Source organism: Homo sapiens, chromosome 4, assembly GCF_000001405.40.
Source record: "Homo sapiens chromosome 4, GRCh38.p14 Primary Assembly".
In the NCBI taxonomy this organism is placed as follows: Eukaryota; Metazoa; Chordata; class Mammalia; order Primates; family Hominidae; genus Homo; species Homo sapiens.
This window is the reverse complement of record NC_000004.12, coordinates 186565920-186830732: the sequence shown is the minus strand read 5'-3', so window position 1 is coordinate 186830732 and position 264813 is coordinate 186565920. Positions and strand designations below refer to the sequence as shown.

At 41.3% G+C, this 264813-nt stretch overlaps 1 protein-coding gene and 2 long non-coding RNA genes across 6 annotated transcripts, besides 18 other annotated features; all 3 read left to right on the top strand.

Moving 5' to 3' along the window:
• Positions 19633-20340: an enhancer, noted in NCBI's record as "NANOG hESC enhancer chr4:187731547-187732254 (GRCh37/hg19 assembly coordinates)". NCBI's record gives its function as "activates a minimal SCP1, AML or CMV promoter by ChIP-STARR-seq in naive H9 embryonic stem cells {active_cell/tissue: H9 hESC(naive)}" and the evidence as "EXISTENCE:reporter gene assay evidence [ECO:0000049][PMID:30033119]".
• Positions 21784-22078: an enhancer, noted in NCBI's record as "tiled region #4557; K562 Activating DNase matched - State 5:Enh". NCBI's record gives its function as "activates a minimal TATA promoter and a strong SV40 promoter by Sharpr-MPRA in K562 cells {active_cell/tissue: K562}" and the evidence as "EXISTENCE:reporter gene assay evidence [ECO:0000049][PMID:27701403]".
• Positions 63257-63424: a silencer, noted in NCBI's record as "fragment chr4:187688463-187688630 (GRCh37/hg19 assembly coordinates)". NCBI's record gives its function as "represses an EF-1alpha promoter that drives an FKBP-Casp9 reporter gene in an ReSE screen in phorbol 12-myristate 13-acetate-treated (for megakaryocytic differentiation) K562 erythroleukemia cells {active_cell/tissue: K562(+PMA)}" and the evidence as "EXISTENCE:reporter gene assay evidence [ECO:0000049][PMID:32094911]".
• LOC124900875 (uncharacterized) lies at positions 71066-71970 on the top strand. Its single transcript, XR_007058500.1, has 2 exons — positions 71066-71312; positions 71726-71970. It is a non-coding gene; the product is annotated as an uncharacterized LOC124900875 (long non-coding RNA).
• Positions 80377-80876: an enhancer, noted in NCBI's record as "H3K4me1 hESC enhancer chr4:187671011-187671510 (GRCh37/hg19 assembly coordinates)". NCBI's record gives its function as "activates a minimal SCP1, AML or CMV promoter by ChIP-STARR-seq in naive H9 embryonic stem cells {active_cell/tissue: H9 hESC(naive)}" and the evidence as "EXISTENCE:reporter gene assay evidence [ECO:0000049][PMID:30033119]".
• Positions 80877-81378: an enhancer, noted in NCBI's record as "H3K4me1 hESC enhancer chr4:187670509-187671010 (GRCh37/hg19 assembly coordinates)". NCBI's record gives its function as "activates a minimal SCP1, AML or CMV promoter by ChIP-STARR-seq in naive H9 embryonic stem cells {active_cell/tissue: H9 hESC(naive)}" and the evidence as "EXISTENCE:reporter gene assay evidence [ECO:0000049][PMID:30033119]".
• Positions 103751-104252: an enhancer, noted in NCBI's record as "H3K27ac hESC enhancer chr4:187647635-187648136 (GRCh37/hg19 assembly coordinates)". NCBI's record gives its function as "activates a minimal SCP1, AML or CMV promoter by ChIP-STARR-seq in naive H9 embryonic stem cells {active_cell/tissue: H9 hESC(naive)}" and the evidence as "EXISTENCE:reporter gene assay evidence [ECO:0000049][PMID:30033119]".
• On the top strand, positions 104037-242939 carry FAT1 (FAT atypical cadherin 1). Of its 4 annotated transcripts, none has more exons than NM_001440456.1 (28): positions 104037-104379; positions 120888-124170; positions 167120-167434; positions 190950-191011; positions 193819-194148; positions 194498-194708; positions 196910-197049; positions 201970-202245; positions 202369-202579; positions 208958-213025; positions 213532-213728; positions 216389-216542; positions 217391-217624; positions 218958-219347; positions 220718-220932; positions 221413-221550; positions 224520-224663; positions 226159-226356; positions 226756-227557; positions 227699-227830; positions 229307-229464; positions 230373-230835; positions 232608-232761; positions 232941-233051; positions 233562-234193; positions 234907-235044; positions 240330-240365; positions 241513-242939. In NM_001440456.1, the coding sequence occupies exons 2-28, from the start codon at positions 120906-120908 to the stop codon at positions 242139-242141; spliced, it is 13803 nt and encodes a 4600-aa protein (NP_001427385.1). In that variant the 5' UTR covers positions 104037-104379; positions 120888-120905; the 3' UTR covers positions 242142-242939. The 4 variants fall into 4 exon arrangements, with proteins under 4 accessions (NP_001427385.1, NP_001427384.1, NP_001427386.1 ...); NM_001440457.1 differs by lacking the exon at positions 104037-104379 and adding an exon at positions 106877-107069; NM_001440455.1 differs by lacking the exon at positions 240330-240365.
• Positions 105435-106434: an enhancer, noted in NCBI's record as "H3K27ac hESC enhancer chr4:187645453-187646452 (GRCh37/hg19 assembly coordinates)". NCBI's record gives its function as "activates a minimal SCP1, AML or CMV promoter by ChIP-STARR-seq in primed H9 embryonic stem cells {active_cell/tissue: H9 hESC(primed)}" and the evidence as "EXISTENCE:reporter gene assay evidence [ECO:0000049][PMID:30033119]".
• Positions 106935-107436: an enhancer, noted in NCBI's record as "H3K27ac hESC enhancer chr4:187644451-187644952 (GRCh37/hg19 assembly coordinates)". NCBI's record gives its function as "activates a minimal SCP1, AML or CMV promoter by ChIP-STARR-seq in primed H9 embryonic stem cells {active_cell/tissue: H9 hESC(primed)}" and the evidence as "EXISTENCE:reporter gene assay evidence [ECO:0000049][PMID:30033119]".
• Positions 140551-141050: an enhancer, noted in NCBI's record as "H3K27ac hESC enhancer chr4:187610837-187611336 (GRCh37/hg19 assembly coordinates)". NCBI's record gives its function as "activates a minimal SCP1, AML or CMV promoter by ChIP-STARR-seq in naive H9 embryonic stem cells {active_cell/tissue: H9 hESC(naive)}" and the evidence as "EXISTENCE:reporter gene assay evidence [ECO:0000049][PMID:30033119]".
• Positions 142282-142902: an enhancer, noted in NCBI's record as "OCT4-NANOG-H3K27ac hESC enhancer chr4:187608985-187609605 (GRCh37/hg19 assembly coordinates)". NCBI's record gives its function as "activates a minimal SCP1, AML or CMV promoter by ChIP-STARR-seq in naive and primed H9 embryonic stem cells {active_cell/tissue: H9 hESC(naive and primed)}" and the evidence as "EXISTENCE:reporter gene assay evidence [ECO:0000049][PMID:30033119]".
• Positions 194655-194824: an enhancer, noted in NCBI's record as "experimental_76895 CRE fragment used in MPRA reporter constructs". NCBI's record gives its function as "activates a minimal promoter by MPRAs in K562 erythroleukemia cells, with activity observed for both the introgressed and non-introgressed 4:187557148 variant alleles {active_cell/tissue: K562}" and the evidence as "EXISTENCE:reporter gene assay evidence [ECO:0000049][PMID:34662402]".
• Positions 202586-205526, top strand: LOC107986334 (uncharacterized). Its single transcript, XR_002959825.2, has 2 exons — positions 202586-203681; positions 204048-205526. It is a non-coding gene; the product is annotated as an uncharacterized LOC107986334 (long non-coding RNA).
• Positions 208436-208605: an enhancer, noted in NCBI's record as "experimental_76856 CRE fragment used in MPRA reporter constructs". NCBI's record gives its function as "activates a minimal promoter by MPRAs in K562 erythroleukemia cells, with activity observed for the non-introgressed 4:187543367 variant allele {active_cell/tissue: K562}" and the evidence as "EXISTENCE:reporter gene assay evidence [ECO:0000049][PMID:34662402]".
• Positions 208863-209032: an enhancer, noted in NCBI's record as "experimental_76848 CRE fragment used in MPRA reporter constructs". NCBI's record gives its function as "activates a minimal promoter by MPRAs in K562 erythroleukemia cells, with activity observed for both the introgressed and non-introgressed 4:187542940 or rs77370153 variant alleles {active_cell/tissue: K562}" and the evidence as "EXISTENCE:reporter gene assay evidence [ECO:0000049][PMID:34662402]".
• Position 208947: a transcriptional cis regulatory region, noted in NCBI's record as "Neanderthal adaptively introgressed variant 4:187542940 (GRCh37/hg19 assembly coordinates) or rs77370153 in the experimental_76848 CRE". NCBI's record gives its function as "modulates activity of the experimental_76848 enhancer by MPRAs in K562 erythroleukemia cells {active_cell/tissue: K562}" and the evidence as "EXISTENCE:reporter gene assay evidence [ECO:0000049][PMID:34662402]".
• Positions 212486-213685: an enhancer, noted in NCBI's record as "BRD4-independent group 4 enhancer chr4:187538202-187539401 (GRCh37/hg19 assembly coordinates)". NCBI's record gives its function as "activates an origin of replication core promoter dependent on BRD2, P300/CBP, MED14 and CDK7 cofactors, and independent of BRD4, by STARR-seq in HCT116 cells {active_cell/tissue: HCT116}" and the evidence as "EXISTENCE:reporter gene assay evidence [ECO:0000049][PMID:35650434]".
• Positions 226419-227618: an enhancer, noted in NCBI's record as "BRD4-independent group 4 enhancer chr4:187524269-187525468 (GRCh37/hg19 assembly coordinates)". NCBI's record gives its function as "activates an origin of replication core promoter dependent on BRD2, P300/CBP, MED14 and CDK7 cofactors, and independent of BRD4, by STARR-seq in HCT116 cells {active_cell/tissue: HCT116}" and the evidence as "EXISTENCE:reporter gene assay evidence [ECO:0000049][PMID:35650434]".
• Positions 241391-242590: an enhancer, noted in NCBI's record as "BRD4-independent group 4 enhancer chr4:187509297-187510496 (GRCh37/hg19 assembly coordinates)". NCBI's record gives its function as "activates an origin of replication core promoter dependent on BRD2, P300/CBP, MED14 and CDK7 cofactors, and independent of BRD4, by STARR-seq in HCT116 cells {active_cell/tissue: HCT116}" and the evidence as "EXISTENCE:reporter gene assay evidence [ECO:0000049][PMID:35650434]".
• Positions 245664-245833: an enhancer, noted in NCBI's record as "experimental_76785 CRE fragment used in MPRA reporter constructs". NCBI's record gives its function as "activates a minimal promoter by MPRAs in K562 erythroleukemia cells, with activity observed for the introgressed 4:187506139 variant allele {active_cell/tissue: K562}" and the evidence as "EXISTENCE:reporter gene assay evidence [ECO:0000049][PMID:34662402]".

Here is a 264813-nt window from a genome sequence, read left to right as displayed (position 1 = left end):
AGAAAAAGACTGTGTGAGAAGCAGGTTTTGGGGAGAAAAATAAGAGTTGGATTTTGGACTTGTTACACTTGAGATGAATGTTAGGCAACCAAACGTAAAGGTAAGTGGGCATCGAGACAGACAAGTTCAGAGTAGAGGTCCAGGCTGGAGAAACAAATTTTGGAGTTGACTATATGGATGGTATTTAAAGACTAGCTGTGGACATCAAAGAAATGAGTGGTCTCAGGACCAAATGTTGTGACAATATAAAGAATCCAGGAAAATGAGGAAAAACCAAACAAAATAAATTGAGAAAGAGAGGTGGTGAATGAGGAAGAAAGTTGAATTGTGGAGCTCCGGAAGCTGAATGAAAAAGCGTTACAAGGAAAAGAGAAGAATCAGTTATGTCAAATGATGGATATAGGTCAAGTAAGATGAGGACTTAGAGTTGAACATTTGGATTTAGCAACATAGAGGTCACTGATGGCTCTTTCAAGAAGATTGTAAGGGTGCTGTGTGAGGTGCTAAATGCCCGATTGGAGTGGGAAGAGAAAACTGGAAAGGGAAGGGGAGATATTACTGGCAACTCCTTGAAGGAGTTTTAACTGTTCAAGGATGGTAGGGAAATAAAGCAGTAGCTGGAGGGGAACACAGTCTAGAGAGATTTGCTTGTACATTTTAAGATGCAAGAAATAATATTTCATGAGCTGATAAGGAATGAGTCAACAGAGAAGAAAAGCTGATGACGCATGAGAGAGGAGAGAATTACGGGGGTTCAATGTCCTTGAGTAAACAAACAGAAGCGAGATCTATTTTCGCTCTGTACAGCTACCATAACAAATGACCACAAGCTTGACAGCTTGAAACACAAATTGATGATCTCGAGGTTTCTGAAGCTCTGTAGGGATTGAGAGGACTTGGCTGATCCCTCTGCTCAGGATGCCACAAGGCCAAAATCGAGGTGTTGAGCAGTCTGAGCTCTTATGTGAAGCTCCAGGGAAGAATCCACTTGCAAACTCTCTCAGGTTGTTGGAAGATCAGTTCCTTGTGTTTGTAGGACTGAGGTCCCTGCTTCCTTGCTGGATGACAGCAAAGAGACTCCCTCAGCCTTTAAGATCTCCCACATTCCTTATCACATTGCTCCCTCTGTGATAACCAACAACAGCACATCAAGTCCTGCACGGGTATTGAATCTTGCTGACTTCTGCTGCATCTCTCTGTTTTCAGGCATAGAAAGTTTCTGCTCTAGAGGCTCATGTGATTAAATGGAGCCCACATGGATGGTCCAGGATAATCTCCCTATTTTCATGTGTAACCTTAATTACATCTGTAAGATCATTTTTTGCTATGTAACAATGTAGCCACGGGTGCCATGGATTAGGGCATGGGGGTTTTAAGGGAGACCTCTCTGCCTACCACAGGAACCACCGTATTGGTTTCAGACAGGAAGCAGAATAGAATAGGCAGTCGCCATACACGCTACAGATGATAATGGAGCAACACAGGTGGCAGCTGATGAAGTTGTCTTACGACTGCTCCTATTTTCGCAGTGATGTCATGTCTTAGTCCATTTGGGCTACTATAACAAAATATCATAGACTGGCTTATAAACAGTAGAAACTTACTTCTCACAGTTCTAAGGACTGGGAAATCCAAGATCAAGGCATCAAAAGAGCTCATTCTCTAATTCATAGATGGCATCTCCTCACTGCATCCTCACATGGTGGAAAGAGAAAGCAGCTCCCTTCGGCCTCTTTTATAAGGGCACTAATCCTAATTATCTCCTAATGGCCCCACCTCTTAACACTATGGCAGTGAAGATTAAGTTTGAACACGTGAATTTTCTGGGGGCACAAGTACTCAGACCATAGCATGTGGGTGGTAAGGACAGCAGATAAGTGGGGTTTGAGAAGAGAGATGGTGTGAAATGGGAGGAGGGAGAGGTGAATGGACTAAATGTAGCATTATATCCAGGCAGGATGAAGGGTTTCACTGATTTTCATGGCCAAGAATCTAAAGAGGGACCAGTTATGGCAGTGTTATTAAGCATCCTAGCTGCAGGAATAGAAAAGAGAGGATCAAGATAAGAAATACTGCAAACTTAGTGACTAAATGAATATGTAGGGGGAGGGAAAGGAAGAAATCCTATCTAGGGGATGGGTAACATTTTACACAAATAAGGCACACTTCATAGAAGTAAGAATGTCTGAGGCATAGGAAAACTAGTTTGGGGGGCATTGGGGTGGTGGTAATTCAATATCGGACATATTGTGTTTGACGGAATGGTGGAGCATTGTCAGCGAAGCCAAGATGTAGGCTTGGAGCTTGGGAAAGGGACAGGACCCAGAGATGCAAACAGGGAATTCTTCAAGGAGATGGGAGCTGGAGCTATGGGAACAGATGCATTTTCTAATCACCTACATCTTAGGGTTACAATAAGATTATAGATTATATAATAATACAATAAGATTATAGATAATATAGGTAATAGAATATAGATAATACAGATAATGACGGTAGATAATGCCCTATACATACTGCCTTGCATACAGTAAGCATTCAATAAATATTAACTCAATGTTATTTTCATTATCATTATAAAATGGTAGCACTGAAATTCAAACTTGGCTCTTTCTGACTCCAAATGCTATGTTTCTACCTATGCGACACTTAGGTTAAGGGTAAACAAGACATAAAACCCATTTCACATTTATATTATTCCTTCTCTGCTTATCTTTTTTAAAAGACAATCTTTGTTTGAAGGGCAATAGAAGTTCAAGATATTACTGATAAATATGAAAGGTGCTAACCAAAATTCTGTATATTCAATCAGTACTCCATATAATGACATACGAACAAGTTGAAATAAGCAACTATCATTTCCAGCCCAATGTGTTTTGTGCTTTGTTATATTAATATATAGTCTTTGACATGAAACTATTAGGAATGTCGATACGACATATTCAAGACTCCTAGATGTCCATTCTACAAGCCATTTGAGTTTTTTCTCAGTGACTAATACGAGGCATATTAGTAGGCAATGCACGGGCTGAATGAGACATAAAAGTGTGCTTTCGGTGGTCATCTTAAGAAGTGTCACAGGCAGCAAAACGTTGTTTATTTTGAATTTCTCTGGCTGGGTACTAACCACTGAGCCATTATTTATCAAAGACATGAAACTGGGAATCTGTGATGCCCACACCAGCTGTGACATCACAAGCTAAAACTCCCTGAGCCTGAGCAGCATTCTCTTGTCCTCACCCTGCGTGCAGCTGGCCTCCATCCCAACAGCAGCCCTTCTCCACGGCACCCGCTTCACAGGCCCTGCTCTCCTTCTGCAGAGACGCCCACCAGCCCCCGATTCCGTAAACACTCCCAACAGCTTCTGTACTCATGTGTCTTTTCCCCCAGCTCCATTAGGGGCAGGTGCAGCCTGCTTGCCTGATGTCCATCTTTTAGTTTAACACAGAGGTATTGTTTCAGACTTGCTAATGTATGGGGAACACATGCAGTTCAATACATTTGCCAAACAGATTACAGCTTGCTTCAGTTTGGTGTGTGTGTGTATATAATTTTTTTTTCAAATACTGACCCACTTGCACTCTCGAATTTCTATTTTTGGCTTCAGTTTTTTTATAATGGTATGAGAAAATCTTACTACTCATCCGTAAGCATTTCAGAGCCCATGTGTAAGCAGTGTTACCATAGACCATTGCCAGATGACAGGCAGAGGCTTCCTCGGGCACCAGGAGGACAGTGCGGCCTCTAGCAACTCCCTGCATAGGCGAGTTTTAGAAAACATTTTTATTCCATTGTGCGCATTTTAGAAACTTCCTTTATCCAGGAGTGGATTTATCTTTTTATCTGTGAATGAGAAGGCAGAGGAGGTGGTGACAATGAAGAGAGCAAATGTCTAAATGACCAGCCCAGTCATTTCTAAAATTGGGTGTAAAATCTCCCAGATTCTATTAATTTTTTTTCTAAGAGGTGACTTCTTCAATGTCCTAGATTGTGTGTATGTGTGTGTCATCCTAGCCCCTGCTTTGCCAATATTCTCACATGTCTTTATCTCCTGATCCAAACCTCATTTCCAGATGAAACTAATACCATAGGGATTAAAGTGAAAATGCAAGTGAGAATCCACAATACTTTACCAAATGCATAATGATTTTCAGGCAATATATATTTATAATGCCTTATGGTTTGAAGGCAATAAAATAGATGACCATGTTTATGCCTCAGACTCGTCCTCTGAGCAGTATCCTCACTTAGAGCAGACAAGACTGAAGCTCATGAAGAAACTTGCCCAGAGTTATGTAGACAGCATCAGGTAGAATTATATATCACTGACAATATTCAACCATTCTGAGCTGCAATTTCATATAGTTCCACCTGGTAAGGATCCAGAGCTCTCATATTTCCATGCTTGGATTCTTACTATATGTTATCTTTTAAATGCCATAATAAAGGTAATGATTAGATCATTGCTATAAAGCACTTAAAAATAATATTTCTGGCAACTTGTTACCTGCCTCAGCCTTAAAATGAACTTGATTACATGGCCATAAGTTAAAAAGCTTTACACACTAGCCAAGGTAAACAGTGAGGGACAAGAAGGTAAAACAAAACGTTATAGAAGTATGTAGGCTTCATTAAACAGCACAAAACTCTGAGTTTCAGTACGATGGAAGCAGAAATTTCATGAGTCACTCTCTCAAAGAAATAACAGCAAAATAATGGAACTGAAGCCCCCAGATCTGTGAGTGGAATGTTTGTTTTGTGCAGGAAAAAAAGGTAGTTACCGAGTTTCTAAAAATTGGGTTTATTAATTCTTTTTATATGAGTCTTTCACTATATGCCCTTTACAACTTTAGTAGTTTAAAAAAATTATTTTTACTTAAATTCCTGAGATATTTCATTGTTCTATGACTGTATTACTATAATCATTTGTTTATCATTCATGTATCAACTTGATAAATAGGAACACACACATACACACACTGGAAAAAGTGCTTACAATTTGTAAATGAGAAACATAAATCTGGTAATACAGCCTAGGCTACTGTGATGATGGTTACATTTCAACTCAAATTGTATCACCACCATTTCCCAAAGTAAAAAACAGTATCTTTTTATAGACACTGCAAAATAATGGTTTTAAGTACTATAAAATGCTAAATTATAATAATAGAAGATATTACTTCACATGAACAAATAAGAGAACATTTATGACTCAATTTATTAGTTTATAACTCTTAAACAATTTAATTATTAATTTATTAATTAATTATTAGATAAAGGAGATAAAATTCAATGGGATCCTAAGGCTATTGTTAAAATCACTTTGCTAATTTCGAACATGAAAGACAAAGTTAGGAAATAGCTAGTCTAGCCCCACTCCCATTTTGCAGATGAGATAACTGACCATTAGAACACAGATCAAAAGGATTTTACCAGTTCAAAAGTTTACCACATTCTTTGAACTCAATTCTTATCTTCCAGCTTCCTGTATTATCAGCCTCTACCATAATCGGAATTTGTACCAACTGAATCGATAGTAATGAGCAAAACTGAATGATTGTGACTCACTTTCTCACTTTTTCTTCCTTCTTCCCCTAAAAATATAGGGAGAAAGAACCTTGGGGGAAGACTTCTGTATCTCACAGTATTGCAGCAAGAGGTCTAAAACTTCCTGTCATAAAACACGTAAGAGCGGTAGATGAAATATTAGCACCACTCTTATGAATGAATGATTGAACTTGGAAAAAAATAAGGAAAATAAAAAAATTTTTAAATCTTTTAAGATCAGAAACAAAGTCAAAAGCCAGAGTCCTGGGAGGTAAACAGCATTTAAGCCAACAGTCGACCTGGGTGTGTCCACCAATTTCAGGTGACCTTGAATTTTGGTTTTATGTCTGTACAAGGTCTGAGATCCCTGCATAAAACCAGGACTCAAGAAAGCTATAGCATTAATGACAGGGTGAGACAGGTGATGGATAGAACGCCACTCGGTAAAGCTAGACGGCAGTAAACCTATACTATCCCACCTTGGTTCCAGGAGGAAAGAAAGAATATCCCCTCAAAGTACACAGCCAGAGAATTCAGATGGGTCTGAGAATTTATGTGGGCTTGGAGCCTGAAGTATTATTAATATTGAATCCCCAAAGACCACAAGTTAATTTAATTTCAATTTTGATTGAACAATACACACATACAGAAAGGGGCACAAAATAATAGCGAACAAGTTGATGAATTTTCACAAACTGAATACCCCAATATCAATAAACAAACATTAGCAACATACTGGAAGCCCTTTGGGTAGCCCCTTCTAACCACTCTACTCCTTAAAGGGGAACCAGTATCCTGATTTTGCACAACAAAGGTTTTATTTTTGCTAGTTTAAGAACTTGATCTCAATGAAGTCATGCAATATTTACTCTCTTGCATCTGGCTTCTTTCTCAACATTACATTCGTTTAATTCATCCAAATTCCTGTGTGTAGTAGATGCTCTTTCATTCTCATTGCTATACAGTCTTCTACTGAGTATTTGTACCATCATTTCTCTGACTACCCTCGTTGTTGCTGGGTCTTGGCCAGCTTCCAGTGCAGGGCTATTGTGATCTAGGCAGCCATGACTTGGGTAAGCATATGTGTGCCTATCTATCTCTTCCACTTTCAAGAGAGACTGCTGGGTCGTAGGAGATGCATATGCAGCTTTGCTAGTTGGTTCCCATCTGTCTCATTTTACCACTTCTGGTAATCAACCGATATTTTAAATTTAAACAGTAATCCTGCTTGACAGTGCATCCAGATATCTGGCAGAAGCAAATCAAATTCTTCCTAGAGAAACATGCTCTCAACTCAAGCAAATAATCAGAAGAAATCTTGTATAACTATTTTTATATCAAAGTATTTTATAAGGCAAAAAGCATTTTCAGAGAAAAGGAGGATCTCTTTATTATGCCAGAAGCACTGGTGTGCTGGTGAATTGGTGCTCTGAAGGGTGGAGGGAAAGAGCCTTGATTTGTGACACTTGCTGATTTCCATGGTGTACACACTACCACCGGGGGCAATTTCCAGCTTCGGACGTGAAATCTCTAGACACAGAGTTGGGAACAGACGTGCAATCAGCCCTTTCAAGCCAGTGTATGCTGGCCCCACATCACAGCTGCTGGAGACTTCAATCAACCAGCAGCCTATAGCTTCCCTCATCTACACAGCTAATAGTTTAGCTAAAAAAAAAAAAAAAAAAAAAACTACAAGAAGTGGCAAATTTGCCTTTATAGTGGGACATTTTTAATATACCACTCTCTGTGAAAGTAAAAACAAAATATCAGCAAATATATGGAAGATATCTAATGGACATAGATTCCTTCATCTAACTGAAGAATATGCATTCATTTCAGACACATTTACAAAAATTGGTCCATAAAACAAATTGCAAGGAACTATTGTAACACAAACTATGTTTTCTAACCACAATTCAATAAAGATAGAAACTAGTAACAACCACAAAAGGGACTAAAATTCACAAGCATTTGGAAATTGAGAACTGACAGAATATCTTCTGAATGACAGCTCCCATTTCTTGAGAACAAAGTTTACTAAATTCCTCCCCTAAAAAATTTGGTTGCACTGATTTGTTTGTATTATCAGCTATAAAGTTACCGTGTGGCAGAAGCTTAATACTGATCTGCCTGTAATTTCTATATGTTCTAATGGTTCTTACTGTAGAAATTCATGTATTTAAAATATAGGAATATTTTTCCAAACCAAATGCAAATTAGCATTTTGAGCTGGGAGTCTTGACATTGTTTTTAGAAAAGAGAGTAAGAAAAGGCAAGCAACCTTAAGTAAAAGAGGCTGCTCTATCTCAGCCAATCACATGCATTTCCTCCTTCACCAACCTCCCCATTATTGTAATTTTCCCCAAGTTGTTCAGATATAGCTCTATTTTCTTTAATGTTCTTTATTCATTGTCTTACCTCCATAGACCTTCTTAAAAAATTAAACTGCAGAGTTAAGCTCTAGTCAACAGAGGTGACTCCCATCCTTAAACACTGTAAAAATGAAATTACTATTTTCTGTAAATATATCCACCTTTTTTCAATAGTTATTCAGTCACTGCAGCCTGCAAGGTCAATTATTTCCATTCACTCATTTCCTTCACAAATATTTAATGATATAAACTATGTGTTGGATACATCTAGCTGTAAAAATACAATGGCCAGAAAGATATACACTGTCCCAGTTATCATAGAGCTTACTTCGTAGCAAAGACACCCACGATGTGTATTTACTCTTTGATCCCATTTTCTGACATGCAGCTCCTAAAATTCTTAGAATCTCCAAAGTGATGTGAGGGCTGGCAGCCCCCAGGTAGCTTCAGGATGGGGCTGGTCACCAGAAAGACCACAGCCTGATTAGAGGGGGGGACTTTCAGCCCCACCCCCCAATCTCCAGGGAGGGGAGAGGGGCCCAAGGTAGATCACCAATGGCCAATGATTTAATCTGTCATGCCTACTCAATGAAGTCTCCACAAAACCACCGAAAGGACAGGGTTCAGGGAGCTCCCAGATAGCTGAATAACATGGAGATTCCTGGAGAGTAACAGGCCAGTGTGGGTGGGGGGCACGAACGCTCCAGCCCCTTTCCCCATACCGCGTTCTATGCATCTTTTCATCTGTATTCTTTGTAATATCCTTTATAGTAACCAGTAAACGTATTTCCCTGCGTTCTGTGAGCAGCCCTAGCAAATTAATTGCACCACAGGATGGGGTCGTGGGAATTCTGATTTATAGCCAGGGTGGGGGGCTGGGGGGCTCAGAAGTACAAGGAAAACCACTTGCACTTACTGATTGGCGTCTGAAGTCAGGGGCGGTCTTGTGGCACGGATCCTTCACTTTATGGGGTCTGAGGCTGTCTCCAGGTGGACAGCATTGGAACTGAGTTGAATCAGGGGACACTTAGCAGATGTCTGCCACTTCATGTGTGGGGAGAAACCCTTTCGTGTGTGGGAGAAACCCTTTCGTGTGTGGGGAGACACCCTTTCGTGTGTGGGAGAAACACTTTCGTGTGTGGGGAGATACCCTTTCGTGTGTGGGAGAAACCCTTTCGTGTGTGGGGAGACACCCTTTCGTGTGTGGGAGAAACCCTTTCGTGTGTGGGAGACACCCTTTCGTGTGTGGGGAGACACCCTCTCGTGTGTGGGGAGACACCCTTTCGTGTGTGGGGAGACACCCTCTCGTGTGTGGGGAGACACCCTTTCGTGTGTGGGAGACACCCTTTCGTGTGTGGGGAGACACCCTTTCGTGTGTGGGAGAAACCCTTTCGTGTGTGGGAGACACCCTTTCGTGTGTGGGAGACACCCTTTCGTGTGTGGGCAGATACCCTTTCGTGTGTGGGGAGACACCCTTTCGTGTGTGGGAGAAACACTTTCGTGTGTGGGGAGACACCCTTTCGTGTGTGGGGAGATACCCTTTCGTGTGTGGGAGACACTCTCACACATTTAGTCTCATAAGTCTTCTGTGTTGATGATTGTTGTTGAATAACAGGATAGAAAAAGCGCTTTGAGTTTTAGTGTGTTTTTTTTTCCACATAACATTTTATACATGTGTTAAGTAAATTCAACTCAATGTGACAAATCTGTTCATAAATTTTACTTCTTTTCATGAAAAATTACAATATAGGAAAATGGCACATGCCCAAATCTGTATTTACCAAAAATGAACAAACTGCCTTTGTATAGGAATAACTGATAGCCTTTTGGTTTCATAATATATAATCACACTGAATAAAGCTGGAAATCTTTACTTGCTCAGCACAAATGGAGAAAAGGGTCTAACTTTAAAGAACATACAGCAGGCTTTTGAAATATGATCAACGCACTTTATAACTAAAAATGAAGCACCCAGAGAAACAGATGACTCATTCATACTCAAAAATGCATTTTTGTGCCCTTGTGACAGTTGTTATATGGTGATACAATCTTCCCTAGAGAGAACTAGGAGGGTTTTTCCCCCACCCAAAGAGAAAAATCAATTTGCACATACTGGTTATTCAACTGTGACCTATTTGTATAGCATAATTCCCAAGATACTCAATTCACAAATGGGCCCACTTGTTGGATTTGCTGGTTGGAGCCAGTCTTTTAAAAGTTGAAGAAGGAAATCCTCTTGGGGTGTGTATAAAAGGAAGAGAGACAGAATCTAATCCTTCATGGCACACTGGCTGCCTGCCAACCGCTGCAGAGGAATTCAGAAGCACAGAGCCTGGAAGGCAGCCCATCGGGAGGCTGCCTGATGACAGAGAGAGCATCCCATGAGCTGCTGCAGCCCCTCCATCCATGGCCCCCACAAAGCGGGGGCGGCAAGTACCAATTTCCATTTTGACTTCAAGACACCCTGCTTTAAACACTAGGAAAGAGGGAGAGAGATGAAAAATGGTTTGACTTTGCCACAGCAATATAAGCAAATGATTTATCTTAATTATTTTTAGATTGCAATATGTTGCTTCATATGTCAAATGTACATTAAAGAGCAATTAGCTTAAATGTCAGCATTAAACGATTCACTACTTAGCATTTCAAAAACAGGAGCAAAAATAATGAAAGCAAGTGTCAGTGTACGCCAATCTGAAAAGTTTCAATAACTATAGGCTCTTTTTTCTGCTTTGAATTTGGAATAAGGCTGTCTCACATCCCATTTAGGACATAGGAACTATTAATACAAAACATGTACACCCACCCAGCCACCCACAGACACAAATACACAGGCACAGTTATAGTCACAGTCATCAATGGACTAAGGCCCACAGGCCAAATCTTGCATACCACCTGTTTTACTGTATAAAGTTTTATTGGAACATAGCCATGTCCATTCATGTACATAGTGCAAGTGCTTTCAGGCTATAATGGCAGAGTTGAATAGTTCCAACAGAGACCATATGGCCTGCACAGCTTAAAATATCTGCCATCTGGCCCTTCACAGAAAAGGTGGTTTATAAAGTGTGTATCATCCACAAGGTGAATCCTTCACAGGATGCCCAAGTGCTGCCCAGAGAGAATTACTGAAATCCGTAAAGCCCATCGCTGGAGAATTCAGCAGAATAATACTCAATGATCAAACTACCCAAGACCAGAGGAATAAACATTAGAAGGCTAGAGGAAACAGTGCCAAGCCCTGTCACAGAAGCAGAAATACTTCCTGTTTCTATGAGCCATATCAGAAAACATTATAAACCCGAGGCATTGGGTAGCTTACTCTCAGAAGGGTGTTGCCCCAATAAGGGAAGGATTTTTTAAAAATTCACTAAATAGAATTTTAAAAAGACTAGGCATTGCAGAAGAAAATATTCATGAACTTGAAGACAGAGAAGCATAAATTCCTGAAAATAAAATCAAAATAATAATAATAAGTAAGTGAAAAAGCATTAAAGGACTGTGGCACCATATCAAAAGGCCTGATATATGTTTCCTTGAGTCCTTGAAGGAGAGGAGAGAGAAAGGGAAACAAAACAAAAAAAAAAAATGAAGAACTAATGGCCAAAATATTTCCAAATTTGATTGAGTTATAAGCAGATTTGAGAAGCTCAACAAAAACCAAGTTTAAGAAACATGGAGAAAACTATACCAAAGTCATCTGCTCTCACCATTTCTGTTTAACCTTGTCCTACAGGTTCTAGCCAGTGCAATAATGAAAAAACAAAAACAAAAACAAAAAACCAAAAAACTAAAATTTTTTTTTCAATTCCAGACAGGAAAGAAAGAAGTAAAACTGTCTTTATTCACAGATGACAAAACTGTCTACATGGAAATTCAATGGAATCTACAAAAAAGCTACTGGAACTAATAAATGATGATAGTAAGGTTGCATGATACAAGATTAATATATGATAATCAACTGTATTTCTATATACTCATGATGAATAATTAGAAACTGAAATTTAACAAACAATACTACTAACAATAACCTCAAAACTATGAACTACTTTGGGATAAATACCTGTGTACTGCAAACTACAAAATACTACTGAAAGAAATTAAAGAAATAAAAGGAGAGATGTGCTGTTTTATGGGTCAAAGAACTCAATACTATTATGATTTGAATTCTCCCCAAATAAAACTATAGATTCAACATCTGAGGAAAAATCCCAGTAGACTCTTTTGCAGAAATTTACAAGATGATGCAAAAGTTTATATAAAAATTCAAAGGACCTACAGTAATCAAAACGAGTTTGAAAATGAAAAACAAACTTGGAAGATTTACACTACCTATTTTCAAAACTTCTTAGAAGTTACAATACCAAGGCAGTGTGCTATTGGCATCAAGATAGACAAATAGATCAATGAAAAGAATAAGATGCAAAAATAGACCCCTATATAGACAACTAATTTTTGAGAAAGGTGCAAAGGCAATTGAGTGGAGAAAGACTGGTTTTTTCAAATAAATGAGGCTGGAACAACTGAGATATTTATATTCATCAAAATAAACTTAAATCAATACATTGCACCATATAAAAAAGTTAGCTCAAAATGGATTGTAGACCTAAGTGTAAAGCCTGAAACTATAAAACTTCTGTAAAAACCTAAGAGAAAATCTCTGTGACCTTAGACTAAGCAAAAATTGCTTACACAAAACACAATAAAAACCACAAGCTGATTAATGTGACCATGTCAAAATTTAAAACTCTTACTCTTTGAACGATACCAGTAAGAAAATAAAGACAAGCTATAAACTAGAAGAAAATACTTGTAAAGTATATAACTGATAAAGACTTGCATCCAGAATGTATAAAGAATTCTCAAAAAACAGTAAGAAAGCAAACAGTAACAAATTGGCCAAAAAGTTTCAACAGATATTTCACCAAAGAAGATGCACAAATGACAAATAAGCACAAGAATAAAAACTTAACATTTTTAGGCCGGGCGCGGTGGCTCATGCCTGTAGTCCCAGCACTTAGGGAGGCCAAGGCTGGTGGATCACGAGGTCAGGAGATTGAGAGCATCCTGGCTAATACGGTGAAACCCCGTCTCTACTAAAAATACAAAAAATTAGCCGGGTGTGGTGGCGGGCGCCTGTAGTCCCAGCTACTCGGGAGGCTGAGGCAGGAGAATGGCGTGAACCCAGGAGGTGGAGCTTGCAGTGAACCGAGATTGCTCCACTGCACTCCAGCCTGGGCGACAGAGCGAGATTCTGTCTCAAAAAAAAAAAAAAAAACAAAAAAAAAAAACACAAAACTTAACATTATTAGTAATTAGCAAAGTACAATTAAACACAGTGAGACACTGCTATACACTTACTTAAACTGATAAAATTTAAAACACTGACCATACTAAATGATGGTGAATATGCAGAAAAACTAAAACTCATACATGACTGCTGGAAATGCAAAACGGTACAACTCCTTTGGAAAACATTTTTACAGTTTCTTAAAAAGTTAAACATATGTATGCTATATGATCCAGCCACTCCTCTCCTAGATATTTACCCAAGAGAAAAAAAGCGTATGTTCTTACAGAGACTTGTACATGTTCATGGCACCTTTATTTTTATTTATTTTTATTTTTTTATTTTTTAAGAGTCAAGGTTTTGCTCTGTTGCCCAGGCTGGAGTGCAGTGGTGCAATCAAAGTTCACTACAGCTTGACCTCTTAGGCTTCAGCGATCCTTCGGCCTCAGCCCCCCAAATAGCTAGGACTACAGGCACACACCACCACGCTCAGCTAATGTTTAATACCCCAAAAAGTGGAATCAATGGATTAAGTGGATCAATGGATTAAAAGTCGTGGGGGGAGGAGAGTGACTAAAAAGAGAAAAAACTTTTTACATGGGTAATGGATATGGTCAAGAGTGTTTTGAGTCTATATATATATATAGATATATATACACATGTGCATATGTATATCATAATGTATCAAATAGTACATTTTAAATATGTACAATTTAGTATAATATGTGTACTTATAGAAGGTATACTTCAATAAAGCTGCTCTAAAAAATAATATATGAAAATCTACATCACAAAAATGAATTTTACTTGGAGCTGAGCCAATTGTAATATAAATTAATTTTTTTTTTTTGAGATAGAGTCTCACTCTGTCACCCAGGCTGGAGTGCAGTGGCCTGATCTCAGCTCACTGCAACCTCCACCTCCCGGGTTCAACTGATTCTCCTGCTTCAACCTCCCAAGTAGCTGGGATTACAGGTGTGCACCACTACACCCGGCTAATTTTTGTTTTTAGTAGAGACAGGGTTTAACCATGTTAGCCAGGTTGGTCTCAAACTCCTTACCTCAAGTGATCTGCCCACTTCGGCCTCCCAAAGTGCTGGGATTACAGGCGTGAGACACTGTGCCTGGCCAAATTAATATTTATTGAGCTTGTTGTTTTCCAGGCAGTTTTACATACCTTATCACAATTAATCATCATAACACATCACATGAGATAGATACTATTGTCTTCATCTGATAGAGAAGAAAACAAGGTTCAGAGTGTTTTAGTAACTTCCTTAGTGTCACACAGCTGTGTAGTAGCAGTTTGATTTTGAACACAAAAGTCAATGCATACTCTCTGAATACACTTTGCCTCACCAACAACCTCTCTTTAATAAAAACTTTTTTTTTTTTCTGTAGAGATGGGAGTCTCGCTGTGTTACCCAGGCTGATGTTGAACTCCTGGCCTCAAGCGATCCACCCACTTCAGCCTCCCAAAGTGCTGGTATTAGAGGCATGAGCCACTGTGCCTGGCCAAAAACTATTAATAAATATATTAACTTACTACACATCCTAAAATGTGTAAGACTCTCAACTGATAGAAGACAAGCTTAAATTCCAACACTTATAATTCAAACCTACCTCTTAGAAATATTTATTATGATATAAAGGTCTACATGTAGCAAAATGTTAGAAATTTGCTAATAATTACAGCTATTTAGAAAGAGCTTTCTTATGAGGCAATAAGTTTGTTTCCTTCCCCTATAAGATAGTAAGTATTAAAACACAACTGGATATCCATATGCAAAAGAATGAAGTTGGACTCTCACCTCATGTCATATATAAAAATTACCTCAAAATGTACAAAACTGAAATGTAAGAGCTAAAACTATAAAACACTTACCCTGAGGGTAAATCTTCATGACCTTAGGTTTAGTAATGGATTCTTAGATATGACACCAACTTAAGCCTACTTTATAGAAATATTTATCACAATTTAAAGTTCCTACTTGTAGGCTGGCACAGTGGCTCACACCTGTAATCGCCTATTTGGGAGGCCAAGGCAGGCGGATCACTTGAGGTCAGGAGTTCGAGACCAGCCTGGCCAGCACAGCGAAACCTCATCTCTACAAAAATACAAACATGGTGAGGGCGAGACCCCCAACTCTACAAAAAATAAATACAAAAATTAGCCAGGCATGGTGGCACACACCTATAGTCCCAGCTACTCAGGAGGCTGAGGCAGGAGAATCGCTGACCCCAGGAGACAGAAGTTGCAGTGAGCTGAGATCACGCCACTGCACTCCAGCCTGAAAATAATAATAATAATAATAATAATAATAAAGTTCCTACTTGTAGCAAGATATTAGAATGAAATTTGCCAATATTTACATCTATTTAGAAACAGAATGGCTGTCTCATGAGGCTATACATGAGTATAAGATATGTTTCCCATAGGAACTGGTAAACAAATCAGAATTTTACACTATATTCCATAATGTTTGGTTTGCTGGAGCTTCGATCTAGAGGATTGATACCACCTCTTTCCACTCCTCCTTTCTCCCTTCCAATCTGCCACATCAGTTGTAGGAAAACAAACTACTGAAATTTTCAGCCAAGTGAGTAGTTGCTTCCAAATTGTCATAAGTTTGCAAACCACCCTATGTGTTGGCACACTATTTTAAAGAAATGAAAGTTTCTAAGAATTTAATTAGCCTTGCCATATTGTCTAGCCTTACGGATCTCCAAACATGTCATTAGCTGAGGAGTCTACAAAGGAACAAAAAGTGTTTTGTTTCTCTGTTTCACAAAGAAAAAGAAAACAGAACATGAAAACAAAAGCTTTAGTTTCCACTCTCTACAGTTTCTTATTTAAGTATATACAAAATCAAAGACAGTTTCTTTTGAATTCAATTCTATTATTAGAATCTCTGTCCAGGTGTCAACAATATTTTACACACATTATCACAACCAACTGGAATCCAAGGGTTCTGAGGTCTGGCAGAACCTGGACAGAGGTCTGAACCCTAGATAACATGCTATAAGGATGTCTCGCCAACTCACAGGTTAAATAAATAAAAAATGTCTAACAGGATCATCAACTTCTTTAACTTTTGGTTTATTCTAAAGTGTTGTCTTTTAATCCTGACAATGTTACTGGACATAGCTATTAGTGGCTTAATCGTGTTGAGGTCTACTGCTACAACCTCAATGTCACTTAAAATACCACATTAATCATAATAAATACTAGACGCATTTATGTTCAACAAACATGTGAGTGCACAAACAAGTTAGTATGTTTCATGGTACACACAGAAACAGAGCTAGAGTTACATAGGTATAGTTCTGGAAATACAGATGGATTCCGATATAAATATGAACACAGCTACCAGTACAAATGCTAATTTTACAGACTCTACAGATAAAGGTCAGGATTTACATATGTTTCTGAACTTGGAAGAAAATGTAAAGATCTCAAAGTTAACTTTTCACCAAATGTAAGAATTCCCTTTCTTTTCAGTATTCCTAACTTTGGCTTGAACGCTTCCAATGTCAGAGCTTGTGGTTTTTTTTGTTTTGTTTTGTTGGTTTTGTTTTGTTTTTGTTTTTGAGACAGTATCTCACTCTGTTGCCCAGGCTGGAGTGCAGTGGGTGATCTCAGCTCACTGAAACCTCCACCTCCTGAGGTCAAGTGATCCTCCCACCTCAGCCTCTCTAGTAGCTCAAAGCACAGGTGTGCATCACCATGCCAGACTAATTTTTGTATTTTTTGTAGAGATGGGGTCTCACCATGTTGGCCAGGCTGGTCTTGAGCTCCTTGGCTCAAGCTATCCTCCTGAGTCAACCTCCTAAAGTGCTGGGACTGGAGGCGTAAGCCACTGCACCCAGTGAGAGTTTGTACTATTTCAAAACCACTTGTTCCTTTTTAGGACAATCAAAATTTATAGAAAGTTAATCATTATAGTTAGGTTGAAATGTGCTTCACATTTTTACCCATTGGCCTTAGATCAATCAACTGAAGCTAAAATGTCTGTTCTTTTATGGGTGAAGGAAGGAAGAGGCAGTCTAGTGGAAAGAAAAGCCTATAAAAAAAGAGCATGCCGTGCTGTAAACTAACCATGGGTAAATTAACTATTAATAGGTGGTGAACTAATTTGAGAAGGTGCTTCCAGAGAATAATGACAAGAAGGGCATGTTTCATTAAGCTGGACATGCCACCTGGGCTCAGGATCTCATGTATAAAATAAAATGACAAACCGGGCGTGGTGGCATGAACTGGGGTTCTAGCTCCTCAAGAGAAGACAGGTGGGAGGATAGCTTGAGGCCAGGAGGACAAGGTTACAGTGAGCTATGAGTGTACCATTACAATCCAGCCTGGGTGACAAAGTGAGACCCTCAATCTCAAAAACATAAAAAATAAAATAATTTAACTTGTCAAGGGCCATAAGCTCAAATGCTTTCAAGAGGCAGAGAGGAAAATCAATGAACAAAAGATAAGAGGAAGTACTGGGGACTGTCAAACTGAGGAGCTCCTGCACCCCTAAAGACATTCCCAGTCAGCTTAAAAGTCATCCCACTGAGAACCCAAACACACACAGCCACACCATCTGGCTCTCAGGTTGCCAGTTTTCTCCCTTGGATTAGACAAGTTTTCAACCTGTCAGGCTTCTTCTACCTGTGACATCTACAAGTTTATGGCTAACTGACCCCTTACCATGTTGGTCTTCTCTGAGCATCCTGCTGTTTGCAGTTTACCTGCACTTTGGCTTCCATTCTGAAATGTGATGAAATGTGTATGTTATCCCTCATTTTGCCTTTATGCACTTCACCCTCCTAGCTCTCTTCTTATGGTGTGTTGTTCCCATCCTGTAGCAATTTCATTCTCATGATATAAAAAACAGAACCTGTTTTTTACAGGAATATCTGCTTGTTCTGACAAGGATTCTCAAGAGGACTCCACTTAATTCAAAGGTACAGGCTAAAATGATGATATTCCAGGCATGCTTCATGACAGTAAAGCAGGGTGAATATTTGGGGGCAGAGGTATGGCTTTCAGTGTCCTGTAGGCCCCATCATGCATGTGGCATTCCAGGTTTTTTTGTTGTTGTTTTACTGGTATCACTGATATGGATAGAGACAGGGAAATACTGGGTAGAAGAGGGCAGTTCTCTGACAAAGGCCCCACCCTCAAGCCTGGAGACCCACAGCCCTAAATGGAGATAGGCATTCCTGTTTTTGTGCCCAAAAAGTTGTCTGTTGGCCCACCACGCCCCGCTATCCTGTACCCATATAAACCCCAAACCCCAGGCTTCAGAAGCAAAGGAGGAGAAGAGGAGGCAAGCAGATGAACAGTGCAGCAGAGAAAAAGAGAAGAGAAGGAATGTCTGAACGACAAGAGGAATTCAGCTGGGGGGCAGTCAGAGAGGAATTCAGCTGCTGGACAGCCAAACTCCAGGGGAAGATCACCTTCCCACTCCATCCACCTTTCAGCTCCCCATCCATCCCACTGAGAGCCACCTCCACCACTCAATAAAACCCCTACATTCATCCTTCAAGTTCATGTGTGGTCTGATTCTTCTGGGATGCTGGACAAGAGCTCGGGATATAGAAAGCCATCACACAGGTCCTCTGCCTTTGCAGAAGGGCAGTGGGGGCACTGAGCTGGTTAACACTTAAGCCATCTGCGGAAGACAGAGCTAAAAGGGCATTGTAACACTGGGGTCTGGGGTCACAAGCACACAGCCCTAGAGACTACCACGGGGCTGCAGCCCAAAGTGCTCACCCTGGCTCCTGCACCTGGCGGTCTGTGTGCTCCCTCTCCCACAAGGGGTTTGAGCTCATGGTGGTCGAATAGAGAGCCGCACCCCTGTCATCCACCCTGTGCAGGTGGGGGGAGGGCAGGGAACTCTCCTGTTTCATCACACTCAAAAACAAGATGTATAAAATTATCATTGGTCTCAAGTCTGTGATTGATATGTATATATCTGCCCATGTGTTTTTTACTATGTCTATATTTATTTGTTAAAAGTAGATGTGGTACACAACAAATGTATAGAATCTTTATTTGTTAATTAAGAAGCTGAAAAAAATTGCAGTGTGGTATGCAGCAAATAACCAACTGGACGTTAGAAAATTGGATGACACAAGGCCTTCCTCTACCTCTTGGCAGATTGACCTTTCATACAAGATTTAATTACTTGGACCCTAGTTTCCTAATTTATAAACAAGAAGGATTGATTCACATCTTGCTTAGTTCATAGAATTGCTGTGAGAATACAAATTGAGATGTCATATTTACTTTCTAAAATATAAAGGATTATATAATGCAACATATCATTAACACTTAATTTACTTGGTCTTCACTTCTGAGAGGATGTGGTAGGTTATGAGAGGCCAATGCTTCTGCTGCAAAAGCAGAAAACAAATTTTTTAAATAATATTTTTATAAAGATGTCAGAGAGCTATGGAAACAACAAAGAGTAAAGCAACTAAAATTCCAGAGATGAAGAACTGTTGTGAGGAGATCTGCTGATAGTCATTTTTGTTCCCTAAGGGTATTTGCTGATTCTAGCCTCAGGCTTAGTATAGGGTATGGCCCAATCAGAGATCATTATCTTGGAAAAGAAAAGCCACCAAAGCATTTAGCAGTTGTATAGAGCCAGAGGACAAATTGGAAAACTGGAAGGGAGGAGCCAGAAACACACTACTGTTTTACCTCCTGGGACGTTCGTTGAATGTTGAGGTTGCGCAGGAGGCTGTAAAGCTAAGCCTATTGTCCTCAGAAGCAGAATGGATCTCCTGCAGTTTCATAGTGTTTAAGAAACACTCATGCCAGGGGAGAGAACTGCCTCAAGGGCATGATTAGTCTCTCTTGAGATTTTTGCCATTTCTTGAAGTTTCATGGAAAAGGTGGCCTGAGAGCTGGGCTGGGAACTTTCAAAGTACAGATCTGGATCTCTTGCAGTCTTTTTGGACTAAAAAGAAGAACAACTAACAAATTCCACTCAAAATACCATGAGGACCATATTTGAAGAAGAGCAGCAAGTAAGATATAGACTGAATTTTACTAACACTGCAACCCAGTCCCAACCCAATTCAATCTGTGATTGAATTGAATTTATAATCCTCTTACTCTATTTCTATCTGCCTGCACAACGGCAGAAGATAAAGTCATCTGGAACTTCTGTAATTATTTTCTTCACAATATGCAGCATAAAATCAAAAATTACTAGGCATATGAGAACCAAGAAAATATGATCGATAATCAAGAAGAAAAAATAAGACAATTGATGCAGCCCCACAGATTATTTCAATATTGGAGTTGGCAAATACTTTTATAATAACTATGATATATATATTTTTAAAGGTAGAGATGTACACAACAGAAGTGCATAGATATATTCACCAAAAAACATGTACACTAATATCTGTAGTAGCACTACTCATAATCATTAAAACTAAAAACTACCCAAGAAATAGAAGAATGAATAGAAAAATTGTGATATATTCACACAATAAAATACATACAGCAATGAAACTTAACAATAGAAAGCTACTCATAGTAACACAGATGGATCTAATAAACGTAATGTCAAGAGAAAGAATCCAGATACCAAATAATACATTTTCTGTAAATCAATTCATATAAGGTAACAAAGTCAAAATTAATCTATAATTTAGAAATAAAGATAGTGGCTACTACAGGGATGAGGAGAAAAGAAATACAAGCAGAGATCCTCAGATGCTGGTAATATATTATGTTTCTTGATGTAGGGACTGGATACTACAGTGAAAATTGTAAAATTCATCAAGCTGTATACATTTAGAATATGTGCACTTTTAAAATGAAATTCAATAGTTTTTAAAAATAAATAAATAAATATATCTGTTAAATCCTACAAAAATTCCCAAACTAAATATAGTCGTATGCCACATAAGGACTTTCAGTCAAGATGGACCACATATATGATGATGGTCTCATAAGATTATAATAGAGCTGAAAACTTCCTATTGCCTAGTGACGTGAGGCAAAGCATTATTCATGTATTTGTGGTGATGTTGGTGTCAACAAACCTACTGTGTTCCCAGTTGTATAAAATTCTAGCCCATACAATTATTATATAGTACATAACACTAGATAATAATAATAAATGACTATGTCACTGGCTTATGGATTTACCAAAAAAACTTAACTGTGAAACAACCTCAGGCAGGCCCTTCAGGAGGTATCCAAGAAGGCACTGTTGTCATGGGAGCTGACAGCTCCATGCGTGTTATCGCCCCTGAAGCCCTCCCAGTGGGACAAGATCTGGAGGTGGAAGGCAGTGATATTCATGATCCTGACCCCATGCAGGCCTAGGCTAATGTGTGTGTTTGTGTCTTAGTTTTTAAACAAATAATTTAAAAAGTAAAAATAAAAATAGAAAATTTTAAACAGTCAAAAGCTTATCAAATAAGGATATAAAGAAAAAATACTTTTGTACAGCTGTACAGTATATTTGTGTTTTAAGCTAAGTGTTCTTAAAAGCGTTTTAAGTGTTATCAAAAGGTTTTTTAAAAATAAAAGTATATCAAGTTTAACAAGCTGCAGTAAACTAAGGTTAATTTATTATTGAAGAAAGAAACTGTTTTATAATTTAGTGCAGCCTAAGTGTACAGCATTCATAAAGTCCACAGTGGTGCGTAGTCATGTCTGAGGCCTTCACCTCCACACACCACCCACGCACTGACTCACCCAGAGCCACTTCCAGTCCTGCAAGCTCCACTCGTGGTAAGCTCCCCATACAGATGTACAACTTTTTCTTTTATACTGTATTTTTACGGTATCTTTTCTACGTTTAGATATACAAATACAAACCGTTGTATTACAATTGCCTAGAGTGTAGAGTCACCTGCTGTGCAGGTGTATAGTCTAGGAGCAACAGGCTGTACCATATGGCCCAGGTGTGGAGGAGGCTGTGCCGTCTAGGTCTGTATAAGTGCACTCTATGCTGTCCACACAACGGCAAAATTGCTTGGTGCTGCATTTCTCAGAACGTATCTCTGCTGTTAGGTGATGCCTGACTGTATATGTAAGTATGTAGACACAGCCTAATTACCCAGAGAATTGACTTATTACCTAAGTATTCTGTGGAAAAATTTCATCTGGAACAACTTTCCAAAGGCAACATCAGAGGTTTTAATCTACCAAAGCCAGCCATTTTTTCAAACCACAATGTCCCGCCTCCCTTCTAGTTCTTCATTATTTGATAAAAATCTCCCATGATTCTTCCTTTTCCAAAAATGTTTTCTCATGCCAAGGCATTCCTTGTTGTGCAGTAAGACACTCCTTTAAAACTGTTAAAATTTTACAGGAAATTCTAGCTCATGGCCAAATTTGTTTCAGAATGTCTAGAAGGTAAATGGCAACACAGAGATGAATTTTTCTCCAAAGTACTTGAACTTCATCATTTTGCCTGGCACTGTAATCCTCAACTAATAGCCTCTAACTGAAAATCATCCATTCGTAACACCGTGAAAGGATTCTGTTACCCCAGTTGCAGCTGGCTTGATCTGGATCTGCAAGAACTTGTTGACACTATGTCAGAAATTCCTCCTATCAGGGATATCTAACTCTTTACGGGGTCAGCACTTACATGTATTCACTTATTTCAGGTGAACAATATAGTTAAACCTGAAATGCTCACACACTTCAGCAATTTTCAAAGATTATTTATATATACATATGTGTGTGTATGTATACACATATATTTAGACAGTCATATACATATTCTACTAAAACATTCATTCCGAAAAAACATGAGTGGTAGCTTTCCCATAAATACTACCACGTGCTTGTTTTTTCATAAAACACTTAATGCATTTGAAAAAGCTGCACTGTATCTTTAATTAAAAATATTAATAGACATGCTTCCACAAAAAAAGATGCATGAGAATATTCTCAGACTTAATGTGTATATGAGCTGTTTTTCATTACACTGCTTTAAAAGTCATATTTCTTAGGTCGGTAATATTTTAAGGTAAAACAACATGTAAGTAAATGTAAGGGTGACTAGCTGCAGCACGTATTGTAGAATCTGTATTCTATTAGCAGGGTCATTGCCAGGTTCCTTTGTGATTAAAACTACTGGCCCATCTCTTTTTGTTCCAAAGCTGAGGAAGATAATTTACTAGGTCATAAATGTAAAGGTCATCAGATCTAAGACCGTACAAATGAGCAAAGGCAGCCAGAAATTCCCTCAAAACAAGCATGGCTGTGATGAGATCACAAGCACACAAGCAAGAGAAAGTGCTGGGGCCATGTTACGTATTTACAGTTTCATCATTAAATGAAAATGCTGTTTTACATCCAAATGCAGTTTTGTGCTGAAGTAGTGTAAAGAACATCTCTGTGAATACGTAAACACAATTAACAAACACACCGTTGTCCATCACTCAGTAACCTGTGTCGCTTGTTTTTTCCATTACAAAAACTGTAGCTTAGGAACTGAAAGCCCAAATCATAGTTCTTTGCTGTAGCTGCTATAGGGATAAGTCTGTGGCAAAATACATTCCTTAATCTGTCTCCCATTAGCAGGCTTATTAGCAGATTTTACAAACTGCAGTTATAAGCTTGTTCTCCAATTCCTTTTCTTCCTTCTGTATATGAAAGTATCATTTATCAATGTCGTCCATCTTCAAGTTTTCAAACGTCAAGCTTAAAAGTCAAGCCTCATTTGAAAGAAAAGATACACATTGTAAAATCTTTCCTTATGTTTCAAAAGTATAATTTTCTTTGGAGCCAGAACAAAATGCCTATGGACTGTAGAGGAATTTTCAACACTTGATACTTCATAGAAATGGGGAAAATGCAAACTGCAAGAGTTAGGTAATTTGTTGAATGTTTGCAAACTGTCTTTGCAACATTAGAAAAACAATGTGGACAACTTTCCAGAAAATGTCCTTTGGAAACAAGTGTAAGCTTAAAAAACATATTTTTGCTACCTGGCAAAGAAAACAATAGCTTTGCCCTAATAAGTGCAGTTCCATATAAATCTCTCAGTTTCAATTAGTCACAACTGATCACAACTTACAATGTATTATCCTAGTACATCCACTACTGAGTTTGGATTATATTTCCCTACAAACTTAAAAATGCAATAAAAAGTGGCCTTGATTTAGATTCTGCCTGATTCATGGAATGACAAAAACTAACCTTGAAAAATTTAATACAAATTTTAGATACATAATTTTTTAAATACGAGGCTGAAACAAATAGTATTTTTCCCTTTTGGAACACATTCATTTGGGTTTACATTTTTTTTTTGTTTTTTTTAAGACAGAGTTTTACTCTTTCACCCAGGCTGGAGTGCAGTGGTGGGATCTTGGCTCACTGCAATCTCTGCCTCCCAGGTTCAAGCGATTCTCCTGTCTCAGCCTCCTGAGTAGCTGGATTTACAGGCACACGCCACCACACCTGGCTAATTTTTATATTTTTAGTAGGGACAGGGTTTCACCATGTTGGCTAGGCTGGTCTCAAACTCCTGACCTCAGGTGATCCATCCGCCTCGGCCTCCCAAAGTGCTGGGATCAGGCCAGCCTAAATGTTATATCTTAAAATGTATTTTTAAATCCTTGAGATTGTGGAATTATCTTTGTAAGACATAATTATTTTATACAACTGAATAACCAGTGTTATAAGAAAAGTTCATTGTAAACAAGTGTAAGATATATTGACATTTATTTTTAATTTCAGACAATGGAAAAATTTATACAACTTCTTCAGAGTGAGTTGTCAACTTCAAATGCATTGTGAGATTTTGCTGTTGTTGTTGTTTGAAGCGACAAGAATACAAAGTTCATGTTTAATGTCACAGTTAATGATTGATTTCTAGCCTTGACAAATTCTTTTCTTCTTACTCTCTTTTCTCTGGTGTCTCCAACTTTGAAGTGGCTCCTTTATAAAACCAAGTGAAAATGTACGAGGCTCCCTGCAAGTACTAAGCCTCTTCTGGAAGATTTCTTCTGTTTTACATAGGACAATACATTCTTATCCCTCATTAATTCTAATAAACTAAGGCAGGTGGTTGGCCTTCTCAAAGGTCTTGCTTTAAAAATATAACAAAACCTGTGTCTACACATACCAAATCAAGTGGAGAATTAAGCTACCTTCAGTTGAACTTAACTAATAGGGGCTGCCAACCTCAATTATTTAGAGAAAAAAAAATACTTTCTCCAACAGACGATAAGATTTGTCTTAAATTAACCGGATTGGGGGTCGGCAAACTGTGACTCACAGGCTGCAACTGGCCCACTGTCTGTTTTAATAAAGTTTTATTGGAACACATCCTTGCTCATTCATTTGCATATTGTCTAAGGCTGCCGTCCTGATACAATAGCACAGTTGAGTAGCTTTGACAGACCAAATTGCCTCTTCAAATGTTTACTTTCTAGACTTTTACAGAAAGTTTGCCAATTCCTGATTCTGATAAATGTCTCATTTCTTCACTTCATATTTTGCATCCACAAAAGTAGCCAAAAGCATGGAAAAAAACCCATTGGGCAGCTTAAACTAAACATGTGTTTTGTTGAATTTCTGTGAGTCTTTATTTTAAAGAAGATGTGGATTATATTTTAATATAAGTCCTGATCAAAATGTTTTACCTCCACATCTTCTTTATATCAAAACAAGTCCTGATCAAAATGATTAATGAAGGTATATCTACCTATTTGACTCTGGTTTTGCTAGAGCCTCAAAGGGCACATGAAAACACTCTCCCTGAAAACGGTATCTTGCTCCGTTAGAAGTATTTGTTGCTTTGATATGTGTGTTTTTTCTTTAATTGCTGCAGGGATTTGAACTGCAGGTGAATCAAAATTTAAAATTCTGAGCATTTTGCAAACTTGTCATTATGCATGCTACAGGCAAGTTAGTGGATTTAGTTATGCCAATGATTGCGAAGATACATTATTGCTGCATTATAATGCATAAACAGGTTTTATGTTCTTCTGCATAATATTAGAAACTCAAATTTATGGAGTCACAGAGCTGTTATCATCATCCAGTTTTTAAATAAGGTAGCAATTCGTGATTTATATTACACATAAAGAAGTTTCCTTGTCAAGGTGCTTGCAGATTCTTGGCATATTATCTGGATAAATGATATGAGCCTTTGATGTGGTCATTAGGAATTATTTGCGTTCACGGTTTTTTAAAAAGTGTTTTTGTTGTTTTTAATCTCAGGTAACACCTATTCCTTCTGAACAAATTTTGGTTGTTGAGATTATCCACTTGAATAGTTTTTACATCAAAACCTTTAAAATCATAATATGTACAAGAAGATCTAAGCATTGTGCAGCAACCGCATTAACTCTATAGCAAGACAGCACACCAGAGGTTGTGTTTAATTAGGTTTCCTAATTAAAGAACACACGTTCACCTAGGAAGAAATCTTGCCAAAAAAAAATGAACTTGGATTTGATCTTATCCCTATATACAATTTTCAGAAAATACAGACGGCAAAGGAACAAGGTAAATGGCTTGATGGGACTGCAACTCCCTGTCTCCAGATTGGTGGAAACTTTACAGGGTAACCATCCAGTTTCCTAACCAAGTAAATTTCAAGGGGAAAAAGGGAAGTAAAGTAGAATCTATAGATTAATAAAGACGAAGAAAGCAGGCACTTACAGTGTGTATACCTTATTTGGGTCTAGACTCAAACAAACAAAAATATATTCATGACGTTTAAGAGAATTAGAAATGTGAGGCTTGGCTAGGTATACAATGAAAAAATTATTGTTAATCTTTAAATGCCATAAAAGTATTGTTGTTAGCATAAAGATATTGTTGTGGTTGTGTTGAGTTTTTTTTTTTTTTTAAGAATTTTCATCTTTAGGGACACAGCTAAAATTTTGAGGATGAAATGATAATGGATGCTTAGGATTTACTTCAAAATAATAATAATTTAAATACTAAAATAAAAAATAATAAGGGAAGGAGTAAGGGGGGGTAAAATGAAACTAGATTGTAATGAAATAATAAATGTTGACACTGGAGGATGGGCACTTTAAGGTTTATTATGCTGTATCCACTTTTGTATATATCTTAAATTTCCATAATAAAGAGTTAATATATATATGGGATATGTTTCTTTATTATTATTTTTGCCAATTATTGGTAATAAAAGTAATAGCTATAAGTAATTTATTTAAATATAGAATTCCAGTATTAGCTTAAAGAAAAAAATTCAGTCTGATTAGCAGTAATCAATAGATTTTTTTTTTAGAAAACTAAGCAGTTTCATTTAATAAAGTTTGAGAAGTGTAGGATCGATGGTTATTTGTTCACTTCCAGTATGACTTTGTATTTTGTCTTTAAAACTTAAAATCCTTTACACAATCCTACATAAATTTTATTCAAATAACACTTTCTCTGGGTCTTCTGTGTGAAGGGCAGGTTCGCTTGAGTTCCAGTGGACCAAGCTCCACGTCTTTCTTCTCCATTTCTTCCCCGGGAAGGGAAGAGTGTCTCTGCCCGGGGTTTATGCCGAAACCACCACAGAGAACACACACAACTCTGTGCTCCACTTCATACACTTGCATTCTATTTTCAAATCTAATAAACTATTATCCCCACTCCTCTTGTAGGCTGCTTGTTAAAACTTACCTACTATGCAAGCTCACCCTGCCTCCCCTGAGAAAGTTTTCTGCGAATGTTCTTTCTTATAGTCACAAGGTGAAATGAATCTGTCATGAACAAACACACACACCAAGAACAAAAATGTTGACATTGATAATTCAGCTCGTGTCCAATAAAGTCAACTAAAGAGAAAGATATTTTCATTATTTCAGAAAAAATGTATTATGACAGATTTGACATATGCAAAACAGTAAGGAAGGCTTTTTACCATGCTCCAAAACTTAATTAACAAGGATATAGTTATCATGCCTTCTTTTTCCCATTTTTTTCCCTCTTGTGAACATAACTTTTGGACTTCTCTATTAATCCTCTTGGCCATAATTTTCATGGTTTAAGGTCTAAATGTTTTTCTAGAAAGAATCCATCCAAGTTAATACAAATGTAAAGCTACAGTCTTCTGTGTCAGGACAACAAGCAGGTGAGTGACCATCTGCTTCCTTTGGTCACCTCCAACATCCACGGGGGCCCAGATCTCCCTTAGCTCTAGCCTGAACTTTTGAAGCGTCTGCCCAAGTAGGTCTTCCCACCTCTGGAATCTCTCAACCCTAAACCATCATCCATGGCGCTGCTGGAGGGGTGATACTCTTCCTGTTTAAAACCTGTCATTGGCTTCCATCACTCTGTTGGGACAACAGAGTTCCTCTTCAAAGACTCAACTTCCTGGTCCTAAGTTGTAAACAATCCTACCCCCTCTCCTGTTAAGCCTAACCGTTTCTTCTTTGTCTTCCCCCCACCCCCCTTTAAAACCCAAGTTTACCCTATTGGGAAAATTTAAACTTAAGTCAATTGGGATCAGCTTAGATTGTGCTGTCCAACCCCAGCCAATAGGGGAAGGACACAGAAACAGGAACTGTGTTAGGGTTAAAAATCCCTTCCTTCCTTTGTTCGGTGTGCTCTTGCAATTGTAACAGGTGCAGGCAACACCCTTCTGCAGAAGTAAAGGTGCCTTGCTGAGGAGGAATTTTCTGTCAAAGTGAGGATTTCTTTTGGCTACACCGAGCACTTGTTTCCAACAAATTACAATTGTACCTCTGCCCGTAGTCATTCAGTCTCTGCCCTCACCAACTTCCCTCTGGACCCTCCTGGCTGCTTCTAGCCTCTCTCCCACCACCCCCACTCCCAGCATGCCTTGCTGGTTCTTACCTCTGCAGAGAGGCTTTGCCTTATAAACACATGCTAATGCCTTAATACCTAGCTCAGAAACTACATCCTCTTGTCTAGAAAATCTTTACTGTGATCCACACACTATCATATCCTATGCTGCTGATGTATCACGTTATATGGAAAATCATTGGTTAGATGTCAGCCTACTATTTCAGGAGTTCCTTAATTCCACAACGGTATTTACCTTGATACCTCTAGCCCCAGTCTAGTGTGGGGTACACAGCAAACCTTCAACAAGTGTTTATTGAATGAATAACTGAATAATTCAATGTTATAGTTTAGTAAATCCCTGGCAAATACCTTCTGTAATGGTCTGATCAATTATTTAATAAAACTATTTGGCATTCTGTGTAAGATACTATGTCAGGCACTGTCGTAGGATACAAAACTGAACAAGGTGTGGCAAAGTACTTGTGCTTTGGGAGAGAAGATAACTAATATGCACAGGCCACTGCACTCAAAGTATAAAGGATAAAGCCCTATAGGTCCCATAAAAAATGGAAGCAGGCCAGGCTCACCCCTGTAATCCCAGCACTTTGGGAGGCCGAGGCGGGAGGATCACAAGGTCAGGAGATCGAGACCATCCTGGCTAACACAGTGAAACCCCATCTCTACTAAAAATAGAAAAAAAAATAGCTGGGTGTGGTGGTGGGCGCCTGTAGTCCCAGCTACTCAGGAGGCAGAGGCAGGAGAATCGCTTGAATCCTGGAGGTGGAGGTTGCAGTGAGCCAAGATCACGCCACTGCACTCAAGCCTGGGTGACAGAGTGAGACTCCGTCTCAAAAAAAAAAAAGTAAGCAAATTTTTCTGCAAATTAGCAGAGGAATAGAGAAGGTTTCAGGAAGGAGGTGTGAAACTTTTTAGTGAGATGCAAAATACTTCATCCAACAAGTTGTCCAAAAGCTGTTAAATGATGTTCATATTTTTGAATGAACATTTCACTCCTTTTTACTATCCTTTTATCTAATGTTCAAAAACGCCTTTCTTATAGCTGAGAACATGAAACTGAAGAAATGCTAAAGATATGATAGTCCAACAACCTTATTTATTTATTTTTCGAAACAGGGTCTCGCTCTGTCGCTCAGGCTGGGGTGCAGTGGTGCGATCTTGGCTCACTGCAACCTCCGCCTCCTGGGTTCAAGTGATTCTACTGCCTCAGCCACCTGAGTAGCTGGAATTATAGATGCCTGCCACCAAGCCTGGCTAATTTTTGTATTTTTAATAGAGATGGGGTTTTGTCATGTTGTCCAGGCTGGTCTCAAACTCCTGACCTCAGGTAATCCGCCCACCTCGGCCTCCCAAAGTGCTGGGATTACAGGCGTGAGCCACTGCACCCAGTCTCGACTGCCTTATTTTATGAAGAAAGAGCAGAATTAGAGCTCAGATCTTCTTTAATTCTATAACTCCAGAATGATATTCTACCTCTGATTTTAAGAATTAACTCAATATGTTGCTTTTTGATTTGTGGTAACTCCAGACACTGACCCTAAGGACATTTCTGTCCTAAACTGTGGATAGAAAAGAAAATTGAAAGAGAAAATTTTGCTTGAATCCAGGACTACATCGTATTATTATAAGTTTACTTCAAAATGTACTATTCATACAGCTGCCTTTTAAATGTTAATTACAGAAAAAATATTAAGATGAATATCAAACTAATATTATTTAACTCTGACAATAAAGTAACTTCAAAATTGTTTGAAATATGGATAACATATCATGTTTTATTTGTTTCTCTATGGACTTTTAAGCATATGGCAAATTATATGTATAGAAAATACAGAAATGACAGAAAATAATGTATCATTTTAAATAATACAACTCTGTATAGGGTTTTCATTGGTAAATGAGATTGATAGAAACAGAATTCATTCAGTCATTCAAAGATATTATTTTGTGCCTTCTATGTATAAGGCACAGTGATGTATAAACAAAATAATCTGTTAGTGCTTTTAATATCTATGTGAAAATTGAGATTAGATAACTCCCTTCTGCCTGTTATAGTTAGGAATAACATTTTATACTTGGAAATAACATTGTTTACTCAGACTTCATAAATTCATTCTCATTTGTACATACCAAAAAGAGTCCTCTTCCAACACTAGCATTTGGCAAAATTATGCATGTTATTGTTTCATTGTGCATTGCACTGAACAGCTAGGTGGAGAAAAGATCTAACACCATCACAATGGAGTGTCTGAGATGGAAAATCCCCACCTCTTTCTGCAGATAGTTAGATTTACCAAGTAATCTTCTACTGAAAACCAAAGAGAAAAAAAATCCCTAATTCAACATAAACCACAACTCGGAAGTAAACTTTGTGGTGAAATTCTTCAACTTGGTTTTATTCAGTTAATCACTTAAAAATTGAAAGAAGGTGTTCAAAACTTATTTTAAGTTTTGAGTCATATTCAGGCTCAAGCAAAAGCATTTGTAAAGCACACATTGACATGAGAACCACAAGATAAAACAAATCTGATAGCCTCTTTCCTTGGAGTTTGACCCAAGGGGTAACTATCTTCAGAGTAAATGTGAAAGTACTAAAGCCGTGATGTATTAGCATGTGGAGGGGTAAATGCTGGATACAAGATAACAGTTAAGTGAAAACTTGAGAGGTGGTGACTTAGCACCAATCTGCTGTGAAAAATCATCCGTCATATCCTTGAAAATATTTCTAGTGTCTGTTGCCAAGTATGTCCTCTCCCAAGGAAATCTGGAAGTAAATATGACGACAGTTATAGGTTTTGTCTATAGCTATGGTTGCCAGACTTTGAATTTCATAGACCAATAAGAATTTAAATATAAATTTGGGGATTAATGTACAGTTGCCAAACTTTAAAGCTTGTGGTCAGGTAAGAACATTTTGAAAAGAAAAAAATCATTTTAGCAATGATCTTTTTTTTAGAAAAGGATGTTCTAGCCATAAAATAGTGAAAACAGTACAATACCAGAATAAAGAACAATCTTTCAACTTGAAAAAAAAACTTAAATTCCACAGTATTATCCTAACTTTCCTTATTTCAAGACAGACTGAAGTCTTCAACTCATTAAGTGGTTAGGAGCTACTGAAGGAAGGGAGAGAAGAGAAAAAGATTCAAGGAAAACTTCGTTGAGCAAAAACTGAGCAAAGACTATCTTACTCTGGAACAAACATTTCCTGAAACTAGGAATTGGTTTACTTACAATGGCTCCTCACTGGTACAAGAATAGCTATAGGGAAACCAACTCACTGGGTCTAATGAGATCCTCACTCCTGCCTTAAAGTTCTAAACTCCTGATGGTATGATAGTGTTTATTTTAACATGTTGTTCAGTTTCTCGGCAGATAATAAAACCGGAACTAAGATATGTGGGGCTTACTAATGCTGTAGCTTTCTTTATAGAGTTCCCAAGAAAGACTTTCAAAATGTCCTTTCTAAGATATATTCAAGAAGAAAACTGCTGGTGCTGCATAATACTTGATTCCAGACCATCCATAATCTTGCTCTCAGGTGAACCCAAGTCTTCCCAGTTGGCATTCTAGCAGCACCTATCATGCCAGGTCCTAGGACGCGCCAGGTCCTAGGCACTGGCAATACCAAGTTGACCTGCAAGTGACTAAAAGCAGATATGCGCACTGAAGTAATAGAGGCTGACAGTGATTTATTTAAAGCCTGATTATGAATATTCCTTAACAATACTGCATAATAATTTAGAAATATATTTTTGGAATTGAAATCCAAAATCACCTTAATCTCCAAGCCATGTTAGGTAATTATAACAACAGCAACAATTGTTACCCTATATAGAAAGCAATATGCTGGCCGGGCGTGGTGGCTCACGCCTGTAATCCCAGCATTTTGGGAGGCTGAGGTGGGTGGATCACTTGAGGCCAGAAGTTCAACACCAGTTTGGCCAACATGGTGAAACCTCCTCTCTACTAAAAATACAAATACTAGCCAAAGGTAGTGGCAGGTGCCTGTAGTCCCAGCTGCTCAAGAGGCTGAGGAACGAGAATCACTTGAACCCGGGAGGTGGAGGTTGCAGTGAGCTGAGATCGCGCCACTGCACTCCAGCCTGGGTGACACAGTGAGTCCCTGTCTCTCAAAAAAAAAAAAAAAAAAAAGAAAAAAAAGAAAAGGAAAGAAAAGAGAAAAGAGAAATCAGCCAAAAGAAAAAAAATAAGTTGAAAAACATTTTGAATATATAAATAAGACACCTCTTGCGCTAATCTAGATTTTGAAAGCTTTTCTCCCTCGTGAGCCAGTATTTGGCAATGCACAGGATTCGGAGAGAACCTATGTAGTACAATCTGTGTGGAGCCTTTCAAGATACCAAGTTGAGGACAATGAACACACCTTGAACAGCCACAAATGATGCGGCCACAGTAACACTAAAAACAAGAGAAAATCATACGCTGTATTGTTAGTAAGTTGTAGACACATAACTTAGTCAATAAAGCTTACATTTTGGACAACCACCATAGTATAAATGTTAAGAGATCTTCCCTCACATCAGTGCACTTTGGAGTTAACAATAGTGGCTATGACATTCCATATATAGTATGAATGTCTCAAGAACATAACGGCAGCAATGGTACCATTTAACTTAGCACTCTTTTTGTCCTTCACACATCCTCTGTTAAGAAGTAAATTATTGTGCTCAAGAAAAGAGTTCGTGATATTAAATTAACAGATATAAGCTAAGCACTTCAGCTGGAAACGCCACCTTTGGAGTTATATCTTTTATAAATTCGTATTGGAAGTTCTGAAAAAATCAATTTTAACCTTGTACAGGAACCCACAACACAAGAATCATGAAGTGTGTGGAGACAGAAAGGAGCCATAAGCCAAAGAAGGGAAAATATGTGGAATTGCGAGGGTGAAAACCATAAATCTTAGCTACATTAGTTCAATTTCCATAGTAAATCAACTTTTGATTTTTTTATACTCTATATACGTTTCTACCATTATTAAAACAATAAATAACATCCAAGAAAAGAAGTAAAACTTATTCCTTAAAAATCCAATTTTATTAAAAGAAAATAAAATCTTATTTTGGAATACAGCAATTATTTGGCTTATGTGAACATACAGTGTTGGATGCGTAATGCTAATAATTCACCTAACCCCTAAAGGAGAAGTTAGTTGTTTTATAAGAGTAGTTCATGTCCCATTGATCTTCCCTTATTTTTTCAGAGACACATCGTCATGCAAATCTGGACTCACATTTTTGAACCTCAGCTTCTTCACCCAGATAATTATGACAACAGTCCTCACCTCCAAGGATTGATCTGTGAGTTAAATGAAATAATGTACATGAATGCTTATCGCCTTCAGCATTTAAAAATATTAATAGTAGTAGCAGCAGTAGCAAGAGTTGTAATGTGAAAGTACATGGATGAGAAAGAGGGGAAGCACCTGAATTAAATTTTTCATGACATTAGGCATGATAATCCGATTCATCAATCTCACAAATAGTATGCTGCTGCCCGTGGGGTCAAATAGTCCGTGCAGACAGACATTCTGGAATCTTTCTTCATTAGGAATGTCTTTGCTAATAGGATAGAAATAATTGAAGTCTGTTGACCAAAGGCTCTTGTCCTGGTTCTTCCTGGCTCTGCCATTATTTCTTTTTTTTTTTTTTTTTTTGAGACACAGTCTTCCTCTGTTGCCCAGGCTGGAGTGCAGTGGTACGATCTCGGCTCACGGAAACCTCTGCCTCCTGGGTTCAAGTGATTCTCCTACCTCAGCCTCCCAAGTAGCTGGGACTACAGGCACATGCCACCACGCCCAGCTAATTTTTGTATTTTAGTAGAGAGGGGGTTTCACCATATTGGCCAGGCTGGTCTCGAACTCCTGACCTTGTGATCCATCTGCCTTGGCCTCCAAAAGTGCTGGGATTGCAGGCATGAGCCACTGCACCCGGCCACCATTATTTCTTTAATTTTCATTTTCTAGTCTTCCAACGTTGCCCAATCTCTCTTTTCATTGATAATTGCTACTGTTTTTTTAATGTATTACCACCCTCACAGCAGTTAGAGTCTCACAAACTCAAAAGTAATTTTCCTTTCTCCCTGTCATGAAATGATCAATTCACAAGTTGATCTTATAGCTTAATTTTCTAGAGGGAAATATTTTCCTCTCCATTTCAAGTTATGGAGTTCAGGACACACTACCCTGAAACATGGCAGCTTTAGCATTTGAGGAAACAGCAGAAACAAGAAGGTCTCTCTGACCTTCTCCCACTCTCCTCCCCTGATGCAGGCCATAAACGAATTCTCATGAGAGATATACTCTCCTATACCCAGAGGAAAGTGATGTTCCTATCTCTGAGGACAGAGAAGGATCTGAACAAACAGGCCTTGCTAAGTTTTCCCAGTTTGCTGCCATTAGAGCACACCTCTTATGCAATCAAACTTCTGCATGAAGCCCACTGTTCATCTAACCTCAACATAAAAACATACATTTTCCTGTTTCTTTGGGTCTTCATTCTGAAATCTTCTGTGTCACATAAAACTTATATTGAATAAATGTGTATGCTTTTCTCTTGCTAATCTGCCTTTTATTATAGGTGCCTCAGCCCTGAACCTAATGATGGGCAAGAAAAGATATTCCTGCTTCTACCCTACACAACTCTAAGGGGACAGCACACTGAAACCCTCCCAAACTGTCAAGAAGATCTGAAAAAGTCAATCACTTTTGCTTTGCACATATTTGATATTAGCACAGCATGAATCCCAGTTTGAGCCCGCATTAAGTTAAGCCTAGGATTCGACATGGGCCCATGCCTAAGACCTAGGGAAAGGAACTGCAACGGAACAATGTCCGAAACCCAAGGCTGCTTATTACAATCTCGTTCAGAACAAAAGTGCAACCAGGCCGAGCGCGGTGGCTCACGCCTGTAATCCCACCACTTTGGGAGGCTGAGGCTGGTGGATCACGACGTCAGGAGTTCAAGACCAGCCTGGCCAACATGGTGAAACCCTGTCTCTACTAAAAATACAAAAAGTAGCCGAGTGTGGTGGCGGGTGCCTGTAATCCCAGCTACTCAGGAGGCTGAGGCAGGAGAATCGCTTGAACCCAGGACGCGGAGGTTGCAGTGAGCCAAGATCGCGCCACTGCACTCCAGCCTGAGTGACAGAGCAAGACTCTGTCTCAAAAAAAAAAATAAAATAAAAAAATAAAAGCGCGACCAGACAGCACTGCTTTCTCATTTCTGCAAGAGTGTAGTTCAAGTCAAAGTCAGAACTGTGATGCCCTAGACTGCCGAAAATTGTTGGACCAACAACTGCCGGGAAGCCCAGGGGAGGCCTGGTAGGCAGGCAGAGGCCCATGAGGAAGAGCTCTCAGCCAGTGCCACTCAGCAGAGCCCTCTGCATGGAATTAATCACAACAAAGAGAAAGAAGGACCCAGAAGAAAAATCCAAACACCTCATGGAGTCTCCCCGAAGAGCAGCCCCCAAAGGAAAATCCAAACACCTCATGGAGTCTCCCCAAAGAGCATCCCCCAAAGGAATCGAAAAGAATTGGAGCTGGTTGGGATTTCCATAGTGTGTGCCAGGGAGACGGTAAATCATTACTTTGATTCTGCTATACTAGCTTTGTTTTTACCTCCAGGCAGCTGTGAAAGAGGTAAATATGGAATACATTAACATATTATTTCAGAAAATTGTAGCCATTAGGCTCAGCTTGCTTTTTTTTTTTTCTTTGAGACAAAGTCTCACTCTGTCACCCAGGCTACAGTGCGGAGGTGCCATCATAATTCACTGCAGCTTCAAACTCCCAGCCTCAAGGAACCCTCGAGTCTTAGCTTCCAGAGTAGCTGGGACTACAGGCACATGCCACTACTGCTGGCTAATTTTTAAATTTTTTGTACAGACAGGGTCCTGCTATGTTGCCTAGGCTGGTCTTGAACTCCTGGCCTCAAGCAATCCTCCTGCCTTGGCTTCTCAGTGTTGGGATTACAGGCATGAGCCACAGTGACCAGCCAGGCTCAGCTCTTTAAAACCATTTCCTCATCCTTCATAATAAGCCATAGTTTGGACATAGGGACTTCTCTGGTTATGTCAAAGAATATTTCACAGTCCAACCAAAAAACCAAGTTAAAGGATTAGAACACAGTTCTCTATTCTTTCAAATTACCATTTTTGTGTACATTATCAAACCAGCCAGTTGTCAAGAACGTGGACACTAAAATAAAATGCATCTGTTCAAACACCAGCGAAAGCTCTTATAGCTGTACAACCCTGAACAAATTCTTTAATTTCTGGTGTCTCACTGTCCTCATTTGTAAAGTGAAGCTAATAATTTTAGCTACCTTATGGTTGTGTTGTAAGGATGAAAAGGGTTAATGCATTTAAAGCACTTAGACCAATGCCAGGCACCTACTTAAGCTTAGCTCGGTAAAAGTTAGCTAATAATGAAATACACATTCATTCTGTGGTAAGAGACCAGCAGGATTTGCTTTCTGGTCATAACCCTGCTGACCAAAACAGGATCTGGTCCAGAGAGGAGAAACTGAAGAAATCAGCAGAAACCAACAGATGGCAGAGAGGCTGATCCCTGGCTGCCCTCATTGCTTAGTTGCATAAGATACTTCCACCAGCACCATCACAGTTTACAAATGCCATGGCAACAAACCAGAAGTTACCATCCCTTCCATGGCCACCACCAAGAAGTTACCATCCCTTTCCTGGAACATCCTAAATAACCCACTCCTCAATTTGCATTAACCTGCCCCTGAGTTTGCATAGAATTGAAGTGTGTAAAAGTGAGTGTAAATATAGCTGCCAATAGCCCATATGTTGCTGACTCTGGGCCCACTGCCTATGAGTTAGCCCTGCTCCACTAGGAGCAGTACCAGTCAATAAAAGATTGCTAACACTACTGGCATGTCCTTGAATTCTTTCCTGAGCAAAGCCAAGAACCCTCCTGAGCTAAGCCCCTATTTTGGGGCATCAATTCCACGAGTACTTGTGGAGTGCATGTACATGATGAACACTTTTGCACACTGGAGATATGGGAGAGAACAAACTATACAAGATGATCTTCCTCAGGGAGCTTATATTCTAAATATTCTCTAAGTGGATCAATAGCTCAATACTCCAGTGTACCATAGTTAAATACTTCCATACAATCAGGTATTCAGAGTTCATAGCTTCCCGTTGTTACAAATAGCATTAGTAACAATCAAAATGTCTGCCTAGATTTTGAATTTTTTTAGAATGGACATCCAGAAATTGAACTATTGGGTCAAAAGTTTCCGACATTATTTCAAGGAATATATACCTGGTCTTTAAAATAATTCAGTTAGCATCTATCTGTAAAATATAAACATGTAAATGTATATCAAAATGTAGTGAAATAAAGTTTACTGAAAATATTGTTAGTTCATTTTGGAAATTAGATAAAATTATGATTCCTGACACTCTAATTTCTGACCACGTAGAGAATAAATTTAGTCTTTGGTAAAGTATACCTAAGACCTAAGCTAAGCTAATATAGTTCGTTACACTGTCCTCAAAGAATAGCTTTGCACAGCAAAATCTTTTCTGGAGGGTAGAGTTTATGTACAAGTGATGTACTGTGATTGGAGAAAATTGTGTGAATTTCCAATATTCAGATATATGTAAAAGCTTCAAGAAATAATATGTTTCTTGGACACAGTGAGGGGAACAACACACACTGGGGCCAGTTGGAGAGTGGGGAACTAGGGGAGAGAGAACATTAGGACAAATAGCTAACGCATGAGGGGCTTAAAACCTAGATGACAGGTTGTAGGTGCAGCAAACCACCATGGCACACGTATACCTATGTAACAAATCTACACGTTCTGCACTTCTAAAGTAAAATTTAAAAAAAGAAGAAATAATGTGTTTCAAAGCATGAATGACCCATATTAAAAAAATTTTCAGTGTCCTACTTAACCACAGACAACTTAGATTGTGGAATACCACACATTCATGGGTCAGAAAAAAAGAAATTGAACCATGTAGAAATTGAATCACGCCTGTAATTCTAGCACTTTGGGAGGCCGAGGCAGGCAGATCACAAGGTCAGGAGATCGAGACCATCCTGGCTAACGTGGTGAAACCCCGTCTCTACTAAAAATACCAAAAAAAAAAAAAAAAAAAAAGAAAAAAAGAAAAAATTAGCCTGGGGTGGTGGCGGGTGCCTGTAGTCCCAGCTACTCGGGAGGCTGAGGCAGGAGAATGGCGTGAACCCGGGAGGCGGAGCTTGCAGCGAGCCGAGATGGCGCCACTGCAGTCCAGCCTGGGGGACAGAGCGAGACTCCGTCTCAAAAAAGAAAAAAAAAAAAAAGAAAAGTACCATCCGAAGTTGGTTAAGGTGTGGGGAAACAGGAATTCTCATATGCTTCTGGTGAGTGTGCCAATTAGCACAACCTTTCAAAAGGCAGCTACTGATTAGCAACAAGGGTTTGGCATCAGGAAGGCCTGAGTCCCACTTCTGGTTTTCTTACTTACTGGTTATATGACCTTCGTCAATATTTTAAGTCCTTTAAGCCCCTTTATCTTTATTATTATGATTATTTATTAATTTTTGTAGAGACCAGGTCTCGCTGCCCAGGTTACTCTCAAACTCCTGGGCTCAAGCAGCCCTCCTGCCTTGGCCTCCAAAAGTCCTGGGATTCCAGGCATGAGCCACCATGCCCAACGAAGCCTTATTTTCTAACCATCTTTAAAATGGGTATGATGATAACACTCAATCTGAAATGCTGTCATCAAGACTGAGACACAGAGCTCAGTGCACTGTAAGCATTCCTAAGTTTGGTTTTATTATGATCATGATTAAATATTCTGGTTTGCCAATACAAACAAAAGCCTTTAAATTAAACATTAGCTTTTGCCCCAGAAATTCCACTTTTAGGAATTCAGCCTAAAGAAATAATTAAGGACACCCACAATGATTTAACTGCCAGAACATTGTGGAATTCCAGAATCATAATTCTGAACATTGGCTGTGTGTGTTCAGTCCTGGAGCTGGAGCCAGAAGGTACAATGAGACACTGTAGTGACTAGGTCTTACCTGCTGTTCACAGCCTTTCTCTGATTCTAAGTAGAATGAAGAACATTAAATTTCGATTATGAGATTTTATTTGTTTGATGACTTCATGATTTTGATTATGAGAATGATCTGGAATAGCAGACTTGAAATTTAGAAGAAAAACATTTAAAAATAATCTTCTATTTGAAAGTTTTATTGACGCTTTAAGTTTGGGTTTTTTCCTCATCTCCAGTGAAGAAATGCTTTTAACTGACAATAATTAATAACAAGATTAGCCCTAGGAGAGTGTATACTTTGTATAATTTCCTAAACCCCATGTTAAAAATCCACTGGTTTGTTTGTTAAACATGCAGATCCATGTTTTCATCCCAGGCCAGCTAAATCAGAATCCTGGACAGGGGCTTGGAAATCTGTCCTGTTTCAAAGCACCCAGGCTATAGTTTCAGTTCCAGTCCCTGGGAAATGAGGAGCACCAGTCCATCAAGGAGAGCAGTCCAGGTCTTCTCAGGGGGTTGGAAGGTTCAAGGCTGTGGACAGTCATGGCATTATTTGAAAAGAGAAATATAGAAATGAATTATTTATAAAGGAAAATAGAAATAGATTTTTTATTGCACTGTTCTTGCTTTCAAGGATCTATTAGATGACTTGAAATAGTGTCACTTACGCCTGCATCTGTTTCTGCACATGGAGTTTACAGGATTCTAGCAGTGGGTCTTTCTTAAAGAGTTTCATCGACAAAGAATGTTCATATAAGCATTTCATTCTTTGAGGGGCACTTTCTTGTAAACTCTTATATCCCTTACAAAAATCCAGCAGCTGTCCAGCCTAGCTCTGGCAAAGGGTTTCATTTTTCTCTCTCCACTCTCTTCACTGGTGTAAGCCTTACATTTATTGTCAGAGATGAATGCAATTGAAAGATTGGCTTTCAAAAGGCAAATATGGTCCACTCCATGGCAACCATTCTGTAGAGCTGAGGAATCTCTTCCGCATTCTTTCTACATTGTGAATTATTTCTCTTTTAGGTTGTTTAAGATTACAAAAAAAAAGAGTTTAATAATTCATTTTAGCTTTAACATCACTTTCTCAAGCAAGTCAACTTCAAAAAAAAGTCAGAGTAGCCTGTTAGTAACCCAGACTGTCTGATCATAGACCTGTTAACAGAAGGTGGACCTTAGAGACCTGTTAAAAGAAGGCGGACCTTTGCTTTGGTGCCTTCCATAGACAATGCCTTGAAAATCAGGTGTTTAAAGATGACAGTTCAAGAAAGCTCCCGATGGAAGGCAGAGAAAGAGGTAGTAGTTCCAGCAAATATGAAATTTCTTAATTGAACAAAGGTGTAATATGTGCATGGAGGCAACTCATATAATGTTAGATATATGTGTTTTTGTCTATATAGTACGATATGAAAACATATTAATCTATATAATTATTCTGCATATATGTTAAAAAGATTTTACATTAATGACAAAACAATTTTACTTTCAACGAAGTTTTGCTTTTCTTCTATATTCTAATATCCAAAATCCAGGCTAATATGTAAAATCTGAAAGCATGCATTTTTTTAATTCATCTTGGACAACCTGGCACCAACTATCCCAGCCACCCTACCTCATCTCCTGTTTTCCCCAGTCACACCTACCCACCTACACACAAATTGCCCATATGTAAGCAGGTAAAATCTTCTGATGCAATTCTCATTAACTGTAATTCCCTCTCTCCCCTTTCAGCTGTCATATCCAGATCTTAACCTGAGATTCCTCAGCTTTACAAAGGGCATTACGTTTCTGCCCAGTGCCTCCCTCTGTCTCTCACAGTCCAGGCATCCTTGGAGCAGTAGGCCAGCCTCCTAGCCTGGAAGAGTGAGAAGTTCCAGCCAGGGTTCAAAGGAGTAGTAAAACTCCAGGAGAATGTTCTCTGAAGTGTGCATCTGGGAATCTTGGGACAGAGAGATGGCCTGTGGGAGGAAAAGATGAGGAGAGCTAAAGTGGGGAAGCAAGGAGGGGATAGAGCAAAGGGATGGCTGTAAAATGTAGCCACAGCTGGCCATGTGTGCCAAGAGCCTGGCATTAAGCCCCTCAGGCCTGCATGCAGACCACAACCTCTTTAGGCAAATGGGGAGGCTGGGAAGGGACATTTTTTATATGTTCTTACCCAATGCCTTGAGCATTCTTTGAAAGGTAAATTGTTTTCAAAGGCCCCATTGTCCCAATAACCTACTGTTCTCATTTACAAATTTAAAATAAAATAAATATTGGTGTTCCATTACTAAAGAAATTTAAGAAATATTTTTTAACCTGCAAAATTACACTTTGGCATAAGCACATTTTCTATAAAGAGTAAATAACGTGGCCGGGTGCAGTGGCTCATGCCTGTAATCCCAGCAATTTGGGAGGCCAAGGTGGGCAGATCACCTGAAGTCGGGAGTTCGAGACCACCCTGGCCAACATGGTGAAACCCCATTTCTACTAAAAATACAAAAGATAGCCATGGGTGGTGGTGGGTGCCTGTAATCCCAGCTACTCGAGAGGCTGAGGCAGGAGAATCACTTGAACCCGGGAGGCGGAGGTTACAGTGAGCCAAGATCGCGTCATTGCTCTGCAGCCTGGGCAACAAAGTGAGACCCCATCTCCAAAAGAAAAAAAAAGTAAATAACTGTAAATATTGCCTGTCTTAGTTTACTCGAGAGGAATCTCTGTAGCTAACTATTAAATAGGAGCTGCACTAGGGGCAGGGATATCAGGGGAGGTGAAAAAACAGAAAGGACAAGCCAAAGGCGGATGGCACAATTCACTCCAGCAGTTCAGAGAGTTCACAGTCTCAGCGAGGGCCTGCCTGTCTCCTTAGTGATGGAAATGGAAGATAGGCAGAGGCACTTTTGGTATTGAAGATTCTGTATGGCTGGGAACAAAGTGCCTTGACCTGCATTCTGCCTGACATTGCCTAGGCGGGGCCAACTCCTCTGCCCTGCTGGGCCAGTACCACCTGCTGTTTCATGAGATCTGCAACATGCGCACACTCCTTCACATGCAACAAGACACTATTATATGATTCATCTGGAAACTCTATCTCACATCTCTGTCCTGTTTTTGGAGCTGTCTTTTCAACATCTCTCTTCTCCTCCAGCCACCTGAGTATTTTCTCCGTTCAAAATCCAGGAGATCTGTTTTGTGCTTCTCACTCTATCCACTCTCCAGAGACAATCTCATCCATTCCCATAGCTTCACTGATGATCTTTACATCCAAAACATCCTCCCCCAAGTCTTCCTCTTGGAGTTGTCTTGATTTCTAGGCCCTAATGCCCAGCTGTGCACTGGATGACTGCTCTGCCATACCCAGCAGACCCCTCAAACACGATGTCAATAATGGAACTCATCATTGTCCACCCTCCCCAAAGGCTGAGTCCCCCATCTCAGCAAAATGCTATTACTATTGCACTGGGAATTCACCCTGGGCCTTTCATTTCTATTCACCAGACTCATGTTTCTCCTACACACACATCTAAACAATCACTTGGTCCTGTCATTCTGAAGAATTCTACAGTTCTCTATCCCACTGTTTCAAGCCCAGTCCACACTAACATCATCTCTTGCCTCTGTGGAAGATTCTAACTACTGTTTCTATATTATCTTCTGCCCTCGTTAGCCTCCACCCAAAAGATCCAGAACATTCTTTCTGAAAAAGGCAAAACTCAGGTCGGGTGCAGTGGCTCATGACTGTAATCCCAGCACTTTGGGAAGCCAAGGCAGGTGGATCAGCTGCGGTCAGGAGTTCGAGACCAGCCTGGCCAACATGATGAAACCCCATCTCTACTAAAAATACAGAAATTAGCCGGACTTGGTGGCGCGTGCCTGCAGTCTCAGCTACTCAGGAGGCTGAGGCAGGAGAACTGCTTGAACCCAGGAGGCAGAGGTTACAGTGAACCGAGATTGCACCACTGTACTCCAGCCTAGGTGACAGAGCAAGACTCTGTCTCAAAAAAAAAAAAAAAAAAAAGCAAAACTCAGCAAGCCAATTCCCCTCTATAGTATGTCAACACTTTCTAGTTATTCACGGGTTCAAATACAAAAGTCTTAATATTGCATGAAAGAAAGGCTTTGCCTAGCTTTAGCTGAATGTTGCTATTCTCTCTACCAGCATCATTTTCATTTTTCTTTATTGTTTTTAAGTACCAAGCTCCAACTCACCTCAGTGTTTACTTCTATTCCAGATTGTTCTCTCAGCTTAAACCTAACTTCACCTCAACCCTTGCTTTGGCCTGGCTATTTTTTCTTAGCATTGGTAATAATATCATTTTTAAGAAGTAAACAAGAAAACAGAGCTGTGGTTTGAATGTCTGTGCCCCTCCACATTTCATATGTGGGCACCGAATCCACAATGCAACAGTATTAAGAGGTGGGGCCTTTAGGAGTGATTAGGCCATGAGGCCTCCACTCTCCTGGGTGGGATCAGTGCCTTCAAAAGAGCTGGAGGGAAACAGGTAGCCCTTTCTGCCCTTCCACTTTTTGCCACACGCACAGTTTGTCTTCTCCAGAGGACACAGCAACAAGGCACCATCTTGAAAGCAGAGAAAGCAGCCTTCAGAAGACACCAAATGCTGGCACCTTGAGCCAACACTTCCCTTCCCCAGAACCTGAGAACATCAATTTCTGCTTTTTAAGAATTACCCAGTCTCAGGTGTTTTGTTAGAGCAACCTGAACAGACTAAAACAACAAATAAACAATAAATGACTCAAATAAAAAGTGAGCAAAAGACCTTAATAGACATTTCTCAAAATAAGACATACAAATGGTCAGCAGGTATGTAGAAAGGTGCCCAACATCACAAATCATCAGGGAAATGCAAATCAAAACCACGAGTTATCACCCCATACCTGTCAGAATGGCAGTGATTATTAATAAAAAGATAAGTGGGCTGAGGCGCGGTGGCTCATGCCTGTAATCCCAGCACTTTTGGGAGGCTGAGGCAGGCAGAGGTCAAGAGTTTGAGACCAGCCTGACCAACATGGTGAAACCCCATCTCTACTAAAACTACAAAATTAGCTGGGCATGGTGGCAGGTGCCTGTAGTCCCAGCTACTTAGGAAGCTGAGGTAGCAGAATCACTTGAACCTGGGAGGTGGAGGTTGCAGTGAGCCAAGATTGTGCCATTGTACTCCAGCCTGGGCAACAAGAGTGAAACTCTGTCTCAAAAATAAATAAATAGATAATTGTTGGTGAGGATGTAGAGAAAAGAGAATCCTTGTATTCTGTTGGCATGAATATAAATTAGTAAGTCATTATGGAAAACAGTATGGAAGTCGTTAAGAAATTAAAAATAGAGCTACCATATGATCCGGCCATCCCACTTCTGGAGATATGTTCAAAGGAAATGAGATCAGTGTGCTGAAGAGATAGCTGCACTCCCATGCTCATTGCTGAGTTTCTCATAATAGACAAGATATGGAATTCCAAGACACTGAGGAATCAACGTCAGCATCCATCACTGGATGAAAACATTTTTAAAATGCGATAAAATCAATACATAGAAACAGAGAAGAACGGTGGTTCCCAGGGACTGGGAAGTGGGGGAAATGGGGAGATGTAGATCAAAGAGTGTGAAGCTGCAGTTAAATAGGAAGAATGTACCTAGAGCTCTCATGAGGACTTCAGTTAATAATGTTGAATTGTATACTAGAAATTTGCAGCAACAGTAATTTTAGATATTCTAACCACACACAAAAGGGAAAGGTAACTATGTGAGATGGTGGTTATTTTAATTTACTTGAGTGAAGTAATCACATCACTATGTGTATGTATATCAAAACATATTGTACACCTTAAATATACACAATAAAAAATGTGGTATGTGTACATGCAATGGGATAGTATTCAGCTTTAACAAAAAGAGAAAAGAAATTCTGTTATTTGCAGCAATATGGATGGACCTGGAGGACACTGTGCTAAGTAAAATGAGCCAGGCACGAAAAGACAAACACCACATGCTCTCACTTATCTGTGGAATCTTAGAAAAGCTGAACTCATAGAAGCAGAGAGTAGAATGGTGTTTACCAGGAACTGGGGAAGCAGCGTGGGGTGTAGGTGAGGGGGATACGGCGAGATGCTGGTCAATGAGAACAAAGGTTCAGTTAGACAGTAGGAATGAGCTCTGGAGATCTGCACAACACGGTGATCATAGTTAATAATCATGTATTGTATTCCAGCAGCTGCTAAGAGAGTAGATTTAAATGTTCTCACTACACACAAAAAAGATAAGTATATGAAGTGATGGATATGTTAATTAGCTTCATTTAATCATTTCACAGCCTATACATAGATCAAAACATCCCATTGTGCACTGTAAATATATGTAATTTTTATTTGTCAAATATATCTTAATAGAGCTGGAAGAAGGAAGAAAATCTGCCTTCCCCAGTTTTCAGTCGAGTTCCATCGCTTTGGCAGACACGGCTAGTTTCCAATGCCAAATTCACTCTCCCCATCTTTCATCATCACAGAATCTAGATTTTGTTCAGGGTAGCAATGTGCTCACCTTCTGTGTTGGGGTGACTATGTGATCCACTTCTGGCCAATAACAGGTCATTGGAAGTCTTCCAGTGGGGCTTACCAAAAAGATTTTTTTTTTTTTTTGAGATGGAGTCTCGCTCTGTCGCCCAGGCTGGAGGGCAGTGGCAGCATCTCAGCTCACTGCAACCTCCGCCTCCCCAGTTCAAGGGATTCTCCTGCCTCAGCCTCCCGAGTAGCTGGGACTACACGCACGTGCCACCATGCCAGGCTAATTTTTTGTATTTTTAGTAGAGATGGGGTTTCACCATGTTAGCCAGGATGGTCTTCATCTCCTGACCTCGTGATCCACCCCCTTGGCCTCCCAAAGTGCTGGGATTACAGGCATGAGCCACCGTGCCCAGCCCCAAAAAGATTTTTTAAAGAGAAAGATTGAGTTGGCCTGTGTCTACAGCCCTTCATCTTTGGCACGTTTTCTCCTCCTCTCCCTTCTGTCTGAGCTCATGAGTGATGTCTGGATGTAAGGGAATACATGACAATTTAGGCCCATGATGACACTCACATTGTGATGGTGGAGGAGGAAGGTAAAAGGAACTCAGGTCCTTGATATATCAGGGGAAACCTCTTACTTTTAAAAGCTTACTGCCTTGTTCATTACCACATGCCTGCTACGGTGCTTGATGCAAAGTAGAAACAATAACTATGGAATGAATGAAGGAATGCAAGGGAAAGGAAGGTATGCAGTCCGTAGTAGCACTGAGCATGAGCTTCCTCTAAGGCCAAGTTTCTTCATTCCTTTTAAAGGTTTAAAGGTTCTGTGGATATATAAATATAAATATTAGGATATGAGTATCTACTATTCTCTCATTGGTCATTCATCTGATTTGAAAGCCTAAAACTTTGGTTAAAAATGCAGGTATTATATGGACAGATAAACATGTTATATTAATATTAATGCTCAAATTAGCCTATCTGGTTATCTATTTATAATTTGCTTACCAGTAACTTGGAGGAATAGGGCCAGGACCCGAGACAAATGTTCATGGGGAAAAGGAAGCAAATTGGAGAGAATGGGAAGGGGATGTCAAAATATAGTCTGGAATATGATGAAGCGTTCCTGTAGCAGTATCTGTGTTGGCAATAAACAGTGATGCTTCCTTAGTTCACATAGGACAGCTCTCTAAGAATCTCTGGGTATAACTGTAATCTCCTTTACACTGGAAACATTTGCAATACCAGTACAGCCACCAGAGGAGTGGTATCATTTTTACTAACTGAAATACAATTTTATAACTACATTGAGAACTGCTACAGGACAGGGATTCAGGGCTGTGGCTGAAGTATTGGTAGAAATGGAAATGTTCTTTTTGTTGCAATTGTCAGTCTCAGATCCCATTCATGGGAATAACAGCGAACTGTGAACTGATTGCCTGTAGCCACTTCTCATATTGTTATAGTTAATGCACATAGCAGTAAGTATCCTATCTCAGGCTGCTATAATGAAGTGTTATAGACTGGGTAGCCTGTAAACCACAGAAACTTATATCCCACATTTCGGGAAGCTGGAAGTCAGAGTGTCAGCGTGGTCCGGTTCTGGGGAAAGCCAGCTTCTTCGTCCATAGATGGCTGTCTTCTTGCTGTGTCCTCAGTTGGTGGAAAAGGGGCCAGGGCGCTCCCCAGGCTCTCTATTTTAAGGGCACTAATCCATTCATGAGGGCTCCACCCTTGTGACCTAATCACCTCCCAAAGACCCCATCTTCTAATACCATCATATTAGGTATTAGGTATTAGGGTGATTTCAACATATGAATTTGTGGGGGGCATAAACTTTCAATCCATAACAGTAAGTAAAAGGAAAAAATGTAAAAAAGAATAAAATAGTATCTTCTGAGGGATGTTACTTAGTCATAATAGTTACTTTAAGAGAAGAAAGGACCCGAATTCATTATCAAGGAGTTTATCCTTAGTTCCTAAGAAGAGAAACTGGTGAACTCCTTTAAAACATATGCCACTGAAAATGTAGATAAGTAATAGGAAACAGAATACAAAGAGAAAAGAAACAGGTGCTGAGAGTTTTCTAGTCCTTTGATGCTAAGCCTACATTTTTAAACATTAAATGATATTAAAAATAAATAATATTTTGATCCAATGACTATAAAATACCAATATAGTGAAAAGCAGAAGTTGACAGTTGACACGCTATCACATTACGTGTCTACAAGAGCCAAAGTAAATAAAATATAGATTAATTGGGATTATGATTTTTTGAAAGTACTTCTGTTTAGCTTTAATAAATAAGTCCTGTATTCACATAATGTTTAAAATATTGTTTCTTTTTTATTTATTTATTTTTTAATGAGAGGAATTTCACTAATGTTCTTCATTTCCTGAATAGCTACAGCAGCTATCTCACCATGTCAAACACTGGGGCCCATGACTCAGAAAAGACTTGTGGAAACATAAACGTCTTGTTAACAATTGAAGCACTGTTAGCAGGGAAAGGGGCAGGCTTAGACAAGACAAGCTAGGTAAGGCGTTTATCTTCTCTTTTGGAGGAAAATAAACAATTTGGATTGGTTGGAGAAAAAGATTGAAAATGTATTGAAAGACAAATAAAAAATGTGATAAACACTGGCCCTCTGTACGGAAAGACAAACTTTACATCTTCATAGGAAAAAAATGCAGCTCAAAATCCAGCCCCAGCAAGCCAAGGTAGCTGTCAAAGATTGCAGAGAAGCAAACTCTCAGAAAACACTTTCTTGTGCTTTGTCCCTGATGGTTGAAGGGAGTGAGTAAAAAGCCCTGGAGCCTGGCTAGCAGATGTGTGGCCACACTCTCATCACAAGAAATACAAGAGAAGAAAGAATCTTTCTGAAAGTTGATAGCAAATGATATTTCTATCTTAGCAGCCTAAATATGCATAGTTTATATGGGCTTCAAAGGGGGATCTCTACAGCTAGAGATAATACTGATTGAGGTATTCACGATACGGCAATGGACAGATTGCCTTCATATGCGCTGTACTGTCTGAGGTCCAGTGTGTAAGATTTATCTAGATGGGCACCATATTTTGAAAAGACTAATTCAGGATATGGGAAGCTTAAGATTGCCTTCATTTGCACTGCAATGTCCTAGGTCCAATATAAGATTATCTGGATGAGCACAATATTTTGGAAAGAGTAGTTCAGGAAATATCACCACCTACGAAAGGCATGTATTTTTTAGCAGAAACTGCAGTGAGAGACAGATGATGCATACATTGCAAGCTTCTAATTCTAGCAAAGGGGTACAGGTCCTACCATGGCCACTCTGAGTAGCCACCTCAGACAAGCATGACATGCATAGCCAGCCCCTGGAGGGAGTTTCCCAGATGAAGGAGCTCTGCCTTTGGAAACGTACTGTTTTCTCCACTTCCTTGAACTCTTCCCCAGGTCTATATTGGGCAAAAGGAAGGGGATCCAGGATCTCCATATGGAATGCTAGGCCTCATCTCCACTTGCCTCCCCAGGGATAAACTTTCTCTTCTGTCAGAGGCATGGTACAGAAACTTAAGGAAAATAAGGCAGGGCAGCAGTCCTCGGGGGGAGGGTGGCTGAAGCAGTTTTCACCTCTCTTCATCATCTTCCTCAAGGAGAACCACAAGCAATAAAAAGATTACGTCATCAGGTATTAGATTGGGCATGAATCTTAAACAATAGTACAAAGGACAGCAGAACCATCATAATTATTAGGCTCCTCCATAAGGCACTTCCTGGTTCCTTGAGCCACAGTTGGCCAATCCCTAGTAATTGCCACCTCAGGACTTTATGTCTACTTTTATTGAAACACTTAATGAGTTGAAGTAAAATCATTTATTACATGTCTGTCTCTTTCCTCTTGTGGCCTGTTAAATGTTGGGTCCTTCATGGCACATCGGATGTCTTCTAGATCATTATTTCATCCCTAATCTATCCCCCTTGTCCCCAAACCTACACATGCCTAACATTTGTCTGGCACTTACAAGGCAGTAGTAAAACAGTCATTTGTTGAACAAATAAATTAATGACTTGCAATCTGAGCCAATACATTATTAAAGCAAAGTTTCCTGGCCAGGCGCAGTGGCTCACACCTGTAATCCCTGCACTTTGGGAGGCCAAGGTGGGCAGATCACCTGAGGTTCAAGACCAACCTGGCCAACATGATGAAACCCCGTCTCTCCTAAAAACACAAAAATTAGCCAGGCGCAGTGGTGCTTGCCTGTAATCCCAGCTACTTGGAAGGCTGAGGCAGGAGAATCACTTGAACCCAGGAGCAGAGTTTGCAGTGAGCCCAGATTATGCCATTGCACTCCAGCTTGGGCAACAGAGTGAGACCTGTCTCAAAAAAAGAGAAAAGTTTCCATATAGAAGATCAAGAATGACCTAACACATTTTTGTCCCCGAGAATTGTATCAACTTCAAAGTTAGAAAATAAAGGAACTTGTATTAAAAACATATGGAATATTTGTATATATGTGTGCATTTTCTTCCCAATATATTATTTTGAGTCTAAATATTCCAATAGAATTCTTCTAAACAAAATTCCATATTTCTGTTTGTGAAATAATTTTGTATTGAATACTTCATGCATTAGTCCATTTTCACACTGCTACAAAGATACTACCTGAGATTACATAATTTATAAAGAAAAGAGGTTTAATTGACTCACAGTTCCACATGGCTGGGGAGGCCTCAGGAAGCTTACAATTATGGCAGAAAGAGAAGCAGGTACATCTTACATGGTGGCAGACAAGAAACCATGAAAGGAAGGGGGAAGAGCCTCTCATAAAACCATCAGATCTTGTGAGAACTCACTAGCACGAGAAAAGCATGTGGGAAACTGCACCCATGAGCCAATCACATTCTTCCCTCAACGCGTGAAGATGACAGGTCCCTCCCTCAACACGTGGGGACTACAATTCGAGATGAGATTTGGGTTAGAACACAAAGCCAAACCATATCATTCTGCCCCTGGCTCCTCCCAAATCTTATATCTTTTCACATTTCAAAACCAATCACGCCTTCCCAACAGTCCCCCAAGTCTTAACCCATTTCAGCATTAACTCAAAAGTCCAAGTCCAAAGTCTGATCTGAGATAGGCAAGTCCCTTCCATCTATGAGCCTGTAGAATCAAAAGCAAGTTACTTACTTCCTAGATATAATAGGGGCACAGGCACTGGGTAAATGCACCCGTTCCAAATGGGGGAAACTAACCAAAATGAAAGGGCTACCGGTCCCACTCAAGTCTGAAATCCAGTGGGGAAGTCATTAAATCTTCAAGCTCCGAAATGATCTCCTTTGACTCTATGTCTCACATCCAGGTCATGCTGATGCAAGAGGTGGACTCCCACAGTCTTCGGGAGCTCAGACCCTGTGGCTTTGCAGGGTACACATGGAAGCTGCCAAGGCTCGGGGCTTGCACTTGACCAGCTCAATATACTGCAAAATGAGTATGTAATGGGAAGCCCAAAGTAAGAGCAAATGCCGAATCTCAGATCCAGGATGCAATGAGCGCAGTTAGAGAGCAAACAAAAAACAAGTAAAAATACAACATAAAAGGAAGATCCTCCAACAAGCCCAAACAGGGAAAGAAGGGGGCCCAGGTGGGTTCGCCTCCAGGGAAGTAGGTGCCTGAGTGTTTGTCTGTCACTTGCTTGTAACTTGGGAGAATTGTTTTCAGCGTCCTTCAAAGAAACAGCCACTGCTCACCTCCGCCCTCCCAAAAATAAGGTAGACCCGCACCGCTGGGGACTCGGGCCTAGAGAAACATGTCAGAAAGGTGGTGTTACTCAGAGGAGAAGGCCGAATCTAAGCTCAGGGGAAGGGGCTGGGGAGGAGACTAGGGGACCCTGGGCTCCATGTGCCAGGCCAGGTGGGGGCGATCTGCCTATTCTAGCAGTTTATGGAAAAGTGAACTCATAAACAGGCCACAGACCTCCCTCCTACCAACTCCCTTCTAGGTGGATTTCAGAGTCTGGTGTTCTCATTACTTCCTCTAACCTCCTTTCATTTTAGTTTTAACAACTTTGTCAACACTTTAAAGTCTGTTACAAAGGTTTCCTCTAGAACTGCTGAGGAAGAGGAACAACCGTCTCCCTGCTCCCCACTTGCTGTGGTTTTGGTGCTACTTTGAAAGGCAAAGCAGAGAACGACGGAGGGGAATGATGGAGGGGCTTCCTGATAGCAGCAAGTCACAGCAGAGATTCCAGAAAATTCCAAGCCTGCTATTGAAAAGCAGATGAAAGCTCATGGGTAGAGGTGCCCTGCCCAGGGAGCACATGGGGCTTCTAGAATCAACAGTCCTTGTGCGCAGGAAAGAGAGTCTGCCGTGTCTCCTTCCGCTGGGCAGGCATGTGCCCATCGGGAGGAAAGACAGGGTGGGGCAAGAGGGGAGGGAGAATCCTGCCATTGGAGAGACTTTGATGTCAATCAGCAGTTATTCATCTAGCCTGAGTTACAAATGTTAAATATGGTTCATGTTGCTAGACAAAAAAGTAGCCAAATAAAAATTCAAGTTTCTTGTAATAATATACACTCATTCGGACAAAAATACTTTCTTTTTCATTTGGGGAGATACAGATCTATAAATTATTTTGTTTGAAAAAACCCTATTAGTAAAACAATTATAGATAAAGCACTCACTCTTTGATAAGATGGTTTCAGCATTTAATTTTGAAGCCCCTCAGCAGAGATCAGAACGCCTTCTTTCTTCTAGCTTGTCTAACTCTTATTCACCCCAAGAGAATGCTAATGACTGTATTTTTATATGTCAATTTGCCTCCTCCTGAAGATTGTCTTCTAATCCTCTTTAAAAATTCTCTTGTTCTAATCAACTTCCAGAGGAATTAATTGTCTGAACAGAGGTGTTCTTGTTTTGATTTATACAAATCACTGTGCAATATCAACAAATGCTTGCCTGATGATTTCACTTGCACAAATTTGCCTGGAAATAATGAATACCATCCACCTAAGCTTCCAAAGGCATTGACATGTTCTGTTGTGGCATTGCCACCTGCATTTAATCTTTGTTCTGTTTTAAAGATGAGGGAAATCATTTCTTTCTATGTATCAAATATTTTATGTACTTTAATATTTGAGAGATAGCACATTTACATCGATTTCTTTTCCTTCATTCTGTACACTAAAGTATGTAGTCATTTTGAATATTAAGAAATATAGGCCAGGTGCAGTGGCTCACGCCTGTAATTCTAGCACTTTGGGAGGCCAAGGTGGGTGGATCACCTGAGGTCAGGGGTATGAGACCAGCCTGGCCAACATGGTGAAACTCCGTCTCCACTAAAAATACAAAAAATTAGCCAGGCATGGTTGTGGATGCCTGTAATCCCAGCTACTCGGGAGGCTGCGGCAGGAGAATCGCTTGAACCTGGGAGGTGGAGGTTGCAGTGAGCTGAGATCACGCCACTGCACCCCAGCCTGGGTGACAGAGTGAAACTCAGTCTCAAAAAATATATATATATCCACTATTAAAAAGTAACATTCTTATAAAAAGTAAAATTTCTTATAACTCTATTTTATTACATTCATGTGCTTAGTATTACATAGGCAGGTTTTACCTTAATTTTCGGTTATCACGTTGTTTTGTTCGTGGTGGTCAGCAAATACTTATTAAGTAAGTTCTATCTACAAGTTCTTTCTGGTAATCCTTATAGCAAATAAGAAAAAAATGAGCACATTATTATTATTTCTAAGAAGCTTAAAACATATTTAGGAAAAAATATATCTGGGGTGATACTCATAATAATGAGTATTTGTAAAGTATTTAACAATTCACCAAACTCCACCACATACCTGATCTAATATGATTCTTTGAGATTCCTCTGAACTAGAACAGGTATCACTATCTCCATTTTATAAAGGAGGAAATGAAGACTCAGCAGGTAAAATAACCTGCTCACTTAATGGTAGAGCCCAGATTAGAGCCAGTAATTGCAGTATTAGACTTCAACTACTGTTGTTTCTATTGCACCAAATAACATTTAACTCAGAAAGCACTGAAGGGTGATATGAGAGTGATTCAGACAATTTGCTGTAGTGTTTACCAGGGTGATGTTTCATCTGATGAAAGAGGTAGCATGAAGATGGAGTAAGAATTCGTCCTGTGGAGGCAAGGGCAATAACATTCCAGCAAATAGAATCACATAAGGAAAGGCATGCAGGAGGGAAAGGACAGGGGACAGGACATACTTGGGAAAGACGAGGGGATCAAATTTGGCTGGATTATGCCATATCTTGTGCAAAAGAGGGCTAAAAGGCATTTTGAAATGACAATGCAAAGGGTCTTTGAAATCAGGCAAAAATGTCTTCACTTTACTAAGTTAATAGGGAGCTTCTGGAGATTATTTGGTTGGGAAAATAATAAACTAAGATTCAGACAATAGGAAAATTACTATGACAGTGGTTTATGAATGAGTTTGAAGAAAGAATGATGTAGAAATGAGAGGAATATGGCAAAAGCCCAGGAAAAATAAGAATGAAGACCTGCCTGGAAGTGTTAGTGGGAGAAAGGTAAACACAGGAATGGATAGGAGGATTATTTCCAAAGTAGAAGCAAAAAGACAAAAGGACCACAGGCATAGCACACGGTCAACTGTTGAGAGGGAAACAGGGAGACTCGTTAAAATTTATTCTAAAATTTCAAGCCTGGGTGTGAGGAAATCAATGGCAGCATCAACAGAAATGTGGAAGAGCCTGCTCCACAGATATGTGGAGTAAGAAGTGGTGTGGGTGAGAAGAACGCAATTTCCATTTCGGGGATGGTGAGCTTGAGGTATTGGTAGGGCATTCATATAAATATATAACATAAATACATAATGGATGGAGTTCCACCCCCATGAGAGAATGCATAGTAGCAGACATAAGAGTCAAGGGAGGGAAGAGAAAGAGAGTTAAAAGAAGTTAAAAGACAGGATTTAGGAATTACAGAAATGTGTTGAGCCAGGCAGGAATGAAATGGAGAGATGGTCACTTCACTTGCAGGTGATTAGTCAAAGGAAGGAAGGAATGGTCAAAGAAGTAGAACAAAAGAAGAACCCAGAAGTAGAAGAAAAAGATAAGAGCCATCAGTGCTGCAGAATTCATCCAAAAGAATAACACTCAAAAAGACATGATTGGATTTACGGCTAATAAGTAAGGAAAGAAGTTCCTGTGGCCAGGCGAGGTGGCTCACGCCTGTAAACCCAACACTTTGGGAGGCCGAGGCGGGGGGATCACCTGAGGTCGAGAGTTTAGGACCAGCCTGGCCAACATGGTGAAGCCCCGTCTCTATGAAAATACAAAAATTAGCCAGGCAGGATGGCATCTGCCTGTAATCCCAGCTACTTGGGAGGCTGAGGCAGGAGAATCGCTTGAACCCCGGAGGCAGAGGTTGCAGTGAGTCAAGATAGCATCATTGCACTCCAGCCTGGGTGACAGAGCGAGACTCCTTCTCAAAAAAAAAAAAAAAAAGAAAAGAAAGAAAGAAATTTCTGTTTAAGGATGGGGTTGGCAAACTAATTGTGTGAAACTGGAATGGGAAGGGTTGAATACGCTTTAAAACTTTGGGAAAGATAAGATAGGATAAAGGAGGAGAAAAATAAGGAAAGTAACAAGATAAGGTGGTAGTTTGAGATGGAGGTACAACTAAATGAAGATGCTTTAGAATACATGGGAGAGCTAAGTAGAAAAGACAAAGGAAGGGGATATGATACCCAAGACAGAGGAGGGAAAACCAACGGAGCCAGTGGCTGAGGGCATAATGTAAAGATTCTGGGTGAAAAGAATATAGAAAGAATATATTTAAAGAGAAATTTTGATGGGGAGAGAATTTAAGGGTGCTTGTACAGAATGGCCCAATTTTTATTTTTCCGCTTCTCAACACAATCTTACACTGAATAGAGATTGTAGTATGTCACCACGATCCAATTCTATAGGTAGATTTCACCTACTCCACAGAAGCAGAATAGATTGATTAGGTATTATAAATTATCGCTGAGGATCAGAAATAATTTAAAACTCCTACTTGATACAATGTAATTTCTTCAACAACGAATGAGCAAGCCAAACTGTAGCAGAGCACCCACCTAATAAAGAAAAAAGGAGTTTATTTCTCCTTCAAGTTACAGTCTGAAGTGAGCGTGGTTTGTCAGAGGTCAGTTCTACTCTACACAGTGTTTCGGGGACCCAGGGTGACGACAGCGCCTCCATCTTTAACAATGGTTTTCAGGGTTGCTCTGGACATCATTCATTTGTCCAGGGACAAAAATATCCTCTTAAGGAAGTTAGGCAGAAACAAACACATCCCCTCCATTTATATTTCTTTGGTGTGTCCAAGGGACAAGCAACAAGCTTCATTGCCAGGAGCTAAGAAAACGTAGCCCCTTGCTGCGCAGCCCCTTCCCAACTAAAGTTCTACGTCTAAGGAAGAAGAAGAGAATAGACATTGGTAGTGAACAACAACAACAACAACATCATTGCCACAGTATCTTCAAAAGGAAACTTAATTGTGGCTCGTGCTCTAGAACATTCAAAATTAAATAACAGAAGTGTTTTCACTCTTGAGGAAATCTCCAAGTTGTAAAGAAACAAGCCTGGAGAAGAGAGTGAAATGACAAGTTTATTTCTTACTGGCTGAACTGTAGATAACATTCCCCACTTTGGAAGGACAGATTAAAGCCCAATAGATCATAGATGCTTATTAATTATTTACATAAGTAACACTTACTATCCCTCGCTTGTGCGATCTGAATCTTCTCCGGGTGCAATTAATTAGAAATGAGATCAAAGCTACACACTCCTTTTGATGTCTCACTTATGTAACTTATTTCTGTCAGAAGAAAATAATCACAACGTCATGTGTGATGTGAATATATGCAAGTTCTGTCAAACATGGTTGTTCTGCGTTTTTCAGCTTTTTCTCACAAAGGACATGCCCTGTGATGTGACATCTTGTCTATTCTCACTGCATCCTTTTATGTATACAGACTTGGTGGTCTCTCTGTGTACGTCTTCTAACTTATTTTTACTTCATTGACGTCACGTTTCTGGGCTTCGCATTGTTCACTTATTGTTCCTGGACCCTGAGTCATGTCTTAGGTAAACGGCACAGTAAAGAACATGATAGCACTATTCGCCAATGTGCTTAAATTGTGATCCTAATGATTATTACTTATATTCACGGCCCATAACATGTCTTGGAAAGTTGATAGGAATGAGGTTACACATTTCAAAAAGCTATTTACATAGATTGGAGAACCAGTTATTTCTAATTTAAACAGTTACCAGTTAATAACCTACCCAATGTTCTGAAATGAACCAGTTGCATGTTGTCAACAAAAATGTGCTCTTTTAGTGGATGCATATAAAATTGGTTTTTGGTCTGGCCCTGCCAGAAAATAGATATATCATTTCAGTCAAGTCTCTTACGCTTTCTGGATTCCTGGCATATCCTCACTGGTCAAATGGAAATGGTATCTTCTGAACCTACCTTGTCAAGTCATTAGAAATTTTAAAAATAAAAAATAAAACTACATTAAAAGGCAAAATCAGAAGGATAATTATTTTAATTCCTCAAAATGATTTCAATTTCCTGATAGATCCAGTGGCAAGAATTCACAGAAGAGTTAACAGCAAGAGATCACACCAGTAATCACTAAAAAAATTCTCATGTACTCTAAGGACTAAGAAAATCCTATTAAAGCCATTTTGCCCTTTAAGGCAGAAAAAGACCATCTCAATATTAGTAAGAAGAAAGGTTTAATTGGAAAAAGATAAATTTTCCTAAAACTATTACTAATTTTATTTTGGCCCTTTTTCATTAAAAATCCAATGGGATTTTTATGTCTTCATTAAATCAATTAAGAAAATGGTTTTAAAGTGGGCTTCTAATCTCAGAAGAGAATCTAAGGATAGCATTAGTTGATTGTGTTAGTTAGGTACAGGTTGGGTTGCTGTAAAAAGAAACCCTAAACGCAGTTGTTTAAATAAGACGGAGGTTTATTTCTCACACACATAACAGTCCAGAAGATGGGCATAGTCTACCCTGGCAAGACAGTTGAGCTTGGGAACTCATTCAGAGACTTATGTTTCTTCCATCTCGCTCTACCATTTCTTAGAGCAACAATTCTCAAACTTTTTGGTCTCAGAATTCACACTTTAAAAAACTACTGAGGACTCCACAGAACTTTTGTTTGTATGTGTTATATCTACCAGTATTCATCCAGTCAAAATGAAAACTAAAGCATTTATTTGACTCTTTAAAATACAACATTATACTCAGTTCCTATTTCTGTCATAACTAATTACCACAACCTTGGGAGCTCAAAGCAACACAACATGATTTGCTTAGAGTTCTGGAGGTCAGGTCTCTAAAGCTGAGGCATCAGCAGGGTTGAATTCCTTCTGGAGGCTGCAGAGGAGAGTCGGTTTCCCTGCCTTTCTCAGCTTCCAGAAGCTTCCTGTATTACTTGGATTATGACCTCTTCAATCTTCAAAGCACATTCTTATCCCTCAGTCTCCCGCTCTTTCTTACTTCCCCCTTTTTTTTTTCTTTTTGCTTCTGACATTCCTGTCTCCTTCTTGTAAGGATCATGCTGATTACATTGTGCCTACTTGGATAAACCAGAATATCTTCTCCCTCAAGATCCTTAACTTTATTACATTTACAAAATCCCTCTTGCCATATGAAATAACATATTTACAGTTTCCAGTGATGAGGAAGAGGATGTCCTTGGTGGTGGGGGGGGGGGGGCATTGCTCAGCTTACCACAAACATTAATTAAGCCATTAATGTTAACATGACTAAAACAGATGTTTATGAAAAAAAAACTATATTTTCCAAAGCACAGACTATAGTAAGAGGAGTGACATTGTTTTATATTTTGCAAATGTCTTCCATGACTGGATTAATAAAAGACAGCTGAATTCTCATACTTACTTCTGTATTCAGTCCATCCTGATGTGTTATTGTGGTTAATTATACAAAAAAAATCTATCTTCCTACAGTCACATATCTGTAAAATGGAGAAGCATTTTAGAAGACTTATCAGATAATGTAGATATGCATGGTATTTAATACCACACCAAAACTTAACAAGAGGTAGGTTTTTAAAGGTTGGTTGCAATGTATTATCTGAAACAATATTCATGAACTTCTCACATTCTGTCACAGGAAAATTGGTTTATGTTGCAACTTGAATGTGTCTCTTCCCCATGAATTGCACATACCTTCGGAATTTAGAAAATGTATTACACAATGTTTTAAAAATTCATTAATAGTAACACCAATCGCATCAGAGAAGTCTTTAAATGGAGCATTGGGAAGCTATCAAGCTCATAACAGCAGATACAGGTTTTCCAGTTCTGATTTCCTTTTGATAGAGCTTGAATTCTATCTCTGGCAACAAACACCATCAGTTATTTTCCTTGAAGCAACAGGCTTCCATCGCTCATTTCCAAGGAAATGTCTGCCAAGTCCCCAAGTCTGAATAACCAGGATTTGTCTATCAGTTGTTTTTGCAAGTAAAATGGTGTTACAAAAAAAAAAAAAAAAAAAAGAATGGTTCAGTTCTCAGCTCAAAGAGTTGCACAAGCACTTCTCTTCCAAACAATCCTTATGCTTCATATGCATGACGGTTTTATGCATACTCCTTATATGTTTACACATACTGCTTAAAGCCAGGTACTCAAAGTTCTGGGTTTCATAATATCAATCATTGTTACAGCTTCATCAAGGATATTTCTAAGTGCAACTGGCACTTTTCTTCTGTGGGTGTACAGCAGTGAAGAATTCAGGGACTACTCGGTGTCACTACCTTGACTCAAGGAATCAGCATTGCCAACATCAGCACAAAGGTCAACCCAGTGAAAAAGGCCAACAACTACTTAGTACAATTATTGAAGTGGCTCTGACAATTCAGACCCACTGAAACTGCCCCGGGGTCCCTAGGGATCCAGGGGATGGCAAATTGAGAACTGCTGCCTTAGGGCATTCTCTTTGCCTACCTCATTGAATCAGTGCCACATCCATGATCCAGGTTTCAGGAAGAAATAAGACCAGAATTGGAGGGCAAGCAATTTCTTTTTCTTTTTTTAACATCTTTTTTTTTTTAATTGTACTTTAAGTTTTAGGGTACATGTGCACAACGTGCAGGTTAGTTACATAGGTATACATGTGCCATGTTGGTGTGCTGCACCCAGTAACTCATCATTTAACACTAGGTATATCTCCAAATGCTATCCCTGCCCCCTTCCCCCACCCCACAACAGGCCCCGGTGTGTGATGTTCCCCTTCTTGTGTCCATGTGTTCTCATTGTTCCATTCCCACCTATGAGTGAGAACACGCGGTGTTTGGTTTTTTGTCCTTGCGATAGTTTGCTGAGAATAATGGTTTCCAGCTTCATCCATGTCCCTACAAAGGACATGAACTCATCATTTTTTATGGCTGCATAGTATTCCATGGTGTATATGTGCCACATTTTCTTAATCCAGTCTATCATTGTTAGACATTTGGCTTGGTTCCAAGTCTTTGCTATTGTGAATAGTGCCACAATAAACATACATGTGTATGTGTCTTTATAGCTGCATGATTTATAATCTTTTGGGTATATACCCAGTAATGGGATGGCTGGGTCAAATGGTATTTCTAGTTCTAGATCCCTGAGGAATCGCCACACTGACTTCCACAATGGTTGAACTAGTTTACAGTCCCACCAACAGTGTAAAAGTGTTCCTATTTCTCCACATCCTCTCCAGCACCTGCTGTTTCCTGTTAGAATGGTGATTCTAACTGGTGTGAGATGGTATCTCACTGTGGTTTTGATTTGCATTTCTCTGATGGCCAGTGATGATGAGCATTTTTTCATGTGTCTTTTGGCTGCATAAATGTCTTCTTTTGAATAGTGTCTGTTCATATCCTTCACCCACTTTTTGATGGGGTTGTTTTTTTTTTTTTGTAAATTTGTTGGAGTTCATTGTAGATTCTGGATATTAGCCCTTTGTCAGATGAGTAGATTGCAAAAATTTTCTCCCATTCTGTAGGTTGCCTGTTCACTCTGATGGTAGTTTCTTTTGCTGTGCAGAAGCTCTTTAGTTTAATTAGATCCCATTTGTCAATTTTGGCTTTTGTTGCCATTGCTTTTGGTGTTTTAGACATGAAGTCCTTGTCCATGCCTATGTCCTGACTGATATTGCCTAGGTTTTCTTCTAGGGTTTTTATGGTTTTAGGTCTAACACGTAAGTCTTTAATCCATCTTGAATTAATTTTTGCATAAGGTGTAAGGAAGTGATCCAGTTTCAGCTTTCTACATATGGCTAGCCAGTTTTCCCAGCACCATTTATTAAATAGGGAATCATTTCCCCACTGCTTGTTTTTCTCAGGTTTCTCAAAGATCAGATAGTTGTAGATATGTGGCGTTATTTCTGAGGGCTCTGTTCTGTTCCATTGGTCTATATCTCTGTTTTGGTACCAGTATCATGCTGTTTTGGTTACTGTAGCTTTGTAGTATAGTTTGAAGTCAGGTAGCGTGATGCCTCCAGGTTTGTTCTTTTGGCTTAGGATTGACTTGGCGATGTGGGCTCTTTTTTGGTTCCATATGAACTTTAAAGTAGTTTTTTCCAATTCTGTGAAGAAAGTCATTGGTAGCTTGATGGGGATGGCATTGAATCTATAAATTACCTTGGGCAGTATGGCCATTTTCACGATATTGATTCTTCCTACCCATGAGCACGGAATGTTCTTCCATTTGTTTGTATCCTCTTTTATTTCATTGAGCAGTGGTTTGTAGTTCTCCTTGAAGAGGTCCTTCACGTCCCTTGTAAACTGGATTCCTAGGTATTTTATTCTCTTTGAAGCGATTGTGAATGGGAGTTCACTCATTATTTGGCTCTCTGTTTGTCTGTTATTGGTGTATAAGAATGCTTGTGATTTTTGCACATTGATTTTGTATCCTGAGACTTTGCTGAAGTTGCTTATCAGCTTAAGGAGATTTTGGGCTGAGACGATGGGGTTTTCTAGATATACAATCATGTCATCTGCAAACAGGGACAATTTGACTTCCTCTTTTCCTAATTGAATACCCTTTATTTCCTTCTCCTGCCTGAGAGGGCAAGCAATTTCTTTCCGGACAAGGGATAGAGCAGTTTCGCCCATTACTTCCACTCACATCCCAAGAGTAAGAACACAGTCACGTGATCAAACCTGGCTGGCAGCTGATGGGAAATGTGGCCCCAGTGAGGCCAGGCTGCCCTTTGGCTAAGCTGGATTACTGTAAACAAAGGGGAGAACAAATTTTGAGGGAACAAGAAACATTCTGCAATATTAATCCCATCCAATAGCATCAGCTAAGTTTCTATATAATCACCTTCTTACATATTAATTTTAGCACATGTATAGCTTTCGAAGGACCGTAAGCTGGCTATGTAATTCATTTTAGGAGTCGAGTTCTGCTGAGAAACAGCCATGAAAATGCTGCAAATACGAGATTGCGAGGAGTAACATTCCTGAAGTGGAGGCCCCCTAACGCGGGGACTAGCTCTGCGCAGTGGATCTATGGGGAGTGGGGAGGAGAAAATGAGGGCAGCAGATCATATTTTTCTGTAGACGGAACCAGATTAAAATAAAAATCTGGATAATTTTAAAGAAAAAACAGGCTGGGTGCAGTGGCTCACACCTGTAATCCCAGCACTTTGGGAGGCCAAGGTGGGAGGATCACTTGAGCTCAGGAATTCGAGACCAGCCTGGGCAACATAATGAGACTGCATCTCTGCAAAAATATATGTATACATATATTTTAATTAGCCAGGCATAGTAGCACATGCCTGCTGTCCCAGCTACTGGGAAGGCTGAGGTGGGAGGATCCCTTGAGCCTGGGAGGTTGAGGCTGCAGTGAGCTGTGATTGCACCACTTGCCCTCCAGCATGGGCGACAGAGCGAGACCCTGTATCAAAAGGGAAAAGAAAATCTCAATATATTTCTATCTTATCGTCTCCCTCATTCAAGACAAGAGCCTTCACAGTAGTGGAAGGAGCATGGGCCTTTACACAAGAGAAAGTCAAAGTTTTTTCTCGGGTGCCACATTTGTAAATGGGAATAAATAAGATCCTTTATTTATTCCTGATGAATAAGATCTATCGGATTAAGTGAGATGACCTGCGTGGTGCTGTCACCACAGGCTTCTTAGCAAAAACAACAGCAAAACTCATGCGGATTGCCAGGCCAAGTGATTTTTCTGGTCAGGAACTAAAGCTAAAGTGATTGAATTGTCTCTGGTTTTCTAGTTCTAACACTACCATTTAATGATTCAAGTCTATGTACAATAAAAGTTGGCCTCTCAAATATCCCTAAACCATTAGGTGAACAATAGGAGGCTTCTCAAGGTCACAATTTTCTATACCACAGGGTTGACTACATCCCTGACCTGTGGAATCTTAGGCATTATAGATATGTTTTGTTTTGTTTTGTTTTGAGACAGAGTTTTGCTCTGTTGCCCAGGCTGGAGTGCAAGGGCACAATCTTGGCTCACTGCAACCTCCACCTCCCGGGTTCAAGCAATTCTCCTGCCTCAGCATCCTGAGTAGCTGGGATTACAGGCATGAGCCACCACGATGGCTAATTTTTGTATTTTTAGTCGAGACAGGGTTTCACCATGTTGGTCAGGCTGGTCTCGAACTCCTAACCTTAGGTGATCTGTCCGCCTCGGCCTCCCAAAGTGCTGGGATTACAGACGTGAGCCACCGCACTCCGCCGCATTGTAGATATGTTTTAAGAGCCTCTCCCCATCTAGGTAAATAACTCTAAGATCACATCAGCCAACCCACCCCGCCACCCCTCCCCACAGGGTAGCGGGTAAGAATCAAGGCAGTAGCCGGGTGAGAAAGGACCAGATAAGCTGGAATCCTGCTAGCTGCTCCCTAACAGGATCTGATCTCTGGGATGGTAAATGCGAGTGTTCCCAGTCACTGATTTAGCAAGGGTCTTCCTGCTCTTTCACTGCTGCTGCTAGAGAGTTGTCCTGGGGCAGCATTCCTTAATAGCTCCTCAACCTCCTAGGCAGGCCCTTTGCCTTTTGTTCCTGTCAACAGAGGAAGTATCTACCACCTGTTCAATAATTGCCAAATGCTGGGAGCCTTGGGGACAAAGATGAATTTCTTCTAGATTACGTGGTTAGTCTCTGGATTCATCAGCGAGAGCCTGAGCACTTTGATTATGTAAGAGCAATGGCTTTTCATGAACGTAGGTGCAGAGGTTGAAGGCCATTTCCCATTAGGCTCCTGGCCAATCAGGTTACAGTGCAGGGCATACAGAGAGCGCTGGTGAAGGCCTGTCATTCAGCTGTCTGCAGGGAGGACGGGACACAGGCCGCAAGCAAACCCTAGCACATTACAAGGAAGACAAAAGGCTAACCACACCACGGGGCTGCAAAAAGCAAACATGATTAGCCCAGTTCAGCCCTGACAGTCTCCAAGATGAATAAACAGGCTATGGTGTTCCCTCAATCATGTAGTGATTCATACTAATCATTAATACCAGGAAAAATACTGCTTCTGGTATATTACATTTTTTAAAATATCTGCACCAGCTACATAAAAGGTAGCTCAAAATATGTTCTTTTTCTAAAAGGAAAAGAACTTAAATTTACGAGAGTAGGAAACGGCCCTCTCTCCTGGCTTACATGGGGTGAGATGGAATGGAACATAAACTACATAAAAACACCAACATTTGCAGCTCCTTTTTGCAGCCCCCTCCTCGATCGATGCCTCAGGCACATCTGTCTGCATGATTGGAGATCTGAGGCAGAGCCATGGCCAGATCAGCCACACCCACATTCACTGGCCGCACCCACATTCACCGGCCACATCCGCTTTCAGAAAGTTGGCAGATGCAATGACTACCACTAGCCACTGCTAAGAACCCCTCAGGAATCCAAATGTGCTGGCAACTGGGCACACTCAGGGTTGCTAAAGCCCTAGGCAACAACAGGACATCAAACACGTACAACTTTATCCACTGAGACTTTTCCCCCTTTCTTAAAAACGTCGTAGCATGCCAACAATAACCAAAGGATAGCTTATGATAGTCCACGCCACTTGCACAATAATATCTATTCATTATTCTGTAACTCAGTCACAAACACAAACGGATTGTAAAAGCAAAGTTTATAAGCACAGAAATGGAAAGTTAGAGCACATTAGAAAACATAAATAATTTACAAGTGATTACTGCTTGTAATTTTTTTTCTGCTAAGTTTTGAGGGAGAGCCATTTCATAATAATTACGGACCTCTGCGTTGATGCCTCTTTTTCTAATGGCACCCTTTCTTCCTCTACTTGATTAAGAGAATACATCTAGGCTGTTTTAAAATGCTGCAACCAGGCATGGTGGCTCAAACCCATAATCCCGGCACTTTGGGAAACCGAGACAAGAGGATTGCTTGAACTTAGTTCTAGACCAGGCTGGGCAACATAGTGAGACCCTGTATCTACCAAAAAAAAAAAAAAGTAGCCAGACATGATGGTAGGAGGCTGAGACAGGAGGATCGTTTGAGCCCAGGAGGTCAAGGCTACAATGAGCTATGATCACACCAGTGCTCTCTAGCCTGGGCGACAGAGCAAGACCCTGTCCCAAAACAAAAAACAAAAAAATACTGTGACAAAATGAAAGCCCCTCCCTCTCTGCCTGGGCTGAAAGTTTTTCAGTATTTTTATTTTTACCATTACTTGTTTTAAAAAGAACACTCATTCAGATAATACCCTAAAGATAAGATTCAAAAACAATTCAGAACCTACCAAACATTGATTCGTAACCATTACCTTTGGATATTTTTCTCCCCTAAACAATTATATTCTCTGGAAATGAGAATCTAACAATTCATTTCCATTCTCCTTCTTGCAGGTGTTCATTTTTCTAATTAGGGACCAAAATGCTAATTTTGTTCAGCCCATCAACATCAAATTATCAGTACTCAGAAGCTTATTGTTTACAAATCACACAGAGAGAGTGGGACCATACCTGAAATGGAAATCACATAGTTTGTTTGTTCATTTATTTATTTATAAATTTATAAATTTATATATTTTATTTATTTATTTATTTGAGACACAGTCTCGCTCTGTCGCCCAGGCTGGAGTGCAATGGTGCAATCTCAGCTCACTACAAACTCCAGCTCCCGGGTTCAAGCCATTCTCCTGCCTCAGCCTCCCAAGTAGCTGGGATTACAGGTGCCCGACACCACACCCAGCTAATTTTTGTAATTTTAGTAGAGACAGGGTTTCACCATGTTGGCCAGGCTGGTCTCAAACTCCTGACCCCAAGTGATCCGCCGAACTCGGTCTCCCAAAGTGCTAGGATTACAGGCGTAAGCCATCGCGCCTGGCTGAAATAGCACAGTTTAAATGAAATTTTAATCAAGATTAGTGATTAAGTCAATATGCAATTATTTTGGATTTCAAAACTTTCTTTTCTTTTGAAACACATTATAATCTGTAACTACCCTATGAAAATTTGTGACATAGTTGAAATAGTTAGACCTCTTGCTTCCTATAAGCAGGCTGGGAGTCAAGTTGCTCCATGCTATTATTTTTTATACTTTATTTTCTGGTCTCCCAGACTCTTTATAGGAGGTTCCACAATGTCCAGGTCCATAGACCCTTCTACTGCTACACTCCTACTTGAAACATAGTGAGCACCCAATTAGTGCAGGTCATCACTATTATTAAAATAGTTATTAAGATTAGAACACTAACCCTATTTCATTTCTCCACGACCCAATGCTAGCAAGTTTGCTAAAGTCAAAATGTAGGCTAGCCTCTCAGTGGGTGCTACCAAGATTAGCTCCTTGTACCATATCTTATTCTTGTTAAAGTAGACCTTGTAATATTTATAATGCCCTAAACTTAAACAGTGGGAGTTTCATGTTCACCTGCAAGTAGAAGTTTTGCCTTTGCAAACATTGCGGATGTCAGGGAACAATCCAAAAGGGCAGATGCTAATAATCCACTGTGATCTTCGGGTTCTATGTGACATTTGCTAGCCCTCTGTTTGATGGCATGTCTCCAAGTGTCGCTCAGTCCATAAGAGACAAAATTTACCTCCCTTTCCTTTCCGTGCTCCACAATATATGACTCCTGCTGTTTTATATTCTCTATCTGATGACAAATATTCCCCCAGGATAATACTTGTCTCTCAGGCAGAATACAGCAAACATTTTTAATCTCTTTCTTTGACATACTCTATATACCTCATGAATAATTAAATAATGATTCACAATTGGCCAGTTTTTCTTCATTTTTTTTTTTACTTTGCAGACTTCAAAGGACTTTTGGACAGGTAGAAGGTGAGGCGAGGCTGGTGATAGATATCAACCAAAATTATCACTCAATATGTTTTTGCTAAGGAGAAATTTGTTATTTAGCAATGATGAGTGAAAGCCAAATCTTCACCTTCGAAGTTTGAAAGTTTTTAACAAATCCTTGCTCACTTCAATCCATAATTCTGAATTGCACCTGTATCTGCTCAATCATCTGAGTCAAAGTCTGTGAGCCATCACCTAAATCCATACGCCTCACTAACCAAGGCTGAATTCTCCTACTGAGCAAAGTTGTGCAAGTAGAGACCAGATTAGCCAAGGTCAAAACACATAGCTTTTACAGCAGCAGTACAGTTTTCAAATGCATAAGGAAATTCAGGCAGTTCAGTTTATGATAAAATCTGTAGTTCATGCTCTTCACTAAATACTTTGTTTAATGGGTTAGCTTTTAATAGCAAAAAGCTAAGTGAAAACAATCATTAGAACAAGTCCTCAGCACATCAATTCACTTCTTATTTTAGAAATTAAGGCTGGGCATTATAGCTTATGCCTGTAATCCCAGCACTTTGGGAGGCCTATGCAGATGAATTGCTTGAGCCCAGGAGTTGGCCAGCTTGGGCAACATGGTCAAACTCTATCTCTACAAAAAACACAAAAATTAGCTGGGCATGGTGGCATGTGCCTGTAGTTCCAGCTACTTGGGTGGCTGAGGTGGGAGAATCACTTGAGCCCGGGAGGTCAAGGCTGCAGTGAGCCGTGACTGTACCACTGCACTCCAGCCTGGGTGACAGAGTGAGAACCCAACTCAAAAAAATAAAAAATTTAAAAAGCAAATGTTAAGTGAAGTGCTAAATTGAATCAATTAAGGTGGATACTAAAACAAAGCATACTTCAGAAATGTGTTGCCAATACTTATTTAGTATTAATTATGACATGTTTGGCCTTCAATGGTTCATGCTCATTATTTATTTTATGAGACTTTTAGATCTAATTTAACTTTCCTTGTTTTCTTGCTTTAATCCATTATTCTTAATAAAGGAAGTGTTCAGCTCCCATGAATAGGATTTAATCAACTCTCTGGCAAATCCATGCTGGCCTCAGGCCCCTGGGTCAAACTTTGGTAAGGATCCCTATGAGGACTGACATTGGCATTTGGTTGCCTAGAAACTGTTCTTGGACTCAGGCAAAGACCCAACACATAATCTGGCACCTTCCTAGGCAAGTTTAAGACTGGCACAGGCTTCAGTGCATATCTCTTATGAGTAGACTATTAGTACCATCCCTCTGGGATTGTCATGCAGATTAAATGTCATGCGGATTAAATAAATTCATCCATATAAAGTGCTTAGCACAATGCCTGCTATCTGGAAAGCCTTCAACACTGCTAGCTTTTATTTGGTTAGTGTTGTTGTTATTGCCTCAACCCGTGAACGGACAATTAGAGAAACAAATCTCTATCTCTGTCACTTGCTGAATCTGAGGCCCTGCAAGGCATGGGTATACCCAAGGGGAATGCACTTGAATATGACGTAATATTTTACAATCGGTTTCAGGTGGAGATCTCAAAGAAAGCCTTTTCTTATAACACACAATATATGATTAGTATTATACATAGAATGTATGAATAAAGGTAGCACATATGGAGGTCACTGTGCCAAATTCAGAACAAGCTTTTCTTTACAACCAAGAAAATGTACTTCAGTGCTTGCGTTGTTTTAGTTCTGGATGAGTGTGTGGCCAAAGCTGATAGAAGTTGTCGAGAAGGGAAGATGGGGAGAAAGAAACCAGATGTATAATGTAGGGAAGAAGGAACTCACATCGTTTGCAGTGGTGCCTTTTGGAATGATGATGGGACAAACCTGGGTATGTCACATTCCAGCACCATGCATTCTGCATTTTCAAAAAAACATCAATCCTAAGTTTTCATTCAATTCCATCATCTCCTCAGAACAATTCAGTTCATCCAACCATGCATTCCAACGTTTAGAAAATCTGTATTTAGTCATTTCATTAGTCAGAAGATCCTATTTTCCCACCCCTCCTCCGCTCCATCCCAGTATAAAATGCTTTCTCATACCAGCTTGCTAGTGCTTCACATGCCAGCAACAAACGGAAAAACCCTCCATTTCACAATTCCAACCTCATGCATGATACTTGAGTATCTCAGATCCCCTTTGACTTTAAAATTCAAATTAGGTTACACACCGCTGGATTCAGCGTGCACCCAGGAGCCAGCATTTAACAGCAGTGGTGAACACAGACACACGGGGGCTGTAGGGTGGTGGAATGGGGGTTGTGTGCCCTGGAGTAGGTAGCGGGTAAATAAAATAATAATAATAAAGGGTAGGGACCCAGAGACTAGTTTGTAGCCTTCAAAATTGTTGAAACATCAGACCTGCACAGGAGTGTTTGTTCAATAGGAGTAAGAAGGTGTTTGTAAACAACCATTATTTTTTATAAGGCTTCGATTTTTATAGAATCTAGAGAGTTTTATTTAGTAGTCTACTCTCTAGGGGCAAAATGGATTGAAGAGGCACCAGTGTCATGAACTCCCCATGAGAAGCGTTGTGTCCAGAGAGCAGATCTTGTTGGTATTGAGTCCACAAGAATGGACGGCAACGGATTCTGAGCTCCTTTCCTTAAACTAGGCCCTCTGAGCTAACCCCACAGCCCCCTCGGCGGGTGACTAAGGGAAGGCGAGGAAGTGATTCTCTGTCCTAGCCAAGTATACGTCCAGGCTTGGAGACGACTGGTAGGGCTTGCTGCAGCTTGTTCTAGAATCAGTAAGAACAAAAGATTTACCGAAATGTCTTTTTTCCCTCCTTCACTGCACTAAATTCCCTATTAACTAAAGCAATCTGCACGCAGCCACCCACAAACACTGGAAGCGTTTGGCAGATAGGCCCGCTTTCGTGTGGAAGCTGTGAGGAGGTTCTTTTTGTCGATATGTTTTGAAGTCCCAATTAATATCAATGCAATGCTCAATAAATATTTCCGTATTCGTCTCAATATCTTTGGACTTTCTTCATAGCTAGTTGTTTTTTTTTTTTTTTTTTTTACTCCCATAAAAATTTAATATCAGTGTGTTGGGCAAGGAAATGGATCCATGTATAAATAAGTGAAATGCAAACCATAGTTTTTTGTATGTCATTTCCTTCTAAACAGAAAATAAAAATAAATGATAGACATCTAAAACACCCTTACAGTTTACAAGAGGATCCCCGAAGCTACAGAATCACAGATGACGCGGAGCTGCGTGAAGGCGTCTCTGGGCGAGTCCCACAGGGAAGATGAAAAGCAAGCGGCCCGGAAGGGCCCGAGGGCGGAGCGCAGGCTCACGGGACACAGCGCGCACCAATGATGAGCAAACTGAACCAGCGTCAGGAGGCGCCAGTTAAACTCAAATGTTTCAGCTCAACAAGGCCTGTGAGGTGGTTCCTATTTCTCCAGTTTTACGTGTGAGTAAACGGGGGCTCAGGAGAAGTGATGTACCTAAAGTCACATGGCTAATAAATACCCTACTGGAGAAAAGATTTGAACTTGAGTCATGCCCATTCCCCCTGATATGGTTTGGCTGTGTCCCCATTCAAATGTCAACTTGAATCGTGTCCCCCAGAATTCCCCCATATTGTGGGAAGGACCCAGAGGGAGGTAGTTGAATCATGGGGGTGGGTCTTTCCCGCGTTATTCTCGCGAGAGTGAATACGTCTCACGAGATCTAATGGGTTTATCGGGAGTTTCCACGTTTGCTTGCTCCTTATTTTCTCTTGCTGCTGCTGCGTAAGAAACGCCTTTCGCCTCCCGCCATGATTCTGAGGCCTCCCCAGCCACGTGGAACTGTAAGTCCAATTAAACTTCTTTTTCTTCCCAGTCTCCGGTATGTCTTTATCAGCAGCATGAAAACAAGACTAATACACCCCCACACCATGGTACCGAAGACGGGACACAGCTGCTCTACTGATTAAATTCAACTGACGTGAGGTTGCAGCTATTCTATTCATATATTCACCATCCCATTCTTGATGATGTTCCTCAAGCTTACTTAACTTGCACGTGGATGCAGAAGAAAGGTTTCTTTTGAAAGACTGTTGTAAATAAAAGAGTCTGTAGTGCTTATGTTGTTGTTTGTTGACTGACTATAAAATAGATCCTTGCTGATTTGTACATTTGATTTCCCATGGGGCAGTAACAATATGAAAGTAGGATTAAGGCCGGGCACGGTGGCTCACCCCTGTAATCCCAGCACTTTGGGAGGCCGAGGCAGGTGTATCACTTGAGGTCAGGCGTTAGAGACCAGCCTGACCAACATGGTGAAACTCCATCCCTACTAAAAATACAAAAATTAGCCAGGCGTGGTGGCACGTGCCTGTAGTCCCAGCTACTCAGGAGGCTGAGGCAGGAGAATCGCTTGAACCCGGGAGGCAAAAGTTGCAGTGATCCAGGATCATGCCACTGTGCAGCAGCCAGAGTAACAGAGTAAGACTCCGTCTCAAAAAAAAAAAAAAAAGAAAAAGAAAAAAGTAGGATTATTATGTGTTTTTCCACACTATTGTCTTACTGTCTTTGTTCCCCTTCCTAAGTGTTCTTTTCGAATCGCACCAGGAGAGGGTTAGGATCACGGTAATAAGCCAACCCCAGGAATGTCTCCCATAACACATGAATTAAGTCAGCTGTGGCTTTTTAACACGCTTCGCCCAGTGGCTCCAGGTGCAGAGCGGGGCGGGCAGGAAGGGTCCCAAAGGACCATGAGGCAGTGCAACTCCTGACCGTGCACTGAGCTTTAAGAGCCTCAGTGCCTGGATTTGAGAATTCCAACCTCGGCATTGCAGCCCTTTTTTTTTTTTTTTTTTAAATAGTATGCCCATCTGTTGGCCTCATGAGCAAGCAGCTGCACGAGGGCCTGAGTATCAACATTCTTAATGTCAGGTGGTTGTGAAATTTTGCATTTGTGACAAAAAGTCTTCAGGGCCGTAATTAACAGAGTAGGGAATTTCAATTCGAATACTATAACTTCTTTAAAACTATGCCCATCTGCTGGCCTCATGTCCTCAACAGAGCTTGAGTCCTGAAAGCAACAGGAAAGGAAAATTACAAAATGTAATTGTTATTTCAATAAGTTTTGCAGAGAGGAGGGGACATGGTGGTGATGAAGTGGTGAGGAAAGAGGGATGGGCATGTTCGTAATTTACAAAGGAAGTAAGAGGAGCTGTTATAATTGGATTTCAATTCTGCTTTTCAAAATGTTCTCAGTAGGACCAGGCACAGTGGCTCACAACTGTAAGGACTTTGGGAGGCCAAGGCTGGAGGATTGCTTGAGGCCAGGAATGCAAGACCAGCCTGGGCAACATAGACTCTATCTCTACAAAAAAAAAAAAAAAATTCTCAGTAGAAATTGGGCTGTAGGTTTGGAGAGTCCTGGATTAATGTCTTACAATTAGCAAAACTCATGGTCTTTGTGCTTTCCTTCTCCCCCATGACCCCACTCCTTTCCAGCCTACCCCAAAATTTGAAAAGCAGCTTTATTTCCTTATGTAATATAGTAATGTGAGTAAACCTCACACTGATACTTTTTGTGGCCAAAGTGGGAGAAAGTTCCAGTAAAACGTTGTAACTATCCAGTCATGTTACCTGGGTATCCTTCCAGTCATTTTTTCTGTGTCTGTATATACATCTAATTTTACCCCAAAATTGAGATCACATCAGCATCATCTACTGAGCAACTATGGCTGGAATTAAGGATATAAAGATGAATAGGACATAATCTCTGCCCTGGAGACAAACCACATAACAGTTAAACAGATCATTCACCCTAGGGTGATAATGCTTCCTCAAGGAAGGCCCAGAGTGCCACCAATGAGAGCACTCCTGGACCCAGGATAAACAAGGCAGACAAAGCTTCCCAGAAGAGGTGTCACCTGCATGGAAGGATGAGGAGTTGATTAGATGACACAGGGTGAAGAGGGTGTTCCAGGTCAGAGGAGCAGGTCGATGGTAACAGCGTATTAATAGCTGTTCGGAATTGCTGAAGCATGCACTATCCACAATAGCAAAGACTTGGAACCAACCCAAATGCCCATCAATGATAGACTGCACAAAGAAAATGTGCCACATATATACCATGGAATACTATGCAGCCATAAAAAAGATGAGTTCATATCATTTGCAGGGACATGGATGAAGCTGGAAACCATCATCCTCAGCAAACACAGGGACAGAAAACCAAACACCGCATGTTCTCACTTATAAGTGGGAGTTGAACGATGAGAACACATGGACACAGGGAGGGGAAGATCACACACCAGGGCCTGTTGGAGGGTAGAGAGGGGAGGGAGAGCATTAGGAGAAATACCTAATGTAGATGACAGGTTGATGGGTGCAGCAAACCACCATGGCACATGTATACCTACGTAACAAAGCTGCACATTCTGCACATGTATCCCAGAACTTTAATTAGAAAAAAAAAAATTGCCGGAGCATGAAATGCCAGTGTGGAGGCTCCTCCACTGAGCAGAGGCCAGGTTGTGGAGGACCTAGAAAGGCGCGCCAAGGAATGTAGATTTTACCCCTTGGAAAACAGAAGCATTTCAATATGGTGTTGCTGTTTTGATAGATGATGGTGGAAGCATGTGAGGTTTGGATTTGAGACAGAACACACTATGGAAGACCAGTCAGGAGCCTAGAATTAGTCCAGGGAACAGAAAGCAAGGAAGAGGGAAAGAAATCCAAACTATTGGTGGTTAAGTTCACTGGACTTTGTGACTATTATGCGCATGTAGGAGTTGCAGGACAAAGAGTTACCCAGATTACCACCAAGGATGAGGTAATAATTATCTAATTCAGTTAGACAAGACAGGAAGTGAAGCTTGCCCTATGGCAGTGGAGGCAGACCAAAGCTGAGTTCAGTTCTCTGCATGTTGTGTGTAAGGTAAATATATACACAGGGCCAGTAGATCTGCAGCTTAAGTTCAGACAGGGGTTGAGGGATAGAGATACAAGGATAGAATTTATCTGCATACAAGTAAAAACCATGAGAGTAGATGGATTGAACTAAGGAGCATGTACAAAGTGAGACGAGCTGCAAGCAATGAGCTCTAGGCTTCATGCTTCAGAGGCTCCCAGGGTGTCAAGCTTTGTGGTCAATAGGTTGAAGGGTCTCTCACCAAACACCTGCGTAGTCATAAATCGAGATGTACCCACACTCCAAGTACAAGAGATAATTTATGAGTCAACCTTTCCTAAAAGGTTATTCCCAGTATGTTGACTGACTACAAGAATCATTCATTTATTTGACAAATCTTTACTAAGCTCTGTAAAGCAGGCAACAGTTCAAGACCCTGTTGGTGATGGTAGGAATGTAACGGCTGTTAGAATATGGAAATATTGCTGCCCCAGAGGGTATATCACAGTGGTTCTCAACTAGGGTGATTTTACTTCCCAGGAGACATTTGAAAATATCTGGTGACATTTTTTGGTTGTCATAACTGAGGGGGAAGTGAAAATGGCAACTAGTGGGTAGAAGCCAGAGAGATTCCTAAACATCCTACATCAGGACAGCAGCCCCCAACAGCAAAGAGCGATAACGCTCCCCAAAATGTCAGTAGCACCACGTTTAAGAAACGCAGGAATCCAGTCATGATTATGGGGTCCCTGCCAGTGTCCCCACCCCGCCGTGGCCTCTCCCTGGGTTCCGCCCCTCCCACTTTCTCCATACGAGCCACTGACGTGTTCTTGTATGCCCCTGAGTGAGCCTGCACACTTTGTTCAGCTTTATGGCCAGTGTCTGTTCTGCTTGGTTGGTGCCTGAGCCTTATCAGTTGTTAAATGTCTTAAATATTTTATAAATATTTATAAAATATGGTCTCTCTCTTTAATGAGTTCGTGAGAATCATCTACATGATGATTTTGACTGACATTCCTTCCTTTAAGAAAGATAAAACCTTCTACTAAATAATATGTATGACCAGAAAAATGAAGCTTTGATACACCTAGCTCTTTGTGAGGAGTTGGGAAAATATATATTAGTGGTACATGATACTACAAAAGAAAGAAAATAACATGATTATTGCCAACATAAAGGAAAATCTGGAAAAACTCTGAGAAATGTAAAAGGCAATGACCTGGACTCAGCTAGTTTATTCAAAAGTATATTAAGGTTAAAAAATTTAAATAATACTCAAAAAGATATTTGCAATATAGCAGGTGATAATAGGAAAGAAACTTTCCCTAAACAGTTGTTGAGCCAGTAATTTTCCATCCTTACACTTTTATATAAAGTTTATTAAATGTGAGTTACTACTACTATTTGGATACATTGTACAACATTTTAAAAGCTTTAACATAAACACTCTTAAAAATAAAATACCCCAAAGAAATTGCATAGCAAAGGAAGTCTGTTTTGAATATGTTTTTTCTTTCAGAACATCCTCACATATTGACATGGTTAGTTACTAAAGATAAACATAAAATATTAATCAGCCACCTACAGTGTTGCTGTCTCTTTGGTGCTGCTGAGAACTGGACAACTGAATTATGCTTATTAAAATGCACTGTGAATCAGAAAAACAGTTTGGTAAAGGCTTATTTTCCTGGTCATACAACTTAAAACAGGGTGGCATGTCTTTTAGTTCTCAAAGTTCTCCATTTCATCACAGCATTTAGACCTAAATAGGCAGCATTTGTGTAAAAGTAGTTTTCCCCAAAAAATATCTTTTTAGCCAACAACCTGGACTCCTCAAAAAATGTGTAAGTGACAGCTGCCTCCAAAGTATACTTTCATTTCTTTTGTTACTTGTAAAAGCAACTATTCTTTTTAGCCAGAAGATACTATTGCAGAAACAAAAAGGAAAACAAAAACAAAACGAGTTGTTCATCTCCACATAAAATTTAAGTCAATGTTTACATGAAAATGTCTTTCAATAACTTATATAAAAAATCCATTCCAGTTTTTCTGTACAAAAAGAAAAACATACACGAATCCAATGAGATATAATCAAAGTGCTTTTAAAAGTATAAAGTAGGCTGGGCGCGGTGGCTCATGCCTGTAATCTCTGCACTTTGGGAGACCAAGGCGGGTGGATCACCTGAAGTCAGGAGTTCGAGACCAGCCTGGCCAGCATGATGAAACCCTTTCTCTACTGAAAATACAAAAATTAGCTGGACATGGTGCCTGTAATCCCAGCTACTCGGGGGGCTGAGGCAGGAGAATCTCTTGAACCCAGGAGGTGGAGGTTGCAGTGAGTCGAGATCGCACCATTGTACTCCAGCCTCGGTGAAAACAGCGAAACTCCGTCTCAAAAAAAAAAAAAAAAAAAAAAAGTATAAAGTAAAAAACTAGTATCAGTACTTTCTTTGTCACGAGGAAATTGAAAATTTAATCTTAAGAAAGCGCAGGACTGGTTGGGCACGAGAAAAACCATGAACAACCATGTATTTTTGCCCTTATAATTAACATCATTTATTGCCACCTGAAATCTCGCTTGCTGAAATGGCCTTAAACTTGTCTATGTTTTTTCAAAAGGAGAATATTTTCATGTTAGCTTTCATTCAATGTTTACTCACCAAGTACCTGTTAAGATTCTGTGTCATGCCCCACATACAGTTTGACATTGTGAACTTTCTCATAAATGCCAAGATACTAATTACAGAATCTGCATTGTGTGTGGTCTAATAGGGCCATGGCCTTGGAAATCAGGTAGGGATCAGGCTCTGTCCTGGGGCACATAGATGGGAACTGATTCTGATCCCATCCAGGTAGCTCTTGAACCACATTAAAGACTCAAATTCATTTGGAACAAAAAAGTCCATAGTGGTATGCTCACTAAATATTTGTTAATCAACTTGATATTTTAGAATGTATATATCTTTCTGTGTTTTATCAGACATCTCAGATTTAAGACATACTATTGATTCATTACTGCCCTTGAAATTTTAGGAGACGGACTTACATGCATACATACACGAATCCAGCTGGAAAGAATCTGTTTTGTAGAAATGTTCTTATCTGTTATAAATGGCTTGTATTGAGATGCAAAATTTTCATAACATTTAGAGAAACCAAACTTTCCTAATGTTTCAGAGTTTTAAAAGACTTCAAAATCTTTGGGCCTCAACTACTAACAAACTCTACAGCACATGTGAAAAGTCCATGGCTGGATATTTCCATGGAGAATCAAAATTGGGCCACACCTAAACTTTCATTTTTCAACATCTATTGAGAATCTCTTTGTCAGATTACCCCTTCTTCCTAATTCTCAGTTTCTGTGTCTGCCAAGTGTGAATAATAAAGTTTCTTATATCATCATGTTGTTGTTAGGTGTAAATGAAACAGTGCATGCAAAGGTGTAAATGAATAGTTCTAGGACACTCCTACTTGGTCGGTCAGGCACATCGAAGCAGCTGCCTCCAGTCCGCTAAGTCACTCCCGGCCTGACCCGAGCACCTCATTTCATGCCTGAGTCTGTAGGTGTAAATGAAATACTGCGTGCAAATGAGTAAATACATTTTTATTCATAGACAAATAGGATATTAGAGCTGGAAGAACCTCAAATATCTAGTCCTCCTTCTGTTTAGAAATGAGAAAATTAACCCCCAGAGAGAGTAACTTGAAGAAAGTCACACAGCTTATCAGCGGGAGGTCTAAAATCAAAACCCGGGTCTCAGGACGTCCAGCTTGGTGCTATTTGCAAAATATTATCCTAGGGTAGAAGCTAAACTAACTTTGAAATAATAGTAAACTTTGTGCCGTAAAATACACCACAAAGTTCTACCCCCAAGCTAGCCACTCATCAAAAAGTTTCTCTTATTTTAGACTATAATACAAGCCCTCGACAGTGACTAATTTGATTTATTTTCTGGATTAGCTACTATAGGTGCTTTTAAAAATGTTTTTCCACAGGCTTTCTCATGGAAACAGAGCTAAATATGAACACTCATTAATCTTTTTCCCAAATCTGCAGAGGAATTTTAATAGATCTACAAGCTGTAATATCGAACAGGTTCTCCTGCGTCCTGAATTCCTCTGTACCATTGGCCCATCCCTGAGATTGTGAACCCTACATAGAAATCTGGGAGTGGAAAAGCAGCTGAGAGTAGAGGGGCTGAGATTTTGGGGAAGAGGGTTGCTAGGCGCAGAGGGTAGTACCAGCTTCTCTGCACTCACCTCTGCTTTGTTCTGAGGTCCTCTCTACCTGGGTCCCAAGGCTATTTGATTAATCAAAACCCGCTGGGGAAGCTTGTTTTGTTGGCTTAAAAAGAATTTGTTCATGTATTTTAATTTTTTAACCTTTGATTATGGACATTTTCAAACATTCACAAAAGTAGACAGTACTACATAATGAATGCCATGTATTCTCACCCAACTTCAACAAACTACCAACATTTGTCCATATTTTCTCATTTATTCCTCCCCACTTTTTTGCCCACTTCTAAATTTTTAAAAGTAAATCCCAGTCATCATATCATTTTGTCCATAAGTTCATCAGTGTGTATATCTAACAGATATAGACTTAAAAAAGGGCTGGGCGCGGTGGCTCGTGCTTGTAACACCAGCACTTTGGGAGGCCGAGGTGGGCGGATCACCTGAGGTCAGGAGTTCGAGACCAGCCTGGCCAACATGGTAAAACCCCATCTCTACTAAAAACACCAAAATTAGCCAGGTGTGGTGTGGGTGCCTGTAATCCCAGCTACTCGGGAGGCTGAGGTAGGAGAATTGCTTGAACCTGGGAGGCAGAGGTTGCAGTGACCTGAGATCGCACCACTGCACTCCAGCCTGGGCAACAGAGCGAGATTTCATCTCATAAAGAAAATAGATAATCACAATGTCATTATCACACTTGACAAAGTTAGCAATAAATCTTTAATACATGTAACATTTAATTGGTGTTGTTCTTCCAAATTTTCTTTAAAACATATTTAAAAATTGGTTTGAATCAAAATCCAAACAAGATCCTAACATTGTATTCAGTTTGTTTTCTAACTCTCCTTAAATATTTTACTTTCTCCCCTCCCCTTTCACCTATTCCCATTTTTCTCTATGCCTTTGTTCAAAAATGGGTTATTTTGTCTCTTAGGATTTCCCTTATTCTGAGTTTGGGAGACTGTATCCTTAGTGAGTCAATTGATATGTTCCTCGATCCCTCACATTTTCTATCAACTGGTGGATCAAGATGCTTAGTTAGATTCAGGCTCAGTCTTCAGGCTTTAATACCTCATAGGAGGTAGGACATCCTATGTGCAGCTGTCTATCCCCCTTTTAGGGACAAGATTCATCAGTGGGCTCAGGTGTTGTCAGACTGCCCCACCGTTATAAGGTTTCTCTTCAACCTTTTACCTAATGTTTCAAAGAGGCTCTCATTCCTCCTGCATTTGTAAACTGGGATTCTATTACAAGGAGAGAATTTTGCCCATCCACTATCTGGTTTTCCTGAAAGAAAGTACAGGGAAGGCAAGATAGATGCCTTTTTTTCCCTTTCTAAAGTTTTATCTTCAATTCATTTTTTGGAATATCACTATTGTCTCCTGAATTTTTATTTCACATATTTGATATGTCGTAATCCACTGCACGCATTCTCTTTGCTGCTGAAATTGCCCCATTTTTGACCAACAGGAGTTCTCAAATTGGCTCTTGTGTCCTTTTGACACGACCCAAGTTTGGCAGCCTCCTTTCTTTCTGGCATGATAAGATGACCGAGTATCATGTCGTACACCGTCTGCTCTCGGTGTGTGCCTCCCTGGATTGGCTTGGCCGTTGTCTTTTGCTCAGTGCTGTTGAAGACCCACTGGGAAGGCCAGCTGGCACTGACCACAGCTACAGGGAGCTTTGGTTAAGAAAGCTCATTAAGTTTCATCACCCTCTTCGTGGTGGAGGCCAGTAGTTCTAGGACACTCCTACTTATCGGTCAGGCACATTGAAGCAGCTGCTTCCAGTCCTCTAAGTCACTCCTGGCATGATCCAAGCACCTCATTTCATGCCTCGGACTGTAGGCCTGTCCTCCCACCTGGAGTTTGTAGGTCATCACTAGAGCGCACCTGCTCACCTGGCTGCCTACATGCTGCAGGCTGCTGCCGGGGGGCCGTAATTTGCACCTGCACACTCGTGTGCTTGGCATACTGAGGCTCTATTAGTCAGGCTGCCCAAAGGGCCCCAGCAAGAGAAGCAGGAAGTGAGGCAAACTTTGACCAGTGGGGGAAGAGAGACAGGAAGGGGCTGGCCGATTATTTACCCTTCCTTCTTGCTAACATTGTTCCAGGACGCAATGATTTCATGTCACCTCTCAGATGATATCCCTGCTGACCTGGCAGCCAGCTGCGTTTTCTAGAAGAATTCCGGCTGGTCAGCGATGTACTCTTATATATTTGCTTCCCTTCTTCTTTGCCTCTTTTTTCTTTTATCCTCATTTTTGCTTCCCTGGGGTTACACCACACACACCCACACCCACACACACACACCCCTCAATAAAAAGTTAGCATGTAAGTTTTAAGTTTTAATGATAAATATATATTAACATTTCAATAAATAGCCACAACACATTTTCAGTTAAGAGCACACAAATACCTTCCTTAAAAACCCGTAAAATCATTATTGTTACAATAATTTCAGTTTGAAAGACATCAGCTGACAAAACAATGCTCTCCTAAGCTTTGCATTTTCATACCCAACACCTTGAACAGAAGAGTTATGGTGCACACTTTTGACAGAAAGCTTCCAAACCAGGGAATGCAATGCTCTTGGCACAGCTGCAAAGAAATCCTTTACATAATTCACTCTTAAATAAAACTCAGAATCCAGGGCTCAGCAGGGTAACTCTGTAACTGGTTTGCTCTCCTCTTAACAGATTCACCAAAGTTTATAGCACGTGCACAAATCAATTTATAGATAGTGTTATTATTTGATATGGCTTGGTTTGCTTTGTTTTTAGCATTGGTTATTTTTTTATACAATAAATTAATTGGACCGCAGCCGGCAGTGAGTGGCAAATCAAGAAAAGGAGGTTTGATTGTGGAAAGCAGTATGGCGATTTCTCAAAGAGCTAAAAAACAGAACTACTATTAGACCCAGCAATCCCATTACTGGGTATATACCGAAAGGAATATAAATCATTCTCCCGTAAAGATACATGCACGCGTATGTTCATTGTAGCGCTATTCACAATAGCAAAGACATGGAATCAACCTAAATGCTCACCAATAGCAGACTGGATAAAGAAAATGTGGTACACGCACACCATCAAATACAACGCAGCCATAGAAAAAGAACGTGATCGTGTCCTTTGTAGCAACATAGATGGAGCTGGAGACCATTGTCCTTAAACTAACACAGGAACAGAAAACCAAATATCGTATGTTCTCACATATAAGTGGGAGCTAAATGATGAGAATATATGGACACATAGAGGGGAACAACACCCACTGGGGCCTTTTAGTGAGTGGAGGGTGGGAGGAGGGAGGGGATCAGGAAAAATAACTAATGGGTACTAGTCTTGATACCTGGATGATGAAATAATCTGTACAACAAACCCCCATGACACAAGTTTAACTACATAACAAACCTGCACATGTACACCGCAACCTAAAATAAAAGTTAAGGAAAAAAAAAAAGGTTTGGGGGATTTTGGTTCCTTGGAATTGACAGTAACTATAGGAAGCCTTTGTAAAAATAAAGATTCTCTGCTTCATATTTGAGAAATTCAGATTTAGTAAGAGCTGAGATGGGGCCTGGACAATTGTACCTTTCTAAAGCTCTTCAGATTATTCTGTTGTACAATTGGGTTTTAGAAGCAGTTCTCATACCCTTGTCTTCCTCTTGAAGGGGAGGGAAGAAAGTGGATGAAGTTTTGAAATAATCACACCTACCTACCCCAGCTATTCTCTTTTCTTGGCTCCATTTTTTTAAAATGGAAGAAAAATTGGGCTTCATGTGTAAGCTCTCAAGTCTATTCAAGCATTTTTACAGAAATAATCAAATTTTCCATCCAATTAAGTGAATCTGCATTCAAAACAGAAGAAATCATGGGTACTGAATCCTTATTGTCACTACACAACTCAATGTCTGTGTCCGTGCTGGATATATAAGCCTAAGCTGCAGATGGTTTTGAATGCTTATTGCTATTGTTTTGTTTTTTAATCAGTGAGACTCTCAAAATCCCAGCATCACTCATCTGCCAACACCAAAAACTGCTGGAGCTAATAAGTTGTCACCAAAACATTACTAAAGGAAGCTACTTTGTTTAAAATATGTTTTGCTGTGCTATGAACAACTCCAACTATACAGAAAAGTATACGGAATGGTACACAGTATCATCTAGTTTTGTCAAATCATCTAGTTTTGTCAAATCTTGACATCTATTCCTCTTCTTCTAAGAAACAAAACATTATAGATAAGAAGCTTTGTTACCCACTCATCAATCTCATTCTTCTCACTCCCCTTGGAGACATAACCACTTTTCTGAATATAAATATATTAGATCAGGTGTGGTGACTCACACCTATAATCCCAGCACTTTGGGAGGCCAAGGCAGGAGAATCACTTGAGGCCAGGAGTTTGAGACCATTTTGGGCAACATAGCGAGACCTCGTCTCTACAAAAAAGAAATAATAAAATAAAAAATTAGGCACAGTGTCACATGCCTGTAGTCCCAGCTACTTGGGAGGCCTAGGCAGGAGAATCATTTGAGCCCAGGAGTTCGAGGCTGCGATGGTTGCTGCACTGCACGCCAGCCTGGGCCACAAGTAAGACCATGTCTCAAAAAATATATATATTATTCTTACATCTTAACAAGTTCACTACATATGTATCCATAAGTAATACAAAACGGTATTCGACATTTTGTAAAATTATGTTTTATTATACTGTATTTAGCCTTCTCCAGAAAGCTTTGGAATAAACATTATGTTTAATACTTACATATTTCGACACGTGTGGTCTTTGTTCACTCAATATAACTACCTTTTATCCCAGCATCTGAATATCCCACAATGCATTTAGTCATCTTTTCTAATGGACATTTATGTCATTTTCAAACATCACTGTTTAAGCAATGTTGCCGTGAACTCATATGCATTAGTCACCTGGTGCCAGAGTAATAAACAACCCTCAAGTCTCAGAGGCTTACAATGCAAAACATTTATTTTTCTCTCAATGAGATCACGGTTTGGAGATAAGTTCAACTCTAAAACTGGGGCATGAGGGACCGGATGCAGTGGCTCACACCTGGAATCTCAGCACTTTGGCAAGCTGAGGCGGGCAGACCACTTGAGGTCAGGAGTTCCAGACCAGCCTGGCCCCCATGGTGAAACCTGGTCTCTACTAAAAATACAAAAAAACTAGCTGGATATGGTGGTGGGTGCCTGTAATCCCAGCTACTCGGGAGGCTGAGGCAGAAGAATTGCTTGAACTTTGGAGGCAGAGGTTGCAGTGAACCAAGATTGTGCCATTGCACTCCAGCCTGGGTGACAGAGCATGACTTCATAAAAATAAAATAAATAAAACTGGGGCATGAGGGAACAGAGAAAAGGAAAAGAAAAACAGGAAATTTCCATAGCCTAAGAATTATATATTCCCTTTCCTGCTCTTCAAGCTGGACTAGAGTATTCTTCTGGAGCTCTCTGTCCTTACTCCGGAGCTGGCCAGGGAGAGTGAAAGAAGGAAAAAAAAAAAGTAAACTCACTACCAGTTAAATGCTACTTGAATTCTGATCTTCTGTGTTCTGCCTCCTACTATTTACTTTCCAGGATCCTCAAATAGCTGCTGCATGCATTCTGTCTTAGTTTTACGGCTGCTGTTCAGTGGGAGAGACATCGAGTAGAGTGTACGTGCTCCATATTATTTGGAACCAGAATCTGCTTTCTAAATTTTAAAAAGTTATCTTGTGAATTGCATTGTTGCATGGTAAATGCACCTGACAGCAATAACTTAACACACCTGAGAATGACCCTGTATGGCAGACACACCTGAATGTGTGTGTGGCGCTCTGAAGTAAGGAATCCCAAAGTGCTGAACTCCGAAATTCATTCCTTATCTATGAGGAACATCTGAGCCCCAGCGCATCCCATGGAACATGGGCTTTATGAAGGGATTGAGGCCTTTTGGGTTAAATGAGGATTGCCACATGGGGGTTGCAGGGGAAGGGTGCTAAGTGAAGGTGCTAAATAAACTACACGCTTCCTGCACGCATATAAACCACACGCTTCCTGCACGCATATACACCACACGCTTCCTGCGCGCATATACACCACACGCTTCCTGCGCGCATATAAACCACACGCTTCCTGCGCGCATATAAACCACACGCTTCCTTCAGTGGCAGCAGTTCTCCCATCCGCCTGCCATCACTGCACTGCCCTGTATGTAAGCCCCCTTCGATCAACCCCATATTTCATTTGCTGGCTCTGGGTCTCTTCCTCGGCCTCTCAAACCTGGTGCCATCCTGTTGGAGTTAATAAGGGTCCAGCAAGACAATTATATAAGGAAAATAGTCAATATTCTATTAATAGTTTGATATTTTTTGAGGCTTGTTTTGTAGCCTACTAAACATCAATTATTGTGGGGGTTTATTTGTGCTTGTTTAGAAAACAAATGCTCATTACCATCTCTTCCTCTCATTTGCTTTTATAATAACACCACAGCTCGTTTCACTGGTGTGCTAGAACCAGCAACCACCAGCTCATCGCTGCGACTGTGGAAAACACTCTTCCCAGCTCCGCATGCGGATGTTACGTTGATAGTCTCAGGTCGGCCGTGGTGGGAATAGCTGCACCACAGTTATGAGAGCTCTCCCTTCCGATTCCCTTCCCCTACCCCCACTCCAGAGCTGGTTGTTAAGCATTTCTCAGCACACCTTACACCTTTTCGCTTCCACAAATACATCGTCTTCTTCTACCTCAACCAAGTCATAAAAACTTCCCCATAATTATATGTTTAAAATGATAGTTTAGAATACTAGACTTGGTAGGACTCGAATAGTGGTATTTCGAAGCCTGGTCTCTGAACCAGCAGCATCAGCAATCCCCGGCAACTCGTGAGAAGTGCAGATTGTGAGGCCCCAATCAAGTCCTCCCAATTCTGAAAATCTGAGTGGGTGGGAAGAACCAGCAACCTGTGTTTCAACAACCCCTTGGGTGGTTCTGATGTCTGATGAAGTCCAAAAACCACAAGCAGAGAAAAATAAAGAATTAACAGTAATAAACATTGTAAGATCAGTAGTAAAGTGAGAACGTATATGTGCTCCTGAATGTCCTGAAGGTGGAAAAGTGAATAGATATTTATTAAACAATGGGATTCTTTTTACACTGCAGAGGGTTACATTATAAAGTATTTGCAATTGCATAAACTATGAAACATGAAGAAACCAAGAGATACTATACTACTTATTGACATCTTAATAAATAATTCTGATTGATGTGATGATAGCTGAGTGTACTACTATTAATTTATAGGAAGATTCTACTTTGATTTATGTTTTTGTCTTATTACTACTGACCTTTGCGTGATCCCATTTTGTGACAAAGTTCTTTGGATCAGAGTACTACAATATTGGTCTCTAAATGAACACTTCTCCCGAGTTCATTTTCTGGCTAATTTGCATCCAAATGGCCCTATCTGAAACACTGATAACAGGGATAAGATAGTTGAAAGACCCAAATCTATGGAAGAAAGCTTATTAGAGTTCAGCTTGAAGAGTTGTATTATGCCAGGAGATCAAATTTCCTATATAACAATTATCTAATCTATGCCTTTTAAAGATATAAAGAAGACTTTTAGGTTATTGCTCAAATAGAATTTGAATACGTTTTACAACAGTCAATAGGTAACAAATACATAAAGGATGGAGAAAGTTGGAACCTATGTTGGAGTAATTGCTGTGTCTCAGACTTTATTAGGTGCTTACATATGTTCAGTCAATACGAGCCTATTAGGTAACTATTATTATGTACATTTTTAGATAAGAAAACTGGGGCTCGGAACTGTTAAGTAACTTGTCCCAAGTCCCAAGTGGCAGTCTGACTTCGGTGTGTCTGATGGCAAAGCCCACGTTCTAGCCCTGTCATTTGTATTCTTCAGCAAAACAATCTTTCCATGAAGTTTCCACGAATAATTCCCAGGTAGATGCATTAAAAAGGGAGTCTTGGCACATGAAAAATGCAATATGAACCTAGCCAAGCAAGAGTCAGATCTGAGCCTAAAATAAAACTGGAAGGTAATTTCATAAAATGCATAAAAACATTCACCATAGATTATTCGGGTTTTTTTTTAAGCGGGTATTTCAGATTAGCTTTCTATATTTGGCTATGTAATCGTGTCCAAAAATGAATCAGTGCAGCATGCCAAGATAATGATCACAGTGACACAATTAGTTGTGGAACTGCTGCTTAATGAACATAGCAAGTATTCATGGCCACTCTCCTGGATCCCGCGCCTGCCTTGTTCCTTTTCCAGAAGCGTCTGGATCACAGTCACCGTGTCCCGTGTGCACAGCCTGGGCGGAGCAGCACATGAGAGGGTGATGCTCAGTGGTCTAAGCACCGTGATGTTTACACCACTACTCTTGCTTCCTGTTGAATATTCCCATAGCTAATTGTGAAAATACTGAAGTTTGTGAAAATACTGAAGTTTTACAGAATAAACATTTGGAATATATTGCAATAGCAAACACAGATGGCCCGCATAGTGGAATTCAAAAACTTCTCATCCTTTTCAGAAGAACATTAAGCTTCAAAAAAAAGAATCCTGAAGATTTTCAGAAATGGATTCACTTGACTTGGCAGACTAAAGTCTACCAAAAAGTTATCCCTCTTAATACAATCACTATATTTAAAACACACACTAAAATAAAACCACTATTCAAAAATAACTATCCAACAGGAAATATCTGGACATAAAGGGAATCGAGAATGTTCCCACAGCTAAACCTTTTCAAAACACATATACACAATCAAAAGGCATATTGGATACGTTTTTACCTAAATAGGATATCTTGTAATTAGAACATTTCCAGAAAATGGGTGCCTCTTAAATATATTTATACAACCTTTATCTCAGTCTCTTAAATGTACAGCATAACCTCAACATTGCCTCTTCACAATAGAAATAAATAGACCAGAGATGACACACATACTTTCAAAAAAGAAAAACAAAAAACCAAAAAATAAACAGAGGTAGTCCAGTTATTTAGGCTTCTGCAGTCAAAGTACTCAACTCATTTCCAGAACCTTTCATTTCACATCCAAGCAATATGATATCAGAGAGCCACTGCCAAATGAAGCACAGGTAAATGCATTTTATGGCTATTTAATCAAAATGCGCTTTACTTCAGAGAGGCATTAAGAGACACGATTAAGGAGGCTTTCCAAAAAAAAAAAAAAATCAAGAAATGTTAAGAGTGAAGAAACAGTAACTTTTATTAAACTAAAGATTCAGCAATGAGGTTTTGATGGGCTTATCCACACAGGTGCCCTGCCCATATAGGACACATTAAATACTGACCCCGGGCCGGGTTTGGTGGCTCACAACTGTAATCCCAGCACTTTGGGAGGCCAAGGTGCAAAGGTTGCTTGAGTCCAGGAGTTTGAGACCAGCCTGGGCAACATGGCAAAACCCTGCCTCTACAAAAAATACAAAAACTAGCCAGGGGTAGTGATGCATGCCTACAGTACCAGCTACTTGGGATGCTGAAGTGGGAGGATGGCTTGAGCCCAGGAGGCAGAGGCTGCAGTGAGCTGAGATCATGCCACTGCATTCCAGCCTGGATGACAGAGAGAGACCCTGTCTCAAAAATAAATGAATAAATACTGAACCCCAAGAAGGCCTTCCTTCCTGGGAGCTAACTCCAGGGGATGGTGGCACCAGTCTTGGAATATTACGCTATCAATAATTTAGGGGGTCCTGAGAAAATAATTAAGGGGGTCCTATTTTTTCATGAGATCATTTGTAGCCATTATGTGAAATGCACAGGACTTTAGGGAACTGTTGCTAGAGCTCTTATAACATCTCCCAAAGGTGGTGATATTATCCGCTTACACTGTAGGTTTATCATCTCTCTGCAAAGCACTGAAAGCTAGTAGGAGTACCAAAACCTCCTAAGACATCCCATTACATGGAAAATCCTCTTGGAAGATACAAAGCGTGTCGCTCCTGACTATCACAGTTCTAGGTGTTTGGTAATAACTCATCCACAAAACGAACGTAGTGAATGCTTATCCCCTCAATAAGCTACCAAGCGATTTCCTGAACTCAAGGTACTAGACCCTGGGCTACCTTTGCTCTGTTATTGTGACTAGAGTAATTATCACAATCATTTTAGGGATTTTCCCCCCTCATTGTCAAATGTGGGGAGGGTATGGGCTATAGAATTAGATGATGGGCCGGGCGCGGTGGCTCATGCCTGTAATCCCAGCACTTTTGGAGGCCAAGGCAAGTGGTTTACCTGAGGTCAGGGGTCGAGGGAGGTGTATTACCTGAGGTCAGGAGTTCAAGACCAGCCTGACCAACATGGCAAAACCCTGTCTCTACTAAAAATACAAAAATTAGCCAGGCATGGTGGCGCGTGCCTGTAATCTCAGCTACTCTGGAGGCTGAGGCAGGAGAAGCGCTTGAACCCGGGAGGCGGAGGTTGCAGTGAGCTGACATTGCGCCATTGCACTCCAGCCTGGGCAACAAGAATAAAACTCTGTCTAAAAAAAAAAAAAAAAAAAAAAAAGAAGAATTAGATGATGATCTCATTAACACGACTCTCTTCCACAGGATCCCTCAATTCATTAATCTCCAAAAAAGTAATCTGTTTAGAAGATTGTTGAAACAGCCTTGAGTCACTTAAGATGATGGCATAATGATCCCCTGAGACTCGCCCCCATATGAAATCCTTCCACAAGAAGTATGTTTTCCCTAGTCTTTAAGCTTCCCTCCTCACTTCTTCCACGTCTGCAGTATTAAATTCTATAAAGATCAGTCATCCAACTCAGACGGTGCTACTCCTAGCATAAGATCAGAAAATGGGACAAGTACTCAGGGTTTATGTTGCTGTCTCTGGTGCCATCGCCTCACCCTCGACTCTCAATCTTGAGTGTGGGCTGCTAAACCAAAGGCAGGGATGGCAGGGCCTAATACCTTTCGCTTGCCTCTACCTTCCGCCCTTCTGCAGTCTGCTAAGGGGGTCGAGCCGCTCCTATCAATGCACCTCCTGCTCTTCCTTGCTTCAGTGGGAGCCCAGATGGGAGATGCAGGGAGGGAGGCTAGTGAAGACATGGTATTTGTTCCCTGGCAAGCTACGTGGGGATGGCTGTGTCCTTCAGTGGCACATGGCTGCTTTCTCAAGGTGGCGCAATCTGACTTTTTCTTCCTGGGTTCTAGGAACGCCTCCCTTCCCTTGTCCCTTCAGGCTGTGTTAAATGTTCAGCTGCTACTAGCATCAAGCTGCTGCCTATTCCTCCCCATTCCCCTCTGCTAATGGTTCTGACACTGTAGCACTTATCGTCAGCACCCGAAGGGCTTATTAAAGCAGGTGGCTGGCCCCAACCCCAACGTGTGGGATTCACTAGGTCTTGGGTGGGGCCCAGACATTGGCATTTCTCACAAGTCTGAGGCCACCTTTGAAAACTGCTGCTGCTTTATAGACACCTTTGTTTACAAGGAATATAGGCAGAGAGTGGATGGCAACTGCTGCCAAGAAACCACTCCCACAATTGCCAACAGCTGGTTTGGGAGAGATAATTAATAGGCCTGCTTGTATCAGTTAGGGTCCCAACTGCAAACAGATGGTGCACTTCAAATAGGATAACTCCCTACAGCCAGTCAGTGAATGTGCAAACCTCTCAAGGCCCTGAGGTTTTGTACTGAAGACCTAAGCACACAGGTAAGAAATTGAACTCTGCCCGTCTTCACTCATTGAAAATAGCTAACACAGTCAGGTGACCAGGCGACATGGATCTGCAGGCTGGCTAAAAGGCCTAAGCAGGTATTCCAGCTGTACCCTCTGCAACTTCTGTTTTTTTCTCCAAAAGCACTTGATGGCCTTTTCCTCTTCATTGCACTAATTCATCTTTACTCAAAGCATGACTCTTGTGATTTTAAGCATCTAGAAAAGCTTTTTTGTGATGGATAAAACTTTTATCTTACCAGCTGATGTATAGCCCATTTCTCTATTACTCACGATAACAGCTCTTCTCACTTCCACACATGTGCAGAGCATTTTCCATTTCTAGGCTGGAGGTTATATCCATTCTTGCTACTCTGTTTCTTCATATACTTGTCAAAAGAGTGTTAAACTGACACACTGATAGCTTTCAGGTTACAGATGGTCTCGATGTGGCCCTGTCCAATTTTCCAGCATTCTCCTTTTATTTATTTTTATCTTATTTATTTATTTATTTATTTATTTATTTATTTATTTATTTTTTGAGACGGAGTCTCGCTCTGTCCAGCCCAGACTGGAGTGCAGTGGAGCGATCTCAGCTCACCACAGTCTCCATCTTCCGGGTTTAAGTGATTCTCCGGCCTCAGCCTCCCAAGTAGCTGGGATTACAGACGCCCGCCACCATGTCCGGGTAATTTTTTTGTATCTTTAGTAGAGACAGGGTTTCACCATGTTGGTCAGGCTGGTCTCGAATGCCTGACCTCAGGTAATCCACCTGCCTTGGCCTTCCAAATTGTTGGGATTACAGGCATGAGCCACTGCGTCTGGCCTTGTTTTGTTTTGATGTTAGATATTTTAATAGTGACAAATATTTTAAATAACATATAAAATATTTTTAAGTTATGTACAAAATAAATACCAGCTACTAGAAACCCATTTCCCATCTCAGGACTAGAATATACCCCCTTCCTGCGTATCTCTCCTCATCCTTTTAAAAAACGATTATGGGGCTGGGCGCACACCTGTAATCCCAGCACTTTGGGAGGCCAAGTTGGGGGATCACCCGAGGTCGGGAGTTGGAGACCAGCCTGACTAACAAGGAGAAACCCTGTCTGTAATAAAAATACAAAAAAAAAAAAAAACTAGCTGGGCATGTTGGCGCATGCCTGTAATCCCAGCTACTGGGGAGGCTGAGGCAGGAGAATTGCTTGAATCTGGGAGGCAGAGGTTGCGGTGAGCCAAGATCATGCCGTTGCACTCCAGCCTGGGCAACAAGAGTGAAACTCTGTCTCAAAAAAAAAAAAAAAAAAAAAAAAAGCAAATATGCTATCTCTTCTGTATATTTCCCTAAGCAACATATTGTTTAGTTTTGCTGGTTTGGGCACATTTTCTGCAATTTGTATTTTCCACTCCCTCATAGTTCTAAGAATTATTCATATTGTTACATGTAACAACAGCACGTTCATTTTCCCTGTGTAAAGTTCATAATGGGAATATGGTATAAATTATTTATTCATTCTGTTGCTAGATACTTGAGTGTTTTCCAGTTTTTGTTATTATCAACAATGCTGCTGTGAATTTTCTTAAAGATATTTCCTGGTGTACACGTTTTAGAGTTTATCTTGGGTCTCCTAAAACTAGTAGTAGAATTGCTAAATTATAAGATACATGCATCTTTATGTTATATTACCATCTTTATAAGGTAATATCAAATTGTTTTCCAAAGTAATTGCACCAACTTCCAGTCCTACCAGTATTGTATGAGCTCCTGTTGACCCATGCCCTCACCACCTGTGATATGACATCTTGATTTTTTTGCCAGTATAGTTTTTGTAAGAGGATATTACATTTCTCTAATAGCTAGTGAAATTAATTATCTCAGCCAGTCATGGTGGCTCACACCTGTAGTCCCAGCACTTTGGGAGGCTGAGGCAGATGGGTTGCTTGAGCTGAGGAGTTTGAAACCAGCCTGGGCAACATAGTAAAAAGCCATCTCTACAAAAAATATTAGAATTAGCCAGGCGTGGTGGCATGCACGTATAGTCCCAGCTACTCAGAGGCTGAGGCGGAAGGATCACTCGACCCTGGGGAGCTGGAGGAGCTGCAAGTGAGTTGTGATTGGGCCGCTGCACTCCAGCCTGGGTGATAGGGCGAGACCCTGTCTTGAAAATAAATGATTTATTCTTAGACACTATATTAGTTTCTCAGGGCTGCCATAACAAATGACCACAAGCTGGGTGGCTTAATAATAACAAAAATTTATTCTCTCACAGTTCTGGAGGCTAGAAATCCAAAATCAAGGTGTTGGCGGGGCTGTGCTTCCTCTGAAGGCTCTCAGAAGAATCCTTGCTTGCATCTCCACCTCTTGCTGGCTCCAGACGCTCCTTGGCTTGTGACTGCATACCTCAGTCTCTGCCTCTGCCTGCAGGTGGCCTTCTCCTCCATGTGTCTCTCCCCGGGATGGCTCTTCTAAGGATGCTTGTCATTGGATTTAGGACCCACCCAAATAATCCAGGATGATCTCAAGATTCTTAATTACATCCGCAGAGACCCTGTTTCCACAAAAGGATTCACAGGTTCTGGGGATTAGGACATGTCCCTATGGTAGTCCCCACTCAACCCACTGCATGTACAATCCCTATTCATATTTCCTCTTCCTGAAATATAGGTTCATGATTTTTTTCCATTTTTCTATCTAATCTCTGCCTGTTTTTCTTTTCTTTTTTTTTTCTTTTTTTGAGATGAAATCTCTATCGCCCAGGAAGGAGTACAGTGGCACGATCTCGGCTCACTGCAATCTCTGCCTCCCAGGTTCAAGTGATTCTCCTGCCTCAACCTCCCCAGTAGCTGGGATTACAGGCACATGCCACCACGCCCAGCTAATTTTTGCATTTTTAGTAGAGACGGGGTTTCACCATGTCGTCCAGGCTGATCTCGAACTCCTGACCTCAGGTGGTCCGCAGTATTCATACAATAATATAGTATTGCTTGAATAATACAGTATTGTATGAATATTCTCCCAGTCTGTATATTTTCACATTTTAATAGAGGTTCTTAATTTTTATGTAATTGAATTTGTTAATCTTTTCTTTCATTTTAAAAACACTTTGTGTTTTACACAGTAAATCCTTCCATAGTCCCAAATACATTATTTTCTTATATTTTCTTCCAAATCATTTGACAATTGGCCTTACAGCTTTACATTTTAATTCATCAAGAAAATGTTTATGTTTATAGTGTGCAGTAAGGATGCAATTTTTCTTTTTTACGTGAGTGGAGATAACCGATGCCCCTCATCCCGCCCTGATGAATGTCTAGAGCAGCTGTGGTTACCTTGTAATAATGTGACTGCAAGCTTGAGAATAAAGGCATGACTTGACATGACTGAGGGATGGGATGCCGTCAACACTGAAGTGACCATTAGCTTTATTACAAAGCACAACTCAACATATATCATTGTATTCCCAGCACTTTGAGAGGCTGAGGCTGGCGGATCACCTGAGGTCAGGAGTTCAAGTCCAACCTGGCCAACATGGTGAAACCCCGTCTCTACTACAAATACAAAAATTAGCTGGGCATGGTGGTGGGTGCCTGTAATACCAGCTACTCAGGAGGCTGAGGCAGGAGAATTGCTTGAACCCAGGAAGTGAAGTTTGCAGTGAGCCAAGATCACAACACTGCACTCCAGCCTCCTGGGTGACAGAGCGACACTCCGTCTCAAAAAAAAAAAAAAAAAAAAAAAAAAAAAAAAAAAAAACCAACTAAAAAGAATAAGCAAATCTAGATCAACCTCCCTACTCTGATAACAGCATGAAATACGTGCTATCCTATAAGCTCTAATACAATTTTGCATACACTGAAGTCTATCTCTAGTCAAGTTTAGCTATAACCACCAGTAACTTAGTGCCATTCAAGCTGTATTTTGTGTTGCATATTTGCCAGATGACATCATTGAATAAATAGAGTGTGGCCAACAAGCCCTCAGGTTTGAAGTCGTTCTCATCCACCAGGTGGATGAATCAGCAGTGCCCGGTGTGGTTAAGGAAACTGGGCACAGTTGCATTGCATGCCTCTTCAATTAATCATGCAAATTAGCCAGTTGGGTGAGACAGTCCACTGAATCCATAATTTCATGTCTGATAAATTGAACATGTACATACAAAGAGAAATCTGAGGTCTCAGAAAACCCAGTTTTACAAAATGCATAGTTCTTTTTTAAACCAGGAAGGAAATAATTGTTCAATGGAACTCAATCCATCACTTCTGGGCCTCATAAATAACACAAGTCTTCCTTTAGAAAAGTCACAATGGGGGAAGAAAACAGGCCCACAAGCTGTATGTGCTGTATTCTCACTGACCAGATTTTGCAAGTCATTTGTTGGCTTAGAAAGTCTCTAGACCTGCTCTGTCCAAAATGGTAGGCGTTAGCCTCATATAACTGTTTAAATTTAAATGAATTAAAATTAAATAAAATTAAAACTTCAGTTCCTCACTTTGCACTAGCCACCTGTCAGGTACTCAGTAGTGCCACCCAGGGCAGCATAGATAGAACATTCCCATCATCACATAGAGTCTTTGGATAGAACTATTCTATACATTTTCTTCCAGTCTATGCACAGGGTTCTAACATTCGTGGTAGTCCTTAATGGTTTACCAAGTGTTTTCTCATCCTCATAACATTATTGGTAGAAAGCCAATAATATTTTATTAATAGCCAATAATAATTTATTCCAAATTTCTTTATCAATTGCTGAGTAGCAGATTCCCTCAAAACATAGCAATTTAAACAACAAACATTTGTTAACTCCCATCATTTCTGATGGTCAGGGGTCTGGGTGTGGTCGGCTGGGTGATGTGGCTCAGGGGCCCTCATGAGGGCACAAGTCAAGATGTCTGCTGGGGCTGCAGTCATCTGAAGGTACAGCTAGGGCTGGGGACCCACTTTCTAGCTCACTCATGTGGCTGTTAGAAGAAGCCTTCCATTCCTCATCACGTGGGCTTCTGGCTTTCCCCAGAGTGAATAACAGGAGAGACTATGAGAGCGAGAGCGAGAGAGAGCCAGGAGAGACCTCGGTGTCTTTTATAGTTGCTGAGGGTTGAATGTGTCCCCCAGAGCTCAGGTGTTGAAAACATGATCCCCAAGGTGGCCGTGTTGGGAGGTGGGGCCTAGGGAGAGGTATTTGGGCATGGCGGCATCACCCTCATGAACAGATTAAGGCTATTATGGAGGGAGTGGGTTCCTTATAAAAACACAAGTTCAATCTCCTCTTGTTCTTTCTCTTGCCTTCTCTCACCCTCTCACCTTCCACCATGGAATGCTGATAAAGAGAAGGCCCTTGCCAGGTGCTGGGCCCTCAGTCTTGGACTTCTCAGCTTCCAAGGGCGTGAGCCAAGCAATTTCTGTTCATTGTAAATTACCCAGTCTGTGCTATTCTATTACAGCAGCACAAAATGGACTAAGACAATAACCTAATCTCAGAAGTGACATCCTGTCCTTTCTGTATTATTCTATTACACAGACCCTGGTGGATAAGAGATGGGGGAGATGACACCAAAGTGTGAGGATCAGGAGTTAGGATCCCTGAGGCTCAGCTTAGCGTCTTCGCTAATCACATTTTAGCTAATCCCCCATTGCCACTTAAGAAGCCAAGTAATTTGCGAAGTTTACACACAGCCCGTAAATGTCAGCCGCAGAACGCTCACCTCAATCCTGACTTTTAGCTCCGTTTCTCTACAGTACTCCACCTTTACCCATCTAGATACCACCCCAACCCCCTTAAACAATTTGGCTTCTAAGAAATCGATGACACAGATGAATAATGTTAACCTGCAAATGTTACAGCTAAGGTTCAAAAGGTCTCAGAAGCTTGATTAATAACAAATGTCCCTCTCCTTTCACTGCTTTTTCAGGACAAAATAATCATAAGACAGTAGGAAAAAAACAGAAAGAGCCTGCTACTGACAAAGATTTTCTCCTGAGCCAAACTTCAGTCGGGCTCTTGCAAGCCCCCCAGGCTGTGACCTTGGTGTCTGTCCTTGTTGCACCTGCACTGACCACTTGCAGCAAGAGTCCTGTGAGTCACTTTAACCAGAACTCCTCTCACTCGTGATGTATCGTTGTAGTTGTTTTCCATCCACAGACCCTCCCCACTTTGCTCCCTGGCTGTAAATCCCCAGTTCTCCTACTTGTGTTTGGAGTTGAGCCCAGTCTCTCTCCCCACCGTAAGACCCCACTGCAGTGCCTTACAGCTGTCTCAGTAGCACTGAACACATAGCCTGCCTTTCCAGCTTCACTCTACTCTGGAACAAATGTCTAGCAGAGGGAAAAAATCAGGGAAAGGTTGTTATTTGTTCTGGGTCTTTCATACACCTAACCACACAGGAGAGGCAATATTTCACAAATTGTTGCATAGAAAAGGATGGGGTGGGGCAGGGACAAACGATGTTCCTTCCTAAACATGCAAAACAACCAAACCCACTTAAAGAATCTTATCCTTAACTCGGCACGGTCTTTTTTATTTTTTTTGGTGGTGGGGGACGGAGTCTCGCTCTGTCGCCCAGGCTGGAGTGCAGTGGCGCGATCCCGGCTCACTGCAAGCTCCACCTCCCAGGTTCAAGCGATTCTCCTGCCTCAGCCTCTCGAGTAGCTGGGACTACAGGTGCAAGCCACCACGCCCAGCTAATTTTTTTTTTTTTTTTTTTTTTGTATTGTTAGTAGAGACGGGGTTTCACCGTGTTAGCTAGGATGGTCTTGGTCTCCTGACCTCGTGATCCACCCACCTCGGCCTCCCAAACTGCTGGGATTACAGGCGTGAGCCACCGCACCCGGCCAATATGGCAAAAGTCGTAATTTTTTTTGAATGATTCTGTTTCAAATAAAGGTCAAAGTGTGAACAAAGTAGGCCATATCACCAAATATAAGCTGACTTCACTTTTCGACTCGAAATTTGATATTGACAGTTACAGGTACAAAGAAATTCAAATTCCAAATGTTCATAGATTTGCTGACAGTCGGTGTTTCCAGCTGACTATTTATCCTCTGGTAAGTATTGGATATCTGAGTTTGGTTAATATTCACTTCCGGGAGTTCGTTTACACAATTGGAAAATATACTAGAAGGTTTTGGGTACTTGAGGAAAGAGCAGTGGGAGCAGAGAAAAATCTTCTGGTTGAACAAATAAAATTTCATGTTCTTATTTTGTCTGCCATTATGATAGAACAATAGTCTGCAAGACTGAATAGTTTTGCATCTGAAAACTTCTTTCTCACTGTTATGGACTGAATCTTTCTTCCATCTCCCCAGTTCATGTGTTGAAGCCCTAACCCTCAATGTGACTGTATTTGGAAACAGGGCCTTTAGGAAGGCAATTAAGGTTAACTGAGGCCATAAGGGTGGGGCCTTAATCCAACAGGACTTGTATCCTTGTAAGAGGAAGACACCAGAGCTTGCTCTCTCTGTAGGCACGGAGCAAGGCCATGTGAGGATACACAGAGAATGTGTCCACCTACAAAGCAGGAAAAGAGGCCACACCAGAAACGACACTGTGGGCACCTTGATCTTGGATTCCTAGCCCTCAGAAACATCAGAAAATACATTTCTATTATTTAAGCCACCCATTCGATGGCATTTTGTTATGGCAGCCCAAGCAGATTGGTATACTCACCATTAAGAGAAAGCTTCAAGAATCCTTCAATCTTATCATTGGAGTTAGGCCCAATTCCTGCTGACCAATGAGCTGAAGTACATCAATTTATTTTTTCTTTAAAATAATTCCTAGGATATTTTAAAAGGGACTGCTTAGCTGAAATACATGATGTCAACTGCAAGTAATGCTAATCCCAACACAACTCAGATTAAACAATATGGAAACCTATGCTCTCCCATTAAAAACAAAACAAAACAAACAAACAAAAAAAACACATCTTTAGTTTGCGTGGCCTACAGGGATGGTTCATTCAATGTCATCAAGGCCCTTCGTCTGCCTTCCTTGGTTTAGGCCTCATCCTCACTAATCAAGATAACTATTGTAGTCCCAACCATGACATCCTTATTTTTGTCTGCCATTATGATAGAACAATAGTCTGCAAGACTGAATCATTTTGTATCTAAAAACTTCTTTCTCAGATAATATCTCTTGTGATTCTTTCTTAGGAGGGAGGAATTTTTTTTCCAGAAACCTCCAAGAAACTTCCTTTAATATCTCACTGACTACCATTGATCAACATGCCCATGACAAGAAATAGAGAACTACCCTGATGGGTTTAGATAGATGATCTGTTAGAGAATGGATGCTGAGAAAATATCACCATACCTCATTAAAGTTTCTATATAAGATTAGCTTTTGTGACTAAAAAATTCTACCAGGAAAAGGGATGAGATTTAATAGTAAAGAAGTATAGATAGAGGGAATATTCCAAGGGTAAAATTACTTGTTGTCATATGTAAAACAGAAATGGAGAGAAAGGAGAATTGGAGAGAGAAAAAAACAAAACACTAGTGGTTCCAGTCCAGGAAAGAGAAAAGCAAGGTCTACATTGAAATGCTGATCATGAAATCATGTGACATAGTCCTTGTCAGAATTCATTGAGAATCATTGGTGTGTATTTTTCTGCTGTTCAGCCTAAACAAGTTAAAAGCCAGACTATAATTTTTGAATTGAAAAGCAATGTGTCTAACAGTATGCATATATATACATGAAAATATGTAATCCAAACAAGTAATGGATGTGTTTTATGTATGTATTCCTGAACACAATCACTGATGTTCTCACTCTGATTAAAGGACCTACTTTTACACAATTATTTATCCAAACTCGTAGCTGCTACAAGAGAGCATTTTCCTGCAGCTATTATTTGATAGTTTTTTGCTCCCCTCCTAGGCCAATTCTTAAACCACAACACTGCTGACCTTTAGTGTAAAACTGTCATGGTTCCTGAAGGGTGCAAATGAGGTGCAGGCTATGAGGAGCTAGTGCACTATAGCAGGCAAGAGTGTTTGCTCTGGAGGCAGCCAGCCTTAGGGTTCAGTCTGAAAGGTGACCCAGTGTGTTATTTAATCTACCTCAAACCTCAGTTTTCATCTGTAAAATCGGGGTAGGGCATTAATTGCTAATGCTTCCCAGGATTTTGTAAGAATGACATGAGATAATGCATATAAAGAAGGTGGAACCAAGTCCGGAGCATAACTGGCAGTAAATACATGTTACTGGCCATTGGTTCTACAGAGCTTCATAGCTGAGATAGGAGTGGCAGGGTGAGACACAGTAGGTAAATTTGAGGAGACTAATGATATTGTAGTTACAATTATTCTTTTTTTTTTTCAGATGGAGTTTCGCTCTGGTCGCCCAGGCTGGAGAGCAATGGCGCAATCTCAGCTCACTGCAACCTCTGCCTCCTGGGTTCAAGTGATTCTCCTGCCTCAGCTTCCTGAGTAGCTGGGATTATAGGCACACACCACCATGCCCAGCTAATTTTTGTGTTTTTAGTAGAGACGGGGTTTTGCCACGTTGGCCAGGCTGGTCTGGAACTCCTGACCTCAGGTGATCCACACGCCTCGGCCTCCCAAAGTGCTGGGATTACAGGTGCAAGCCACTGTGCTTGGCCACAATTATTCTTTACTGGTATCTCTCACAACCAGTGAGGGAGATTTTGTGTGTGTGTGTCCATTTTAGAGATCTATCTTTATAGAGGAAAGTGAGATTCCCAAAATTCAGTTATAACCAAATAAATTCAAACTATATATGTCAAAGACAAGATTCAAAACAGGTCAAAACAGGTCTTCTAACCTCAAGTGTAATGCTCTTTCTACTGCATACTTCTATTGAGAAAGTAGCTTCAATAGTAAGTTGCCAGATGACTTGTTGCCTACTGTTCAAAAGGTTAGAATCTTTCAATCACTGAGCTGGTAAAGCATCACAAAAATTATATTTATCTTGCAATATCTGTTCCCAAACCACCTGGGGATGTTTATCTTATATTTGAGGGACAGAATGTCTACGGCCACCCTACTCCACTATGGGTGTGTCTTTAAAATGAAAGTATACTTTGTACCTTTTTTTTTTAATGGTTAGCCATTAGTAGGTGATTTGTAATACCTCCAAATACTTTCCCAAGTGACTGGTTATGGCATCAGAAATTTCATGTTTTAACTATAGCTTTAAGAAAGCCCTTGCTATAAGGCACTGGGAAGGGTGGAAGGATATTATTATAACATACTCATACCCATAGTTAACCAGCACTGATTCCCATCAGATTGACTAGGTGTCTAATGTTCTTTTTTTTTGAGATGGAGTCTCGCTCTGTCACCAGGCTGGAGTGCAATGGCGCCATCTCAGCTCACTGCAACCTCTGCCTCCCGGGTTCAAGTGATTCTCCTGCCTCAGCCTCCCGAGTAGCTGGGATTACAGGCACCCGCCACCATGCCCAGCTAATTTTTGTATTTTTAGTAGAGACGGGGTTTCACCATATTAGCCAGGCTGGTATCAAACCCTTTCCCTCAGGTGATCCACCCGCCTCAGACTACCAAAGTGTTGGGATTACAGGCATGAGCCACCGTGCCCAGCCAGGTGTCTAATGTTCTAATGGCTCCCTCTGAGAGTACAAGCTGATTCCGGAGAAGAGCTGTATTTGAATGCAAAGGGTAAAATAATTCCAAGGTGCAGGGGAAGTGGAGAGGGCTGATATTTCCTCTCACCTCCAGGAAGGGGAGGCCGCAATGGGCACACAGGCAGATGAGAAAGCAGTGAAAGCAGCAGAGAGGGTGGGATGCCAGGAGTCAGTCAAGCCTACTTAGAAGTATTTGGTCCTAGGGCTATTCCAAAAAATGTCTCAGAATTGTTTCCTGCTTTAAATCTATGATTTCCCCTGGTTTTATGAGTCAGCAAAGACGGAAAACAACTAAAAGGCCATGTTAATATTTCTTAATCACTAAACACACCTACCTCATTAAATCTTGGGTCTTACATATTTTCACCCAGCATATTGTTGGTACTTGATAAATATTTGCTGAATGAATGAATCCTTCCATGATTCTGGGTCCTCCCTTATACTTCAGAGGTGACTCAGTATTGGACACACTGAAATTTTAATGCTTGATGTAGCCTTCCATAAAATAGCAGTGTTTTTAAAGGTCTAGACCAAGGTGTCCAGTGGAACTCTGTCATGACGAAAATGTTCTTTGATCTGCTGCGATCAATACAATTGTCACTAGCCACACATGGTCACTGAAACTCGGAATGCAGCTGGTGAGACTCAGGAAGTGCCTTTTAATTTAGTTTAACTGGAAGTAGCCACAGGGGGCAAGTGGCTGCCCACTACATTAGCACAGCTCTAGAGGTTCTGTTAAAAGTTTTCTGCCCATCTCACTTTGAAAACCAGCTATTTTGACTAATATCATCAATTGTTATTCATAAGTTCCTGTCATTTGTGATTTTTATCTTTTTTAAGTAATTTGGTTTATTTATTACAACTTTAAAGTGAGTATAGCAAACCAAATGGACTTCAGCGAGAAGCCTCTCGGGGTGAATTTATTGTGAATCATTTTGAGGACTTGCAATATGTGGTCAATTTCTAATTTCAACTATTGACACAAAAGGAGAGAGCCTGTGTAGTTGAAACAGGGAAGCAGGAGAAGTCCGCTGGGCACTGACAGACTGGCCTCTCAAGCCAGCCTCCTCCCTCCTTAGGAATCTGGCACCCTCTAGCTGCCCTCGGGGTCTGCAGGAGCTCTAAAATCCCTTCCTATATCCCTCCGTGTCCTAGCTCCCTGGATCCTCTCCTCCCTTCCAAATCAAAATGTACCTTGAGGGAGAGGCTTGGGCAGGAGGATCTCTTGAGCCCAGGAGACCTGACTTGAGTCTGGAGACCTGCCTGGCAGAATCTCCAATCAGTGGTGATGATGCTGATTTTATGGATTAAAAACTGAGACACTGCCAAGAAGTGAGGGAAGGGAGCGGGGGAGGGCAGGAAAACTAATATTGTTTAAGTACCTACTATGTGCGTGCTAGACACTTCATATGATGCTCAGTAAAAATGCTTTGCCTGCATGAATAACTGTTATCTCCCTGGCAAGTAGAGTGCAGTATGTTTTTTTTTTGAATGGATAAACACATGAATACATTTTTACCACATGAAGCAGATATTAGTCCCATATCACAGATGAGGACACTGACATTTAGACAAGTTATGACTTCAAGGCTAAACACACACAACATTCCAATCACCTAATCTTGTTCTCTCCTTACTGTTTAGCTCCCTGCCCAGTTTCCTCTGTGCTCAGAATTTTGCTCTTGACCTTTGTAAAAGAACGACCAGCTAAACTGATCAACATATTTATACCAACGGATGCAAATATGATAGAACCGCCCCCAGCCCCCTTTTGCAAGGATCTTGAATGTTAATGACAATCTTCTGGGGACAATGTCAACTCACAGAAATGGCTCCCTCGGAATTTCACGCTGTTCGGGGAGGTATTTTGGTACTTTAGTGGCATTAAAAATATATTCCACAGCAGATATTTTCCTGGAGGCTGGACACTTACATAAAGACGACGCATTCTTTATAAATTAAACCTCAACAGTGTTTGCATTTATCTAAATGGATATTATTTCGAGGAGGAGACAGTGATTTGCGTATTAGCCCCTATCACTAGGGATGACTTGTAAGACACATTAGGAACTGGCTCCTCCCCTATCCCTTCGCCCCCTCCTCTCAGAACCTTATAAGCTTCAGAGTACGGTCAAGACAAGAGGAGCATTGGGAAAGAATTTGAAAATAAAAATACAGCTCCGTGATTTTCAACACAAAGACCACGAAGAGCATAATAATAAGTCGTGAAAAAAAATTCACATCCAGAAGTTGGAGGGCCACAAAGTACAAGTCGTCCAGGCCAGTCTGCAGAGACTGTTCATGCTTCCGCCCAGCAAAAATCTGGCAGGCGACACATCGCGACGAATTTCGGCTGCAGAAGAGGAAGAGCATCACCTGCAGTCCGCGGCGTGGGAAACGCCGCCGGAGGGGCTCCGCGAGCCGGGGAAGTGCGCGCAGCGGGGCTCCAGGCGGCTCCAGGCGCTGAGTGCGAGGAACGCCCGCGCTCGCCGGCGCCCGGGAGACGCAGCCGAAGGAGGAGGGCGGGCGTTTCACCCGCGCCACAGCTGCGGCCGGCCAGAGAGACCGCAGAGGCCGGGACCCCCGCAGCCTCCACGGCCGCTGCTGCCACTGTCGGGGTGGCGCGCCCAGCCGGAGAATCCCGTCCGCGCCCGGGGCGGGGGGCGAGGCGGGGCGCTGACGTCACCTCCCCTCCCCCACCGCCTCCAAGGGGGAGGGAGTGGGGAAAGAGGCAGCGAGTCGCCGCAGCCGGCGGCCGCAACTCCTCAACTCGGCGGCTGGCTGCCTGGGCACGTCCTGACAAACTTGGCTGCTCCCGGGCCCTCGTTCCGGCCCCGCGCACTCTCTTTTCGCCTGCGTTTGGTGCTTAAGTTTGCCCTGGTCGGAAGCCTCCGGAGATGCGGCCGCCTGGGTCCCGGCGGCACGGACGTTGGCACTCTGGTTAGGGACATGCTGAAGATCCCGGGGAGGCAAAGTTGGTACTTCAAACCCGGCTCTTAACACATATCTACACCGCGAGGGGATCACGGAGCTGCCGAGGACTTTAGAGCCCAGGGCCGAGGACTCGGCTAGACTGGTGAGTTCTTTGTTCAAATCGTGCATGCCTTTTGGCATTTAAGTTTAAACGTTAATGAAATTACGTGGGGTGTGTGGCTCTAAGCGAGTGCGGGGAAGCGTGTGCGCCCTACGGGTTCTCGGCTCCAGGAGCTGCGCATCCCTCTGGCTTTGTGCGGATCGGCGATGAAAGATTCGTATGCATAGCTTTGGGAGTTCATAAAATACATATAGAGCACTGTTAAAAAGAACTTGAGAGGCGATGCTGTTTGTGCATTATTTTGAATGTAACTTATTATAGCAATGGTGCCTAGGGAGGGCGCATCGGGGCCGCGAGATTTGCAGGGGCGCAGCGCCCTCTAGTCCGGGCACCTGGCGAGGCGCGCTCCTTGCAGGGTTCTGTGCGGAGGCGAACCTGGACCTCCCCGGCGCTCGGCGACGTGGGCGCTTGCTCACCCCAGTCTTCACTGACCACCCACCCGGGCCCATTCTTTATATGAGTTACAAAAATCAGCTTGGGTGGACTGGATGTAGAGGCCGTGCTGGAGGAAAGCGTTTTGTTTCTGGAACCGTCTCCCCAACCCCCTCCCTAATTTCCACGAGCCTTTGGGGACAGGGTTAGGGAGGGTCGATTATTTAAAGGACAAATGTGGAACTTGAACCACATTTCTCTCTCTCATATAAAATAATTCGATTTGTGGTAGCTAATAGGCATGTCCATTTCGTTCTGTTGGCGCTTAAGGATCAGTAGAATCGTGGCAGAGTCCTAAGTCTGAAATCTCCATCCCTGGCTCTCGGCGGCTCCTGTGGCGACGAAGTGCAACTTCTTCCAGGCAGATAGATTTCTCAGGGAGCCTGGAAAATCGGGATTCCCAGACAGATGTAAAACATCTAGTAAGCCCTAGGAAGCGTTATTACTTATTAATTAATGGTAATCTTCTCCAGGAATTCTCTTGTGCCATTTAAAAAAAATCCCGTGATTTTACGTCAGGGAATGGTATCTTTGTACTTTTTTTACTGTTCTTCTTTTCCCCTTTTAGCATTACTCCCGCTTCCTCGCTCCCAGGAAACGGCTGGAGTTCCGGTGTGTTTGGGTTTTGCTGAGATTTACAATTCGGCAAGCGGCACAAGCCGGTTGGGCTTGGAGATCAGGTCACCCACTTTCGAGGTGTTCCATGTATGAAATTGACCTGTAAGCACTTGGAGCAATTATGGCCGGGACAAACACGTCTTTGGATGATGGAGTTTGCATTTGCTGGATGTGTGAATCTATGTGTATTCCAACTGGTGGGCAGGGAATATAGGGCTACGAATCGGCACACTCATCTTGCAGGCATTATTTTTCCTTCCCAGCCACAACCTGCTAGACACCTTTATTATTATTATTTTTTCCGGTCACCTCTAAGATGGCTTATAAGGTGACTGCGTTAACTTTGAACCCAGGAAATTCTCTTTCACACTTGACTGCCCTGCCGTTCCCCTCCCCGCCAAGCTCCCCTCACCAGTCCCAGGGAAATCGGATCTCTTTGTCTTCCCAGTGTTAAAATGCCTGAGTCCCACAAACTTTCCGAGATCAAGTCCGCCCTCTTGTCCGGGCTGCGTCCCAGCGCCTCCGGCCCTCCGGGCTTCGGCCGAGTCCGCCCTGCGCCGAGCCTGCGGCTGGAGCCCTGCCCGCACCGGGGATGGGCTCCGCGCCCGGGACGCTCAGGCTGGGCGCCCGGCGCGGGGAGTTCTCGGAGCGGGCTTCTCGGCGCTGGGGCTTCCCCTCTGCCTAGGAACTTGCAGTTGTCGGCCTGGGGTCACGCTTTGGGGCCCCTGGGGCCGACTCCCGGGCTAGGAAGCCCGCGGGACGCCGCGACTGCCTTTTGTCCCACAGGCCTGGGCGTCCGGGGTGTCAGCGGGGGAGGCCAGGCGCCCGCGGCGGGGAGGGCCTGGGGTCTAACTCGGCAGAAAAAGGTCGCGGGGGAAGCGTTTCCATTTTCTGGGGATTGAAGGAGGAAGTAGATTCCGACCTAGCTGCATTCCTTTGGAGACCTGAAGGACGACTTCAGCCCACCAAACCTTCGCGGACCCAGAGCCGCGCCATTCAAATGCAGATTCAGGGGCTCCCAGAAGGCTATGGAAAAGCTAAAGGGATGCCTCTGGGAAGCTTTCTCATTAGGCCCCAGCCTTTTTTTTTTTTTTTTTTTTTTAGCTAAGCTAACGTTTCCCTTTCTTGGCAGGGAGCTTTCCCCAATTCCTTGCACAGCGCCTGTGGCTGGCCGTAACTAACCTCGGCATCACAAGCCTCGCCCTGCCCCTCGGAGCCGCGCTAGACCCCGCTGGGCGCCTTCTCGTCTCCCAGCACGGACCTGGTGTTCGCAGGGACTGGGGCTCTTTGGGTCCGGGCGGGACTGCGTGGCCGAGCCCGCGGTCCCAGAGCCGGCAGCCGGGGAAAGTGGGCTCGAGTTTCCGCGCCCGAGAAATGAGCGCCGGCGCCGGCGGGCGGGGCCGGGGCGGAGGGATCTCCTGCGCTCGGGGAGCGTGAGGCGCCGGCGCCGAGCTGGGCGGCCGGGCGCGGGGAGAGGGCGCGGGAGCGGCTCGTGCGGCAGGTACCATGCGGACGCGCGAGCCCGGCGAGGGCCCCGGCAGGCCCGGTCCCTGCTCGGGGGCGCGCTGAGACGGCGGGTGAGCTCCACGAGAGCGCCGTCGCCACTTCGGGCCAACTTTGCGGTTAGTTCGCTGGGGCGCGGGCCGGCGGGCGGGGGCGAGAGCGTGCAGCGCGCTGCGGTGCGGACTCTGTGGGTGTCCGCCCGGTCCCCGGCTCGGGCTCCGGCGCTGCCGAAAACGGATGAGCGCGCGACTTCCCGGAGGGTGGAGTGACTCGGTCCTTCCCAGTTGGGAAATTCAGCACTGGCTAGGGGGGTCCCGGCGGCGGAGCGGGAAAAGGAGGCGACCGCGCGGGACCGATCCGGGGCCATTGCTGGGGTCCGATCCTTTCTGACACGCCGCCTTCCCTCCGGGAGCTCGCCGGGCTGCGCCGGCCTCGCGGTCTCCTGGGGCATCCCGCCGTCTGCGAAAGACCCGCTCGCTGAGCGGTGCACGCGGGAGGCCTGCGCGGGGCTGCCGGGTCCCTGGGTCTCTGGGTGTTTGCGCCCTGCAGGAGCGCTGCCCGGAGGTGCAGATGCAACCGGTGGACTGCGGAGTGAAGGGCTGCGAGGCTGCATTTCGGGGCTGAACATCTGCACAATGTGCGGTTTGTCAGTGTTTTCTGTCTTCTCTGGAGGAGGAACTTCTAAGATCTTTTTAAAAGAAAGAGTTTTTGGTCCTTCATTGCCTTTAAAAAAAAATGCTTTCTTTTAGAGAGCCAGCTTTCTGCTGTGTGTTAGATTTTTTTGTTCCCGCTGATGTGAATTGCAAGGCTTTGGAAACAAGGACGCAATTGTATGAGTTAGGAAAGTAAACTCATAAATATTTTCTATGCAGTTAAGTTTTTTTTTTTGTCTGAACTGTGGTTTCATTAAGTGGCTTTTGTTAAGCAATTCCCGGGTGCCTGATAGAGGCGATTTTTTAAAAGTGGATATTAACAGTGATTATTAGTATGAGAAAAGATTGAAAAGAAAATGACCTTCAGATATTCATTTCCTTTTCAAAAGCAGATTCTTAATGCTTCGTATATTCAGATACAGGTTTCGATAGTTTAAGAAGGTATCTGTGTGTGAGAACTAGGTAATGGTGATGTTTTTCACACTATTCTTAATGAGTTTGGTTATGCTGTCCAACACATCCAGTTGTTACAGGGACGTTTGAAAAGGTGTTTCTCCAGTTAATAGTTAATTGTGATATTTGTCTTTGTCTTTTTGTCTTAGGAAGACAGCTCTGATTCCACAGTTAGAATTATTCCTTTGTATTTAAGATGTAAAAATACTTAAAGCACTATGTAATTTTTTAAAACAACAATTGGTATAAGCCTTGAGTGATGCTAAACATGGCATTTAACAAGCTCAAGGTAAGGTTTGATTTGAATGAAGTTTGCATTTGTATAACCATTTTTTGAAAAATGAACACCTTAAATGAGCCAAATTCTTTGGCACTCTGGAAAGAAGTGTGGTTGTTAGAGGACTTTATAAAATCATTTCGGGCCACCTGTATATTCATTTGTCTCTTTTGAAGTATCCCCGTTGGGTTCTCATCATGTTAGTAGATCATTTAAATCCATGGTCCGGACAGGTGCCAACAGAAAAATGTTTAAAAATTATGGCCGGGCGTAGTGCCTCACGCCTGTAAACCCAGCCCTATGGGAGGTCGAGGCGGGCGGATCACCGGAGGTCGGGGGTCCGAGACCAACCTGACCAACATGGAGAAACCCCGTCTCTACTAAAAATACAAAATTAGCGGAGTGTGGTGGTGCATGCCTGTAATCCCAGCTACTTGGGAGGCTGAGGCAGGAGAATCGCTTCAACCCGGGAGGCGGAGGTTGTGGTAAGCCGAGATCGTGCCATTGCAATTCAGCCTGGGGAAAAAAAAGAAAAGAAAAAGAAGAGAAGAAAAATCTTTAAAAATTATGCACAAACTAATTCTGTTTTCATTCCCCTGATCATCCTCTACCTTTCCATTGCCTTTAGACTTTGCTTTGAGGTCCCTTTGAAGCAGTCGTTTCTTTGAATGTTAGAGGTGGATAGGATCTTAGAGATTATGTTTTAACACTTTACCCGCTTGCTTTCCACCCAAGTTTGGCTGATTTTACGTAGAATCAATCAGCCAAATCAAATTAGTACATTATTATTGCATTAGATTCTGTCTCAGTGGCATAATTTGTAGCCTAAAGGACCTGATTTAATAGCAGGGAGCCGTAAGGCTGGATGTGCTGTTTAATCTTTATGAGTGGGATTTGCGCTAGATAATTGTTCTTTTGACCAAATTATGTAGAAGTTGAAGCCAAACTCTATCTTTTGGTCTCACTTAATTGTTCAGTTTGCAAGTGCTTATTTATCCTTAGACACTGGAGAAGAGTTTTTGAAATGAGTGATATACATCAGTTAAGATCAGGAAGTTGCCATTTTCTCATACCTGAGGGGAACTTTTCATTTCAAAAATATATTCTGATGAGGAATCTGCATATTTCACTCTTTTAAGTTTTTTAAGTCATCTTTTACTGTAAGTCCCAGATTTAAATACATTGCCTGAATTCTTGCTTAATTCCAAGGGTTCATTATGTATGTGAAGATAAGTCTATAAAGTAAAAATAATAAAGGCTTCTATACACTGCTTAGGAAATATTAGTCATGATTTAATCTGTATCCTTCATAGAATATTAAGGTTAGAGCTTTGTGATAATCTGCAACACAGACACTGATCTGGCATTATCTATAGCCAATTTTGAGGCAGCGTAAGGTGGGTGGTGACCTCTTTCTGAGCTATTGGAAATGAGTCCTCTACAGAGCAGCCACCTGCAGTGTTGTTACCAGCCTCGTGGTTGTGCCTGGATTTTCTGTTAATTTGAGAAGGATGGATGTTTTATTTTCCTATGTTATCCCTCTCTATATCCCCTCCCCAACACAGTCCTGCCTCACATTTCTCACTCTTAACGCTTTATTCATCTGTCCATTTACCAATCCAACAATAGTGGACCTCCTCTGTGTCAAACATTGGGCCAGACACAACATCTAGTGCTGAACAAATCGTGTTTCCTGCCCTCAAGCAGCTCGTAGTCTGATAAGGGAGAGGACAAGTACACAGTCTCTTATAGACCAGTGTGATAAGAGATCCATTCAGGTCAAGGTGGTCCATAGCAGCACCTCAGTGAGCTGGGGGATCTGGGGCAGGTGGATTTAGGATAATGTGAGTTCTGAGGGAAGTGTGAATCAGAGGGGAACAATTCAAGCAGAGGAAATGATGTGTGCAAAGCAAGTTATAGAAAGCATAGTGTGGCTTGTGGTGTGATGAGTGGAGAGAAATTCTGAAGACCTCACCGTACCATGTTATCTTAGGAAAAGGATTGGCTTCTTTTTTTTGTCTAGGTAGAACATAGAGAATCTTGACTATGACTTAAATAATCTTATTAAAAAAGGGAGGATTGTTTTTATGAGGCAGAGGTTAAGGAGAGAGAAAAAGAAAGAAACGTTGAAGAGAAAGGTGAAAACAAATAAGCTGTATGTGAGGAGTGGAGGGCAGGAAACAAAGAAAATAGTAATGTTTGCATTATCTTTCGGAAGGGAAGAGGTCAAGATGTTACATTACTTTAGAGCCTTCACCACTAGGTGGTGTTATTGGCTCAAGACAGCTTGGTTACTGAACTTGTTGCAAGTCTGGGAAGTATGCCTTTTTGTTTTGAAATAAGAAGTAGTGTTGGGAAATTAGGAAATTAGTTAGAGGTTAGATTATCAAAGGTCTTTAATGCAAGGTTAAGAATCATATACTTAGCAGGCTAAGGGGAAATACTGAATATTTTCAAGCTAAAGAATAATATCACAAAGAAGTTTGAATAGGTTGACTGGGATTGGGGGCAGAAAGCAGGAATACCAAAAGACTGTAGGAATACTCTGCATGAACAAAATACCCATTCTAACTAGGTGGTAGCAGCAGAAATGCAAAGGGAACCATTTTGAGAAATTGAGAAAGAAATGTCAAGTTTGGATAACTTTTGAGAAATGAAGGTTTGAGAGCCAGGAGGCTGTAAAGATTTTAGTCCATCCTTCAATTTCTCGAATACATAGAGTCGAAAGGATTAAGCAAGTTCCTTGAATTCACACAGTTGATTAGTGACAAAGCTGGAGCTAGGTTCCACATTTGATGTTCTCCCAACCCCTTCCTTTTTGTTTGATTTGTTAGTTTGCAAACTTGGTTGATTTGGGAAGTGGTGAGATTGGAAAATAACTGGAAGAGCTGTTATTTTGCAATGGCGAAAGGGTGAAAAGTCTATATAGTTGTCCCTTGGTCTCTAAGGGAGGTTTGGGATTTTATACCCAAATCTGAGAATGCTCAAGTCCCTGATATAAAATGGGGTACTATTTATATTTTTACTGTTTTATTGTTTATTTTAAAGACGTTCTCAACCTGAGGTTGGTTGGATCCATGGATGCAGAACTCTTATATAGTGAAGGCCAATCGTATAACTTAGGTTTGATGGTATTTTAGGAGGAATGTTACGAGGTGTTTGAGAGAGGTTAGAGCTGAAATTGCAGATTTGGTGCACTGATCCTTCATGATTTGAGGCAGAGTAGATGAGATCTTTAAGGGTGGTAATAAATGCATGTGGAGGAAGAGTTGGAAGACAAGTTTGTAATGCCAGAGTTGTAGGTGAGTCAGTGTAGAGTATAAAAGAGTATGGAAGAGAATCAGGAGAATGTTGTCATTCATTTTTCATACCTGTGGATTGCCTCTTTGTTTTGGGGGACTCTGTGACCGAATGAAGGATCAGGAGTGTTGGGGAGGGGAGTGAGTGGTGTCAAAGGTGTCATGAAATCAAGGAGGATGAGCACTGAGAAAAGGTCATTGGTTTGACATTAGCTTGTGATGCGGGAACGGCTGTTCTGCCAGGGTGGACCTGCAGGATCTCTGTGGAGCAGCGTTTGGCGGAGAGGGAGTTCTAAGGAAGCCAGGGCGGTGCTGTGAAACTCCTTTTCTTGCGATCTTTGCCAGTATAAAAAAAGAGAAGAATAAGAGTGTTTGTTTGAAAGAAGCAAAGGTTTGAATGAAGTTTATTTTATTTTATTTTATTTTATTTTTTTGAGACGGAGTCTGGCTCTGTCGCCCAGGCTGGAGTGCAGTGGCGCAATCTCGGCTCACTGCAAGCTCCGCCTCCCGGGTTCAAGCGATTCTCCTGCTTCAGCCTCCTGAGTAGCTGGGACTACAGGTGCATGCCACCACGCCCGGCTAATTTTTGTATTTTTAGTAGAGACGGGGTTTCACCATGTTGGCCAGGATGGTCTCAATCTCTTGACCTCATGATCTGCCCACCTCAGCCTCCCAAAGTACTGGGATTACAGGCATGAGCCACCGTGTCTGGCCAAGCTTATTTTTTAAGTAGGAGAAGAACCTGTGTGTGTGTATGGATTCTGCACAAGGTGTCAGGAGTGGGAGGAGCTGTAGAAGAGGCAGGATTTTGTGGTATCAGAGTATCTTTATTTGCAGCTAGGGTGGGTGGCATCTCTTCTGAGGTGTAAGAAGAGAGAACAGGTGAAGAGAACATTTTAAGAGGAGGAGGGAAGATGGACTTTTCTCCCTGAAGATTTCCGTTTTCTTGCTGTACATGGAACATTCACTTTCCTGGTCTGTCATTTAGTGAAGGGTTGACCGAATCTAATTATACAGGGAGCCCAATTCAACGTATAAAATAAAGTCTTACTTACCAACTTGGGAGTGGAAGAAGTGGCCATTGTTGATTATTGGCTACTCTGCCAAGATGTCATTTAAATTACTTCTGTTTGTGGAGAAAAATACATTAGATGAGATGATCTCCATTCACAAGAGGTCAACAGTCCATTGAGCTTCTCCTTGGGCAAAGTTTGTCCTGGAATGTGGATGAGGAGAAAGTGGTTGGAGGATAAGGAATATATAGAGAGGGGAAAGAAGAGAATAGCACAGGAATGCCTCACCCTGCCAGAAATAGACACACAGCCGCTGCCTACCTGTCCTGTCTTGTCGTTCCCAGGAGCACAGAACAACTAGAACCCGTCATCTTCGTAATGCCAACAGACATGTTTTATAGGTTCATGTAGATAACTAGGTTTTATATAGAGGCTGTTTGAAAAATAGGACATCTGTTTATCTTTCTTAAGGGCAGGAACACTTCAGGAATCTATTTTGGATTGATTAAATCATGTACATGGTGAAGTTTTCTGAAAAAGCCAGATTGTAGTTCCACACTGTCATTGTCAGTAAAGACCATTCTCAGGGTTAAATTGGAACCGGTGGTTGATCATGTGAAGGCAATATTTAAAGTATGTCTTGCTAGAGTTACCAGATTATTGCAGCCCCAGTCAAAGATAACAACATATAAATGGAGTTAGCAGAAGTGATTAAATGACATATACCAAGCCTAAGGCTGCTGCTCAATTTCTAGGGTCACAGCTTCCTCCGTTCATGCTGAAAATCATATGAAGATGGGTTGAAAAGAATTAGTGTACACCCAGAAAATAAACAGGATCTACTCATTAGTATTTCAGTGTAAGGATGAAAGCTTTTAAAAGTACCGACATGGCTATGATAATTGAACTAGAAAAATAGAGAGTTTTTTTTTTCCTGTTGTAAATTTTATTTGGAATGTCTGAAATTTTAGAAATCATTCAACATTCTTTTTAATATACAGTATTTTTAAAAAGCCATTTACGCTGGGTGCGGTGGCTCATGCCTGTAATCCCAGCACTTTGGGAGGCTGAGGTGGGTGGATGACTTGCAGCCAGGAATTCGAGATTAGCCTGGCCGTCTCTACTAAAATACAAAAGTTAGCTGGTCATGGTGGTGCATGCCTGTATTCCTAGCTACTCAGGAGGCTGAGGCATGAGAATCGCTTGAACCCAGAAGGCAGAGGTTGCAGTGAGCCACGATTGCACCGCTGTGCTCCAGTCTAGGTGACAGAACAAGACTGTCTCCAAAACAAACAAACAAACAAAAAAACTCGTTTACAATTCATAATCTCTTGACAACTTCATGATCCTGCTTTGAAAATGTGTTTGCCGGCCAGGCCCAGTGGCTCACAACTGTAATCCCAACATTTTGGGAGGTCCAGGCAGGTCGATCAGTTGAGCTCAGGAGTTCGAGACCAGCCTGGGCAACATGGTGAAACCCCATCTCTACAAAAATACAAAAAATTAGCTGGGCATGGTGGTACGCCCAGGTACCCCGGAGGCGGAGGCGGGAGGATCACTTGAGCCTGGAAGGTTGGTGCTGCAGTGAGCTATGATGGTGCCACTGCTCTCCAGCCTGGGAGATAGAGCAAGACCCTGTCTCGGGGGAAGAAAGATGCTTGCAATTTAGAGATCTCTTAAAAATACTTTAAAAATGTGACACTGAACTGAACTCGAAATTCCAAATTTTAATCATGAGTTAAATTCTACTGACGCTTTCACTATGTTGATAGAAAATGAGAGTGGAGAAGAGCACAGTGAGGGAGAACACAGAGTTCTCAACTTAATAATTTTGTGTTTTTATCATAACATGTGAAATGAAAAGTTTAATAATGTCCTGTTCCATAAAGGCTAGAATGACTACTTGTGCTTGTAAGAATTGTGACCGCTCAGTAATAAATATGCGGCGTTTAACAGAATTGGTGCATTGTGTGATGCTGTGTCTCACCTAATGTCCTGTCTCTGTGGCGTGTGAAACCCTTCGAAGACTTGAGCTTGAGGTCATCTAAACACTTGAATATATGCAGTTAGGTTTTCAGCACAGGGGCTGTGTTCTGTTTTGTGAAGAATGTGCAGTCACAGTAATTGATGGAAGCATTTTACATGAAGGTCTCCCTAATGAAGAAATATGAAGATATTAATATCTGATTTTTACTGCAAAAGTTATTTTTCTGCCGTATTTATAGATTTTCAGAGATCTATGCTAAAGATATTTAAGCTTTAGACTGGGAGCCCTTCTCCTTCAAGGCTAGACTAAGTAAACACTCTTTGTTTTGGCTTCGGAAAATGCATTTTAGAAATCCCAAATTGCAGTGAGTTTAAGTAGTGTGATCACCTTCTAAATATCAAAGTATAGCCCTTGGCTCAGATGGTCTTTGGAGTTTAATTTCCATAAGCAAAGGAGTCTAGGCGATAAGGTCCTTTTTAGATGAAATGGTGTTGGAGTCTCTCCCCGCTTCAGCTTTACTGTTTGTTTTGCATGAGAGCCACAGCCATTGTTTTGATCAGGGTGGTTTTTATAGTGAAACCTGAATTCGTGGTTCTTGGTTACATTACTGCACGGTTAACAATGTCTTCCAAAAAGTGTATTTTTTCATTTAATAATTTATTCTACTCACAGTAGCATTCTGTTAGCCAAGTTTGCAGAGTACATTCAGGTTTTTCAAAGATTTCAGTTAGGAATGTGGTCCACAAGTCCGTCCCAGCTGTATTGTGTCCCGTGAGAACTGCTGAGTAGGATGTGGAAGGTAATTGCATGTTTGGGAATCCAGTTGGGGATGAGTGGGTGGTGGTGGGGGCTGTGGTGGGACTGAGCACCTGGGACAGCATGGGGAGAGAACAGCCAAAGCAGTCTGACGTGTTGGCCATGGTCTGTGTGTCTTAGGGGATGGAACAGTGCCAGAGCCTTCTGGTGGGGGGATGGAGGGGGAAGCAGCGTGGCGCATCAGCAAGTACTTTTTTTTTTGTTTTTGAGACAGAGTCTTGCTCTGTCACCTAGGCTGGAGTGCAGTGGTGCGATCTCAGCTCAGTGCAACCTCCGTCTCCCTTGTTCACGCGATTCTCCTGCCTCTGCCTCCCAAGTAGCTGGGACTACAGGCGCACACCACCGCACCCAGCTACTTTTTGTATTTTTAGTAGAGACAGGGTTTCACCATGTTGGCCAGGATGGTCTCGGTCTCTTGACCTCGTGATCCGCCTGCCTCGGCCTCCCGAAGTGCTGGGATTACAGGCGTGAGCCACCGCGCCCAGCTGGATTAGTGAGTATTTATATTATATAGAACTCCAAGTTCTAATGTTAGGCTTCAGCTGTAGAAAAATCTTTATTTACTCACTGTTTCTTATCACACCACTATGCTGTGGTTCCCTTTCCTCCCTCAGTGGCCGACATCTCCCCTGTCAGGGCCTCCCGTTTGGACCCTTCAAATCTTGGGGTTCTGCTCTTGGATTTTTTTTTTCTTCTGCCTGCTCTCTTCCTTGGTGATCTCATTCAGTTCTGTGGTTTTAAATACCGTCTTTCATATTTAGACAACTCTCAAATTTCTATCTGCCGGCTGGAGTCTCCCACATATCTGCTGCCCACTCACAATCTTTACTTGGATAGCCCGTAGCTGTTCCCATCTTACCCTGTCCAAAACTGACCTCCCGATCTGCTCCCTGAGGCTGCTTCTCCTCCTGTCTCCCTCTCGGTTCCTGGCCCCCTTGTTCTCTACGCTGAGCAGTCTTTGGCATCTTCTCTGGTACTGTTCTCTCCTCCTTTCCCTCCCTCTCCCCACTCCAGCATCAGGCAACCTTGAAATAGATTCACAATCTGCCCCCCACCCCCGTTGTGCCCCAGCCCACACGCGCTCCACCTGTGTTGTGGCTGCAGCCTCTGACTGCTCTGGTCGCCCTCCAGCTTCTGCCCTGGCTGCCCACAGGTTTTTCCATTTTACTGAGACCGTGGCACTCCTCGGTTCAGAATCCGCTGGGGGACTTCTCATTTGATTCATACTAAACTCTAAAGTCCTAAAAATTGTCCTTTATCCATGAGTCCAGACGGATCTTGAGAAAAAAAAAGATTCAGGTTGGATGCAGTGGCTCACACCTGTAATCCTAGCAGTTCGGGAGGCCGAGTTGGGCAGATCGCTTGAGCCTGGGTGTTTGAGACCAGCCTGGGCAACGTGGTGAAACCCCGTCTCTATAAAAAATACAAACATGAGCCAGGCGTGCTGGTGGTTCCTGAGTATGTAAAATTCTGTCAGTCTAAATCTACAGACGCACCTATAGTCCCAGCTACTCAGGAGGCTGAGACGGGGGCCCGGAAAGCTCAAAGCTTCAGTGAGCCGTGATCGCGCCACTGCACTCCAGCCTGGGTGAGAGAGCGAGACTCTGTCTAAAAAAGAAAAAAAATTGAATAAATAAATGGAGGAAGATAGACAAATCAGTTTCTAGAAGAATTATAAATATTTTGAGTAGCGAAACTCTCTGTCTCTTAAGAATGGGCTACATGCAGTGACTTCCTTACCAAGAATACAGTACAGGGAGGGGTGAAAGTAACCTGACTGTGAGGAAACCTGGCAGATACTACCTCAGTCACGTGGTCAGGAGCAGCGTCAACATCGATAAATCGTGTTGATTTTACCCGCTTGCTACGGTGTGGTGGAAACGACTCTACCTCTGTGGCTTTTCTCCCCAAAACAGAACCCCAATCTAATCAGGAGAGAAACGTCAGATTCCAGTTGAGGGACATCCTACAAAATACCTGACTAGTACTTCTGGAAACTGTCCAGATCATTAAAAGCAAGGAAAATCTGAGAAACGTACATTCCAGAGGAGCCTTAGGAGACATGACAGCTAAATGTAAGGTGGTGTCTTGGAAGGGATTCTAGGATGGAGAGAAGGCCTTGGGTAAAATGAGCAAATTTGAGTGAAGTATGGACTGTAGTTGATGATGTGTCAGTACTGGTTTGTTAGTTGTATCTAGTATAATGTACTAAAGTGAGATGTTAACAGTAGGGGAAGCTCTCTTTGCAACTTTTCTGTAAGTCTAAAAGCATTCTAAAATAAGGTTTATTTTTAAAAAGAACCCCCTTCATGATAGGTTCTCTCCCAGGATGTGCCCCGGCCTTACCGCTGTCCCTCAACCGCTGTGCTCCAGCCACGTGGTCTCTTTCTGGCTTCCCTAATCTAGTGCTTCTCTGCGGGGTGTGACTTTCTGCCCTAGAGGGTGTTTGGCAATGTCTCGAGATAGAGGTATTTTTAGTCATCACAGCTGGGTGATGAGGGGGATGCCACAGGCTTCATGCTGGTGGGGACCAGGAATCATATTGAACACTCTACGTTTCCCCAAAGAATCTAAGAGTTGCCCAGCATGTCACTAGTGTAAGCCCTGACCCTTTGGATTTAGGGTTCCCTCTTTTCCTTCAGGTTCCTGACCCTGGTCTCTCTTTGCCCTGCTTTAGTTTTCTCCTTAGCACTTAATTATCAGCATCGGATATACTCTGTTTACTTGTCTGTCTGTGTCTGGCCAGGAAATGTATCTTCCATCAGGACTTGTTGGTAATTTGGTTCACTTTTGAATCCCCAGCGTCTAGAACTGCACCTGATACATAGTAGATGCTCATTAAACCTATGTAAAAGGAATTAAATAATTAATGAAAGGGGTGAGTGGATGATAAAGACAACACATACTCATGCTAAAAAAAAACCACAGTAGAGAAAAATGCCACAGTAATCATTCCCTCAGCTACCTGTTTCTCTACCGGTTCTCCAGAAGTTACCACTGTTAACAGTTGCTTGTCTGCCTAGACTTTTCTGTCCATTTTAAAGTATATCCGTGGGTACATTGTATCTACCCCCCTTCTCCTCTCTTTTAAATAAACATAAATAGGATCAGCTTCGTTTTTCCAGTTTATATAGCTAGACATATGTCAACATACAGAGTGCTATCTTTTAATGGCTGCATGATAACTTTATACGTAGAATTAAGCAAAAATACTTCTAGTACTTGCAATAGAATCCTGGTATAATATTTTGTTGTACAATGGATGATGGTAAAAATGTCTCCTAAAACATAATGTGACTCCTAAAACAAAAGACACTGCTTGCTAAACATCATCCAAGTGTTTCTGGTTTTGTTTTTTTGTTTTTGAGACAGAGTCTAGCTCTGTTGCCCAGGCTGGAGTGCAGTGGCGCGATCTCGGCTCACTGCAATCTCTGCCTCCCGGGTTCAAGTGATTCTCCTGCCTCAGCCTCTGGAGTAACTGAGATTACAGGCTTGCTCCACCATATCCTGCTAATTTTTGTATTTTTAGTAGAGATGGGGTTTCACCATGTTTTGGCCAGGCTGGTCTCGAACTCCTGAGCTCAAGGGATCCGGCTGCATTGGCCTCCCAAAGTTCTGGGATTACAGGTGTGAGCCACCGTGACCAGCCTCTTTATATGTATTTTTATTTCTAGTTTGTAAATCCCTTGGGATTGGGATCTTTGTCTTTTATTCCTTAACACCATGCAAGGTTCTGTCTGATAAGGTCCTCCATACCTGTAGGTTGAACTTTTTATTTGTTTTGATAAAATTACAAGATTATTTTATAATATTCAAATTTCCCTGAGTATTAGAACTGTTGACTAAATGGAGATACTTAAAGAGATAGTTTTGGGAGAAAATTGTTTTCTTATTTTGTTTAAATGATAATTGTTCTCCTAGAAGCCAAAAATCTGTCTAATTTCTGACTTTATCTGGAGAGGAGAAGGCATCATAGCTAAAGAACAAGTTAGGGTGGCCAACTTGAACGTGGTTCAATATCAATTAAGCTTTAATTGCTTTAAGCACATCAGGTCTTTTTTTCCCCCTAAGGCAATGACTTATGGGGCAGAGTTGGCAGTAGCTAAGTTAAGATACTATAAATTAATGTTGTCGTACCAATTTCAACTGGGCTGTCAAACCCACCCTCCAGTTTGCTCTTCATTTACCTCTGGTAGCATTCACATTTTGTGAATATTAATTTGAGAGTCACTTTGCAAGATGACAGTGCTGTCCTTTGTGAAGCTGTGTTGATTTACAAGATGAATTTGTTGGCAAAGGGGAACAGTTGATCTGAAAATAACTGTCCTGCTTCCCTGGCCAGACCTCAGCCCAGTGGACTTCGCCCACCTTCCCATTTGTCATTGTTAAAGGCAACGTTTTCTTCATTTCTTCAGTTTCTCTCTTTTCTCCGCCAGTCACCCAGGGACTGTCCTGCAGAGTCTGCCACCATGTATTAATAGACTGATTTGACCCTTGACGTGTGTTAGCTTAGAAGATTTAGCTTTTGTGTGTGTGTGTCATCTTCTCATGGAGGGGCCCAGGGTGACAGGTTGTTCGATGCCCTGAAGATAGGAGACATTCTGTGAACAACTGGTTGTTGACAGCAGTGGTGATAAAACATTGATATAGTTGGTAAAGTTTGCTTCACTGACTTAGAGAGGAAAAATGCTGTTTGACATCAGGCTGCTGAATTCTGGTTTTTCTTTTGTAAATTGCCTTTCTTTGGGGCTTATGTTGCTGATAAGTATTATACTTGATATAATTATTTTAATACTTTTAAGTAGTTACATAGAGCGAAATGAGACAATAAACCCTTACATTATGTAGGGAGTGAACTTAACCATTCTTATACAGAAATAATATAATTTCAGGATACATTTTGAAATGAGATTACAAGCTGTTCTTATGGAGCGCCATGTAAAACCACTGCTGGTTTTTGTTTTTTTCTGAATTAGTTGTCAGAAGCTTTGCATTCTCACAATACTGTAGGGGCATTATGTTTGCCAGCTTTTGATCATTTAATTCATTGTATGTAAGTAAATGTAAACAATGTTCATTAATTTTTAACAGTTGCTTATATTTGCCTTAACGATTTAAATATAAAAATATAACTTAGTTGTTACAGTTAGTAGCCTTTCATTTGATACTCATGAAGATTTTTGAGTCGTTTAAATATGAAAGAGAGGACCTTGTCGTTCAAAAATGAAAAGGAAGTTTTTGTTAAGCTTAATAATTCTAGACATGTTACAAGAATGTTGATACTTATATTGGAAAACATGAAAAACATCCCAAACCGTTGCATTTATTTATATTCCATGTGTATGGAAAATATTTTTTTAATGAGAAGTTTAAAACAATGTACACACTTTTGCTTGTTTTATTTCCCCAAGGTAACGATTCTGATTTCTTCTGTTTCAGATTCCCGACAGTTAAGCAATGGGGAGACATTTGGCTTTGCTCCTGCTTCTGCTCCTTCTCTTCCAACATTTTGGAGACAGTGATGGCAGCCAACGACTTGAACAGACTCCTCTGCAGTTTACACACCTCGAGTACAACGTCACCGTGCAGGAGAACTCTGCAGCTAAGACTTATGTGGGGCATCCTGTCAAGATGGGTGTTTACATTACACATCCAGCGTGGGAAGTAAGGTACAAAATTGTTTCCGGAGACAGTGAAAACCTGTTCAAAGCTGAAGAGTACATTCTCGGAGACTTTTGCTTTCTAAGAATAAGGACCAAAGGAGGAAATACAGCTATTCTTAATAGAGAAGTGAAGGATCACTACACATTGATAGTGAAAGCACTTGAAAAAAATACTAATGTGGAGGCGCGAACAAAGGTCAGGGTGCAGGTGCTGGATACAAATGACTTGAGACCGTTATTCTCACCCACCTCATACAGCGTTTCTTTACCTGAAAACACAGCTATAAGGACCAGTATCGCAAGAGTCAGCGCCACGGATGCAGACATAGGAACCAACGGGGAATTTTACTACAGTTTTAAAGATCGAACAGATATGTTTGCTATTCACCCAACCAGTGGTGTGATAGTGTTAACTGGTAGACTTGATTACCTAGAGACCAAGCTCTATGAGATGGAAATCCTCGCTGCGGACCGTGGCATGAAGTTGTATGGGAGCAGTGGCATCAGCAGCATGGCCAAGCTAACGGTGCACATCGAACAGGCCAATGAATGTGCTCCGGTGATAACAGCAGTGACATTGTCACCATCAGAACTGGACAGGGACCCAGCATATGCAATTGTGACAGTGGATGACTGCGATCAGGGTGCCAATGGTGACATAGCATCTTTAAGCATCGTGGCAGGTGACCTTCTCCAGCAGTTTAGAACAGTGAGGTCCTTTCCAGGGAGTAAGGAGTATAAAGTCAAAGCCATCGGTGGCATTGATTGGGACAGTCATCCTTTCGGCTACAATCTCACACTACAGGCTAAAGATAAAGGAACTCCGCCCCAGTTCTCTTCTGTTAAAGTCATTCACGTGACTTCTCCACAGTTCAAAGCCGGGCCAGTCAAGTTTGAAAAGGATGTTTACAGAGCAGAAATAAGTGAATTTGCTCCTCCCAACACACCTGTGGTCATGGTAAAGGCCATTCCTGCTTATTCCCATTTGAGGTATGTTTTTAAAAGTACACCTGGAAAAGCTAAATTCAGTTTAAATTACAACACTGGTCTCATTTCTATTTTAGAACCAGTTAAAAGACAGCAGGCAGCCCATTTTGAACTTGAAGTAACAACAAGTGACAGAAAAGCGTCCACCAAGGTCTTGGTGAAAGTCTTAGGTGCAAATAGCAATCCCCCTGAATTTACCCAGACAGCGTACAAAGCTGCTTTTGATGAGAACGTGCCCATTGGTACTACTGTCATGAGCCTGAGTGCCGTAGACCCTGATGAGGGTGAGAACGGGTACGTGACATACAGTATCGCAAATTTAAATCATGTGCCGTTTGCGATTGACCATTTCACTGGTGCCGTGAGTACGTCAGAAAACCTGGACTACGAACTGATGCCTCGGGTTTATACTCTGAGGATTCGTGCATCAGACTGGGGCTTGCCGTACCGCCGGGAAGTCGAAGTCCTTGCTACAATTACTCTCAATAACTTGAATGACAACACACCTTTGTTTGAGAAAATAAATTGTGAAGGGACAATTCCCAGAGATCTAGGCGTGGGAGAGCAAATAACCACTGTTTCTGCTATTGATGCAGATGAACTTCAGTTGGTACAGTATCAGATTGAAGCTGGAAATGAACTGGATTTCTTTAGTTTAAACCCCAACTCGGGGGTATTGTCATTAAAGCGATCGCTAATGGATGGCTTAGGTGCAAAGGTGTCTTTCCACAGTCTGAGAATCACAGCTACAGATGGAGAAAATTTTGCCACACCATTATATATCAACATAACAGTGGCTGCCAGTCACAAGCTGGTAAACTTGCAGTGTGAAGAGACTGGTGTTGCCAAAATGCTGGCAGAGAAGCTCCTGCAGGCAAATAAATTACACAACCAGGGAGAGGTGGAGGATATTTTCTTCGATTCTCACTCTGTCAATGCTCACATACCGCAGTTTAGAAGCACTCTTCCGACTGGTATTCAGGTAAAGGAAAACCAGCCTGTGGGTTCCAGTGTAATTTTCATGAACTCCACTGACCTTGACACTGGCTTCAATGGAAAACTGGTCTATGCTGTTTCTGGAGGAAATGAGGATAGTTGCTTCATGATTGATATGGAAACAGGAATGCTGAAAATTTTATCTCCTCTTGACCGTGAAACAACAGACAAATACACCCTGAATATTACCGTCTATGACCTTGGGATACCCCAGAAGGCTGCGTGGCGTCTTCTACATGTCGTGGTTGTCGATGCCAATGATAATCCACCCGAGTTTTTACAGGAGAGCTATTTTGTGGAAGTGAGTGAAGACAAGGAGGTACATAGTGAAATCATCCAGGTTGAAGCCACAGATAAAGACCTGGGGCCCAACGGACACGTGACGTACTCAATTGTTACAGACACAGACACATTTTCAATTGACAGCGTGACGGGTGTTGTTAACATCGCACGCCCTCTGGATCGAGAGCTGCAGCATGAGCACTCCTTAAAGATTGAGGCCAGGGACCAAGCCAGAGAAGAGCCTCAGCTGTTCTCCACTGTCGTTGTGAAAGTATCACTAGAAGATGTTAATGACAACCCACCTACATTTATTCCACCTAATTATCGTGTGAAAGTCCGAGAGGATCTTCCAGAAGGAACCGTCATCATGTGGTTAGAAGCCCACGATCCTGATTTAGGTCAGTCTGGTCAGGTGAGATACAGCCTTCTGGACCACGGAGAAGGAAACTTCGATGTGGATAAACTCAGTGGAGCAGTTAGGATCGTCCAGCAGTTGGACTTTGAGAAGAAGCAAGTGTATAATCTCACTGTGAGGGCCAAAGACAAGGGAAAGCCAGTTTCTCTGTCTTCTACTTGCTATGTTGAAGTTGAGGTGGTTGATGTGAATGAGAACCTGCACCCACCCGTGTTTTCCAGCTTTGTGGAAAAGGGGACAGTGAAAGAAGATGCACCTGTTGGTTCATTGGTAATGACGGTGTCGGCTCATGATGAGGACGCCAGAAGAGATGGGGAGATCCGATACTCCATTAGAGATGGCTCTGGCGTTGGTGTTTTCAAAATAGGTGAAGAGACAGGTAAATATGTTTTTATTGCTCTCATTTGATGCCCTTTTCCATTTTTTTTTTTTTTTTAACCATCTGCCCTGTGGCAGCTTCTTCAAAATTCCCTGTTGCTCTTTGGGCTCGGTATAGAAGTGCGTGTGAATATTTTTTTTGGCCCGGCTGCTGTATTGTAGATGTGTTTATTCGTAGTAAGCCATGAAGATGGAAACAAAAGGGCCTGAGTGATTTAAGTGGCGTAAAGTGAGTAAAAGACCAGGGATACATTGAAATTGTTATCACTGATACTGATCTCCAAACTCTATTTTGAACTCTATTATCAAAAGCATCATTATGGTTTTGTTCTGACTTTGAGAAGTCTTTCCAACTTTTTTCAGTCAGTGTATTTGCAGGCTCATACTTAGAACAACTACTGCTACCATCTGGCGTGCCATTCAGAGGTTGTTGCACACCGGCAAAGTTACCCAGTGCAGAGATGATGTGCCAAAACTTCTCTAATGTGGTCTTCACTTAGTACCTCGTCTAGGTTTTGGTCGAGAGGCAGAGGCGGGGTAGTGGCATGCTGAACTGAGAAGACCTGGCTTGGAATCCTGGCTCTTCTAGTTGGTAATTGGTGATCCTGGACAAGCAAATGACTTCTTAGAACTAACTTTTTCCTCTTCTACATGGGGACACTTAGAAATACCGGAAGGTTTAAGTGAGAGTAAAGTGAAATAACACGGGAAAACTCCTGACGTGTGGTAGGTTTATTCATGGTAGCAGTGCTTTGTTGTAATACTGAAGGTTCTGAAACCGGGACCTCCAAGGCAGCAGTCCAAGCTAGAAAGTGCGTGTGTTGCACTTTGTACATACCTCAGTCTTGCTGCGCAGATATTGTAGTTATATGTCAATATGTCCTGGTGGAGTGTGAGCCTTTCGGGGCAGGCTTTTAGCCCCTGCATCTTCTGTGTTTAGCACCTAGCAAAAAGTGCCTGGCACATAGAAGCTGGTCAATCAGTGTTAAAAGACTGCAGGAGTAAATGAGCGAATGTGTTGGCTTTTCATGTCCTGCCCTCTGAGAATGATAGTGGAAATAGAAAAGGGGTGATCATAGCACTCATCAGCAATAGGTGGGGCTCAATTTGTTTACTAATCTCACCCATGTGTACTTTATAAATCTGTGCATTTTAAAAGGGACCTTTTTAAAATTACCTTTAAACTTTATATATTCAGTAATACCACACACACAAAAAAACAAGAGAGTCTTCAGTCAACACCCACCCTGGGATCCATGCCATCTGATAGGTGTGTAGCACATGAAAAATGTAACTGCTGTTTAGAAAAACATTATTTTGGGCTGGGTGCGATGGCTCACGCCTGTAATCGCAGCACTTTGGGAGGCGCAGGTGGGAGGATTGCTTGAGGCCAGGAGTTCAAGACCAGCCTGGGTAACAGCAAAACCTCGTTCCTACCAAAAAAAAAAAAAAAAAAATGCTGGGGTGGTGGTACACCTGTAGTCCCAGCTACTTGGGAGGCTGAGGTGGGAGGATGGCTTGAGTCCAGGAGGTCGAGGCTGGAGTGAGCTGTGATTGTGCCGTTGCACTCCAGCCTGGGCAACAGAGCCAGACTATCTCAAAAAAAAAAAAAAAAAAAAAGTTATTTTGGAAGTTGTAATATATTTTTTGTGCTTCTATTAATGCAAGGAATTCTTTCTCTGTTGGTTATGTGCCACTAGCATATGGCCTATGTATTAAGTCTACAGACTATATATCACTATCTAAAATACCCATAATTAGTTTATTTCAAGAGAAACTAGCATAATCAACAGCATTTGATAATCCTCTGAAGAGTAGAATGTCTTTTTTATCATTTTATCTGTCCAGTATAAGTTAGAATTTTCAAATACTGTTTCAACATAGAAAAATACCCCAAATTTAACAACTGAAGCTGAGTCAAACTGTTTTTGTAAAATTTTTGAAGAACAGTTATTCCTACTTTTTTTCCTTCTCCAAAGTAGGTTTCAAAAGCCTATAAAGAACTGTTAAAAGTTAAAGTTGAGACAAAATGGAACCAAAACCTTAATTTAAATTCTCTTCATGACTTTGTATGAACACTGCCTTTTGGGTTTTTTCTTTCAAGTGAAGAAGAGTATTTTTATTGTTGCTTTTTAAGGAATCATTTCGAAACTAGTATTTTTCACCTACACATTTAAGAGATTGGGATATTTTTACTACCAAGAAAAAAAAAATAAGGAAACAACCAGCCAAACGAGGTGGTGTCCCAAAATAGATTTATGGTATTTTCCAGAAAGGGCAGTGCCAGACTTTTCCAGTAGTAATTTAGTGGGAGGCGGGGAGGTGTTGGGATTGTGGGCAGTGTGGTTGGTAAGTATATAAGAAACTGTGTGTAAATATTGAGATTTAAAGGTGAGAGAGAAGCTGGAAATTTGTAGGTCATTTATTCTGTGGTCCTTGCTTTACAGAGAAAGTAAGTAGTGTACAGTAGACTTACGTTTATATGCTTTTGGAAATGAACAAAAGTGATAGAATAATATTTACACATTGGACCTCGTATTCATTACAAGATACATTTTTTGGCAGAAGAATTATCAGCCCAAGTTATTTCTTCAGAGATTCCTGGCAGGACAATTGGTATCACAGTGTAGAAACTCCTTTAGGAAAAATCAGTATATTTTGTTGGCTAAAATTAGGCATGCTAATTATTCACTTGGAGTGTGTCTTAACTAATTTCTAGGGCATGAAGGAAGTGTGGAAAGATGCGTGTCAGGTGAAGAGATGGAGGGGCAGTTGAGGAACACCCGTGGGGGCTGCCAGAGACTGCACTACAGCTTGGTGTGCCTTGGCGTGCACCCGGCCCAGGCCAGGCTGGTGCTTGCTGGAACTTCGCTCCTTGCCCATTGCCCATGTCCACCAGGGTCTTCTTTGCCTAACTCGGGGGCATTTAATATTGCGCTAATTAATATGAGCCTGTGCAGGAGTGCTGTGGCTCTGGGGACCAACAACCTGTCCACGTAACTGTTTGCTTCTTGTCTTTGACTTAAAGCTACTAGTGTTGGTTGAGTATTATAACCAAATTTTTGTCATATTTTACCTATTTCAACCTAGTCAAATATGTGTATCATTTATATACTTTTCACAGAACAGAGAACCTATCCAGCAAGCTGAATGAAGTTCTATTTTAAGATCTTTCCTTTTCTTCTCTTTAAATCTGCTTAAATTGGAAACATCCTCTGAAACGTAGTTTTCTGTTTTTGTAGAAGTAGAAATTCTATGGACTACCTAAAAATCTGTCACCAAACGGACAGTCCTGTTAGCTCTGTGTTCTTAGCTCCGTGGTTTGTACATGTTCTGCAAATGGCTTTGCAGCGAGAGAAAGCGTAGTGGCAGAGTGGGGATGGCGGGCGTGGACTCTGCAGGTCTCACGGTATCATCTGCCCTTCCTGGAGAGGCCTCTGGATGTTGGTGAACTGTTCTGACAGATCCATGCCACGTGACTGCCCTTCCATGTGAGGTCTGGAAGGGGAGAGGGCCATGTGAACAATTATTTGGAAAGTCGGTCTCGTTAGAGAGCCAGTTTCCAGAGCTCTAATTAAGATTCTCCTCCTCAGATTGCTATCTGTAAGGTCTACAGTGAGGATTATAAAGTAGATTTAACAAAGATGTTTAGCGGAGTAAAGATCTTTGAAGCATGTGTAATCCCACATTCAGGGTTCGGTCTGCCTGCCATGCGTCTCAGCATCCAACCCCCTCTTCTACTTCAGATCCATTCTCTGTTGCTTTGTTGTAAGCTTCAACAGGTTTTCCTGTAATTTAAGCAGAATAAAATCTGGAGCATCCCTCTTGTGGGTGTGTGGAATAAATTTGGTGTAGTGTTCTTAGCTGATGTGTACTTAGCAAGTTAATTATTACTTGAGCACCAATGAAATGCTGCAGCTTTTTGTTCATTTTTAAAACTAAGGGAATGTCTAGAAAAATGCCTGGCCAGAAGATTTTGTAGAAATTGTGAATAGAAGTTGGTGTTGAAGCAGTGTTGGGTTGAGGTCTGTTCCCTGATGTGTGTATTGCGTACAGGACGCCCTGGAATGTGTTTGACCTTCAGTCTAGAGTAGTTTGGTTCTCTTTTTGGCTGTTAATGTTAGTATACAAAGCAGCCCAGGACGAGTGTTTCCCCTTCTGACTCTACTTATTTGGGGAGCCCGTGTTTTTCATTAAGATAAGAGCAGATCTCTAAACATATTACTGCTGTGTTACTTTTAGCATCCCAATCCTGGTTTCAGGATTGAAATTTACGTTTTGATGAAAAGACTGGGAATGAATTAATATGGAAGTACAGCCGTTGTCACAACTTAAGTCAGCATTCATGAAATACAGGAAGGGAAATGAGGACATTTTTCTTAAGAGAAAATGGCTGCATTCACACGATGGAGAGTGTTGGAGCACCATCCCTGTGTCACCTGTGTGGAGGCCGGCTCCTGGCCTCATGTCTGTGTCACCTGTGTGGAGGTCGGCTCCTGGCCTCATCCCTGTGTCACCTGTGTGGGGGTCGGCTCCTGGCCTCATGTCTGTGTCACCTGTGTGGGGGTCGGCTCCTGGCCTCATCCCTGTGTCACCTGTGTGGGGTCGGCTCCTGGCCGCCCGGCTTAGGTGCACACAGGTGAGTGCGTTTCTACAGTGGGAACGGAACGGAATTCCGGCCCAGGCTAACCTGATTGTTGACCTCAGTCAGGGAAAATGTTTCTGGAGCTTCTGTCTGGTTCTGCAGAACTCTGAATGTTTCAGCTATTTATTATTCATTCAAGTTAGAAACCCTTTTCCTCATATAAAGTAGGATATTTTACTTACATCCTGGGATCCCTGCTCCTGCTGCACGTCCTCCTGTGACAGGAGAAGGAATGTGGAGGAGGCTGACGGGCCCCGGATCCTGACTAAAGGGTCTGCAAGTGGCTGAGAGCTGGGTGGCTGCTGGAAGCCTGGCCTGCTGTGGTGGGACCTGATGCCCTGTGGGAGCTGGGGCTAGAATTCCTGGCAGCAGGAACTTGATTAGAGACGGGTGGGAGGCCCGGCAGAGAGTTAAAAAATGTGCTGGTGAAAGGGCTTTTGTGTTGCTGGCTCCTCCCTGAAGTGGCAGCAGCTGCTGTCCTCTTGGCTCTTTATGTTCTCCTCCTAGGAAAGCTTAAGAGAAAAGAAGCTCGTTTCCCAGCCACAGGGAGACTGGAAGTTGTGTCTTGGCAGAAATGATGTTACCACAGTGTGTTGTTGCTGTGTTCTGGGATAAAAATCTTGTGTGTGTGTGATTCTGAGTCAAGCAGGGCGTGGTAACAATTTCTACCAGGGGAAGGGTCCTTCTTTGAAGCAGGAAGATGTTAAGGTGAAAATAGGATCTAGTCGAAATCCTAAGGAAGTTCCATTTTCTTACTAAAAACAACAGAGATTCAGCTTTTCTTTAGTTATTTGTATGATGTTTACCACGTTGATGCGTTACTGACTGAACAAGTCTAGCCTGGAAAGGCTGTGGATGGGAACTCGGGGGACCGTGACTCAGGGCCGTCCCACGTTGTGGAGCAGCACGCAGTGACGCTTACCGTGCTGTGATGTAATTCTCAGAGTGTGCAGGGGCCGGGACCTGGAGGTGTGGGGTGGAAACAGCTTACGTCAGACAGGCCGGCTTTGTCCTCATGCTGTCAGTGGTAATGACACTGGTGGTGAGCACCAGTCTAGTAATAACCACGACACTGAGTGTCACAGCCGGGCACTGGGCCCGGCATTCTGTGTGTGCCAGTCCATTTAATTCTCACAACCACCGGGTGGACTCTGTTATCCCTACATTACAGGATGAAACGTCAATGAGAGGTTAAGTAACTTGCCCAAGACTTCTTGGGTGCTAAGTGCCAGAACCGCATTTTACTCCTCTTACTCTTTGAAGAATGATCTACGGATGCTGCGAGGGAGCCTGTTCAAAAACGACTAGTGAAGTGGGTTTCTGTGCTAAGCTGGGTTAGGCCAGGTTGCAGCCTTGAATCCTAGATTCGATGCTTGGTCCTGAAGGAGTCTTGAATGTAAGAATCTTCCAGCATTTTTACTCTGAATGACATATTGCTATCTAGCACAATTAGGAGGACAGGAGTTTGAATTCCGTCGCGGTGGCAGTCAGCAAGTCAAGATCAGGCCAGCGAAGGCGTGGGTGAATCCAGGTGAGTGCCTGTAGCTTCCCTTGTCTCATTGGCCATTGAAGAGATGGACAGGTGTCATATTTGTGTTTGCAGTTGTAAAAGTGTGATTTAATCGGTAAAAATGCTGCCCATCTGAACTGGACAGGACGTTAATTGTTGGAAGGCTTTTCTTGTGGAAACCATGTTTAAGATGGTGGTTAGGTCCCAGCTTTCAGGCCTGCACGCCAAAGCTAACGTGATTTGTACCTCCCTCTGCATCGAGTTACATGAGGCCATCGTTCTCTTGCCTTGTCCTCCTTGGTGCCTTGGCATCAGCAGCTGTCCTCTTGGCCATCTAGTACGGGGCAAGAAAGCCAGAGTAAGCTTACTCACCGTCCCCCTTGCCAGGGAACTGTTTTTTGTCCTAAGGATGTTTAAGGATTGGGTGTTCGTAATTTGTTGAGTGACCTGTGTGTGTAGAGGTTTAATGTTCACTTAATACCTGGTCTGTTCTTTCCGTATTACCTACCGTGTACAACTATGAAAATTGAAAAGATTTTAAGCTTTAGGTGTTAGTTTAAATGTTGGAGATTTTCTTACCATTTAGTTCCCATTGTTTTTACTTTTTGGATTATTTTAGTTCGTAGGGCTGGATTTGTCACGTTTTTATTTATTAGTGTGTGTTTTGTGTACTGTTATTTTGCAGTTGCCTTTCTGGCATTTTTTTTTTTTTTTCAAACAGCAGACCATGCTGCTTATAAATAGTGCATGCTCCATACAAGACATAGTGCCACAAAGCGCAATCTTTTCTGTCTTTGTTACTAGGAATAAATGGACTTGGAAAGATTGCCGTTCAAGGGCACATGCCTGTACTTGTTGAATTGGCAGTTCTCCAGTTTCACAGCAGTGACAGTAAGTCTAGGAAACTATTCACATATATACTTCAAGGGCCAGTCTTATCAATTAACTTGCCTTGCCAGTTCAACAGTACCATATCTCCTCGAATATCTGATACCATGTTGAACTCGGTCCATTGCTAGGCCTCCGAGTGGCTCAACCTGTTGAATGGGATTCTTTAGAATGTCTTACTCATTTCATGTTGGGGAGAGTCTACTAATACAGTCTTTTTAGTTTTAAATCAATTGGTTTTTTGTTTTTTTTTAATAAAAGTTACTCAGCTATTTATGTAGTTTCTGAAGACTGCTTTCTGGTTTGTGATAATTTAACCATATTCTTATCACAGGTAAGCTTTTTCTTCTTAATCATCATCAGCATGTAATTATAGTTAACGTTTAGTGAGTACTTGCCGTGTACAGGCCCTATTTTATGGTCTTTCCATAGACTGTCTCACTAGATTGTCACAATTAGTGAGTAAAATTACGTGGTGTTATACTCTGCTCATGGAGTTCATGTCTGTGCCAAATTATAAAAACACGACAAATGATGGAAATATGATGCACGTCGACTTAGTGCCATTGAATTTTGAAATATTCTGTTGCATTTTTTAAAGGAAAGTAGCGCGTGCCAGTTGATGTAGTTTATGGTGTGATGCGTTAGGAGGCATTCTGACAATACAGACGTGATTCTTGAGCTGAGGTGTTCATCTGTCACGGAATCCTCCTTAACCCGTTTCACTGTCTCCCATCGCACGGGGTCCAGTCTCTCCGTGGCGGAGCCGCATTGCCCTAACAGGCCTCCCTGCTCTCCCATTTAACATCACCCGTGCTTCCCTCACTGGCTCCTGTGCAGCCCTGGTCCCTCAGCCCCTGCCCTGTGCAGCCCTCTACCCCTCTGTGCCTCGCCGTTTTCTGTCTCCCTGCCTTTGGGCATACAGTGGTCAGCTCGTATTATCTCATAACTCTACTTAATAAAGCTTTCTTGACAGCCCTCTTCGTTACGTGGAGCTGTTTCTTATCTTTTATGTACTTAAACATATGACTGCAGTATCACTCTAGTGTAATTGTTTATTTACACGCGCCTTTCCTCTAGATTGTCAGCTCTTTGTGGGCGCACGTAAGTCTTTGAATGCTTGGTGTATATAACAGGCACTCAATGCATAATGGTTAGGCTGGCCTGGTAAGCCATCGTGGGGTCTCCGGGGAAACCTTTCCTTCAAGCCAGGTAGCCTTTGCTTCTCTTCGCTGCGGGGGCACTTCCTGTGTGTTCCTCTGTTGTAGTGTATGACTCAGTGCGCGGCCTGTCTGTGACTTCAGTCCGTCTCCATGAACTCAAGGACACAGTCCAGCGTAATCATCTGTCTACCCTCTTCTAAGCACAGTGGCTGATAGAGCAGTAAGTAGCCCTCATTTGTTTTGTGAGCAAATAGATTGTAACACACAGTAATTGCAGTTGTGAAGGTTGAGCGAAGCTTCTTTTCTGCCACCCTGGACGCCTATTTGTAGGCTCCAAAACTGTGGTTCTTGATGGTTTTGGCGTCACAGAAACTTTGAGAATCTGTGGAAAGCTGTATATTCTTTCTTCAGAGAGACAGTGATTTGATTCAATACCAAGGGGCTCAGTGAAGTGCCGAACCTGTGTTCATGCACTGACCGTCTTCTTGGAATCCTGGTTTTGAGATCCTCTGTTCTGGAGGTTCCAGGGTTGTCAGTCCTCACAAATTCTCATAAAGGAGGACCAGCGGGTAAGGATAATGGTGATGATGATGATGGCAGTGATGACAGTGACAGTGACAAGCATTTTTATAATGCCTTACAACCTGCAAGTATTTCTACATACATTATATGGTGCTTAATGTAATAGAGAAATAAAACCTGTATAAAAATTATAAATGAGCTAGATAAACCTTAACAATGGACAGGTCACTTTTCTATATATTTGTACATGTGCCTGAAATGATTTAGGAGAAACCGTCATTCAAGGCTGTTTCCAAGTGAAATAAGAACCTGTAGTTCTTTATACACCTGTTTCATCAGATGTTCTGTCTCCCCATTGAGGCATACGGCACAAATAAAACAGATATAATGAACAGTGTGCATCATCCCTCGGAGAGCATGGGGATCGGTTTCTGGACCGTCCGCGCACACCCACATCTGTGCGTTCTGAGGTCCCGCAGCCGGCCCTCCACAGACGCTGCGCTTTCGCGTGCTGTGAGTACTGTGTTTTTGATTTGCCTTCAGTTGAAAAGAGTTCATGTGTAAATGGGCCTGTGCAGTTCAAACTCGTGTTGTCCAAGGGTCATTGATACCTCGTTTAAGTTAAGCAGCTTTCTAGGCCAGGCTTTGGTCTTTAGTTTTGCCAGCTCACCATGGAAAACCCTTAATGCCACACCACTAGTATTCCTTTACTTATTAAGGCAATCTGTCAGGAAACTCAGGCCTCTAATGATAAAGTTAGCTCCCTTGGCAGACAGAATTAATTAATTAATTAATTAATTATTTTCTAAGACAGAGTCTTGCTTTGTTGCCAAGGCCAGAGTCGAGTTGCAGTGGCTCAATCTCTGCCTGCTGCAGCCTGCACCTCCAAGTTGAAGTGATTCTCCTGCCTCAGCCTCCCAAGTAGCTGGGATTACAGGTGTGCACCACCACACCCAGCTAATTTTTCTGTTTTTACTAGAGACGAGTTTTTGCTGTGTTGGCCAGGCTGGTCTCGAACTCCTGATCTCAAGTGATCTGCCCACCTTGGCTTCCCAAAGTGTTGGAATTACAGGCGTGAGCCACTGTGCCCAGTCCAGAATTTTTATTTAAATGGACTTGCCGTATGTTCTTTGACCTCTATGGAAAATAGCCCTGCCATAAGTTCTTAGTTAAAAGATTCTCCAAAATGCATTTGTGGGTCCTGGTTTGCTTTTAGCTTTCTATTAATTTTTTTACTTGCCTCTTTATTCTTAGGGCTGCTTGACATTACTCTGTCTCAGACGTCCGTGTTCCTCTTATCACAGTGCTTGGCACAGGGCTGGTACCGAGTAGCTGCCTGCTCAGGGGGTGTTCATCTTTTCATAGATCCTGTGCATGTTTGTCCCATGATCCTCTTCTTTCGATTTGTTGCCCAGCTGAAGGTGTTTACATATTTAAGTGAAAAAAGGCGGGTTTGTCATGTAAATACCAAGTTAGTCTGTTGGTTGAGGCAACAAAATGGAAATCAGTTATTTTTTAAGGATCTAAAAAATTTTAAAAGGAAGTGCTTTTTCTTAATAGTGTGGCAAGCTCATTTAGAAGATGGAAACTGATTAGGAAAGTATGAACATGAGTAATATCCATATGTGGTTTTAATTGGCAGAATGTTGATTTCAGAAAGAAGTCACACGAAGTTTCATATCTACAAAGTATCAAGATTAGAGTTTAAGGTCAGTAATTTTTAAAATAAGTGTTCTAGGGCCTATGGCCGGGCGCTGTGGCTCCCGCCTGTAATCCCAACACTTTGGGAGGTGAAGGCGGGCGGATCATCTGAGGTCAGGAGTTCAAGATCAGCCTGGCCAACATGGTGAAACCCTGTCTCTACTAAAAATACAAAATTAGCTGGGCCTAGTGGCGCACACCTGTAGTCTCAGCTGCTCCAGAGGCTGAGGCAGGAGAATTGCTTGAATCTGGGAGCTGGAGGTTGCAGTGAGTCGAGATTGTGCCACTGCCCTTCAGCCTGGGGGACAAGAGTGAAACTCCGTCTCAAAAATGTGTGTGTGTGTGTGTGTGTGTGTGTGTGTGTGTGTGTGTGTTTTATATATAATACATATTAAAAATTATTTTAGCATGTTTAAAAAATCTGCTTTTGTCATTTGACTTCCACCAGAATATAAGGCTGAAACTGGACTCTGTCCGTGTCTGTATCACTTACTTAGGAACTGACTGGCATCTAGGCATCCAGCCAATACTGGTTGAATGCGTAAAATTTAAAATGGAAATAGATTGTAACAAAATACTAAAGGGAAACGCTTATCTAAATAACTATTGTTGAGAAAGCCCTTTTAAATTTGTCCTTTTTAATATAGTTAAGGCTGCTCTTCCACTTGAGACACCCTGTCTCCCATACCTTCCAAAATTACAAGAATAAGAACAACAAAGCAGTTTAGTAGCAATGCGGGTTCCTCTTTGTTTCTGCTTTGCTTACCTAGGAGCAGCCTCCTTTGTGAGATTGAGTATCTAGATTCTGAGGCTGGCCTTCCAGGTGAATATACCTGAGTTACGTGTTGTGTCCTTGGGCTGTAGAGTAGTGCTATTGCCTGTATCATCCTCTGGATTGAAAAGTATTTCTTTTGTTTTAAGTATAAAAGATGAGTATCCATTGCCATTGCACATTATTCAGCAAAAACTTGAACTCTAAAAAACGTTCAGATTAGTAGGATCTATTTTTGTTAGTATCATTATTGATGAATTTCTTAAAACTTAAGAAAATAGTTACTTCTAGAGATTCACAGATTATTTTTGAAACTGTTGGTTTTCTGGATTAAATTGAGCTCACCCAACTATCCTTTGAAAAAGCTGTTTTGTATTTTTGTTTTGTTTTGTTTTTGTTTTGAGATGGAGTCTCGCTCTGTTGCCCAGGCTGGAGTGCAGTGGCACGATCTTGGCTCCCTGCAACCTCTGCCTCCTGGGTTCAAGCGATTCTTCTGCTTCAGCCTCCCAAGTAGCTGGGATTACAGGCACCCGCCATCATGCCTGGCTAATTTTTGTATTTTTTGTAGAGACGGGGTTTCACCATGTTGGCTAGCTGATCATGAACTCCTGACCTCAGGTGATCTGCCTTCCTCAGCCTCCTGAAATGCTGGGATTACTGGTGTGAACCACTGTACCCAGCCTGTTTTGTATTTTAAGTGTCTTGGTTACTTCTGTGGAGAGGTGCAATTTACTTAAAACCAAACACTTTCTTTTAAAGGGTGGTTGAATAATGGGGGGAAATTTAGTTAGTTACCAGACTCTTTTAAGAAAAATAATATGTATGTAAACTAAAAGTAGTTTTCTTATTTTAGTAACTACATCTAAGTAAAAGTTTTTTAAAAACTCATTTGTTCTTTGTCAACTCTTCTTGCTACTTAGGAACTCTGATTCTAAACCTTCCACTCATATAAATAGAAAATTATCAGTAGCTAGTTCAGTTAACTTCATTATTCTATTTAAAAGTAACTCTTTAGGATGATTAAAGGAAGGAAAGGAAACCGTTGTGGAAGTTGTTCACTGTGTATTTGAGTAGAAATCTGTTCATAGCAAGTTGCATTTGAGAGAGGTTGAGCGTTATGAGAAATGGGGAGATGGTGGTTAGGTTAGGTGAGAGGCAGGTTGAGTTTGGGAGATGTTGAGTTTCGTTAGAAATAGGAAGATGGTGGTTGGATTAGTAGATGAGAGGCAGGTTGAGTCTGGGAGAGGTTGAGTGTTGTGAGAAATAGGAAGATGGTGGATGGGTTAGATGAGAGGCAGGTCGAGCTTGTGAGATGTTGAGTTTTGTGAGAAATAGGAAGATGGTGGTTGGATTAGTAGATGAGAGGCAGGTTGAGTTTGGGAGAGGTTGAGTGTTGTGAAGAGTGGGGAGATGGTGGTTGGGTTAGATGAGAGGCAGGTTGAGTCTGGGAGAGGTTGAATCTTGTGAGGAATGTGGAGATGGCTGTTAGGTTAGATGAAATACATGAGAAACTCAAGTGGAATAAGTGTAGGCAAATCCAGAGCTGAACTGAAACGTTTTATTGTCTTTGGGCCAATATTAAGTATTGTGAAGGAAATTACAGAGAATGGCATTTAGCCTTTTGTTGGGAAACAAACCATCCCAAAACCTCATAGCTTAGAACAGCCTCCACTCATTTGGGTCACCGTTCTGTGGGTGGGCGATTTGGGCTGGGCTCAGCTGGGTGTTTCCTTGGCTGTTTTCCACGGGCTGACTCATGTTTGATCAGTTGCTGTTGAGCTCGAGGGCCCTGCTCCCAGGAGGTGGCTGGGTGTTCGCTGCAGGCAGCAGCTCCTAGGCCCTGTGTCTGTGATCATCCCGCAGCCTGTCCTGGACCCGTTTACATGGTGGTCTCGGGGTTCTGGGTGCTCGAGGAAAGCAGCAAATCCGCTGGGCCAAGGCTCAGAACTCCTCCACTGTCATCTCCCACGTGCTGTGACACAGTTCGTTCATCCAGCCACAGGTAGGGAGGTAGGCTAACCTTGCTGAGAGGAGCTGCCGAGTACTGTGTTCATGTTCCTACTTCCAGAGGCACTTTTACCCGATTGCGTTTCCCTTTGAGGGAATCCCTTCTGAATGTTAAATGTGCATTACTATATAAAGGCTTGTGAAAATTGTGAAAATATCAATATGGTCTTAAAACTTTTCTGTCTTACATAACGATACTTTAAGTTTGTCATACTGTTCAAACATGTAATGGCATTACAGTATATCTTCAAGTTATTTTTAGCACATTTCCATTTAAACTAGAACGTAAGCAGAGATACCAGGGGGATGCTTGAAGTCTGAAGATACCAAAGCAATGCTCCTCCATCGTCTTCCTACTTCATTTTCTATCACAAAGATCTCTGAAGTTTCTTACCCCCAAAGGAATTGGAGAATTCCAGTTATCGTGTTTCTAAAGTGAAAGGCGGAGAGATGGAGTGTCTGGTAAAGGGCAGCAAGGGGTTCTTCACGATAGACTTTGGCCTGCAGATGTTCGTTTTTCTCATTAGCACCACTTCCTGCTAATTAATTTGTCACAAACTATCTCATTGATTTATTGCTGTCCCGTAGAGAATGGAATACTTGGGGAAATGGAATTGGAAGTCCATGGAAGACTGGGGGGCGTGGAAATAGACACCGAAATGAGGAGAGAATATAGGAGTGTTGATTTGGTATCTTTAGGTTTCATGCAGCCCTCTGACATCTCTGCTTAAGTTTCAGCTTAAATGGAAAAGTTTTAAAAATAACCTAAGATTCCCAGCACTTTGGGAGGCCGAGGCGGGCGGATCACGAGGTCAGGAGATCGAGACCATCCTGGCTAACACGGTGAAACCCCGTCTCTACTAAAAATACAAAAAATTAGCCGGGCGTGGTGGCGGGCGCCTGTAGTCCCAGCTACTCGGGAGGCTGAGGCAGGAGAATGGCGTGAACCCGGGAGGCGGAGCTTGCAGTGAACCGAGATTGCGCCACTGCACTCCAGCCTGGGCGACAGAGCGAGACTCCGTCTCAAAAAAATAAATAAATAAATAAATAACCTAAGATGTATTTTAATACCACTTAGTATTTTGCTAATTTTAGCTTATATTAGAGTTGTTTGTTACGGGACGTATGTGCAACAGTTAATAGGAAAGTGCTCTGTGGTAAGTTGAAATAGAAATCTTAGGATTTGAAATAGAAACGTGTAACTGTATTGACTCACTAAGCATTTTGACATTATTTCTGTTTGGAAATTTTGGGAGTGGATGTCTTTGAACACATTGACATATACATGGGGGGGAAGAAAAACAAACTTGTGGCCTTCTTTAACAGAGATTTTTAGAGAAGTAGTAAGTCCCAGCTGCCATTCTTCTCCTCAAAGAGATTAGAAAAAGAACCACATAAAAATAATCATTATTATAGGTAAAAAAAAATAGTAGCCACAGTAAAGCATACATGTTTATTGTTTACTGCTTGTAGAAAGGTTCAGTGATCATTAAATGTCAGAACGAATCGTCTTGTTTCTGTTTTTTTTAATATTTTATTTTGTTTTTATTTAGAGATGGGATCTCACTTTCTCAGACTGGAGTACAGTGGCACAATCAGGGCTTACTGCAGCCTTGAACTCCGGGGCTCAAGCAATCCTCCCACCACAGCCTCCTGAGTAGCTGGGACTACAGGCATATGCCACCATGCCCGGCTAATTTTTTTTACTTTTTTTGCAGAGGTGGGGTCTTGCTATGTTGCCCAGGCTGGTCTCGAACTCCTCAGCTCAAGTGATCCATCCTACTACCTTGGCCTCCCAAAGCGCTGACATTACAGATGTGAGCCAACATGCCTGTCACGCCTGGCTCAGTGGCCTTGTTTCTAACAAAAAATTTTCTCATGAAATGAAATGAAGATTCTGTAACAAGTTAGTTGACAAACTTTGTTAGAAACCTAATGTAGAGATGGTGACTTAAAATGTGATATTCTCATAAACAGTAAGTCTTGGATATAGTATATAGAAGATCATGTTAGCGAAGAGAATAAAAGTCTTAAATTGTTTCTTTTGGTGTTAGAGATGAATCTGCACTAGAGGCACCTAATCAGCACGGTGTACTCTGTATAAGCTAAAACAAAACACAACAGTGATTCATGTCCCAGAGTAGACCATGAAACCACTTATTAGAAATATTCCAAAGTTTACTGTTTTTAGATACAGGTGCTCATATGTGAAAGGTGAACTGATTTTTACAATTTATATTAACAAAATTGTGCAAATTCTGCCACTTTTTACCGTTACTCGTTATTTTTTAAATCAAATGAATTAGTATAACAGGTCAAAAGCAGCACTGCCCAATAGTACTGTCTTTATTTGTAATTTTATATATTTTAGTAGCCACAATAAAAAAGAATATAACAGATGAAATTTTAATAATATATTTTATTTAGTCCAACATATCAAAAAGTACAATTACAGCATGTGATTAGCGTAAGTATTAATGAGACCTTTAACATTCATTTTTTCCTATGAAGTCTTTAAATCAGTGTATATTCCACCCTTACAGCAAATTTCAGTTTCGACTAGCCCCATTTCAAATGCAAGTTTAGAGACTTATGTAGAGTTCAACTGCCTTAAAGATATTTGTGACTTTAAATTTGGATAGTGGGCTACTAGATTTTTTTTTTTTGAGGCAGAGTCTCACTCTGTCGCCCAGGCTGGAGTGCAGTAGCGTGATCTCTGCTCACTGCAACTCCTGGGTTCAAGTGATTCTCCTACCTCAGTCTCCCAAGTAGCTGGGATTACAGGTGTGAGCCACCACACCTAGCTAAATTTTTGTATTTTTATTAGAGACGGAGTTTTACCATGTTGGTTAGGCTGGTCACCAACTCTGGACCTCAGATGATCTGCCTGCCTCGGCCTCCAGGTGCTGGGATTACAGACGTGAGCCACCGTGCAGGCTATTAGATTTTCTTCTGTGAATGACGTACACGAAATAAGTGACCTAGAGCTACGTCTCTGATCATTCACTTTGGTTATAATTTTTTTGCAAATTACCTATGCTGGAATCTTTTGGGGTTGGTGGGAATGGTTTTGTTTCTGATTGTTTTTACTTCCTCAACTGTCCTAAGATTACCAGCATTCTAATGAATAGTAAACTTGAGATAACGGCTTCATGCCTAACAAGTATAATTTATCTCTGTAGTCTCAAGTGTTTGCTCTTCTTTTTAAAATGTTTCTTTTTAGAGAAATACAGCTTTGAATTCTACTACACTTTTCTGTAACGCAATGCAGTAACATGTTTTTTGTTTATTTGTAGCTATCCTATAGGGATAGGGAAAATGTAATTGAATAGTAACTGAGGAAGGGGCTACTAAAACCTGAGAAAAAATGATAGGAAAGTTACTCTTTCCCTTCATTTGGGTGATGGGAAAAAGTAGGTATGAGATCTTCTAATGGGCTTGTGAGTGCGGTAGTCTTTTTAAAGAGTCACATGGTGTGTTAATTTTCCTCTGGATATTAAGAGATCACCACCAACAAAGCAAGGCTTGATCGCCCAGGTGAGGTGGTGTGCGGAGTCGAGTCGTGTGGCGGGTGTGCATGCCCTTGTGGGAAAGGAAGTGGAAGAGTTAAGTAGTTCTGCCTGTTGAATTAGCCTGGTGTGGGTGGGTGCCAGATACCCTGGGCTAAGGACATTCAATGAGGATGTTAAAAGCCTATTACACTGGTGTTGCTGAAAATTTATTTGTTGAAGAGGCTGGTGGCCTAGATCCTGGCATGGCTTTAAAAATATTACAGTGAAGCAATTCTTGTGATGTTAAGCGAGTGTGTGAGCTCATTTTGGAGTCTTTTGACTTGGACTCTCTCTCGCTTTGGTTAATGAGTGTGGAAAAACAGCCCAGAAGTTAATTTAAAATCAGACTTTGTTTTCAATTAAAAATTGTCCATGATGGGTCATTGGATGTGAATGCAAAAAGAAAAAAAATGTCCAGTGATAGCTTTTGTAAAATTCCGAGTAAATCATGTGTCTTTTTGAGGATAAACATTTGTTATTGAAGTTCCCTCATTTAAATAGCTTTTTGGGGGGCATAATTTGGATTTGTAGCATAATTCTAATTTGATTTGACGTACAAGATACAAATCTTCTTTATGTGAAAGTATATGACATCTTAAAGTGATATTTTTACAGAGTGATTTTCCAAAAGATTTATTTAGACCAGGTCCATCATTTCCAAGTGAAGTGAAATCTTTATTCATTAACTGTAAAGTTTCTGTGGGCTTCCACAATTGCTAACATGTATAATTAATTCAAAACCCATGCTTTTCACACTTCTTTTTGAAAAGTAGTTGCTTTCTGTAAACTTGACCTTTCTGTTGTTTCAATGGCCTGTTTATTCTTTTCAGAGTTAAAAAGGTCATTTTCAGGTTTATGGAATTTTCCATGTAAATTTTGGGATCTGCATGCTGGGGTGATTTTCTGCTTTATATTTATTGCGGTACTTTTTGTGTCCTTGGGTTTAAACGAATACAGGTTATGAAAACCTACCCTGCCACATTGTGGCTGCTGCCTTTGTATCTCACAGATACACCTGTTTCATTTGGGCTTCATCAGTTTCACGTCAAGAGTTGTGACTGAAGCTTAAGTAAATATGTTTATTTTGTGCCGGCTGCTGGCTGGAAAGTCTACTGTAGCAGCTGAAGGGTGTGTGTTTTTTTGGGGGGGGGCGGGGGGGGTACTCTTGCTGGGTGAACCATCATTGTGACAGGTAAATGGAATTCGTCAATAAAGCTTGAATTGCGTCCCCCTTCATTTCTTCCGAGCTGTTGAATGTAGGGATTGTCTTGCTTGGAACCCTATTGATTAGGTCACAGCCTGGTCTGCAGAAAACAGAGCTGCCCAGGGGCCATCTCACTGCAGGGGATTTGCCGAAGCCCCTGTGAAAGGACCACATGGGGTCCGCGATTACCTTATGAACAGGAATCAGTTCAGGGAGCAGATACATATTAAGGACCTATTAACTTCTACAGGCTTCTCTTTGACTTGAGAAGCACTGGAGAGTGAAGATTCCTTCACACATAATGAAAGGAAATTATTGCCAAAGCCACCGAAGGTGCATCTTGCCATATCTCTGTGGGTGCCTCTGTTGAGTTGCAAATTTATTTCCTGCTGGGGCATCTGCTTAGCTTTAGAAGTCCCATTTAAGGTCATGAAAAGGGAATTTGGAAATGATTACATAGTGTTGGCTTTTTTTTTTTTTTTTTTTCAGCTTTGAGTCTCCATAGCATTTGGACAGAATTAGCGAACTCCCCTCATTAAAAAAATGATCTTTATTTCCAATAAAAAGGCAGTATATAGTCATTGTAGAAGCCTGGGAAAATGTAAACTACTGGAAAGGAGAAAACATGACTAAAATTTTACTACCTAGAACCCTGGTGAACTTTTCCCCTAACTCATATGTACCTGCACAAAGATGCCTTTCCAGTGCCAGGTGCGGGATTTGTAAAAATGATGAACAGAAAACATTTACTGAACGTGTAGTTTTGTTGACTGCCTTCTGCTATATCCAGAACATTTTCTGGTTGGTAGGTATTCTTAAAGAATGTGATTTTTAGAATATAGAGTGCCAGCACAGAGACAGACTAATAGAAGTTGAGCATCTTTATCTGAAATACTTGGGACTAGAAGTGTTTTGGATTTATTTGGATTTTGAGATATACGCATTATACCAGTTGACATCCCACATCCAGAAATCTGAAATCCACAATGCCCAGCGCACCATGTTGGTGCTCCAAAGTTTCAGATTTTGCAGCATTTCAGATTTTTTGATTTGGGACACTCATCCTGTTTGTATAGTAATACTCAATTTTTGAATATGTAAGTTCCTTGTTTGTGTGTATCTCTGTTGCCTTAGCGTAAATAACAGGAAGTGAAATTGCTGGGTGAAAGGTAATGAAATTTTTAAAAGCTGTTCTTTTTTTTTGTTTGTTTGTTTTTATGAGAACTAGACATCCCATCAGCAGTTTGTGAGTGCCCATTTCTCTGCATTCTTGCTGCCACTGAATATTTGGATTTAGAAACAGAAATCAAAATGATGGCAGATTTATGAGTGGAAAATACTAATTCAGTCAGGGAACTATCATAATTGAAACAGTGGTTGTTAGTTTTGTGGCTGTGGTTCTGGTTGTGTGTTTAAAAATTCTGATTTTTATAACCCAACTTTTTGGGATCATATTCTCTGATTTAACTTACCTTTTCTCGATCTTTGTCCCCAGTGCATATTGAGGCTTATTTCTTCACATTAATTAATTGTTTAAAAAGCGTCTCTTGTATGCCAGATAAAGGCTAATGAGGGATGGACAGACTGTAAAACATGCTTTCACTCTTCATTTCATTGGCCAGATGCTACTTCGTAAAATCAGAAGTAGTTGAATTTTTCGTTTTCGCTGCTATCAGGCTTGTCAAATTAAATTTAAAAATGTAATTTTGCTGTTGAAATCAAGAATATAAGTTCTCTTTTCCTTCCCAAGTATCCCTATGAGTTAATTCACTCACCTGTGTCCATAGTGTATAATCAGCAGTGTAGTGATTGGATCCAAACAGATAGACTGTTTCATGGGATCATCTGAGAACACATTATCAAGGATGTGATACTAGGCAATAAGCAGTTCCTTGGCAGCTATTAATTCATGTTAAGAACTTGGAAAAGAGTATGAGGCGGATAAAAGGCACAGGGTTCTGTTCACAATGCAGTTGGGAAAAGAACAGCTTAAAAAAAACAGCGCTAAGCAAACCAGTTTAAAGTTGCTGACTTTAGGCAATAGATTCAATAATTAAATATTAAAATGAGATTTGTATTGAGGCAGAGGGTTGCATTTCAACAGAGCAGGCCCAGATGTTGAGATTACTATATTGATTTAATTATGCCAAGATGCTTTCATTGAGCCCTTGGAAAAAAGAACACTCATTCAAAAATTGACACATATTTTATTCTTCATTAGCTTAGTGTTGCATACTTACATAATTCTGGTATCTCATAAAAACTGCAATATAGAGTCTGATTTACCAATAAAATGATGAATGTGGAGGAAGAATGCAGGAAAAAAATCGCTACATGTTTTCTTCAGAATGTCGGGGGGGGGTGAAAATTCTCAAATAATTATGGTGCACAAACTTTCTGCCTTCCTGCACCATGGGGAACTCTTCTAAAGGCAGCAGTACCAAATGAATGCATCTTTAATCATCTGGAAGTAAGAAATCCATTATTTTTCTAAACCAGACAGTAGTTGTCTGTTTTAATGGAACAGTTGGTTGATTACAGCTCTTCAGGCCTTTATTTGCTGACTGCCCATAGATATTTGAGTTCCAGCTTCCAGGATTGTCATAAGTGAGTCAGAGTCCAAGAATTTAGAGTAGGAATCTGAGGTTGATGAATTTACTTTGGTGTAGAGAGTTTAACTGAGGGAAGTAGATTTCCTTATACAGATTCTCACAACCGGTGTGCTTACAGCTTGCTGGCTGCTTAGAGACGGACTCATCTACAAATGCAACCTACCAGATAGAGCAAAGCTCAGGACCTGCCAGTATTCTCTTTTTTAGTAGAGAGAGCAATGCTCACCTCAGTTGAAGGGAATACGAGTCTCTTACAGATGTCTTGACTGTCTTTTACAGTAACCAAATGTATGTTGGTTTTATAGAAATCAGAGTTATGTTTTAATTGTAGAATACCATATGTAGAAAGCATTATGCAGGTTGAAAATAACCACTGGTTAAGTGCTTTGAAAAGTTAAAGGAACCTCTGAGATGCAGTCAAAGGAAAAGTTAACCAGAGTCAAAAAATACTGACTGCGTAATCCTTACCTAAGGAATATAATCAGAAACACTAAAGCAACCCCAGGCCACATATGCTGGTTAGAAACTCTGCTGTGAATTTTAGAAAATCTTAGTGAAGATGTTTCATTTGAGATAGGAATTTTTAACCTTCATATATTTTATGGTGTTACTGAAAAATAGAGGGGTTTGGCTAAGTTGCTCTTATTGTGGTGGTGGTTTAACGTTCTCTACGGTTCCGTATCCTATCAGCTATTGGACATTTTATTTAAGGATATAGAAATGTTTCGTTACAGCTTATTCATTCATGAAATGTAAGACTTATTCTTCCTTTCCCTGTGAGAAGAGCCTTTGCCTTTCTGGAATGCTTTGTTTGATCTCAGTGTAATGCCCTTGGAGTGCCCTTCCTGTCATGAAAGAAAGGTGAGGTGAATCAAAGTAACGCCAGATAAGGCAGGAATGTGCGCTCCTGGTTACTCCTGTGTCACTCTGGCTTTGAGACTGTGGCTGTATACTTTACCTTTCTTGCCCAAGGGATTAGCGAGGGCACTGGCTGACTTTCTTCCCTTTAGATAATGTTTCATGCACAAATCAGACTTGCCTGCTTCCTTCCTGAATTCATGACTTGGTTGTGGCATAAAAGGAGTTGCCGAAATAAGAAGAGATGAGCATTTCCAGTTAGTCAAAACTAAACAGAGTAGCAAATGAAAACCACGCCTCCTCTGTTTAATATGTTACGCCCTATCCAGAGGTGACCGTTTTTGTTTAAATTTGTTAAATTAAAACAATTGTTACCCTGTTTGTATTACGTGTCTGAAAGTGTTTCACTGTGCTGCGTTAATACTGGTGGGGTAAAGGGAGTTTGGGTTTTTTTTTTTTTCCCTCTTATCCCCCAAGTTAGTGATTAACATCCAGTCATTCACTTGTGAGAGGAATGTTAGTTGCTTTAGAAAATACATGGTAATTATTTAAAGTGTCCTAAAGAAATGTGGTAGCTGTTTCATTCTGTTGAAAACGGGCCGAGCGTCAGTTCCATTTTCTGTGCATGGCAGTGTTCGGGCGGAGGCAGGTGCATCCCGGGGAGGAGCACAGTTCATGGTCCTACGTCTCCTACGAGAGCCGACAGGAAATCTGCAAGAGTACCTTCAGCCCCTCGCAGATACTGTCCTGGCCCTTCTAAAGCATCCCCTTCCCAGGGTCCAGCACGGAAGCACTCCTATAACTGTGCAGTGAGACCTTCATCTGGGATTGGATATAGTTATAATTGGAGAGGAGATTCAGTCTAGATGAGACGATTAAACAACAAGAGAATGTAGTTTAATATTGTCAAATACCCATAGTTCATAATGACCTGAGTTGGCAGTTAAGACTCCTATGTAATGAAGAATTTCTTACAGATTTAATACATTCTTAAATACAGTAAACAAGAAAAATCCTGGCTTATTTTATTCAGTAGGTAAGCATATGTTTATAGTTCTATTTAAACTGTTAATTTACTTATTCAATTATTTGGATAAGTGAATTATGTAATGCCTGTGTGTTGGCTCGGTGGATTTAATGAAGTAGCAATCTTACTGTTTTGTAGCTATTGAAAAACAGCTGAAAAACTCAGTTTTGTTAACTATTACATGCAATGTTTTGTGATTAAAAAAAAATTCCCTCTGAATCTTTTTGGAAGGATCACTGAGGGAATTTAACCACTTTTACATTTTTCATAGGGATCTCTGATACCCAAAAGGATTAATAATAACTCCAGAGGGAGCAGAATGAAGCTCTCCATTCTGGTGATCCTTGATGGGTCCATGACCACAGGGAGAAGTCGTGTATTGGACTAGTCTAGAACCCTAGGAGGAGGTTGTGGGGAAATGAGAGTGGGAGGGAGAAGAGTGGCAAGTGTGCCTGCTCCAGGGGCCGCAGGTCAGCAGCTGCAAGTCCTGCTGTAGGTCCTGGAAGGAAAAAGGCTTTGGAGAAATCACGAGTGGCCTTTGAAAGCAAAACTTTCGGAAAATTTCACAGAGGCAAGATTTGAGAGGGTGAAAGAAGGCTTGGGTGAATGCCCTTCCATGCATTCATTCATCTGGTAGTTGACGTTTATTGACCGCCTCTAGAATGCCAGAACCTGCTCTAGGTGCCCAGGACTCCACAGTTTGCAAGGTAGACGGTGCTGTGCCCTTCTTGGAGCCCAGGACTCCACAGTTTGCAAGGTGGATGGTGCTGTGCCCTTCTTGGAGCTATTCTTCTGGAGAGAGGAGACACGAGTCAACACAGAGATGAGGAGAAAAGAACGCACAGTTTCAGCTGAGCGGTGCTGTGGAGGAAAACAGGGCATGTGTTAAGGATTTTTGCAGGGTGTGCATGGCCTCCTTAGATGGAGTGGTCACCTGAATGACAAGAACGAAGAGCCAACTATTTGAAGACAATTTTTAATCAGAGGGAATAATAGCCCTGAAACACAAGCTTGTATGGTGGAAGGTCTGGGATGAGGTAGTTAAGGTAGGTGCGTGGCCAGGACATGAGGCTGTGGTCTGTGGCTGAAGGGAATGGTAGGAATACCAGGGCAGTCAGTCCAGGGCCCCTTACACGGGAGTGACCCTGCCTTACCACAGGAGAGGACTCCGTTTTGTGGCACACACTCTTCCTTTTTCCTGCTGCTGACTGTCCTGCTGTCCTGGAGTCCCATCGCTAGGTTTTATCCCAGTCCAGGCTTTCTGCCTGGTTCCCCCTTGGGGCCCTCAGTGGTGTTTGTAGTCACTGATGACATGGAGAAAAGAAGGAAAATCCTCCTCTGATCTGCCGGGCTGCCTCTTTAAGTGGCCATGTCCTGCCAGACCCAGTGTCCTCTTTGCTAACAGACTTTCTTTTGGATGTAAACCCTTGAAATAAGATTGCTGTTTTAACTACTTTAAAAACAAATCATTAAAAGTTGTTTTCTTTCAGAAGCATGTTTTTAGTTCAAAAAGTCTGTCTTCATGCATACGCATCATGTTAGAAACATTTACAACTTTCTTTTTTTTTTTTTTTTTTGAGACAGAGTCTCGCTCTTTCACTCAGGCTGGAGTGCGGTGGTGTGATCTTAGCTCACTGCAACCTCCACCTCCCGAGTTCAAGGAATCCTCCTGCCTCAGCCTCCCGAGTAGCTGGGATTACAGGCACATGCCAGCACACCTGGCTAATTTTTGTATTTTTAGTAGAGATGGGGTTTCCCCATGTTGACCAGGCTGTTCTCGAACTCCTGACCTCAGGTGATCCACCCGCCTTAGTCTCCCAAAGTGCTAGGATTACAGGCGTGAGCCACCGCGCCCGGCTAACATTTACAACTTTTAGCAATTCAGAAGATAAGTAATAATATTTTGAAAGAAATCTTAGGAGGTGCCTGATTCCTAGTCCTGAATCTGGGTGGCAACCTAGGTTTTCTTCCCAGCTGTTAGATAAGGAGATCATCCAACGTCCCTTATCGCCTCCATATGACAACTAATAATTTTATATATTTGGTGACTAAACACGAACTATTATGCTTTACTTTTATTTTGGTAATCATGATATCTTCTAGCAATGACTTCTTTTGAACTTGGTTAGTCTTTACTTATAGATCCGTAACCAGTTCTGAGAAAGTAGTTGTGACAAAATGTAACGAAAATAAGTGGGGAAAGATAGTTATGGAGGCAAAGGTGGACTAATGTTCCTTTCTGTGTCCCAGAAATTCCTAATTTGACTTTTCCTGGTTTTTATTGTCCTTTCATGTTTGAAATGAAACTTTGAAACGTTTTATAAAAGTAGCTCTTCATTTGGGGCTGGAGGGAAAGTTTGTGGCAGACCTCACTGCCACTTCAGCGGTATTGATGCATACTGTTTCAGGTTAAAAATGCTTTACGCTGTCAGTTGAAATAACTCATCGATGTGTCTCAGTGAACAACGTTGCTGTGGATTCTGACTTTCTTCTGTGCTGCACGTATGTGTGTATTTCACTTTAGAGCACTGCTAATGCCGGTCCCTTGTCTTGATAAGGAATGTCACCTGGGCTCTACAATAAGTGATTCTAAGTTCTCTTCCGAACACCGCTTCCATCATCGTGTGATTTCTGTTAGTAGCCAGTTTCTGTCTTGAATAATAGCATCCTTGGAAATACAGAGGTTAGGGATTAAGGTGTCATACCTCTTTAAGAATCTTCTTAAATCTTGGTTTTGCTTTAGTTTCTCAAACATCAAAATAGATTCAATAGATTAAATACCTTTATTTTTATAGTAATTCTTATAACCCATATATCTCCCACTTTTAAATAAGAGGAATAATAAATATTGATATAAATAGTAAATATAGAGAGGTATAATAAATTGCCAAAGTCACACATTTATTAAAATGCTGAGTTGGGACAGTTAACAGGCATGCTGTAAGGATGGTTGATTATAAGGCCAATACTTTGAAGTAACAGACTGAGAATAAAACCTACATTCACTCTTGTTTCCCTCTCCAATTCCGAAATAATTCGGTGATACTCTTGACCAGTGATTGAGATGTGTGCCTAGGTCAAAGTCACTGATACCATGTTAAGGTAAGGCCGATTATTTTTTAAGCTTTCTTAGGGTTTGGTTGGCAGATCATTAACTCTGAGATAGTATCATTGACTTTTGCTTTTCCTAATGTGAGCCATTTCCCTCACCAATCAGAAAAGCCGATTTCAGTCTTATGAGATTTGTGTTAATGCAAGCGTGCACCTCTCTACTAGGTGCCACTCTCGAACGTAGACTGAGATTTCAAGAGATTTGGGTTCCAGTTATGGCTTTGATTCAAGCTCTGCAACCTAGTAACTTGTGAAGTCATTTATTCCCTGGACTTCCTTGTCTGTAAAATTAGAGGGTTGCACTAGATGATCTTTACTGCTCTCTTTTAACTCTTGTTCTTTGCTGATTCGTTGGTTTGATTATTTAAGATAACCAAACACCATGCTTTAGAACTTACGGTGGTCTTGGAGCTTTATGAGGTAGTGTTCATGTAAGAGGTCGGCTGCCCACCACATGTGCCTTTGTAAAGGTATTTGGGAGTGTTTTTCTTCCCTTCCAGAGGGGCAGGGGAGGAGTGGTGCCTGAAGAGAGAAATGTTACAGAAACGGTCGTGTGTAATTAAAGCCTATTCAGTGTTTTCACAGTGGTGTCACCAACAATGATAAACTCAGTCATAGTCAGATTTCATGTTTGTGTTATATGCTATATTACTGGAATTTGTTAGTTTTATCTTATTGAAGAACATAATAGGATGGCTTAGCCTTTGCTTCTCAACACTGGTACCCCTTTGCGTGTCTCTTTTGAACAGATTGTGTTAGTCTGTTGAGTTGTATTTCTTTTTTAAGGACAATAATTAAAGCCAGGGATATGCCAGCATTATTTCAAAATAGGCTTATCAAGGGAGCATCTGTCAAATGTCTTCAGTATTAGGTTAAATTAATCGAGGCTTTAAATTTGCAGTCGTGTTGGGATATTTGGGATATTTCCCTGTTCCAATTAGGTAATGAAAGCATTGGAAGACACTCATGGTCTTCTATTAATGGGTACAGTTAGCAGTAAACAGGTTAGTTTACTGGGCCTGTGAATTATGGTTGATTGAGAATTTATAAAATTATGAAGTAGTTCTTTAGATGGCACGTTATAAAAAATTCTTGAGTTTCAGATTTTAACAAATAGCCTGCTACAGCAAACCAACCAATGTAGTAAAATAAGTGGGAAAAAATATACGATTGCTTCACCACCTCTTTCATAAATTGCTGAATGAAAAGGCAATCTCAATCCAAGAGTTTAGCACAAAGTCATTTTTCAAAAATCATCTTCTAAACTGTAGACTTGATAACATGCTTTTCCTTTTGAACCCATATATCTGATACTGTCATGAGCTGGAAATATTTGAGCTTTAGGAATGGCAACAGTGTTGTAAGTACTATGCTATGTTTTTTTTTTTCCCATGTTGAATTTGTATTTAGGTTTTGGAAAAAGCAGACAGTTTTCTAAATAAGATGTGAGATACTTCCTGCTTATGGATAGAAAACAAACTCAGTTTCCTGAATTAGACTCTCAGAACATGCTTCTGACACCAGATGTGTGGGGTTCCCCCAACCCCCATTTTTTTTTTTTTTTTTTTTTTTTTTTGAGACAGAGTCTCACTCTGTCACCCAGGCTGGAGTGCAGTGGTGCGATCTCAGCTCACTGCAAGCTCCGCCTCCCAGGTTCACGCCATTCTCCTGCCTCAGCCTCCCGAGTAGCTGGGACTACAGGCTCCCGCCACCACGCCCGGGTAATTTTTTTGTATTTTTAGTGTTATTTGTTTAGTGTTAGTGTTTTTTTGTATTTTTAGTGTTTTTGTATTTCTGTGTTTGCCAGGATGGTCTCGATCTCCTGACCTCGTGATCCACCCGCCTCGGCCTCCCATAGTGCTGGGATTACAGGCGTGAGCCACCGTGCCCAGCCCAGCCTAAATATTTTTTTAAACAAAAGGTACTTTTACTGTTCCAATCACTGAAGAAATTACAGGGCACATGTAATTCCTTTTTGTGACTGCCCAGTATTCCATCGAGTATGTGTACCACATTTTCTTTATCTAGTCTATCACTGATGGGCATTTGAATTGGTTCCATGTCTTTGCTATTGTAAATAGTGCTGCAGTAAACATATATGTGCATGTGTCTTTATAGTAGAATAATTAATATTCCTTTGGGTATATACCAAGTAATGGGATTGCTGGGTCAAATTGTATTTCTGGTTCTAGATCCTTAAGGAATCGCCACACTGTCTTTCCCAATGGTTGAACTAATTTACATTCCCTTCAACAGTGTAAAAGCGTTCCTGTTTCTCCGCAGCCTTGCCATTCCCCTGTAATTTCTTATATGCAGGCCTATGTATATATATTTATGTATGTAATATGTATATAAAAGTAATAATATATTAATAACATATATAATACATAATATCAATAATATACAATAATTGATATTAATGACAATATATGTAATATATTTACATAGCTATACATGTATAAAATAAAGTGATAATAGAATATATTTGTCTATAATGACATTGTATAATGTTCTATTACATTAATTTACAATAATAAATATTTATTTATTATTATATTATAATAAATTAATACAGTAGGCCAGGCTGGCCTCCACCTCCTGGGCTCAAGGATCCTACTAGATTGGCCTTACAAAGTGCTGGGATTACCAGCATGAGCCACTGCGCCTAGCTATTTATTTATATTTTTATCTTCTCCGATACGTATATTTTAGTAACCACCCTGCTACTTAATTACAACTAGTGTGTTATAATGAACACTTGTGTGTTTTTGAATTTGTTTTTTCTAGTGGTTAGTTTGAATATATGCTTTTCAAATACCATCAACTGCTTGATATCCCTGTGATGTTTATTTTCATATTCTACATCTTCTGTTATCACTTTATTTTATTAATGGTTAGTATTAAAGAAGAAAATGTCACTTTAAAATGAAATGTTTATTATTACTTTGTTAAAGAACAGCTCTCTTAATGAACAACTTTGCTCTCAGAGAAAGTTAAGGACAGAGATAATATAAGAACTACTGCAGTTATTCTCTATTTTTCATTTTTTCTTGTTTCAGTTCTGTGCTTTAATTTTTAGTAATGTAGATACATGACAGTTATTTGAGACTTGCCAATCTATTCTTATATAGTCTTTTAATGTCTCCAGCAAGATTTGTCTTCATAGTCTCTAAAGTGATGAATTAGCAGTAATCCGTTTTCCTCCTGTTTTAATTCTCTTTCAAAGTACTTTATGAGATTTGTTTCCTGTTTGCATAAAATAGTGCATATTAAATACTTCATTTGTCTGCCCCACAGTTACCACTAAGAAATCTTGGTTAAGATTGTTCAGTTTCTGAGCATATACTGGGTATTGTAGGAGGTTTGTTGAGTTTTGATTGCTTACCTCTCAATTTTAGAATCCTGATACATACAGGTGTGCCCTCTTTTGTGATTTCAAAACATATATAAAATTAGAAATCTTCCGTTATATGATACACCGTTCTTCATTAAAAAAAAAAACCCTGAATTTAGAAAACGGGAGTTATGGGATTAATATGCATTTACAAATTGATGTTTTGCCTTAACGAAGATTCTTAGCCAGGTTTAACATCAAATCTTGCAGTGCATTTAGATTATTAGATAGGGCTGTTTGATTTAATATGAAGCGTTAGCATAAAAGGACATATCTGAAGTTTCTCCTAGGTTATCAGTGTCCGTGAATCACTTCCTGATTAGGTTAGCTTGACCTAACTTAAGCTTCTGAGTTCTTACAGGTATTGGTTTTGGCAACAAATTGGGTATTAGAAGTAGCTGAACACTGCTTGTAAGTAGTTCGTCTTCAGTTTGCAATTTTTAAAGTTTAAAGATTTGAATTAAAATTTAAGAACTGCTTTGTAATTGAAATAAAATTTAATAGAAAAAGAAGTTTCTAAAAATTTGATAAAAGTGGAGGCTGGAGTAAAGGAAAATGCTACTTGGGAATGGATGGGCAGGGGGGCAGCTTATACATACAGTCCATGACCACAGGGACCAAAAAGTCAATGGGACTTTTATTTGCTTCAGTCAGCATTCAGTTCATGTAAAACACACCTTCCTTTTTGTAGAACTGAATTGCATATGATTCTTAGGGTTTATTTTGAGAGCAATAGTTGCGGTTTTCTGTATTTATAATCTGTTTACAGGTGCCTAAACAAACCTTAGAAACAGGAAAACTGGCCCTTCCACCAGCTGTGTGCATTCTAGGACTCCAGAGACAACTGTCTCTTTGGAGAGAGTTCTGTTTATACAGAGACCAATGTAGTGCTTGACTGTAACAGGAGGAATCTCATTCCATTCCTTCTTTAGCAAGGGAGTGCTTTAAGGAGTTTGGCATGAGGCTTAGTCATTTCAACTGACATTTTAATCATTGAATAGTGCCTTGTCTTCTTGCTGGAACACACTTTGCAGTACAAGAGCTTTAGGCAGTTGTTATTCAGCCTATGAAAACCTGTAAGTCACTCTTAACTTTTAAAGGTTGCTTTTACATTTCTGAAATTCCTTAAGTTCTCCTTATATGCTTCAGATTAACCCTTTATACACGTTGGTTTAAAAAATATTTTTATATAATACATGTATATTTCTTCTAGAAACATTAGAAAATATTAACAGGAAGAAGATAAAATTAACTCATCCGTATAACTCGCCATTTTTCTTGCATATCCTCTTCTCCCTGTTTTTTTTTGTTTTTTTTTTTCACAAAATGAATTGACATTTATTTTTTTAAAATCACTTTATTACATGTTGCATTATAAAATTCAAGCAGGAACTCATAACTGAAGAAAGGATTTGTTTGGTCTTTGTGTAAAAGATACTTATACAATAAATGGAAAATAATTATTAAAGTACCTAGTTGTTAAAATGCTGTTTCCCTTCTCAAACAGGTGCCCTTCTTTTCCTCTCTCTCTGCTGGTCCAAGGAATAAGTTACTCTTTTATTTAACTGTCTTCTCATAGGACCTCATTTTGCTCTTCTTTTTGTTTCTTTTGCACCTTGTAGCATACCTGGCATGTGGTAGGAACTCATTCTGTGTTGAATGAATTAAAACAGGTGTAAATCAATAAAGCCAGGTTCCAGATTAAGATCCAAGCCAGTACAAACAACATTAAGTCCCTTGTTGAAAAATAAGGTACAGCTTTTAAAAATTAATTGTGTGTGTGTGTGTGTGTGTGTGTGTGTGTGTGTGTGTGTGTTTTAGACAGGGTCGTGTGTATGTGTGGGTGTGTGTGTGTTTTAGACAGGGTCTCACTCTGTCACCTGGGCTGGAATGCAGTGGTGTGGTCATGGTTCACTGCAGCCTCTGTGATCCTCCCACCTCAGCCTGGAGCTACAGGTGTGTGCCACCATGCTTGGCAAATTTTTTGTATTTTTAGTAGAGACAGGGTTTTGCCATGTTGCCCAGCCTGGTCTAGAACTCCTGGGCTCAAGTAATCCTCCCACGTCAGCCTCCCAGAGTGCAAAGTGGAGAAATTACAGGCATGAGCCACTACATCTGGCTGGTTTTTCTTTCTTTTTTTCTTTTTATTTATTGCCCAGGATGGAGTGCGGTGGCGCAATCTCAACTCACTGCAACCTCCGCCTCCTGGGTTCAAGCGATTCTCCTGCCTCAGCCTCCTGAGTAACTGGTACTACAGGGCACACCACCATGCTGAGGCTAGTTTTTTTTTTTTCTTAATGAGATTTCTTTCCTAAAGAGGGTTTTTCCTTAAAACGTTTCTGTTGATCTGCCACAAAACTTTTACAGCTGATTTACACTTCAGAGCTCTACATCTGCCACCCACCACTCTAGTTTTTTTATAGTTAATAACAGTATTCAAGACTCAGTTATAATATTCTCGTAGTTAGATTCAGTATTGTTAGTATAATGCCATATACCTACTTACACCTAGTATATTTCAGTTAATTTAGCCTATGCAGGTTTTTTGTTTTTGTTTTTGTTTTTGAGACAAGGTCTCACTCTGTTGCCCAGGCTTGAGTACAGCAGCATGATCTCGGCTCACTGCAACCTTGACCTACCAGGCTCAAGCGATGCCCCTGCCTCAGGCACCCAAGTAGCTGGGACTACAGGTGCCTGCCACCATGCTTGGCTAATTTTTGTATTTTTTGTAAAGACGAGGTTTCGCCATGTTGTCCAGGCTGTACTCGAACTCTTGGGCTCAAGTGATCCACCCACCTCAGCCTTCCAAAGTGTTGGGATTACAGGTGTGAACCACTGTACCTGGCCGCCTTTTAATACATAAAGAAGATATGATAAACACAGTAACTTCCTAAATAGAGAGCAGTGTTGGATTTTTTTTAATATCCTTTTTTCTTTTTTATCCTAAATGGGCCTGGTCACACGGAGTTCTTGAACTCTATACAGGGATCTGTTTGGCCTTCCTTTAGTTGTTATAACTTAAGTTCCATCGCTCCTCCCACCACAGGCAAGTGCTGGTCCACCTTGGTGGATGTGTTGCCTGTTTTTCCACTAACAGTGATTGATTGATGAGAGTCAGACCTGGCTGTTGAATCACAACTCTGCATCTCATGGAGATAGTACCCTCTGGTTTTATGTGTGGACTCTGGAGCCAGTCAGCCAGGTTTGGGGTTCTGGCTTCTCTGCTACCAAAGTTGGATAACTGAGGATGACTTCCTTAACTTTTCAGGCTAAGTTGTTAGATGTAAAGCTCTAAGATGACTAACTGGTAAGGTAATCCATTAATTCATTGGTTACTTTATTACGGAGTAAATAACTTCAGACCAGTGACTTTTGAGCCTTAAGCCTCTGCTTCTGAATATGGAAAATGGGGAGAGACCACTGGGCTAATTGTGAAGATTAAACAATATGGCATATTAAAGCTTTTACTAAGTCTGCATCCAGTCCGTATAAGGGGAGAAGAGTAATCAACACTGAAATTGCGTATCTTCTGAAATTTGAAACAAACTTCCAGAAGCATTGCCATTGGTAGGTAAAATATATTCTCTGTATCTTAATGCTTCTGAAGGCTGTCTTGTGGATGTAGTTTTATCCAATTAACAGGTGTCCAGATGATAAGTTTTGATACCCAAGGGTGATCCTCTTTAACAGTAGAGCTTATCCACAAAAGCCGTCATTGACAATATCAGTGATTCTGACAGGGAAGTCAGAACTTGGAATCATTCCTCAACAAAGCGGGACAACATGGTTTAGCAGAGCTTACCCTGGGAATGACTCTTTGCAGAGCTAAAGAAATCCCTGGGCTTGAAACATGATGCTTAAAATCTGATTATGTACTTAATTAATACTACGTTTTAGTAAGTTTGCAAGTCAGAAAGCTTCCTCAGCTAATTTTGAAGTTATTGCAGCAATTTTAATTAAAAGAATTGATAGGTATATGTTTTAATTAAAATGATTTAAATAGGCAATCTAAATAATGCAAACAGTGACAGTTGTGTTTTTGCTTTTCCTTTTGTCATTGACTTATGATCTCATTCTGGGCAATGTGATTATAGAATTTCCTAGACCTAAAGCTTTGTGTAAGTAGTTACCTACATAAATACTTCAGTGTTAGTTATCGAAGCTGCCAGAATATCCATTGTCATATATCTACTCAAATGAAACAGAAATACTTAAAAATGAAAGTACATCTAAGACATAGACAGAAAAATAAAACAGGGAGGTTCTGTACATAAAACCTTCTGATACTGGGCTGCAGGTATTGTTTTAATTGACTTTTATTGTATACATTTTAAATATAGATTTTTAAATCCATGGTTACAGAAATTTACAGATTAAAAAAGTTTCTGTTCACTGGATGGATTTATCTGCTGATCACCTTGTTTATTTCAGACCTTTTTTCTCTGCACATATAATTGTGTATGTGTGTTTAAAAAATTTTTCTGAACAGCAGTAGCATCATATTTTATATACTTTTATACGTTTATATTTTTCTCTCAATTTCTGTATCACTGACATTCTTCTGTGTAATTAATATGCATGTCTTCTTTTTTGAAGCTGTGTATGTACCATCATATAATAAGTCCATTCCTTTTCCCTCCCGATACAATGAAATTCGCTTTAGCCCAGATTTTCAAATGTTGGGAAAACGGCATCTGGCAGCTACATTTCTGGATTGCATTCAAGTCACAACTTCTCTGGTGAAATTTGCAGGTTGTGTTCAGTTGCCCCTTAATCTTCCCTCCAATTGAAGGACAGGCAGGGACTCCAAACATTTAGCACGATTGTCTGGAACCTGACTTTTAGGGTTGAATCCCAGTTCCCCACTAATGGACTGTGTGACTTCTGGCAGGTTGCTTGTACTGTCTGTTTCCTTTCTGTGAAATAGGATATGATAACGTTACCTACTTCTTAGGGTTGCTGTAAGGAGTAAATGAGCTGATGTATAAGAAGTTCTTCTCTGCTATATCTTGAGTCCATGTATGCTGTTATGTTGCCATCCCTGTCAGTCATCATCAGGCCACTGAGTTTGCTCAAAATACAAATGGCTTCTCACAAAATGGCACTCATGGCACATCACTGGTTTTGAAAGATTGGGTCATGGTGGTCAGTGTCATGGCTTCAGTTAAACTGGAGAGAAAGAAATTATACATGATTTACTGTATTTTTATCTGTAAGGGGGCAGAGAGGCACCTGTACGGTACACTAGTATACTGCCTAGCAGTTTGATTGGCCCACGAGGGATGCTTCTTGGTTGACTTACTTTCTTTTACTTATTTTGACTTTCTTTTATTATCAAAAACATAAAATATTTATAGAAGTGGTCTCTAGCAATTAAAATTTTATTTATTAATATATGTATACACACATAATAGAACATTGTTTTTAAAAGTACTAGAACTTGTTTTTTTCCTTCTTCTGCAAAATAAACCATTAAACATTGGTCTTTACATATTCCTTATGTTTTATGATTAGCAACACCAGTGAAGTAAATAGTAATATCTTATAAACTTCAGGTGAAAGGAAAGTAACAAATGTTGATTTTAGTTCTGAGAGCATTTCCTGTGTCATTCCCTGAGAAAGTAGACTGAATAGCCATTTTAGAATCTTAAATGCCTTCAGCCCAATAGACTCCTCCTTTTTCATTTCTTGTTCTATTTTAGTCCACAGTAGTAAATAACATAAATTTGCCAACTGATGGCAGAAGCAAGAACATTAAATGTATATTTACACACACACACACCACACACACACACGATCTACTGTATTGTTTCTAAAAGAATTCAAAGGTTTCGATTTATGAGATAATACTGCATGTCAAACTAGTATCGTTATTTTTATTTTTATTTTTATTTTTTTTTGAGACGGAGTTTCGCTCTTGTTGCCCAGGCTGCAGTGCAATGACACGTCTTGGCTCACCGCAACCTCCACCTCCTGGGTTCAAGTGATTCTCCTACCTCAGCCTCCCAAGTAGCTGGGATTACAGGCGCCTGCCACCACGCCCAGCTCATTTTTTGTATTTTTAGTAGAGACGGGGTTTCAACATGTTGGGCAGGCTGGTCTTTAACTCCTGACCTCAGGTGATCTGCCAGCCTCGGCCTCCCAAAGTGCTGGGATTACAGGCATGAGCCACCATGCCCGGCCCAGTTATTTTAAAGAAAGGCTAAATTGCAGAAATTTTGCTTTTTATATTAAACTCGTTTTACAGCTTTTCTTTGTATATAATAGGCAAAACAAGTAATATTTTTTTATTATTTTACAGTAAATTATATTTTGAATTAGATTGTTATTTAAATCTTTAGCCTTTAACATGTAAAGTTTCTTATACACACATTAGGCTCTCAAGGTATCATCAAGATGTGGAAATATTAACATCAGTCTAAATCTAGTATTTAATGAAAACGAGATTAAAAACAGGTAAGTTCAAAAAAGTTTTTAATTGAAGGAAGGAAACAATCTACATATTATGAGCTCTCATAGACAACTTTTTAAAAAAATAAAACATTTGCAGAAAAATGGAGCAGAAAGTAGAATGCTCACATAACTCCCTGCTCCCTGCCCCAGCTTCTCACGTTGTTGACATCTTACATGAGTATGTAAGATGTTACAATTAAAGAATCAGTATTGGTACATTGTTACTAACTGAAGTCCATAATAGATGCAGATTTTCTGAGTTCTTACCTAAGGTGCCTTCTGTGGTCCAAGCTCCCACATGACATTTAGTTACGTCTCTCTGGTCTCCTCTTGCCTGCGACTGTTTCTCCTCCTTTGCTTGTCTGTAATGGATATCATTTTTTATAAGCACTCACTATTGACCCGGCCTTGAACCAAACACGTAACAATTCTTTGTCCTTAAAAAGTTTGCATTCTAATAGGAAGCTTACAATCTACTTTTAAAATTTAATTTTAAGGAAGAATTGATGTTTTTAGTGATTAACATTTAATATGACAATTCTGAGATGTTTAGTCTTTGCATAATTAGCAGGAAAAATTGAATAACCGTTTATAGATTAATTGCAGCAACAGAGATATTGGCTCTCTAGTGTGTTGATGGTATGTCTCTTCTTTTTCCGTGAGTATTGTTTTCATATTTGGGAAAATGCTTATTTTCAAAAGAGTTACCCTGTTTACGCTGAGGGTATTGAATTGGAGAAAAGAGTTTCTGTCTGTTGTTGCCTGTAGGGAAAATATCGTTAAAATTATATCTCACATTTAAGTTTTTCTTGTGATTGAACAAAGCAGCTTTTAATACAATTGCTGCCTTAAGCAGTTGTATGAAAAGTTTAAAACATTAAGTATGTGACATATCAGAAAGGAGGGTAGCGTTTGCAAATTTGTGTTGCTGGGTTGTTGCTGATGATAGGTATTTCTGAGAGTCAGAAGTAACGAGGCTTTGTTGAAAGCCTTGGCATTAAGGCTTGATTGGGGGCCAAGACCTGTTAAAATAGGAAAATTCTAGGAGGAAAGGTGTTCTGTGGCCATGGGAATTTGAATCAGTTAAATTATTTTTGGCAAACATCATAGCTATAACTTTATTTTTGCCTTAAAGATTACTGTGTTGCAAGAGTCCTGTTCCACCTGTGTCAGCGGGAGGGAATGCTGGCCTTTCCTGATCAAGGACTATTCCTTAACAGCAGCAGGGGCCAGCAGTGGCGGGGAGTAGGAGTTATTATTGGAAACTGTGATTTACTTTTGAACCGTTTATTGGAGCAACCCTATAACCTTTGAATAATCAGGCTGTGGAAAGACAACGTCAGTATCCGTTTAGTTAAGTAAGTGGACATTAATGAATCCTTCCATACAGAAATTTTGCTGTGAGCTCTATTTTCAACTATCTTGGTTAAGCTCTTTTAGAAATTACATTTTTCCCCCTTCAGTCTCGTTCTCCACTGGATGCATATTTAAAGTGAGTTTCCATAGTGACATCTGGTGGTGGTTTTGAAATCCTGGAGAGTATGTTTGGAATGATAAATATTCTTACTTAATAACTCCAAATTTCCGGCTTCTTTCGGATTTTTCAGGTTATTAACAACTTCACTGTATTCTCGAGGTTGGAAAGCTAGGCTTTCATTCCTTCCGTAATGCTTCATTCAGGTAAAGCCGTGATTTCTGATGGCACTGCTGAGTGGCACACGTAACAAGCGTGTCTCAACCTGTCTCCTGTGCTCCAAATCTGCGTCATAGCATCACGCAGCAGCATCACGACCGCTCTCACTGCGTGTGCACGGCAACCTCCTGACGGGAGTGGCGACAGAGTTTCCCTGTCACCCCTCTCACGGCTCTGTTGCTCCCGGCATCTGGCTGGAGGGAATCCTGCGGAAGGCCTGGGCTGCAGCCCTCCCTCCTCACAGCCTGGGCGCAGGCACCTTCTGGCCGCATGCTGTGTTTGCTTTCAGAAAGGTAGAAGGAGGGGAGCGCAGAGGGGAGGAGATGCCGAAGACAGGAGGGAGACCGCAGAGAAGAGTTTGGGGGTGGATATACATAGGTGCCCAAAAAGGTGAGGTCGTGAATATGTGTAAATAGAAAGATACCTGTAAAAACTATAGTTTTTGTTGGTTCCTTTTGTCTCCAGGGTGAGTTTATAACCCACTATATAAAAAAGTACTTATTGAAAGTTGATAGGTAGACATTCATGGATAAAGAGAAATAGACAGGGATAGAGGTTTGAGAGTGACCACAGTTTGATTCACATCCAGTGATGACTGGATGTCTTTAGTTTTATTTTTGTTTTTCTCTGTGTTAAAGGCACTAATTAGAAGTCTTCCCAATGGAAATGTGAAAATTTGTTTCTCTCTATGGAATTGAGGTAACTGCTAAAGTTACAGAAGAAATCAATCTGTAATCTGTAAATGCCAGTCGTGGCTTTAGGAAGGACTGGTGAAAGCATGATGAAGTGTAGGAACAAGAACTGCTAATGACTTAATGAGTAAAGGCAGCTTCGGTCATACTTGGAGACAGCTGGTGTGTCACTCCCTGCAGAAACCAGGACTCCCTTAAAGAATGGTTTGGATCGTGATGAACCCCTGATTAAGGAAGTCCTTCACTCTGGATTCTGAACTACACCTGTTTAGCTTCTTGGAGTTGGACAAATCATTTCAACGTTCTTTAAGAACAAGGGAGTTGCACTGGAGGGTTTTGAAGGCGTTCCCAGTCTAATGCTTGATTTTGAGATGGCGAAGGCTAGCTCTACCCCTGGTCTTTCTTTGCACATTATCTAGACTCTCACTCAGCCATCCTGGACCTTCGTCTTGCCTCTGATTCAAGATGGGAAGCTTCGGGGTTTTGACCTAGAGATCTCGGGCTAGTGCCATAGGTCCACTTTGGAAGTTTCTGCCCAGGGTTCTTGAGGAGTGTATCATGCAACTGGGCTGACAGATTAAAAAGCGGAAAACAAAATAACTTGGCACGCTTAAGGCTTCCTTCCACCCACTTTGTGCAGTGCCTATAATAGCGCCTAGGTACTGAACCCCAAAACTCTGAGCGGAATCCTCAGATCGTCTCCCGTCTGTTGTCCTGCATGCATGAGGAAGACCCTTCCTTCCACACTGGGAAACTCCTTGTGGCCTTTCCTCATGGTTATAGCCCCACCAGGTCCCCAGCACCTTTGGTGTCCGACAGTGTTGCTGTTGATTGATAGTGGCAACAGCCCACCGCTCAGTGGAGAAGACCCTGAGGCCTGGAGTCAGACTGTCCGGCTCAGCTCCGGATCCCACCAGTTAGCTGTTGACCCTGGCCTTGTTTCCTCATCACTCCAGGGCTTAAGCAAGTTTCTTAATGGATCTAAGCTTCTCTTTCCTCATGTGTAAAGCTGGGATGAAAATCATGCAACTTCCATGTTCTTTCAATGATTTAATGCACATAAAGCATCTAGTGACGTGATTGGTGGACATGAGGGATCTGAGGATTTTGGTTAGAAGATAAGATTCTTCGGTGTGCCCTCCTCTCCCTTTGGCAGTTGAAATTTACTTTATAGTTCTCCGTAAGTTGTATTCAGTGATTTTTTATCTTACAAAGAGGTAATAATTAAAATGCATCGAAGCAGAAGCTTATCTCAGCAATCACGATAGGCATTATAAAAGTACACAGTCATGAATTCATGAAATAGGAACATCCAGCATCTCACTCATTCATACTTACTATTTTAATTGCGAATTACACAATCTCCGATATTTGAATAGAGTCGCTTTGTTGCCTCAGTCTTAACCTTTAGTAATATCCGTAGATTACCGGGGAGGCCGACAATCCCCTCCTGATGGACATGACTGTCCCCCACCCCCTGGTTGTACAGCTGATGGGTCGGTGGGGACCAGCAGATGCCATCTCAGAATTGCACACTGCAGTCTGGACGCTTACGGCCCGAACTAGAAATAAGGCACGACGGAAAAATCATAGCTGTTTCTATCTGTAATTGCAAACCTCAGATGTGAGGGTGATATACTTCCATTTCATAATTCTTTTTTCCCTTGAGATTAGAGAAAGCTATTGTGTATGAGTGAACATTTAATACATTCCTGCTGAATACTGACATGTAGAACAGGTGGATGAAATAGGAAGTTTGACTCATCTTTCCCAAATTACCACATTAAGTTTTGTTTACTCTTTTGTCATAACAGCCGTAGGACTGACAAGGATATTGCTGGCGCTGAAGATGAGATTTGTGGTATTCACACTCCAGCTCTGCCATTCACTGTGGCCCTGGGAAAGTGCCTCATTTCTCTCAATCTGAGTTTTTCGTTAGTGAAATGGAGTTAATAGCATCACATATCTAGGCAGGTTGGATGTAAAGATTATATAAGATAATGCATGTAAGACACTTATCACAGGGCCTGGCATTTAGTAAACACTGAGCAAATTGTTTCTGTAATTATCACTGTTTGTAAATGCCTCTAGTCACATTTAGAGGGGCACATTTTAAAACAGTAGATGGAAGCATGAATTGTTGGAGGATTAGAACTCAAAAGAGGTAGATAAAAGCACCACGTACCTGTCTTCTTGAGATTTTCTAATAATACTTCACCTGTCAAGTGAATTTTATTGCATTTTAATGAAGTAGCAGCACACAGGAGGAGTTGTGTACATTTTGTTAATGTGTAATCCTCCCGGAGAGAACATTCTGTTATCCCCTGACGTCTTTGTATCTGTGGATAGATGTGATGAATCAGAGGAACTGGGAAAGGTTATTATTTGAGCCTACAGACAGATATAATTTTGCTAATTTAGCAGACCAGTTGAGTGTGTGTGCATTATGCTTGGGTTAGAGAACAGGGAAGCATGTTTGAGTTCATCTTCAGTTGTCTGCTGTACGGAGGAACCAGTTAGCTCATTTTTATTTGGTTCTGAGGTTTATTTTATTTTATTTCATTTTTTTTTTTTTACTATCCTTTAAGTTCTAGGGTACATGTGCACAATGTGCAGGTTTGTTACATATGTATACATGTGCCATGTTGGTGTGCTTTACCCATTAACTCATCATTTACATTAGGTATATCTCCTAATGCTATCCCTCCCCCCTCCCCCCACCCCACGACAGGCCCCGGTGTGTGATGTTCCCCACCCTGTGTCCATGTGTTCTCATTGTTCAATTCCCACCTGTGAGTGAGAACATGCAGTATTTGGTTTTTTGTCCTTGCGATAGTTTGCTGAGAACGATGGTTTCCAGCTTCATCCATGTCTCTACAAAGGACATGAACTCATCCTTTTTTATGGCTGCCTAGTATTCCATGGTGTGTAGGTGCCACATTTTCTTAATCCGGTCTATCACTGATGGACATTTGGGTTGGTTCCAAGTCTTTGCTATTGTGAATAGTGCCGCAATAAACCAAAAGCAATGGCAACAAAAGCCAAAATTGACAAATGGGATCTAATTAAACTAAAGAGCTTCTGCACAGCAAAAGAAACTACCATCAGAGTGAAGAGGCAACCTACAGAATGGGAGAAAATTTTTGCCATCTACTCATCTGACCAAGGGCTAATATCCAGAATCTACAAAGAACTCAAACAAATTTACAAGAAAAAAACAACCCCATCAAAAAGTGGCTGAAGGATATGAACAGACACTTCTCAAAAGAAGACATTTATGCAGCCAACAGACACATGAAAAAATGCTCATCATCACTGGCCATCAGAGAAATGCAAATCAAAACCACAATGAGATACCATCTCACACCAGTTAGAATGGTGATCATTAAAAAGTCAGGAAACAACAGGTGCTGGAGAGGATGTGGAGAAATAGGAACACTTTAACACTGTTGGTGGGACTGTAAACTAGTTCAACCATTGTGGAAGACAGTGTGGCGATTCCTCAGGGATCTAGAACTAGAAATACCATTTGGTTCTGAGGTTTCTTCCATGTTTCTAGAAGCAGTATTATACCCCCTTTCTGAAGGTTCAGTATGAAATAATGAAGCAATAACAAATCATTGTAATGCTTCTGAATGGCAATAAAGATTCATTTTATGATAATTTCACATTTTATTTAGCTAAGTTTTCTATTTTCAAGTTGTGAGTCCTTTTGGGAGTATTAGATATAATTATCATTCATTCAAAAAATGAGTTTTTCTGATATTAACCTCGAATAAGTTAATATTTAATTTCGTGTGATCAAAATTACGAATTGCAACAGTGTATTTTTCTCAACCAAATGTTTCATTGCTGAGCATAGGTAAAATTGGTAATTGGTTATTTTTCTCACAGTAGTTTGCGTTTAACGGGAAACTTCAGTGATTCTAGAGCTTCAGCATTTCCAGAGTCCAGCCTGTACCATGGTGTAGAAGAACACTGAAAGTATCTTTAGTCCCGAGTGATCAATCCATGAGAAAAAGTGCAGTGATATGTTTTTGGTAGACAAAGGGCGAGATTGCACCATTGAATAAAAAGGTGGGACTTGCCAAAGAGAAATGGATATTTCTACTTCTTATCCCCAGAGGAGGTAAATCCTGGCTTGAAGTTAAGTTTTGACTGGTTTCAGTGGCTGGACCAAAACATTACAGATACTCTAACCCTCTTCTTTGTAATCATATAATTTCATCTCTTGCTAGTTGACTTACTAAGAAATGTATCCTAGTTTGGGTCCCAGTTGAGGACTTTTCTATACCAACCCTGATTAAGATACTTAGATATTTCACTTGTGTATTTAATACGTTATTGTGCTTTGTGTAAGGTGCTGCGGATACTGGTATTTAAGAATGATGTGGCCTCTGCCCTTTTGGAGTTTATAGTGTAGTTTATATTTTTATAGCATGCTGGTTGTCTTCCCATTTGTTTGAGGCGATTGAAAGAAATAAAAGGACCTCAACACTCAGGAGATCTGAGCAGCCCCTTATTGTGGACTTTGAAGGTTGCAGTTTCTTTCCTTAGCCACTGTGAGAAGGGGTGTGTGTGCAGACCGAGCTTTCTGGAGGATGCTGCTCCTGCCTTTTTCCTTAGACAGTGGCCGCCACAGGGATGCAGTGTGGGGAGCGGGGGTGCTGGACTGTGGGGTCTCAGATCTGGGCCATGGCTCTGGTGTTGTCCCTGTCTTCCTGAGTAGCCTCCAGGAAAGTCAGCACGTCTCTCAACCAACTATAAACTTTACCTATGGAAAAATGAAGTGTTGGGCCATTAGATGATCTCTTAGTGCTCACCTATTTTGAGACTTCAGTGAGATAATATTTTTAAAGTGCTCCATTTAGTGCCTGACACCTGATTCTAATAACAAATACTTTTATAGCCTATATTATGTGCCAAGTGTTCTAATCATTATATGCATGTTAGTTGAATATACTATTATTGTCTCTATTTTAGAAGAAAGGAAGCTGAGTCACAGAAAGGCTGGTTAACCTGCTCAAGGTTATGCACCTAGTAAGAGACATATAAAGCTCTCAGTAAGCCGTAGTTGTTGACACTTTCTGAAGCTGGCAGTTTTGGTCGTTGATGTGCTGCTTTACGCTTTTCTTTTTTCTCTGTAGGTGTCATAGAGACGTCAGATCGACTGGACCGTGAATCGACCTCCCATTATTGGCTAACAGTCTTTGCAACCGATCAGGGTGTCGTGCCTCTTTCATCGTTCATAGAGATCTACATAGAGGTTGAGGATGTCAATGACAATGCACCACAGACATCAGAGCCTGTTTATTACCCAGAAATCATGGAAAATTCTCCTAAAGATGTATCTGTGGTCCAGATCGAGGCATTTGATCCAGATTCGAGCTCTAATGACAAGCTCATGTACAAAATTACAAGTGGAAATCCACAAGGATTCTTTTCAATACATCCTAAAACAGGTATGTGTTAATACTGCTATAGGAAATGTTTATGCTTATGCTTTTCTGTTAGGGGGAAAAGTAAGAATTAGCATTTATCTGTTACATACTTTTGTTTCTTGATAAATTGTTTTCCTTTTGAATTATTCAAAATAAGCCTTTATTTTGGATAAAAATTTAGCATAACCGGGCACAGTGGCTCACGCCTGTAATCCCAGCACTTTGGGAGGCCGAGGCAGGCAGATCACGAGGTCAGGAGATCGAGACCATCCTGGCTAACATGGTGAAACCCCATCTCTAGTAAAAGTACAAAAAATTAGCTGGGCGTGGTGGCGGGCGCCTGTAGTCCCAGCTACTCCAGAGGCTGAGGCAGGAGAATGGCGTGAACCCGGGGGGCGGAGCTTGCAGTGAGCCGAGATGGTGCCACTGCACTCCAGCCTGGGCGACAGAGTGAGACTCCATCTCAAAAAAAAAAAAATTAGCTTAAATGTGCTTTTTAAACTTTGAGTTTGCTTTTATAAAGCTATTTTACGATTATGCTCATTAGTAGGGTTTCACTTTCAGGTTAAAAAGCAAACATTGTTATTTCAGTAATAGCTCCTAAATTAGTGATATATCTTAAACTTACAGCAAATTCTACTGCTGCTAAGAATTTGAATTGTCCTAAGTCGGCTTTTTGTAAAGAGTATTAAAAGAGTTTATTTCACAGTTGGCTAGTTTTTTAATGTTTTAAGTGTTTCCTATAGAGCAGTGCTGTATCTGCAGGTGGTAAGGGATTGGGATTGAACAGTTTTCAGATTGGAAGTGGTTACTTTCCTGAAGTGACACCCCAGGCCTTTTGCTTCTAATATTTTTTTCCATCGATGTCTGTGACTGACTTCCCTGCTTCCAAGAAGATAGCTCCATGACCTCAAAATCCTCCTCCGAAATTTTTATAAACTTCTAATCTTTGTTCCTTTACTGCACAAGTGGTGACTGCGTTCACCCTCCTTGTGAAATAAAGCAAAAGTGAGCTAAGAACTAAGTACTGAAAAATTAAAGGCATTGTCAAACATAAGAGAAAAGTCAGAGGTATATAAGAATTGTGAGGATGAATTTGGAGTCCAGAATGTATGTATGCCTCTCTAGTGGCGGTCCCAGACCTCCAGAGAGAGAAATCTAGAAGTAAAAGCCTTGATTGACACAATGTGAGTGTGAACAAAAACCCTCAAAGAGATGTTTTCCTACCCTCTTCCCAAACCTCAACAATCATCATCACAGAAGACTTCTGGGACCAAGTGTGTGTTTGGGGGGCTGGCCGGGGGGCGGGGGGGAGGATTTCCTACACACCAAGCAGCGGACACCTTGGGAGTCCTCTCATTCAATTCTGACATTTTTTTACCTGGAGACAGCCTCAGATTCTGCAGGTTAAGGGCTCAGTTCCCAAGAGTGTTCACTTCTTCCCACCAGTTGCAAGCCGAGGCCTCTGAAACTCCTGACGGACCAGCTCCAAGCGAGGGTTCCCATAACCTCTCTTCAAGCCCAGGCCTCCGAAACTCCTGACCCACCAGCTCCAAGTGACGGTTCCCATGACCTCTCTTTGGGTTCTGTTACTTTATTGGAGCGGCTCACAGAACCCAGGGAAACACTTAACATTTACCTGTTTATTACAGAGGATATTTTAAAGGATGCAAATAAACAGCCAGATGAAGAGATACACAGGGGCAAAGTCTGCAAGGGTCCCACGCACAGGCATTTCTGTCCCGGTAGAGTCAGGGTGTACCACCCTCCCGGCACCTGGATGAGTTCTTGTTCACCTTCCCGTAGCCTCCACGTGTTCAGCGGTGAGAAACTCTGAACTCTGCTTTCTTGGGCCTTTTATGGAGACTTCATTGCCTAGGCATGATTGACGCACGGACAGCCATGTCAACATGTGGTTGACAAAGGCCTGTCTCTTGAGATTGTTCTTGGCCTCTGTCTGCAGCGTTTCCGCCTCCAGGATATGGAGCGGGACCCTCTCTGGAATGAGGGGCTTATGACACACAGTCAGATTGGAGTCCTGCCTTGGCAGGTGAAAGGAGAGTGGCAGGTGGCCCGGAGAGAGATTCTGTTTCCTGAGGCAAAAAGTGCCACAACATTATAACCAAAGACTAACAGGGGTTCTGGGAGTTAACGAGCCAGGAACCATGGACAGAAACAAATATGTACCCCTCCCCACAACACACGTATATGTCATATCTCAGGTGGCAATTCAAGACCAGAACTACCCCTATAGTAATTTGTTTGATGAATTAGACTAAGCAGTGTTTTCAATTTTCTTGTGTCTTCTGTCTCTCTTTTAGATTAGAGTAAGTCCTCTGTGAAGAGATAGATGAGCAAGCAAGAAATATCCTTTGGGATATCTGAGCACATGGCATAGGTCTGGGCATAATATATGTTTGAGGAGTAGGAGGAGAAAGAAACTGAGGAGATTATATAGCTTAGCATTGCTGTGGGGAGCCTTGAAAACCCTTGGTTCTTCCTGGGACCCCAGAAATGATGATGTGTCTGCTATGGTGTTATGTCTTGTTGTAGAAACATGATTAATATGGCATTGCCTCTCCCTTTTAAATCTCTCTATTCTGACAACTCTAAAGAAAAGGTGTTTGCAGAGATGTCTGTGCTGTTGTCTTCAGAAGGAATAAACCCTCTCCAGGTGTCCACAGCCACACCCCAGCCCCGGCGGGAGCACAGGCACTCCGCTGGCAGGGCGGCAGGAGGAAATTCAGTGCAATGCACACAGAGGCTTTCTTTCCTTATGAGTTGAAGTCAGGTAATAGTGGAGGATACCATAGTTAGTACACAGCAGTATTTGTTGTGAAGTATGTTAAAAACTCTGTGGTTAGTAAAGAAGTCTCAACATTCCACAGATCACCTAAAGTCTCTGAAGATGAAGAACAGTATTTTAGCATGGAATTATTAAATAATATAGTAAATATAGCTTCATTAGATCTGTTTCTAGATGCTTCTCTTCCCCCACCTCAGCAGAAAGTTGGGGTGTGATCCTCAGGGCCTGAAGTACACATGCCTCGTCTTCTTACAACCTTTAAAGCAGACTGTTCCCAGGTAGGTCAGTATCATGGCGGCCTGATTGTGAAGGCTGATGAAAGTCCGTCCGGTAGGAAATAGTGCTTGGGAGTCACTGACCCATCTCGCCACCTGGAGACCCTAAATCGTGTTACTTAATGATTAACGGCTGAGCAAGGAAATCACTGGGCTGGAAATCCAGAGATCCGGACCATAGTGAGGCCTTCCCTCTGGGATCTTGGGGCGAACTGACTTCCAGGTCCTTCGATTTTGTGATTCATGGTGTTTCTGTCCCCTGTTGAGGCTCGTGTGTGTAGAGTGCAGGAGCGCCCAGCGTCGTTCAGGGGACAGGTGCCACAGCCGGCTTGTGTGTGTAGAGTGCAGGAGCACCCAGGGTCGTTCAGGGGACAGGTGCCACAGCCGGCTTGTGTGTGTAGAGTGCAGGAGCACCCAGGGTCGTTCAGGGGACAGGTGCCACAGCCGGATTGTGTGTGTAAAGTGCAGGAGCACCCAGGGTTGTTCAGGGGACAGGTGCCACAGCCGGCTTGTGTGTGTAGAGTGCAGGAGCGCCCAGCGTCGTTCAGGGGACAGGTGCCACAGCCGGCTTGTGTGTGTAGAGTGCAGGAGCGCCCAGGGTTGTTCAGGGGACAAGTGCCACAGCGGGCTTGTGTGTGTAGAGTGCAGGAGCGCCCAGCGTCGTTCAGGGGACAGGTGCCACAGCCGCTTCCTCTTGCGGGTGTTACGGTTGCTCTGTTAATGAATGTCAGACAATCAAGAATCTAGTAGACTGATAAACTTGTGCCTTTGGATAAACACATTTGCTAGAATAAAGTGGGCCCACTTGTTTCTTAGAAACATGAATTTGGGACCCTGGTGATTATCCTAAACGTCCAGCAGCTAGAGAATACCTACAGTTATCATCATTTAAAGCATTTGTTTATGCATCAAGTACAGTCATGGGAGGCTGAATGCCAGGGATGCATTTTGAGAAACGTGTCATCAGGCGATTTTGTCGTTGTGTGGACAACGTAGAGTGTACTTACCCAAACCTAGATGGTCTAGCCTACTACACACCCAGGCTGTATGGGATGGTCTATTCTAGTCTATAGACCTGTATGCCGTGATCCTGTACCGAACACTGCAGGCAGTTGTAACACATTTGTGTATCCAAACATAGCTAAATGTAGAAAAGGTGCAGTAAAAATGTGGTATTAATCTTTCACAACCACGGTCGTATGTGCGGTTCGATCGTATATGCAGCCCGTGGTTAACTGACACGTCGTTATGCAGTGCGTGGCCGTGTTTATTTACCGAACTATGAAATTTTTTTACCAAATCTTTGAAAGTTCGTCATCTACAAAAGTGAAATAACCAAGAAGAACAGATGTGTGCAGCAGTGTGGCACAGGCTCTCACGGGTCCGGTGGAGGCGTGGCAGGGGCCCTCACGGGTCCGGTGGAAGTGGGAAACTGGCAGTGGTTATGTTGGGAAGATGAGCCCCTTGGAACGGGTACTGGGCTGATTGTGAAGATGGTAACAATAGATTGATGGAGAGGAGGTAGGAGATGTTTTCATGTCGGCGACAATTTGAAGGAATGGTGAGTTGGAGACCAAGAAATAAGTGTATGGGAGACGGCTACCCTCAGTGGAAAACCTCGAATGCCAGAATAAGGGTTAAAGAGAATATTTGTTATTTTTATTAATAAAAGTGACCTCTTTTTGAGTCAGTATAAACTGCCTTGCAACATTTTGGATAAACTTAAATAAAAGTCTTTTTGGAAAAGAGGGAGACATCTCCTCAATATCTTTTTCTCCTTCCCCTTTTGTCATAGTGTAACAAAATATTTTAAAAGTCACAACAAGAAAGCTTTCTAGGAGTGGGTTTAGTGAGTGAGCTTATGAATTTTGTGTTCTAAACCACAAGTTTGAGTGAACTTTTTTGAATGTTTTTTCTCTTCAAGGTTTTTGTGCTTAATTATGGTGCCAAGAACTGTCTGTCTGCATTTCAGACATTCTTATTATATTGTTTGCAAGTAGGGGGGCAGTGGGTTTTCATTTTTAGGAGATACAAGTGAAAGACCGCATCCATTCTCTTTTTGTGATATATGCACTTTTGTTGACATTGCTAATTTTTATAACATTTTTTGTTTGACTGTGTCCATCATCAGTTACAGGGTAAATGTGCTTCTTTTAACTTAAGTTGAGCACTTGCTCAAGGTGGAAGAGAGACAGGAGCATAGAACTCAGATTGGAGCCTTGGCAGCTGCAGCGCCTGCAAACAAAAGCATCACAGCTTTGTGGTGTGTCAAGGACAGAGAAGAAAGGGAGTCCCAAACAAAAGAGACTAGTGTGAGCTTCTCATGACTCATTATTCACGAACAACCTCGGGAAATCGACACCACCCTTGCAAAGAGTCTTTTTAGTTAAAGTTATTGCTTTGAACTTGGGGGAGTTGATATGCAACTTACAATTGGCATTTATTAATAATTTTGAAGTGTTACTTTTAGACATGTGTGTCCTTTAGAAGAGACCATGGTCTTGCTCTCTTATCTGTATGTTTGATATTTTTCACGTTTTTGCTACAAACCAAGTATTGATCTTTATTTTTAAAAAGCTTTTTTGAGGTGTAATTCACTTACAGCAAATTGCACATATTTAAAGTCTACAATTTGATAAGCTTTCACATAGCTTTTACACCTGAGAAAACATCACCACTATCAGGCAGTGACCACACCCATCATTCCCAAAGGTCTCCTCACACTTCTCTGTATTCCCCCTCCCAACCCTCCCACCTCCATCTCTAGTCAAATGCTGGTGTGCTTTCTAGCACTAAATAATAGTTTGCATTTCCTGGAATTTTATCTTGGTGAACTCACATGGCATATACTCTTTTTGGTAAGGCTTCTTATACTTCGCATGTTTATTTTGAGACTCATGCATGTTTTGGCGTGTATCAAGACTACGTTTCTTTTCATTGCTGTGTATCCTTTATATAGATAGATTAATATTATAATTTGTTTATCCACTCACCTAGTAATAGGCATTTGTATTGCTGCCAGTTTTTGGCAGTTTGTAAATCCGCTGTGAACATTGAGTACAAGCCTTTCTGTGGACACATACTTCCATTTCTCTTGGACATCACATAGGGGTGCATAGCTGTCTGGAAACTGTCTCAAGGCAGAAAGCTGCTGCGATCGTGGGTGTCCCCTCATCTGTTTCTCTCAGGGATCCTTGTCTTTCTTTGCCTGATGTCTAGTGTCCTTTCAACTGCCAGTGCATTCATTTTGTCTGCTTCTTGGTGGTTTTATGTTAAAGCATAAATCTGATCCCTTACTAGAAGTGGAAGGTCAGCTATTGCTTTTAAATCAGAAAAAGATGCCTTTTTAAGTTTAGAAGTGCCATCAATATGTATGTACTGTAAACACCTCCTTTAATAAACAGTGAATCTTCTTAACCAGGGTTTCTGTGTCTTGGAGTAAAAACTGAATTTCTAGGTTTATTTTAAATCGAAACTTAGCAATATCCTGGTTATGTTTCTGGAGTTTGTGGAAATACAGATATGTATGCACTTTTTGTCCCTCCCAAATTGTGCTGTTGTGTTGTACCCAGTAGCCGGAATGGCACTTCTCAGTCCTCCTTCCCCAGGTACCATTCATCATCAGTTTACCCTGCTCAGCAAGGCCGGAAGGCAGATGTGTGTTTGTGACGTGTGTTTGTGATGTATGTGTATGTGTGGGTAGCACACCTCATAAATTCTATCACTTGTTTTAAATGGGTAATGCAATCACATGGCACAACGTGCAAATAGTACAGGAAGATACCCAGTCAGGTTTTACTTTCACCCAGTTCTCCAGACACTCCGTTCCCTTCCTTAGTATATTAACTCTCTTTTCTTATTTTCTGTATCCTGAATGCTGTGGCATCTGGGCCCTCATTGAGTGGGGAAGGACTGCCCCTTCCAGGACTCGGGATAGCAGATGACTGGTGCAGGACCGTGCTTTTCATATGCAAGCTGACCAGTCCAGAGTCCCACTCCACACCACCATCTGTGTCACGCCCAAGTCATATCAGAGCCAGTGCTAGACAACTGGGGACAGCTATGCCCCAGAGCCTTTGAAATTACTTAAACCAGCCAGTCCTGAGCGTCTCACCTTGCCTTTCTGTGAGATCCTCAGTCAAGCTTTCCCGGTTCCTTCCACCTCCAGACCAACCCTGGCATGGTCCCGTATGGCCCAGCACGGCCTTCGGCCTTTGCCACCTTCAGTGGCGGTGGTATGGCCTCCTCTTGGGGAAGTACCAAACTGCCTTTGCAGGTACTTTCAGGTACTGGCGGTCGTACCTGATCTGTTGCCTCACCATACCTGAATAATAAAATCTACTTAGAGGCAACTAGTGTTTGCATTTTCTTTCACTTGTATATAAGCAAGAAAGAATATGTTGGTTTTTTCCTCATCTTTTTATACAGATAGCATACTGTATACATGGATATGCATCTTGGGTTTTTCCATAACAGTATTGGATGCTGTGCTTTTAAGAGCACCTTGGCTGGGTGTGGTGGCTCGTGCCTGTAATCCCAGCACTTCGGGAGGCTGAGGCTTGTGGATCACTTGAGGTCAGGAGTTCGAGACCAGCTTGGCCAACATGGCAAAACCCCATGTCTGCTAAAAACAAAAATTAGCTGGGTGTGGTGGTGCACACCTGTAATCCCAGCTACTTGGGAGGCTGAGGCATGAGAATAGCTTGAACCCAGGAGGCAGAGGTTGCAGCGAGCCGAGATCACTCCACTGCACTCCAACCTAGGCAACAGTGAGATTGCATCTCAAAAAAAAAAAAAATCACCTTATTGTGGTTACTGATGAACTTGCCACATTATTATAGGAATATATGTGCATATCCATGTACCTTTCACTGTCCATTTCACTGGTCTACTGATTTTATCTAACCAATGTTTACTTTTTACCTCTTCTCATTCATCTTCCTCTTTGAGAACAAATACAGTAAGAAAGAAATTTATTTATGACTAAAAATAAATTTATCAGAAAAGTTTAGTAGTTAATGGTACAGGGCATCCTCTTTGACTATATATGTATGTTTGTGATTTCTGTGTGTCTATATTTGCATCTTAAAAGGTTTTAGGCTCTTTGACAGCTGCTACCTGTATTTCTGTCTTCCTGAGATTTTAAATACATAATGCAATCACATAGTACACAATTCAATATGTATATACCATAAAAACCTCATTTGATAAATAGTGAATCTTCTTAATGGAGGTTTTGTGTTTTGAGTTTGTTTCAGCTTAATGTTTCTTAGGTTTTCCTTCCTCCATCCTGTAGAGTGAAGTTTTTTTTGTTTTTTTTTTTGTTTTTCGAGACAGTGTATCACTCTGTCGTCCAGGCTGGAGTGCAGAGATGCCATCTTGGCTCACTGCAGCCTCAAACTCCTCTGCCCAAGTTCTTCCTTCCTCGGTCTCCTGAATAGCTGGGATCACAGACCTGCACCACCACGACCAGCTAGTTTTTATATTTTTTGTAGAGGCAGGGGTCTCACCGTGTTGCTCAGGCTGGTCTCCAACTTCTGATCTCAAACAATCCTCCCATCTTGGCCTCCCAAAGTGGGATTTTTATAGGCATGAGCCACTGCGCCCAACCTGTAGAGTAAAAATTTCATGTATTTTGGAGAGTGATCCTTACTCAAAATCCCATCTCATTATTGTGGAGCACATTGCACTGTTAGAATCTTGCTGGTCCTGCTGGTCCATCAGCTGTCTCATGCCTGTTCCCTTGGAGAGCTGAGCTTGAAGGAGATAGCCCAAGGGAAACCAGCAAAGCCTAATTTTCCTTGTTTTGCCCCTTTCTGTCTCATTCTCTGAAGTCTTTTTTTATACCACTCTTCCACCCGTCTACTGTGTCTTGCCATCACTTTTGGATAGGGCTGGAACAGAACTTTCGTTAGGAGTCAGAGGAACATTGACAAGTGTGTCTCATCTATTACGAGCAGCTTCCACAGACTTCATCTTTACAAGAGCCCTGTGAGATGGTGACTACAGATACCAATAGCCTGCTGTGCTCCTTATTTACATTTTCTTCATTTTACAAATAATCTAAGACTTCACAGAGGTCAGAGCTACCAGAGGTCAGGCAATGTGAATTTCCTGGCTGCCGCTTCTCAGTGCATGGTGCCACTCCCAGTCCCTGTGCCTTTGCATTTGGGTGTAAATGTGGTTGTGGAGCCAGTTTTTCTGTCTCTTATCTACTCTTTGCATTGAGGGACTCTGTTTCATATAATAGTTGCTTTTCAGGCTAATCTTATTCCTATGGTGCCATCAGACCAAAAATGGGAAACTTTTAAGTAACACTAGATTTTTAAACTTAGTTTTATGAAGCATGTACCGCAGGGGTCATCAAACTGTTTCTATAAAGGGCCACACGGGGCTTTTGGGTTTGTGGGCCATACAGTCTCTGTCACACCACTCAGCCGTGTCACTGTAGCCCAGAAGCTGCTGTAGATGATACGGAAATGAGTGAGCACCGCTGTGTTCCAGTAAAACTTTGTAAATAAACGAAATAAATTCAATAAAATTTGAATTTTCTGCCCTTTTCATGTATCACAAAAGTTTTTTTCAACCATTTAAAAATGCAAAAGCCATTCTTCACTAGCCAGCCACACAAAAACAAGCTACTGTGCTTTCCTGACTCCTGATGAGTGGACGTATTTACTGGTGGGACTAGTTAAACAATTTCGTTGATTGCTGATTTTTAAAATTATTTTGAAGGGATAGACTTTTATATTTCTGAAGTAAAAATTGAATCCCTCCCGTTGCTCTAAGCAAGAGTGCTTAGAAAGGATGTTTGTATTTCACTTCTCTTGGTTGTTAATAACAAAATTATTCTTTAAATAGAGCAATTAGAGTATCAGTATCAAGGTTGAGATCTCAGATACGATTTTGCAAGTTGGTTAGTAGACTGTTAGATCTCTTCTACATTGGGAAGTAATTGTTTCTCATTAGAAGATAAATTTTCCTAGATTTTGAGGTTTTCCTACTTTTTCTGTGTTGATGTGTCCTGTTAAGTTTTCAGAGCTCCCAATTTCAGCTCAAACAGTTGGCTCTAAGTATACTTAGCAGGTCTTTATCATCTCCCCCATTTTGTTTATTCTCTTATTCTGTGTCGACATGTTATACTCAAATTACTCAGTTTCCATTTCATATGCTTTTTAGAGGACGGCGTTATACAGTGTTCTGTTTTTTATTCGCTTCTTTACATGTAAAATCCTGTATTTAGTATAGAATTATTTTATGTTTACTATAGGAAATGTGATTTGTGATTGCAGACTGGGCAGCGATGTATAGTTTATGTGTGGTAATCCCTAAAGCACGCAGTAAAGTTACAAAATGGTAGAATAGCTGGTAGGTATACTGGGTGCTCATCATGTGTTAGTCCAGTAACACTTTACAACTATTTTTTTCTGAACCAGAGTAAATGGCATTTTATTGTGGCTGGAACGAATACTGAACAAACTGCAATAGGAAATAGCTAAAGCTGCAAACAACTTCCAGGGGTTTCCGGTAACATTTGATAGCTGCAAAGGAAGGAAAGGACGGGCCAGTCGCATTTCAATGGCAGGAATTCATTTAAAAAAAAATTACCTATTTGCAGTCTTTTTACCAAGATACGCAGATATTTTAAGGAGGAATCTGTAGATTTTTTTCCTATCTCTTTCTCATGCTCATTATTATTTTATAAAATAAGTGAAGTATATCATCCCTAAAGTTTGCAAGAAGTCAAATGTTATTCAGTACATTTCTGCCGATGTTGATGATGACAAACTTTTTCCTCCGCAAATTGGTTAACTTGAATCTTTGTGATAAATTCTGTCAGCATTTGGTTTTTCTATAGCTGCTGAATATTATTTGCTAAAATTATAGTTAAGATTTTGCATTTGGGTGCCTGAGATTAGTCTTTTTATGTCAACATGATGTTAACCTTATAAAATGGGTTGTGTACCCTATCCTCTTCTTCTGACCCTGCTATATCTGACATTTATAGGATCACTGAAGGCAATTCCCTGTAAATTGAGTTTTGCTGTCGATCTTATGTTTTAATGCCATCAATTTTCAACAAGAAACAGCTAGTAAGGTAGAATTGAAAGCAGAAGAGACGTCTGAAGACTAGGGTATGGGGTCCCTGTATGACTCCCCATGTGACTTTAGACTAGTCGTTTGATCCATTTTATTAGTGTTTTCTTTGGAACTCTGAAAGTTTGAACTAAATGAGTTCTGAGCTGCTTTCCAGCCTCGCCAGTCTATGAATAGAATTCCATTTTTGGCTCCACGCCTAATCCTGCCGGCACCAGTACTTCAGGGACAAACAATAGCTGCTGAGACGGCCACAGCTGCCGAAAGAGCGCGCAGCCGGCTGTAGTGACGTGTGGTCTTAGGACACCACCTGAGTAAAGACGGTGCGGTGCTGCGGAGATCTCCGAGCTCACAGTCCAGAGCTCTGAGGGGCTGGGTGCTGAGTGATAAAGTGAAGGAGAAGCTGCGTGTTTGCTCGTGGCCAGCAAGGCAATCTGTGTTTTGCAGAAGCGGAGGACGTGACGCCTCCCTGCCGGTGGACTAGTCGGCTTGTCGGCTCTGCATGTTCAGTGTTGGCTCTGGTGTGTGTTTCGGGGGGATCCAGTGTTGGCTCAGGTCCTTATGGGCCAGGACCACCTTCATTCATTATTGTATCCACCACAGAACCAGGCGTGATACTCATGAAAGATTTTTAAAAGCAGCCACATTTGAAGGATTTTCCCTTTCACCCATTGGAAGAGGAGGCATAGCAGTTCACACAGACAAATGCTGCCCTTGATGTAGTTTCTGTCACTCCCGCTCACTTGCGCCTTCTGTCCACCCATTGTACAGCTCTCAGGACTGTGCCATGATCTCTAAGTCACATACACAGCTTTGTTCTGGGGCCGTTTCATTTTATTTAAGCTGGTTGGGTACAGATCCGTAGACTAGAATGTTCCATGGATGACATGTTTACAAAGGGACAGTCAGGTGCTATCTGGAGTTCCACAGTTACAGTCTGTTATTTCTGTAGCTCATGGTGCTTTATTAATTTATTATTAATAAATTTATTATTAATAAATAAATTTAGTAATTATTTGTTAATTATTAATTTATGAATAATAATGAAGCATCAAATAATTTATCAATTATTAATAATAAATAAATTATTTAATAATAGTAAATAAATTATTTAATTATTTAATACTTCATTGTAAAAATCAAAATAATGACCAATTGTGTTGCCCTCTCTTTTCCGTGCAGTTGGTTGACCCTGGACCAGTGGTGTTGCCCTCTCTGTTTTCCATGCATCTGGTTGGTCCCTGTAGTTCTTTGGTAGCTTACCTAACTCAGAGCAAGCTCTCTTTCAACACTGAACCATGGACATTTAAAACAATTTTTAGGAGCCCAAGATTTGTAACACATGTCCTGTAAAGTTCTAAAGCACTTTTACTTAAATCTCTGACCTCTCATATCTTCCCTATTTATGTAATTTATGTTCATTTTTCCTGGTATTAGGCCTTTTTACTGTTCTTTCTTAGCTGCTGTATAAGAGAAGCAAGAGGTACGGTTAAAATCGAAAGGACAGTTTGGGTAAACACAGGGTGAGCACAGGTAAGTTTTTCTGACTAATGATAACATTAGGCAAATTAGTTTTGTAAAAAAAATTTTGATTAACTTATTGTACCCTGAGGCCCATGTTGCTGGTGAAGTGAACTCTTGAGGACAGAGAGGCTATTTTGCTTTACTCAGAATCAAAGAGTCTGTTCTGTCTTGGTCCTTAGTTGAAACAGCTTTAGAGTTGGAACTTTTGTGTGTTACAGGCATGAAGCTAGAATGTATAATTATTAATAGAGTTACTAAGTCAATATTTAGGGAGTTTTTTTTCTGTTATGGAGAGGAAAGAATATGAGAAATAATATACTCAGAACTGATGTATAATTTGTGTCATATTTTGTATATTCATAACTGAAAACAAAAGACTTAGCTGAGTTGTGGTTCTCAGCCAGAGATGTTAAGGAAGTCCCATTCCAGAGCCGAGGCATCCTGCTCTCTCCTCCTCCTGAGGGAAAGCATGACTCCACTTGGGAATTTTGTTTCATCCCAGATCACCTTTGGAGCTGAGTTACTTGTTTAATCCTCTGCTTTTTGTCTCGTGTGTAGAGTGATAAGCCTACCAAGCCATAAAACATTTCAAGTGAAGACACTAACAAAATACAGAAGGTAATAAAAGTGGTTATCTCTGAATAATGGAATTGTTCACCAGTGTTACCCAATTCTTTTAGAAAATATTTTTTCAGTACTTTCATTTGCTATCCAAATAAAAAGGTGTATTAGTATGTATATCCAGACTCATCAGATTGTATATGTTAAACATATGTAGTTTTTGGTATATCAGTTATACCTCAATAAAGCCATTAATTTTTTTAAAAAAGGTTTATTTCCCTAAGGCTACTTTCCATAAATTTAAACGACAGAGGTGGATTCTGTCGCGGTTCTGGAGGCCAGGAGTTTGAATTCCAGGTGCCGTGAGGGCCTGGCTCCCTCTGAAAGCGCTAAGGAAGGACCTATCCTCGCTCCTCCCAGTCTCCAGGAACCTGCTGGCTTGTGACGGAACCACTCCAGTCTCTGCATCTGTCATCAGACACCTTTCTTCCCTGGGTCTCTGACTCAAATCTCCTCTACCTTTCTCTTAAAAAGACTCTTGCTATTGAATTTAGGGTCCACCATAAATCCAAGGTGGTCTCATCTTGAGGTTCTTAATTACATCTTCAGGGATGCTTATCCACATCAGTTCACACTCACAGCTTCCAGGGTTGTATGTATCTTTTGGGCAGGAGCCACCATTCAATCCACCACAAAGGTATTTCCAAGAAGACGGAAAATATGCTGTTCAATGGAAATGTATATAGCCATTTAGATTCCTCTTAATTTTTTTAATGTTGTAAAGACTACATTTCATTTAACTTTTGTTCTAACAGGCTTTAATGATTTGGTCGGTAGTTGCAGACTTGTCAGGAAGATTCTGGGTGATGTTTTAGGACTTAATAAGCAGTTGAAGAACAGATGGAATCTTCAGGTGGGCTCTCCCGGCCACTTCTTTGTTGCATTTTTTGCAATGTTAATTATGCTTCTTATGGTACTTAAGAACCATACTTGAGAAATACTGTGTATTTCTTATATGTCCATAGTCCTATTGTGTTTCTCTGTATCTCAAATAGTATTTTAAAGAAATAGATAATATGCTTTGTTCCAGAATATGTCCAGTAGTAATTATTATAATGACTGAAAACAAAACTGTTAAAAAAAGAGTGAATTTTTTTCAACTTCTGTCAGCACCTGTACTGAGGAGGTCAGCATGGGATGGAATCACCGGGAAACCTTCATGAGATGGTACAGGCTGGGTCCTCATGAGTGGAGAGTGTGATTTGGTGGCTCTGGCATGGAGCGGGAAGAAGGGGGGTTGGCATTCACACCCCATGATCCCGATGCACACCTCTGCAGGAAAAGGCTCGAGCAGTAGAGCCTTCTGAACACTTTCCTTGGTAGGAAAGTTTCTCCTGCTGACTCAGACCTTCAGGAAATTATTCCACATGCCTAGACCTCATTTCCTCATGTTTTAAGGTACAGGATTTGGGCTAGAGCATCGTGAAAGACCCTCTGGCTTTAGCAAACTTTATTTTTACAGTAAGAGGATACTTAGCACCCGTGATCCATTTCATTAAAAATTTGCTGCAACTCAAAAACATTAGAAAAAGTCATATAGGATATGCCACTTCAATATTTCTAAGGAGTTTGAGTTTTTTATATGTGTGGCCATATATTAGTGTATATAAGGCTTAAAAAATAATTGATTTGAGATTTTCCAGCCTAAGTTTAGTTTTCAGCCATCAAATATGTCTATATTTTCACTCTGAGCTTTAAAATGTTTTAATATTTAAATTTATTTGAGTAATATGCCCATTAAAGATTAAAGATGGCCACAATAAAGTAGTGTATAAAATGAAGTTCTCCTGTCTCCTCTCTTCCCTCCTCTCTCCTCTCTTCCCTCCAGCTACCTGTTCCATTTCCCAGGAGTAGCCAGAAGTAATATGTCAGGGTTGAACGTGTCACAGCTTCTGTGCACAGGAGTTTGTGCACACATTACATCCGTACACACATATGCATGTCTCATCAGCCCCTTGCCTTGCTGGTTTTTGTAGTGCTCCTTGTCTAAAAGTTACCCAAACAGTGTAAGTTTCACAGTCCGCCCATGAGTGTATTACAGGTGTTTTATTGTAATTGTCCTTAATGTTGCTGATTCTTAAGCACACTGAATGTCCCTGGGAGCAGTCCCTGCCACAGTCAGGATTGAAGGGTAGAAATCTAACTTCCGGATCCTGGTAGTAACAACTCCTGAAGAAATTACACTGAAGACCCTAAAACTTAAACTAGACACTTCCTTTACCACCAAAAATACTATGATTACAGTTCTTAAACTTAGTATCAAGTAGAATATATGAAAGTGTTTCAGAGACATCATCGGGTGAAAATGGTATGTATCTGAAGTGCGTGCCTGCAGTCAAGGGTTTGTCAGAATAATGCTATGATTAATACAACATCGTGAGAAAGGGATGGAGCCCAGAGGACTCCTTCCTGCAAAAGGAGCTGGGCTTGGTGGAGAGAACATTCTAATCCTAGAAGAAAGTGAGATCACTGAATAATTTTGTTGTATAATCATTATACATATTAAATATGATTGATACATTTAGAGTTGTCTATGTGAATTAAGAGCTTGGACTCTGGAATCAGACAGACTTGGGGTCAAATCTCAGCTTTGCATTTAGCTGGCAATGATTTTACTTCTCTAAACCTCAGATATCTTAAAAATAAAGGTAGTGTGTATTGGTAGCTCCCTTCTAGGGTTGCTGTGAGTATCCAGTGAGAGTGACGCATATAAAATGCCTACCCCAGAGCTGGGTCTTGGGAAACACATAATTAGTGGTGGCTAAAAAGCGAACTGTGAGAGGACAGTTTAATATTCACCTCTGCCTTTTACATGTGGTAGTTGTTTCCTTAAATAAATTGTATGCCTTTGAGGACAAGAGCCTTGTCTTAGGCTTTCGTATATGTCTCTCATGGTGACATTTGGGAACAGCATTCTGAGCAGTTGAATGACAGTGCACAGTGAACAAGTGGGTGACTGAGATCGTAAACATTATGACATTACTACTGTTTATGAACATAGATTTAATTTAGTCACTTTTAGTGCTTAGGAAAAAGAAGCAAAAACAAAACAAATTAGTAGAGTCATGATTCTCCAAGTCACAGCTAAGCACAGAGCCTCTTGATTGGTACGTGTTCAGGTGAAGTAGTACACCAGCAATTCTAAAGCAGGCCTCTTCGTCGCCCGCTGAGCCAAGTGGAGACTCATAGCAGAGAACGGGGAGCAGGAGCATGGCAGGGCAGTATCAGCACAGTCAAAATCTAGGAAAGTTTTACTTTTTTTTTTTTTTTCTATGTAGGTTTAAGACAGATGTCTACAAAAATTTGGATTTAGATAAATATTTTTTGCTTCAAATTTTAACCACAGAAAAGGATTTTGAATATTGCAGATGTTAAAGTTTTTAGTTTTGACAGGCAGCATTTGAAATTGGAGATGCTATAAAGGATCAGACATAATTGGTGACTATTTAAATTTAAATTATTTAAATTTAAAATTCAGTTCTATGGTGACATTAGCTCTGTTTCAAGTGCATAGTGGCCACATGTGGCCAGGTGCTACCATATTGGACAGTGCAAATTATAGAACACACAAATCATCACAGAAATTTCTGTTGGACAGTGCTTTTCTAGAACGTGTATGGCTGTGGTTCATGAATTATTGTAAAATAAAAGGGCGGAAAGGCCAAAATCATTGCAGGGGGTAGAGGAAAATAATCAGAGTAAAAGGAAGGTATCGGGTGACCAGATTTTTACCTTTTTTCCTTGATCTTTTTCCCTTCCTGTGCTTATTCTCTAGTAGAGTAATTGAAAAGTGTTCCAAGTAAATTTCCTGCCGGGTGAGGTGAACATAGGGCTGCAGAGATTCCTTCCTTTAGAGCCAGGACCCTGTCTTTCAGTGTGGGGTCATCGATGACTCGTACTACAGATTGCAAGTGCTTGCTCTCTTGTTGCAGTTGGACCTGAATCCTATTCAGAAATCCTATTTTTTTCCTTTTCTAGCTGCCATCTTTCATGTGTGTGTGTGTGTGTGTGTGTGTGTGTGTGTGTGTATATATTTTTTTTTTTTTTTTTTGTGAGACAGTCTCACTCTGTAACCTAAGCTCAATTGCAGTGGTCCGCCCTCAGCTCACTGCAACCTCGGCTTCCCAGGTCCAAGTGAGTCTCATGCCTTAGCCTCCCAAGTAGCTGGGATTACAGGTGCACGCCACCACACCCAGCTAATTTTTGAATTTTTAGTAGAGATGGGGTTTCTCCATGTTGACCAAGCTGGTCTCGAACTCCTAGCCTCAAGTGATTCACCTGCCTTGGCCTCCCAGAGTGCTGGGATTATGCCATCCATTTTTATCCACTGTGCTGATGTTGAAATTTATTTTTTACAGAACCACAGTCTTCAGTCCCTCCCTGGTTTCTTTCACTTTTAATGTAGACTTACTAGATTTATTGAACCCCCAACTTCAATACTTTGCTAAATGACGTTGAGTAAGCAACTTAATCTCTCTAAGCCTGTAAAAATGGAGATATCTTCACATATTTACACATCATATGTGAAGATATACACATATACATATGTGGATATATCTCAGTTTTTTACAGGCATATATATATATATATATATATATATATATATATATATATATATATATATATATATGTAATGAAGTATCTATTAAAGCATAATACCTTGGCTAACAAACTGTCAAAATTGAGTGGCTTGAAATAGCTGTCATAATTTAGTTTAGGGTTCTGCTGGGCAGTTCTTCCGCCCTTGAAATAACTCATAATTTAGGGTTCTGCCGGGTGCTTCTTCCACTCTTGTGCAGGCTTGGCTGGTGGCCAGCTGGTCCTCGGTGGCCTCACTCACATGTCAGGCAATGGTGGAGCAGCACGAATGACTAGACCACGTGTCTTCTCTTCCAACCAAGTCCACACTTTTCTGGAACACAGAGTTGCTGGCAAGAGCCTTCCTCCTGCTTCCTGTTTTCTGTGTGTAGCTCCTGCACTGTGTTTTCTGTCAGTGCCCTACAATCTATCCTGTCTTACTGTTTCTCACATGTAAAGTAGTCTTTGCCAACTTCTAGCCTTCATCCTGGTTTCTTGCAAACAAGACTGTCTTATCTCCACTTTCTGAGTGGACAGTACAACACAGTTGACTGAATGCATTCATCGCTCCAGCTGTGTGGACCATGTCACATGACTGTCTTCACCTACTAGTCCTTTGATGTTCACTTTTACGTCTATCTGCTTCGCGAAGTCTACTTTATCTCTTGAATTTTGAGAAGTTTGGAGATGGTTTTGTTACTGATTTATAAGAAATGTCAAAGAGCACAATTTTATATTGAAACATAGCTGATCTGACATTCTCTCTGTTCTAAATGAACTCATCTCTAAATGTCTAAGTGGCGTTGAAAGGCCATGAGTGGTTTTTAATGATGTTCCTCAAGTGCCATAAACTTTGTTACTGCATTGTGCATACATTTCTGGGGTGAACTGGTAACTGCTCATTGGTGAGAATATACTGTGTCTGCTGTCTCAGCCCACCTACATTTATCATAGTTTTATTATATAGAATGCAGTGTTTTTCTGGACCAAGGAAAGAAAAATTTCTAGTTTTTCTTCCTTTCTATTTTTAATTATCAGTGCTTGGCAGAAGAGGAAGATGAAACACAAAGTTACAAAAAGAAAACAGTTGCATATACGTTTTTCTGCTTTTGCCTCTTTTATCTCCTAACTTGCTTTTTTGGATCTATTAAATGACTAATGATGAGTCATTCCTGGTTTTTTCGTTACAGTTTATGAAAGTCACAGTTCAGAGTTCATGGAGTGTTGAAATACTATAATACAGCAAATTACGCAGTCAGGTGTGATAGGGAGAAAAAAACGCTCATCTGAGCCTCAAGAGAACGAAATCCTACTCCTGGCTTTGTTAATGACTTACTAGTGGCCTTGGAAAATTTTAACTTCTCTTTGGTTCAGGCAGCTCAACTTGATAATCTTAAAGGTTTCTGTCTAGTTCTGAAGTTCTGTACAGTTTCCTTTAAGTATATATCTTTCTGGGATTTGGCAAAAAATATTGCAGATGAGCACAGATGTCGAAAATGAAAGAAGTGGACATACTTACTAGGACACTTACTACCTACTAGGTTAATAACATGTAGTGGGTATATGGAGCAGTTGTACTTTAGAATTATGTTTGAAGTCGATGTTTCAAGTGGGTGGGGGTGGGGGGGGGATGAGGAGCAGGAGTGATGCTCACAGAGGCGTGAATGAGTGTGAACACAGAACACACTCGGTAGATTGTCTTGTATGGCCAGAGTGCAGGGGGTTCGGGTAGCGTTCCCCGGGGTGTTAGGCACTCAGTGTGGTTGATTGCTGTAAGGTAAAGCGCACCTCGAAAAGACACCCAGAATGCCTAGTATTAAATTACATCATTAGGAAATTCTGTTTTCATTTTGTATGAAAATCCCACAGGAAGCCCTAATTTTACTGTAATTTTTCGCAGAGGGGGTGCATCACCTGGTGCCACCCCCATAGGACACTCATGCACGGCCTCTCTCTGGAGATGGCATTAGGGAAAAGCACTACGGCAGCCTTGCTAAGATTCTTTTTGCTAAGTGTTGTGAATTTAGAAAGAAAGTTTGTTGTTGTTATTTGTTTGTTTTTGTCAGTCTGAAATATCTTACGTGTTCTCCGCAGAAAAGTAAACCCACCCTGCAGGGTTTCTTGCAGGATCTTGATTTGTGAATTATGCCTCCTGAGTAGACCGGTGCCGTCCAGCAGAGCTTCCTGCCGTGGGGAGCGCGTTCTCCATCTGCCTTGCTCCATGCTGTCGTCACCGGCCCCTGGGGGCTGCCGTACCCTGGAAATTTGGCTTAGTGTGATTGAGAAACTGAAGTGTAAACTTTACTGAATTTTAATTAATTTAAATTCCACTGGTCTCAGGAGGCTAGTGGTGACTGTATTTGTTAGTGGAAGTCTACATCTTCGTCTTCTCTCTAGTTTACAGTTACATGTGAGACAATCTCGTCTTCGTAAAAGTAATACTTCTCCTGGTCTACTTCCTGCCTCACTTTCTCTTTTCTTCCAGGCTCCTCCAAAGTACGTCCTCCTTAAAATCGTCTGCCTTTGGCTTCTGGGACACGAAGCTTCTCTTCCAGCAGATTGCTTCCTAGGTTGAAGATCGGCCCGCTATTTTCTCTACCGTTTTTATAGGCCCACTGTTCTCTTTAGTATTATGCTCACTTCTGTGGGTGTGGTCTGAGTCACACCTGTCTGTATGCCCACAGCTTCTTCCCTGCGCCTCGGGTCTGTGCTTCTAAATACCCGCAGGGTGCCGCCAGCCCCTAGCCACCCATCGCAGCACGTAGCCACCCATTGCAGCACCTAGCCACCCATCGCAGCACCTGGCACACGCTGCCTATAAATATGTACTAACGCATTCTCTGTTGGCTCACTTATGGGCTGTGGATTTGTATCATTTTCAGGTTTACAGTAGTTTATCTCTCTCACTCTAGCACATATTTTTAATTCTGCTCATTCATAGTTTTAAGAAATTCACATGTTCACACGTTTAAGTGTTTCTTGAGGATGACGGAGAGATAGCTATGTGAGCAAGCTATGCAAGAAAGACAGCCACTGTCCTCGTGAGTTTTCCAGTACAGAAAAGAAGACTAATTTTTAAATGAGGGGCTTTAATACTGTGGAGTAATATTATGATAGAAGAAATATTAGAACTTGGAGAATGCAGCAGCAGGAACCCACGCCAGGCCCTGCAGTGAGTTTAAAAGTTTAAACCCGCTTCAGTTTAAACTGAAGGGTGAGGCAGTGACTCAGGCTGAAGTGGAAAGAAAGGGGCTAATATTACCATTCATTGCATTGGGATGAAATTAAAGCTCCATCTGAGTTAACGGAGGAGAATTAATTTGAGGAGTATAGAACATGCAAATAATTTCAGACCCAGGAAGGAGGTGGTCAGGTAGCCTTTTGGCTTTATGTGGATTTTGTTTTTTTTTTTTTGACAGAGTTTTGCTCTGTCGCCCAGGCTGGAGTGCTGTGGCGCAATCTCGGCTCACTGTGGCCTCCTCTTCCCAGGTTCAAGCTTTTCTTCTGCCTCAGCCTCCTGAGTAGCTGGGATTACAGGTGTGTGCCACCATGTCAGCTAACTTTTTGTATTTTTGGTAGAGACAGGGTTTCGCCATGTTGGCCAGGCTGGTCTCGAACCTCTGAGCTCAGGTGATCCGCCTGCCTCAGCCTCCCAAAGTGCTGGGATTACAGGTGTGAGCCACCATGCCCAGCCTTTTTATGTGGAATTGGTAGTATGGACACAGGTACAGCTTTCCTTAGCCTTCTTGTGTGCTCTAAGTAAATCGTGAAGTGGGGAGTTGTATTTGCTCATAAGTATTTGCGCAGTGCTGTTGGTGAGTGATTAAGTGCTCTGCAGAAGAATACTGTTTTCCTGGGAACGTGTCAAGCTGCTATTCCACGTGATGTTACCATCAATCACAACTTCTTGGTGGACACATTACAATAATTAGATGTGGGACTAATCAAGGGGCTCCTTGTCGTTCCTGAACTATTTACAACCACAGTTAGGAGAGGATGGTACATTTTTGATTGGGGAAAAAAAGAGATTAACTTAAAAGGTTTTTGACTAATGAAAATTAAGCTTGTGCCACATTCAAGCGTCATTTTTACACCCGTAAGCACTGTGAAGCATTTCCCTTTAGCACCTTTTAATCTATACCTATGATCTGGGAAAACCCCAGTGTGGAGGTATGATATAGCCTTCTGTTGCCCTTGTTAAAAAGAGAACACTGTTTCGTTGAATTGTGAGGAAAATAATGTTGATTTAGATTCTTAGTAACTACTTAAGGAAAAAAACCTTTGAATTAAGTGAAAACACAAGCCTTTCACTTATTGCTGCAGAGAAACATGTTGAATATCCCTTAAGTGATAGTTCTGTGAAATTAGTAAAGATTATGGGAGAAAATAAATTAGATTAATAATGTCTATTCTTAAATGTGAATTATTTAAGGTATTTCCATATGAGAAAAAAGCCGCAGCACTGGGAGGAGAACGTTCAGCCCTGGTGATTGTCCTGCCACACAGGCTCCACCTGGTTTTAAGGTCGGAGGTGCAGATCATCCTGCATGCACCTGTTCACCATCAACACAGATTGGGGACGACATTTTAGTGCTTAGGGGAGTTTTGTTTGTGGTTTTGGTGAAGCATAAGAATACATTTTATAAATTGTAATTGCCTTCTAGTTCCAAAATATGCAGACAGTTGAGCAGTTATTAAAGTTCTCAAGAGAGGTCAAAACTCATAGATATTCTAGTTTGATAGGAAATTTGTTTTCTAGAATACAGAATTTGAGGATCATTAATTTTCTTTTATGGGAAATTAAATGAGCAAGATTACCTGGAAAATTACATTACTTTTTATAACAGTTCTTTATTTATGAGAGTGGATAATTCAAAGGTAATAAATTAGAGTTAACACTTTATTTTCAATAGTCCTTATTAATATAGTTATAGAAGTCATTTCTGTCAACTCTCAGTTATCTCTTGAGCAGTTAAAGGAGATGGATGAGATTGAAATCCTGGATAACTTCATCTCACTTTTAAAAAATCTTTTCTGACAAAATGTATATTGAAACCACTAACAAATAGAAAATGTAACTGATTTGAGTTTTTCCACTTTCTTACTATTTGTCATTTATCCAATATGAGTCATTAAAGTGAGAAAGTATAAAGTATGTTGTTGTTTGTAGACAAAATAACCGTACCTGGAAATTAAATTTCTTTAGTAAGAAATTTCTTTCTTCTTTTTTTCTTGAGAAGAAATTTGCTCAGACTTTTACAAGAGTATGGTTTTGTTTTTTATTGTATTTTTGAGATGGAGTCTCACTTTGTTGCCCAGGCTGGAGAGCATTGGTGTGATCTCTGCAACCTCCACCTCCCAGGTTCAAGCAATTCTCCTGCCTCAGCCTCCCAATTAGCTGGGATTACAGTCACGCGCCACCATGCCTGGCTAACTTTTTGTAGATACAGGGTTTCATCATGTTGGCCAGGCTGGCCTCCAACTCCTGACCTTAAGTAATCCACCCCCCTGGGCCTCCCAAAGTGCTGGGATTAAGGCATGAGCTACCGCACCTGGCCAAGAGTGTGATTTTAATTGCAGTATTTTGTAATTGACCTTATTTTGTGAGGATTAATGAACTGTTATCATTTTACAGGTCTCATCACAACTACGTCAAGGAAGCTAGACCGAGAACAGCAAGATGAACACATATTAGAGGTAAGTTTTTTTTTTATCTTTAATACTTAAAGATTCGTAGTTACAAGTATCATGGGAAAGAACAATCTTGTTCCCATTAACCAGTATTCTTAGCTATTAATATTTTGTTGTATTAATATTATTTACTGGTTGTTAGGAAAAAGGAATATAAGGAAATTGTTAATGAATATAGCTCTTGTCCCCTTTATCCCTCAATACCATTCCCAGAATACACAGCCACTGTCATGGGCCGGATTCAGATCTTTGTATTTTATGCTTGCGCACACACAGGGGGCGAACAGATCTATAAACAGTGTCATGTGGAATTCATTTGCATTTACATAAGTGATATTTTTCTGTATACATCTTTTTTTCCCCTTACTATTATGTTTTTGAGATATATTTATGTTGGTATTTATAGATCTGTTTCAACCTTTTTAACTAGAGGTAATTTGTTTCCAGATTCATTTTTTTGCTCTTAAACAGTTGCATTATTTTTGCGTTTTAAACTATGAATTACTTAGTTTGTGCTTCTTAAATACCTCAAAAGTAAAAGTAGATTGAAGTCTCAGATGTGCTCTTCTAGAAAGTTCTAATAAGGCTTCTCATTCTCATGGATAATTTACAATGCCTTTTAGTCCTTAGAAAACCCACAGCTTGTTATCATGTATTGGTCACCTGGTTTTTGGCTAATAGTAAATACATTGCAGAAAAAGGCCGCGAGTAATTTGGAGAGGGAAGGTGGAGCGTAACATGGACATCAGGTTGATGAGATCTCTGGGCCGTGTCGTCAGGAAGCGGCTGAGAGACAGGCAGACCGCAGAGAGGGGCGTAGAGACATCTCTCTGTCCCGTGTGGAAGACTGGTGTTCATTATCGGAGCCAGCCTTGGAAAAGGCCACCTGCCTTTGTTTAATTGAGTTATCAGTGCTCTTCTTCCACTCTAACAGTATAAGTGACAAAATTCTAAACTGTAACTTTTGAAAATTTCTTTTAATATTGCTGTTTATAATGCTGCCTGCTTAATTTCATTTTATCCTTGGTCAAATTTTCTTAACGTTGTCAGTAAATACTTAGTTTTTATAGTTGTGCAGTGTATGTGTGTGTGTGTGTGTGTGTGTGTGTGTGCATTGGGAACTGGGAATACCCTCTGGAAAAGGTGGTTTCACAGCCACAGTGCTTTCCCCATTAGGAGCTGCTTCATGTATTACATCTGAGTTTTTAGTTCATAGGGTGTAAAGTTCGCTTGAATTCATTTTCTTTATGATAGAGCAAAGTTTTGAATTTTCATTCTGTCACTACAAGGATTGACAGAAGGGGCAAATGCAGTCACTGACAAAGATAAACAGATGGGAAGATAGGAGAGCAGTAGTTACACTGACATTTTGCTCCAGTCCTTTCAAATTTCACATTAATTGCATACGTCACTCCAGAGTCCTCTTTTCTCCGTGAATATCAAAGGCTAGGTGGAAGCAGATACCAGATATATAGCACTTTGAAAGTCATATTTGGACATGGATGGGAAATAAATTTTCCCTTCAACATACATAATTAGTGTATTTTTCAGTAGGGTCCTTTTGGGGTGGTATATTTGAGAGCCAGTGCTGGCATTGATTTGGCTGTCTTAAAGATAGTGTCTCCATTACATGTTGAAAGCTGTGACTAGCTACTGGTTCTTGAACCCAAAGTTAGGAACAATTTGGTGATGAATACTAAAAAACATAGTGCTTGCTTGTATTTCTCTTTCTTGTTTTTCTAAAGCTCATATGCAAACTGATGAAAAGGAAATGTTTCGAGAGTTTAAAATTAAAATAGTAATGTTTTATTTTGAAAAAGCTTAGGAAGGTAAATAATATAAAGCAACTACTTAAATACTTTTGACAGGCACCATCGGGATATAGTCACACTTTAATAAACAGGGTTTACAACTGCCAGACTTCAGTCTCCTTGACCGTTTTTAGTGTTTTGGTAATTCAGTTGGGAAGAAGGTAGGGGTGTGGATAGGGGAGAATAAGCATTACTAATGTCGTTATATTTAATGTGCCCATTGACGTAAACGTGAACATTTGATTTAAGGGTGAAATGGTCTCTTAGGGACATAGAAACAGTCATCAGTGCAGTCCTCAAGACTCTCTGATATTTTTTCCTAAATAGAATATAAGAATATATGGATAGTTTACTTAAAATGAAAGTTATTTTACCGAAAATCTTATTTAATGAGTTGGTCTTAAATTTAAATGTTTAGGTCCACTCCTATAAAAATCTGTAGAGGAAAACAGCCAAAATAAAATGGTGATTACTGGTATTAAAAGGTGTACTATTTATTTAACACATACTTTAAAATGACAATTTAGCATATTTTACTGATGAAGTTTAACATTTTTAACATGATATATGGAAATTTTGTTTTTAAGTATGTAGAGTGTGTTGTTTTTAAGAAGACTCTTTAAATGTGTAAAGCAGAATCTTCACGTATCTCTTCCATGGCCTAAAGGTATTAAGTTTTTGGTAGCTTAACATTTGGGTGAGGTTCACTTTCCACTTAAACTAATGCGAGAAGAGAGCCTGCGTGGTCAGGAAGGCGCGCAGGGGTGCAGCTGTTTCTTTCTTAGCCATGCCCGGCCCCCTGACTCTCTCCCTGTAGAGATGGGAGGTGCTGCCTCACCTCCTTACAGCCCTGTTGTTGGAATGAAGATCTGCTGTGTATGTTGTCATCGTGCCCTGCAAAATGCAGAGCTTTACACACATGCGGAGTAGCATGAGGAAGAAGATGCTCACTTTTTATATAGTATATCTTAACATGTTAATCTGTTAACTTTAAAAAAACAGGTTACTGTGACAGACAATGGTAGTCCCCCCAAATCAACCATTGCAAGAGTCATTGTGAAAATCCTTGATGAAAATGACAACAAACCTCAGTTTCTGCAAAAGTTCTACAAAATCAGACTCCCTGAGCGGGAAAAGCCAGACCGAGAAAGAAATGCCAGACGGGAGCCGCTCTATCACGTCATAGCCACCGACAAGGATGAGGGCCCCAATGCAGAAATCTCCTACAGCATCGAAGACGGGAATGAGCATGGCAAATTTTTCATCGAACCGAAAACTGGAGTGGTTTCGTCCAAGAGGTTTTCAGCAGCTGGAGAATATGATATTCTTTCAGTGAGTTAAGATTGTAGTACTGTAATTTTTCATATGTTGTGACTATAAACCTTATTTTGTATTTTTTCTTTAGTAACTTTATTTCTATTTTGTAAACGGCTGAAGTGTTTGTGACCTGCTGGCCCCATTAGGCAATGCCGGATAACGTTTGAGAATCAGGGTGCTTATTGTTTATGTTGAATGTGGTCATGAAATCATTGTTCTTCTGTCAGGCATTCCATACACAGAATACAAATGTGAAATGTTTGAAATTGGCTCAGTTTAAGACCAAACCAGTCTGTGCTTCATTCATTTCTGGGTTGTAACTCCTGATTTGCTGTTTTTAATCCCCTCTGCCCAAATGTTGTAGATTAAGGCAGTTGACAATGGTCGCCCTCAAAAGTCATCAACCACCAGACTCCATATTGAATGGATCTCCAAGCCCAAACCGTCCCTGGAGCCCATTTCATTTGAAGAATCATTTTTTACCTTTACTGTGATGGAAAGTGACCCCGTTGCTCACATGATTGGAGTAATATCTGTGGAGCCTCCTGGCATACCCCTTTGGTTTGACATCACTGGTAAGCATTCCCCCTCATTTTCGTTGTCCGTATGGGTTACACTGAGGAGAACCTGCATACGGTTTGATGAGTTTTGGGCACAAGTCAGGATTTAAAATTGGGAATAAGATCGACAGGTGGAGAATTTGCTTTCAACTATAATATTTTGATTGCAAAATTTTTCACAATATATAGCATATGTTAAACTTGCTTAAAATAGGTGCTCTATTCTACCAAGTTATTGATATAAAAATAAAATTTTGTAAAAGTTTGTCAAAGAGTTACAGACAAAAGCCTTGAATGTTTTGGTCCAGAAGCACAGCTTCTTACTGTTTATTTATTGATGCATAACCTATGGCACATTGTTATTTTTATTGATGCATAACCTATGGCACATTGTTATTTTTAGTGAATATGATTGGAACATTTAAAGTAACTATGCCTGTGTGACTGTCACATGTCAATATTTAATAGGGAATAAGCTTACAAATTTTGATTCATACCAGCTTATGGTACAAAGTTATGGTACCAGCTATGGGTTTTTAGTTTTATATTACCTCATTTTCAACAGGTAGGAGGATTCATTAGATTATTTCATCCTCCAGTAAAGTTTACTTGCTAAAGCCATTTCTTCTTCTTATTTGTCATGTAGTTTAGATAAGACATTGAATGTAATACCCTATTCAACGTATTTTTTAAATTTCACATTAGAGTTTGCATCTTAGATTTTTTTTTATTGTTTCCTCACATTTTAGTTACAAGGGTATTTAAGAACAAGAGTCTCTGTTGCGATTCATCTCTCTGGGGGGGACTTTATGTCCATTTTTCCCCTTCTGCCCCTTAGTCATGCTAACCCGAAGCCCCCAAAAGTTGCAGCTGATGGACCCAGACCACTGGGCATGTCAGGCCAGGCCAGGCCTTACCTTTGGAACTTTCATGCTAAATGCTTTGGCTGTTTTACCAATTTGGTGATTGTGTGAAATTGATGTCATCAGCACCTGTGAAACCCTTACAGCATACTTTCAAGGGAAGGGGAAAAAGAGACTATTTTCGTAGTTAACGATGCTCAAAACCGTTTGTTTGCTTTCTGTTAACTTTTATCACATTTCCAGATCAACAGGCTGCTGCTGTGCAGTACCTGACCTCGCTGTGTAACCTTGCTGTGCTTGGACCTGGTTTGATTGATTGCTTTTATTCTGTGCTTGCTTTCCATGCGCGCTTGCTTCTTTTTGGCTGTGCCAGGAGACACGCTTGCTAGAGAAGTTTTTTACATCTTTCAGATGACTTGTGACCCGACCTGTACAGCAGAAGGTATCTGCTGAGATCACATAATTTGCCTCAGATTATGAGATCTAAAATAAAAGCCTTGTTTTGTTTTTGTTTTTTTTTACTTTTTTATTTCCAGTGACTATCTTCCATCGCTGTTTTTTTTTTCATAGTGTGCGCATGGTCACCCATCCCACTCGCCAGCGTGTTGCCACGTAATGCTCACCTAGCTCCGTGGTTTTAGGTTTCTCTTAAGACGTCGTGTGTGTTGTTTTGTTTCTTGGTTAGATTTAGTAGTAGAATTTCATCATGACATTAAACCTCTATTTTCATCCCATTTCATTTTATATCTAGGTCGATGGATTTGAAAAGAGAGTTTTATCAAAAATATTTGGATAATATTAATAGGATAGAAACTTTTGTTTCATTAGGCTTTGTGTTTGTCAAAAATGAGAAAAAAAATTCTTTTCAAATAGTTTATAGTAGCCAGGACTAATTAAAGTTAACGACCGCTATTTTTTTTAGAGTTAACATTGATTTTTAATAGCTATTTTATTAGGTCAATTTGCTCAAAGTATCAGAAAGTTTTGTTAGTAAGTAAGCTTTTAAATGGCCCAGTGATGGTATCTACTGAGATACAAATTGAAGAGGAATTCAGAACCCCTGAAAAAGCAAATTGAAAGTAACTCATTGGCAATATTAGCAATGTCTTTGTTTTCAGAGTTGCTTTCTTGCTTTCTTTCAGTTAGTTGCTTCCTGGACAATTAGGGTTCACTTTGCCTTAACAAGCATTGTCTTTCTAATTGGCCACTCTTTTCTTTCAAAATGCTCCTCCTTGGAAGCTCTTTGCTAGTATATTAGAAGATTTTTCAGTGCCATTAAGTATGAGAAAGCCACAGAATAAACTACAGAGTGTTATCCTGTGACCTGTTTTTACTTTTTTTTCCCCAAATTAGGTGGCAACTACGACAGTCACTTCGATGTGGACAAGGGAACTGGAACCATCATTGTTGCCAAACCTCTTGATGCAGAACAGAAGTCAAACTACAACCTCACAGTCGAGGCTACAGATGGAACCACCACTATCCTCACTCAGGTAAGTGAATTACTAATGACACACTTGTCAGAGGAGGATGGAGATAACGTTCTGACTTAGGGGTCCACGGGCAATATGAGCGGTGGATTCTGCCCTGTGAGGGTCTAAAATCAGAAGTTTACACACATGCACACTAAGAATTTTTATTTAGGGAAAGAAAATTAATTCCATATCCCAATTTGGGTTTTGCATATAATTAAGCAGTTTTGAGAATTTTGAGAGAAGACTTCAAAAACCAAACCAAACCAACGTTATACCATCAAAATCTTCGAATTTTACACTCATTTTAAACTATGTTAACATCAAGTACATCACTGTTGAGAATGAATTGTTTAAATCATTTTCAGTAAAACTGGTTAAAGTGATTAATCTTCTAAATCACTTTTTTTTGGATTCCTCCTGGCTATATAAAATAACTAATAAAATTGTTCTAATAATTCCTTTACCACCTTTATTTGTTCCTATCTGGTAATTGAGATGGCCAGATTATGGGGATTTCAAACTTAAGTGTTAAAATCCTGTAAGTGAAATTTAAATTCTGTTCTTTCTTATTACTTTTCTTTGGTTCTCAGTGTGGGCCGTTTGGAGTGTACAGAAGGAATATTCCTAGATAGAAGAAGCATCCTGAGGTTTCAGGAGCAAGCAGAGTGTCATTCACTCATTTATTTACCAAGTATTTGTTGAACACTTGTTACATGCCAGGCACCATTCTGGAAGGTGAATAGTAGGAAACAGAAGAGGCAACAATCTTGCCCTCTTGGAGCTTACACTGGGATGGCAGAAGCTAAAGGCTTGTTTATAATCTACTGTGGCCTAAATGAAAAAGAAAGAAGTTAAATGTCAGAGAACAAGGTGCATCTGAGTTTGAAATTTTCTAGCGTTAGATTATCCTGTTTTAAGTACTAAGCAAGACAGATCATCTGCTAACTCATTTAGCTGCATTAAAAGATAAAAATTATAGTCGGTGATGTCTTTTCGATTAATAAATGGGTAGATAATTTAAAGCCATTTACAAAAATATTTCTTTCTCCAAATGCTTGTGATTTTTAGTGTATATAAAATTGATACATGTATGTTATATGCTTTTGGGGTCATTTTGAGATTGTCTTGTAAAAGTTCTAGTATGGTGTCAAAATTTCAATTTAGTTGGTAGCTGTTCTCATTCTAGAGACAAGCAAAATCTATTGATTTTCTCTCTTTAAACATAAGCCCTTGTAAAATTTTAGAGCACAAAAATGAGAATAAAAACATCATAAATTGTAATAAATCTAATAGGATAATTCTGAGAGAAGGATTTAAGGGGTATAACTGTAGACCAATTCACAGAATCGACTACCCAGAAATCTAACAAAAGGAGCTTCATAAACAGTGGAGCTGTCCCTCTTTGCCAAGCATTCTCATTACTAAAGACCCTACGTCTATGAATAATTAACAGTGCACCTCTTTCCCAATAATTATATTTTTAATTAGTGCAGTTAAAAGTTTAGCATGAAATATCACGTGCACCAACTAAAATCCCTATAAAACCCAGGAAGTGTATTCTAGTTTTCTTTCTTGGAAACACAAAATATCTTAAATTTCATTGCTTCCTTTATACTTCTGTAACTTATTTTTGGGCCATTGTCATAGGCTGTAGATGCTATCCTAATCGCTGGCAGAGAAAGGCAGTCGGACTATAAGAGAACAGTAGCCCAGGTTGACCTGTTAAGGTGTGGGACAAAGGGAATGATTTGTGTTTAGATTATTTTTCCTCTTTAGCTGAGAACCTGGAAATATGAATTTGGGTGGGGGCGGGAGGGGGGTGCAGCAGCTGCCACCTGGAGAAGAGCACAGGAATCAGCTGGACAGTGAGAGGCACCAGGATACAGCGGGGATGGATTGAAAAGCAGAGGGATCAGCTGGGCGGCGAGACACTAGGATACTGTGGGGATGGATTGAAAAGCAGAGGAGTCACCTGGGCAGTGAGACACTAGGATACCGCGGGGATGGATTGAAGAGCAGAGGAGTCAGCTGGGCGGCGAGAGACTAGGATACCGCAGGAATGGGTTGAAGAGCACAGGAGTCAGCTGGGAGGTGAGACACTAGGGTACTGCAGGGATGGATTGAAGAGCAGAGGGATCAGCTGGGCAGTGAGACACTAGCATACCGCGGGGATTGATTGAAGAGCACAGGAATCAGCTGGGAGGCGAGACACTACGATACCATGGGGATGGATTGAAGAGCAGAGGAGTCACCTGGACGGTGAGACACTAGGATACCGCGGGGATGGATTGAAGAGCAGAGCAGTCAGCTGGGCAGTGAGACACTAGGATACCGCGGGGATGGATTGAAGAGCAGAGGAGTCAGCTGGGCAGTGAGACACTAGGATACCGCGGGGATGGATTGAAGAGCAGAGGGATCAGCTGGGAGATGAGACACTAGGATACTGCGGGGATGGATTGAAGAGCAGAGGGGTCAGCTGGGAGGTGAGACACTAGGATACCTCGGGGATGGATTGGGGCTTGGAAGTAACACTCAGAAGTCAACAGAGCAGCCATTGTGTATCCAGGTCAGGGGCAGCAGATGCCGATTTGAGAAGGTTTAGGTGAGCCGTTGGTGAGTCAAGCGGGCAGCCTCCAGCAGAGGTAGGCGGCAGGACAGTGGGAGAACTGCCAGTGCCCTGCGGAAACAGCTCTTCTCTGGCTTTCCTGTCCTGCGTGTGTGGCTTAGGATGCTGACCGCCATTGATTCCAGTCACTTGGCTTTATCTTGTATCTCCAGGTAACTTACCAAATCCAGTTACCTTTTTTTTCTTTCATTCAAACAACTTTGCTTTCATATCTTCTTTAACTTTCTCTCGAGCATCAGCATCGTGGCCTCTGGAGCAGATCACTTGGTTTGAATCCCGGCTCCACCTCTTGTACTCCTTTCCATGGGCAAATAGCTGTAACTCTCTGTGTGTCCATGTTCTCATCTACAAAGTGGGGGTGGTGATAATCGTCCTTTTGGAGGTCTTAGGAAGGTTGATGAGGTGACCCGCAGGGTGCTTGTTCTTCACGTTCTGAGAGCCTGTCACCCAGTAAGCACGCAGAAAGCCATAGTCTTGTTGCACATCAGCACTGGTTTGGGCTCTTGTCCCACCAACACTCAATTCACCTTCCAGTCGCCATTCTTCATCCCTGCCACTCATGTTGGAAGCGAGTTTCTTCTGACCAAAAGGAGCTGTGTAGTCCTCCCACATCAGTTCTGGAGTCGAGGCTCTGCGTATTTGACTCTGCCTTCTTCTTGCTCCTTTACTGTATCACCCCTGAGTTCCAAGTCCTCTCCAGCCTCTGAAAGGCAGGATGTTCCGTCCCACTGCTTGCCTTCATGTCGTTGACGCAGCCCTTCCTCATACTTACTCACCTGCCAACCAAAAATGTACCCAAGAAAGCATTATCTCCTTAAGAGCTTTCTGAATATCTCAGCCAGTCTCTGGACTCTTAAAAACTTTACATGATAATATATGAGACATGGTTAGGCTGTGCATGTGCAGAACATTGCCTGGTAAGCCTGGTGGCTCTATGAGGGCAGAGACCATTGCATGCTGATTTCACACCCAGGCAAGCATTGGGCATGGAAACGCACAATCCGTGTGTTTCAATTGAATTGCTTTGACTTCCAGTTCTTTCTACTTAATAATGCTTGAGCTTGGAGCAGGATTAAACTTCTCTGCTCAGTACCCACTACATGGGAAAAGTAATTTTTAAATTTATAGTGGAAATGAATATGTAATCTAATCTATGGTAATTGCCTTTATAGCCATCCCTTCTGGATCATCATTGACCTGTAAAAGTGAGGCATCTGTAGTTTTAAAGGTTTACATAGCTTTCACATGCAACCTTTCCGTGGTTTGGTGGATGCATCTGGAATTCATACAAAATGTAATGTTACGTTTTATTTAACTAAAACATCCTTGATATTTTGGTCTTCTGTGAGAACACTGATGTAGCCCTCATGGAAGGAAGGCCTCTGTTCATGGCCTGCACCATGTGGTTGACCGCTCTGCCTGGGACCCTGGCCCCCTGTGCTGCTTGGACCAGCAGATCCCTTTGTTCCATATGCCCCCACGAAGCGCAGTTTTCTTCTTCTTAAACTCTAAAGCATGTTTTATAATTGGCAGTGATTTCCGCTGTGCCAAATCCATACGTCTTTTCATTATGGAAATTAATCCTCTTACTGTCAAAGTTTTGTTTGTTTCTAATTTAGCTTAGTACCAAGTTTCTTAACATTTGCTTTTTTCCTCTAAAGGTTTTTACTTTATGTAGACATAGTTAAGAGAGTTTATTTTTTCAATCTATTGACTAAATTGGTTTTAGGGAGTAAACATATTTACTACATAGATGTAGGTTTATGATCACAGAAATACAGTGATTTCTAAACACATTTCTTATTTTTTCTTTTTACGTATTAAAAAAACCTATGATCAGGGGCTTGGGATGTCAAAGATGAGAATGAGAAATTTGGATAGTGTAATCATCTGTCTTACCTCAGTGGGTTGGTAGTTGCAGATACAAATCTGATTTAAGAAATTAGTCTTCTATAAATCCTGGTAAATTGTTATCCGTACATGAGTGACCTACAGATACCTTCTCTGTGGAGGCGTAAGAGAAGTTAAGCCCACGTAAAGACGTGGCAAGTGTGAAAATCAATACATATTTTGTCCCAGAGTTAGTTATAAGAATGCAGAAAGGTCATCATTATCTTACTCATATTTAGATAAGTAATATACCAATGAGAAATGTTTTAAGAAATGTATGATTCTAGGTTTTTGTTGCCTTTCTCGTATTTTATTTTGCCACAGTATCGTTTCAATATACATGACTTTCGTTCATGGTTCTTTAAGTATTAAAACATTCATAATTGGAAATATTGTATGAGTCATTTTGTCATCCATTACAGGTATTCATCAAAGTAATAGACACAAATGACCATCGTCCTCAGTTTTCTACATCAAAGTATGAAGTTGTTATTCCTGAAGATACAGCGCCAGAAACAGAAATTTTGCAAATCAGTGCTGTGGATCAGGATGAGAAAAACAAACTAATCTACACTCTGCAGAGCAGTAGAGATCCACTGAGTCTCAAGAAATTTCGTCTTGATCCTGCAACCGGCTCTCTCTATACTTCTGAGAAACTGGATCATGAAGCTGTTCACCAGCACACCCTCACGGTCATGGTAGGCGCTCTACCCGCTCTCCTCCCACCATTTGGTCCTGAGGCCTTTGTGTGTTCGAGCGTGATTTTTAATTAGTTATAAGGAAAGCACCAATGGGATTGATAATGTGTCAATTCTTTTTAGGTACGAGATCAAGATGTGCCTGTAAAACGCAACTTTGCAAGGATTGTGGTCAATGTCAGCGACACGAATGACCACGCCCCGTGGTTCACCGCTTCCTCCTACAAAGGGCGGGTTTATGAATCGGCAGCCGTTGGCTCAGTTGTGTTGCAGGTGACGGCTCTGGACAAGGACAAAGGGAAAAATGCTGAAGTGCTGTACTCGATCGAGTCAGGTACTTTTGGAGCCTTCAGTGGCATTTTAAATTTGCAGTTGTTAAAAGTCTGTTTCTACTTTTCCAAAATCAGTTCTGGGTATTGAAGCATTTCTATGTATCTGCAAAAATGGCTTAAATTGATCTCTAGATACAATTTTACATGTTAGGAGAAAGGAATTTTTTTTTTTTTAACTTTTAGCCCATCAGAGAGTTTGGGGGAAGTTCTGGGGGATTCACAATATTAGCCCAGTTCAAGGCTCTGAGAAGCCACGTAGTAGAGGAAACTTTATTTGACCAATTCAGTATTTCTGAAATTATTTTAACCACAGTTTCTTCTGTAACATTGGTTAAATTAAACACACTTAGGAAGCTGCTTGCCTAGTAATTTAACGTTTCACTTTTTTGTCAGAGAGTATTTTCTCTTGAGCAGAGCAGGAAGCTCCATAACAGTGTTGACTCATCTCATTGTAATTGGCTGAAACCTCAGAAAGAGGTGTCGTGCCCCTCCCACCCCTTCCACATTTACCTGGATTTTTGCCACTCGCCTTTAACAGGTGGATTTCCCTCATGGAATTGGGTTGAGGACTAGACCCCAGAGCTGGGGCCTGCTGGGGTGGGGCTTGAGGCAGCAAGGGCAGCAAAAAAAACAGCTGGAGCTGCGGTCCTGGACGGTTCCGGGACCCAGAGGCCAAGAGATCCAGAGTCGGGATAACAAGGGGGACCACCAGGAAGCAGTCCTGGCATAGCAGGATGTTTTTGGTCTGTTTTCCACTGCCATTCCCTCATTCATTCATTCATTCTGTGGGCTGATGAAGCTCGTTTTATGTGTCAGGTGCCATGTTGGTCACTCATTCATTCATTCTGTCGGCTGATGAAGCTCGCTTTATGTGCCAGGTGCCATGTTGGTCCCTCATTCATTCATTCATTCATTCATTCTGTGGGCTGGTGAAGCTCACTTTATGTGCCAGGTGCCATGTTGGTCCCTCATTCATTCATTCATTCATTCATTCTGTGGGCTGGTGAAGCTCACTTTATGTGCCAGGTGCCATGTTGGTCCCTCATTCATTCATTCATTCATTCATTCATTCTGTGGGCTGGTGAAGCTCACTTTATGTGTCAGGTGCCATGTTGGTCCCTCATTCATTCATTCATTCATTCATTCTGTGGGCTGATGAAGCTCGCTTTATGTGCCAGGTGCCATGTTGGTCCCTCATTCATTCATTCATTCATTCATTCTGTGGGCTGGTGAAGCTCACTTTATGTGCCAGGTGCCATGTTGGTCCCTCATTCATTCATTCATTCATTCATTCTGTGGGCTGGTGAAGCTCACTTTATGTGCCAGGTGCCATGTTGGTCCCTCATTCATTCATTCATTCATTCATTCTGTGGGCTGGTGAAGCTCACTTTATGTGTCAGGTGCCATGTTGGTCCCTCATTCATTCATTCATTCATTCTGTGGGCTGATGAAGCTCACTTTATGTGCGAGGTGCCATGTTGGTCCCTCATTCATTCATTCATTCATTCTGTGGGCTGGTGAAGCTCACTTTATGTGCCAGGTGCCATGTTGGTCCCTCATTCATTCATTCATGCATTCATTCTGTGGGCTGGTGAAGCTCACTTTATGTGCCAGGTGCCATGTTGGTCCCTCATTCATTCATTCATTCATTCTGTAGGCTGATGAAGCTCAGTTTATGTGCGAGGTGCCATGTTGGTCCCTCATTCATTCATTCATTCATTCTGTAGGCTGATGAAGCTCGCTTTATGTGCCAGGTGCCATGTTGGTCCCTCATTCATTCATTCATTCATTCTGTAGGCTGATGAAGCTCACTTTATGTGCCAGGTGCCATGTTGGTCCCTCATTCATTCATTCATTCATTCTGTAGGCTGATGAAGCTCACTTTATGTGCCAGGTGCCATGTTGGTCCCTCATTCATTCATTCATTCATTCTGTAGGCTGATGAAGCTCAGTTTATGTGCGAGGTGCCATGTTGGTCCCTCATTCATTCATTCATTCATTCTGTAGGCTGATGAAGCTCGCTTTATGTGCCAGGTGCCATGTTGGTCCCTCATTCATTCATTCATTCATTCTGTAGGCTGATGAAGCTCGCTTTATGTGCCAGGTGCCATGTTGGTCCCTCATTCATTCATTCATTCATTCTGTAGGCTGATGAAGCTCACTTTATGTGCCAGGTGCCATGTTGGTCCCTCATTCATTCATTCATTCTGTGGGCTGGTGAAGCTCACTTTATGTGCCAGGTGCCATGTTGGGAGTGTTCCTCCTGGGCATGGTACGTAGGCGTTGCCATTGGGTCCACAATGCGTGTCTTGTAAAAGTTCCACCCCGATAGAAACAGGGCTCTGCTTTAGAGCATACAGTCTGTACAATCAGAAGTCACGTTGCTTTAGGATGTTCCTGCTCATGCCAGATCCTCTGAAAGTGATGAAATGTTGGGAAGACAGTTTACAGTTTTCTGTTTTCTTCAGTGCCATTGTTAGTACAAGGAATATAGTCCCTTTCAGTCTTCTTCATAATGAGTTTAGAGAATTAAAATATTCCATTTAACTTGTTTTCTTTTTTAAGTCTGTAGCTCTACATATTTAGAAATTGTCTCTCCTAGGCATTAGAATTGGTACAGGTATAGATTAATTATAGATCATGTAATAAAAATTTGAGGAAATGGAGAGTAATTTTAAAAAACTTACTGATGTGTTCTAGGTGGTTAAACTATGTTTATTTAACATATTTGAAATTTCATTTGTTTCCCTTAAAACAACCAAATCGAGTTCATTAGTCACAAATAAGATCTCATACACTGCCTGTGATTGCAGTGTTAAAATGTAGTGTAGTTAGTGCCTTGAGTAAAGATGAAGTTTTTTTCCACTGGTTGAGAAATTTGCAGTTAGAAAAACAGTGCATTCCATTTGTGCATGCCTGCGTACTTCAATAAAGTAATTCTGTCATAGACAAACTGACTGGGTTTATGTAGGAGAAAATGTTAAACTTCCCCTTAGCTTTCACATAATTGTCAACAACTGGGTGGTTAAAATATGATTGTTGGTGTCTGAGTAGAAGCATGTGCATTCTTTGAATGCTTCTAATGACTGACAGGATTAGGAATCTGGTATTCAGAGAATGGAACTCCCTCCTCCATGAATAGATAATACCAATGGCCTATTCTGGCATAGAATTAGGACTTTTAAGATGCTATTTTTATAGTTTTGGTAATATAAAAATTATGCTCAGCAGTTACTTTGTAGGAGACCACTACCATTAAAATGCAGTAGAATTTTGTGGAAGGGGTGTGTGCATGTGTTGGAGATGGAGGTGGACATCTGTTGGAATAGTACGAACTATAAAATGTTCATACAAATGCCTTTCATTTAAGTTTATTCATAATTATCTGCTTCTAATTTGTGTCAGATTACATTTAAAGTTCAAAAAGACTAGTTACAAATTCAGTACGTAACACTGCATGTTTAATTAGCAGCAATTAATTGAGTAAAAGGTTTGGTCTGATTAGGAGTATTCAGGGAAAAAGGAGTTAATTAAGAGATATTTTCAGTAACCATTGAGTTATATGCTGGAGACATGTCAGTGCCATACTCTGGTCTGTGTGTTTTCTTCTTACATCTTTTTAAAAAAGTAGATTATTAGAGCACTACTTCTAAACCATTTTAATACCTGGAAATAGAAGATACTCCATAAATAAATATACTTATTGATTAGAATTGGTTTTCCTCCCCAAACTTAAGTAATTGCCTTGAGAGTCAACGGAGGGTGCCACTCTGCCAGTCAGTGGGGCCCCAGCTGAACATCCAGTGTGTGTCTACAGGGGAAGAAACAGACTCCCCTTCACAGTTCTGTGTAATATACTTAATAGCTTAAGAGTAAAAATTAGCCTGTTTGTCTAGATAATTGCCCTGTTCCCATACAGGGAACAATTTAAAGTTGTTTAAAAATCACTCATATTGTAGCTAAAGTCAGTGAATAAGCCCCCAGCCTCGTACAGACCTTTTCTGCCACCTTAGGAAGTCGTTCAACAGCACCAGTGCATCTCAGTGTCTGTGAATGAACCTGTTGTTAGGCCAGGCAGGGGCACTTTCTACCACTCAGCAGCCCTCATTGTTTCTTCACATAAACACGATGCTGCTTTCCCACCTGCAAATCTGATGATTTCTGCCTTAATCTATATGGATGTGGGATTCATGTATCCCATCACGAGCTGGGTTCCTGTTTAACCTTGTTATCAGTGACATGCTCCAAGCTGTGTTCACCAGAGTCATGATGCCCCAGATAATAGAGGATGTTTCTGAATCTTGCATGGCCGATAAAGAGCAAGGTTGTAATCCATGCTGTAAAGAAAACACAGGGCGATGAGACAGAAACAGTAAGAATAGCGGGAGGAGACTCTTCCAGGAGAGGATGCATCAGACACTGGGGCTCTGAGATGAGTGTGCTCTCCTGATTGAGGACAAAGAGAATGCCCACTTGGCTGGAGGGCAGGGAGCAAGTTTTGCAGAAAGCAGTGTGTTCTAGCAGCACCAGCCTCCTCCACAGCAGATAGTCTCTTCGTTCCTCCACATGAGGCCTTGCATATTTGAAGCTTCATCGGCAAGATAAGATTATCCTGTACAATAAGAGAGAAGTGGATATAGAAGAATGAATATAAAATATGGTAGGTCAGCTGGTGAGTACAGACATAGGGAAGTCTGAGGGGCAGGGATGAAGAGAGTCACCATGGCTGCCCCAGTCTCCTGTGTCAGGCCAGGCAGTCAGTCACAATTTTAGACAGTGAGGGTGATGTACAGGTGGGATGAGAAAAGGATCTTGGCGTTCTGACGACGGCCAAAAATGCAATCAGGAAGGACCTGGGATCACTGACTCATAAGTACAGACAGGCCGGAAATTAGTGTCTCAAAAGCCTGGCAGAGGCAGCAGGACCCAGTTCTCGGCCAGGGTTCAGCTCAGAGCGTCAGGGCCTAGAGAAACCCTGGGCCTCCACCCTGTTGCAGACTGAGGCACTGCCTTGGGGCTCGGATGCAGAGCCAGTAAGACTTAATGAAAAGCAGGCTGGATCTGGTCTCTAAAAAATGGCCGTGGATTTTTGGAAAATGTATGAAAGGAAGGAAGTGAAGACTGTAGAGGAAGTGTTTCCTGTTAATGATGTGGAGAACAAAGTGCTTGGTGAATCCCTGGTGTGCAGCTCACACTGAGCAGTTCTGGTCTGTGAAATGCCACACTCGTGGCAAACCTAGAGCAAGAATCTGAGAAAGCAGTTAAGTGGCAAGTGAGCTTTGTTTTGGGTAAGTATAATAGTTCATTTGGGGAAAATAAATTCTGTGCTATGACAGGGATGGTGAATTCTGGGTGCTTGTTCATGAAACAGAAAAAGGATGGGCTCGTGGATGGATTAAACCTGAGAACCTGCAACGCCACCCTGATTTATCCAAAAGGGCTGTAGAGAACTGCTTGTTTCTTTGAAGATTCAGTCGATGATACAAAATTATACAATATTCTGGAGTTGTGGTTGCAGCTAAAGATACATACAGTATAGCCTGAAAAGGTCCAAAGAAAAGGAGGTAAAACACTCTATCTTTGAGCAGCCTCTCAGCTTCAGCACTGCTGACATTTGGAACCAGATATTTTTGGTTGTGTAGGGCTGTCCTGTGCGTTGTAGGATGCTTAGCAACACCCCTGGTCTCCACCCACGAGACGCCAGGAGCACCCTCTTCCGACAAGTAGTGACAACCAAAAATGTCTGCAGGCATTACCAGATGTCTCCTAGGGAGCAGAATTGCCCCCAGGGGAAAACCACTGACCTAGAGGATAAGTTGACCTGAAAAAGATAAGAAGGGAATGTTGTTGCAATCTTCAAAACCTGTAAAGTGGGGTGGGTTACACACATTTATCCATGGACAATTGTCTCTTGAAGCTTGATGTCAATTTCTTACTGAATCGAAATCTTTCGTAATGAATACATATCTTAAGAATTTGTAAGTCATAACCGTTGAAAATACAAATGTGGTCCAGAAGTGTTTTGAGGGACTCCTGGAAAGTGACTCACTCAACTGCTTTGTGGAAGGATAGCCTTGTCTTTCCACCACACATTCCCAGTGCAGCCGAGAGAGGGAGTTTTGGCTTCGCTAAGAGCAGAGTGCTGTTTCTTCTGTTTTTTGTTTTTCATCATTTATGGACAAAATTCTGTAAAGTATACCTGGTTTTAGGTGGATAAAAATAAAACAAGTTGAAGGTTCCATTCAAATATTGACATCCCCTGAGTTTCTGCTTAATTTCAGAATATAATTTTTAAGGATACTTTGTTTCTGTTTCTCTAACTACTACTACTACTGCCCCTTGTGTTTTTCTGTAACATGTATTTTTTCCTCTCCTTCCAGGAAATATTGGAAATTCTTTTATGATTGATCCTGTCTTGGGCTCTATTAAAACTGCCAAAGAATTAGATCGAAGTAACCAAGCGGAGTATGATTTAATGGTAAAAGCTACAGATAAGGGCAGTCCACCAATGAGTGAAATAACTTCTGTGCGTATCTTTGTCACAATTGCTGACAACGCCTCTCCGAAGTTTACATCAAAAGAATATTCTGTTGAACTTAGTGAAACTGTCAGCATTGGGAGTTTCGTTGGGATGGTTACAGCCCATAGTCAATCATCAGTGGTGTATGAAATAAAAGATGGAAATACAGGTGATGCTTTTGATATTAATCCACATTCTGGAACTATCATCACTCAGAAAGCCCTGGACTTTGAAACTTTGCCCATTTACACATTGATAATACAAGGAACTAACATGGCTGGTTTGTCCACTAATACAACGGTTCTAGTTCACTTGCAGGATGAGAATGACAACGCGCCAGTTTTTATGCAGGCAGAATATACAGGACTCATTAGTGAATCAGCCTCAATTAACAGCGTGGTCCTAACAGACAGGAATGTCCCACTGGTGATTCGAGCAGCTGATGCTGATAAAGACTCAAATGCTTTGCTTGTATATCACATTGTTGAACCATCTGTACACACATATTTTGCTATTGATTCTAGCACTGGTGCTATTCATACAGTACTAAGTCTGGACTATGAAGAAACAAGTATTTTTCACTTTACCGTCCAAGTGCATGACATGGGAACCCCACGTTTATTTGCTGAGTATGCAGCGAATGTAACAGTACATGTAATTGACATTAATGACTGCCCCCCTGTGTTTGCCAAGCCATTATATGAAGCATCTCTTTTGTTACCAACATACAAAGGAGTAAAAGTCATCACAGTAAATGCTACAGATGCTGATTCAAGTGCATTCTCACAGTTGATTTACTCCATCACCGAAGGCAACATCGGGGAGAAGTTTTCTATGGACTACAAGACTGGTGCTCTCACTGTCCAAAACACAACTCAGTTAAGAAGCCGCTACGAGCTAACCGTTAGAGCTTCCGATGGCAGATTTGCCGGCCTTACCTCTGTCAAAATTAATGTGAAAGAAAGCAAAGAAAGTCACCTAAAGTTTACCCAGGATGTCTACTCTGCGGTAGTGAAAGAGAATTCCACCGAGGCCGAAACATTAGCTGTCATTACTGCTATTGGGAATCCAATCAATGAGCCTTTGTTTTATCACATCCTCAACCCAGATCGCAGATTTAAAATAAGCCGCACTTCAGGAGTTCTGTCAACCACTGGCACGCCCTTCGATCGTGAGCAGCAGGAGGCGTTTGATGTGGTTGTAGAAGTGACAGAGGAACATAAGCCTTCTGCAGTGGCCCACGTTGTCGTGAAGGTCATTGTAGAAGACCAAAATGATAATGCGCCGGTGTTTGTCAACCTTCCCTACTACGCCGTTGTTAAAGTGGACACTGAGGTGGGCCATGTCATTCGCTATGTCACTGCTGTAGACAGAGACAGTGGCAGAAACGGGGAAGTGCATTACTACCTCAAGGAACATCATGAACACTTTCAAATTGGACCCTTGGGTGAAATTTCACTGAAAAAGCAATTTGAGCTTGACACCTTAAATAAAGAATATCTTGTTACAGTGGTTGCAAAAGATGGAGGGAACCCGGCCTTTTCAGCGGAAGTTATCGTTCCGATCACTGTCATGAATAAAGCCATGCCTGTGTTTGAAAAACCTTTCTACAGTGCAGAGATTGCAGAGAGCATCCAGGTGCACAGCCCTGTGGTCCACGTGCAGGCTAACAGCCCGGAAGGCCTGAAAGTGTTCTACAGCATCACAGACGGAGACCCTTTCAGCCAGTTCACTATTAACTTCAATACTGGAGTTATCAATGTCATAGCTCCTCTGGACTTTGAGGCCCACCCGGCATATAAGCTGAGCATACGCGCAACTGACTCCTTGACGGGCGCTCATGCTGAAGTATTTGTGGACATCATAGTAGACGACATCAATGATAACCCTCCTGTGTTTGCTCAGCAGTCTTATGCGGTGACCCTGTCTGAGGCATCTGTAATTGGAACGTCTGTTGTTCAAGTTAGAGCCACCGATTCTGATTCAGAACCAAATAGAGGAATCTCATACCAGATGTTTGGGAATCACAGCAAGAGTCATGATCATTTTCATGTAGACAGCAGCACTGGCCTCATCTCACTACTCAGAACCCTGGATTACGAGCAGTCCCGGCAGCACACGATTTTTGTGAGGGCAGTTGATGGTGGTATGCCCACGCTGAGCAGTGATGTGATTGTCACGGTGGACGTTACCGACCTCAATGATAATCCACCACTCTTTGAACAACAGATTTATGAAGCCAGAATTAGCGAGCACGCCCCTCATGGGCATTTCGTGACCTGTGTAAAAGCCTATGATGCAGACAGTTCAGACATAGACAAGTTGCAGTATTCCATTCTGTCTGGCAATGATCATAAACATTTTGTCATTGACAGTGCAACAGGGATTATCACCCTCTCAAACCTGCACCGGCACGCCCTGAAGCCATTTTACAGTCTTAACCTGTCAGTGTCTGATGGAGTTTTTAGAAGTTCCACCCAGGTTCATGTAACTGTAATTGGAGGCAATTTGCACAGTCCTGCTTTCCTTCAGAACGAATATGAAGTGGAACTAGCTGAAAACGCTCCCCTACATACCCTGGTGATGGAGGTGAAAACTACGGATGGGGATTCTGGTATTTATGGTCACGTTACTTACCATATTGTAAATGACTTTGCCAAAGACAGATTTTACATAAATGAGAGAGGACAGATATTTACTTTGGAAAAACTTGATCGAGAAACCCCGGCGGAGAAAGTGATCTCAGTCCGTTTAATGGCTAAGGATGCTGGAGGAAAAGTTGCTTTCTGCACCGTGAATGTCATCCTTACAGATGACAATGACAATGCACCACAATTTCGAGCAACCAAATACGAAGTGAATATCGGGTCCAGTGCTGCTAAAGGGACTTCAGTCGTTAAAGTTCTTGCAAGTGATGCCGATGAGGGCTCCAATGCCGACATCACCTATGCCATTGAAGCAGACTCTGAAAGTGTAAAAGAGAATTTGGAAATTAACAAACTGTCCGGCGTAATCACTACAAAGGAGAGCCTCATTGGCTTGGAAAATGAATTCTTCACTTTCTTTGTTAGAGCTGTGGATAATGGGTCTCCATCAAAAGAATCTGTTGTTCTTGTCTATGTTAAAATCCTTCCACCGGAAATGCAGCTTCCAAAATTTTCAGAACCTTTCTATACCTTTACAGTGTCAGAGGACGTGCCTATTGGAACAGAGATAGATCTCATCCGAGCAGAACATAGTGGGACTGTTCTTTACAGCCTGGTCAAAGGGAATACTCCAGAAAGCAATAGGGATGAGTCCTTTGTGATTGACAGACAGAGCGGGAGACTGAAGTTGGAGAAGAGTCTTGATCATGAGACAACTAAGTGGTATCAGTTTTCCATACTGGCCAGGTGCACTCAAGATGACCATGAGATGGTGGCTTCTGTAGATGTTAGTATCCAAGTGAAAGATGCAAATGACAACAGCCCGGTCTTTGAATCTAGTCCATATGAGGCATTCATTGTTGAAAACCTGCCAGGGGGAAGTAGAGTAATTCAGATCAGGGCATCTGATGCTGACTCAGGAACCAACGGCCAAGTTATGTATAGCCTGGATCAGTCACAAAGTGTGGAAGTCATTGAATCCTTTGCCATTAACATGGAAACAGGCTGGATTACAACTTTAAAGGAACTTGACCATGAAAAGAGAGACAATTACCAGATTAAAGTGGTTGCATCAGATCATGGTGAAAAGATCCAGCTATCCTCCACAGCCATTGTGGATGTTACCGTCACCGATGTCAACGATAGTCCACCACGATTCACGGCCGAGATCTATAAAGGGACTGTGAGTGAGGATGACCCCCAAGGTGGGGTGATTGCCATCTTAAGTACCACGGATGCTGATTCTGAAGAGATCAACAGACAAGTTACATATTTCATAACAGGTAAAAAAAATTCATACCAAACGGTTTAATTAATTTAAAATGATTTTTAGAAGCATAAAGTATAAGATCTGTATTGTATGGAAATTGGGGATTTAAGGGATGATTTTAGTTAAAAATATCTAAAATAATACGTAGAAATAACATCTGTTGAGCCTCATTTCAAGCTTGTTACCTGAGCAAAGCTACCAGTTGTTTCATTAGACTGTTTTTGATTTTTGTGACTCATTCTTTTGAACCTTATACTTAGTGTATAATAAATATAATTAAAAACATCTATAGTTTTAATGCAGGCTAAATGATTAGTAGTCTTAATGCTATGTTTATGCATTTTAATGCTGCCCTTGTTTTTGTAAATTGGAAGGCTAATATATGCCAAATTAATTCTTTTAATACTCAATTCTTTTAAACTATAACATTATACATCTTTTGTACAGTTTATTTTTTCTGTTACTTATTTTTATCCTTTCAACAAATTTGATTATTATCTTCCTCCATTGATTTAATAGGAGGGGATCCTTTAGGACAGTTTGCCGTTGAAACTATACAGAATGAATGGAAGGTATATGTGAAGAAACCTCTAGACAGGGAAAAAAGGGACAATTACCTTCTTACTATCACGGCAACTGATGGCACCTTCTCATCAAAAGCGATAGTTGAAGTGAAAGTTCTGGATGCAAATGACAACAGTCCAGTTTGTGAAAAGGTAAGCAGCTCTTCCCTTACATTTGTGTGTTATGAATTTCAATTTCTTAATTCTTTCAATGGGACCATCATTTGGCGCTGTGGTGTAATTCACATGTGTTTTATGATCACTTACTGATTAAGCAGAGGTGTTAAATGGGGTAAGACTTGGAAAAGCTTCAGAACTATTTGCGGGAATGCTCAATAAATCAAAAGCCTCATTCTAGAAAACTAAATTACGGACAGGACTCCAGTTGCATCCAACACTGAAAATGCTCTGTAACCTTTTCATGAGGGGATTCTCTTAATATGGGGATACAGCTGTTTTGGGGGAAGGATCTGACGGGAAACAAAGTGCCGACGTGCCGTGAGACACTGTTTTGGGGGCATCTGCTCTTCTGCACGCTGGAGAAGCTCAGAGGTGGACAGCGTGCTTCCTGCATCTGCGCGGCTCACCATTCAGTGGGAACTAAAAGTAGACGTAGGAAGGGCTGCTCCCTCCAAGGTTAGATGAGGGCATGTGGCTCGAGCAGGGGTGGTCCCTGGGGCCAGAGGGTGAGAAGGGCTGCCCAGAGAAAGGGCTGGCTCAGCTTCGGGGGGCAGTAAGTGGGTCGTCAGGAGTGGGTGGGGAGGGGCCATGGAGTGTGAGGAGGGATTGTGGGAGTAGCCACTGAGTTTGCCAGAAGTGGGGAGTCTGCACTGAGAGTCTTGGAAAAGGGTGAACTGGATTACAGTGGGCAGTGGCGGTCGTTCCAAGGGATTTGAACTCGATCCTAGAGAAAATAGGGACTTTGGAGCCTTTTATATCGGTAAGGTAGAGATGACATGAGACGAGTTCTTAAGCTTAGTTTGGAAGCATCGTGCCCATTATTTAGACAGGGAGGAGTGGATGCAAGGGGGCCCTGGAAAGGCAGAGGTGGGGAAGGAGTGAAAGGACCAAAGCCACCACCGAGGAAGACCATCTGGTGTGACAGCCAGCCAGCATGCCATCGAGCCCGACTTTCTACATGAGTAGGGGGAGCGACCAAGGCCGTGGCAAAGAGGAGTCTGAGCCGGGGGCTGGTTTTAGAGGAGTTCCGTGTTGAGTTCCAATTCCAGTTTGCTAAAGTAATGAGACATACAGTTGACCATGTTTTTTAGACATTGAGAGATGGCGAGATGTTGGATGGGTATTAGGGAAAGGTGTGGAAACTTGGCGTTGTCTCTGGATAGCTGAAAATTGACTTCATTTGAGAGGATACTAACAAAAGGGAAAAAGAAGAGAGAGCTATTTCCAAAGGGAGAAGGGAGCTGAGCTGGAAGGAAGAGGAGGACACCAGTGCAGTGCCAACCTGGGTTGGGGAGAAGAGGACTTTGGGGAGGCAGGGTGGCGAGTGGAGCTGGGATGTTTGGGATGCGAAACAGACCATTTGGGTCCCGTGATGCTGTGTAGGTGGCGGTCTTGGTAGCAGGACGTGGATGGATGCCTGATGGCAGATCAGAGAGTGAAGTGATGAAGAAATAGACCTGCCCAGGGAAGAAGGCTGAGAGTGACAGGGAGGAGGAATGTGCTGGGCCAGGAGAAGGCTGGGTAGAGAGGAATGTGATTGTGAAGAGGATGGAGGAGTTGGAACCCACCACAGGTTCTGTGAGTCTGAGATGCTTGTGGCTGTGGAAAGTGATAGGGCTGTTCTCAGGGAAAGACTTAAGATGGAAGAACCCTTATATTCAGTCATGAGGGGAAGGGGAACTTCTGAGGGATGAGGAGTTAATTCCAGTTCTTATTTGTACTTTATATTTTCAGAAGGGGTGCGACATTCTCTCTCTCTTACAGCAACTGTCTTTGGTTGTTTTTTAGCCCTTTGATATTATTTCAGTACAATACTCTATCATCTTCAGGAATAAGACTGGGACACTAGATCCTTTAAATTCATCCTATTATGAAATACCCTTTTTCCTGAGTCCTTTTTCATGGAGTACTTTTCCGTGAGTACTTCACTGGTAGTTGAGTTCAGATTAAGAAAATCAACAGAATCTTAATCTTTTTGTCTTAGGTTTTAATTTATGGCATGGATTTCTAAATAATTGGAACTGGAAACAAGTGTTCACCGTGTTTGAGCATGAGGGCAGATGTGAGGAGAGAGGGCACCAGGATCACGCAGGGCAGTAGAAGGGCCTCAGCCTTCATCAGAGTCCCTTCTGTGGCCTTCGAGAATCTTCGTTTTCTCCCATAACATGAAACTTGCTTCTCTCTCAACTGCAGTTATTTATGTTAGGAACATTTGCAAAAAATAAATTCCTGTATTTGGAAATGAGCAGATATGATACGACAGATATTTATTCTCTGCAGTTTTTAGGTAAATACGGAGCACTACTTACATTTTTGATTAGTACTTACGTTTTCTCATAAGGATTTGAATATGAAATCAGCTTAATAACATATAATAGCATTTTGTAGGTTAAATGTCAGGCCAGGCTCTTTCAGGGATGTGGAGCTGGTGGCTGCTCCACGGCTCCTCCTTGTTTCACATGTGTTTTATGTTTTATGAGAAAAATCGTTTTCAAAGCTCTTGGGATTTTATCTTTAGTCATTTCCCATGTTTTCTGTGGTCAAAGATGAATGATTTCTTTTCCATTATTCCCTTGATGTTTGTGCTGCCTGTTAATGCTTTTATGTAACGTTTTTGTTTAAACTCTTTGCAGACTTTATATTCAGACACTATTCCTGAAGACGTCCTTCCTGGAAAATTGATCATGCAGATCTCTGCTACAGACGCAGACATCCGCTCTAACGCTGAAATTACTTACACGTTATTGGGTTCAGGTGCAGAAAAATTCAAACTAAATCCAGACACAGGTAATGATGGAGTTTGGGACAAAATAAATTGTATATTCCAACAGTATCATATATGTGGGTGATTTTAGATCACACACAAAATTTGAAATTACATTTTGCCCTTTTCAAATGTATTCTGATGCTCCGAAGTTGACATCTCTTAGAAATCTTACCAGCAATTTAGTGCGTAAAATTCAAGGTGAGATTTTTTAAAAAACAGCAAGAATATCACCTAATTGAAAAAAGGATTTAAAATTTAGAAGGCGTTTATACCACTTGTTTAAAAAAAACAACCCTCAGAAATTAAAATATAACTCAAGCTTTCTGCTTTTTATCCATTTTATTTAAATAGCATATTTTCTTGAATTGGTGACCATAAATTTATAACTTAGCATAATTTAGAATTTTCATAAACAAAATGATTTATGGGATTTTATTTATTTTAAAATAGAGTTGTTTTCCTTTTGTATTTTGGTAAAATTGGGATCAACTAAGTTTCCTGTTAAGCCTTTTTATTTTCTTCCTAAAGAACTAATTGTGAACATGTGAATCTAATTTTTGAGTCAATTTAAACATTTTTTAAATTTTGGTAAATTTGGTAGCTGTTTCACCTGTGCAATCTTATACACAAGGTGAGAGGCCCTGGCCTCAGACCTGCAGGACTTAAAGAGCTAGCCCCTGGCAGGGTTGGAGACCTGGAGCTCACTGCCTCTTGCAGCTGTTGAATCTGTCATTGATAATACTGGTCTCAAGAGGAAGGCTGTGAATACTCAGACTAAGTAATTGAAAGACAAAAGGGGAGGAAATAAGATGTACAACTGCAAGTCACGTCTTAAATTACAAGTGAGTCCATTTGTTTTTGTTTGTAGGTGAACTGAAAACGTCAACCCCCCTTGATCGTGAGGAGCAAGCTGTTTATCATCTTCTCGTCAGGGCCACAGATGGAGGAGGAAGATTCTGCCAAGCCAGTATTGTGCTCACGCTAGAAGATGTGAACGATAACGCCCCCGAATTCTCTGCCGATCCTTATGCCATCACCGTGTTTGAAAACACAGAGCCGGGAACGCTGCTGACAAGAGTGCAGGCCACAGATGCCGACGCAGGTATCTCCCGGGAATGCTCTTGCCTGACGCTGCTCACTGAGATCCTAGGAGCCTCTGTTTCAAAACACACCCCAGATTCAGCCTGTGCCACTCACTCCACCTCATGCATGTTCCATAGCCCTTCCTTGTGGAAGGAAATCTTTAGAATAATTAATTAATTTTTAATGAATATTTAAAGTTCCAAAGTTGTGCCCAGTGAACCTACTGCTGTGAGGTCTCTAAAATTCTGGTTACTGAATATTAACTGATCTTCACATCCCATTGAATTAATCAGTGATGTGTTATTTTGTCAATAAACCATTGAGGACAGAGAGAGCTTTTAGCCTCATTGCAACATAATGGAAGCAAATGCTTTATGATAGGTTTACAAACCTTTCAAAATTTTTTTAGAGAAAATTGGACTATAGAATGTATATTTGTAGCATTTGATAGCAGAGAATAACTTCTTCAGTCATACCACAGGTTGAGTATTCCTTATTTATTATAGTTGGAACTAGAAGTATTTTTGGATTTTTGGATATTTTTCAGATTTTGGAATATTTGCATTATGTACTTATCAGTTGAGTATCCCAACTCCAAAAATCTGAAATCCGAAATGCTCCAATGAGCATTTTTTTTTAAAGCATCGGTTCTGCACTCATAAAGTTAATAGATTTTGGAGCATTTCAAATTTCAGATTTTCAGTTTAGGGATACTCATGCTGTGATTCTGAGAAGTTTCAGAAGAATAGCAAAAGTGTTGCTTTTCAGATCTTTGTCACCAAAGCTCAATGATAAACAGATGTGATTTGTAAAGGTTTGTTAGGTACTGTATTATTGGCTCCTATACGAAATAGTCTAAGAAGCCAGATTCCCATGAAATTATATTTACATTTGTTTTAACAGAGTAAGTTGTTTACCTTTTAAAGGTCATAGTCATACAAATTTGCGAATAATGTATATTAGCGTTTACCCTTCTAAAAAAATTTTGTTTGGTTTTTAAAAAAAAAAAAAAAAGCGTTGGCCGGGTGCGGTGGCTCACGCCTGGGATCCTGGCACTTTGGGAGGCCGAGGCGGGTGGATCACGAGGTCAGGAGTTCAAGACCAGCCTGGCCAACATGGAGAAACCCCGTCTCTAATAAAAATACAAAAATTACAGTGTGTCTGTAACCCCAGCCACTCGGGAGGCTGAGGCAGGAGAATTGCTTGAACCTGGGGGACAGAGGTTGCAGTGAGCCAAGATCACGCCACTGCACTCCAGCCTGGGCGACAGAGGGAGACTCCATCTCAAAAAAAAAAAAAAGTGTTAAACTTTTTTATTTAAAATCTTTTGACATGTTTTTATGTCTTCATAGGATTAAATCGGAAGATTTTATACTCACTGATTGACTCTGCTGATGGGCAGTTCTCCATTAACGAATTATCTGGAATTATTCAGTTAGAAAAACCTTTGGACAGAGAACTCCAGGCAGTATACACCCTCTCTTTGAAAGCTGTGGATCAAGGCTTGCCAAGGAGGCTGACTGCCACTGGCACTGTGATTGTATCAGTTCTTGACATAAATGACAACCCCCCTGTGTTTGAGTACCGTGAATATGGTGCCACCGTGTCTGAGGACATTCTTGTTGGAACTGAAGTTCTTCAAGTGTATGCAGCAAGTCGGGATATTGAAGCAAATGCAGAAATCACCTACTCAATAATAAGTGGAAATGAACATGGGAAATTCAGCATAGATTCTAAAACAGGTAACCTACCATGTATCTGAGAGGAAACCCTTCATTCCACCAAGAAAACTAGATTTGCTTAACCACGTTGCCTTGTATTAAGTGACCCTGTGTTGTCAGTAGATGTTCTAAAAAAGGCAAATCAAGTTTTCTTTTAGTTATTTACAGTGGGATTGAATGTTGTTTGGAAGGCTTCAGATTATAGTTCTACTTAATACATTTTGGGCATGTTCATTATAAAATACAAGCAAATTAACTTAAAATAGAAAATCAAAGCAGCATGTTCTATTAGTTTAGTTGAGATGTAAGGTATAGCAAGTTAGTAAAGATAAGAATAGGGGATAGTAGAGGTCCTTATGTAATCAGACTCATGGATGGTAACTTCCCAAGTGAAATAGTAATTCCAGTCTTTTTTATTTTAGTTTCTGTAGTGGGCTTCTGATAATATATTAAGTTGACTTCGTTATCATGCTAGTTGTCTATAACAGTTGGAGTACTTTGAATCACAGTTAGGGAAAGACCGCCAACAAGCTCAAAAGGCATAGGAACTGCTGACTCCTGCTGCGTGAATGCTTCATCATCTTGCTAACCTGTGGCCTAAAATAGTCCTAAGTCTTAAAACAGTGTAGAAAGTTGCTCCATTCAAATTTATATTTATATAAATTATATAAATTTATATTTATATAAATTATATAAATTTATATTTATATAAATTATATAATTTATATTTATATAAATTATATAATTTATATTTATATAAATTATATAAATTATATAATTTATATTTATATAATTTATATAAATTTATATTTATATAATTTATATTTATAATAAAATTATTTTTAGGGCTCTTTAGGACTAGAATGATGTGAAAGATGTTAAAAGGAATTGTTTAAAAAGGGATTTTTAAAAATGAGAGGATGTAAATAAAGGGTTATCTAGAAGTTAAAAGGATATAAATCTCCATTTTAAAAATATGAGAAGGAAAATATTTTAAAAAGATGAGACAAAAAATGAAACCGAAAGACACAATAGAATTTTTACGTTTTTATTTTGTTGATTAAATTAGAGTGAAGTCGAGTGAGCTATGGTATGGAAGGGATGATACAATCATCATGTTTATAATAAGCAGGGATGTAGGTGGTGTTGACTGGAAAAGCAATTTAAATATCATGAAGAATATCATGAAAATTAAGAGAAATAAAGATCCAGGGATGGGCAGATTCATAGTTTTTAATTGTTGAATTAAGAAAATAGGAAACATACGTAAATGGTAAGTAAACTTTTGAAGTGAAAACTAAATGTACTCAAAAGCATTCATCTATTTCAGTCATAGTGGGAAAATGTGGTGGCATTGCAGAATGCTGGAAGTAATTTTGATTTCTATTCAGGGGCCGTATTTATCATTGAGAATCTGGATTATGAGAGCTCTCATGAGTATTACCTAACAGTAGAGGCCACTGATGGAGGCACGCCTTCACTGAGCGACGTTGCCACTGTGAACGTTAATGTAACAGATATCAACGATAATACCCCTGTGTTCAGCCAAGACACCTACACGACAGTCATCAGTGAAGATGCCGTTCTTGAGCAGTCTGTCATCACGGTGTGTATTTTTTCCCCATTACAGTGAAAACTGTGTATCTTCTGGATCTTTGCAAAAGTTTTTAGTAAAATCAATCTAGTTTTTGTAGCGGCCTTTGTAAATATTTTGGAGATTTGAAAGTGTCTTTTGTTAGGCCAACTGATTGCTGACTTTGTTATGAATAATTGTGTTAAAACAGCTAAGCTAACCCTGTCTCTACTAAAAATACAAAAAAAAATTAGCCAGGCGTGGTGGCGGGCGCCTGTAGTCCCAGCTACTCGGGAGGCTGAGACAGGTGAATGGTGTGAACCCAGGAGGCGGAGCTTGCAGTGAGCCGAGATTGTGCCACTGCACTCCAGCCTGAGTGACAGAGCAAGGCTCCATCTCAAAAAAAAAACAACAACAAAAAGAAACAGCTAAGCTATTAATATCACAAATTTTGTGTAATAGGTTTAGGCCTCTTCTTAGCTGTCTCCTAAACAGGAGTGTGGTGTGTTCTAGGTTATGGCCGATGATGCCGATGGACCTTCCAACAGCCACATCCACTACTCAATTATAGATGGCAACCAAGGAAGCTCGTTCACAATTGACCCCGTCAGGGGAGAAGTCAAAGTGACCAAACTTCTCGACCGAGAAACGGTAAGTGAAAAAGGTTGATTTACGTTGTTTACAAATCACCACATCAATAACTAGAAATGCCTTGTGCTCTTGTCTGCTGGGCGTGGTGTGAGCAGGACTGACCGCCTCAAGAACTGACGGCAACATGTAAACACTCGAAAAGCAATGACACTATGAAGATCTCAATGTGAGAAATGTGTTCCATGCTAGGATAAAGTTTGGATAATAAAGCTTTGCATTCAGGAAGGAATTACTGTTGGTTCCAGTGTTCTGAGACACTTCCTAAAGCTAGAAGCTGGGTTTTAAATAATAGCAGAGGTTTGGAAAATCATAGAGGTTGAGAGAAGGGAATTTCCAGCGAGGAATTGCATGGACACAGGCATGCAGATAGAAGCCAAGAAATATATTTAGGGGACTTTACCCAGTTGTATTGGAGTAATCATAAGAAGAAAGCAGAGTGAGATAAAATAGGAAGGTATTTTACACACAGGTTATTGGCCACATAGAAAACCAGGACCAGAGGTTTGGACCTGATGCCTCAGGCACTAGGGTATGAGCATTTGTGAGCTGAGGAAGGTCAGTTGCTCCCCTCTATCTGCAGATTCTGCATTCGTGAAGTCAACTCAACATGGATCGAAAAGTATTAGAAAAGAAAAAATGTCGGGTGTGGTGGCCTCCTCCGATAGTCTCAGCTACATGGGAGGCATAGGTGGGAGAATTCACTGAGCCCAGGAGTTGAAGACCAGCCTGGGCAACATAGTGAGACCCTGCCTCCAGAAAAAGAAAGAAAAACAATAAAAAATAACAATACAACAACAAAAAAAATACAACCCCGACCCGCAGTATAACAACCATTTACATTGCATTGATACTGTATTAGGTACTATAATCTAGAGATGACTTAAAGTGTTTGGGAGGATGTGTATAGGTTATATGCAAATACTACACCATTTTATATCAAGGACTTGAGCACCAGTGGATTTTGGTGTCTATGAATACCAAATGAAGAAACTATTTGCAAAGGAAAAATTAGAATCCACAAAGCTTAGATATGGCTCCGTGTAGAAAGCATTGGTGTCAGAGGCAGCCTGATTTTTTGGTCTTGCTTTGACTGGGTAGTACCATTAAAGAAAAGTTATGAGGTATAAACGTGTAAGGGATGGGAGAGGCTAATGAATGTGGTTTTCAATATGCTGGTTTTTAAAGGGAAATAGCATATTCAGGCAGAATTACTCAGCCAGTATTTGGAGATTTTAGTCAGATTTAGAGACTGGAAAACCCTAAGTGTAGATATGGTACTTGCCGTTGGAGATGTTGATAGAAGTGACATGAGGGATTGAGATAAATATGAACAAATAAGGAGAGGCAGCAAGGCTGAACATCCACCCACCCACTTATCCAGTATCCATCCACCCATTTATCCAGTCATCCATCCATTCATCCATCCAGTTATCCATCCACCCATGCATCTCCCCACTCACCTACCCACCCATTCACCTACCCATCCATCCACCCACCGACCTGTCCACCCACCCATCTATCTAGTTATCTATTCACTCACCCATCTACATATCTATTCACTTACCCATCCATCCACCCCACCCATCCATCTATCCAGTCATGTGTCCATCCACCCACCACCCATCTATCCAGTTATCCATCCATCCACCTACCCACCTGTCCATCTAGTTATCCATCTACCCATCTATGTGGTTACCCATTTGCTCACCCACCCACCCACCCATGTATCCACTTACCCATTCATTCACCCATCTATACAGTTATTCATTCACCCATTTATCCATCCACCTATCTATCCAGTTACCCATCCACCCATCTATGCATCCATCCATTCATCCATCCATTCACTCATCTGTGCAGACTTATGTCCAGGAAGGGAAGCTGAGCAGGAACTACCTCAGAGAGGTAGGCCTGTGAAGGAGAACCAAAAGAAGCCTTCGATTTGGGAATGAGAAGGACACTGGTGATGATTAAGAATGAAATTTCAGAAGAATAATGGGTGTATCTAAGATTAAAGGAATTTGGGGGGAGATAGTGATGAGATACCTCATTAAATTCTTTAATTTCTCCTTTGATGTGTGAATGTTGAGAAGGGACTTTCTAAGGATTTGGGAAGCATGCTTAGGATTGCCCCCACTGTGGGGCAGAATAAATTTAGTATCTTTGACTAAAGAACCCAGATCCTTTAATACACTTCTGTCCATTGTGAGATACCAAAGGAGCTAGCCTGTGGTATTTCCCAAGCTAATGCGCCAGCAGAATTCTTTTTCATTGGAGCGTCTTGCAGGACTAACGTTCTGTAGAACATACTCTGGGATCTAGCCAGCTTTCTGGCTTCTCCCACAACTCATTCTAGAAGACAGAGCTTTATAGGGAACTGCCCTGAAAAAGAAGCTATCTCACTTGACTTTCTTTCTTTTGTGGGAGGTCCTGACAAGCTAATCCTGAGGGATTTAGACAGCTGAGTATAATCCGAGTGTGAAATTGAGGGGGAGGGTGATCTGGAGTGTCCTGAGGCATTGGAAATGAGTCAGCGCTAAGGTGCGGGAGGCAGCTCATGTCTGTCTACTTCCACTGAGAGCAAACTTGGGGCCCTAAGGAAGGCTGCTCCCATCTTACCGAAGCAACAGCATTTGAGATATGTTAACTTCTTGTCCTAATCATTTGTATTACTTTTATGTCTTAGTTTCTGTTAATAGAACTGCAAGATAAAAGACTTTTACAAAACAAGTACATATTTAAGAGGCATCAGAGAATCTAATCATTATTGGTAATTCTTGCTGTTGGGAAATGTGTATTACTTGCATGCACTCGTTTGTAGGAGATTAGGGCATCGCTCACAGGCAGGATGCAACAGATAGTGGTAGCTCACTGGGACCTGCCCGTCAGGACTCTCAGGAGGACACTCCTCATTGGAGCTCTGTCGGCCTTGTGAAAATGAACGTGCATTCTGTCTTTTGCCTGAAAAGATTTCAGGTTACACGCTCACGGTTCAAGCTTCTGATAATGGCAGTCCACCCAGAGTCAACACGACGACCGTGAACATCGATGTGTCCGATGTCAATGACAACGCGCCCGTCTTCTCCAGGGGAAACTACAGTGTCATTATCCAGGTGGGCTTCGAGTGCCAAGGTGGTCCTGGGGTTCTTTGAAATGAGCTTTTCCATTGGCCTCTGTTGCTTTTCTTTCTTATCCAAAGGTTTCTTTCTAGAAAAATGGGAAACGTAGAATTCAAGAAGTCGCTATCAGTATTAAAAGATGAGCATTTTAAAGATAAAGCCAAGCTTTTATCTCTTTCCTTTCCGTGCTTTGATTTTTGAGATATTCTCACTGTTCTAGGATTCCTAAGAGCTTATTGCTTAATCAGACCTGCTGCCACTGGTGCTTTTCCTCTGCCCTCTCCTCCCCCCTTGACCTTCCTCTTCCCTCTTGCTCTTCTTCTAGCCCCCAATCCTTCCTTCTCGCTCCATCTTCTACTCCACTTTCTTCACCCCACTCTTCTTCCTCCCTACTCCTCCTCCCTCCACCTCTTCTCCATTCCATTCCTCCTCCTTCTCTTCCTCCTCCCCACTCTTCCCTCCTCCCCACTCCTCCCTCCCATTCCTCCCCCCTCCCTCCACCTCTTCTCCATTCCTCCTCCTTCTCTTCCTCCTCCCCACTCCCCTCCCCACTCCTCCTCTTCCCTCCACCTCTTCTCCACTCCTCCTCTTCCTCCTCCCCACTCTGCCTCTTCCCCACTCCACCTCCTCCCCCAACCTCCTCCCTACTCCACTTCCTCCCCATTTCACTGTCTCCACTCTTTCTCCTCCTCCCTCCACCTCGTCGCCACTCCTCCTCATCACCCCTCCTCCTCACTACCCCTCCTCCTCCCCCTTCTCACTTTTCCTCCTCTTGTCAACCTCTTCTCTTTCTCCTCCCCACTCCTCCTCTTCCTTCCTCTCTTCCTCTTTTTTTTTTTTTTTTTTTCTGAGATGGAGTTACACTCATTGCCCAGGCTAGAGTGCAATGGCACGATCTCAGCTCACTGCACCCTCCACCTCCTGGCTTCAAACAGTTCTCCTGCCTCAGCCCCAAGTGCTGAGATTACAGGCACCCACCACCACGCCCGGCTAATTTTTGTATTTTTAGTAGAGACGGGGTTTCACCACGTTGGCCAGGCTGGTCTCGAACTCCTGACCTCAGGTGATCCGCCCGCCTCAGCCTCCCAAAGTGCTGGGATGACAGGCGTGAGCCACCGCGCCTGGCCTCGTCTCTTCCTTTTCTCCTCCAGTCCTCTTCTTCTCCTACACTCCTCCTCCTCTCTGCTCTTCCTCCTGTCCCCCACTCCTCCTCGTGTCTGCTTCCCCTCCTCCCTCTTCCTCCTCACACTCCCTTTCTTACCATGTTTCCTTCATCCTCCTTTTTCTTCCCTTTTCGCTACACCCCTTCTCCTTTCCCTCCTCCTCACCACCACACTCCCGTCTCCACCTTTCTTCTCTTCCTTTCAGATAGAGCAGAAAGGCTTTGTTTTGTATGTATTTTATATTATAGAAAACTCATGTGTCTGTCCCATATAGATTTGGCTGTGTTCCAGGATTTTTGTTTAATTTTGTTTCTAATCTTGTGCAGGAAAATAAGCCAGTGGGCTTCAGCGTGCTGCAGCTGGTAGTAACAGATGAGGATTCTTCCCATAACGGTCCACCCTTCTTCTTTACTATTGTAACTGGAAATGATGAGAAGGCTTTTGAAGTTAACCCGCAAGGAGTCCTCCTGACATCATCTGCCATCAAGAGGAAGGAGAAAGATCATTACTTACTGCAGGTGAAGGTATGAATGGCTTTCTTTGTGGTTTGGTTGTGGATTCATAGAGAAGAGCTGCTTGGCGTGGTTCCCCTCTTCTATTTGAACAGCTTACATTTCATACAAAAACAAACTTTCATAGAATTGCTGTCTTTGTTTTTTGCCATACCTTCCATTTTTATCCCGCTGTGTTTGAAGGAGCTCATTGTTGATTCTGTCATAGTCATTGACAGAGCTGGGTTTCAGTGTGAATTAGTGAAGTGCTATAAAGAAATTTGTCCTTTTCTTTGATACGTTTCTTGTGTGGAGAAATGAGTATCTACCAGTTAGTAATTTTTTGGGAACTTGAGTAATACAAATGTTTTTATTGAAGAAGTTATAAACAGTGCCATAGACAAAGGTGATTTTATTTTTCTTTTCTTGTAGGTGGCAGATAATGGAAAGCCTCAGTTGTCATCTTTGACATACATTGACATTAGGGTAATTGAGGAGAGCATCTATCCGCCTGCGATTTTGCCCCTGGAGATTTTCATCACCTCTTCTGGAGAAGAATACTCAGGTGGCGTCATTGGGAAGATCCATGCCACAGACCAGGACGTGTATGATACTCTAACCTACAGTCTCGACCCTCAGATGGACAACCTGTTCTCTGTTTCCAGCACAGGGGGCAAGCTGATAGCACACAAAAAGCTAGACATAGGGCAATACCTTCTCAATGTCAGCGTAACAGATGGGAAGTTCACGACGGTGGCCGACATCACAGTGCATATCAGACAAGTCACACAGGAGATGTTGAACCACACCATCGCGATCCGCTTTGCCAACCTCACTCCGGAAGAATTCGTTGGTGACTACTGGCGCAACTTCCAGCGAGCTTTACGGAACATCCTGGGTGTGAGGAGGAACGACATACAGATTGTTAGTTTGCAGTCCTCTGAACCTCACCCACATCTGGACGTCTTACTTTTTGTAGAGAAACCAGGTAGTGCTCAGATCTCAACAAAACAACTTCTGCACAAGATTAACTCTTCCGTGACTGACATTGAGGAAATCATTGGAGTTAGGATACTGAATGTATTCCAGAAACTCTGCGCGGGACTGGACTGCCCCTGGAAGTTCTGCGATGAAAAGGTGTCTGTGGATGAAAGTGTGATGTCAACACACAGCACAGCCAGACTGAGTTTTGTGACTCCCCGCCACCACAGGGCAGCGGTGTGTCTCTGCAAAGGTACTGCACATGAGTGTATGAAAGTCGGTGTCACAGATGGTTTCAGACGGCCTTTGAAGCCTTTGATGGCTATACATGAAAGGTGATGTTCTTGAAATGTCTGTTAATTATCTTTTCCCTTTCTCCCCTCTTTGAATGAAGAGGGAAGGTGCCCACCTGTCCACCATGGCTGTGAAGATGATCCGTGCCCTGAGGGATCCGAATGTGTGTCTGATCCCTGGGAGGAGAAACACACCTGTGTCTGTCCCAGCGGCAGGTTTGGTCAGTGCCCAGGTGAGAGTTGAATGGTTGGGTATACTTTTATTTTTAAAAATCGGTTTCATTGTTTCTTACCATTTTCTTCTTTATTGGAGTCTAAAAATATTGCAAAGTATGTTTATTGTAAGAAGACAGATGTGGAGATGAATAAAGAATGACAGTAGTAAGTTTTGCTTCCTCTTGTTACAGCACACCCCTTGGTTCATAGTTGGTGTCCCTCCTCCTGTGTCTTCAATGATTATATAGACATACAGCTAACAACGCAGTGCCATTATGTAGCAGTTTAATTTTCCTGGAAATTCAAGAGTGATCATATCTCACACAGTTCTCTCCCTGTTGCCTTTTCCCTCCACTTAGCAGTATGGTAAAGAGCACCTTTCGTATGGTTCCGAGCCAGTACCTTTAAACCTGATTCTTTTTGATAGCTGGATAATATTTTCTAGCATGGCTGTACTTATTCAACATTGTTCTTATGTGTAAAGATTCGAGTTGTTCTCTTTCTTTCAGATAAAGAAATCTTTATACATGTATCTTTACATACTGATGCGTTCATTTCTATACGGTGTATAGATTATAAAACTAGAATTTGCTATCTCAAACATCAATGACATTTTAAATTTTTTTGTATCACTATATTAGTTTTCCAAAAAGTCGTATTAATTTTTATTTCTCCCAGTTATGTATGAAGGTTTCACTCTCCATTCTTTTGACATCATTGAACATTTTCGATTATAAAACAAATTCCCCACCATCTATTTTATGGGTGTGAAGTGATATCTAATTATTATTTTAATTTGCATTTCTCTGGCTACTTTAAAAGTTTTCATCTCATTTGTTCATTTCCTATCAGTATTGCCTCTGCTGTGGCCTCTACCTGTTCATGTTGTTTGATGGTCTGGGTTATTTGTTTCTTAGTATCAATGTGTAGAGTTACTTGTGTATTAGGAGTATTAACATTCACAGTGTTGCAGTTACCTCTGTCTTTATATCATTTATATTGATGTTATCTTTTGATTTGTTAAGTATGCCTCTTGTCATTTTGAAATTCAATTGTTATTTAGTCAGTTCTACATAATTTTATGTAACAGTTGCCATCTGTGGAGATTGATGACATTTGCATCTTCTTTGGGGAATGGGGATTGTTTTATTTTGCTTGAGAAGGTTTCTTAAATCACCTTGAGGCTATGTATAACTATTTTCTGAAATTTTCTTCTAATAATTTTATACTGAACATTTTTATATTTAATCTTTCATTACTTTAGAATTCATTTCTCTGTGATGCAGTCGTCAAATTTATTCTTTCCAAACAGAGAGCCAGTCATGCTGGGCTTTTCATTAAGCAAATAGACGTTTTCCCACAGAATTGGATAGTAAAATGTTATCATCTTAAATAAAACCCTAAATCAGTCTCAAGGGGTGCAGGGGAGTCATACTTTAAAAAATATGCTTAAACTTGGTTCTGGTTTATTTTTTCCTCTGTGTGATTCACAGGGAGTTCATCTATGACACTGACTGGAAACAGCTACGTGAAATACCGTCTGACGGAAAATGAAAACAAATTAGAGATGAAACTGACCATGAGGCTCAGAACATATTCCACGCATGCGGTTGTCATGTATGCTCGAGGAACTGACTATAGCATCTTGGAGGTATGTTTCTCCACAGCGTTGCATCTTAGTGGAAGACTTTCAAACCATAAATTTCATTTTATATTCAGATTGTTAATTTGCACAGATAATAAAGTAAGTGAAATGGTTGAATTCCACATTTAAATAATTCATTGATGCCTGTACAAGTTTTAGACTTTGTGGGATGAAGAGCTCTTTTTGCCCTGCCATGACAGAGATTTAGGTCCATGTGACAGTTAACATTCAAACTCTAGGTGATGCCCCATTTTAATAATGTTGGCTGGGTGTGGTGGCTCACGCCTGTAATCCCAGCACTTTGGGAAGCTGAGGCGGGTGGATCACTTGAGGTCAGGAATTTGAGACCAGCCTGGCCAGCATGGCAAAACCTGCTCTCTACTAAAAATACAAAAAATTAGCCAGACTTGGTGGCGGACGCCTGTAATTCCAGCTACTCAGGAGGCTGAGGCACGAGAATCACTTGAACAGGGGAGGCAGAGGTTGCAGTGAGTTGAGATCACGCCACTGCACTCCAGCCTGGGCGACAAGAGTGAAACTGTCTCAAAAAACAAAAACTGTTACAGTTTATAGAGACATCCTACATGTGTTTCAAGTGTTATGTATCTTGCCCACCTTTTTTAAAAACATTATTCAGTTTTGACTTTTGATATTACCTAATGCTTATGTGTTCAGTTAATAGTTAATTATTCGCTTCCATGATGCTTTGTGGATGTGCATTTTAACTTGATATTCCTAAAAGACGCATTTTAATGATTTATACAGTGGACAAATGAATCTGTGCTCTGTAGTACTTAAATGTAAGGCCTAACTTCTACCCTCACTCCCTAAGCCCTCTCCTGTAGATTTGTGATCAGGTGCTCTCATTGAAGGTTCTATGAGAGTAATGTGAACAGTCATTGCTTTTATCCTAGATTCATCATGGAAGGCTGCAGTACAAGTTTGACTGTGGAAGTGGCCCTGGAATTGTCTCTGTTCAGAGCATTCAGGTCAATGATGGGCAGTGGCACGCAGTGGCCCTGGAAGTGAATGGAAACTATGCTCGCTTGGTTCTAGACCAAGTTCATACTGCATCGGGCACAGCCCCAGGGACTCTGAAAACCCTGAACCTGGATAACTATGTGTTTTTTGGTGGCCACATCCGTCAGCAGGGAACAAGGCATGGAAGAAGTCCTCAAGTTGGTAATGGTTTCAGGGGTTGTATGGACTCCATTTATTTGAATGGGCAGGAGCTCCCTTTAAACAGCAAACCCAGAAGCTATGCACACATCGAAGAGTCGGTGGATGTATCTCCAGGCTGCTTCCTGACGGCCACGGAAGACTGCGCCAGCAACCCTTGCCAGAATGGAGGCGTTTGCAATCCGTCACCTGCTGGAGGTGGGCTCCGTAATGTTGCCATCTTTAAAATGCTGCACGTGTGTACATTTAAGGGGAAGCTCCCCAGGTATTTTTTTATTTTTTTCTCTTTTGATTCAGATAATTTTGTCAGACACTGCAGTCAGTGTTGGAAGCGAGCAGCATCCCTCATACGGGGGCAGAGCTGGGTCTGCTGCCCTTCTGGTGCCCAGGCTGCAGGTACCACGGCTCCCACTGCTGAGCGCCTGCAGTGCCCTCCCAGTGCCCGAGCAGGAGGCACCTCAAGTGACTCAGAACTCTTCTTTAACTCCATAGTCATCGGCCCAGGGGAATTTAGAATTCGTACCGCTTAGCCCTTCTTTGTTATTTGTATCACCTTTTATCTAATGGCTCAGCGTAGGGGGCCTGCTAGATTCTTGCTGGCAATAATAGTTGGGAATATGATTTTCCAGAAGGCCCTGAATCCCTCCTGAAGTGTTGCCATATCTGTCTGTCTTGAAGCCCTGGCGTAGTGGGGTACTTTGTGTCTTTTGCACCCTGGACTCCTGTTAGGCCCACTTACCAATAATAGGGTACAGTTAGGAAAATGACAGTTGTCATACCAAATAGAGCTTGGTATAATGAACAGAGCAAAAATAATACTGTCATTAAGTGGGATTTCCAAAGCTTTGGTTTTCTGCTGTTCTCTCAGGGAGGTATATTTGCATTCTGTGTGCGTAGAGTGGGCCAGGCCATCCCCACAGAAACACTCTCATTTATACTGTGCTCATATTAGTTACACGTCCAAACCAGGTTAGCAAGGAGGCCGTCCTCATTTTGTCACTTAGGGATGAGGCTGAGAGAGGTGCTTTCCTGACATGCACTCCCATGGTCCCGAAGCAGGAGTAAAGGAGTATGGCAGCTGTGCCCTGGCTCCTAAAGGCCCTGGCCCAGGGCACCACAGTTCTTCATCCTGAGAAAAACCCACAGCCACGCCAGCTTTGGAGGGGCGGGGAAGCACTGTGCTGCGGTGTGCCCTCAAGGCAGGCAGTTAGAAGATCTGCCACACCACCTGTCACTTGACAAAGTGGAGTCGACATTCTTCGTACTGCTTTGAACAGATGTGATGATCTCCTTTCTTAAATCTTTACATGTTTGAGAGGCTGAGGCAGGAGGATCACTTGAGGCTAGAAGTGAGGCAGCCTGGGCGTTACAGGGAAACCCCATCTCTACAAAAACTTAAAAAATCAGCCAGGCATGTGGCATGCCTCTAGTTCCAGCTACTCAGGAGGCTGAGGTGGGAGGATCCCTGAGCCCGGGAGTTTGAGGATGCAATGAGCTGAGATTGCGCCACTGCACTCCAGCCTGGGTGGCAGAGCGAGACCCTGTCTCAAAAAATAAAAATATTGAAAGGTAATTTATAGTCTTCAAAGTGCTTTTCACATTCATTATTTTCTCATTTAATCCTTAAATGCTTGTGAATTGCAAATAAATTGAGATGTTAAGTGGTGCTGTCTACGTACATGGTCACTCAGGTAAAGAACTGTATTTTCCTCCTCTATATGTGTGACCTAGTGATCTTAATGCAGATTATGATGAACTAAAGCTAACTGAGTTCTCTCTTCAATTCTGGGTGTTTTGGTTATACCAGCAGTGGAAGGCTTGTTGATGTAGCCAACTTTTTTCCCAGAGAGAGTGAGAATTTTACGAGCTTTTACAGACCTCGGAGAATAAAGATAAAAAGCAATATAATTAAGACCAGGTTTCTGAGTCATTGAGTGATAGGACTTTTTTGTTCCTTTTTGCCGATTTAGGTTATTACTGCAAATGCAGTGCCTTGTACATAGGGACCCACTGTGAGATAAGCGTCAATCCGTGTTCCTCCAAGCCATGCCTCTATGGGGGCACGTGTGTTGTCGACAACGGAGGCTTTGTTTGCCAGTGTAGAGGATTATATACTGGTCAGAGGTATGTGTATTTTTCTTAACTTTCATAATCAATTGTAGTATAAAATTCTTAAACATATAATGGTACATGTAAAAAGTCTGCACGTTAATTTGCTAATGTGTTCTGTTTTGCTTTCTGTTTTGCTGTATTTATTTGCAATAGGATCATGAGGTTTATGTCTGTTTCTCCTTACTCTTCAGGTGTCAGCTTAGTCCATACTGCAAAGATGAACCCTGTAAGAATGGCGGAACATGCTTTGACAGTTTGGATGGCGCCGTTTGTCAGTGTGATTCGGGTTTTAGGGGAGAAAGGTAAATGGTTTCTTTCAAAATTTAGGTTCATACCTTTTCATAGCGTCATATTGACTGGCAGATGCAACAGACCTTCAGTGATTTGAACTACATTATGTCAGATTTTGATAATCCTCATATTGGCCCCTTATATAATTTATAATCTTTTCACTCTTTAAAATGAATTATCAAGCAGATGAATACAGTATATATAATACTTGAAAAAAACTAATGTTTAGCCAATGGGGTTGATGTAATAGTCTGTTGATCCTAGGAAAATGGCCATTAATATTGGCTTGATATGTTTCCTTCCCAAATATACATCAAAAGCATGCGATCACATGATTGGTTTCTCCACAGAAGGTCTTTTCTCGTGGTTGTCGACGTTACATTTTTTAGTTGTCTTTTATCTGGGTTTGATCTTCACATAGCTCATCAAGGAGGGATTAGTCTTCAGTCTCTAAGGATTGAGCCTGACATACGCTGGCGTATGCTACAGAGGTCTCTCCTCATTCCTGACTTCCTTGGCAGGTGTCAGAGTGATATCGACGAGTGCTCTGGAAACCCTTGCCTGCACGGGGCCCTCTGTGAGAACACGCACGGCTCCTATCACTGCAACTGCAGCCACGAGTACAGGGGACGTCACTGCGAGGATGCTGCGCCCAACCAGTATGTGTCCACGCCGTGGAACATTGGGTTGGCGGAAGGAATTGGAATCGTTGTGTTTGTTGCAGGGATATTTTTACTGGTGGTGGTGTTTGTTCTCTGCCGTAAGATGATTAGTCGGAAAAAGAAGCATCAGGCTGAACCTAAAGACAAGCACCTGGGACCCGCTACGGCTTTCTTGCAAAGACCGTATTTTGATTCCAAGCTAAATAAGAACATTTACTCAGACATACCACCCCAGGTGCCTGTCCGGCCTATTTCCTACACCCCGAGTATTCCAAGTGACTCAAGAAACAATCTGGACCGAAATTCCTTCGAAGGATCTGCTATCCCAGAGCATCCCGAATTCAGCACTTTTAACCCCGAGTCTGTGCACGGGCACCGAAAAGCAGTGGCGGTCTGCAGCGTGGCGCCAAACCTGCCTCCCCCACCCCCTTCAAACTCCCCTTCTGACAGCGACTCCATCCAGAAGCCTAGCTGGGACTTTGACTATGACAGTAAGAGCCACTTTTTCATCTCACTAAAGTGTCACTTGAGATAAACAGTGAGGTTACAAATTCTGTCCAGTCAAAATGTGTGTACTCTTCATTAGAGACAAGTATGCTCAGACTGAAATCCGTATGATGATTTGAAACTTTTTTGGATGTCCCGATTGCTGGGTTAGCATTGTGGCTTTGATGTTATTTTAATTAAGAAATTGAATCTAGTCATGTTTAGTTAATATTCTGGAGAGATCATTTCATTTTATAATTGATAAAGGTTCTCATCTATAATTTTTTGAGTTTATTAATATGTCAAAAAAATAATCGGGAGCATTTTCATGCTAGGATTTTTAAAAATATGACCTGGCGAAGTGGAAATATTTATATTAGTGACCTAACATATATTTGATGCTTTTTTCTTTTAAAGCTGTACATACTATTTTAAAACAAAATTTTAGCAGCCTTTACTGTCTAATGATACCCATAGGCATGCTTATGGGCGATTTCTACTCTATGAATAATCTCTAAGATGATGTGGAGGTCTTTCTGTGCAGGGGTTTTTTATTTCTTCGTTTGAGTTTGTAAGGTGTTTCTGTTTTTCTTTCAGTCATTCATTTATTGAGTAAATCTCAGGCCATCGTTGGGTAATGCATGGTGTGTCTCAGGATTCAGCGGTGAACAAAACCGTCTTGGCCCATATACTTACTGTTTGTCATCCTTCCTTTTAGCAAAAGTGGTGGATCTTGATCCCTGTCTTTCCAAGAAGCCTCTAGAGGAAAAGCCTTCCCAGCCATACAGTGCCCGGGAAAGCCTGTCTGAAGTGCAGTCTCTGAGCTCCTTCCAGTCCGAATCGTGCGATGACAATGGTGAGGCAGCAGTGTGCTGCAACACTGCGCTTTGCTTGCTTGTTGTGTTACTGTGTTATCTCACAATGTAGACGCACTATCTACCCTTAAAGCCTCACCATATTTTCATTTTTCTTGGACCACTTTTAAACAATACCATACATACTTGCATGAATGTCTGCTGGGGAAAATAGCCAAACTGTTCTTAATGAATAGGTGTTTGAACTTGTCAGTAATAGAGAAGAACATATTCATTGAAGGATCTGATCGACTAATCTTATATTGGCTTTTTTTCACAACAGTTAATATCACCCCAGTTTTGTGGGTTTGTCAGAAATCTTCCTCGCAACTTTCTTAACCACGCAGCACGCACACAAACACACACTCTCTCTCACACACACACACACACACACCCCCTCTAAGAAGAGATGTGATAGTCTGAAATGTTCGATTTCAGTAGCACCTTGGGTATTACAAGGTTTTATTTGTCTCCTCCCCCAACCCCACTGCGGCCCCAGCTCCCATTTGGATCAGAGCGTACTGCCAGAGCACAGTTTAAGAGATTGCTAGTAAGTTTGATTATATTTCTAATGAAGAAAGTTTAACAGTGGGATCTTTGCCACCAGTTATGTTGATCTGGTTTCCCTATAGGGTAAATTGCATTGATAACTAGCTTTGCCATATTAACACATACCAGTAGAGAAAAACGTCAATATTCAGTAACACAATGTAGTTTTTAGTGGAAATTTTTGAATCTCAGAATTAGTAAGTTTAATGATAATTTTTATTGTATAAACGTAATACGTTTATTATTAAACATATTAATATGTTATACATTTCAAATATTTTATTGGTGGGAAAAGGTAACCCCACTAATAATTATTCAATCCAGAGTAATATAGTCCATAATACATCATATAGTCCATAAATCCATATAGTCATTATCTATTGCAGTCATTTTTCAAACTAAAGATAGCTATAAGTATGTGCTATCATTTCTGATTTCAAGTATATATATATATATATATATATACTTTCAAGTATATATATATATACACACTCTATTCCTAATCAACACAGGTATATTTTGATACCGTATATATGGTATCAAAATATACCTGTGTTGATTAGGAATAGGGTGTATGGACATAGCTTTGCTTGTTAAACCAACAAGATAGAATTATGTCTTTTATCAATTTTAATTCTAAGAAGTTCCTGTTTCCAGTTTATGTAATAATTTATATCTTGGCCCCTAAATGCTCTTTATAAATACATTTCAGAATTTTATCAGCATTTTCTTTCTAGTTCTTGTTGTTGGAACATCAGTCTTCTTAATAATAGTCCCAGGTGGCCGGGCGCAGTGGCTCACGCCTGTAATCCCAGCACTTTGGGAGGTGAAGGCGGGCGGATCACAAGGTTGGGAGATCGAGACCGTCCTGGCAGTGAAACCCCGTCTCTACTAAAAATATAAAAAAAATCAGCCGGGCGTGGTGGTGGGCACCTGTACTCCCAGCTACTGGGGAGGCTGAGGCAGGAGAATGGCCTGAGCCCGGGAGTTGTAGCTTGCAGTGAGCTGAGGTCACGCCACTGCACTCCAGCCTGGGCGACAGAGCGAGACTCTGTCTCAAAAAAAAAAATAGTCCCAAGTGCTTTCAATAAGTTATGGTCAAATTAGTTATGAAAACTAGCTTCCAGATAGTACAATGCAGAGAAAAAACATATATACAGGAGTGTTTTTATTTTACTCATTACCATAATGTAATTATCAGTTGTAAACTGAAAGTCTGCTGAGAGTCTGTTCCTGCGTCGTATTCCCGGTTTTCCAGGGCCATTACAGATTACCACAAACTTTGTGGCCTAAAACAATGTAGACTTGTGTTGCTGTCATTCTGTAGCTTAGAAGCCCAACCCCTGTGTCTCACAGGGCTTAAGTCATGCGATCAGTAGGGCTGCATTGCCTTCTGCAGCTCGAGGGAAGAACCTGTTTTCCTTCCTTTCCTGGTTTTTAGAGGCTGCCCACATTCTTTGGCTCTTGGTTTCTTCCATCTCAGAGACAGCAACACAGTGTTTCATTGACCACCCTTCTGTCAGCAGAGCTCCCCCCAGCCGTAACTGGGAACGCCTCTGTGCAGAAAAGTTACCCTTATGATTACACTGGGCCCACCCAGGTAATCCAGGGAAATCCCTCATCTCAATTTCCTTATCTGAACCGCGTCAACAAAGTCCCTTTTGCCATGTATAGTGACATATTCACAGGCTCCTGGGATTAGGACGTGGACTATTTGAGGGCCAGCCTTCTGCCTACCACATGCGTACATATTTACCTTGGCATAGTTATTTTAAAACAATCTGATACACAAATGAAAAGGGAATTTACACAGGAAACAGACGGACAGAGTCTCCTCCTATACTCGTACATTAGCTCACCAGCGATTAGTCCATCTGCAAACAGACGAGAAATTTGCAGGGAAAGCAATCAGAACAGGGACAAAAACATTCTTGTTTTAGATTGCATATGTTTCTCCTTCAATTTCTTTTTTTTGGGGGACAATGTGTGAGTGATTAAGCAGCCGGAAGAGTGGCGAACCACAGACTGTAGTCTTGGAATGTCGAGTCTTGCCTGTAAGATGTTAAAATAAGAATCGTTTTGGCCTGGCATGATGCATAATTGTAATTGTGAAAAAATTTAAAGCTAAAAGTTTTTTTGTTTAAATTCCAATAAAATATGTTTACGTTATTCCTTTGATTAATAATAACAAATATATAGCTCGATTAAAAAAGTCTCTGAGACACACAGCTAACAGTGAGGAGACCACGCATCATTATGTGGTTGTATTAAAGCACTCATCGGTTGGAATCTGAGGTAGAAATGGTATAATACAAAACTTTATTTCATGCACTGTTTTCTAACTAACTGAAGATGTTCCTAATTGACTGCTTTTGTACCTTTTTGCAAGCTTCCATAGTGACCGTAATGCACCTTGTCAATGCTGTGGTTGACACGGTGAGCACAGAAGGTACAGTTGTAAGTGCTCGTGCTTGTGTCTGTGTCTTGCAGCAGCCGTGTCGTAGAGCTCGGCCGCATTGCTATTGCAATGGTAGGAAAAAACAGTTTGTGGTTTTGAGGGGGTTGAGTCCTTTTATTTTATGCAGGTGTGTATATACGTAATATGAGTGCTTTGCAAAAAATATCTCAATGTATGTTATGTCTTTGTTCCTTTTTACCATTCATAGTGATTTACATGAGATCTGGAGAGCTTATCTGTAGGTGGTGCAATCAAGAAAAAGTTCAGAAGTAATTTTACCTAAAATTTTTTTGAAACAAAAATTCTTCTTCGTATGTACAGGAATAAGACTTGAATAATGTAAAGCTTTCATAATTAACCTGTAACTGACTCTTCACTTTTGGTTTTTCCCTGAGTATGATCAAAGAAAAGGGTGTAGAGCATGGTAAAAGAATATTTTCATATTTGGTTTAGTGAAAATTATTTAATGTGAAGCTTTATCTGCTCAGAGTTGTAAGAAAGGACATTGAGCACCTTCCCCAAATTATTTTAAATTAAAATAGCCCTTTATTAGTGCACTGAAATTCATCACATGGGGAAGACACAGGCTAGTACTTTTCAAACTGTAATGTGAATCAGATCATCTGGAGGGCTGTTAAAAGCCCAATTGCTGGTTCTCAGCACCAGCATTTCTGATCCAACAGGTCTGGGTTGGGACTTTAGAATTTGCATTTTTCACCAGTTCCCAGGTAGCTCTGATGGTGCCGGTCTAGAGATCCCACTCGAGAACTGCTTACAGAGGCCATCGAGTACACAGACGTCATCATAGAGTTCGGGGGATCCTTTATGCTAGGACATGATGCTGTCAAGGTTCAGGAGGAGGGAGGATAGCTCTGGGCCCCATTTGCTATCAGGCAGAAGAGGCTTAGATACTCCAGTGTTCATGGTTATAGTTACTGATGACGCCTACACTTCTTTTCCTAAGAAGTACCATGTTTTCACTGGGCAAATCAGAAACATACCTGTATTTTGTCTAGTGAAGTTTTAGTGTTAAACTGATGACCTTCAGCATTTTAAATATTATTGAAGCTTATAGAAGCAGAATTTCAACAGTTCCTTCATTGCAGTCTCCTTCATTGACAAATATTTTTTGGCATATCCAAGAAGTGCACATGGAATTTAAAGTTGAAAGCTATTACTAGTGCCTACGTAACAAAAGTTGTTGATCTTTTTTTGTTTAAAGGAATTGCTGCTTTTGTTACTAGACTTAAAAATGATTCTGTAGATACATGTTACCTAAATGCCGGCGTATTCATGTTTTAGAGACACCACAGTCTTTTAAAATTACTGAAATTTCTAGAAGTGAACTATCAATCAAATATTTGTCCCAAATTATAACACTGTTGAATGCATAGAAAGCCTTGTTTAAAAAATCACGGATGTGACCGTTTTTCTGCTGTGATGTCTACTTTCACAGTTATTGATAGTTTCTAACAGTGCTTAACCTGCATGATCCTGTTTAATCCTCATAACAACTCTAACGGATTTTCACCCCATTTCAAAGAGAGAACCTGAAGGTTAGCCAGGGCCTGGGCAGGCGTCTCATGGCCCTAACTGATAGTGGGATTTACATGCGTTTGGTTACACTTCCTGCTGGGCTTCTGTGTATAGATGCGGGGCCCTGGCAGGGCAAGTGTAATTACAGACATGGGGTAAGTGTAGCCGTGGTCTCTTTAGGGAATGGCTCACAGTGTCAATATTAAAGCATATTCAAAATACATACAGTTTGGAGAGATCTTCAGCTTGTACATCTGTCTTTAAGTATCTAAGTTTGCCTATGAATTCCTCTGAATTTAATGTCCTTTGAAGTTGCAGTGTGCTATAAAGTGTGTGCATTATGTAGCTGTAGATGTATTTGGATTATCACCTATGTAATCTGATCAGTTTATATTTTATTAGAGCCTGTTTGTTTTGTTTTCATTATTCCTAAGGAAATTCTGTGTTTTCAGGCTGTGATTGTCAGAAACAAGGAAAAGAAAGTAATATTTGAGTTTTCTGGCCAAATTTCTGGTTCCTCATTCCGCAGTCACTTTCCTCCACTTCCATATTCCATTTTATTTGTGGTACATACATTTCTCAGCCATTTGGAATTGTCATAGATACTGGCGTAAGGACATGCTGTATGGCTGATTGGGCCTCTGTAAGCAGTTTTCATTGTTCTGTGTACTTACCTTTATTGCCTTTTCAGCCGACTGTTTTAATTACAAATGTTTTCTTTTTTTTCTACTCTGCCACCAAAAGAATCTTTGGCTGCTCCTGACCTCAGCAAACCAAGAGGTGACTTATGCATGCCAGTTATTCATTGATACTCACTAAAAACAATGGGTCAAGCCTTGCCCCAGTGCTGACTGACTACGCTGGGTCGCCCAGTGTTTGCAGCAGTAACTAAGTACACGGCTGCATGTGTGTGCGCATTGCATTTGAAGCACGGATTGCCTAACCTTCTCCCGCCTCTCCAAGGATTTTTTAAATCCTAAGGAGGAAAAAAAAAAAACTATTCCAAAATTGGAAGTTTTTTTTTAAAATAGTGGTGCTTTATATAGTCTAAAAGGATCACAGTCCTTTTGGAAGTAACACAGATTGATTGTTACAGTGTATCAGAGGCTGTGTTATAATCTTGCAACGCTTGTTCAATTGTATTTTGCTTGAATTGGCATGCTTTGATACATACCTATATTAAGTTAATTTGTTGTCTGAGGGTTAATGAAAAATAGTAATTTTAATATTAAACTTGCTACATTATTATGAAGGAAGCTTATTTTCTAAACTTTAGCATGTTAAAGGTTACTTTTATTACTTTAAAAAGTTGCATTGGCTGGGCCTGATGGCTCACACCTGTAATCCCAGCACTTCGGGAAGCTGAATTGGCAAGATTGTTTGTGGCCAGGAGTTTAAGACCAGCCTGGGCAACATAGTGAGACCCTGTCTCTATAAAAAATAGAAATGCAAAATTTTTTTAAGTTGCATTAATCAGTATTTTTTTAATGAGAAGTAGTGCAGATCAAGTGACACTGGATATTTCACTAATGTCCTGAGACTGGATCAGTACTCTTCTTCCTACAGAGCAGTGGGTTCTACAGAAGAAAAGCCAGAAGGATGGTTAGAATCATTTGTAGAAAAATGTATATAATTTAGATGCTAGCATCCCATTTCTCTTAGGACTCCTTTTGTTTCCTTGAATGTTAGTTGCGTACATAAAACTGTAAGTCCACATTTTAGAACTAGAGCCTAGTTCATAGGGGTCTTTAAACTGGAGTGGGTTGGGGGATGTCTTCAAAGCAAAGACGAGGAATTTCCAGTGGTGAACTTTGAATGAAGGCATAAATGCGGTTGCATCTTTGTGTCTTTGATACACTGAGCTCTCTTTCCATGGCACAAAAGCTTAGGAGAAAACACACTGACATCTGTTTTCTTTTCCACCAAGGGTATCACTGGGATACATCAGATTGGATGCCAAGCGTTCCTCTGCCGGACATACAAGAGTTCCCCAACTATGAGGTGATTGATGAGCAGACACCCCTGTACTCAGCAGATCCAAACGCCATCGATACGGACTATTACCCTGGAGGCTACGACATCGAAAGTGATTTTCCTCCACCCCCAGAAGACTTCCCCGCAGCTGATGAGCTACCACCGTTACCGCCCGAATTCAGCAATCAGTTTGAATCCATCCACCCTCCTAGAGACATGCCTGCCGCGGGTAGCTTGGGTTCTTCATCAAGAAACCGGCAGAGGTTCAACTTGAATCAGTATTTGCCCAATTTTTATCCCCTCGATATGTCTGAACCTCAAACAAAAGGCACTGGTGAGAATAGTACTTGTAGAGAACCCCATGCCCCTTACCCGCCAGGGTATCAAAGACACTTCGAGGCGCCCGCTGTCGAGAGCATGCCCATGTCTGTGTACGCCTCCACCGCCTCCTGCTCTGACGTGTCAGCCTGCTGCGAAGTGGAGTCCGAGGTCATGATGAGTGACTATGAGAGCGGGGACGACGGCCACTTCGAAGAGGTGACGATCCCGCCCCTGGATTCCCAGCAGCACACGGAAGTCTGACTCTCAACTCCCCCCAAAGTGCCTGACTTTAGTGAACCTAGAGGTGATGTGAGTAATCCGCGCTGTTCTTTGCAGCAGTGCTTCCAAGCTTTTTTTGGTGAGCCGAATGGGCATGGCTGCGCTGGATCCTGCGCCTCTGGACGTGCTAGCCATTTCCAGTGTCCCAACTACTGTCATCGTGAGGTTTTCATCGGCTGTGCCATTTCCCAACGTCTTTTGGGATTTACATCTGTCTGTGTTAAAATAATCAAACGAAAAATCAGTCCTGTGTTGTCAGCATGATTCATGTATTTATATAGATTTGATTATTTTAATTTTCCTGTCTCTTTTTTTTGTAAATTTTATGTACAGATTTGATTTTTCATAGTTTTAACTAGATTTCCAAGATATTTTGTGCATTTGTTTCAACTGAATTTTGGTGGTGTCAGTGCCATTATCTAGCACCCTGATTTTTTTTTTTTTACTATAACCAGGGTTTCATTCTGTCTTTTTCCACTGAAGTGTGACATTTTGTTAGTACATTTCAGTGTAGTCATTCATTTCTAGCTGTACATAGGATGAAGGAGAGATCAGATACATGAACATGTCTTACATGGGTTGCTGTATTTAGAATTATAAACATTTTTCATTATTGGAAAGTGTAACGGGGACCTTCTGCATACCTGTTTAGAACCAAAACCACCATGACACAGTTTTTATAGTGTCTGTATATTTGTGATGCAATGGTCTTGTAAAGGTTTTTAATGAAAACTACCATTAGCCAGTCTTTCTTACTGACAATAAATTATTAATAAAATACTTGAGCTTTATGCCTCTTTTTCCTTCCCATTGATACTCCTGTTCAGGATTCAGTGGCTGAGATAGAAGAATGGATGAATGGAAGGGTGGATATTGATGTATTTGCTTTTAGTGGACAAGGCGTAAATGTGAAAATCCTCTCTACCCTGACCAAAAGCCCTGCTGTCCAAGCGGAGCCAGCCACCAGGTGGCAGTATATAGCTACTTGATACGGCTCAAAACTATAGCCACAAAAGTAAAAAGCATAACTTTTTAATATTTTTAAACAAAACCAAGAAAATTTTATACATTTTTAATTAGTATGAATTTATTGGTTGTAATTTTAATGCTTACATGTTTTTCACCTTTGTCAATGTTTTATATCAAAAACAGTCTCTGTGAAGCATTATACCTTTCTGTTGTCAACTTACACAGTACTGTATGATTTAATGTGAGATCCAGAAGCTATTTTTTATATATTTTTATACAGTCAAAATCCATCCCTACTTCCAACACATTTATTGAGTACTTACTATATGCCACTATGATATGAATGACAAACAATTAAGCTTTCTTAGAACTTTGGAGAAACATGTTTTCCCTTTAAGTAAATGCCTTTTTATCAAATAATATAAATACATAGTTTAAAAACATCAAAGAGAGCTAAAATATATATAATAAAACAGCAGTCCCATGCAACCTGCTGTACCCAGTTACAACTCCTTAAGCTGTTTTTCTCATTCTTCCTTTCATATTTTCAAATGTATATATTATTCTTTCTTGAGTCACTAAATTTAGAAATTGCCTGTTGACTCCCTATGATGTTGGAGGAAGACCATGTAACCTAATAGACCTCCACTGATCTTGTTTTCCTACCATTAGTTATAATTTTTGGATTAATCCATATACAGCGTTTCCATTATTTTGATTATGTAAGTATTCACTGCTGTGCCAAGCAGTATATGATGTTTATTTTCATTTACTTAGCAACTTTCTTTTTTTAACAATTGTCTTTTTATTTTACTCATTTTTTAAACTTGTGACTATTCATGTATTCAGAAAACATTTTCCCTCAATAATACTATATTATTTTGCCTGAACAGACAGACAAAAGTCCTCCGTCATCTTGGAATTTACATTTGGTGGGGACAGGTGGTAGGAGGAGATGATCAGGAGATACATGGTAGTGTTTATAGTAGTGAGTGCTGAGGAGAGAGACTGTGATTGAGGAAGGAATGTGTGAGATTGTGATGGGAAGGGACGGGGAAGGGGTTGTGATGGGAAGGGACATTCTGAGAAGACAGGAGGCCTCAGTGGCAAGCGGCATTTGAGTCCAACCTTGAAGTTGATGAGGAAGAATACCACGTGGTTTCTCTGAGAACTGTTCCAGGCAGACAGATTAGCTGCTACTGTAAAGGGAGGAGTGTGAGAACGCCCAAGAAAAACACAAGTGCAGCCTGTCATGTACATGGTCACAGCAGGAAGTCTGTCCGCTCCTTTTTTTCCCTTGGACATTCTCCTCAGGGAACCCCTCGGCTTGGTGGCCCAGACTCCATTTTTTTGTTCTCTTCGGCATCTATAGTTGTTGTTCCGGAATATTCTCCTTACCATGGACTCTGTAATTTTCTCTTGGCCTAACTCTTGTTTTGATAGAGCATATCCTGTTATTGTCTGAGAAAGAGTTGCATGGGAAGTAATTTTTTGTGACTGTGTTTCTGAAAGTGTCTTTATTCTACTCTTGATAGATTGGGTGTAGGTTTCTGGTTTGGAGGTAAATTACATTCAGAATCTTGAAGTCATGGAACCCACTGTCTTCCAGCTTCAAATGTTAACATTGAAAAGTCCAGTGTTGTTCCTAGTCCCAGTTCATTATTCGTGGCCTAATATGACTCTCACAAATCTTTGGGGATATTCTTCTGGGGACATGCTACTTCTCTACAACATTGTGAGATTTCCTGCTGCTGTGTCTTGGCGTGGGCCTTTTCCAGGGATTGCTACTCCGTTTTTAATGAAAATCCACGTTGTGGGGACTGTTCTTGTGTTATTTCTTTGATCATTTCTTCCCTTCTGCTTTCTCAGTTCTTCGTTTAATTCTCAAAGGAGGTGATCTCAGTTCTCTTGTCAAGACTCATAACTATAGGTTGCTTGACTTGCTAAATTCTCTCATTTTTTGATTGAACTCCTATTGTCCATCTTTGTCTTATTCCCCTTCTGGGATTCATTCCACTTTTATCTTCTGTTCCTTCTGTTACCAGTTTTATTTCTGCTGTCATTTTTAATGTTTAAGAGACTGGTCTGGTCCTGACTGTCCCTTTTCTATATTACACAGGCATTTGTTCCTGTTTCGAAGCTCCCTAGTATCTCATTTTTGCTAAATGTATTTTAGAATAAGTCCTTCCATTTTGCCTGGTTTTCCCCTGGACGGCTTTTAAATATTCCTTTCAGGAGGGCTTGCTCCCCTTTCACCTTGCAGGCTTTCCTCTTGCTTGACTTGAGCCTAATGAGGCACCCAAGCTGACAGAAAGCCATGACTGTGCTCCTTAGCTCCTGGACTTCTCTGTGACATTGTGGGCCAGCTTGCTTTGTCCGTTTCTTTGTCTTATCTTTGAAGAGTTTCAGTTTCTCCCGAGGAAGGACCTTCTGTTTCCAGCCTGGGAAATATCATTGCTCTTATTTTGAAATTGGCCAGATAAGGGGACTGGAGATTTGTCATTCCCTTAGTCCTCTAGTTCTGGGTTACGAGAACATTCCTGCTTCTTTCTCTTTGTCTATTTCATCATCGAGGCGGCTCAGGATAGAGCTGAGAATCTGCATTCTAACAGCTTGAACACCGTTCAGACAGCATCCCTGCCACTCACCCCATTCTTCATTACCTTCCATGTGTGACAAAGGGGCCTGTTCCCATGGCCTCCAGGCTCTGCTGCCCGATCCTTGCATCTGCTGTAGCGTGGTTTACAGTTAACAACGCCTCTTAAAAGCATTGAAAATGGAATTGCTTTTTAACTTTTTCCCCCATTTCCTGTTTCAGATTCATTTTCCTTTTTTAAAATAATGTTTTATTTACTTAAACAGTTATTGTTTGATTGATTTTCAGGAGAAGAAGGGGCAGAATGTAGCCCTCCGCCATCTGAACCTGGAAGTCCGGAATGTGCTCACACCACCGGTTTCCAGTGTTTGGAAGAACATTGGGGTATCAGTGTTCTGTTGCTCCACAGCACATGGCCGTACATTTAGTGGCTTAAAATTACCCCCATTTATTACTTCTCATTGCATAGATCAAAACCCCCGGGCATGGCATGGCCAGGTTTTCTGCTCAGCTTCTCACAGGCTGGAATCAAGCTGTCAGCTAGGCTGTGGTTTCATCTGAGGCTGGGGAGCTCACGAGGCTCTTGGTAGAATTCAGTCCCTTGCACTTGTAGAACTGGTCTCATTTTCTTGCTAACTGTACTTGCTAACTGTAGGACAGAGGTTCCCTGTTTCTTGCTGGCTGTCCCCACTTTTTTTTTTTTTTTTTTTTTTTGACATGGAGTCTGGCTCTGTCGCCCAGGCTGGAGTGCAATGGCACAATCTTGGCTCACTGCAACCTCTGCCTCCCAGGTTCAAGCCGTTCTCCTGCCTCAGCCTCCCAAGTACCTGGGATTACAGGCACGCGCCACCGTACCCAGCTAATTTTTGTATTTTTAGTAGAGATGAGGTTTCACCATGTTGCTCAGGCTGGTATTGACCTCCTGACCTCAGATAATCCACCTGCCTCAGCCTCCCAAAGTGCTGGGATTACAGGCGTGAGCCACCGCGCCCAGCCCGTCCCCACTTTCTTGACAGCTTCTCTTGAGTCAGGTCCTAGCTCCTTAGCCCTCTCACATGTAGCTACATCTTCACCTGCTTCCTGATCTCAGGAACGGCCTGATCCCTTTTTAAAGGCTCATGTGATTTGGTCAGGTGCTCACTCAGGACATCAAGTCTCACTTTGAGTAACTAAAAGTCAGCTGGTTAGTAACCTAGCCATGGGAATTCCCATCACATTCACAAGTCCCATTCACCTTCGGGGGGGAATTACACCATGTACCCAAGGACAGGGATGGGTTCTTTGAGGCCATCTTAAACTTCTACCTACCAAAACTGGCACTATTCGTTAGTTCTTGGTTTTATTTATTTATTTTTTTTTTTTGAGACGGAGTTTTGCTCTTGTTGACCAGGCTAGAGTGCAATGGCATGACCTTGGCTCACCACAACCTCTGCCTCCAGGATTCAAGCGATTCTCCTGCCTCAGCGTCCCGAGTAGCTGGGATTACAGGCATGTACTGCCACGCCCGGCTAATTTTGTATTTTTAGTAGAGACAGGGTTTCTCCATATTGGTCAGGCTGGTCTTGAACTCCTGACCTCAGGTGATCCACCTGCTTCGCCCTCCAAAATTGCTGGGATTACAGGCATGAGCCACCATGCCTGGCCAGTTCTTGTTCTTTTTCTAAGGGATAATTCCCTTATTTAGCAGAATCATTTTTAAGAAGTTTAAGGTTTTAAAATGCCTAAACATAAATATTATAAAAGATTTAAATATCTTTAATCCCTTGGGGGAAATGGGGAAATGTTGGTTAAAGGTTACAAACTTTCAATTACAAGAGGAACGAGTTCTGATGTCCCTGGGTTTCACCTGGATTCTATGAGACACGCACACACTAGATTTCAAAACCACTTACTATTTGTCACAATCTTTATTTGGTACCCTTGGAAATTATGGTTCAGCTTAAAGGAAGAGATATACAGAAAAAAGTCTAGTAAGTATTTAAACTTTTAAATTTCTATTTTTCTTAATTCTACCTCTAAAATTTAGGGGGTTTTTTGTTTTTGTTTTTGTCTGTCTGATGCGAAGAATCAATTGAAGTGATTGTGCTTATCACGTTCATTTTTATTCTAGAGTGTGTGGAGCCATCCTACTCAACCTGCTGAAAAGTGAGGTAGACTTTCCCAGTGCCCAGAAACAGCAAATGTTTTTCCAGAAGCTGTATTAGCCTCTGGGGGCCACTTTTTATTGGGGGAGCCCACCCCCAATATTTCAACATAGGTTCTTTCTATTTTCCGTAAGTGTCGGCTGGCTGAGAAATAGAGACAGTACAAAGAGAGGAATGTTACAGCTGGGCCACCGGGGTGACATCACATTTCGGTAGGACCGTGATGCCCGCCTGAGTCTCAGACCAGCAAGTTTTTATTATGGGTTTCAAAAGGGGAGGGGGCGTAAAACAGGGAGTAGGTACAAAGATCACATGCTTCAAAGGGCAAAAAGCAGAACTACTAATAAGGGTCTAACAAAGATCACATGCTCCTGAGGGAACAGGACAAAGGGCAAAAGCAGAACCACTGATGAGGGTCCATGTTCAGCAGTGCCTGTATGTCTTGATAAACATCTTAAACAACAGAAAACAGGGTTCAAGAGCAGAGAACTGGTCTGACCACAAATTTACCAGAGTGTAGTTTTCCCAACCCTAGTAAGCCTGAGGGTACGTCAGGAGACCAGGGCGCATCTCAGTCCTTATCTCAACCGCATAAGACAGACATTCCCAGAGCGGCCATTTATAGACCTCCCTCCAGGAATGCATTCCTTTCCCAGGGTACTAATATTAATATTCCTTGCTAGAAAAAGAATTTAGCGATATCTTCCCTACTTGCACGTCCATTTATAGGCTCTCTGCAAGAAGAAAAATAGGGCTTTTTTTGCCTGACCCCACAGGCAGTCAGACCTTATGGTTATCTTCCCTTGTTCCCTAAAAATCGCTGTTACTCTGTTCTTTTTCAAGGTGCACTGATTTCATATTGTTCAAACACACGTTTTACAATCAATTTATACAGTTAACACAATTATCACAGTGGTCCTGAGGTGATGTATATCCTCAGCTTATGAAGATAACAGGATTAAGAGATTAAAGTAAAGGCAGGCATAAGAAATTATAAAACTAGTATTTGGGAACTGATAAACGTCCATGAAATCTTCACAATTTATGTTTCTCTGCTGTGGCTCCAGCTGGTCCCTCCGTTCGGGGTCCCTGACTTCCCGCAACAACTTTTAATGCACAGAAGCATTAAAAGTGGATGCTACCTCAGTCTGAATGCACTTTTGCAAAGAAACTAAGCATTAGCCTAGGAAATAAGGGACTCATTCTAAAAAGATAGCGATTGAAGAAGGCTGCACCCACGTACACATTGCTAATGTGGGTGACATGAACTCAAAAGTTTCAGTTTACCTCTTTTAATGAAAGCACTGGAATAAGCTCTTGGAAAGCAGGGCTTTGAGTTGCCAAATGAACTGTCATAGAACTTCACCTACTTTAATGCTGGTATTAATTGATAACTCAAAATCGGGGCTGGGCATGGTGGCTTATGCCTGTAATCCCAGCACTTTGGGAGGCCAAGGTGAAACGATCACTTGTGGCTGGGAGTTCAAGACAGCCTGGGCAATGCAGTGAGACCCCATCTCTAGTAGAACTTTAAAAATTAAATTTTAAAAAATAGCTGTAATCCTCAGACATACAGGAATCAGGGCTAGCTATTATTTTAAAAAAAATAGGGTATCAACAGGGATTAGGAGAAACTGAACATCTGGATTCTTTGATACCTAAGAGTGTAGGGAACTTGGCAAATAAACCAAGCTATGAAATGCCACCTCCCAGGAGCTGCCACAAGCTTACAGGTTAGCTTTAGGATGTTTCAAGTGCAACACCAAGATGCAATCTGAAGTCCTTAGTTTCGAGATGGGGTGGGGAAAAATTAGTCTCACCATCCCCTGCTAAAAAGAGAAGGAAGGATATTGTTGGAACTGAGGTGACAGGAGTGGAGGAGGGTTGGGGGAGGACAGTTGGGGACATGATGGCAGGGCTGCAGGAAGGGAGGTGGCATCCACTCTGCACAGGGCTCAGCCAATGTGAGCAAATGAAAGGCCATTAAAGCTGCATCACAGGAATGCATGGCTGCTTGCTAAAGTCAGTGGCAAGTTAAGCCAAGAATGTTGCAGACAGAGAATGCATTCTCATGTCATCTACTTGGGTGCATTCAGTGGGAAGGCTTGTTGGCATGTTCATTCCTGCATGCATCTAGCAGGTGTTCGCTGAACCTTCACCCTGGGCCACACTCCCTTCCCTGACCTCTCTCTTCCTGGTGTCTTCAAATAATCTGGGGATAAATCTCTTATTAAGCAGAATTGTTTTTTTTTTAAGTTTAGAGTTCTAAAATGTCTAAATATAAGCATTATAAGAGATTTAAATCTCTAATCTGTTGTGGTAATGGGGCAATGTTGGTTAAAGGATAAGATGAGCAGGTTCTAATGTACAGCATAACGATTATAGTTAGTAATAATGCATACTTGACATTTACCGAGAGAGTAAATCATAAGTGTGTTCCCCACGGAAAAAAGGTAATTATGGGAGGGGATGGATATGCTAATTAGACAGATTATGTAATCATTTCACAATGTATATGCATATCAAATCATCACATGGTACACCTTAAATACATACAATTTTCATTTATCCATCATACCTTAATAAAGTTGGGGAAAAATAAGCTCCCCAGAGTTAAACTCCCCAATGACAGGGAAAACCCCAGCTTCCTTCCACTGCTTTGTAGCATTTCTGCTTCCAGGAGATGATACGAAACTACCTCAAAAAGGCACATGGATTTCAGACAGTCCCCTTCATATCTCAGGATTTCATTCCTGGTTCTTCACAGTTTCTTTCTGTTCAAATCACTAGACACCACTGGAACAGGTGCATCTTCTCTTCATTTTGTCAGTCATCTGCACTAGAAGGAAGTCCTTCACGGTGTTGTATATATTTTAATTTTTTAAAAAAGGACATCCGTACTGTATTCCCAACCATGTAAGTTACAGGTATAGAAAGTAGAAATGAAATGATTAGACACATTTTCTTAAGATTTCTGGGATACAAGCAATCCTACATTTTAAAACTGCCATCGAATACATTATCACGTTTTTATTTTTATGTTTTATTTTATATTTAAGTTGAAAAAAGTAAACTATTTTGAAAAAATAGTTATAATCATATCACCCAGGAACACTATTTTGCATGCAATGATCTGATTTTATTTTCTGAGTGCGGTTTACAAAATCCGTATCTTGTATCAAATTTTGTGCCCTGCTTTTCTCACTTTAAAGTATGTGTCCTTTTCAGAAAAATTCCATTTTAAAGAGCTGTATACTATTTCATAGCATGAATTTACTATAACTTATTTACCTATTTTATTTTGCTACTTTGAAGATTTTTTTAATTTTTTCACAACAATGACATCTTTGTATATTCATTTTTGTTCCTCTTCCAGACGGATTTATAGATATGTGGATTATTTGTTTTCAAAGTATTACCTATAAGATAACAAAATTCTAGAACGGCAGCACTGGAACTCTGACAGGATTGTGTTCAGATTTCCTTAACACTGATGTAGTCCTCTGCTGTTACTTCATGCCAATGTTTTCCCCACCTCTTCCATGTCATGGCATACATAGAAAACTTTTTTATGGCATCGTGGATGACATAAAGGCCCTAGGCTGCTCTAAACCAGAGATTTCAGAGTGGTATGCTTACAGTGAGCTCCTCCCAACCGCCCAGCCCGGAGGGCTGGAGCACCAGGCTCTGTGCACAGCAGCTCTGCTATAGACAGCTCTGGATAATCCTGCCTCCCTGTCTCTTCCTGTGAATTTCTTTTTCTTTCTTTCTGAGACGGCATCTCACTCTGTCCCCCATGCTGGAGTGCAATGGCGCTATCTCAGCTCACTGCAACTTCCACCTCTTGGGTTCAAGTGATTCTCTTGCCTCAGACTCCCAAGTAGCTGGGATTACAGGCATGCACCACTACACCCAGCTAATTTTGTATTTTTAGTAGAGACAGGGTTTCACCATGTTGGCCAGGCTGGTCTCGAACTCCTGACCTTAGGTGATCCACCCGCCTCGGCCTCCCAAAGTGCTGTGATTACAGGCGTGAGCCACTGTGCCTGGCCTTTTTTTTTTTTTTTTTTTTTTTTTGAGGCAGAGTCTTGCTCTGTCACCCAGGCTGGAGTGCAGTGGTGCAATCTCAGCTCACTGCGACCTCCGCCTCCGGGGTTCAAGCGATTCTCGTGCCTCAGTCTCCGAGTAGCTGGGATTACAGATGCCTGCCACCACGCCTGGCTAATTTTTATATTTTTAGTAGAAACCGGGTTTCACTATGTTGACCAGGTGGGTCTTGAACTCCTGACCTTGGGTGATTCGCCTGCCTCGGCCTCACAAAGTGTTGAGATTACAGGCGTGAGCCACTGCGCCCAGGCCTGTGAATTTTTTCCATGAAAAACAAAGTCTAAACCAGAATGGAATCGTCTTTGTGAAATTTGCTCTAATATGGATTCAATTTTCAGTGACAGGGGTAAATGTAAGGCTTAGGTTTGCTGTCCATCAGGCCCACTGGAAAACCCTCCCGCCCCCCACGCGCCACCTCCCGTCCTCTTCTGGTTGATGGGCTCCCCTGTCGCCGCAATCCCCACTTTGACTCAAGTCTACTGCATTGGGTCAGTAGCTTTCTGAAGGTCAACGCGGCTGCTCTTTCTCTTTGGCCGACTGGCGTTCCCTATACGTTCTGACAGCTCTTCGTGAAAGGCGTTAGGCTCCATTTCAATTAGTGCACCGGCGGGGGGAGAGCTGTTTGTCAGAATCTAATTTCCTCGCTAGCAGTTTACTGCCTTTACCGCAAACAGAACGAGCCACTTGAATAGAATGGCAAGTATTTTTTTTTCCCCAAGCAAATCTCTGCTCATGTGAACACTTAGGCAATTACTGCACTTGTCACTGTGCCGTTAAAGTGTGGGTGTGTAGGAGCTGCATTTTCCAGTGATGCCAGACTTGAAGAGAAAGAGCGTGTGTGACACATTTGAATGAAAATGTCATCACACCAAGTATATCCTGTAGGGAGCTAACAGTGCAGGTCTCTATAGAAGAGATGTTAAATATGAGCTCAGGCCTGGCTCAGTGGCTCATGCCTGTAATCCCAGCACTTTGGGAGGCCACGGCGGGCGGATCACCTGAGGTCGGGAGTTCAAGACCAGCCTGGCCAACATGGGGAAACCCCGTGTCTACCAAAAATACAAAAATTAGCTGGGCGTGATGACGCATGCCTGAAATCCCAACTACTTGGGAGGCTGAGGCAGGAGAATCACTTGAACCTGGGAGGCAGAGGTTGTAGTGAGCCAAGATAGTGCCTCTACCCTCCAGCCTGGGTTACAGAGTAAGACTCTGTCTCAAAACAAACAAAAAAGATAAATATGAGCTCAGATTCCTAAATTCCAAGCATTATCCAATTATCTCAAGGGATAAAATAAAATTCTCAAAATGTCTAATGACTATCACTTTGCTTCATTTTTTTGTTTGTTTGTTTCTTTGTTTTGAGACAGAGTCTCACTCTGTCACCCAGGCTGGAGTGCAGTGGCATGATCTCGGCTCAGTGCAGCCTCTGCCTCCCGGGTTCAAGCAATTCTCCTGTCTCCTCCCTAGTAGCTGGGACTACAGGCACGCACCGCCATGCCCGGCTAATTTTTTGTATTTTTTTTTTTTTAGTAGAGACAGGGTTTCACCATCTTGGACAGGATGGTCTTGATCTCCTGACCTCGTGATCCACCTGCCTCAGCCTCCCAAAGTGCTGGGATTACAGGCATGAGCCACCATGCCCGGCCACTTTGCTTTGTTTTAATGTTCATGAGCTCTACCTAAGTTTCAGCATAAGGGGAGAATATGGAGAGAGGAACAAGGGCTGGCCCCGGAGGCTGTGTGGGCTCTTCCTGCCTGTCAGCCTTGGAAGCACAGTTCCACGTCTTTGTCAAGTTCGAAATGTTAGCCCACCTGCCAAGTAGGATTACAAACGCATTTTTAAATGATGCTCTTGTTTTGTGATTGGTGTTCTTAAAATTTTAATTTGAAATGAGTATTTTTCTCTTCTTTTGAAAGAAGAGAAAGTATACTTTTTAAAATTATACCTATTTAAGGTATATGTGATGTTTATTTACATATACACACAAACACGTAGAAGTTTACTTCAGTCAAGCAAATGACATGTGCACCGTTTCACATAGTTACCCTTTTTGGTGTGTGTGGTGAAAGTACCTAAATTCTACTCTCTTACTAAATTTCCAGCATACATGATGATTTGGATGTGTGTCCCCACCAAACCTCACATTAAATTGAACACTTCATTGTTGGAGGTGGGGCCCGGTAGGTCATTGGACCGTGGGGGTGGAGTTCTCGTGACTGCTTTAGTACCGTCCGCCCCACACCCCACCCCCGGGTACTGTACAGGGAGTTCTCTCAACATCTGGCTGTTTAAGTGTGTGTAGCACTTCCCCCCTTTCTGTATTCCTCCTGCTCCAGCCGTGTGAGAAGCCTGCTCCCCCTTCCCCTTCCACCATGACTGGAAGCTTCCTGAGGCCTCCCAAGAAGCAGAAGCTGCCATCTTCCTGTACAGCCGGCAGAACCATAAACCTGTTAAACCTCTTTTCTTTATCAATCACCCAGTGCCAGGTTCCTTTAGAGCAATGCAAAAACTGACTGATACACATGACAATATTATTCACTGCAGTCTTAGCATTCTTCACATCTCCAGGCTTATTCATCCTACATAGTGGACACTTTCTACACTTCAATCTCCATCTCCTCAATTCCCGCCACCACCCCCACCCCCCTTATTTTGCTTATTTTGCAAAATGTCCTCAGGTTAATTATAAATTATATTATAAATCACAGAATCTCCTTTTGTATAGCTGAAAAAAATATTCTAATGTGTACACATACCACAGTTTCTTTGTCCATTCATCCATCAATGGCCCCACGGGTTGTTTACATATCTTGGCTCTTAGGAATCCTGCTGTGATAAACAGGGGTACCGATATTTTCATGAGGTGGTGATGTCATTTTGCAAAGAGGGATTGCTGGGTCGGGGCCACATACTGTTTTCCTTAATGGCCGCACCAATCTACAGTCTCACCAGCAGCGAACCAGGGTTCCCCTTTCTACACACCCTCACCGACATTTGTGATCTCCTCTTTTTTATCATAGCCATTCTAACAAGGGCTCATGTGGTTGTAATTTGCATTTCCTTCATGATTAGAGGTGTTGAGTACCTTTATCATATACCCGTTGGCTGTTTTTATTTCTTCTTTGGAGAAATGTCTATTTAGGTTCTTTGCCTTTTTTTTTTTTTTTTGAGATGGAGTCTCGCTGTTGTCGGCAGGGGCTGGAGTGCAGTGGTGCGATCTCGGCTCACTGCAACCCCCACCTCCCGGGTTCCAGCAATTCTCCCACCTCAGCCTCCTGAGTAGCTGAGATTACAGGCACCCACCACCTCACCTGGCTAATTTTTGTATTTTTAGTAGACACAGGGTTTCACCATTTTGGCCAGGCTGGGCTCGAACTCCTGACCTCATGTGATCCACCCCCACCACCTTGGCCTCCCATAGTGCTGGGATTACAGGTGTGAGGCACCGCACCCGGCCCTTTGCCCATTTTTAATTGGGTTATTTGGTATTTTGCTACTGAATTGTATGAGTTCCTTATATTTTCCAGATATTAACCCCTTATCCAATATGTGGTTTGCAAATATTTCCTCCCAATCTGTTTGCTGGGTTTTCATTTTGTTGGTTATTTTCTTTGCTGTGCAGAAGCTTTTCAGTTTGATGTAGCCCTACTTACTTAAATATTTTCTCTTTTATTGCCTGTGCTTTTGGTGAGATATCCAAAAAATCCTTGCCAAGTTCAATCTCAAGAAGCTTTCTAGCTATGTTTTCTTCCAGGAGTTTCATGATTTCAGGTCTTACATTTAGGTCCTTAATCCATTTTGAGTTGATTTCGTATATGGTGTAAGATAAGGATGCATTTTCATTCTTTTGCATGTGGATATCCAGTTTTGCCAATACCATTTACTGAAGAGACTATCTTTTTTCCATTGTGTCTTCTTGATTGCTTAAGTATACTTTAAAATAGATACTTTAAATTAGTCTGCACAAAAGAAAATGTTATTCATAAGCCTTATTAAAAACAAATTGTTCTAATTAAATAAACAATGATCAAGATGCAGAAACTTCTCCAACTAAAAGCTCTTATTGGATAGAAATGGTTTTTAATAATAATTTCTTAAAAATGCTGAGTTTTAACTTCTAGTGGGGAATTTCACAAAATTTAAAAATACACAGAGGTCCTTGAAAACAGGTCATACATACCATGTGCTTGGAGCTGTTACCGCTCACACTGAACGCAGGGCGGGCTCTGTGCTTTTTACCAAAATATCAGCGAACTCTGCTGAGTCTGTGCACAGGCTCTGTTCAGTAAGCTTTAGCTGCAGTTCATCCTTGGGCTCTGGTGGCTGAGCCCACGCCAAGTCCCTCTGCTGCACCTGGTGGGGTTCCAGTTTCACCGCTGAGTGACTGTGACCACACCTATGGCTGGGTAGCTGCACAGTCTCTGGGTTTGATTTATTTAATGGATCAAAGTTCAGTCCATTCTCTCTGTTGGTCAGAGTTTTGCATTTTAAAACCATGTACCCTTAGGGTGCACTTTCAAACTCCCAGGCCTTTGGGCACCAGGGGCAGGCAGGGACGGCCGGCTTCAGAGCACACACCTAAGTTCAAAATTGTTGAACTCTGCAGTCTTTTTTTTTTTTTTTTTTGAGACAGAGTCTCGCTCTGTCTTCAGGCTGGAGTGCAGTGGCGCGATCTCGGCTCAGTGTGACCTCCACCTCCCGGGTTCAAGCAATTCTCCTGCCTCAGCCTCCTGAGTAGCTGGGACTACAGACATGCACCACCACGCCCGGCTAATTTTTTTTTTTTTTTTTTTTTTTTTTTAGTAGAGACGGGGTTTCACCATGTTGATCAGGATGGTCTCGATCATCTGGACCTCATGATCCACCCGCCTTGGCCACCCAAAGTGCTGGGATTCCAGGCGTGAGCCACTGCACCCGGCCCACAGTGATTTCTTAGCTGGAGGATGTTGAACCAACTGCTTACCTTCTACTTAACTTAGTTTCCGCAGCTGAAAAGAATATGACTGACACCTCACAGGAGTTTTGTGAGGAATCAATACTAACAATCTCATTGAGAGCTGTTCTCTCTCTCGCTGTTTTTTGTTTGTTTTTTGTTTTTTTGTTTTTTTGTTTTGTTTTGTTTTTTGAGACAGAGTCTCGCTGTGTCGCCCAGGCTGAAGTGCAATGGTGGGATCTTGGCTCACTGCAACCTCCACCTCCTGGGTTCAAGCAATTCTCCTGCCTCAGCCTCCCAAGTAGCTGGAATTACAGGCACCCACCACCACTACCACGCCGGGCTAATTTTTTGTATTTCTTTCCTTTCTTTCTTTTTTTTTTTAAAAAAAAGAGAGACGGGGTCTCACTCTGTGGAGCAGGCTGGAGTGCAGTGGTGCGATCACGGCTCACTGCAGCCTCAAACTCCAGGCCTCAAGCAATCCTCTCACCTCAGCCTCCCAAAGAGTAGCTGGGACTACAGGCATGCACCACCATGCCCAGCTAATTTTTTAAAGTTTTTTTGTAGAGACAGAGGTCTCGCTCTCTTCCCGAGGCTGGTCTCAAACTCCTGCCCTGAAGTGATCCTCCCACCTATGCTTTCCAAAGTGAGCATACTTTGGGAATACAGGCGTGAGCCACTGTGCCTGGCCCTAAGAGAAGTGTTCTTATTGAATGCTCATTACATACTAAGCATTCTACAATTACTAACTTCATCCATCCAGCAACCCTCCTCAATATCCCCATTTCCCAGATCAGGAAATCGAGGCACAGAGAGGATAAGACTTTTTTGAAGGTCACACCAGAGGTCAGTGTTGACACTGAAACTCAAAGCCCTGGCTCTGGCCTCAAAGCCTGTCCCCTCGGGCCTCCTCCCCGGACAGTCCCTTGTGGAGTGAGCCAAAGGGCACCAAGGTAGAGCCCCTCACGCCGGGACTTTTGGCACAAAGTAGATGGGCAATAAATGTTTTATTGTTTTGTTACTGTTTTCCCCCAACCCATCCCAATCTTCAAACATGCATTTCAATAGTTAAATAGTATTAAAGTGCGTCCTAAGAACATTTAGTTTTGTAAGTGCCCTTTGAGAACACGCTGCACGTCAGCATTTTCTAAATGGCTAGTTTAGGTCATTTGAGGAATCATTCGCTAGTCCGGAGGAGCCCTGGCGTCGAATGCTTGTTATTTTCACCCATTCGGTGCGTCCAACACTGGAGACTAGACAGGGTGTGGGGTGTGATGAAGGCTCAGGGTGCTGTTCACAAATGACTGTTCGCAAGTGACTCTTGCTGTTCATTGATTCAAATATTCTTTCTGAGTATGTGCTGTGAAGCATTCTGTTTGCCGTTAGTGAAGGAGGAACCAGGTCGTCCCTGCTCCTTTTTTTTTTTTTTGAGTCGGAGTCTCGCTCTGTTGCCGAGGCTGGGGTGCAGTGGCACGATCTCAGCTCATTGCAAACCCCTGCCTCCCGGGTGCAAGCAATTCTCTGCCTCAGCCTCCTGAGTAGCTGGGATTACAGGCATCCACCACCACGCCTGGCTAATTTTTTTTTTTTCTGTATTTTTAGTAGAGACGGGGCTTCACCATCTTGGCCAAGCTGGTCTTGAACTCCTGACCTCATGATCCACCTGCCTCAGCCTCCCAAAGTGCTGGGATTACAGGCCTGAGCCACCACACCTGGCCTGTCCCTGCTCTTTATGAGGACTAAGATAAAGATGTACAGGGTCAAACTCACCGCTTCCTAGGATAACAGTGAAAAAGAGGCTGGGCATGACCAACTCCATTTTGCTCCTCACCCGCCCTGCCCCGCCCCGCCCCACAGTGATACCATTTAGGTTAACTGCTTTTGCTGATCCCTGCACATAGGCCAAGCTCACTATGGGAGAAACTGAGTGTACAGTTTAACTTTAAGGCAAGGATGATAGCAGTCCCTTCCCCTAACTAACCCACGCAGAGATAAGGAGGGCCACACAAGTAGCAATGTTATGTTAAGGGTTTACAGGTGCACTGTGGCCTGACCAGGGACAAAGAGGCTTCACAACCGCCTTGGACCCTTGCTAGTGTCCAGATGTCTGTGGTCATCGGTCACCTCTTGACCTCAACTCCCTCCCTCTTCTCCCTTGCCCTAACATAAAAGGAGCCTGAAAATTTGCATTCCCTCCAGATGGTTCTTTAGGACACTAATCTGTCGACTTCTTGGTTTGCTGGCTCTTCCAAATAAAGTTGCCTTCTGTGCCCCAGTACCTTGCCTTCCAACTTATTGGCTGTCACGCAGACAGCAGTGCCACAGCCTGGACTTGACTCCCCTAGCCCATGCCCTCATTTTCTCACCAGCTTCATTTCACAGAATAAAAATCTCTCTCCCTGCCTGGCGTGGTGGCTCACGCCTGTAATCCCAGCACTTTGGGAGGCCGAGGCGGGTGGATCACAAGGTGAGGAGATTGAGACCATCCTGACTGACACGGTGAAACCCCGTCTCTACTAAAAATACAAAAAATTAGCTGGGCATGGTGGCACGGGCCTGTAGTCCAGCTACTTGAGAAGCTGAGGCAGGAGAATCACTTGAACCCAGGAGGTGGAGGTTGCAGTGAGCCAAGATCGTGCCACTATGCTCCAGCCTGGGTGACAGAGCCAGACTCCGTCTCAAAACAAAACAAAACAACAACAACCACAACAAATCGCACTCTCCTCTTGGCTCAAAGCACTGGTGCTGCTGAGGCTCACACACTCTTCCTCCCTCTGCGTCTTGTCTCTTCCATTCATTCTTTCATTCACCCAGTTCAGTTTACTTGGTGGGTTGCATTGATAAGGTATTAGTTTAGTCTGTGCCCTTTGTTATGCCCTGTGCACATAAAAGTGAACAAAACTTGCTTAGTAGCAGTCATGGCCTTTAACTGAGAAAGAATCGTTTGCTATGGTCAGGGAGTTATGTGCTGTGAAGCAACAGGTTTAATAAAAACTGAACTGTGGTGTTTATGGCTTTTTTCTCCCAACTCTTAAAAAGCCCTCACATACGTAAGTGCTGAAGTAACAGTTGCATGTCTGGAGTAGCAGAGAGTCAATCAAAACCGGAAAGTTTTCCTAATCACTTACGAATTTCCTATATGTTAACTCGAAATGAAAGCAGCATGATGCTCATTCAGCCCTGCATTGCTGCAGAACCTCAGGCGGGACAGTAATTGGGGGCAACAGGAATATTTGTAAGTAATTTGCAGTTCCAGATAGAGTAACAGACACAACGTCTGCTCTCATGGATTGCTGATGCTCTCATGCCTTCACAGAAAGGAAATATGAACATAGAGCGAAACCACTCCTCCTTCAGTCAACATGTATAATAGAGGCGAGGTTGATGGGCTTGGAATGTTAACGCGTCGTGGGAGAGGCGGACAGGGAAGTGATTTTCCGTGGGAACTCTGCCGGTAGCGCTGTGCAGGCATCTGTAGCTTGTGCTGAATTTGCATGTGCCGAGCTCCAGATAATGAGTCTCCTTCCCCAGCGCAGACACACACATCGCGATTCAGTTGCTTCTCTGTGTGGGAAACCCCCTAATCCACACACTCGCACTTCCTGGGTCACTAACGTTCAGACGGACTGAAATTTCCCAGAAGTGCCCAGTTTATACCTGATGTGAAATCGCTCACAGAAGGCGGCTTGGGGCCCTAATACAAGCTGTGGACCGACGTCCCTCACTAGGGGTTGAAGATGAGGTCTGAGCCTCTGGGGTTGAACTCGCGGCTCACAAAGTTACTCTGAGGAGGACGCAGCTGCTCTAACCTTTGACAAGTCTCTGCTGCTTTGGCGCAGGGAAATCCCTGATGGCTCTGGGCTGGGGGGGTTCGCTTGTGTGCTGTGTGCACTGCACTTTATCATTTGAGACAGTGAGCAACCCTCACATTTGATTGTGGCACCTTCTCCCTAGATTACAGAAAAAAAAAAGTGTCTTGATGTATTTAACTCTTGTGTTCAGTAATGTCTTTGAGGAGCAGCAAATCCATTTGTAAAGAAATTAATGAGCCCATTTTCCACCTCTACTTGAAAAACAGATCCCTATCTACTGGTGACAGTGACAGATGAGCTCCTTCTCCTGCTGGGACCAGCTTATTCCTTTCCCTGCACTTAAAAAAAAAATTTTTTTTTTGTAAAGGTGGGGTCTTGCTATGTTGCCCAGAGTGGTCTTAAACTCGGGCTCAAGCAATCCTCCCACCTCAGCCTCCTGAGTAGCTAGGAGGACCACCACACCCAGCTAATTTTTAAATTTTTTGTAGAGACAAGGGCCTTGCGATGTTGCTCAGGGTGGTCTCAAACTCCGAGGCTCAAGTGATCCTCCTACCTTGGCCTTCCAAAGTATTGGGTTTACAAGCATGAGTCATCGTGCCCAACCTCCCTGCACCTTTGATGATGGCATACTTCTCTGTTTGAAATAGCACCCACATCCATTTTTTTCTGCCTATCCAAAACTTTATATATTCTTACAATTTAGGAAAAACTTTCCTCAATTTTTTTTTCAGTTTTAAGTACCTATCCAGTTCATCTTTGCTATCAGAAATATGATTATAATACAAACTTTGAAACTTGATCATAAGTTGACTGGCATTCTTTTCTATGTGCTCAAATTGCCTCCCCGAAATCACCAAAAGGCATAAATAGACCCTGCGGTGCCTTCAACTGCCACTATTCTTCAGTGGTGAGTAGGTGAGACTTTGAATCAGAAGGCCAGTCCTAGGACCTTCTCACCAAACCAGCCCTAACTTGCCAATTCCTATTCCAGGCAGTCTGTTTTTACACAAGAATTATGGACACCTGTATTTCATAACCACCATCATAGTGCACATAGTAGGCATGGTACCGAGCTGCTTTGGGCCTGTATTTTTACGTATGTCAATGGGAAAACTTGAATTATTTCTAAGTCACTTTTTTCTGCAGGCAGTGTTTTACTTGGGTTAGTATGAAATGAAACCTTATGAATAACATTAACTATTATTAAAAGATTATTTGTTTTATGGTATATTTAGGTCTTGAAATTAGGGTACATGTATATTTAGTGAAAATATATGTACTTTAAATAAAATTGAAATTCTCATGTTGTTTTATGTCTTCCAGAGGACTTAATGTAGTTCTCTCTTTATAGCAGGCAAGGAAATAAAATCCATGTTAGCTCACTTTGTAATGGAACAAAAAAATTCTTTGGGCCGGGCGTGGTGGCTCATGCCTGTAATCCCAGCACTTTAGGAGGCCAAGGCAGGTGGATCACCTGAGGTCAGGGAGTTCGAGACCAGCCTGGCCAACATGGTGAAACCCTGTCTCTCCTAAAAATACAAAAATTTGTCAGGCGTGGTGGCACGTGCCTGTAATTCCAGCTACTCAGGAGTCTGAGGCACGAGAATGGCTTGAACCTGGGAGGCAGAGGTTGCAGTGAGCTGAGATCACGCCACTCCACTTCAACCTGGGCGACAGAGCAAGACTGTGTCTCAAAAAAATACAAAAAACAAACAACAAAAAAATTCTTTGAGTGAAAAATGTATGTTCTCCTTCCTGCTATTGACTGGAGAAATAAACATGCGGAAAGTGTCTCCAGACTTGAGAGTGACAAACACATTAAAAATCCATGTGCCTGTCAAATAGCATCTTTTTCTGATAAATTAGAAGTTTCCAAATATGATGAAAGACATAATTTCATGAATATTTTGTTATTTTATAGCCACCAGCCAATAATGGATTCATGTATTCTCTCATTTTATTCAACAAGTACTTGTTGGCCACGCATGGTGGCTCACGCCTGTAATCCCAGCATTTTGGGAGGCCAAGGCAGGAGGACTGTTAGAGCCCAGGAGTTTGAAATCAGCCTGGGCAACATAGGTAGACCCATCGCTACATAAAATTTAAAAATTAGTCAGGCTTGCTTGTGTTCGGCTGTGGTCCCAGCTACTTGAGAGGCTGAGGTGAGAGGATCTCTTGAGCCCAAGAGATTGAAGCTGCAGTGAGCCATGATTGCACCACTGCCCTCAAACCTGGGCAACAGAGAGAGACCCTGACTCAAAAACACAAAAGAACAAAACCAAATAATTGTTGGTGTAGGCTGTATGCCAGCTACCGTGTTAAGCACAGGGGATGCAACCGACTACAAGCCCCGACCCCTGCCTAATTGCTGCAGGATTCCAACAAGAAAACAGAGGTATGGTATGGCACGTGGTGAGTGCTAGGATAAAGGACATATAGAGAACTGCAGGGGCACAAAGGAGGAAAACGTAACCAAGACTTGGAAGATGACCTCACACATCAGTTATCCCAGGGGGTAACTGGGGATGGGAAGGGTGTTTCCGGCAGAAGGAACACATATGGGGAAGCTGGGAGGAAGGAGGGAATATGAGGTTTGAAGAACTGGAGAATGTTCACAGTGTTGGAGGGTAGAGCAGGTTCCCTGGGGGAGGGAGAGGATGGGCGGGAGGGATGAGGGTGGCAAGGCTGGGTTATGGAAGGCCTCGGAAAACCTGTGGAATTCGGCTAGAATCCCACCCAGGAGTGATGGGCGTGCATTGACGAGTTTTATGCATGCATGTGGCTGTGCATTTATCTATTTATTTTTATATAAGGGAATATTGTAGTTAGATTTATAATTTTAGAAAAGATTCTTGGCTTTTGAATATATTGAAGGGGAGGAAGATGGGAGCCGGAGGGATTGATTAGGAGGCTGTGATACGAATTTCTGCAAAACATGATGGTGGCCCCAACTTGGTTAGGAGCCCTACGGATGAAGATGAAGCAATGGATTTGAAGCTATTTAAGAGCTAGAATAAACAGATTTGTTCTATTTGGTACAAGAGGTAGAGAAGATTGCAAGACCTAACTTTCACACTAAGCATACCTCTGCAAACTCACACACACGCACAGACACACATGCAAATGCACACATGCACAGACACACACACACAGACACACACGCACAGACACACACGCATCCACCCAAGGAGCTCCTTGTGTAATTTAGAAAATGTTGCCTACACCTCCACTCACATCCCTTCCTATCTTCCCGAGTGATCATTCATGGTGTGATATCAAGGAATTTGCTAACGGCAATTTTTTATCTTCCAAATAAATGCACAAACTAATTAGCATTCTACAGGTTAAATGATAGATCCTCGCTTAGAGTTAAAAAGAAAAAGTGGTTGTAGACCTGAATCACATAAAGTTTGAATTTTAGCAACTGCTGCTTAGCGTGATGCTCTAATTGCAGAGCGAGGGGAGGAATAATGCTGTGTCATTGCGTAGTGAAATTGCCAACCCAAATCCTAAACAGGAAAGTCAATATTTTAGAGGAATGCCAGCCGGCTAATTTAGCTTCTTCGTATATTTTTAAAATAAATGTTATTGTGAATAAGGTATACAGCATGAGGTTATGACATTCATATACACAGTAAAATGGTTACGATAGTGAAGCAAATTAACAGATCCATTATCTCCCACTGGTACCCACGTTTTGTGCATGGCAAGAGCAGCTAGAATCACTCGGCAGAAATCCTGCGTATGACTCAGCATTGTTAACTGTAGTCCTCCTGTTGTACATTAGACCTCTAGGCTTGCTCATCCTATATACCTGCCACTTTTTCATTCATCCCACAAATCTGATTCTTTGACCTACATCTCCCATTTCCTCCTCCTACCCTGCCCCCGGCAACCACTGTTTTATTCCCTATCTCTGTATATTTGACTTTTTTTTTTTTAAGATTCCATATATGAGATCATATAATATTTTTCTATCTGTGCTTGGCTTATTCACTTAGGATGAATCCTCCAGGTTCATCCACATTGTGGCAAATGGCAGGATCTCCTCCTTCTTTAAGGCTGAATAGCATTCATACCTCTATCAACATC

Coding starts and splice junctions, on each gene's coding strand:
- FAT1 (NM_001440456.1), top strand. CDS start 120,906: ATGGGGAGACATTTGGCTTTGCTCCTGCTTCTGCTCCTTCTCTTCCAA. Junction 227,558..227,698: donor AGCGGTGTGTCTCTGCAAAG/GTACTGCACATG, acceptor CTTTGAATGAAG/AGGGAAGGTGCCCACCTGTC. Junction 230,836..232,607: donor CAATCCGTCACCTGCTGGAG/GTGGGCTCCGTA, acceptor TTGCCGATTTAG/GTTATTACTGCAAATGCAGT.